This window comes from Tachypleus tridentatus, chromosome 1, assembly GCF_004210375.1.
Source record: "Tachypleus tridentatus isolate NWPU-2018 chromosome 1, ASM421037v1, whole genome shotgun sequence".
Classification (NCBI taxonomy): Eukaryota; Metazoa; Arthropoda; class Merostomata; order Xiphosura; family Limulidae; genus Tachypleus; species Tachypleus tridentatus.
The window spans coordinates 39,016,557-39,297,708 of record NC_134825.1 but is presented as its reverse complement, the minus strand read 5'-3'; the positions used below and the strand labels follow the sequence as shown (position 1 = coordinate 39,297,708).

The 281,152-nt window shown below is 33.4% G+C and overlaps 1 protein-coding gene, 1 long non-coding RNA gene and 1 pseudogene across 11 annotated transcripts; 2 read left to right on the top strand and 1 right to left on the bottom strand.

Annotated features, from left to right (window-relative positions):
* Positions 1 to 11,263: 11,263 nt before the first annotated feature.
* On the top strand, positions 11,264 to 21,675 carry LOC143246495 (uncharacterized). Of its 2 annotated transcripts, XR_013025998.1 has the most exons (3): positions 11,279 to 13,679; positions 17,977 to 18,106; positions 20,885 to 21,675. It is a non-coding gene; the product is annotated as an uncharacterized LOC143246495 (long non-coding RNA). The 2 variants fall into 2 exon arrangements; XR_013025995.1 differs by lacking the exon at positions 20,885 to 21,675 and having other exon boundaries at positions 11,264 to 13,679; positions 17,977 to 18,405.
* Positions 21,676 to 42,502: 20,827 nt separating this feature from the next.
* LOC143246489 (leukocyte elastase inhibitor-like) lies at positions 42,503 to 51,650 on the top strand (annotated as a pseudogene). Its single transcript, XR_013025994.1, has 2 exons — positions 42,503 to 42,980; positions 50,014 to 51,650. The product of XR_013025994.1 is annotated as a leukocyte elastase inhibitor-like (transcript).
* Positions 51,651 to 69,221: 17,571 nt separating this feature from the next.
* On the bottom strand, positions 69,222 to 198,472 carry LOC143246467 (uncharacterized). 8 transcript variants are annotated; one of them, XM_076493230.1, is made up of 10 exons: positions 198,347 to 198,472; positions 168,110 to 168,223; positions 103,070 to 103,134; positions 98,968 to 99,024; positions 96,835 to 98,530; positions 78,948 to 79,226; positions 77,825 to 78,115; positions 76,979 to 77,090; positions 74,299 to 74,398; positions 69,222 to 72,138 (listed from the first exon to the last, which is right to left on the bottom strand). In XM_076493230.1, exons 1-10 carry the CDS (start codon positions 198,440 to 198,442, stop codon positions 72,084 to 72,086), a joined length of 2,865 nt encoding a protein of 954 aa, XP_076349345.1. In that variant the 5' UTR covers positions 198,443 to 198,472; the 3' UTR covers positions 69,222 to 72,083. The 8 variants fall into 8 exon arrangements, with proteins under 8 accessions (XP_076349345.1, XP_076349353.1, XP_076349361.1 ...); XM_076493238.1 differs by having other exon boundaries at positions 78,948 to 79,223; XM_076493246.1 differs by lacking the exon at positions 98,968 to 99,024.
* Positions 198,473 to 281,152: the final 82,680 nt, after the last annotated feature.

Here is a 281,152-nt window from a genome sequence, read left to right as displayed (position 1 = left end):
GTGCCCCTGAGGAGCGTCGCTGTTTGAATAAAAATTAAAATACAAGCATGGGCGTCCATAGGTTTGGAAGGGGAGTTACAAAAGGGGACACTTTCCCCTCACGGAAAATGAAAAATATTATTCTCTCTTTATTCATGGCCCGACATGGCCAGGTGGGTTAAGATGTTCGACTCGTAATCTGAGGATCGCGAGTTCGAATCCCCTTCGCAACAAACATGTTCGCCCTTTCAGTCGTGGGTCGTTATAAAGTGACGGTCAATCCCACTATTCGTTGATAAAAGAGTAGCCCAAGAGTTGGCGGTGGGTGGTGATGACTAGCTTCCTTCCCTTCAGTCTTACCCCGCTAAATTAGGGACTGCTAACGCAGATAGCCTTCGAGTAGCTTTGTTCAAAATTAAAAAAAAAAGCTTTACGCGAAATACAAACCAAACCAAACAGAAACTATGTATTCATTCAGTGTATGTATATGAATCTTTCATTCAATTCACAATCTCACACTACTTTACTTAGCTCCCTGAAAACTCTGCCCCTCCTGGAAAAACTTCTACAGACGTGTAAGAGCACAAGGACAGAAGAAAGCAGAATCATGTTATAACGAGAAACAAAACTATTGAATTGAAGTAAAATAAAGTGTTTAAACACAAATGAAAATTACAAACCTAAATTTATTTCGATAAACTGTATTTAATAAGAATGAAACTACGTTTGAGCTACAGAAAACTTTGGCTGAACTGTCAATCCCAAAGTTAAAGATAATATACGCAATGCTGACAATATCAAAATAAGGTTAAACGAAAGAACAAAGGTAAAACTTTACTGGCAAGTTTTAGTTATTTTGAAAGGAGAAATAAATCGGTGCGAAAATGCTAGGCCCTTTTATAATTCAAATTATCACTAAAGACGACCAATCACAACTTTGATCACAAGAATCTGGAAATAACTCTGTTCCGTATGACAAATTCAACACAACTTCATTCACCCACGATGATATGAGAACGAAATAACTACACATTAAATAGCACAGATTAATAAAGAAAGACATATATACATAAATTTTGATAATCAGAGCATAAACAAGGTACATTATTACCTGACATCCGCAACAATTAGAAATTACAGAAGCAAGTACATGGAAAGAGATTCTATCAATTGGTTGTTGGTCAAATGAAAGATATAGAGTACAGTGTTGAAGTTGAAATGAAATATTTTATTAGCTAAAGGTAAAAAGGTGATCGTTAAACAGAACTACTATGCTCTATTGTAAAAAATAAATAAATAATTGTACTTAAAATTAAACTAATAAGGAAATTAAAATGAACAACACAAAACCTTCGCCGCTAGTAAACTGAATAATGCAGGAAATGAAAAGATTTTCAGAGGAGTCTATTCTCTCTCAAATCAGAAAACGAAATAGGTTGAAAAGAATAAACAAAAGTGCATTCATAGTGCCCAGTAGTACAGCGGTATGTCTGCGAACTCACTCCGCTAAAATCTGGGTTTTGATACCTGTCGTAAGCAGAGTAGCTTTGTGCTTAATTCTAAACATACAAGCATTCAATAGCCCTCTAGCGGCTCAGAGATAAGGCTGAAGGCTCATAACGCTAATGATCAGGGTTAAATACCCGTGGTGTGCACAGCATAGATAGTATATTGTGTAGTTTAGCTCTTAACAACAAACAAGCAATAAAATAATCTGCTCAATATTTTTAAATGTTATTGCTGTGCATAAAAATACTGGATATAAGTCCTGAATCTACTATAGTTTATTTTAAACACGTTTTTTTATAAAAACATTTCGAAAAATTTCCTCTGTTTTACTGCAAGTAAACCACATTTAATTAAATTTTATCATCAGATATAAAACAAAGATTGATTCAAAATAATGAAAATTATAGAGTAGCAACACGACAATATCTATTTAAATAACAGCTACTGCAGTTGTAGTTCCAAATGTGGTTATGAATGCAGAAAACCTTGTTTTACTTTACAAAGAAACAATGTTTTCATAAAAATGGTATACTAAAACAAACCACACACTCGACAGAATTATAAAGTATCATACATAAAAAACACCACTTAAGTTATAAATAATATTGTTTGGAAATAATTGCAACTGTAATGCTATATTTGCAACTTATGAACAAAGCAAGCTACATACAATCAATTAATATTAAACATATATATCTAGCAATGGAGATAGCTAGTTAATAGTAACTATCATTCTATATTATTTATAATTACTACAATGTAATGTTTGATCAGTTGGGTACCCTCTCTGTTAACGACAGTTTTGGCTGCAAATCCAATAACGTCTCATGAGGTGTGGCCAGTATAACTGGCAATGCAGAACAGTTATTTTAACATAAACATGCAAGTACTAAATTACAAATAATAAGAAACAAAGTTAGATATATCAAATATTACGACCAGTACTGTGAATCTTCAATGTGATAAAATTTGCATTTGTTTAAGCCGCGGTCCAAATCAGAGCTATCGCACATTGGTAAAAGCTATATTTGACTGGCCCAATTTAATAGATAGTCCTGAATCCATAAACAAAGCTAACGGTGTAAAATAATCTTTATGATAATAATAAACGGTTACTGAAGAAGTACCACTGTCTGAGATATTTGTCCAAACCTGCAGAATTCCTTTCTCAATGTTGTTGATGTCTCAACAATATGAGCTGTCAAAGTCTAGTGCACCCAGGACAAACAATCCCTCTAAGAATCAACCTCGATAAAGCACATTCAGTTGATTATCGTAGCAGTGGAATGGTGCTTGAAAAATGGATACAAGATATTACAACCACGATTTATGTTAACCAAACGAGTGCTAAAAGTCTTACAGATTAAATTGATAGAGTGCAAACTATTCTACAACTACTTTCAATTTTGTCACAATGTTATAATCTATGGTTTTTTAGCAGATGTTCCAACATATTATACATCCATACACGAACAAGCTTAAAAAACAACATATGTTTCAGCTTTCTGACTGACCTTATCTTATTAATAGAATCCTCAGCATTCAATTTTGCCCTTTACATGAACTTTAAAATTTAAACTGGCTTCTGCAATAACACTAGCAGCTAAACTGACTACCCTACGTCAAACAAGTTTAACACAATTCGACATTGGAAAGTCAACCCAGAAATACATAACGTAATTCCAGAACAAAAACATTTAAGAAGAAATTTCATGGCTATACGAACGAGATCCGTCACTTAAAATACAAATTAACAGAATTCATGTTCTAATGAAAAGAAAAATAACAATCTTAAAAATGACAAGTTGTTACTTTTCTATAACTCCCAAGATCAACCAAAATAATTTTGGAAGAAATTTAAATCTCTGACGAACGAGAAAAATAATAACCAGCTGTTTCAACATATTAAATACAACAAAATCACTGCTAAAACAAAGACTGATAAAGCCGATCTGTTAGCCAGATCTTGCCAAGATTAATTTTCTAACATTGATTTTTTCCAGTTTAATGTACAGCTTAAACAAGAAGTTGGTAATCACAGTACCTCCATTCTTGACATATTCTCCCCGAAATTCCCATCTACTATCGACACACAAACATCACTGGACAGCCACGACTTTTTCAACAGAAAAATCACCACTGAAGAACTCAAAATAAACGTTATAACACTAAAAAATTCTGCTATTGGCCGCGACCGTATCCGTAAAATCATATTTAAAAATGCGTCATTCAACCTTCTTTCACACCTTCTTAACGTAATGAATTTATCTTTACTGATAAATTATTATTAATATACCTGGAAAAAAAGCAGTAGTTACAGTAACACCGAAATCTAATACCAAAAATGCAAATCTCGATAACTACAGACCGATCAGCCTCCTTAGATACCTGGGTAAACTCCTTGAACGCATTATTTCAAACAGACTGCTTTTATACTGCGAAAACAACAGTCTAATTTTTAATATCCAGAACTCCTCCCGTAAAGGCAAACAAACAGAAGATCATTTAACCAGACTAACAGAATCCATCAACTGAACACTTAATAATAGCCAAGCCATTATTGCCATATTCTTCGATGTCAAGAAAGCTTCCGATTCTATGAGGCACCATGTCCTCAGGTATCGATTACATGAAATGAAAGTAAACGACACAATCCTCAGATGATATCTAACTTCCTTACAAATCGAACAGCAGTCATTAACGTCTCTTAATCTTTCAACATTACAGCAGGAGTCCCACAAGGTTCTGCCCTCTTACCTTTCCTATACATTCTTTTCGTTAGAAACATTCCCTTCCCGAACTTAACATACACATTCTTCTATTAATATGCAGATGATATTGTTGTTTGGAGGACCTCGCGAAAACCCTTCATATCTGCCAGTAGAATTTTCAAAATCCCTAGATGTCATTATCAGTTGATGTAATGATTAGATAGTTATTCTAAATCCACTTTAAACAACAGGAATTGATTTTGACGTATCCTCTACAAATATTTAAAAAATGACAAAAAGTCAAAATTAACCTAAGCAATAATGAAATAAAAATATGCTCTTCAGCCAAGTTTGCGGGTATAACCTTTGACAGTCATCTTACGTGGGCTGGTCATTTCAAACACATAAACAAATCAATTAGTAAACGAATTGCACACTTAAGTATTATTGCAGAATGAAATAAAGGTTGCAGACCGAAAACACTTATAAAAATCTATTCATCATACATCCGTCCTTTAATGGAATATAAGTGTCAAATTACCTTCAACATGTCAAGCAAAGTTAAAAATAAGATACAGTTACAATAGAACGAGTCCTCAAATTAGCATTAAGGCTTCCAAAATTCACCTCAACAAGCTATCTATATAAAATATGCAATATTGAAACAATAAATGAAAGACTAACTTTTCTCGCATTTAAATACTGAAATAAAGCAGAAAGGAAAAACCTCTAACCGCCAATCTCCACACAATGACGAGTGCATCATACAAAACAATAGCCCCCTACAATGAATACTGAGCCACGATAAATCTAAACACACTTAACAAACATTACTAACCTTTCATTTGTTTTCTTTTTTAGCTCTGGATACAAGACAGGTAGACTGTTGGGCGCCTGTCCTGTGGAAGTGAGTTTTCACGGGATTCTTCCGTTTCACCCCACACCTAGTTTCTTGGAACTCTTGGATCCTTTGATCCTAGCCATAGCGTTCAATTTATATATTCCAGCAGCCAGGTGGCCCTGTTAAAAGGTCGTCCGATGGGAAGTACTTTGTCCGAATACTATCGACTTGCTTCTTCTCATCAACACCTAAACATCAAAGTCGTCATCATTACCATCGATGCAACTAGCCTTGGTCTTCACTCTACCTCTGCATCCACCAGACGTTCGCCAAATTCCTTGATCAATCCACATGAACAATTATTGAAAGTGTAATCGCTAAAATCCTTGACACTTTCAGAACATCAACGCGTGCAGGGCGAAAGAAGATAATATCATCCCTGAGCACGCCAGTTTTGCAAACCGAAAAACCCTTTCCTCCAAAAACTAAATATCTGCCACGAATTTTTGTTTTTGTGGCTAATAGATCCAAGATTGAATGGGATGGTCTTTACAGGACTCCTGAGACTACAATGCTTTGCACAGGTATTTACACATTTTGTTGCTGTATGAGGTTACAGTCATGAAAGTACTTATGTTGACAAGCTGCATTTCAAAGCTGTTAATGGGCGAATTCATGCATACTAACCAATGTATTCATGTGGATATTTTGAGATGTCTTTTATTAGGGAAGGACAGTACATCACAACTTGTTCGTCAGCAAGTTCGGAAAATATATGGTAGACCTCGTTTCAGTTGTTCTGTACACCCTTATAACTCATGGAAAGTATTTATCCCAGATGGTTCAACTGGAATTAAAAGCTTTGCAAACATGTCATCTGCCTGGAGGCCCGGCATGACCAGGTGGGTTAAGGCGTTCTACTCGTAATCTGAGAGTCGCGGGTTCGCATCCCCGTCGCACCAAACATGCTTGCCCTTTCAGCCGTGGGGGCGTTATAATGTTACGGTCAATCCCACTATTTGTTGATAAAAGAGTAGCCAAGTGTTGGCGGTAGGTGTTGATGACTAACTGCCTTCCCTCTAGTTTTACACTGCAAAATTAGGAACGGCTAGTACAGATAGTCCTCGAGTAGCTTTGCGCGAAATTCAAAAATAAGCAAACAAACTCATCTGCCTGGATATCTTATTACTCTTTCTAATGAACCATTTGACTTGGGAAGATAAGTAAAAAAATCTATTCTTCATAAATAATGCTTTAAACAACTCAGAGAACAAACTGCCCATTGAAATTAGCTGCCTGATCTGTATGGATCTCTACTAGGGCTTCATATCATGCTATTAATTGCTATGTTAACATACCAGCTACGTCACTTGCCCATGCATTGACTAACATACAAGCCTTAAATAATTTTATGAACTAGGTTATAGTTATGACTCCGTAACAATGAATATCTCATTCTTCAGGAGTTAACCCGTGATAACCAAAACTATTTTTTTTTGGAATAAGATTTAACAACTGTTTAGTGGAGTACATTCTGTCTTGGTGGGTTATTTTTTCTGAGCAACATACATCATGAAGTATTCACACCCATGTCAACAGAATCAACTTCAAATGTTACGACACGAATGGACAATACCTTGTTGTTTTCTAGTTTTTGCGCCAGTGAAATTCTAATAAATCATTTGGCTTAGACAACTGAAATTTTTACTAAGGTTTTGGGGATCTGAATGTTTGGTCAGATTCCTCATTCCATCCAAAATGCATCTCAATTTTAGGGAGAGCAGACAGTAGTGCTGAAATAGTTGGCCACAAACCATCAGTAAAATAACACAAAGCCATTTAAACTGAACATCTCATTTGGTCACAATCAGTGACAAGTTTCCTAGCAGAGTCTTCAAAAGACGGTCAAGAAACGCTGCTTTTGTTCGCGTGAGCATGTGTATTTTTGGTTTCAGTTTCAAATCTGATTCATTTATCTATTGAAATAACATTCTTAGGTTCTCAGTTACACATTCAAACATCCGACCAAACTTCGAAACATTACTGATGTAAGCCAAATATTTTTTCCCAATGCAGCCTTTACAGTGTAAACTCCTCTAGCCTCTCTAAAGTGGTGGGCACATTACACAAGCCAATGGAATGGCGGGAAATTGTTTAAATAATCTTTTGGGCTAAAAGCAGTCTTAATCCTGTTATCATTATCTAGCCCGAATTTCTAGCATCTGGCCACGAGATATAAACTGTTGAACCAACAGCAATTTTCTAATTTTAATATTTGTTCATGATAAGAAAAAGTCATCAAAATAAATTATCGTATTCACTGTTTTCAAACAAACAAAGAACCTTGGCATTCTTTCCTTCTTCCTGATAATTTCTCCTGGAGACGACCAAGTACCTTTATTTGTCAACATCTTAATCTTTTACAGATACATAACGAACTTCACCTAATTCTGTGTAAGCTGTCTGTCATGCTCTTTGAAGTAACTGGTTAGGCCAAACATTGGTTATGATAATTTTCTGAAGATATATTAGCAGTGTTTATAAGCTGCTGTTAGTTATCCTGGACATGTTGAGCCTTTAGATAAAATCAATAGCTTTGTTAGTTTTCTGTTTGGCAAAGCATGAAAGTGTTGGTTTTCTAGCTCCTAAAGAGCCATCAGTTGGAACTGATAGCCTTGCTGTTTGGCAAAGTACAGACAGTTCATTCACCAGTACTCCAGTATTTTACAAGCAAAGCATACCCATCATTATTTCTGTTCTAAATAATGTTCATGTGGTTGTATACTCGACAGAGGCTGCTACAGATAAAACTTGGGTGATTGGGACAGTCCTGCCCATCTACTGGAAATCGATGCTGTTGTATTGTAGCACCAGGATGTGGATGGGTGGTTAACTTCCAGCAAGGCTTGAGCTTCACATGGTGGAAGTACTTGGATAATACGGTTCATACTGTTGGTGCAGGCGTCTTCCTCTGTAATGTTACCATTTCATACCTAGTTTTGTTAGAGACTGCTTCAGTTAAGGTAAAGATGTCGTTCACACTCAGATATTGCCTCACGATCTTGCTGGAAAGTGTCTTAGTGAACTTATTCCTAATCCAACCTATCATGCAAACAGTACAGATTATATGTTTAAGCAGCCATGCCCTCTTTGGTTTTTCACTTCTGAGCTATAAATGTGGCTTAATGAGAGTGTGTCCGATGTCAGTTGCCATGGAAACAAGACTATCTACAAAGCAGTGATGCGAGTTGCTGCGAGTATGCAATTATTAATATTTACTGATAGATAAATGTATGTGACAGTGTGAACATGTTTTAAATTGTATATTCACATGTATTTTGAAATATCTTTGTTTGTTTGTTTTGGAATTTCGCACAAAGCTACTCGAGGGCTATCTGTGCTAGCCGTCCCTAATTTAGCAGTGTAAGATTAGAGGGAAGGCAGCTAGTCATCACCACCCACCGCCAACTCTTGAGCTACTCTTTTACCAACGAAAAGTGGGATTGACCGTAACATTATAACGCTCCCACGGCTGGGAGGGCGAGCATGTTTGGCGCGACTTGGGCGCGAACCCGCGACCCTCAGATTACGAAGCGCACACCTTAACGCGCTCGGCCATGCCAGGCCCTTGAAATATCTATTAACATGCCTTGCCATACTGCCACGCAAAAAATGTGACACATATTCCATTCACACAAGAGATGTCACCAAAGCTATACTTAGTGTCTTTGATTTGAATTCAAACATAAATAACTCGCAAAAAATTGTAACCCTTTCACTTCATTGTCAAAACCTTTCACCTCTTTATAAAATATATTATTAATTTATCAAGTTCATAGGTTTGAATAAAAGTATGAATTCAGTAACTCCTGTAATACAAATTATATTAGAAATATAAGAAGAAAACGGGCAAAGTTTTTTTAGATATTAATCAAAATTAGATCCAAGATCCATATGACAATGGTGGAATAGTTCACATGTACATTGTGTGTAAGATCCGCTAGTTATTAGTATTACCATAGACCATAAAACTACAAAGTCATAATATTTAACCATGTGTTGCTGGTATATTTCAATCCTAACTTGTTACTGAAACTACGAAGTTTTAAGTTCTAAACGTGCATTGCACTTACGTGAAAAATATTTTGAACTACCCAATACTCCAGAAAACTTCAGCCTAATGTGTCACATAGCAAGCATGAAGTAACTTTATGGTTAATAGCCAATGATGCATTGCTGAAATGTTACTCTTATCAACTACTCGTAATATGATGCACCCATCTTGGTCAAAATGGTGATGGTATACCAAAAATCCGTTCAGAGAAATTTAAAGAACTAATACATCCAGAAGAGTCATCTAGACACTGAAAAGACCTACTACAGCAGTAGGGCCTGCAGTATATTGTTAAAACCTTCAACTTGATGTTCACCTGTGTTTTGTCCTAATTATTTTATAGTTTGTTTATTTCTATGATTTACAAATTGCATTTACAATTGCAATTTGAATTAAATTTTGTTTGTATTTCTTTTTTTAATACGTTTCTTTGTTAAGCACAAAGCCATACAATGGGCAATCTGTGCTATGCTCATCACAGATATTGAAACAGGTTTTTAGCGTTATGCTACTTCAGAATTGCCGTTAAGCCACTGAGGGGGAGATTCAAAACAAGATGAAGAAAAATTTGCAAAATTAGACGAGACGAAGCATTAAAAGACCAAGAAGAAAAAAATTTCAAGAAGAATTGATGACAAAAATAAAGTTAATTAAATATGAAATCAAATAAGGTATTGAAGATGTACAAACGGATTTTAATGATAAAATTAATGAAGAAGAAAACAAAGTAAAAAAAGGAAGTACAAAACAACATTGATATCTTGAAATAGAGAATGCAAGGACCAAAAAAGCCATGTCTCTTTCTCTTCGCATCTGTCCAATAATTTTATTTTCAAACACGTTTAAATATAGAATAGGGCAAACAATTTAGCTTAAACCTGTTACCGCTATTTATGACTATAAAACCTTCCTGAACTATTTGAATCACACCAAGTTGCACAATTTAGCAGGCAAGTTCGAAAACATTTCTCAGTCAATAAACCAGTAGTCTTCGATAAAAAGGCACAATAGGAAGCATGCTCGGCTTGGTTCAAAATAATTTCGAAAATTAATAGATGAAATAGTGAACAGATTGTTCATCCTGCTGTCCATTAAAAAATCACCTTTATTAACATAAAATAACTTTTTCAAACCATTAAGTATTTATAGCTGCTGTATCTATTAAGCCTGGAGCAACGTACCAGAAGGAGTTATCCTGAGCAAAATTCTGAAATACGATACGGAGGAAAATGCGCTAAAAGCCTCGGAAGCTAAAATTGTGATTAACGCTTATTAATATAAAAACTACAGAATTTGACTAGAAACATTTTTAAATTTAGAACATCACGAACCGTTCAACTTCAGAGGATTAACTTCAAACGTTATTATTTTTACGAGGACATTAGATACTTATCTTCCTCTGTGAAAAGTACGCTTGTAAATCGCGTTATATCAAACAAGAATGGACTAGCTGGCATTTCCATCAAGTGAAGTATATCTGTGTATCAACACAAAAGTAATTTTTGCTTCGTGGACCTGAACCATCAATAAAATATTCAGTTCCAGACCAGATAGAAGACTGAATATTTTTGAGAGTTTGTAAAATTTTTGTATATAAATAATTATTTTTATTAATTATTTCTAATAATCGTTATTGTAAATTATATTGTGTTTTTTGTATATTAAAATGTATTTGTGTTAAACAAGAAAATGTGTGTGTGTCAATCTTGTTGGTAAGTATCATAATATTAATACATTCCAAAATTCAATTGAATAAAAATGAAAATTTCCGGCAGTTTGAAATCACAATACGTAACACAATGAATCGGAAATAAACTATAATACCTAAGAATGTTGACTTATAAGCTTGTTAAACACAAGACGAAAATTATTTAAAATGAAACATAAAAATCATAGCTTGTAACTGCTCCTGAAAGATGAAAAAAAAAATCTATTATAAATGTGGGAACTTTAGCCATTACATTTAAGATTAATAAATTTCATTTATAATGAAACAAGAAGACGATATTTCTTAAAACTGAGAAAACTACATATATTTTTTCGTTTTTTTATTTTATAAAGAATTGTAAGAGGTGTTCTTAGTGAACTGTATAAGGTACTCGTAAGATAAATGGTTTCGACTTTTTTTTTTTTTTTTTTTGTTGTTGTTGCTAAGCGCCAAGTTAACCCAGTGGGTTACCTTTGTTGTGTCATCACGAGTATCAAAAAACAGTTTTTTTTAACATTATTAGCATTCAGAGCCATCGGGTTTACTGAATCTAGGTAAGAGAAATAAGGAGAGTATTATTCAAACAAATCATTCCATGAGTTAAAGGGTTTAATGATGGAAAGCCTTGAAGTATGTTGATCAACCTTGGATTTACAGCTGTAATTGCCTGACATGATCTTGTAATGAGAAGGCGGAAAATTTGCTTCTAGGGGTAAAGAAAGAAGGATTGGCATGGAAAACAGATAGACATAAACTTCCAGTAAGAGAAAAGTTTACCGTGGGATACTTCTCTATACCACGTGTTGGGTATGTAACTGACATAAAGTACATACAATGGAAACTGATTTCATGCAGCGACACACGTGTGAGATTAGAATAGTTTCAAACAGCTTTACATCTGTGGCCAGGATATCCTCACCAGTATATAACAATTACACTAACAGAGACTAGAATTCAAGAAGTAAGATGATGGTTGCATAACGTAATGAAGAAAGCTGAAATGAAGTGTAACAGAGAAGAACTCAGATTAAGTGATCCAAGCTAAAATTCATTTGTGATCATATTTAGAAAGGTGTGAACATGAGAAAAACGAATTTCTCAACTTCAGGATTTCACTATTTAGGGAGGAGCAGTGTTGTAGGTTAGGTTTTAATATTTTATAATAATAATGATGGTATAATTCCCATCAAGCAGGTTTTTGATTTTAGTATATTCAACTTAATTTTTCAAAAATGAATTCCAAATCAGTAAATTCAAGAAATGTAGAAAAAGACATTTGTATTATAGCATACAAAATTTGTAATGCATTGTTAGGTCAAATAAATTTCATATTTTTACTGAATTTTGTATTTGGAATCTAAAACTAATGTTAAATGTTGTATGTGTGTTAGATGTAGTGTTTTGAAGATACTTTTTTTTTCTCCCAACATGTCTGCCTAACTGGTAAGTCCTGGTATAAAAACAAAATGCTTCTTTGGCACTGTCCTGTTAATATATGCCTCTAATTTGAAATAATAATGGACAAATTTGGAATAATGAAGAAAAACAAATATCTGGAGTTTAGTGATCTTTTGTGCTTAGGCCATGCAACAGGAAATAAATCATACAGCTGACTTTAACATGTGATCACTACTAGGCGTAGCATGTTTCAGATCAACTCTTAGGTATTCTAAAGTTTTGTAGATGTGACATACATATATATAACCCTTTAAAGGCTAACATTCCCATTTCAAGAATATGCAACATTATAGTACATAATATTTAAATCTTATATGAATGCACAGTATGTGTGTGTTGTTTTATGTTTACTTGACAATGGACAATGCCATTTTGCTTGCTCTTTAGGTTTTAAATTAATTTTTTATAATTTTTGTTTTTTAACCATTTTCAATGTTGTTTTTAACATTTATATTACTATGATGAAAAAATATATTTTTATTTCATTTGTGTTTCAATATATTGGTATATGTATATATAATTATTATTTCATATTATGGACAAAGGTATTCAAATATTTATCAATTCTGTATAACTAAAGAACATTTTTAACAGAGTTTCCAAAATGGGAATACTGGCAGGTATAGTGTACTTTATTTATTATTTCAAGGTAACTGTACACCCAAGCATCAACATTATTGAGACTTGTCTTGCTTTAGTATATTATCAAGAAGTTTTCAGCCAGCTAATGCAAGACAGTTGTAATGTGTAGAGACTTGTATAATTTCCTGATGTTATACACAGCAGATTTCATATTTGATTATTCAAAGATAAAACTGGGGAAGTGGACATCTGTCACTTCTATTGTGATGGAGTCAATGTTTTGTTGGAAATTTTTCACCACTATGATAAATTGTTGACAATATTTGATTGGGAATTAAATAATCATTACTTATTTTGCTGTTAAGTTTCATTAAATTTTGAAAATTGGGACAGCCAGTTTGTTATGATTTGCATTATTCAGTGTGTATTAATTTTAGTTCTATCAGTATTTCCAGATATAGGGGCTCTGTGTGTTGATTTAGATTTTCGCGTACTGCAAGGGAAACTGTGGAGAATAGCAACATTGATGAAGTCAGTATTATTCATTTACCTTGGTATACTAGCAATCAGCCTATTGACAGAGTTTATGAAGGTGATGAGGGTATTTTTGGTAAAGACTGTTTACCAGGCAAAGAGAAGTTGAAGTCACTGCAGGCACTGAAAATGAAGATGTTATGAGTAGAAAGTCAAGTACAGACTCAGTGATGGAGGAAGAATGAAAATCTGTCCATATAGCTCCTCATTTCCTTTCTTCAAGTGCTGATGAAGAACATTGTGGTAAAGATGTTTTTGAGATATTTGAATTTGTTTGCAAAGGAAATGTTAGTGCATGTAACAAAGTTGTATACTGTTTGAGAAAAAACTTCTATGTAGAAGGAAATTTGTCTATTATTTTTATAATTATTGTCTATTAGTGGGTATCACAGTGTGCCATCTCAACATGATTATTGGTCAACATTTGATGGCTTGGAAATATCAATCTTTGCTAAATCAGTGAGTATAGAAGTGTTTCAGTCCATTAAGAAATACTTGCATATTGCTGAAAATAATAGCTTAATCAAAGCCAGCTAAATGACATGCTTAGAAATAGTTGCCAGAAGTTTGGTATGTGTCACAAGTTTCTAAGTATAGATGAAGTTATGATTCCATATCATGGTCAACAGAGTGCAAAATAATTCAGTGAAAAATTAGTCTGTTTAATTTGGATATAAAATGTGGATTTTGATTATATGAAAAAATTATAGAAAATATGTATCTAGCACAAAAGTTTGACTGGTTTGTTAAAAGGATGAGAAGAAAGAACTGTTGTTCTAATATTTACAGGTTTTTAATGACTTTGTCAAAAAGCAGTCAATAAATGGATAAAATGAATGGATATATTTTGTATTGAGTTCCAAAACTTGCTTCTTAGCCTTATTCTAAAGCCAGCATTTTTACCAGTTCAGAATTTACAGTGTGATTTAGCAAAATTGAGCAAAAACTGTAGTCTTCAGATAGACTGAACATAAACAAAATGGAATGATGCATAAAGATAGTAATGTACAAAACAAACAACCCATACACAGGACTGTGTTATAAAGAATACCTTAATCTAACCCTAAATCTACTAACTAAAGGTGTTTATTCTGAAGATTGTACAAAGCTATGTAAGCTAGCCATCTTTAATTTACCAGTGAAAGACTAGAGGAAAGGTGGGTAGTCATTGCTTCCCACTGCCAATTCTTGGGTTACTCTTTTACCAGTCAATAGTGGGATTAATACTACCAGATGAAACTGTTGCACTTCTGAGCAACATAAGCAGCTATAAATTTTATATAGGATGAAGCAGTGTTATGAAAAGGATGTATAATTAAGTTACAATTCCATAACTGCAGGCTTAGCATGGCCAGAAGGTTGGGGTGTTTGGCACCCAATCTGAAGGTTATTGGTTCAACTCCCTCTCGCACCAAACATTTTCACCCTGCCAGCCAGGGGGGCATTATAGTGTGATGGTCAATCCCTCTATTTTTTGGTAAAAGACAAGCCCAAGAGTTGGCGGTAGATGGTGGTTACTAGCTGCCTTCCCTCTAGTCTTAAATTGTTAAATTAGGGATGACTAGCATGGTTAGCCCTCGTGTAGCTTTGCACAAAATTTAAGAAACGAAAATGAAAAACAAGCATAACTGAAGTTAAAATAAAATACTGAACTCTTTAAACAAACACACAATAATATATATACAAACATGCAGTAAGTTTTTTCTAACTTATAAATAAAACAAAATAAACAAACACACTGTCTTAGTCTGTTATGATAATGAAAATGCTGAAATTTAATAATGTATTCAGGCTTACTACTGTAAAACACTTATTTGATAAAAATAAATGCAAAACATGACATTTACTTTTAAATGAAACAAAACCTTTTAACTGCTAAAGAAGCACTATTTACTCATTTAATATAATTTTATTCAATGTGGATTACAATTAGTTATTGTAAATGATACTAATGTTAAGTAAAGTTATTAAAACTAATTGTCAAAACAATTATGCCTCACAAACAATACAGTTCTTTAGTTTAACTGAGAATATTTGTCAAAACTACTTTATAAGAAAAAGTGCATTTTTTTTGTTTTTTTGTGTTGGTTTGTTATGAAACCAAAATGCATTTTACTTAGAGGAATTTTGAAGAAATATATTCTTAATTCTTAGTGATTTACACCTATAAAAATGGTTTTCAAAGCTTTTTTTAGTGTCTGGGCCTTGGGCAATTAATGACTTTTGGTTGAATCCTTAACTGCTACTGTAAGAGGTTGTTATGTTTTCAGTGGTTTAGCTGTTTCACAAAATGGTGCTGGGTAATAAAGATGCCAATGTACTGTTAGCTGCAAAGAAGTGGATATTTTACACTAACAAGTACTATTTTGTAGTGTAAATCACAATAAATATGGTAATTTTAAGGTAAGCTTTATTGCAGTGTATACCATCTCAGTAATATTGCCATGATAAGGATTAATAACTACCTCACACAACTAAAGCTATCTGAACAAAAGGGTAGACCATTGCCATGATAAGGATTCATAACTACCTCACACAACTAAAGCTATCTGAACAAAAGGGTAGACCATTGCCATGATAAGGATTCATAACTACCTCACACAACTAAAGCTATCTGAACAAAAGGGTAGACCATTGCCATGATAAGGATTCATAACTACCTCACACAACTAAAGCTATCTGAACAAAAGGGTAGATCAACCTATTCACATAATACTATTGATAACCACATCAATGGCCATAGATGACAATCAGTGACCAGCTAGAATACAAGTGATTGCTGTTGATTTTTTTGGAATAATGTATTGGGAGTTACAGCAAGTTTATAAATTAATACTTTTATAGCAATAATAACAAAAGGCTTCTTGAGAGCAAACTTAAGTGTAATATGTATTAATAAGATAAGGAATGTTCATATATGTATTTTCAAGTACTCTTATGGTTTTAACAAATGTTTTGCTTTTCTCTTTATAGCATAAAATAAATATCACAAGTTATTATATTACATGAAAACCTTTTGTATCTTAATATTAGTAATAATAGTTCCAAGATTTTACAATTTGCAAACTTTTTATCTTACACAAATTTTCAATTATATTAATATAGGTATAACACCACCCTCTACAAATTTTCAATGTTTAACCATGTAGTATAGAAGGAGAACCTATTCAGAGAAAGAGAATGATATTAATAAAAATAATGCAAATTATAAAAGTAACCCAACATGTAGGACTAAAGATGTCACAGGTGTGTTTCACAAGTTAAACAAGTAGATAACCATTTTCAGAGATGTTTGTTATTTTTATGGATGAACTTACCAATACCATGCATATCCAAATGTATTCAGCATATATATGTGTGTAATAACTATTCTAATGCACAACTATGGTTTATTGTAACTATTATGGACATAAATGTAACAATTAGTGACAAGTTAAACAATACAACCACTATCAATAAAAGCCACACATCAGAAACAACTTGTTACATGAAAGTTTTGTTTGTTGAAATGGTTTGATCATTAAAAATATTTTCTAATATTTTGTTTTACTGTTTATTTAAATTTCCTTTGATGATTGTATTTATGTGAAAAATATAACAAGCATATCCAAGCCATAAAATAATTATTTTTAAATATTACTTAATATCCCTATGACAATAAGTTGTTCTTTCAAGTTTACAACTTGCTAAAATTGTGCTATACTATGGGAACTTGGAAGTATGTAATAAAATACACACTAAATTAGAATAACAAAGCACTGTTTTTACTATCACTACATTTACACACTGCATGTCTGATACAAAATTTTAAACATTTTCTGGTTTTGTCTTCATCTATCCTTGTGTTAATGTAATGTTTTTTATTGTCTGTTTGTTATCTGTTAAATGGCTCAATAGTAAATAAAAGAAATATCTTTCTTATGAGATGAAATATTAATTATTATATGAATAGGTAAACAACTGACATTAAATAACAATAGACAAAATCACATCGTATGGCTCAGCTATTGTACTTCAACTGGGTGCATTTGGTTATAGGAACACCCCTTTATGGTTAGCAATATTAAATATACTATTTTGCATTTAGGTACTATCAAGTCATTATTGTATTTTTAAAAATTCATTTTTTCATTTTCTTTCTACATGTAAAAAAAATAACTGGTGGCTAAAGTAAAAGAAAAAGTTTCATCATTACAGATTTCAGTAGCAGTATCATTCAGAGAAGAACCTGGTAAATGTTCTATTACTACTGAAAGATTATTTCAAATTATACTTTAATCATTGATTTCATTTTTTTTATTAATATACCACTTAAAGAACAAAAAATTAAATTTACAACAGACTTTCTATATTGAAAGTTTTAATGTTTTGGCTACCTAACTCTTAATGGTAACATTGTTACAGTGAGAAAAACAAATCTACAAACTAACACATTACATGTGAACCTAAGTACAAGGTATTTTTTTCTGCATGCTAAATTCTCACAATTTCTTAAGAGATTTACTTATATTCATATATCAAATATCTTTGGATGTTGTAGGAACATTTTGGACTACAAAGGGAAGGTATAAGCAGTTGATACACATAGCACCTGGAAAAAGTACAAATTAATGGAGAGCTGCATTAACTATGTATGGACTATATGGTTCAGTGAATGGCCAATAGGTGAAGTATGTTTCCTCTCTGAGCTATTTGTTTTGAAACAAACCCTAGAAGTTGCAAACTAAGTTTAGGAAAATGCTATAACAAATATATAGTGCCAGGGCATCACCATTAATATGCTGACAGACTAAACATGAATAAAACATATCACTGGTGATGCACATGGTATTCAATGTTTTAATACTCAATCTGATGCATTTGTTAATGTTCAAACAGCTACATAAAATGCTGATGATAGCACTACCCAAATACATTATCTCATTAATGAGTATTTTTAGTAACACACACCTAATAAAGGACATTCACTGAAGATAAATATTTCCTGTCTTCTACTGAATATCCATATATATATGTATAGAAGATAAAAAAGAACAGTTACATCAGCCTCATAACCACAGCACAAATGAATAATTTGTCATACATGGTATAATTACATAACACAAGTTAATAAATTCAACAGTGTCTAATGTGTTTCCTGTTTTACCAAGATTCATACATTAAGCATTAGTGTTAAACTTTTCAGGAAAAGTGTTGTTTATTTGCTCTGCAAGACCTTTTCCTAAGAAGGCAGGATAGATTCATACCTGCATTTTTATATGTGACATGTCAGATGAAGTTGTGCAGATGGAGATAACCCACCATTGAAAACGTAGACAAGTCACAATAAGTTTTTTAAACATGCTCAAATAATCTATTATTCACTATCCATTAATAATGTAACACCATATAGACACCAAATATATAAGAATTGTTCTATTCACTACCAGTTAATAAAGTAACATAATACACCAAGTATACAAGTACCTCATGATTCTCATTCAACATTCACCATCAACAAAATAATTATCCAGGTGGTGTACTGTATTTGGGTGTTTATTTTCATAATTAACCAAAGGTTGTTAGGTAATGTTCATTTGCTTACTGGCAACCTCCAACTCTGTCTCTATTTCTACTGCTATACACACAATTTTTGAAGCACTAGAACAGTTCAAAACACACTAAATGAAACATACATTATCAAGTACAATATGAGCTTTGAGATAATGTAGTAGAAGTACTTGTGTTATTTTACCAAGGAAATAATTAGAAATTACATCAATCTTTTATTATAATTTTATATTATAATACTCATGTAATCAATAACATCAAAATTGTACTTGTAAAACATTAGACTCATCTGGTTGGGGAAGATACTACCATAAATATTTTATAAGTAATAGCTATCCAAGTAAATTGCTTATGTATAATCATATCAGCCATTCTGATAAATTAAAGACATTTATGTTGGCTTTATGATTTCATCTGACTGCTGATGCAAAATGTGTTATTTAAGCAAAAGAAGATGTCCAGAATTGAATGTACTTACAAAATTTAGAACTTAAACTTACATCTTATAACTGTTCACATTTAAAATAATATGTGAAGACTGCATCATACATCAGAAAGCAAAGGAGAAATTTGTATAACACCACATACTACCCAACCTTTTTAGATTTAAATGACTAAGAAATTTTTAAAACATAAAATAACAATAAATGTTGATAGATAGTTCCTGGCAGTTCAGAAAATCAAAGTGATATAAATAAATGACAGTTACCCACTGGGTGAAACATCCAACATGGTGTTTAAAACTACAGTAAAATGATCAAATAGACTTTCTCCTTTTGTAAAAGGATTATAAAATTCTGAGATAAGCTGCTTAAAGACAAGCTTTTATATACTGAGTCAATTTCCACTGTCTTAGTGTACTTATTATTGGGATCTCCTATGCAAACAGTACTTCTTAGTATCTACATAACCTCATTGCCTGTACAAACGTTTTGTCTTTGACTTGACTCATGTAGTTACTGTGGTCAGCCCCAACTGGTGAGCCATTTATTAATTTTTCTTTTTAATAGGCTTTGTATGTTAGAAGGTATAAGTAATGTTTTTGTTAATCTTACAATTTCTCTCTTATCATTAAACTAAGAAAATATTGAAAAACTAGATACCTTTGCAACACTTCTGAAACAGTTAACTTCTGATGACAGTAGTTATATTTTTGGATCCTTTGCTCTAGTTTTATGAAATTATAAGCCTTAAAGCAAACATGAAATATGTAATAAAGTATTTGCTACTCATTTTGAATGTAAAAACTAAGAATCTATAGAAATTACTAAAGTTTGTATTTATTGAAATAAATACACAAGTATCTCTTTCTCAACATCCTCATGACTCAGTGACATCAAAGCATATTCAAAGTTCACACAAATATTTTCTTGATGCTAATTTACAATTTCATATTTAAAAAGTTATGAAAGATCACATAAAACAGGTAACTGAAAACATGAAATCACTTGCACTGACAATTAATTTGATATATGGATAAAGGAATAATAAATTTCTCCAACTTGTCAATAGAAGGTCAAGCCATGGTTTGTCTTTAAAACCAATGATTCATATTGTTGCAATCATTTCCTTTTTCAGACCCTTGCTATCTTAAATGTTTCTTATTAATCAGAAAACAAAAGCCAAGGTCTCTGAAAGTTTTCTTTCTTTATAACATTGAATATATCTTTTTGGAAAAATTAAAATGAAATTATTCTTATCTCTAGATCTTCAAGTAACTATTGCTTTGATATCTTTTTGTGACTATTAAAATATATTATTATAGCTATTATCTTTTTTTATAATCTTGTGAGTGATCAAGCAGTAACAATGTTTCTTAATAGTTACTTAACTTGATTTTTTCTTGAAGTTGATAAAACCTGTTATACTGCATGTTCTGTTCTATTCTTTTCCAACAGTCACAATGAAAGAGTTGGGATTGTTTTCTTAGAGGAAAAGTATTTGCTTTCAGTTTTACTTATTATAGAACCATTCATAATGATTTCTGTGGTTGAAAAGTGGTGCCTGAGATTAGTGCATGTCACAGAGGAATGTAACCAAACAGGACAGGAGATATATAGGTGCTGAAGGAACAAGAGGTTTGGTAACTGGAGAAAATATAACTAAGGTTGATAGTTTTGTCAGTATATACAAGTATTGCTTGTTGATATACAGACATCATTCAGAAAAAGTTTATGTTTGAAAGGTGAAAAAGAACAGAAGAATTATAAAACAGCTTAATGAAATAAATGAATAATGACATTTTTATAGTTAAATGTATGAATTTTGTCTACATAACAATACCTGTAGCTGAATTGTAAATGAAACAAAATAAAGTGAATGAAAATTGGGATTTTTTAAAAATATTTTCTATTGATGTTAAGAAATTGAAACTTATATAATACAAAAACTTTAATTATGAACTACATCCTGATGTTAATTGTATTGACAAACATTAATTGTAAGGTTGTTTTATTAAATTTTAAAAGTGAGTGTGATATGCAGAAGAACCTATACCATTTTAAGAGTTAAATGACACTTGTAAAATAAACCCAAATACAGAGCTCTAAATTTTACACTATCTGAATAACCATAAAATAATTTAGAATACTCATAAATTTTAATATGTTATTGACATTTACTGACTAGTGCAAATATAATGTGATTCAAACATATAGTTGTAATTAAATGTTAAAATATATGAAGAAAAGACTGTATTATATTAATTACTTTCTTTTACTGCCAATAAAAACACATGCACTTTTAACATTTAGTAAAATCACTTGAGCATGTATGATAAAAAAATGATGAATTTTCTTTATAAAGAATATATATGTATAAATCAGAAACACAGTGTGGCTAAAAAATTGAACATTTTTTAATTTATGTTACCAGTTCTTGTTGTCATCATTAGCAGAACATGTGTGTAACCACAGCTTCAAAATGTGCTGAGTGTATTCCATCTATCAGCTAAGATTCAAACCAGTCATAAACTATGGAAAATCAGATGATAAGTGTTATGAGTTTTAGTGCTTGAATGCAAAACACAACTTTTAGTGCCATTTGCTGTCTGCAGCCAATGGTGGGAAGACAGTTATTTTCAATATTTAGATATAAGATGATCTTTAACTAGCCCTCCAGTAGTACAGAAGTATGTCTGTGTACTTACAATGTTAGAAACTGAGTTTTGATTCACTTGGTGGGCAGAATACAGATAGCCCATTGTGTAGCTCTTAGGTTAACTTCAAATAAAACAGAAAACCATTAACTTGTAAGTATAAATAAACCACACCATAAATTTCTACAAAATTGTAATATTCTAACATCCACCTTTTTAATGGTTACTCATAGCGATTGGTATATGTGTCTGTTTCATAGAAGGTTATGTTACTTTTGCTCTCTGTGTTCATTTTCTTAATATATCATATTTGAACCTTCTGTCCAATTTGATAGAATGCTATAATTATTGTATTTTCCTTTCAGTTTTTGTTCAGTAATCAAACAACAATTTGTGAAATATAAGTGCTAATAGGAAAGATAACTGATTTTGAACAAAAATTAATAAGCACCTCATCATTATTATTATTTATGGTAATTTCTTCAACCAGTTTGTTATTTTTAACAGTGAACACCAAAATATAAAACTAAGTAGTTTTACATAGTAGTTTAGTATTTTGAATGTGTGTGGCTTCCCTAAATTTCTCTGGTTTTTATTACAGTATCTGATTTAGTTGAGAGGTGGAAGAAAATTTAATTAAAAAACCACAAACTATCTATAAAAAAAAAAGTCTGATCAATCACTACTGTAAGCCATGTGCTCTGGGTGGTACACAGTTCAACCTGCCAAATAAACGCATCAGGAAAAACATTTACAGATTCACTTTGACATTTTAAGTTATTCCAAACATGTATAAAATATATTTAGTTCAATTTTAATAGACCTCGACTGTAAAATAACAATTACCTCTTAATATTTGCGTAAGGAATTACAAAATGTTAAAACAGTTTTGAATTAGAAATGCCATTCAAATTATCATGACAAACAACAAAATAGTAGATAGTTAAATAATGTTGAAATCCTTAACAAGTTAAATTTATTGTTCCAAAACAAACTGGGACAACAATATCATCTTACACAGATAAACACGCATTAAAAGTAAAATTTAAAATAAAATCGATGAAGTAAACTGTTTGATAGAAGTCGCATACAAACTCATTTAACACTGGTTTCTGAAACCTGAAAACAGACGAACATTTTTCAAACAACAAAATACAAAACTTCACGTCTGAAAACACTTAAAGTAATATATGAATTTAAATGTTAGAAATGTAATTCTGTGAGTATAGGTATCAACTGCATGATAGCTTGAAATTCACTTAATAGAGCATGCAAACTTAAAAGGGAACAATATGTAAAACATCCAAAAATATTCGCGACATAGAACGACGTGGAGTAACAAACCGAAAAACACATGAAGACTAGAGCTGAAAGAGAAAAGTTAAGCTACCATTATTTTAACTTAAATATCAAATCAGTTTTATGCTACTGTATCATTCACAGAATGTTATGACAGAAAAACCAACTCGTTTGTACATGTTTAGATTTGCGATGCCAGTATAATTTTCTCATATGCTGTTGTGTTCTTTATTCTCAGTACAAGATATGAATCAATAGTTATAACTGGGTAGAAAAGTAATTGCTTTACTCACCTATCTGTGCCTGTATTCTGTGGTGCTGATTGTAGTGAGTGGCTACAATCACAAATGACGATACATTGTGTGACGGATATACTGTTATACATTTATTTTAATATCTGCGTTATTTTCAGTTTGATGCATGTGACGTATGTTGTTCGATGTGTATTGTGCAAGTTCTGCCTGTTCTCTAAATTTGTAGAAGATTTTCGAGAGTAAGAATCAACAATATATGTTTTACATATCACTAGCGTATCTTCGAATATTTTTTTAATTTTCGACGAAGTCGCTTAACAGTTTAGAAATAGTCGTGCCAAGAGAAAGTAACAGAAAAATGTTTGGTTGCTACAATCAGTATACTATAAGCTATAGTTGTAATGAATACTTATTAATCGCAAAACTGCAGATATTTGATCAGAAACGTTTATATATATTTCGATTATTATAAACATCAATTAATTAATTTTGGATGTTAGTCTTTCCACAAGGACATTAGACACTGTCGTCAATGAAAAACTTCCGTGTTTATCAATTTTGGTATCCGTCAAGAGTTTGTTTGCTTGTTTAGAATTAAGGACAAAGCAACACAATGGGTTGTCTGTGCTCTGCCCACCACGTGTATCGGAACCCCAGTTTCTAGCGGTGTAAGTCCACAGATATATCACTGTGTCACTTGGGGAGGGGGACAGCTGTCAAGGAAAGTGTACCTGCTTGTTTTTAATTGTTTGTTTTGAATTTAGCGCAAAGCTACACGAGGGCTATCTGCACTAGCCATCCCTAATTTAGCAGTGTGAGACTTGAGGGAAGGCAGCTAGTCATCACCATCCAACGCCAACTCTTGGAGTACTCTTTTACCAACGAATAGTGAGATTGACCTTTACATTATAAAGCTCTTACTGATAAAGAGGCGAGCATGTTTGATGTAACAGGGATTCGAACCCCCGACCAGAAATATACCTGTTTATCAACATGAAATTAATTAGTTTTCTATGAACATCGGAAAATGATTCAGTAGATAGACAAGATAGAAGACTCAGTATAATTTGTAAGGTTGTAAAAACTTATGTTCTTGAAACAATATTTGTAATTATTGTTATTATAAATTATTTTGTTCTTTGTATACTAAAATATATTTGTGTTAAGAAAGAAAATTGTGTGTGCCAGTCTTGTTGAGAAATATGACAAGCTTTATACATATTACAATTAAAATAACCCCTAAATTAAAATGTCTTGTTATTTGAAATCATGGTGCGTAACATAATAAATCGGAAACTCGACGAGATAAATCATAATACATAATAACTGGGGGTGGTAGTGTGGCTGCTGGTGTTTGTAACTGTGTAATAAGTTTGTTGGTCCAACTGTAGTATGAATAATATAATTTTAAAAGAAGGAACTTCCATGTAAAGCTCGGCGTGGCCAGGTGGTTAAGGCACTTGACTCTTAATCTGAAGGTCGTGAGTTCGAATCCCTGTCACACCTTAATGCTCACTCTTTCAGACGTGGGAGCGTTAAAATGTTATGGCTAATCCCACTATTCGTTGATAAAAGAGTAGTCCAACAGTTAGTGATGGTAGGGATGATTAGCTGTCTTTCTTTTAGACTTACACTGTTAAATTAAGGATATCTAGTACAAATAACTCTGGTGTAGTTCTGCGCGAAATTCCAATCAAACAAAAAATTTTAATTCAAAAATTTTGTTTTGGCTGAATCGTGCCGCTATTATTTCGTGAAGCTGCGAGGGTAAGTTAACTTTATCTAATCTTAGATGGCAGCACATTATGATATTGCACCGTATTGGTTACTGTGATGGTAACGTGCGAGATGGATACAGCCTATTCAATGTTACTGGAATGTATGATAATATGTAACATTAAAATATATGAGTATTGCAAAATAAATAGGTATGAAAATAATATATATATTTTAGTGTAATATAACACGAATAAACTTGTTATACATTGAACATTACTGTTACAACATATGAGTAAAAATAAAGGATTTGAATTGAATGTTAGCATCTGGAGCCAAGCATTATCCATTGGTTAGTGTACCGAGTTAGGGATCTGCAGGCCTATAGTTCACATCTAATTATTGCAAAACAACACATACAAAATGCACTCATTACTTTGAGGCGGTAGGTTGATGTACAGGTGGCAATCAAATCACTCTATTTGGTCAAACAGAAGTAGCCCAAGAGTTGGCGGTGAGTGCTGTTGATTATATGTCTTTTCTCTAATCTATCGGCTCAAAATTACACTCGGCTAGCACAAATAGCCCTTGGATAGTTTAGTATGGACAGTCGTAAAGAAACGAACTTAGCTTGTGGTCACATTTGTGATTGTGTTAATTACTTTTTTATATGTTCTCGATGGTTCTTTCCTAATACCATTCTACATTTTTAATCATATTTCTTCCAAGGTCATTAAATTTCCATAACAGGCCTACAATCCCACTCGTGCATTCAAAACCACCGAAAATGAAAGAAATATGTAAAATAAGTATTTTTATTTAGGTGGTTTGTTTGTTTTTGAATTTCGTGCAAAGCTACACGAGGGCTATCTGCGCTGATCGTCTCTAATTTAGCAATATAAGGAAGGCAGGTAGTCATCATTATCCACCGCCAATTCTTGGGCTACTCTTTTACCAACGAATAGTGGGATTGACTGTAACATTATAATGCCTCACGGCTGAAAGGGCAGGTATGTTTGGTGTGACTGGGATGGGAACACGCCACCCTCGGAGTACGAGTCGAGTGCCCTAACCACCTGGCCATGACGGGACGTATTTAGGTGGAACGTTTAGAGTGTGTATCTCTAATGTAAATTTATTTATTTCTACAAGTTTTAATCATTGTGCCTCATAGAGGTTTATACGCCGCTGTTAAATAAAAAGATGCAAAACACTCGCTTTGTATTTAATGAATGGATAATTGCAAAAATATTAATTATTAATAACTGAATTATTTTATTAAAAAACAAAATAAGTAAATAATTATAAAACACATAGTTAACGTGAAAAATGATTGACAAGTGTTTTTCTTTTCTAAGTTCCAGACCAGATAGAAGACTCAGTATTGTTTGTAAATTTGTAAAACTTTTGTATATAAATCATTATTTGTAATAATCGTTATTATAAATTGTATTGCCCTCAGTGGCTCAGCGGTATGTCTGTTGACTTACATCGCTAAAATTCGAGTTTCGATACCCGTGGCGGGCAGAGCACAGATAGCTCAATATGTAACTTTGTGCTTAATTCAAAACAACAATAAATTGTATTGTTGTTGGTATATTAAAATATAATTGTGTTAAAAAAGAAAATTATTTGTTATTATGCACAGACATATACAAAAGGGTATATGTATTCTTCTTACCACGGGTATCGAAACACGATTTCTAGCAGTATAAGTCCGCAGATATAGCCCTTTACCACCAGCGGAAGTTAAAATTGTGTGTATCAATCATGTTGGCAAATATCAGGACAAGATGTTAAGAAGTAAATGAGAAAAAATGAACTAAAATGCATATTATTGAAATATTAGTCGATGGTGATTTGTTGTCTGAGGAAGCATTAGAGAAATACTCTACTGTCTTCACTAATCAATCAGAAATGAATGACAGGAATAAGTTAGAAATCCAGTTACAATCCAAACGAATCGAGCTGGAATAAATCTGTATCGAAGCCGAGAAAGAGCAAGTCCGTATCGAAGCCGAGACAAAATTAGGTTACTAAAGTTGATGATTATTTTTAAAAAAACAAGCTCCTGCACTTCGAAATATTCATACAGTCGAATATAATTTTGTCAAAATTATTAAGACTTGTCTGCCATTTTTGTAAAATACATTCTCATGTTACGTCCAATTGTTGGCATTTGAAAAAGAAAAGGAGACAACACCTGGTGCGTTTGTGTCCACATATGAACGTAGTTTTACTAGATCACGCGATCTTGTTGATTTGGCCACTGATATAAACTGCTGATGTAGTTAGGGAGGACTTAAGTCCTTTTTTGGGTTTGTTGGTTTTGTTGACAAATAACACTGCTACTCCCATACCCATTTTATGATGCTTGTTTTTAAAAGATGTATTGCCCTTAGGTTCTAATTCTGCCACTAGTGACCTGTTATTAATCAGTGTTTTGAGGGTGATTTTGTTAATATTCCTCTTCATAACATTTATTTAACATCAGATCCAATTTCGGAACCATTTGTGGTTGGAGTAAAACCTACTTTACCAATTAATTGTTTATCAAAAGTTGTTGCCGAACCAAAGATGGGTAGCGAGCCGATCATTGTTTCATCTAAGGATGATGTTCTTGTTGAGGAGAATCCAGACGTGTTTCCCTCCTGTGCTCTGACTTGAGATCAGGCGGAGAAATTTAACCAAACAATAATGATGCACATGTGTTCAGAAGACGATATTATAGATTCTTCTCAGACATTTTTTGGATCCAACGGGAATCTTTTGCACAATTGTCTTATTGACAATTCTTCAGTAAATAACAATGATGGATGTGAAGGATCTGGTTCACCTTGCTAAAAGTAAAATGATCGTCGAGCAAGAAAATAATCTGCAGATCTCTTCAATATGCCCCCCGCTAGTACGGCTGTACGTCTGTGGATTTACTACGCTAAAATCAGGGGTTCGATTCCCCTCAGTGGGCTCAGCAGATAGCCCGATGTGACTTTGTTATAAGAAAACACACACACATACACACTCGGTTCAATATCAAATATGCACTCCCGAAAGATGAACTGGAGAAAGTTCCAAATGGTTTGCTCAATAAAAAAAATGACATCAGATGTTCCTGCTTCAAAGAATTGTAAAACGTTTTCTAATGTTTGGAATCTATTAAAGTTGCTGGTAAAATATCTGTAGCTTTTCTATTAATAAGCGTTTTTCATATTTATAGCTTCCGAAGTTTATAGTATACTGACTATAACAAAGCAGTAGTGTTCTGCTGTCTCTCCACGTGGCATTAGTTGCCTCTTATGAGCTGTAAGATGAGGTTCTCGAAAGTTCAGTTGGCAATAATTAAAACATATATTGTTAATCCTTACACCTGAATTACGTCCCAAATGAATCGAGTTAGAATAAGCCTGTATCTATAGATTTAGAGAACAGGCGGGACTTTCGCAATACACTTTTAACAATATAAGTCACATGTATTTCTAAATATATATTTAACTAAGAGAAATATTGATACTAAAATAAAAACGTAACAGTAAATCCGTTATACATTTAAACTCTGAGAAGATAATATTGATACTATCTGCCATCTGTTTAACTCTGTTGCAGTATTTCTGAAACTGAAAGTTATTCCAACATCTTTCGTGCTCACGTAATCAACAATTCGACTGAAAACACACAATCGATACATTAATAGAACAGTTTGTATATTTCTATAAAACTTTGTTAAGTTTTAGAAAATTATATACTTAATGTTGTTAGACATAATTAGAATAAAAAAATCTACGGATCCTATATGTAGCAAATCAATAGTTTTTCTTAACCACCAACATTGGTGTCAACAGAGCTAGTTTAGCTACAAAACTAAGGTCAGCTCTGTGTTTTGTGCTTAAATTATACAAAATAATTTTATTATGTCATTTAATAGTTTAACTTTTATTTTACCTTTTTTATAGTTTTATGATTTTCAATTCATTTCTGATGTAAACCATGTTTCATACTTAATATTAAACGGTAATACCATAACAAAAATCTTTAGGTAGGACGTTTCATAATGGCTTCAAATTCCATTATCACTTTTAAAACCACAAACAGTCACTTCACAAAAATTATTATTCTTGACTTTGTTTAACGTAAGTTGAATTTTATCATGAAATATTGCTATAAATGTAAATAAAATCAGGACCTATGTCTCTAGAATGTAACTTTATTAGCTAAATACTCAACCATTACAGCTTTGTCAGGAGCTATCAATATCCTCAAGTTCCCTAATCCAGTTAAATCTAAACTGGAACAATGAAATTCTTAAATCGAATATGGAAACGTGTTTAGAGAATACATATTATATTAAAATAACATTAAACGTTATTCAATTTACATTATCAAGCCAAATCAAACCAACAGTACTAAATAAAATGTGTAAACATTTAGAAAAAAACCGTCAACACTTTTAGAATGGTAACAATATAGCGGAAGGTACAATAAATACGTGAGGCATGCATACGTTTAACGATATTGTTATTGAGACATTATAAAGAAAGGGTAAAATATTCGTACAGACCAATTTGAGTGTAATGTCAAAACATTAATAACAAACAAACTGGAAACAATTAGTGCTTTGACAACAGGATTGAGTTTATGTTATTATTTAGTGTCACTTGATCCATGAAAATACTTTTGTTTTGGGAATTTCGCACAAAGCTACTCGAGGGCTATCTGTGCTAGCCGTCCCTAATTTAGCAGTGTAAGACTAGAGGGAAGGCAGCTAGTCATCACCACCCACCGCCAACTCTTGGGCTACTCTTTACCAACGAATAGTGGGATTGACCGTCACATTATACACCCCCACGGCTGGGAGGGCGAGCATGTTTAGCGCGACGCGGGCGCGAACCCGCGACCCTCGGATTGCGAGTCGCGCGCCTTACGCGATAGGCCATGCCGGGCCCCATGAAAATACAAAGACTTTCTTTGGTAAAAAAGATTACTAATTTCTTATTTCGAAGTCGAACGTTAGCAAGTTTTCAAAATGGATTAGGTCGTTTCTCTCTCTAAGTAAATGGATAAATGATTTGGGTGGATTAGCTTCTAACGGAAATGGTCAGGCATGGTCAGGTAATTAAGGCACCCGACTCGTAATCCAAGGGTCGCGGTTCAAATCTCCGTCACACCAAACATGCTTGCTCTTTCAGCCGTGGGGTTATTATAATGTGACGGTCAATTCCACTATTCGTTGGTAAAAGAGAAGCCCAAGAGTTGACTGTGGGTGGTGATGACTAGTTACCTTCCCTCTAGTCTTACACTACTAAATTAGGGACGGCTAGCGCAGATAGCCCTCGAGTAGCTTTGCGCGAAATTCAAAAACACAAACAAACTAAAATCGTTAAATAATAAGAAAGCATTCGACACTGTATGGCACGATGGTCTGAGGTTCCGAATGAATGAAATGGAACTACCACGTGGAATTATTCGCTGGCTATCTAACTTTTTGGAAAATAGAAAGTGTAGAGTGAATGTAGAGGGTACCTTTTCTGAGTACTTTACTCCAGAAGCTGGTGTCCCTCAGGAAGGGGTGGTTACCCCTATACTTTTCATCACATATGTAAACAATATGCCACTGAAGGATCCGAATCATGGATTCTCTTTACAGTTCGCAGATGATGTGGCAGTCTGGAGAAGTGCCGCAACACCAAAAATAGCAACCACAAACATCCAACCACAACTAAATATAATAAGTGAATACTGTCAAAAATATAGAATAAAAATAAGCACAGCAAAAACACAACTCGTAGTCTTTACGAAACTGACAAAACACAATAAACTACAGCCTGAAATATATACGAATGGTACATTACTTCAGACTGGCACATCAGCAAAATTCTTTGGCCTAACCTATGATTCAAAATTAACTTGGATTAACCATGTAAACGAAATTAAAAACAAAGTCTGACGAAGAACTAACTATACTAGGAGTCTAACTGGTAAAAACAGTGGAGCATCTACAGATAACATACTAAACAATCTACAAAACATATATCAGACCAGTAATAGACTACGCAGCTCCAGCATGGATAACTGTAAGCGATGAAATAATTAAATCCAACACACACTCCTCACAACAGCATACAGAGTTTCAAGAACTACATCATCTCAATTCATACACAAATATTCGAACATACTAACCATACCTGATAGATTCTTACATAATACAATAACGTACTTCGATAAAAACTGGATGAAAAACGAATTACTATGCGAATTAGATAGGTACCTCATACATGATGAAGTTAGTCCTAAACATCTCTCCCCGGTCAATATATATTTTAAACATAAAATAAATAAATAAATAAAAATAAATATATAAAAAATAAATATATAATAAAAATGTCTGTATATGTATATATACATATAATGAATTTAAAATAAATAAATAAAAAAGTGACACCAACAATCTTGACATCTTGCTGATAGAGCAAAATAATACCTATATATGTATCACAATACATGGACATTGCCCTGAAAAGGGTCGGAGAAATATTCAGTTCATTCTGACCCAATAATGAAGTAACTATCAATATCAAATTCTGCAAGTACGGGAAGGAGGAAGAGGTCAAAGAGAACTTGACCCTCCAGGGTACGAACATATCATACCCAAACACCGAGAGAGAGAGAGATTTCTATGTTTCTATGTCCTCGTATTTATATCGTGTAGTTTTAACAGTTAGAACAAATCGACCAACGAGCACGTTGGGAAATGTAGAGTGACTTTGATTTTAAGTAAGGTTTGAATTCTAAATATTCATTTAAATAGTAAGCTTTGTTTAGTTGGCAAATAATACGACCTCAATATTTTTTGAATGCGAGATATTAAAACGTTTATTGTTCTTGAATGGAATGATAAAAATTTAAATATTTCGAGAAAGTGTATATTTTTATGGTGGGTTTTATCACTGTTTAATTTTCGTGTGACAGAGTGTAATAAAGATATCCAGTATTATGTAATATATTATGCATTTTGGAACATTAAGAATGTGTTTCTCGGTGGTACAGCGTTAAGTCTACAGATTTAGAACGATAAAATTAGGAGTTCGATTCCCCTTGGTGGACTTAGCATATAGCCTGATGTGGCTTTATTGTAAGAAAAACACACACACACTCACGGTTTCAGAGGGACATAAAATATAGTCAGAACAGATATTATACGCTCTGTTTTATAGATTTAAAAGTTACCTTTGAAAGAGTGTGGTATGAAAGTGTCTAAACAAGTGGGTAGGCAAGCCAGTAAAAGTTCTTTTTTGGTCTTGTTTTACGATAAACAGATCCAAATGTGGCATATAAACTGTTTATTCTGTTTGCTTTTGCGTTTACAAAAAAAAAAATTATGATGTTATAACCTTCCATGTCACATGTAATATTTGTATATGAATGTTTTAGATTTAGGTATTATAAATACTTCTTGGCGTGATCAGTGTTGTGAAAGAATGGAACCACATCACCGTATTTTGTATATAATACTTTTTGTAATACATGGGGAACTTATCTACAGTTGTTAGATACGTTCCCCATCTGAAGCTCATAATAACAGAGAAATGCATTCGCCACCTCTCCACCTGGTCGTAAAGTTGACCATTAAAAATAAAATGATTGTCCTTAAGGGCTAGTTTGAAAAGCTTTTCGAGGTTTTGGCAGATTAGGCTGGAGGGCAGAATATCTCTGGTTGGGAGGGAATAGCTGTTTAGGTAAGATGCTAGTGAATAAGGACTGAATAGCAAAGCTGGCCATAAAGAAATTTAGAAATCTTTTGAGTAAAGAAAAAAAAAAAGAATTTTTAAGAACAAGTTTGCTTTCGGTCAGTGAGCTTAGTGCAGGAAGACAAGATATTTAGTATTTTTAAGAACATTCCCTGAGATAATTAAATCACTTCTGTAATTTCAGCCTTTTCTACCTCAAACACTGTTGTGCTAGTTGAACAAGCCATCTTTAGAGTATTGAGATAATGTTTTGCACCCAAAATTTTACCATGACTTTAGACGACTTTTATAGGCTTTATACTGGCGTGTCGAGGCTTTATACTGGCGTGTCGCTTTCTTATTGGTTGGATGATATTTAATCATAATGTAAGCTATTAGCATGAGACTGTACTTTGGTGTAGTTAATTTTCCTACAATAAAGGAGTGGTACTGTTGTAGTGATACTTTTTTTCCCTTCTACCTCGGCCCAGCATGGCCAGGTGGTTAAGGCTTTCGACTCGCAATCTTAGGGTCGCGGGTTCGAATCCCTCTCATACTAAACATGCTCACCCTTTCAGACGTGAGGGCGTTATAATGTGACGATTAATTTCAATATTCGTTGGTAAAAGAGCAATCCAAGAGTTGGTGGTAGGTGGTGATGACTAGTTGCCTTCACTCTAGTCTTACGCTGCTAAATTAGGGATGGCTAGCAGAGATAGCCCTTGTGAACTTTTCGCGAAATTCAAAAACAAACAAATACAAATAAAATCCTTTTTCCTTTTCCTTGTTTTCATAATGATTTTAAATAATGTATATAAGGTGAAAATTTTAAAATGGAACTTACAGTATAAATACTCAATAAAACTTTATCTGTAGATTAACGTCCTATTGAGTTTCGGGTCTATTTGATCGTACAATTGTTTCCATATGGTTATGAAGCAGTTAAATATATATTTAGATTTAGTATATCGATAATTTACTTATTTTTATTGTTCAACATAAAATAATAAAAGCTATGCAACTGAATAATATTTTATCATTTTAATATTGTTTCAGTATGTTTGATACTACTAATCAGATCATTATGATACAAAACATAAAACACTATCCTAAGTTCAGGACATAACATCGGGTCAGAAACATAATATACATGTAACTTAATTCTGAATGTAATACCTGGATTAACGAAAGAAAATTAACCACTATTATCAATACAATGTAGCTATTCACTTTTCTTTGAATCTGTGTAATACTACAAAATATTCCACAAATTTTTATGTGTTGGTGCTTCATAAGAGTGGCAGTTAGTCCTTTACCGTGAATGCAGGTTGGTAAAGTGTTGTTGACTGTCTGCTTTTGCTCTGGTCGGTGGTTCAAGATTGGAAACAGAGACAGATAGCTTACGCTTTGACATAAATGCAAATTTAAAGATAGTCAGACAATAATTTATAGTAAACTTATCGTAGCTCTTCAAATCTGAATTCCAACATATTCTCTGTAATAAATGCAGTATTTACGGAGAAATATCAAGTAAAGAATTTTTGTCACGTAATGAACAGACCTACATTCAGATTTTCAAAAATCCCACCAAAATGGTGTGATTGATAATGTTCTCATCGTGACGTAAAAGATCCCTGACCTAGTTTTTGTTTAGCAACTGCGATGCAAACAGGTGATTTGTTGACTGCCAACTCATAATTACTCGAAATCAGTCTTAGTTCAGTCACTAAGGTTTAGTCTTTACTGGTCTACAAAAAAAAAAGTTAAAATGAAACAGAATGACGAAACTATTTCTCATCGCGGTCCGGAATACAGATTCTGAGTGCCACAATCAGTTCAGCATAAAGTATTTTTGAATATATTTAGATTTGTATTAATGCAAAGCTACCTGATCTATCTTTCTGATGGTGATCAAGTTAATTAGACAGCGGTATGAATAAGGTTTCCAGTTTGTGTATCTAAAGCTAACAGGGCAAAGCAGAATTTCTTAATAAGGCACACCCACGGATGGAATGTTGTACGTTTATAACATGCGATAAATAATAGTTCCAAACACTGAAGGTTCATGGTATTAATATTACAAGTGATTTTTTCTTGATATTATATTTGCTATGTTGATCCGCTTAATAAAAGCAGCAATAATGAATTGCTATCAGCAGTTTTATTTGTCATTCTGCTCCCCAGGGGCGCAGCGGTATGTTTTCGGACTAACAACGCTAGAAACTGGGTTTCGATACCCGTTGTGGGCAGCGCACAGATAGTCCATTGCTATCAAACAAATAAACAACTTTATCATGCTCTAGTTTCTTGCTCCTTTTGTTGGCTCATCGACAAATCTTAGGGCTTTTAACGCTGAAAAGAAAGAAAAAAGAGAAAGGTTTCTATACTCTTTTAGAGCACAGCACAGATGGTTCCTTGTGTAGCTTTGTGCTTAACAACAAACAAATTAAATAAAGTCATATAATAGCACGAATGCGGTTTAATTAATTTCACTACAGTCGAACTACATTTGCATGGATGTGTGTGTTTTTCTCATAGCAAAGCCACATCGGGCTATTTGTTGTGTCTACCATTCGTTAGGCATAATGCTACACAATGGCCTATCTATGTTGTGCCTACCGCAAGTATTAGTATCAGATTTTGAGTGTTGTGCAGTATGTCCTCAGCCTTACCGCTGAGCCACTGATGGGTCAGTTCTTTACATAGAAAATGTTATAGCATACATATTAACAAGTCATTTCACTACCACTGATATGCTACAGTTGTTATAATTCTGTTATTTCGTATTGTTTGTAGAAATAACTTGAAATTATACTTTTCTTCTACTTTAAACAGCCTTGGTATGTGTATCATGGTTGTTAGTAGCCTCTGAATCTCTTTAAATATAGGTACTTATTAGTTTGAGGTGAACATATGACTGAATATTCCCTATCCCAAACAGTTTTGTTACAAATACCCTGAGAAACGAGTTGAATTGGTAGTGTTATTTGTGACACGTTTTTAAAACTTTGCCAATGAGAAAATTGATAAAGTGTATATTATAATTATAAATCATATAAGGGATTTACCGTTATACGTTTATTTTAATACATACATTTGTTTCAGTAGGTTTTTTTATGCATTTGACGTGTATTGTTGGATGTGTATTGCGCAAGTACCACCTTTTCTCTAAATTTGTAGAAGATTCTTGAGAGCAAGAATAAACAATATGTAGTTTATGTATTTCGAATACCGCTGAACTTTCGAAAATCTAGCCTTAAATTATATAAACAAACGCGCCAAGAGATACTTAAATTTGTTTGCCAGCTACAGTCAATACACTATAACCCTCGAAAGCTATAATTGTGGTTAACGCTTATTAATCGAAAAACTACTAAATTTTACCGGGAACGTTGACAGATTTCGAACATTACAAACCCTAAAACTTCAGTAAATCACTTCGGATATTATTATTTTTAACAGGGCATTAAATATCTTTCTCGGTAAGAAATTAGTTTGTAACTGGTATAAGGCCAGCTAAGAAAAGACAGCGCTAACTTAAGCTTGGGGTAACAATATCAACTCAGAATTAATTTGCTCGTTGTGGACCTGAATCTTTGATAAAATATTCAGTTCTAAACCGGATATAAAACTCAGTATTGTGTTCGTAAAACTGTTGTGTATGAATCATCATTTATAATAACCGTTTATTACAAATTCTATTGTTGTTTTAATATTAAATTATATCTGTATTAAAAAAGATTGTGTATATCAACCGTGTTGGCAAATATGATAAAGTTGATACATGTTAACATTTAATTATCTTCCAAATTAAAATTAAAATTTTCGGCTATTAGAAATAGTAATACGTAATATAATAAATCAGAGACTCGTTCGCACTCGACTCGTAATACGAGGGTCGCAGGTTCGAATCCCCTTCACACCAAACATGTTTGCCCTTTCAGCCATGGGGGCGTTATGATGTGACGGTCAATCCAACTATTCGTTGGTAAAAGAGTAGCCCAAGTATTGGCGGTGGGTGGTAATGACTAGTTGCCTTCCCTCTAGTCTTACACTGCTAAATTAGGGTCGGTTAGCACAGACAGCCCTCGAGCAGCTTTGCGTGAAATTTAAAACAAACCAAACCGTCCAAAATAAATTATAATATGTAACAATACAATGATAATAAACCACCTGCGATGAAACATCTGTCTCACTTCCGCTCATCAATCATTATGTGTCTTGTGTAATGACATTTTAAGTATTTCTTTTCTGGTTGAAAGAAGAAGATAAAATTCAGTATGTTGTTGAAATATTAGTACTACTGTAACCTGATTTTATGGCATACACAAAAGAAAATAGCCATAACTTTAGTAAAAATAATAATTTCCTCACAGCTCTTAAATATAACTGTAACTTATTTTAATCGATTTTAAACGATAATTTATTAACGACGAAAACTTTCGGCAATTTATCAATGGCTATAGAAAAGCTGTTGATAGAATGGTGCCAATAAAAACGTCTAACGCGCTTTGTGCAGAGATTGCTTGACATTGCTTCAAGAAAAGGTACTTTATTAAATTTTGCTCCATGATCTTCAAGGGTTATCCGCCCTAGCCGTCCCTAATTTAGAGGTGATAGACCAGAAGGAAAACAGCTAATCAACACAACCAACCGTCAACTCTATGAATACTCTTTACAAATAAATAGTAGGGCTGTCCGCACATAACAACGCTCTCCATGGTGGAAAGGGGAAGTGTTTTCAGTGACAGGTTTTGTACTTACGACCTGCAGATTAATAGCTGACTGTCCTAACCGTCAGACCATGCCAAGCCTTAGAAATAGTACTAATGTTGTTTACAATTGCTGAACGGAAGAAATATGAGTATTATTATATTTAAGTAATTTTAAAATCTCTTTAAGATAATATATTTATATATGGATATAAAGAAAAGAAAACAAGACTGAAGTTTCCTGAACAGCTAGTCTTGTATTTTGATCATTAAGAACATTAAAAGCTCCTGAATTATAGTTAAAAAACAAACAAACTACTTTTTTTCGAGTTAAAATACATTTATTAATTTCTTAATGATAAGAGGCGAAATGGAAAGTAACGAAATTCTGCATATAGGCGTGCTGTTTAGAAATACTTGTTTGTTTGTAGTTGACCACAAAGCTACACAATGGGCTATGTGTGCTATGCTTCCTATCACGGGTGTCGAAAATCGCTTTCTAGCGTTGGGAGTCTGTAGACATACAGACATGTCACAGTGGGGCTTCGAAACATTTTGCCTGGGTTTAAAATCTCATTTTGTTAAAACGTATAAACCCACAAAGTTATGTCCCGATCTTTAAGCTTGAATTTCAACCAAATTTAACACATTTCACGAAGCAGCTATTTACCAGCACTGTCTTTTCTACATTAATTATTTTTATGGTTAATCAATTGGGTATACAGAGCACAGAGTTCATTGTCTTCGGTCTATGTGAGTGACTTGTGCATGCAAGCTTGTAGTATAACGTTGGGAGTATTAACAACATTTACAAGTATGTTTATTCTTCTTTTTTTGTCTCCTGCTGGGACAAAGGGTAAAGCTTCGGATTTACAATGCTAAACTTAGGAGCTCGATTCTCTTCGGTGGACACAGCAGATAGCCCGATGTGGCTTTGCTATGAGGAGATAAACACACACACTTATTCTTTTTATTTTAGCACAAAACTACATAATGGGCTATCTGTGCTCTGTTCTTTTTGGACAGACGAGACAGATCTTTTATTGTAGCCCATTCAGTATAAGCTCCAGTAGTCTCTGAAAAGTGGTGGGTGAATTATACAGACCAAATGGCATGATTCAGAATCGTACGAACCAGTTTGAATGCTTAAAGCAGTTAAAGACCTGTTCTCATATTCCACTTCAATTTGTCAACATCCAGTATTACGTATTATAATTTATCCCTGACGAGTCTCAGATTTATTATGTTACGTATGTTAACGAATTACTATTTACAATACTCGAAAATCTGAACTTGAATTTAGAAGGTAATTCAATTTTATCATGTATGCCGTTTGTCAACAAGATTGATACACACAATTTTCTTTTTAACACAAATATATTTTAAAATACAAATGAAAACAAGAAAATGTATAACAATGGTTATTACTAATAATTATTACAAATGATGGTTCATATACAACAGTTTTACAAATTTACAGGCAATACTGATTCTTATATCCGGTCTTGAACTCAATATTTTATCGACGATCCAGGTCCACCAGGCGCAAATTACTTTTATGTTAATATATAAGTATACTTCACCTGACTGGAATGCTAGCTAGCTCTATTCTTGTCTGGCCTCACATTTCTACAAGTTGACTTTTCCTGTCGAATATATTTAATGTCCTCGTAGAAATAAGAACGTCCAAAGTAGTTCACTGAAGTTGAATGGTTTGTAATATTCGAAATCTATAAAAGTTCCGTGTCAAATTCTGTAGTTTTTTGATTATTAGGTGATAATCACAATTATAGCTTTCTAGGCCTATAGTACACTGACTGTAGCTGTCCAGTACTATTCTTCTTCTCTCTTGGTGCGTTGGTTGTTTACGAATCACACGAAACTCTAGAACGTTCACCAGTGTTTGCTTGGTAACAATACTGTCAATAACCAATATTACATACACACTTGGTATATTGTTGATTCTTACACTCATGAATCTTCTACAAGTTTCGAGAATAGGGGGACTTGCACAATACATATCCAACAATATACGTGATAGGCAAAATAAAAACAAAAACTACACTAAAACAAATGTAGGACTAAAATAAATGCACAACAGTAAATCTGTTCCACCAGGTGCTAAGTTTAAATTGTTGAAACATTGGTCACCTTTCAATGTGCCCATATCCTTATTCATTAACAGGAGTGTAAAGGCCTAAACACGAGTTACCTCGTGGAATAAACATAAAATGTTCTCATACATTCCTTTTCCCTAAAAGTCACTACGGATGACGACCATACACTCTATGAAGGCTGTATGATTCTGTAATTTGAAACTTACTATTTTATGGCACTGGCTATATCCTTAGCGCTCCAAAAAAGCCTTAAATATAACAAAGAATGAATTAATTCAACATTATTTTCTGGCAAAGTGGATGATATATATATAAATATTCCAGCTAACAAATACTGTGAGACAGTGATCAGTAATAATTTCGAAGAAAGACATTAAGGTTGCTCATTCAGTATGGATCCTTGGTACTTTTAGAGTTACACTTAGTTATCATCCTCACTAGTTCTACAGAAGTTTTCAAGAGGAAAAGCTGATGCTCTATTCACATATCTAGTAGAAGCAAATGCCTAACTATGCAGCTATGCACACTTTCATTACTAAATATTGTTTTTGATTTCCAGCCCATGTGTCCAGCTCTCTTATTTCTCACACAGCTTAAAATTCAGTCGGACTTATCTGAGATTTGGGTAGAAATCAGCTGATCTGAGATTACCTCGTTGTACATGTTGTACATTTATTTTAGTGCCTACGTTTGCTTCTGAATAGTTTTCATTCTTGATTATGTACTGCCCAAGCTTGAAATTTGTAGAACATTCTTGCGCGTAAGAATCAACAATGTACTAGGTATGTGATACTAGTGATTGATAGGATTGTTGCAAACGAACTTTGGTAAGTGTTCTAGAGTCTCGCTTGATTGACATATAAAAACCGATACACCGAGAGGTAAGATATTATTATTGGACAGCTGCAGTAAGTGTTCTATAGGTCTAGGAAGCTTAAATTGTGATTAAAGCCTATTAATTTGAAAACTACAGAACTGGATCAGGAACGTTGATATATTTCGAACATTACAAAGCGTTCAGCTTCAGTGAATTATTTGGATGTTAGAATTTCTACGAGGACATCATCAGTAAAAGTCATCTTATAAGCGGCATTAGGCCAACCGAACCAGCTAGCTTAAGTGATGTGTGACAATATCAATTCAAGATTCATTTGTTCATCGTGGACTTGGACCATCGATAAAATATTCAGTACTAAATCGGATATAAGAATCAGTATTGCCTGTAAGTTTGTAGATTGTTGTACATAAACCATCATTTGTAATAACTATTAGTAATAACCGTTACTATAAACTGTATTATTTTTATGTTTGTATATTAAAACCTATTTTTGTTTCAAAAAGGAAATTGTGTGTATCAGTCTTGTTGGCAAATAACATAAATTTGATATATATATTAACAGTTAATTAACTTCTAAATTAAAATTAAAATTTCCGGTTGTTAGAAATAGTAACACGTAACGTATGTAATATAATTAATCGGAGAGTCGTACAAAATAAATTATAATACGTAACACTGTTTATTCGTTTGTTTTTCCATGAAAAACATTTTATATCTTTCCGAATTCGGCTTGCATCGGGGTCTCTAAAGTAACTTACCTTATTCATGTTCTTATTTTTACAAGTTTAGAAGCCGTCGAAATAAATTACTCGTCTAGCAAAAGTGGCTTTTCTCATTTTTCTAACGCATGATATATCTATATAGTTATAAGTCACTTCGTTTTATTAAAGTTTTCCTTAAGGTAACTAATAAACCACGGGTAAAGTCTCTTTGGTAACATTGAGAGGTTTGTGTAGTTAGCGATGATTTTCTGTAAAGGTTATACAAGCCAACCTATATGTTGTTGTTTCGAATTAAGCACAAGGCTACACAATGGGCTATCTGTGCTCTGCCCACCACGGGTATCGAAACCATTCTTTTAGCGTTGTAAGTCCGCAAACATACCGCTGAGCTACTAAGGGGCCCAACCTATATGAAAACTGTTTCCTGAAAACAGGTAAAGTTGGTTCTTACCACCGAAAAAACAACAAATAAACGTGTATTGTAGTTCAGTATATTTACGTCAGTTGTGTATTGATACTGGCGCTGAAAATGTCGCCATTTCAAATTGTCATGTGCTTTGTTAGGTATTTGAGGGTAAATGTTTTCGAAATTTTCTTTTCAGTAAGTATATTTTATTTTTAAAATTATTATAGTAATTCCACAACTGGGTAAGGATATTTGATATATATTACATCTTTTATTATTATTATTGTTAAACTGAATGTGATCGAATGTTATTCCCATTATTTCGAAACTATTAATTGTGGTAAATATTTTGCGTATGAACAACACAGATTTTAAAGTAAAATTATGGGTGTACACAGTATCTAAACCTACCACATCGCGATCTTGACGTAGGGATAATAAACATACATCTAATTATCTTGGAGAGCAGTGACTTATGGACTCATTTGGAAGACAGATTCTGTACTTATGGCAAATCTACTAAGGTTGTCTGACGCCGTCCTTAATGTTAACTACTGATCAGAGAGAAAGCAACAAGTTCAGTTTTCCCTATCTTTAAACTAGTCAGGTTGGTTGGTTAATAAACTCATTCAAAGTCTGTCTCGTGTGACGAAGGACTGTCAGTTAGGTTCGCTGTCCAAATACGCGAGATGAAAGTGACGATCGCAAAGCTTCAGCGCTACTACGTACCGTGACGTCATATTAACGAATATTAATAAATAGCCCGGATTCCGGAGATAGGTTCGGCTTCTTCACTAGGCGGTTGATCCAGGTGATTTGTGTAAGGTGAAACGGTACTTGTGAATGCACAAGTGGAGGTATTGTTTCTTTCCATGTCACATGTAATGTTTGTTGGGGAATGTTGTAGATTTAGGTATTCTAAAAACGTTTTGACGTGATCAGTGTTGTGAAGGTGTAGAAACGCATCATCAACGTATTTTGTACCGCTAACTTATGTAGTTCTCATATATAACTTCAAATCTACGTTTGGTTTTCAAGAAAGCAATTTTTTGCAAACTTAGAACTTCTTGTGAAATTAGGGTACTTAGTCTCAATCTACAGAAAGTTTAGTGGTAAGATGCGTTTTTCTATATTTCTTAGAGGTAACATAACTATTTATATGTTCAACATAAGGTTAAGCCTAAACATTGATATTTATTGACAGCGTTTTGACACAACACAGACATAAAAACGTTAAATATTGTTATTAAGTAGTGTTAATGATTTTTAAGTTATTAATAAATGCCACTGTTATACTGTTCGATGCGTAATTGGCCACTTAAGATTTAAATATAATGTCTATCGGCTGACTCGAGTTAGTTTTAAATACAACAGCTTGACTGCCAATGTAAACATATGTACGAGTATTTTAATTCCGGCTTTTAATATGTAAGAATACTGCATTCGATTTATAATGTTACCACGTGTTTTTATTTAACATTTGTTTGATACATCAAAAGGCCCACCCTTTTCCCAACAGCCACTTGCCTTACTATATAAGATTACAGATGTAAGACATTAACCGTTATGTGTGTTTCATAATATATACTAATGTTTCACACGTAGGGCTAAGGAATAACGAAAATGTTTAAATCGGTGATAAAGTTTGTTTGAATTTCGCGCAAATCTATACGAAGGCTAGCGCTACCTAATTTAGCAGTGAAAGACTAGAGGGAAGGCAATTAATTAGTCATCACCAACGTCAACTTTTGGGCTACTCTTTTACCAGCGAATTGTGGGATTGAGTGAAACATTACAACGTTCCTTCGACTGAAAGGGCGGATATGCTCTTTGGGCAGGGATTTGAACCCGCAACCATCAGATTGCGAGGCACTACCAGGCCCCGGCCACTAAGATTAAGCTTTAGTGTACTCGAGAGAGGGTAATATAAATTTTTTAGTAATTTATAGAAAATTCTTTATCAAGATACTGATAATTTTATCATTTTTACTGTTAGTGTTTTAGACAAATTTAAGTTATTAAGATATATCCTTTGTTACGTATTATAATTTGTCTTGGACGAGTCTCCAATTTATTATGTTACGTAAGTTAAGTCTTAGGATTTAAAATAACCGGAATTTTGAATTTGAATATAGAAAATAATTGAATGTCGTTATGTGTCATATTTATGATATTTGCCAACAAGATTGATACAGTTTTCTTTATTAAAATAAATATATTTTAATATAAAAACAACATAATTTATAATAACGATTATTACTAATAGTTGTTAGAAATATGGTTCATACACAAGTTTTATAAACAAACAGTACTGAGCCTTTTGGGATATGGAGAATGTTTCACCCATATTATTTGTGTATAATCTACCTTCTTATTTATTTTTTATTACTTTTTGAAGATATCTTGAAAGTTTGTTTGTTTGCAATTTTAGGTTTGTTTGTTTCAAAGTAAGAATTTAATTATGTCAGGAAAATTACTTCAAAAGAATGTTTCCAAGTGATAATCCAATTAGGTAGGTAATTTGGCAATTATAGCTTGTATTTTTCAAGATGAGCAGTTATGTATTGTTGCAAAAAATATGGCACTTTGTTGTATAAAATTGACATCTCATTAGAAAGAAATGGTTCTATTTCAATAAAACAATTGTCAAACATATTTTTCAGTAGAATACAAGACTAAACATTTTCAAAAAAAATAGTTGGAAAATACAAAAGACGTAGTTAAAACCAATATTGTATGAACACAAAAAATATGACAATTCAATTCATGTAAAGAAACACTTAGAGCAATTGTCCACAACTAAAATTTTAAAAATTTCTTGAATATTTATACAAATTAGAGAAATTTTGGTGGAAATTAAACTTCATTTAATTACCACATTCAAGTCTTATAATGTTTCACAAAATATGCATCTTATGCTTTATCAAAGTAACATGAAAGTTTGGAACAAAGTACAAATTTTTACATAATTCTATTTATGAATATCAATGCAACACCGAAAGTTAATTTGTGTTAAAGCGAGGGTCAATGATCATGGAGGTGAGACATTGCCCTGGATCCTGAGTTTTCTGTCTGGTCGGGAACCGAATCTTTTATCGACGTTCACGGAGATCGAATTAATTCTACCGTTGATACACTGGTACAGTTTTATTAACGGCTTGAAGCACAGCCAGTTTTTCACCTGATGTCATTAGCTAATGTCATCGTAGAAATACTAACATCCGAAGTTAATTCACGGAAGTTAAATGGTTCGTAATGTTCGAAGTCTATAAACGTTCCTGGTCAAATATCTTTAGATTTCCGACAAAAAAAGCGTTTATTACAGCTGTAGTTTCCGAAGTTCATTGTGTACTGACTCCGAGACCAAACAATAATCTTTAACTGTCTCTTGGTGCGTCGATTTATAAACTTAAGACGAAGTTTACGAAGTTCAGTAGGCAACAATGTGAAACATATTGTTGATTCTTACACTCGAGAGAACATTCACAATACGTATTTTACAATGTAAGTTGCATACGTCTCGAAATATATATGAAGCTGAAACAAACATAGATATTAAAATAATGTTAAATCCATTACACCTTTCGTGATTACGAGAAACCCACGTGAAGTAAAACTATATTCCAAGATGGGTGGTATGGGTATTAAACATTTTATTAAAATAAAGTAGAGAACAACTCTTTGTTAGCCTGAAGATGACTTAAGAAAGTCAACACGTTGTTCTCTACTTTATTTTAATAAAATGTTTAATACCCATACCATCCATCTTGAGATATAGTTTTTCGATACACTTTGTTAAAGAAAAATTTCATAATTTTGAAAGTGGAATTCTTCAACTTAATTTTAATAAACTCCTGTTTTTATTATTGGTTTTGACCGACTTTTTTTTTCTGATAATATTTTCATATACGAAGTTTTGTAAAAGTTTTTCAAATAAAATTCTGTATGTTTAATATGACAAAATAAAGAATGTGTCATAATGAAGAATTTTAACGAAGTACATAATATTCACAAGGATAAATTATTATGAAAAATATTAAGTAATTCTGATAAAGTAATAGAAATATAGGAATAAACGTGCTTTTCATATCTAAACAGGTTATCAAAATGTATTGCATTTTATATAGCAATTTAAACAATTTTTTTGGATTATTAAGTAAGATATTGCTGATAAATAGTGAAAGAGGCCCGACATGGTCAGATGGTTAAGGCACTCGAAGCGTAATCTGAGGATCGCGGGTTCAAATCCCCGTTACACCAAACATGCTCTGTCAGCCGTATGGACGTTATAATGTGACGGTCAATCCCACTGTTCATCGGTAAAAGAGTAGCCCAAGAGTTGACGGTAGGTGGTGATGACCAGCTACCTTCCCTCTAGTGTTAAAATGCTAAATTAGAGAAGGCTTTGTGCGAAATTAAAAAACAAAAAAACAAAGAGTGAAACAGAAATTATTAAAACCAAAAATTATTAATGATAACACAAAGGACGAAAATTGTTTTTAAACTTATTTGAGACGAAATTGAAATTGTTGTCGGGCGCGTGTCGATGCCACGTTTTTCCGAGCATTTTGCAATGGAACTAACTATACTAGTTTAATTGAGTAGAATGCTGGTATTGCTCACGTAATTTCTAGATACTCATGTCTTTCATATTATACTTTATATGTTTAGTATTAAGGATAAGTGGTGTTAGTTATTATATTTTGGAATGCTTTATTTCCTTCAAAGAGTTCAACAAGCATTTACAATTATTGTTTAATCTGATCTAAAACATTGTTACTTATTCCGTGTTTAAACAAGTAATATATTATGATACCTGTTTAAGTATTATTTTACACACGTGTCGCAATATCCCAGAGAAGAGAGAAAATAATGTGTCACGGTGTATGTTAGCTGGGTACGTTTGAGGACTTCACAGGTAGTTAAGGAAAAGAAAAATCGAAACATTTCACATTTTCACGAAAATCCTACATGTTATTTTGTCTATAGTTTCCAGATCGTTTTCACAGTATGTATCATGTTACATGACAAGTAGAGAGAGTGAATATTTAACTTGTTAATTTTTTTTCTATTTGTCGAGAGTGAAAAGTCTCAGATTTCTCAAACTCGCACTGTTTTCATTGAATCATTTTGTTTCCCCTTGTGGTAAAATTCGTCATTACCAGACGATATATTTTTAATTTTTGACATGTATATATAGAAAGGACCTTGATGAACCTCTAGACTCTGTGAACGCGCCCCCAGCTAATACAACGGTAAGTCTACGGATTAACAACGCTAAAATCAGGGGTTCAATTTCCCTCGATGGGCTCAGCAGATAGCCCGATGTGGCTTTCCTGTTAAACACACACACACACTGTGAACGTTAACCTTGGCCAACATACGACAACCAAGCAGTCGCCAAGTAAGTAAAATATTTTACTGAACTGATACAGATCGAAGGTTTGTTTGCAGGTGCTATAAAGCTAGACGTTCTACTAATATCCATGAATTATCCATCATTCTTACAACAGCAGCTGATGCCAACAGCCTTGCTGTGAAGGCCGCATGTTACAGCAGCAGATGAAATTAGTTGATAAAAGTGTTCTAAACCTTCCTTTCTCGTGTTTGGAGGACGCAGTGACCCATTATGGTTATACAACACCCCAGTTTTTCAGAACATCATAATATAATTCTTACAAATTCTCTACTTGTTTTCGTATTTTGTATTTATGGGAAAGCCACTAATGCTATTGTATGTCATTTGTTGCAGATGTACAAATAAGAAATCAAAGTATATTTACAAATTTTATTAATTCCCTGACAAATCGTGCTAGTCTTAAGATAGCGCACAGATATATCAGTCAAAGAAAATCATTCACGTGCTGCAAGCAGACGATCTCTGAGAAGTCGTGCTGTTCTCGAGATTAACAACTTACAATATCATATACAGGCAGTGGGGCATGATACTCATGTACTCATCTCTCTTTAAGAACGAAATAAAGACTTTGAAACGATGTATTGAAAATCATGGAGAAACGAGACCGAATACAACGGACAAAAAGCACGTTCGTTTTCCGTGACGGATGATGGAAATTATACGTGCAACAAGGAGAGAAATTCAGACTTTTAGATGATTTATTGAACGCTTGACTAGAAGCAACGTGCAGTTGGACAGGCATATTTTTTAGTTCCGTAGGCTATTAAAGACTGCAGCTTATGCAATTAAGGGATTTAGATTTCAATTTAGATTTTTTCTTAAAGTTTAAAACGAAGTTAAAAAGAAAACTTATCACAAATGTTATGATGTGATTTATTTTATACTCAATTAAGATATTTGAAACAAGTTTTGAAGTTGCTGGGTGGAATGGTATTAACATAAATTATATTTCTTTTCCACATATTGTTACTAATAATTGCTATAAGATAAAGGGTGTGGCAGAAGGTTAAGAGAAATAGAACAAAATTAATTTTGGCCTTGGTGTCACGTGTTAGAAACCCACAGGTAAGCAAAAATATTTGGGGATTATTCTTTACAAGATAAGCCTAATTTATTGAATATCATCGAGTAATTATTTGTTTATTTTTTAAATTTCGCGCAAAGCTACACGAGAGCTATCCGCGCTAGCCATCCCTAATTTAGCAGTGTAAGACTAGTCAACACCACTTACCGCCATCTCTTGGACTACTCTTTTACCAATAAATAGTGGTATTGACTGTCACATATAACGCTCCCACAGTTGAAAGGGCGAACATGTTTGGTGTGATGGGGATTCAAATACTCAACCATAAGATTACGAGTCCAGCGTCCTAACAACCTGGTGTCTGTATGTTTTCTTTCAGCAAAGCCACATCGAGCTATCTGCTGAGTTCACTGAGGACGTCATGCTGGGCCTGCGTCGATTAAAGGCATCTACTTAGATAGATAAGATTATTTTCAAAGGAAAAATATGTAATTTAATTACTCAGTTAAGTTATTGGTTATTGTTAAATACGTAATTATTAATTAACACAGTTATAAGTTGTAGCTTCAAACAAATTTAATTATGTACGTTACAGAAGAATTAACTCACTCAGGCCCCCGGAAAACTCTTATAGCTAAGCTAAACTAATGTTAGAACCAGTTTACAATTACTTGGAAAATAAATGTTTTTTATCATTATTAAAAATGTATTGCCACAGAGAAAATACTACCTATAGCACACTACAGATGGTCCGTCGTTTAACTTTGCACTTAAAAGCAAACCTCCCAGGAAATGTTGCTTTAGTTTAAACACGTACACATTGTTACAGGTGTGATTTTAAAGGCACATATTGTTTAAGGTTAAAAATAAATAAAGAGCATTTCTGTTGGTTATCATACAAGTTTTGGAGCGAATAGCATGCTATTGATACCTTATTTCTAAACTTTCATGTCATTGAGTCAGTTCTACATTACATTTGACACTCTCAAGCCCAGTAACTTTTCATCACTCGTATGATAACTCTTTTTACCTTCGATAAGAGCACTAAGCCTGAGCTATTAATTAAGCGATCAGTCTACTAATTGACAACGCTAAAATCAGGGGGTTTGATTCCCCTCGGCGGGCTCAGCTGCTAGCCGAATGTGGCTTTACTATAAGAAAACACACACATGCACCATGAAAATTATATCTTCGAACTTAAGTATTATATTATTTCAATTATGACAATATTTTCAACTGCTTCGTACGTTTCGCATCAGGTTATAAATAACATAAGAGAGAAAAAATGTTAATACGATTTATAAATATTATATGTAAAAAATGAAGGTGCAAAAATTGTATAAATTATAACAGTCCTGAAATTTTGGTCACTGGTGGCATCATAAACATATTTTTTACCTAAAACAGAATAATAATGATTCTTAACTGTTTAATAAAAGGAATTATATATCATTTTAGCCACTAGATGATTTTAAATATTAAACATAATAATGGATTAAAATATCTACTGGAAGCTTATGAAAAAAAAAGAAACAAATGTTTCTTAATATTGTAAAATACATATCTGAGTAATTACTAGTTTTCTAAAATATTTTAGTAATGATATTTTAACAATATTTTTATTTAGTTTCAAACTTTCTTCGTAAATTTCTAATTGACTTGTAAAGATTATTTATAATGTTTTTGGTCTTTTTGTTTCCAGGTGTAGAATCCATTAGATCTTAGAACAATGGGAGCCATTTCATTTCTACTTACTTTATGCCTTATGTGGATTCTTCTTGATCCAATTATGCTACAATGCATTTCCAACAATGACGCAACTCAACCTCAAAAGGATATTGATACCACTATTCGTGCATACTTAAACGGTTCGTTAAACTTCGGTCTTGAGCTGTTTCGCGTTCTTCAAGCAGAGCATAACGACGAAGCTTCAAGTGGTTTATTCTTTAGTCCATTCAGCGTTTGGTCAGCTCTGAGCGTTACTTTTTTCGGTACTAAAGGACGTACAGAGCATGAATTAAGTTGTCTTCTAGGAATTCGAAACGTGGACAAGGCCTTCAGCGCCGTTGCCTACAAGTCTATTCAGTATTGGTACAAAGAACGTAGTGAAAAAAGCGACATCTTCCGGTTAGCCAATCAGCTCTATTTTCAGTATGATATTCCACTTCGTAAGTGCTTAGTAGATTACTTTGAAAACGATGTCAGTCGGATAGATTTTCATACCTATCCTGAACAAGCACGACTGACCATCAACAAATGGGTCAAAGAACAAACCAACTGCAAAATCGAAAATTTACTTCCGTATTTTAGTATTAATTCGATGACTAATTTTGTTATAGCTAACGCTGTTTATTTTAAAGGTGCCTGGATGCAACAGTTTGAAACTCACCACACACGACCAGGTATTTTCACAACTGGAGTTGGTATAGATTTAGTGATTTGGATGATGAACATGCGCGGAACGTTTCTCTACGGCGTCAACGAAGTCTTGGGATGTCAAGTTCTAGAGCTTCCGTTCTCCGGAAATGACTTCAGTATGGTGATTTTACTCCCGAAGAACCGTTATTTTGGCTTCGACTATTTGTCTCGTCTCATCACTCCCACTCAAGTTTCTAATATCTTTTTTCTGTCTATCCAACTGATGTATGGGTTTCTCTTCCGAAGTTCCGAACTGAAAGTAACTTTGATCTTACGTTCGTCTTACAGAAGATGGGTCTGAGAGACATATTTCATCCCCGATATGCCAATTTGTCTGGCTTCACCGAAAAGCAAGAAGTGATCACAGTCGACACTGTTTATCACAAAGCTTTCATAGAAGTGAACGAGGAAGGTGCAGAGGCAGCCGCAGCTACAGGGATACTAGCAACTCGCTCAGCAAGGCCAAAAAGACCAGTAATGTTCATAGCTGATCATCCATTTTTATATTATATCCGTGACAACTTATCTAACATTATTCTCTTTATGGGAACTGTTGTGCGTCCAGTGTATAACTGATAACTAAGTGAATACAAACTCGATGTTTGAAGTTGAAAATCTAGAAAGTGCAAAGTCATGAGGTAAGAAGACTTTAAGAGTACTGGGCCAACAGATTCGACGCAGAAAGTGTGGATTTTCCCTACTTTCTTTATGGTGCAGCTGTTGAACATGGGGAAACCATTAACAAAAAACATTATCAACATCTCTGTATTTTTAGTTTTTATCAGGCTTTTACGTGTGTGTGTGTATATATATAATATATATATATACATGTGTGTGTGAAATGAGCCATATATATATAGGTACAGTTCATTACAGTAGGTATCTATGATTTATTGTTGATAAATTTCAGCAATAAACTGATAGCACACAATCCAATTATTTTAAAATAATATATTTAAAACAAGTCAAACTTATACACATATTTTGTACACAGTTAATCATCACAACAGTATCCAGAGTTTTAAATAATCGTTTCTTCTCGTCAAAGTCCACACAGACTGGTTCAATTACCTTTAGAACACAATTTACAAGATGAATTCTTCTTCTCTTCTCTGTCATCACGATACAATCTGTGATAATTTCACTTAAAAACTAAAAACGACATTGTATGCTCATTACGACTAAACTCACAATCACTCGGTTTAATTTTACTTTTACTTTCAATTCCACTTACGCACTTGGTCGCTCGACTTGTTACTCGACTTAGGTCCAGAACTTTCTACAAACTACGAGACGTTATGTTCTAATAATACTCTATCAAAGCAATAAGAAAACTCAGAAGGTTTAAGTAACATATTGTGAATTCACAAGAATTGAACTACATAATAAATGTTTTAAAAACAGTTACATAAGCAAACTTGCTATAACTATCGGTTCTAAAAATAACTTAATTTAACGTTAACACTATATAAATTAATTAACTCTCGTATTAAACTAAAAGTGAACATTCGTTATATCTAACAATGTTAAAATGTTGGAGAAACTATGACGTATTCTGTGGTGATAAGCCATAAAATTAACATTCTTGATGGTTGATGTAAACTGTAGATGGGTAAGACGTTTGTCGTACCATCTAAGCTTTCAGTATTATTGCGCTAACAGAATAATAATAATAGTAAGAAAAAAATGAGCATTACATATTCTGAACATAGTTAAATTACTGTTTGACTATATTATAATCAATAATGCAGGTAAATGAACCAAACCTCTCATATAAATAATATCTATATCGAACAAAGATGCACAAAATTCTTACGTTGATAACAACTAGAAGACATCGCTTTATGTTTCTTGATTCTTTTATTTTGTAATAAGTAAATAATTCGTACATTAAACTGAATAGTATCTTTTCATTTTGTTGAAAATGTATATTAACACCTTAAAATTGGACAATTAAGCTCTGATTTTCTTGCTTCTTAAATAAAGATTAATTAAAAAAGTACTGAGGTGAGAAAGAATTATTAATTTCATGCTGTAAGATGTCACTTTCCTGCAGGAAGATAATCATTATGGGAATTTTACAATGAATATTTCATCACCACAACTGATATTCTTATCTAATTATTTTGAAACGTTTTACTTGCGTTAAAAGAAAGTTCGGAATGCGTTAATAAATCTTAGGTGAAAATAAACGCTGTACCTGTGAAATATTTCGAATTGAAGTAAAAGAAAATCCTGCACACGGAAATAAATCGCATTCCAAGAAAAGGGTTAACGAATAGCTTATCAGTTAATCGTCTTTTAAAATTTAAAGTTTGATGAATTTAGGTTGCACTGTATGTATTATGAATATCATATACAGTGAAAAATAAAATATGTATAGTTCTTCATAATTTGTATTTAGCGATTTCATATCCGTGAGTGGGACATTGGTAAGTTTACGGAATTACAACGCAGAATTAATTGGTTAATAACACTAAAATTTTACAATTCATAGTACGTTTACGTGAAAATTAATAAATAATGCAAAATGTAATATACACACACAAATAAGTTTAAAGCTGCAGTGAACTTCTGCTGAATGATTGTTTGTTTCGGAATTTCGCATAAAGCTACACGAAGGCTATCTGCACTAGCCGTCCCTAAATTAGCAGTGTAAGACTCGTAAGCTAATCATCCCCAACCAACTTTTGGGTTACTCTTTTATCAACGACTAGTGGAATTAACCGTGACGTTATACCGCCCTCCCGACTGAAAGGGCGAGCATGTTTAGTATGACAGGAGATTCGAACCCACGACCTTCGAATTAGGAGTCGAGTGCCTTAACTACGTGGCCATGCCAAGCACCTGAGCATTTAATAACAGTAAGAATAATATTTTCCGCCAACATTTTTGTTACAGTTCCTAATCTCTGAATCAGATCCCATTATTATAACACCTGAGAAAACAAAGTAGGATTATTGTGCAAGAAATATTAAGTGTCAGTGCCTTCGTTCGAGAGAGTAAATAACTGAAATTTCTTTCATTGCGTATAGCAAAAACAAAACGTGTATACGAAGTTTGTTGTGATTATATTATTTTAACAAACAGGATTTGTAAGCACCACGAGCATATTGAATAAAGAAAAATCTGTTAGTGTTAAGTTGAAACTAAAGATCGATTTTAAAATCCAACATGCAAACATTTGAATCAATAATATCACAGTATGAAGTTTTGTTTTTAAATTTCGCACAAAGCTACTCTTGGGCTATCTGTGCTAGCCGTCCCTAATTTGCGGTGTAAGACTAGAGGGAAGGCAGCTAGTCATCACCACCCACCGCCAACTCTTGGGCTATTCTTTTACCAACGAATAGTGGGATTGACCGTACCTTTACAATGCCCCCATGGCTGAAAGGGCGAGCATGTTTGGTGCGACCGGGATTCGAGCCCGCGACCCTCAGATTACGAGTCGAACGCCTTACGCGCTTGGCCATGACAGGCCCTGTATGAGGTTTAACACCTCACAAGTCAGGAATGATGAAACGTTTAGCAGAAAAAATTTTACTGTTCCAATGATAGGTTGCAATTTTAGTGAATACTTAATAGTCATTCACGCTCATCTGTAGCCTAGCATGGACAGGTGATACGGGGCGCTAGACTCGTAATCTGAAGGCCATGGACTCGAGTCCCCATCACACCAAACATGCTCGCCCCTTCAGCCGAAGGGGCATTATAATGTGACGTCAATTCCACTACCCGTTGATTAAGGAGACCCAAGAGTCGGCGGTGGGTGGTGATGACTCGCTGCTTTCCTTCTAGTTAAGTTAGGGACGGCTAGTGCAGATAGCCCTCATGTAGCTTGGTGTGAAATTCTAAAACAAACACAAATCGAGTACTCAGTGGCTCAGCGATTTTATAACTCTAAAAATCAGATTTTAATACCTTTGATAGGCACAGATAACCCACTGTGTAGCTTTGTGCTTATCTATAAACAAACAAAATAAATAGTTTCTTAAGTTGTTAGATAGTTTGGAAAGTGATAGAGAGCGTTCATTGACAACGTCTCACTACAGAAGATAATTTAATTCTTATTGAAATAAAATATAAATACGAGAATTTAGTTCAAAAGTTTAGTCATAATAGCAAACGTTACTTTACTTATTATTTAAGGCTTAATACCTGCGTGGTAGAAGTCATTCCCCCTGGTGGGTGATAGAAGTAGGACTTAATTGGAATCCCACCGATAGTTAGAGAGACTGCATGTAACGTTAGTTACCAAGTTTATGCTGTCTAGTAGACTTTTTTTTTTTAATAATCGAGAAGTTCATTCACAATAATCCGGTTGTTGTGGGTTGGTATCAGTGACCACAAAATCTCATTGTAATTGAAGAAAGAATGCCCATTTAAGGATTATTAAATGTAATATATTACAACTTACAACTCTAAAAACCGGGTTTAGAGATCATTTATAATTCCTCTCGGTGGCTCAGCGGTAAGTCTTAAAAGGTTACAAAGCTAAAAGTAAGGTTTCGATACCTACATTGGGTAAAATACAGATTGTTTATTGTGTATCATTGTGTTTAATAAGAAACAGGTATTTTTAGATAAAAGCATTCCAAGTACAACAGAAGTCAAATTTTTATGTTAATATTGTACATTTGACAAGGAGATAATTAAATGAAACTTTCTGAACTTCTCAAGAGAAGAGGAGCTCTTAGGCTTCACCCTGAACAATAATTACAAAACATTCACAACAAGTACTTTAGAAGAAGCCAGTTATTTCCAGTGTTTCACCATTAGTCCCCAGTGGCTCAGCGGTATGTCTGCGGAGTTACAACTCTAAAAACCGGGTTTGGATACCCGTGGTGGGCAGAGCACAGATAGCCCATTGTGTAGCTTTGTGCTTAATTCAAAACAACAACAGTTTCACCATTAACTTTACGGACGCTGTTTTTGTATGATCTGTAAAGTTTATTAGCCATCCACCAAGTTTGATTTTATTAAAGGAGTGACTAAATATTTTAGTTTAAACTTAAAGTTCTTCAAGTGAATTTCTGTTCAATGTATTGCTTTGCTATCTTTTTATATTTTAAGACACACGAATAGCCAAGCGTGTTAAGGCGTGCGAATCGTAATCTGAGGGTCGCAGGTTTGCATCCCCGTCGCGCCAAACATGCTCGCCCTTTCATGCGCGGGGGCGTTATAATATTACAGTCAATCCCACTATTCGTTGGTAAAAGAGTAGCCCAAGAGTTGGCGGTGGGTGGTGATGACTAGCTGCCTTCCTTCTAGTCTTACACTGCTAAAATAGGGACGGCTAGCACAGATAACCCTCGAGTAGCTTTGTGCGAAATTCAAAAACAAAACAAACAAAACACATTAGCGTGTGTGTCTTTTCTTATAGTAAAGCCACATCGGGCTATCTGCTGAGTATATCGAGGGGAATCGAACCTCTGATTTTAACGCTGTAAGGACATATTAGTAACAATTAACTAATTAGTTTTTCTCCTTCAGTTTCTTAAGGAGTTTTATATTTTTAAGTAACCAATTGCATCCTGGATAGTATGTGTTATTTTTTAATTGCTTATGTTTTAAAGGTACAGAAAATGGCCATTATTCTCTTCAAACTTTTTGTTAGCGATCTGGATAATGAAATTTAGAAATTAACCCATTTTCTATGTAAAAACGGGCAAATTTGCACATTTTCATTTACATAAGGTCTGAATAAAACAACATATGAAATAAGATTTACATGTATTTATACTAAAGTTATACAAAAATGAACAAAAATATTCAGAAGTGAGTAGTTTGTCGATATTTGTGACTGTAATGTAAATCACTTTCACTTATCAGCCCCCATATATAGTATCAGCATTCGACTTTGTTAGACAAAGATATCTGATCAAGATATCGTTGGTAAAAGAGTAGCCCAAGAGTTGGCGGTGGGTGGTGATGACTAGCTACCTTCCCTCTAGTCTTACACTGCTAAATTAGGGACGGCTAGCGCAGATAGCCCTCGAGTAGCTTTGCGCAAAATTCAAAAACAAACTCTTATTCAAAGACCAAAAAAAATAATATAAAAATCTACAAAACATACATCAAATCTACAATAGAATACACATCTCCTCCTTGGATAAACATAACACAAAAACAATTGCAGAAACTACAAAGAATACAAAACTCAATTCTAACTTCAGCATATAAAGTACCACGTAGCACTTCATCCACATTCATGCACAAGTATGCAAACATAGAAACAATATCTGAAAGACTCTTGCGTAACGCACTAAACTATTTTAATAAGAATTGGCATAAAAATGATTTAATGTGTGATCTCGACAGATACTACGTACATGATGAACATAGTCCTAAATACCTCTCTTTTATAAATATATATTTAAGAAATTTTAAACAAGCTGGCCTCACGCACTAGACGCTTAAAACTAGTTTTATTTTATTTTACCTTATTTATTTTCATTCATATATTTATTTTATTTATTTTTCCTTCTTTTATTTTATTTTATTATTAGTATTTCACCGATAAATAAATATGAAAAAAAGATTATATACATAAAAAAGAAAAAAAAAAACAAGAAAATGAATAGAAATATTGAAAAAAAAGGGCAAATCAAGACTATATCAGGACATTGCCCTGAAAAGGGCCTGAGTACTAGGTAATACTCTGGCCCAAAGTCTATCCAATAACACACTCCAACGAGTAGACGACATGAAAGTTATGGATGGAGGAAGAGGTCTCGTGCACCTGACCCTACTGGGTATTCAAAAATTAACCTACCCAAATTCCCACACAGAAGAAGCGAACCAAAAAAATGTAATTTCCTTACTGAAATTTCCTAAGTCAAATTGAAATGATCATGAAAAAATTCAAATTTTAATTTCAAATTTTTAAGCTCGGAGAGACGTGATTTAAATTTTTGACATAGATTTTTGATCCAGTTTACATAGAAATCACCTTTAGCATCAGATAAATTTAGTCCTTATCATTTTCTAGAAATCTATTCAACTTTGCAAAATGTGTCAATTCATTCTTTTGTAATTGTTCAGCCAGGAGGTTTAGCTTTAATTGAAATTCATGAATAGACTGTGATTGCTCGCTTTTTATTTTACCTCTTCTCTGAAGATTCGTATTCAAATTATTCAAGTGAGTCATCATGTCGCACAGAAAATGCAAATCGCATTGCCATGACAAAGTTTCAATTTCAGGGAAATTTTCAGTCTTACCTTTTTCAACAAGATACTCTTTTATTTGAGGAAATAAGGAAGTAAATAGTTCCAAGACTTTTCCTCTACTTAACCGTCTTACATTTGCAAAATCAGTAAGATCATCAAAAGTACAGCCACTGCTTTTCGTCAAAGACTCAACAAACTGTCGATGGATGAAAGAGCTTCCACTTCTAATATAATTCATAATTTTAACGCAACGTCCATCAAATTTTTCAGTTTATAACTTTTAGACATCTGAGCACATAAAGTTTCCTGATGCAAAATGCAATGGAAAGATGGCAGCGTGGACTTCAGATTATTTTCAATTAAATGCTGCTTCAAAAGAGAAACAAATCCTAATTTCGCTCCATTCATGGCGGGAGCACCGTCTGTTGTGACAGGAACTGGTTGTTTTTTTAAAATACAGATTGAATTTTTTTTAACATTTCAAGAAAATTGTACTATCAGATGTTTCCCAGAAATTATGCTGACAGATACACATATTTATGGTTTGAAACAATCTCCATTTATATAGCTATGACAATTCAAATCCATTGTTACAATATCATATAATTTCCCTCCCTCCTCATATCAAGCATCATGTAATGTGAAATGCAAATAATTGCGTAATTATTCAGTCCGTTCTTTAATTAAATATTTGACAGGTTGTTTGTTTTACATTTCGCGCAAAGCTACACGAGAGCTATCTGCGCTAGCCTTCTCTAATTTAGTAGTGTAAGACTAGAGGGAAGGAAGCTAGTCATCACCACCCACCGCCAACTCTTGAACTACTCTTTTACCAACGAATAGTGGGAATCACCGTCACAATATAACGCCCCCACGGCTGAAAGGGCGAGCATGTTTTGTGTGACAGGAATTTGCCCGAGACTCTCAGCTAACTAGTCGAGTGCCTTAACCATCTGTCCATGCCAGGACATTTGATAGAAGAGGTTGTTACAATTCATGATATTTTTTTCTCATTTAGGCTAAATGCATCAGTACGTAATACAATAAATCGTTATAAGTTGCAATCCACGTGATTCATGACATTACTGATAAGCCTGATTTAGAAAGATGGTTAAGACGGTCCATTCGTAATATTAGGGTCGCAGGTTTGAATCCTCATGACACCAAACGCTCTTTCAGCTGTTAGAGCGTTATAAAGTTTCGGTTATTCCCACTATTCGTTGGTGAAAGAATAGCTCCATAGTTGGCGGTTAGTAGTGATGAATAGTTGCCGTCCCTTTAGTTTCACACTGCTAATTTATGAAAAGCTAGCGCAGATAGATTCATTACTTTGAAAGCCGTTCCACACTCTTAGCAGAGTTTCTGTTGTTGATCATGAATAATTTGAAGTACTTTGAATATTATGATTCATTTTAAAGCTATATATGAGACAGGACTGCATGAAGCCAGTTTCAATAGTATAGATCAGGGATTCTCAAACTGTGGTACGAGTACCACTGGTAGTACGTGGAACTAATGTTGGTGGTGCAAGACATTTAATTTCGTAAAATTTGCAGTAATCCCAACCTGAGCTTTGTATATACATATATATATACTACTCGACTCACTTATAGGTTCACCCTTGCAGATTCGCTAGTGTTTTTTCCCTTGAAAAGAACAAAAATGATATCACATATTATTTATTGGGCCTGAAAAAAACAACAAAAACAAACAACAGTCGCATCTTTCGCATTCATCGGTAGGTATTAAAATATTATTTTTTTGTTAATAGGTTTTATCTTTTTTTAAAAAAATAATACCTAGGTATTATTTATCATAATCTTTAAAAATTAAACAAAAAGTGGTATACGAACTTGTAACGTTTGAGAACCGCTGGTATGGACTAAACCACAAATTATTTGTTCTTTAGATCACATAACTGATCACGAGATGTCTGATCTTGATAATAATCAACCAACATGAGTGGTTGACACAATCGTTTAATAAAAGTTTGACACTATCATAGTTAGTGTATCATATGTTCCGATTACCCTTTAAGTGTTTAAAGTAGTGTATTTTAATGAACTTACAAACGAAACAACACTGTAGTAGCAACAGTTAAATCGACGCGTCATTCACGTGAAATTTTACGCATTACGGTGTGTGAATGTATTTTTTGCTTTCCATGGTGAGCTCACATATTCTTCTTGGAAGTAATAATATATTTAACGATTTGTATGTTAATGAGGAAAATATCAAATTATAAATATTTTGAGGAAAAAATAAATTATGTGTACTGTTTAAATATTTTCGTGAAAATTTCAAAAAGATTTGCTCCGTGGTGGTTCAATGGTAAGACTGATGGCTTACAACATCGAAAATCGGGTTAAGATACTCTCGGTGGGTGGAGCACAGATGCCCCTTTGTATGGCTTTGTGCTAAACAATAAAAAATTCAACAGGTCTCACTTGTTATATAATGGAACCCAAGATATGAATACGTATTTATTGTTGGAGTACTAATTTAATATAATATTACTTTTAATCATAATAAACAACCCAGGTTCTAGTTTCACTGTGTCGGTATTTGGGTATTGATGTTGAATACCCAGGAGGGTCAGGTACATTAGACCTCTTCCTCCCTCCCGAACGATTATAGCGTCTGTCTTTAGGGATTTTTTTTTATAGCTTTGGGCCAGAATAAAAGTATAACATCGTACTCAGGCCCATTTCAGGGCTCAGTCCATGCATGGACGAACAAGAAGTTTTTTTGTTTTTTTTCTTTTTTTTTTCTTTTATTATTTCTCTTGTATTTTTTTTCTTTTTTTTTTTTTTATTTTTTTGTATTTTCATATATATATATATATATTTTGTATTTTTCTCCTTTTTCTTCATAGAGAGAATGCTTGTAGTAAAAAAAGAAAGAAAAAGTAATAATAATAATTATTATTCAATAATTGAATAATAATTCAATAAATGAAAGAGAAAAAATGATTAAAAAGAAAAATAATAATAATAAAAAAAAAAAAAGGAAACAGGGATTAAGTGTTTAGTGCATAGTGGCCAGCTTGTGTTACATTTCTTAAATACATGTTAAAAGGGGAGAGGTATTTAGGACTATTTACATCATGTACGTGATATCTGTTGAGATCACACATTAAGTCATTCTTATGCTGGGACCTGGCATGGCCTAGCGCGTTAAGGCGTGCGCTTCGTAATCTGAGGGTCGCGGGTTCGCGCCCGAGTCGCGCCAAACATGCTCGCCCTCCCAGCCGTGGGGGCGTTATAATGTGACGGTCAATCCCACTATTCGTTGGTAAAAGAGTAGCCCAAGAGTTAGCGGTGGGTGGTGATGACTAGCTGCCTTCCCTCTAGTCTTACACTGCTAAATTAGGGACGGCTAGCACAGATAGCCCTCGAGTAGCTTTGTGCGAAATTCCAAAACAAACAAACATTCTTATGCCAATTATTATTGAAATATTTTAGAGAATTATGCAAGAGTCTTTCAGATATCGTGTCTATGTTTGCATACTTGTGCATGAATGTGGTTGAGGTGCTACGTGCTACTTTATAGGCTGAAGTTAAAATTGAGTTTTGTATTCTTTGTAGTTTCTGCAATTGTTTTTGTGTTATGTTTATCCAAGGAGGAGATGTGTATTCTATTGTAGATTTGATGTATGTTTTGTAGATTTTTATATTATTTTTGTTGGTCTTTGAATAAGAGTTTGTTTTTGAATTTTGCGCAAAGCTACTCGAGGGCTATCTGCGCTAGCCGTCCCTAAATTAGCAGTGTAAGACTAGAAGGTAGCTAGTCATCACCACCCACCGCCAACTCTTGGGCTACTCTTTTACCAACGAATAGTGGGATTGACCGTCACTTTATAACACCCAGATGACTGAAAGGTTGAGTATGTTTGGTGTGACAGGAATTCGAACCCGCGTCCCTCAGATTAAGATTATCAGTAGAAAGTAATTTGCCAGTTTTATCCGAGTGGAAGCAAGAATAGGTTAGAAGTTTCACTAATTATCGGTGTAAGCTTAAGAGTGTGTATTGTTTGCTGGTAATACTATCAACAAAGTATTCGTGTGTCATCAATTCAGTGTATCTCGAACGACTGATTTAAGAAATTTAAAAAAAGATATCCTGTGCTTAAGCCAAATTGATCAGATAAGATTTTATATTAAACGAAAACATTTTGTTGTAAACTCTAAAAGTTGTTAAAACAATTTTGAAAAATTTAAACTTATATTAAAAGTGAAGTATTTACGGTTATTATCACTTTTATTTTAATGTTTTATCACAAACTGTGAGATTTAAAGATATACTGGTTCATCAGCTTTCGTCTTATACTTTGTATAATAAATTAAACTAGGCTTAAAGAATACCCGTTTCTTTCAAATTTGCAAGTTAAGGAGACAGTACTATTAGGGTGAGAGTGGTGTTAATTCTAATTTGTTTCATTGCTCATATTTGAGTTAATTAATGGTATGCAATTGAGTTTTGTAATTAAGCACAAAGTTACACAAAGGGATATCTGTATTCTGCTCACCACGGGTTTCTAGCAATATAAGTATGCAGACAGCGCTGTGCCACTGGGGGACCGTTATAGATACATCCTAGATAATGTTACTTTCGGAACTGTTTCACGTGTCAAAGCAAGACCATTACGAAGAAACACGTGGGTAGCTAGAAACAGGATTTTCACATAAGTCGCTTAGTTCTCAGTTGTGTAGTATATAGGTTATTCGCAATTTTAGAAACCAATTTAAAACTGAAACGGACAAACGTAAATAGGTTTAGGTAAAAATTCATAAAAAAATAGAAAGGTCTTTCTATTGAAACAACCATTGTTAATACTCTAACATTTCAAGAAGTTTTAGAAATATATTCTGGCAAACAATGTAACATTGAGAAGCTTGGTCATTATTGTATTATTATTATTTCTACCTTACCTACCAGTGTTATTTCGTATATTATACTAGGAGGTATTATTTCTCAACTAAAACAGTTCTTAATAGTCTGTGATAACTACAGTTTTTTATGGATAATATTCTATTATCGAAAAATGAACTGAAAGATAACGGCTATAAAGACAGACAATCAAAGAAATATCTTACTTTATTTTTAAATAAATACAGAAATATTTTAGAAACTAAATAATTGGTTAAGGAAAATGTCTTACAAATAAAATAAAGATGAAGTTAGTTGCTGTAATTTAGAAGTAGGTAACAGAAAATTTTTTCAAGCAGTTTTATTCAATATAATCGAAACGGAAAGATTAACTCCAAATATGAAATCTCGGCATTCCCTGTAATATCTGAATTCAGAACTATAAAATATTTAAAGGTAGAGTGTGTAGTTTTACATAATGTTTTTTACTTCTATTTAATATTCTTTTGTAAGGGTGGAGACTGGGAGTTTAATTAGTAAATAGCTAAGGGCATCTTAATGTTAAACGATTGCCAACTACTAGGAAAAAAAATCGTGTACAAACAAACGACGTCCAGTTGTTTTATTGCTAGTTATGATTACAATATAATTTAATTTCGAGATTGTTGTAAAGATGAGTAACTTCAGTGAAACCAGAATTCATGAAATTACTATCGGTCACTCAGACCCTTCTCACTGTTCCTCGTGCGTCCCTTCAAGCGTAGCTCTCCGTATTTCTATAACATTTATACTGTATATATCTACGTTATTCGATCAGTTAAGATAGTCTCAACTTCGTATGGGTATATTTTAGTAAAATGTCTTTATCTGGAGAAGAGCAATACCAAATAGAGTAGCTGATAAGCCAGAAGAAAGCTAAACAAATGTATATTGTTTGTGTTGTTGGAAGGACTTTCACTTTTCAGAATACCAGCACCCACGTAACTGCAAGATCACTGCATGTAAATTATATCTAATAAAAAGTGAACATGAATCGTTAATGGCATACTGTATACCATTGTTTACAGAGAATCAGGTTTTTCTTTTTAACAGGTCTGAAGACCGTTGAATCAAAATACTAGTTTGTACGGGTCAAGAGTTATGTAGAAATAGTAAATTCATACACAGGTCGTATGACCTGGTTAAAAGGAATAAATACGACACTATTTTGTCTTACAATTTTACTCTTGGTAATCACGTTGCAACATTGAAATATTTTAGGTCAACGTTTTGAAGGCTGTAGACTGGCTTGAGTTAAAACTGTTGTTAACTGTTTATTTTAACATTGTGTGTTATGTACTATCTTAACATTATAATCAAATGCCACTAAAACGATATTGATATCATATATCTATAACGTTTAGAAACTTAATTATTCGGAAAAAAAAAAAAAAAGAAGAGGTTTTCTTGAAAATCCAAAATCTACAAACAGGTGTTCTCAGCGTGTTGTAACAAAAGATGAACACTTGAGAATTACACCCCTTTCTTCCAGGTTCTATGTGACTGTTCATGAAGCTTTTTTTTTGTAATTCACTGAGATCAACGTTGGCCTGTCTTTTTGGTTTTAAGTATTTTCAAGTTCATGACCCATGCGCTGACAATGACTTCTGACAATACTCTGAACAATATAAAGATATAGAATTCTCAAGAGGATATCTGTGAATGGTATAACATTAATTCTCGTTTGTACTCTCTGTTTGTAAAGAGCTGGTGTGTTGACTCGGATGTTTCTTAATAGACCCATACCTTACTGATATCTATAGTCCATAATATTTTCTTGTTGCATGCTGATATCATCATGATAGTCTGATAGTTTGCAGAGCTAGTTTTATTTTATTGAATCTTTGGATAAGTAACTTACCGTTATAACTGTAGCTTTTAATTACCGAAAATCACCAGGCAAAATTTTCACTGCGTGGTTTGTACCTTCTTTGAACACTTGCACAATCGATGGGATGATAATAAATCGTTGTGACTTATCGCAGGCACTTAAGTAAATATGTGTTTCGTCCAGTAAAACGTCAGACTTCCATCTGCCAAGGGCAAGATACCTCTCGTTCATTTTATGGCATTTGGTCTTCTGTTGGGTTATGTGCGGTTTTTCTGATCCTGGGTGAACAACGTTATTTATACATACAGAAGAGGTTCCTATTTTATTTGGAGTGGTTTCCAACTTTTCTTCACCTGAAGTTCAGCTAGTCCCGAACCCCAAATTTTATGGACTACTTCCTACAATATTAACTTCTTAAAGTACTTTTTTATTAGATTGTATAATAAAATATTTAATAACTATATTTTGAAACACACATTTCTTTCAACTGTTTCGCGGACAGCCTGAAATCTCCCTGTGGGCAGGTATTGGCTTACTGCCCGCGGTAGCTAGCCTCTGATTGACCTAGGTCACTTGTTGAATATTTTAAACATATTTCACTATTTCCAGTTACAACTGGCAGTTAGTCTTAGAGTTACTCATACTTTTTCTGCTGGAATCAACCTCTATCTTGCTTTACCGATACGATTTCACACTACAAAAACCTCTTTCTTCAAAACAGTAAAATTTTATATGTTGCATACTTTTACAATAGAGAAAGAGGGGAATGTCGCATTGTAAAGCATTGTAATCTAACCATCTTAGAAAGTGTACATTTTAAGTGCTTCTAATTCCCGGTATTTTGGGTGAATTAAAACAAGAGATCAAGCCACTGGCTATACAACTTGCTGCTACAAATCGCGAGCAACCTTTTTATATACTAATCGGCTCAATTAAAGACTCATTAGAATGTGCGAATATTTCACAAATTGATTTATTTATTACAAAGAACCTTCATGATTATCTAAACAATAATCAAACTGTCAGAGAAAATGTGACACCACACATGTAGTGTTTCAATAAATTTAATCAGTTAATTAATTTAAACCAGAGATCCCTCTGGTCAATATCCGTCAATAAAAAGTGTCGGTATATCCGTCGTTATCGATGAACACAGATCTTTTTTGGCAGGACAATGAATAAGGAATAACATGTTACAACAAATATACGTTTATATATTTAATATCGATGTTTGTTTTAATTAAATATATCATTAGAAATGCATGTAACTTATGCTGTTAAATTTGTATTGCGAAATTCCCACCTATTCATGAAGTCGTAGAAGATTCTAGAATGTAAGAGTCCACAATATATTTTTTTTCGAAAGCACAAGCGTAACGTCAATATTGTTGGGCTAACTGGAATTTCGTGAAATTCGCCTAACGCTAATAAAACGTAACTAACGCGAGAAGCTGAGAGACATTATACATATTGTTGAATGTTCAGTTGGTGTACTACAAGTTTCAAAAGTTGTAATCGTGATTAACACTTATTAATCGAGAAGCTACAGATATTTGGCCAGCAACGATTGTAGATTTCGAACATTATAAACCATTTAATTGTAGGGGATTAACATCGGACATTAGTTTTTTATGAAGACATTATATAACATCAGCTGTGAAAATCTCATGTGTGATCAGCGAAGAGTTAGCTATCTTCCTGTTAAATGAATTGTACCTATATCAACTTGAAATTAATTTGCTAATCTTGAACCATTGATAGATATCAAGGAATTTTTGGTTCAGATAGAAGACTCGATATTGTTTGTAAAACGTTTGTATATAAATCATTATTTGTAAAAAAACTATCTGCAATAACCTTTATTATAAACAGTGTTATTGTTTGTATATTAAAATATATTTGTATGAAGGAAGAAAACTGTGTACCAAAGTTGTTGGTAAATATAATAAATTTGACACATATTAACATTTAATTAATTTCTAAGCTTAAATTACAATTTAACTCAGTTTCAGGCTATTTCAAATTGTAATACGAAATACAAACAGACCCTTGAAATTTTCTAAAAACGTTTATGTAGGTTCAACCTCGTCATAAAATTTAGATTTTTCTATGTAAAAAGAATCGAAGCCAGATATCTCAAAATATAAATTTAAATAGATGAGCCTTAATAAACTGAAGAGTTAGTAATATTACCTTCAATGTATTCCCCTCCTCAAGACTCAGTAGTAAGTTTATAATACTAAAAATTGGGTTTCGATACTTGCGTTAGCAAAGCACAGACAACTAACTGCCTATATTCCAGTCTTCCGAAAATATTATGAACAAATAAAAGAACATTCATTCTGTACATGTCTTTTAACACAGCGTTATTTATAACTGCTTCGGAAATAGAATCTACTGTTTCTAATTGATTATTCGATACATCGTTTAACTTGCATGCTTACCTATTAGATTAACATAATACCAATATAGGAAGAAAATTAAAAAAAATATATGTTGCTTTATCTACACTAAGACATAAAACAAAGTTCATTAAACTTCCCCTTAAAACCACAGTTTCAAAGATAATTTTGAAACGAAAAGAAGATAAAATCAAAACGAATATTAAATTTGCTTTCCACGACAACGAAACAAAATTTACTGAAACTTCCTTTCCACGAGACAGGAGCTCAGCCTGTTTTGAATTTCACCGTCCCTAATTTAGCAGTGTAAAACTACAGGGAATGCAGCTGATCATCACCACTCACCGCCAACTCTTTTTCCAATAATGGGATTGATCGTCACACTGTAACGCCTCCACAGGGCGAACATGTTTGATGTGACGGAAATTTCACTCAGATTGTGAGTTGAGCGCCCTGTCCACCTGGCCACTGTAATCGTTTCCATGTTTAGAAGAATATATATTTGTTTCAGTAGCTGTAAATTCATAAATCAATTTCAAAACATCTATTGTTTTTAGTTGGTATTTAATGGTTTATAATTCATATTACAAGTGGTATAAAATGTAATATATTTTCAAATTTGCTTATAATTCAGACCAAATTACTTAAAGTTCCCTTCAAGAAAGCGTTGGTTAATTCGTTTTAAGTGTTTTGGAAAGAAATGTTACAACATATTAATGTTAAATACCCTCTTTCAAGGCCCGGCATAGCCAGGTAGTTAAGACGCTCGACTCATAATCTAAGGGTCGCAGGCCCCGTCGTACCAAACATGCTCGCCTTTCAGTCAGGGGGGCGTTATACTTTAACTATCAATACCACTATTCCTTGGTAAAAGAGTAGCCCAAGAGTTGACAGTAGGTAGTTATGACTAACTGCTTTCCCTCTGGTATTACACTGCTAAATTAGGGACGGCTAGCGCAGATAGCCCTCTAGTAGCTTTGCGTGAAATTCAAAAATTTTCTTTCAAAACTTTTCTGAGACTCCTTTACTTGTTTCAAATTTCGCGCTAAGTTACAACTGCACGAGGATTATCTACGTTAGCCGTCTCTAATTTAGTAGTATGAGACTAGAGGGAATACAGCTAGTCATTACCACCTACAGCCAACTGTTAGGCTACTCTTTTACCAACGAATAGTGGGATTTTTTATCGTTAAATAACGTAATCATAGTTTAGTGAAGTTTCCAAGGTATAGATAATTCAGAAGTACCGTATTTTCCGGTTAATAAGCCGAATCGCCGAATAAGCCGAGGCCAATTTTCAGCTCTGAAAATGAGGGTTTTAGCTTATTACCGCCCAATAAGCTGAAGCCATTTTTAAGAAGTGACAAGTTTCTTCAAAATGACTTATTAGTCTCGTTTCAGCGTCAGCATGCATGTTGTGTGTGATCATTGGCGTTCTGTAGTAAAGCAGAACGTGTCGTATTGAGACAGAGATGGAATCAATATGTCATTCGTTATTGGCTCCACTCACTGTAATTAGGTAACCAATAAAATTCCAGAAACAACGTTTCACTGTAGTCTTAACGTGCTTTGCTGATGGGACAAAATTACCGCCTATGGTAATTTTCAAAAGAAAAACATTTCCTACCCCCAAAAATCAGGTCCAAAATTTAGGGCCAGAAATTCGGCTTATTAGGCGGAAAATACGGTAACTGTTTCATATCTACAAACACAGTCCAATTCTTGTACAGTAATACCTCTTTATTAATAGTTACAGCTGGACGTGTATTACGGATCCGTGAGCTCATGGTTCGTATCTTCTTGCCGAATAAAATATAGAGCTGCAACTATAAGTCCGCGGATGGATTACGGCAGTGATTTTCAATTTTCACTATTTGATTGGAGTAGACCACAAATTAACAGTGGGTGCTGTTGGCTAGTTACCTTTTAACTAGGCTATCAGTTCAAAATTTGGACGGTTTACTCACACACACACTTTATGTAGCTTTACACGAATATTTGAAATAAAACAAACAGTTAATAGGGTATTGTTTTGTAGCCTGACGAAGACGTGTGTCACCGAGTGTAGATGAAAATAAAACAATTTACATTGTTGAAGGCAAGTGGTGTATTGTACTTAAGATTGTATGACGTATTCAGATTACAATGCATATTATAGACTGAACAAAACAAAACAAGTTACTTAGAAGAAATTTATTGCTAGTCAATTCACATACAAAGAGGTTGACACAGGAAGAACTACAACAATCTCTGACTTTTTATTCAGTAATTGTTATGAAATACTCATGGAACAGAGAAATAATTAACAATAATACGAGTATAATGTTACTAAATAAAAATGACTATTTGGAAATTCTTTGAAAGAGGGGAAATCTCTATATTAAAATCGCCATCTAGTGATAGCTACCGTTTCTTTTACAGACTATTAAACACAGAAACATTCTCCACAAAATATGCCTTGGAAACAATACCGAAGCAATACTTTATTATATATATATCTAGTCTACATATTCAGAATATTCATCGATGGCAGTGAACAATTAAAATTACGTGTCTAATAAGCGGACGTGATTTTATTTGTGATTAAACAACGCACAATAAAGACCTTCATGAAAAAAAATAATTTGATTGAAAAAAACATTTTTTTTTTTAAAATGACGAAAAGTAAATTAAAATTATAAATATAGGAAGTTATTTATTTTAAAACCAGCAACAAAATCCACAGAACCGAACGATACAATTTTCGGGTTTTTTGCACAAGATGCTTAAGGGAAACTTTTGTGTCACGCTGGCAGTGAGAATGACACATACGTTCAAAGTTTTGAAAGAAGTATACATAATGAGCAATATTTTGAACAAGAATGTTTCTTATTTCTTTCACACACACACAGAAATATATATTTATTTATACAGGTACAATTAACAACTGTAATAGTAATTCATTGTTAACTGCCAAACTAAATATATATATATGTTAATCTCATTGGTACGGTTGATAAATGTGGCAGTAAACAAAATTTATTACACGCATTACGACTATAATATTTTGATAACTTGTGACAGTGGATACATATATACGGGGCAGGTATTTGCATGTCATTACCTTTAATGACAATGAAACGGTTTTTTCAGACTTTCTAATCTTGTCAGCACGTTTAAGCATGCTCACTATAAATTCAATTTTTCTAATTTATTGACAGTTTTCTAGAACTACCAAATTGTTGAAGGACTACAATTATCAATATTTACCATTCACTCTCAGATACAAAATTTTGTAAACCTTGCATGAAACGTAAACAATAAAAATATATTACTTTGTAAATAGAATGTTTTTCTTTTTATATTTTTCTGGTAAAAAATAAAAATAGGTTAAGTGACTGAACGATAAAGATTTTATTTTTTTTCTGATGCTTATCTACATAGCAATCAGGGATTACAAAATTACGCTGGAAGGTGCAAGGAAACATCTTAACAATTTTCCATTATGATTCAAATAAACAATTTTATCGGACTTACATTTATTCCTATGAACCACACACTGAAATCCTTTACTTTTATCAATAAGCTCGTGTTTCGTGTAATCACTTAAGGGCCAAATATAGTGTGACATTTTTCTAATAGCCAATTGCACTTCTTTTCCCATTAATCGACCAAAAAAATTTAGTCACGATATAGCAAGAGATGGCACAAGAATTTTATAATCAAACTTAACATGTAAAGATGGCATGTCTAAAGACGTTCATTTCAAAACTAACATATACTTTCACATATCTTCAGGATTTATAAGTGTTTTCAAAACCTAAGAGGTAAAATAAAACCAACAATATTTTCTAAAACTGTTGCCTAGAATTATTTAACTAATTATGCCAAAGCTATGTGACAATAACATGAAAACTATGAGGGAATGCTTCCAAATGGTAGTTCTGTGAGACATTTACAGCCAGGCCAGATTAACATTAGCTAATAGAGACATAGTAAAGGGCTCCAAATTTAATTAAAGGAGACATGAGAGCTAAGACTTCTTTACTCTCTCCCAAATTATTTTGTGAAGTTACTCTCCCTAAACCATGTTGATTAATTTGACTTTGCAAAGCAACTCTGAATATTTAAAAAGGCTTGAAACATTTGAATACAAATATTGAAAAAGGTCTAACTCAACAAGAAGAACTAAGGAACAAAATATTTCATCATGTGTGAAGAAATAAATGAATCAATGCAAGCAGTTTCTAATTTCTGTGTATGATATTTCAACCTCTTCTAGTGACATTGGCACCTCAATATGTCTATGGACTTACAACGCTAGAAACTTGATTTATATACCTGTGGTGGGAAGAGTGCAGCTAGTTTATTATGTAGCACTGGAGCTAACTTCAAAGTGACAAACAAACCTTCAGCAATATACTTTGGTTTGGTTGATGACTAACAAATAGAGTTTTCAAATTACAATCTTCTGCAAAATTATTGTTTTTTTTTTTTTTTTTACAATCTTAACAACCAGATCTTACCATGATATTATATAATTTCTCAGTAAGGATTCTCATCTTTTATAATCCACACATCGTATTAATACCTAATAATGTTGCCCATTTCCTTTGAATTATACACTAACCTGACATGTATCCTAATTGATATTCTTAGTGATAATGCACATCACTACACATCTTAATCCTGTTATGTGTTTTCACATCTGATGCTGATTTCTGTATGGTACCAACAATAAACGTACTGAAGAAAATTCCTTGTTATCATTGTTATCAATAATTATGACCATTATAAAGCTCTTTTTTCCAATTACATTACTGTAATAATTACACTCAAAAATAAGAAAAAAAATGTGGCCAATGACCAACACATTAAATTATACATAAATTTACAGTCACGTGTATAATGGTATATATATTAATCTTCAGTACCCTGATAAGATCCATACTGACAGCAAATGAAACACAAGTACATTTTATAGTCCAACACAACTAACTAATGACTTTGTAGTGACTTGTAAACTCTTTGAGGTGCGACTTTCTGTAGTGTTTACTTCAAGACTTAGTCAGTTTTCTCCACTTTTTGGTGATTACTCAATGCCTCATTCTTTGCACCTCTGTAAAGAAAGAACCACCAATATCATTTTTTTTCTTTAAAGTATTCACTCTTACATTTTATGTTCACAAAAAAAATTTAAACAAGAGTCTTGAAAATAATGATGTATGGGTACATATGTTTCTGAGGAGGAAGATTTACAGAAAATAGTTTCTAACAAAAAAAACACACACTATATTCACTAAGTTTTTTTCTTTGAACTTTGCAGTAAAAGCAATGGAATTCTTCATTCAAGCAAGTAAAGAAATTACACATTAAAGTACAGTAATCATATAACAAATGAATTATTTCACCTGAGAATATAGACATGTTAGTTTCTTTTTGTTTAAAAAAATTAATATGATGTTCAGAGAAGGTCAAACAGTTAATAAGGAGTTTATCATCTGAGTTATCACAAAACTCAAGTTTTATCATATTGCTATAATGTGTTCTATTAATTGGCCAGTTCCTCTAGAATATTTGATAAAAGTAATGAGAGATCAAGTTCTTATAATGAAAATTAATTAAATTAATAAATTTTTCTGTCTACGATTAACTACAGCTATGTTCCCTTGTAGGCCTAATTTTTACAATACACTTTAAGATAAATTCTGAGAGTACTATAGGCTTAATGCATTAGTGATGTTTAACAGAAATTTCCTTGATTACTAATAAATATGATTAACTTATTGATTAGCTGACAGAAGCACTTTTACTCAGTGATTTGATAAGAAAGTCAATCAACCTTTCTTCAACCACCAAATACTCAATCATTGATTCTTTTATTTATACTGAACTACTGCTTTTACCAGTTATGGGAAGTCTCTAAATTATAGGACTATTTTTGTGAACCTTCTTGATTTAGTGTCCTCATCATGATTAGCAGGGGCCCAGCTGGGACAGATGGTTAAGGCACTAAACTCGTAATCTGAGGGTTGCCGGTTCGAATCCTAGTCACATCAAACACACTCGCCCTTTCAGCTGTGGGGGCATTATAATGTGATGATCAATCTCATTATTCATTGGTAAAAGAGTAGCCTAAGATTTGGTCATGGATGGTTATGACTAGTTGCCTTCCCCCTAGTCTTACACTGCCAAATTAGGGGCAGCTAGTGCAGACAGTCCTCATTTAGCTTTGCACAAAATTCAAAAATCAACCAATCAACCATGATTAGCAGCTCCCTCTAACAAAAAACTAAATTATTACATTGAAAACATAACTTAATACAATGTTTCTTGCATTGCATGGAATTTTTTACCTTATAGCAACAAATGAACATAACCCAGGAGTCAAATATTTACTGTTTCAAAAGTTTGGTTTGATGTGAATTATTAAATGCATATTATAGTAGATCTTGTATTTTATACCTTCAAACAAAAATCGTTACAAATTAAATATTAGAAAAAACCATGCTTTTTAAAATTCACAAATGTTTTATTTCACTTTATTGGTTGTGTAAAGTAAAACTTTTGTTTATATTTTTCACAAAATTAAATAAGAAGTGAGCATGCATTATGCTTATAGCTTCAGTGTCAATAAATGGATGGCTATAATCAACTCTTGTGAATATGTTTGAAGTTCATCTTATGATTTCTTGTAAACTTGGTAAAATGTTGTGAACAAAATAAACAAAAGTTTTACTAATGTATAGCTGATAAAAAAACTAGGGTGGAGATTTGTTATAGTCTCATCCATGATTTCCAGATTTGTGACTGTTGAGCTAAAACTACCTTGTACCAGTTCTTGAGCTATTACAATTAACAAGTTTGTATTGCTTCTGTTAACACTCCTACGAAAAGTGGGACCTAATAGGCCCCAGAGCAACTTGAAAGGTTATTAATATTAGGCTAATAATTTTGTATTTAAATGAAATTGCCATTTAAATCCATTAATGAATGGATTAACGAGATTCCCACTGTCCCTATCTACTATCTAGCAAAACCACAGCCAGGGGAACGGGCTTGGAGAAATCAGGACTAGAAACGTCTTTTCGTAGGAGTGTTAAAATCACATGAGATGTTGTTGGTTATCACAAACAACTAAGCTTTCAAACATTGAAGTTTTGTAAGTTCAAGTCTTGTACTACAATATAACAACTTATGGAATGTATACAACTAAATATTGAAAACTTTTATATCAATATTATATAAACCTATAACACTAATGAATTTTCTAACTCACAGGTATCTTGTGAGATCCTCTATATCTATTAACATGGAGTCTTGTTGCATAAGAAGATCATCTCTTTCTAACAGCAGCTGTACCAAATCTTCATTGAAGCCTGTTGGATACAAATATAATCTGACTGATAGTAAAGTTGGAAAGTAAATGGTTATATATGTGAATGTTGAACTTTATAGCTAAAAATCTAGTGTTCTCTCATTCATTTTCTGAGAAGTAAAAATACTTATGAAACAAAGAAATAATTTAAATATTAATTACATGTAATATGAATTAAATTAAAAATTTTAATAATTTATATGCTCAAAAAAGTGGTTCTTTGTTTAAAACCAAATTTTATGAATTAGAACCTAATTATTTGAGGTTGTTAGAAAAATAAAATTCCATTTACAGCCTTTCTTTCTAATGGTTATTCAAAGGTTTAGGTAGTTGAAAGCTTATAAAGTAAAACAAAACTTATACTATGTTATTTAAATAAGGAAAAATGCATTACTTTTGATTTTAAGCAAAAGAGATTGACTGCATTGCATTGTTAGCAAAAATGTTTGGGTTTTGATGCAAATGTGTATCCAGCATAACAGAGCACTCATGTTTTTTAAGCAGTTGAGGGTTTATTTTTCCACTGGATAGCACTGTTACTTGTCATTTTATTGAGTGCAAGAAAAAACAGCCACTAAAGTGAGTGCTTTTTGACAGTTATTATTTACATAAGAACAGTTAAAATGGAGATATTCAATCCATTTCAAATAATTTTAGTTGGCATGATAAAATAAAGTCATGGACATATATATTACCAACATGAACATACGTATTCCAAAGTAAAAAAAAGATACGTAAATATATACATAAAAAATTGAAATACCATTACATAGGACTAAGTAAAATAAATTTACTTCCTGAGGTTGACATTCCATCCCCCATTATAGTAGTAAAGCAGTAATTTAATAGTACAGCAGATAAATCATACTAGGATAGAGTTATAAAAGCCCAACTATGTTATCTAAACAAACTAGTATAACTCTTAACCACCACCCAATTAAAACCACTGTAACTACCAATTTTCAGACTTCACACAAGCCTTCAAGTGTTATAAGGTGTTCATCCACATAAGAGTAGAGCCAAATTGTTTAAATAACCTTATCAAAACTAAAAATACTTATTTGAAACTTTCAGCAAAATCTCCTTAACTTTTACTTCTTTATATTTATTTAATACAATTTTATACTTATGCCAAAATTTTAAAAAATTTATTTAGAGTTTCTTTATTAAATTCACTGAATATTAATTTTTGCATTAATATTTCAGCATTAATAATTAAGAAGTTTTTGGTAGAGTTCCATTGACAATCCTAATTATCACCATAAAGTCATAGCAGATAATACCTGTGGTAATAGTTCCCAAGTATATTGAGGATGTCCCATCTATCAGACAATATCCAAATACTAATGTTAAACCAGCTAGTAAACGTGGAAAATAAATTAATGGTATGGAATTGAGTGCTTAATTTAGGAACTATAAAGACTTTAACAGTAAATAGCCTTCCCACAACTGGCTACAGACAGTGAAAGGCAGTAGGATTTGAAATGTGGCATAATCACCAAATTTCATATCCTTGAATGATTTTCAATGTTTACTGGCTAATTTAACATTAGGATTTGAATTTTGTCTGACAAATGGGATATTCCAAACGTACTTGGAACCTTTTACCAAAGGCATTATCTGCTGTGACTTTAAGGTGATAACTAGGACTGATAATGGAACTCTACCAAAATATCTTTAATGCTTATTTCATAAACCAATTAAGCACTAATATACACTCAAATATGTTCTTATCTTTATTCATTTTTCTGATTTATAATTCTCTCTTTAAAATATTTCTTTCAGTCAATGGAGGAAATCATGTTGTCGTTGTTTTTGTGAAATCCTCTTGCAATAATGTGTTATGTTTTTTATAGACCAAAGCCACATTGAACTATCTGCTATGTCCATTGTATGGAATCAAACCCTGGATTCTAGCATTGTAAGTCCACAGATTTACTGCTCTACCACCAGAGGACCTCACTAAAAAAACATTTTTATTTTTAGCAAGTTTTTATCTCACATTGACCACTCAGCATGCACCAAAACTGACTCATCAATGTCGATATCTATGTGAAATTTTAATAATTTCAAAAAATAAATATTTTTTCTGTAATGCTCTATTAAAAAGAGCAATTTAAAATTTAATTTTTTTTTCCTATGGTTAACCATTCAGATGATGCAGAGTGTGATAGACAGATATTTGGCTATTAAATATATTATAAAAATACACACATACTAGAAAATCATTTGAACTTAAGCTTGTAAAAGATTCAGATAGAAAAAAACAAAAAATAAATATTTAATATGTTGGAAAAAGAAGAGGATAAGAAATGCTGTAATTTATATGAAGAGCAGAAGGATTGACCTTACAATAGTGAAGTTAACTGTTAATTATAGTTTATACTTTATTGTTTTACTAAATTATGAAGTCTAAATTTCAATGCTTATAGCTTTAATTAAGAAAAGAACTTAAGTATTTTCACATCTTTTACTATGTGCATTATAATTAACAGAGAAGACTCATGTTGTTTTGTTCATTAAAAGAAAACATAAAAGCATTTCTCTTAATTCAAAAATCAACTTGATATGGTGTACTCACTTTCTATCTGTGTATGTAAGTCATTCACTATTACTTGCAGCTGTGCTATGTTCAGATCATTTAATGCCTGACGATTAAGGTGATGATGACCATCAGGAAGAGGGAAGCCAACCTACAGGAGTAAAACATTCTTATGTTCCAGATGTCACTACATATCTTACTAGGTAGAGACAAGAAACACCAAACGAAACCATAAATATATTAATTTACCTACAAACTCTATACAATATATATATGTAAAATTTATACTGATCTTCCATTCAAATTCTGGAAATAGTAAGATAAAAGTAATAAGAATGCATATTTAAAGATATTTATATGCAATCTACTGAAGAAATTTATTTGATTTTCAAATAATGAAAAGAAAAAAAATGCTCTTAATAGAAGTTAGTGAGGCAGAATATTTCTAAATCATTTTCCTTGTAGGATTTATTGGAAAATGTATGGATACACATTAGACATAATAAATATTAAACATTTAACACAACTGAATTTAATAATTAAATGAATTTCATAAATAAATGAGAAGTTTTATGCCCTCTTTAGGAATTGGATAATCTTCTCAAGTTTTATTGCTGTGTAAGGTTTCTGTAATATGTGGTCCTTCTACAATATTTCAAATTTTAATGTAGTAATACTGGAGGGTGAAACAAATCGTTTATAAATAATGCTAATTTGTTATGTAATTTTCTATTGTATTAAGTAACTTTGACAATAACAGAAACTTTCAAGATGTGTCTAAGAATGTTTTAAATTTAACTATGATATAGTATTCATTTTTGTGACTCATTTTTCAAATTATGAAACTACTCAAAAACAAAACAGTTAGTCACAAAAAAAACACACTATATCTGCAATGGGAGATTTCTTTTTTCTTTGTCGCTCAACTTCCATCTGCATACGAGCCATATCTTTAGCTTGTGCCAAAGCCACTCTTGCTTCTGACTGCAGTCGAGCTTGTCTGGTGAGAAAATCTTCCACAGTCTTCTCATTTTTTTCTTTTATTTCTGTGTTCTTCTGGGAGGATCGTAAGCTCCAACTTCTAGGGCGATTAAAGAAAAAAGATGGTCTCTGCCTTTTGGTGTCTGTGACTTCACTGCTATCTGATGATTCTGTTAATGACGTACTTGACTTTATCTGTTGAATAGTATTACAAATATAATTTAAAATTAATAGAAACTTGAAATTTGATGTTAATGTTAACTTATGTTAGTGTTGTAGCAATATATACCTTTTACCAATGAAATATTAAAGTTAGCAGTTATTTGTTTCAATTTTCTATTGGTCAAAATTTGGGCTTTATTACCTCATAATATATTTATTATTTTAGAAAACTTTATAAAGATCTGAATGCTAGAGCAAATTGAAAAGCTAATGATTTTGCTTCAGAATTTTTAGAATAGAAACAGTGATTAGTAATTACAGTTTTTAGAATGCAGAAAAAGGAAACAACAAATCATGTAAACCACTGTACAAGTATGAAACAAAAATATTTTGCAACAGTCATTATAAAATAAAGAGTACCCTAAAAGCAATCTCAGGAATATCTTACTCTTATCGAAAATTTTAATCATGCAACTACCAGTAACTATGAATTATTTAAAGTTTGATATTAATCAGGATATTCCAGTTCATTGAGATATTGTAGGCTTTGAAAAGGTAATCTTGGTAATAAAGAGAGCACCAGCTGAGACTCACTAAATGTCTGGGGCCAAATCTGTAACTTTATTACATCAGTACTTCTTTAATTACAGGATTTCAAGAATACATATAAGTTTAGGTAACTGATGTTTCATCTATTCAGATTGTTACATTTATGTATACTTTAAACATAAAGAACAGATAAAATGAAAATTTTCAACTACCTATAAATATTTGCTTATAAAAATGTGTTTTATTTGTACTTACCTTATAATGAGAGTTAAATATGTAAAATAATCACACTTTCTTCATACAATAAAACGAATACCTTACTATGATCTGAGGCATCACTATTTTTAGCACTTTCTTCAACTGATAATTCTTCAGATACGCTTTCTTTTCGATAAGAACTTTCTATGTCGTGATCACTTCCTTGACTCTCTTGGTCACTGGCTGTTTCATTCATAAAACAAATCTGAAGATTCATCCCACTCCGAAGTCTCGTTGAGAGACTTGGTTTCTTGGTGACTTTTTCTCCACAGAAATAATCCTCGCTATCTGAGTCTATAGCTAGTTTTCTACGGATTTCCTCTCGGTCATGATGCTGCTAAATAATAGAAAGAATGTGGGACATTATAACATGGTTATTGATAACCTTGACATCTATGTTTTAACACAATAAGTACTTTTGAACTGAAATTTTTGGAATTTATTTTCATTGAACAAAAACTTATTTAATGAATGAAGCAAGACAATGATAAACTTGAAGCTCAACGTTTATGAGAAGTTTTGTGTCTTGCTGATGATCGATGGACGTTCTAACAATAAGAAGTGAAACAAATATAACCAACACTTTCCCGTTATAATGTGGCCGATTATTGTTAATAATCGCGCATTCCCTAAAATGATATCAAAATAACAAACTTACAGCGAAAATTGCAATTTTAAGTAACATTTAGTAATTTTTATTGTCTTGGCATAAAATTTCTAAAAACGTCAAAAAGCAAAAACATGAACATGTGGGCTACTTTCAATCTCAACGTTTAGCCTCATGCCTGAGATGTGGATTCAACTACAGGCTGAATAAAAAGGTATGTAGTCTATACTTAGATTTATCTTATTGTAAAGAAGCATGGGTGTAAATACTTATGCATATTTTACTTAACGTACTCACTTTCTTCAAGTGCAAAACATGAGATAAGTCAGTTTTAAAACAAGGAGACAAAACGATGGCAAAATGTGCAAACAGTATGATACTGTACCGAAATTACTGCTCAACTGTTTTCTTTGAAAACCACTGTTAGCAAATGTTTATCTGTTCGTTTTTGAATTTCGCGCAAAGCTACACGAAGGCTATCTGCCCTAGTCATCTCTAATTTAGCAGTGTAAGACAAGAAGGAGAGCAGCCAGTCATCACCACCCACCGCCAACTCTTGGGCTACTCTTTTACCAACAAATAGTGGGACTGGCCAAACATTATAACGTCCCCTCAGCTGAAAGGGCGAGCATGTTTGGTGCGACGGGCATTCGAACCCGCGACCCTCATATTATGAATCGAGCGTCTTAATCACCTGGCGATGTCGGGCCTTTGTTAACAAATTCGTATATAATATCTTCTATGGTTTAGAATAGTAATTACGTTTGGTTAACGGCCATGACTGGAAAATCATATACTTTATGTTGTTTAATAGTTGATTATAGTTCGTTTCTCACCTTCGCAATTAGATTAGCAGTAGATGGTATTAAATATTGTCGCTATGCAATCTCAGCATTTGAAAACTTTAAAAAAACAATAAAAAACTGCTGAAATTGCAAGAATTCACCTGACAAAATAAGTTCCTGGTGATCACTGTTAACACTTCAATTTACAAACAGTTTTCGGAATATCACTATTGTACACATGTGAAAATTCTATTAAAAATTAAAATATTACTTCATGAGTGACGTACGCCTTTTTATGATTGTATAAAAATTGTAGAAAAAGATCCCATTATATAATAAAGTGTTTCAGTTAGAAAATAATCTTCAGCTGGTTGATTAGTTTCTTCATTGAATACGTTATTAAATAATATTTTTCTCTGTCTAACTTTTGACCTTCAGTTCGATATGTATGTGCAACCCTCACTGTCTTACATTCATAATCAAGTTATTTTTTTGTTTCTTATTTTATATACTGTATTAGTACTCAGTTATACACTAATGGTTTATAATTACACATCAAACATACGCTGTTTCAAGTTCTTTTCTTTATACCATGTGATTCTGAGTTATTTGCAACAGTTTTAATGTATTCCATACTTAACATACAAGTGTTCTGCTCTAACGGACCTTATGGTCTTTAAAAATAATTTCGATGTAAACTCTTTGTCTATCGATGTACTGAGATGAATAAGTTAAATAGTGGTTGTAGAAATAAAACAAACAACTGCCAAGAAGAGTAAGATAGTGATCAGATCAGGGCGCAAGTTCGAATCATGGGTTAATCAGTAGTCTTTATTCCATATGAGTAGACTAGTGTATCTTCCAGTAATGTTGTCAATAAGCAATGGTATAAATTTTACTAAAATCTTTGTATTGGCAATGTCTAAACAAACCTACTATAAAATGAGCCGAACGTTCCATTTCGAAATTTCTCTTTTCACCATAAATTAAATGTTTGCGACAATTCGCTGTAGCATGCAGTACTATAATTGCTTTTATTCAGGCCCGGCATGGCCAGTTGGGTTAAGGCGTTCGACTCGTAATTTGAGGGTCGCGGGTTCGAATCCCAGTCGCACCAAAAATGCTCGCCTTTTCAGCCATGGGGGCGTTATAATGTTACGATTAATCCCACTATTCGTTGGTAAAAGAGTAGCTCAAGAGTTGACGGTAGGTGGTGATGACTAGCTGCCTCCCCTCTAGTCTTACACTGCTAAATTAGAGAGGGCTAGCGCAGATAGTCCTCGTGTAGCTTTGCGCGAAATTCCAAAAAAATAAACAAAAACCAGCTTTTATTCAAACTGTACATATACACGAGCTATGGTTACAGAAACCAGAACACACGCCTGATCAATGCTATTTTCACGCTTAGAAGCTTTACAATGAGCTTTCCAATTGTTAAATTCTAGAAAAATATATTAAATTATTAATGGCGAACAAAGGACTTCGTGTCAAACTCTGTAAATAATTTGCATTCCCTCGCTGCAAGAGGCCTAACAGTGCTTCTTTGGTTTGCCCTCCCAAGGATGACTAATCTTCCACGAATTCGGAGAAACAAGACTACTACACAGGGAGTGGCGAAACAAAGAATAGACTCCGATACACCATTCTCTGTGAAGTTAGATATTCAATTATAAATAATTGTGATAGAATAGTTACATATTATTCTAACACCTAAGATATATTAAGTTGTTAGTGATGACTAAAGGATTTTATATCAAACGGTGTACGTTGTTTTCATTCCATAAGAAGTCTACTGTACTTCTTTGACTTGCTTGGATATATATCTGGTACGTAAGGATTACCTTGTAGCAGTCAACTTCATGACCACACAAAGACTCAACCTTCTACAGTGTCAAACTGTAATCACTTGGAGTCCGAATTCACATCTTCTCCTCTATTCTCAAAAGCACTTCATTTGTTTTTGCAACACCTATAGTCATACCTTATGGATATCTGCCTCTTATTTTTACGAAAGACTTGCAAATCTAGGAGTCAAATGATTACATTATATTTACCAACATCCTTTATGATATTTCGAAGTTTCGTATAAATTAAATACTTTTAGGCTCTCAATGTTGATTTCCTAAATTTTCCAGCTCGTCCTTCACAAAAGCTACTTCTCCAGATGAGCAGCTTTGTAACATCCATATTATCCATATCTTCCTATTCTGGAGGATAATCCAAGAGATGCCGCTTTTTCTGTGAAATATGCTGCTTCTGAATACTTATCACTTCGGAAGATTATTATTTTTTTCATATCTCACTTACCCTTTATGGTCAAATATGAAACGTCGAAAACGTTTTGGGTAAAGCCTTTTTCTTCGGGAATAACCAATGAACGAAAAACAGAAAACATTTTATTTTATAACAAAATGAAGAAAACGAATACAAATGAACAAAAATCTTTACATATGGATAAATAACACCAGAGAATGCACTAATTCACACGAATACACTGAATCATCAGCATCTATAATCAATAGGAGGAACAAACGTTTGTTTTCAATCATTTGTAGAAATAAAGTTCTTTAAACTTCATTAGGATGTTTTTAATATGTATAATTAATTTGATCTAGACGAATTACCAGCTTTGACATATCCTAAGGTATTTAATAGTTTGTGTTTACGTAAAAAGCTATACAATGGGCAATCTGCGCTGTGTTTATTGCAGGTATCGAACTCCTATTTTTAGCACTTGAATACTTCAAGCTTAAGGCAAAGCCATATATGATTCACAAGCCAAATTGTCTATAAAACAATTAAGTTGTTGGCTACAGAATATCTACAAACTTATAAGAAATGTCCCCCGCTGGGAAAGCGGTAATTCTTCGGATTTACAACGCTAAAAGGGGTTCGATTTCCCTTGATGGACACAACGGATAGCCCGATGTGGCTTTGCGATAAAAAAACACACACACAAACACACATATAAGAAACTCGAAAAAAGTAAAACAAATACTATACATATTACTTTTAGTTCCATTAATTACTGTTGGAGTCGTTTTGTGTATTTGAAATGGAAAATTAATAATTTCCCTTAATTTTTTCTTGTACAGTTCATAAGAGCGAATGTTTTAACCGTTTATACCATACAATTACTCAAATAATACAATATGTGGACTCCACAGGTACAACGCTACGAAAACGACTTGGTAATTTGAGAGTTAATACACTATTTCCACAGTGATGCATAAAAATGTTTTGTTTTACATAGTTAACATAGATTAACTGTAGACTAGATGATCGCGATACAGCTTAGGACTATCGAGTTAAGTTTCAGCTTCCTTTAAAAAACAGTATTTAGAAGACAGCTGCTCCTGAGAAGAAAGGGAAATTGTGAAAAGAACAATTTTCTTCACATCTCTGATCTTTTGCTTTATTTCAAAGTTTCCTATCTCAATTTTTAACTTTTCCATTGCGTATAGCTGTTCTTATGTTGCTGATTTTATGTTACTGATGCCTGAAGCGTCGATTTAATACATGTTTGGATTTATCACTTATTGAAGGTTGCACTTTGCAGAACAAATGCCCACACATATCTCATGCTTTAAATTATCTACATGTGTGTTGATATGGATATTTTGCGCTTTACCACATTTCATATTAATATAACTTAATGAACTGATCTCATTGTTTTTACTGTTTTCTTTCCGTCTCTTTCGCTTCTATTCTTTTTCTTTCTTATACATAAATAGTTCATCTCTGAAACACGTTACGTCTTTTATCTCGTAGTTATAGTATTTTTAAATTCAAAAAAACGTAAATATTAGGCTTATACATGCACATTTCTTATAACAAGTCAATGAATTAAAACCACATAATATAGGCAACAGTCAGTTTTAATAAGTTTCACCTTTAACGATAGACACAATCAGAGGAATTAAATCAATTAATTTTATGAATTATAATAACAATATTTCATACTCTTCACGTACTTAAATATGTTTTTCATGATAAATCTGATGCTAAACATTTAAGAACGTTGAAACCGCTTTTGAAAATAACTTTCCTTCTTCACGTTCCTTTATGTGCAAAAGCTCAAAATATTCATTGCCTTAAAAGTTCTTTTGTTTTTTTTAAGTTATAGTTAAACAGCTAAAAAACCATTATCTGTAGATAATGCAGGTTTGATTATTTATAAGTTAAAAGCAGGCATGAATTTTTAGTTTTTGTTTATTAATTTTGTTATTACATCGAGTAATAAAAAAGAATATTCAATGATTGCACTCCAACAATATATATAGTTGAACTTTTATAAAACAGGATTTGTCCATTTGGTAAATGGCCTGGCATGGTCGAGCGCGTAAGGCGTGCGACTCGTAATCCGAGGGTCGCGGGTTCGCGTTCGCGTCGCGCTAAACATGCTCGCCCTCCCAGCCGTGGGGGTGTATAATGTCACGATCAATCCCACTATTCGTTGGTAAAAGAGTAGCCCAAGAGTTGGCGGTGGGTGGTGATGACTAGTTGCCTTCCCTCTAGTCTTACACTGCTAAATTAGGGACGGCTAGCACAGATAGCCCTCGAGTAGCTTTGTGCGAAATTCCAAAACAAACAAACCATTTTGTAACGAAAGAAAAAGAAACATTAGGCTGCGAACAATCGTATAGTGCCATTAATTGACTTGCTATAATATGACACCAATAAAGTGGCATTTCAACTACAATGACAGAATAAGTTTTATCTATTAGTAGAATAAAAATTTCCTACGCATGCGAAGCTGAACTGGTTTAGAATTTTGCATAAGGGATAGTTTAACACATTATAAGTACTGCCACATGTCTTACTTAGAGTTAGTTGATAACATGCACAAAACGTTGTGGATCGTTTGTAACACGGAGTGTTGCCTGAAACCGACAACGAGAAATAACTTCTAAGCTATCATATGGTGTAAAACGTATTAAGACAAAAACAAACCTCTGTTTGTATCGGTATATTGTGTAAGTCATAAACTATTGTTTAAATTAGCAAACTTATATCATATTAAATAAGGTAGTAACTTCTAAAAAAAGTGCTTGAATTACACAGTTGTTTTTTAGTTGTACGGTTAAGTAGGGGTGCTTATTTTCTTTACAACTTACGAAGAAGTCTCTCACAAAGGACCCGGCATGGCCAGGTGGTTAATCACCTATTTAAATCCAAACATTATGTTCTTCTCTTGATGTCACCACTTTAGGAATTATGTTTTAGTGAACTGTATTGTAATTGTAACTACCCGAAATAATTAGAACGTTTACAGTCGATGATTGTTTTTTAACCAGTAATTTTATACAATAAAGGCTCGGCATGGCCAATTGATTAAGGCACTTGAATTGTAATCTGAGGGTCGTGTGTTCGAATCCCCGTCACACCAAACATGCTCGCCCTTTCAACCGTGGGAGCGTTATAATGTGATGGTCAATTCTACTATTCGTTGGTAAAAGAGTAGCCCAAGAGTTGGCGGTGGGTGGTGATGACTAGCAGCCTTTCCTCTAGTCTTACACTGTTAAGTTAGGGACGATTAGCGCAGATAGCCCTCGTGTAGCTTTGCGCGAAATTAAAAAAGAAACAACTCTCACAAACCAATTAAACTTTCGTCACTAGAAGAATATCTTACAGTATCTAAAAATACTTGTGATGTAGCTAAATGCCATACAAAATGTTTTTATTTCAGTACAAGTCTATCACTATTATATGTGACGGATTTAATATCATACATGTATTTTAATATCACTGTGTGTTTAAGTTAAATTTATATTTAGAAATATATATAAATTAAGTATTGTGAAACTTCCACCTATTTATTAAAGTGCCAGAAAATTCTCGAGTGTAAGATTCAACAATATATGTGTGTACGTAAACAATATTGTATCATCAGTATTTATGTGTATGCTGAATTGTCTTGAAACTATTCTCATGCTCATAAGTGTAACCAACGCGAGGCGCCAAAAGACTATATATTATTTCTTTGCTATACTTGGTTTGTTTTTGAATTTCGCACAAAGCTACTCGAGGGCTATTTGTGCTAGCCGTCCCTAATTTAGCAGTGTAAGACTAGAGGGAAGGCAGCTAGTCATCACCACCCACCCCCAACTCTTGGGATATTCTTTTACCAACGAATAGTGGGATTGACCGTCACATTATAACGTCCCCACGGTTGAAAGGGCGAGCATGTTTGTCGCGACGAGGATGCGAACCCGCGACCCTCAGATTACGAGTCGCACGCCTTAACACGCTTGGCCATGCCGGGCCCACTATACTTGGTATACTCTAGCAGACCAATATAGCAAACTTCAGAAACTATATTATTAACACTTATCATTCGGAATACATATTTTTGACCAGGAATGTTTATAAATTTCAAAAACATATATATACACAAGTGGTGTAGTTATACGTTTATATCTACGTTTTAAACGTATTAGATTGTGAACGCCATTGATTAACATTTATTTCATACACATACACACATATTATATATCTTAACAAGATTATTATTGTCATAAAAGTATACTGCTATAAAATCTAAATTTATATGTGGTAATGCCACCTGAACCTGTAGCAGAAGACCTGAAGTCACCGCTTCAAATCGCGTTCGTCAAAATTAATAGCACATGACTTTAAAATAGATCTTCTAAGTTCTACCTTTTTAGTAGCAGCGCAACAGTAAAGTATTGAAGACAGTCTGTTCAAACCCATAACCAAGTAATTTCCTAAATGTATCCTTAAAAATTAACATCTTTCTGAGGTTTCTACAATTAGACATCAAAAACTGTCACATTTATTACATTGGACCAATCCGAATAAATAACCTGTTCTTAGTAAAGCTCTAACAATATCATACTACCTGCCAAACCTATGTTACTAAAACATTGAATTGCAATTTAAAGAACTGTCAAACTGGTGGCAGAAATTGTTTGTTTTAAAATTTCGCGCAAAGCTACACACTGCGCAAAGCAGTGTAGTTACTTAACTACTTGGCAATGCAAGGTCGGTAGAAACTCAGCATCGAGTGTATATCTTTGTATACTAAACACCATATTTCGGATGAAAATGAGACTGTTACATGCAATAAGAAATTGCCATAAGCTCTCTGAAGACAACAACTTGTAGAAGACTGTCTTTGGCTAATGCCTAAGCCCGGCATGACTAGGTGGCTAAGGCACTTGACTCGTAATTTGAGGGTCGCGGGTTCGAATCCCAGTCACATCAAACATGCTCGCTCTTTCAGCCATGGGGACGTTATAATGTAATGGTCAATCCCACTATTCGTTGGTAAAGAAAGTAGCTCATGAGCTGGCGGTGGGTAGAGATGACTAGTTACCTTCACTCTAGTCTTACACTGCTGAATTAGGCACGGCTAGCGCAGATAGCCCTCGTGTAGCTTTGAGCAAAATTCAAAACAAACCAAACTTATGCCTACCATACAAATTTACGAAAATACAGTTAAAGTAGTACTAAGTTAGTTACTTTGAACAAGTGTAATTACAGTCTTTAAAACATCTATAGCAGTTATCCAACTGATTAATATGTAACTTAGTTGTGTAGATTTCCCTTGGGTTTAATAAATACTGTATAATGAAATTAACCTGAAATGTACTACAAACATTCGAATGACAGAAGTGATAAAACTCTAAAACAAAATATTACTACTGATGAATTATAGCGTGAAAGTTAATTACTCTTTTTTTATTATAATATAAATATTACAACCTAACCCTCATTTTACCTCAAAGCAACACTTATTATTATTCACATTAACAATAGATCACTAAAATGCACGATAGCTTACACAAATATAAAACGCCTTCATAATGTAACCGACTGTAATGTATAATAGGATGTTTATATTTAATGTTAAGTTATTCTATTAATGTAATAAAGATGGGTTAAAAGACACCCTTTCCCGGAAGACTAAACAGTTGATTTAAACACGTCATAAACTTAATATTTCTTAAACGAATTATATTTTTCTATGCTAACTTACCTCAACGTCCAAATCGTAACAAATCTGATAGATAACAGCAATATAGTCGTTGCTGAACGCATAACGACACTTCGTTTCGTTTCTCATAGCAAACACAAAATACGAAATATATACTGCTTGTTCAGACTGCAGAATTTAATCCAAATGTTGACGTCCTACTACAGAAATAAGTTTTACACTTTCTTCGATGTACGTTTAAACTGCATAAACGTTTCTGTTTTTTAAATATTGTTCAAGGCTTCAGAGAATAAATACATCACAAGGAAGACGTCAGCGTGATTGATTGTGAAATAGAATAAAAAGTCAGGCTTAGCTCCAAGGTACTGATTGTGAGAGAGAAAAAAACACACGCCAGCTAAGCTCTAAAGTGTTGATTACGAAACAGAAAAAATCACATACATGTCAGGTTAGGCTCTAACGTGCTGATTGTGAAAGAAAAGAAATATCAGGCTAAGCTCTAAAGTGCTGATTGTGAAACAACAGAAATATCAGGCTAGGCTCTAAAGTGCTGATTGTGAAACAACAGAAATATCCGGCTAGGCTCTAAAGTGCTGATTGTGAAATAAAAGAAATATCATGCTGAGCTCTATAGTGCTGATTGTGAAACAGGAAAACCGCTACTATTGCACCTGTTTTTCACTCCTTACAGAAATCTGCCGTCCGGAGACCGACTTGTGAGACCATAAAGTACGAAGAGTAATCTGTCAGAAATGATATACTTGACTGACTATCTAGTTATTATGTACTCACAAAAAATATCTCGTTCAAATCCAGATTGTTTCAAACATTGATTCGTTTCCGGTAATTACCCGTTTTCTTTGCTTCATGCTTCAAACTAACAGATTACGAACATGTATAAATATCTTTCAGCCTTCAGGTTAGACTTGATTAGTTGTAATTTTCCGTATTCGTTGTTTAGAACCTAATATAAACTCTGTTATATCATGCAGTTTAGGCACGAGATCTGGAAAACGTTTTCATCGTATCATCGAAGTAAACGGGAAATACTTTCAGTACACTTCTGGTGTCTGTCCAGAACTAAACATATTTCTGCAAAATATTATATATAAACTTTTTCATTAAAACATTGTTGTTAGAAGTAATTTTTTTTTCAAAACTTATTCGTAGTAGCAAACAAGACTAAACTTTTCCACGCTAGCTTCTCCACTGAACTAATACCGGATCTTCTCCCTTTATACTGCTTATTGAATGTTTACATAATGTTTATAATAAGACCAAATACAGAGTAACAAAATTTATTACGTATGACTTCTGTCTAAAGTTATATCCGGTGTTGTCTCAACACATGTTGTTGTTCATTCTCCAACCACTACACAATTCTGTCAGTTGAAGTTTTACCCTGCACTGACACTGACCATAGTCTAAGGACAATGACGTCATGAGTGATAATTACTTTCACCAATGTCGTATTTTACAGAACGTAAACTAAGTTCAAGCGGACCTTCATTTCAGGACGAGTACACTGTGATTTCAAGAAATACGTTATAAACAGAATTGTATATTTTATTTATGACTCAAAATATGAACAATTTATCTTATTCTAGAATTAAACAAATAACAATCATTTAACCCTTTTTTGTTTTTATTTTTTAGATAAAAAATGTTAAGTTCTGAGATCTAAAATGTACGGGCATATGTTAAATTTCTAACAGGTTACCTGCTGAGTCTAGCGAGGGGAATCGAACCGCTGATTTTAGCATTGTAAATCCGTAGACTTACCGCTGCACCAGCGGGAGACTTAAATGTTTTTTACTTTTGTACAACAGTCCACATTTATATTACTATTCATGCGTGAACAATAGTGGATCGAAAACGAAAAAGGAACGGAAGGAGAGGAAATGTGTGAAAAGGGTGGTGGGAAAAACACAAATAGTCACTTTGTTGTATGTTTTCAAATATAATCAAGTTAGTCCTTTGTGGGTCTATGTGGGATGTCAGTGAATTTAATATAACGTTTTGGCCCTTTATGTTCGTTGTGTTTTGTTTTCAAAACAATTATTACTTAATCAATGAATAATTTAAACTCGAGGTATTGCATTGGACAGTTCTAAGGAGCTGTAATATTTTGATGGCCATTAACTTAGCTGAGACCTTTTGTTCAGTAAATGTAATGGTTAATTGTTATCTGTTGTGTCTTCATCGTTGCGTGCAATAAAATATATTTTAAGGTGTACTTCAGCTGGTAAAGCGCGACATTTGGTAGAAATATCTATATGATGTATTTTAAGGTGTACTTCAGCTGGTGGAGCGTGACATTTGGTAGAAATATCTATATGATGTATCTTAAGGTGCACTTCAGCTGGTGAAGCGTGACATTTGGTAGGAATATCTATGTGATGTATTTTAAAGTGTACTTCAGCTGGTGGAGCGTGACATTTGGTAGAAATATCTATATGATGTATTTTAAGGTGTACTTCAGCTAGTGAAGCGTGACATTTGATAGGAATATCTATATGATGTATTTTAAGGTGCACTTCAGCTGGTGAAGCGTGACGTTTGGTAGGAATATCTATGTGATGTATTTTAAGGTGTACTTCAGCTGGTGGAGCGTGACATTTGGTAGGAATATCTATATGATGTATTTTAAGGTGCACTTCAGCTGGTGAAGCGTGACATTTGGTAGGAATATCTATGTGATGTATTTTAAGGTGTACTTCAGCTGGTGGAGCGTGACATTTGGTAGAAATATCTATATGATGTATTTTAAGGTGTACTTCAGCTGGTGGAGCGTGACATTTGGTAGAAATATCTATATGATGTATTTTAAGGTGCACTTCAGCTGGTGGAGCGTGACATTTGGTAGAAATATCTATATGATGTATTTTAAGGTGCACTTCAGCTGGTGAAGCGTGACATTTGGTAGGAATATCTACGTGATGTATTTTAACGCTAAGACTTAATTTAATTCACATTACTCGTATGGTACAATTTTTAGCAACAATGCAACAAAGAGAGAGAGAGAGTATAGTTGCAACGCTATTGGACATTTCCACACTTTTCGTGTTGGAAACCGATGTTTGACGAATGGCGTGATTTAGATTTTACCGTCATATTGTGGTATTGTACCGTGACGTACTTTGTCGTCTGAGTCGTTCTGCATCTCAAGACTTGTTACATTACACAAGTGACATAAATGACGTTTCAAATCAGACTTACATATAATATAATCCACTCGGTCTAATCCGCTATGGTATCAGAACCGACATAAAGCAGACAAGGTGTAGTTAAAATGAAATGCTATTGTATACTTCTTATTCTTTGTTTTTTTCTTTTAATTTCGCACAAAGCTACACGAGGGCTATGTGTACTAGCCGTCCCTAAGTTAGCAGTGTAAGACCAAAGGGAAGGCAGCTAGTCATCACCACCCACCACCAACTCTTGGGCTACTCTTTTACCAACGAATAGTGGGATTGACCGTCACATAATAAAGCCCTCACGGCTAAAAGGGCGAGCATGTTTGGTACGACAGGGATTCGAAGCCGCAACCCTCATATTACGAGTCGAACGCCTTAACCCACCTAGCCATTTCTTATTGTCAACTAATATTAGGCCAGTAAAGGATGACGTTCATTGTTTTGTTGTAACACGAGCAAATGGTAAACACTTTGAACAATACCCTTAGCTAATAAATAACCTAACAAGATAACTACTTACTGCACTCGACACTCTAGCAACTTGTAACAACATGTTGTTAGGGAATGCGCAAACTGTCCTAAATAATTACAAACATTTCTATTTATAATTTTAACATTATAAATTACACACATTATAATAAACAAAAACCTTTGATATGAACACGAAATAAAGTACTAACACTAGAGGGTGTAAGTGAGTGTTTGTTTGTGCGTTTTTTCTTATAGCAAAGCCACAGCAGGCTATCTGTCGAGCCCACGGAGAGGAATTGAACTCCTGATTTTAGTATTGTAAATCCATAGACATACCGCTGTACTAACGAGGGGCTAGGGTTAATTGAGACAAACTAACCTTCTGAACTTGGCATTGCAGCCCCAATTACAGTAGCATTAAAGCACTAATTAGTAACACAACAGACAAATTATATTAGCATAGAATTCCAACCAAGTTTTCTAAATTAACTTCCAATCACTACCCATTAAGTCTACTATAGATACCAATTCGCATAAATGTAGTACCATATAGTATAAATGCCTTATTAGAAACTACAGATATTTATCAGAAACTACAGATACTTATCAGAAACAACAGATACTTATCAGAAACTCTCAGTAAAATCTCCTTAACTTTTACTTCTTTACATTGATTTAATACATTCTTATATTTATCACAAAATATTTCAGTAATTTTATTTAAATAGAGTTATTTTTTTATTAAATCCATTACCTCCAGTGTTACAGCGGCACGTCTGCGGATTTAAAACACTAAAATCCGGGTTTCGATAGAGCATAGATAGCCCATTGTGTTGTTCTGTGCTTAAGTTCAAACAATTAAATATTACTTTCACATCAATATTTCAACTTTAATAAAGTATTGTAATTTATTACGCATTTTACAAAATGTGAATAATTGTGAAATTATAATGTTTATAACAGAAGACTGTGGTAAATTACTATTAACAGAGAGTAAACCATATATTGGGAAAGAAAAATATTTTGATTGACATTATTATCAATTATTTTCATTTCTAGATCTAAATAATGCACTTCTAAATTAGAAACCGAAGTACTTTCAATTTATAATTATACTGGATAGATGGTGTTAACAAATTTTTATTAATTTTTGTTATCAATTTAATACTTATATTTTTAAATTTATCCAATAAAATATTATGTAATTTATTTAATAAAATTGCTAGTAGTATAATAAGTGTATTTATTGAACTAGAAACAAATTTAAATGTAATTGGAGATTTATGTTGTTCAAGAATGGTAAATCTACAGAAGAATTTGGTTTCAAATAGTTTTTATAAGCTTTAATGAAATTATTAATTACTATATCTTCAGAGTGGTTAATAACTCTAAATGTTTGTGTACTATTGATTTCATTATTTTAATAAATGTGTAAAACATTTTAGAATTAAAGCCAAATTACAATTAGTTTGATCAATAGGAACTATGACATTTTTCTTTTAGTTATTTAATTTTATGTTTTTGAAGTACGTAACACTTCCATTCCAAAAACTCTTTAGGTGGATAAGGTGTAACATAGTCAAGTTTCAAAACACGTTCATCAGTATTGTTTTCAATAGATTTTAAAACATGTTGCTTATTACATTTTGTGGTAATTTTGTATTTAGTTTCTTTTTTTTCCACGTAATTGTTTATCTTTCATGACTTCCAAGTTACCAGTAGTAATATATTTATGAAAAGTATCAATAAATAAATTATTTACAAAATAAGTTATTAATTTAATCTGCATATAAAGTAGTTAAAAACTTTTATAATTCTATAATGGTGGATCGATCGGAACTTCGTATTTAAAACTAACAGTAAGTTTCAAGTTTCTACAAGGAAAAATATTACTTTTATATATATCGATGAACACTTTTACAAATCTGCAAGTCATTGATTACTTCATGTTTAAAATTAATTAACCAACATGAAGTTTTAACTTGCAATTTCTCCTTTTGAAAACTTGACAAGTCATTAACATTTAATCCATATCTTATAATGTCTACAAGTAAGTGCTTTGCATGATCATTTCGAAAATAAAAATTTATTATATGAATTAATGCTTGTATTTTAGGAAGATTAAGCTGATAAATATTTTTAACAAATAATTTATGTACATTAGTACCAGAATAAAAAATATTATCATTTTGCTACAAAATTCTAAAAAATTAACCCATTTTAATTTATTTTTTCTTTTACCCATTATTTTCTTACTTTCACGAAAAATTTATCAATAAAGAAATATTAGCAATACAGTAATCATTAGTCAAATTCAAAGTAGTAGAGTTATTAACATTTTGGTTTAATTCATAAGGATATAATGTTCTTAGTTTCAAAATATAGCAGTTCTCTCGTTGAAACCTAATGATATTTTCATTAACAATTTTTAATATAGTTATTTTTAAAGAAGTAAAAGAATGAATTTTAAAATGCTTTAATTCTATGGAATTTATTAAATTGTTTTTATTTTGAGATCTATACTCCTTGTGGTATTGGATGTGGATGTCCTCTGGAAAGAGTTCAATACGTATGTTTCTTGAGCTGTATCGGTAACGATAGTTTTTCCTGTGTTCCACACGCATAAGTTACAGCTCGTTGAAAGTAATTTGTAAAGACAATAAGCAGTCTAAATCTTCAGCCACAAGGTTTAAGCTCATTACATATATATATATAATGGATTTGAAGTTTGACCCACATATTCCATATTACATTTAGTACAAATTAGTATACAAATTGCATTATATATTTAGCAGAATAAATTTGTATAAGTGATAGGATGAAATGTATTTAGAACATGAAAAGCGAAACATATTTTGCAAATTCAGTTTATAACATTAGTTGGAATATAGTTACTATGATCAGTTCGCTAGACTAATTTGTAGTTTACACAATTTGACTATCAGTTAAGGTAATGACGCAAAACTGTGAAAATATTGAACAATATAATGGAAAAGTGAGACATAGTCAGCAATAAATCACATACATTGAACATATATATAGAAGATTAACAGTCAACTAAAACAAAGTTAGAAAACCAAATAGCAAAAAACAAAACAAGCAAAACCAAACCTTAGATTGATGATATTCTAATAAACCGAAGCTCAAACAAAAACAATTCAAGAACGCTGGACGAAAGGGTCCTCAGAGTACAGGCTATAATATGGAATATAAAATGTATACTAGGTTTTAAGGTGACTGACTGTATAAGTAGGACCTACATTGCAGTGGGAATACACCGTCTATCAATTTTAACCTCCGTTCACCAGTTTCACAGGAAGAAATTCGTAAAATAAATAATAACAATGACAAAGCAATCAAAATTAAATATTAAAAATAAAATAATCAAAAGAAGTATAAATTGGAAAATCGAGATGTGGATGCTAAAGCCCACAACATCCCACATCTATATCAGGGTGACTGTTCTTCAAAGTAAAGAAGAAGAAAATAAATAAATAAAAACAAAATATTGTTCTACAACTTGGGGGGTAAGTAAGGTAAATTTACCTGCTGAAGTTGGCATCCCAGCTCTCATTATAGTAGTAAAGCATTAATAAGTAGCACAGTAGACGAATTATACAAATGACTTCCTCAAGGGGAAGTTCTCTATCTTAATTTATATTTAAGAATTTGTTCAAGCATATCCTGAGTGAGCTTAGTTACTCAAGCTTATCTTGAGTTTAAGTAGCTAATATTTACCTTTTGATCAGGATATGGAATAATGAACTTCAAGTAACTGGACTTGTCTCAACTTATCCAGTTTATATTTTAAAATATGCAATAAAAGGGTGAAGTTACTTTAAAATACTATTAGCAACTGTTCCCCCAACCCCGTCAGTGGCACGTAGGTATGTCTGTGGACTTAAACGGCCAGAAACCGGTTTCGATATCTGTGGTGGGCAGAGCACAGATAGCTCAATGTGTAGCTTCGTACTTAAGTACAAAGAAACAATTCAAAACTGACTCCAGATAGCGAAAGGCAGTTGAAAATAAGATGTTGTGGGTTCTAGTATTCAACTCCCAATTCTTAACTGATTCTCCTTAATTGTTGGCGAATTTGACTTTGGTGTCGGAATTATGTCTGATAGACTTGGGTGCTAAGATCACAAGTTTTATCGATTGTTAATTAAGGGTGACAACGAAAAATAAGTTAGAATTTTAGTTTCAGTTATATTGTCTATGTTTGTATTTCAACTAGTTCATTACTGCTTTATAGTTTAAGTTAAACACAAATGACATAATGGGCTATCTGTGCTATGCCCACCACGGGAATCTAAATCCGGTTTCTAGCGGTTGTAAGTCCGCCACAATATCACAGTACTTCCGGGGGAGGACATTGCTTTATAACACTGATTTTAATTGCTTATAAAGAATTACTGTATTGGATAGCATTATATATATATATATATATATGTCTTCATGAATAACCTTTAAGTAATGTCTAAAAAAACATTTTTACATAAGACAATGTCTTAAATTCGCCCAGTACTGAATAAAGAAATTAACACGGATTAAAATAAAGAATAGTTCTTAAACGGAATATATAATTTTCTTACAATAGGCGGGTTTCTTAAAATTCTATAAATATTTTTTATGTATATGTTAGTAGCTTTATGTTCTCAACTGATAACTATAATAACAGTATACAAAAATACTTCGTTTTATATTAAATTAAAACGTGTTTTAGAACATATAGGCCATTTTGAAGCAACAACACCTATACAAAATCACTAAAATATCCGACATTATACTCGGCGTATTTTTACATTATTGATTACAGAGTGTAGTATTATACAACCAATTAACACAATCAAAATAATTGAATTTGTGCATGTAAATTTTAAGTTTTTACATTGTTATAGAAATAACAATAAACTTATAAATACCCGTGAAAACCAGCTCGGTTCCTCCGCGGCTTGAATGAAATGGGCTTCCATTGCATCCCAATCAATGTTAGGCATTGTGGTCTCAATATTGTAGAAATCAAACTTTCCAAAACGTTCTGATGAAGAACTACATTCATCCTCCTGTGGATGTATAGATTTACATTTTACCGTCATTAAAGTTGTTCGTTTTACTGAGTCAGACATAACTGTTTCTGCTACGTTCCTGAACACGGCGTTATTGGCAATACTGTTGTTATTTAAGGTGTTCTCAGAAAACAAACATTTTTGTTCTTCGGCATTACCTACAGAAGAATGTTCTCCTTGTATTATACCATACTGAGACAAAGAAATAGCATCTTGTATATCTGATTGTCGCCATTGCAAATAATCTACGTTAGAAACGTTCACGGACTTTAACCCTACGTCTTTGCCCGGCACGAAGTGTTCCACTTTCCTTTCAGAACACAGAGGCGTCTTTGTAAGTTCATTTGGCTTTTCAATCGTTTTTTTCAATTTTTCAGGCATAGACTCAATCATTTTTAGAATTTCTTCACAATTTTCATAAGAAGATTCCAAACAATTATTTCCTTTCTCACCATTGTTGTCTTTACATTTAAAAGTATGATCTATTAAGAATGGATATGCAGCAGATCTTCCACGTTTAAAGTGTGCGTCATCAGGAGTTGTTCCTTTTTCCCTTTCTTTCTCAACAGAATCGAGTGCACATTTTTCTGTATAACCTAGTAAAGTGGAAACTTCCATTTTATCTCTGTTCTTAAGCTTTTCTTGGTATTCACTGGTCATATTTTTGGGAAGGGTTGAAATTGTATTTAAAATTTTTGGTTCGTCCAAACTTGCTGATTGCGGGTCTGTTTGTCGAATATTCACATTTTGTATTTCTTCTCGATTGCTAAACAAACACTGAATATCGCAGTGTTTACTTGTTGCCATGGAGAAATTATTTAACGTTTCTGTCGCCATGTTGATATCAAAATTAGAATACGATCTCGTTTCACTGATAGGAGTTTTTTCCTCAAAGTACGAACTTCCGGAATCAGAGTCGTCACAGTTGCACTTCTGCAGACGTCTCTTACAACGTTCCTGTTCCACGTTCGAAACTGTGCAAACTCTTTCTCCTTGAGTCACTTCATCATATGAGCTGCGATGAAATATTCGTAAAGGTTTCTCTGAAAGACATTGTTCGTTTAATTTGATCGGATCTTTCAGTTGATTTATTAAAGTTTCGGAAATATAGTTTTCATTATTATTATTACTGTTTTCTAAATGGTCCAGTACGTAATCTTTAGATGAATCCAATATAGCAGAAAAGGGCGAGTTTTCGCTGTCTGTGTCTTTTATCGGCTTATACTTGAAACTGTTGGCACTCTTAGTATTATTGTTACAGTCATCATTTATTTCGATTTCTGCGTTGTCTTCAGAGTTTTCCTGTAAAACTAGCGTTTGAATATGGACGTTGACCTCGTTGGAATCTTGGTCTGAATCTGACCAGCTTTCATCTTCAACATTGTTATTTCGATAAATAATTTCGGTAGATTGCAAAGACGATGCATGGTCGCTTCCATCTTCTAAAGGTGAAGCGAGGATGGGATGGTATCCAATTTTCAGACTGTTTTTGAAATTCACTAGGTGGCGTTGATTTTCAGTGAGTTGAAAACTGTGCCAACCACGTTGAATCCTGAAATGTATAATGTATGATAAACCGAATGTTTCTTCAGATGCACTGTGGAATCTAGTGTCACTTGAAATAGTTTATTATTTGTAAACGTTAATCAATTTGCTGTTTAAGATAGCTTGAGATGATAAATTAATGAAATTAAAATAAAAATGCCACAGAATAAGGGGTTATCGTATTCCACAACGAACATTTCAAGTAGAATATTTCGCAGTCGACAATATTTTGGCTAGTAATTATCTTTTAAATATCTCAGCTGATAAAGTTGTTTATATTTTACAATTATTAGTATTCTATAATTCAGTTTGTTTTTTCATTGTTCATTTACATGTACTATAATACAATCTCTAACGTACAGGTATTCAAATATTTCAACTGCTGTAGAACAAAAAAACATGTTCTACTGAACGCTGTGCACGAGACCCCACGTGTGTACTTACTTAACTTTTACTGGAGCTATCCGTGAACGATGCAATCCTTTGGTGTCCAATTGTGAGCTTTAGGATAAAAAAAAAGTTTCAGTTCTTATCTAAAATACAGTGCACTATCATACCTTGAAGAAATAATAAATTAAATTTTCTATTATTAGATTGAAGATGCATTGAAATGTGTTTAACTGCTGCAGTCGTCTGTTTAACCGAAAAACGTACATTATTTATATTTTACAACGACAAATTACACAATTTAAAGTATTTAGCCAATGACATTTTTAATTGAGGAGTTTATATATATGAGGGAGAGACATGGTATGGTGAGCTTGTTAGAAAATTTGGCCGAAAATTAGTCCTGTTTTAAAATTTGTTTGTTTTTTGAATTTCGCGCAAAGTTACACGAGGACTATCTGCGCTAGCCGTCCCTAATTTTGCAGTGTAAGACTAGAGGGAAGGCAGCTAGTCGTCAGCACCCACCACCAACTCTTGAGCTACTCTTTTACCAACGAAGAGTGGAATTGATCGTAACATTATAACACCTCCACGGCTGAATGGCTGAACATGATGGATGCGAAGAGGACTCGAACCCGCGCTCCTCAGATTACGAGTCGAGTGTATCAACCATCTGGCCATGCCGGGCCATTTTAAAATTTAATAATTATATAAATACAGCAACGCAGTTTTCAACAACTTATAAGTCAATTCAATCAGTTTTTGACAAGTTTTTCTCACTCCAGTGAGTAGTGTTACCTCCTAAGATAGCAACCATGCAAGATAAAAACTCAATACGTCGTTTAACTGGGAGGGGGGGCCAATTCCACGGCTTCCGAGTTCGTCAGACATCAACTCCTCTCAGACTTCTTTCTTTGGGGATAGGCCTGGCATGGGCAAGCGTGTTAAGGCGTACGACTCCTAATCTGAGGGTTGCGGGTTCGCATCCCCGTCGCGCCAAACATGCTCGCCCTTTCCGCCGTGGGAGCGTTATAATGTGCGTTCAATCCCACTATTCGTTGGTAAAAGTTCGCGGTGGGTGGTGATGACTAGCTGCCTTCCCTAGTCTTACACTGCTAAATTAGGTACGGCTAGCACAGATAGCCTTCGAGTAGCTTTGTGCGAAATTATAAAACAAAACAAAAAAATCTTTCTTTGGGGTCATGTTAAGGACATCGTATATCACACATCTATAACAAACAACATAGAGTTTAAAACGAGAATAACGGTTATATTGCCACTGTAGCTCTAGGTGTGCTGCAGCGAACGTGGACTAGATTCGAATATGGTTATACGTGCTGAGAGCCATTAATGGTGCTAGCGTACAGGCACTGGTATATCAATAAATACTGTTTGAGTTGGCCTTAGTTACTTAACTATTAAAGTTTAAAAATAGGAAAAATCGATTTTGCGCCACCCTGTATTTTCAACGCCAAAAATAATCAAACACACTGAAACTATGTTGAAAACCACTCATGTTGGTTTAGAATTCTCAGTAGTGCTACATTAAGGTAAAGCACCGCCCTATACAGATGCTTTTTGCCGCCCCCACCTCCATGTGATCGCTCCATCGTGTCTTTGTATTAGTTAAGTCATTAATCACGTGTTCAGTCACATGGCCGATCAGTGTTCTTGATTGGTATCTCTATCTGGTACAGCTGGTTACAGCGCCCTCTTATTACTAAATTAAATAAAAACGTAATTCATCAAACTTTTGTTGTCGATTACATTCGATATTTCTTACATTTGTCGTCCTAGGTAGCTGTCTTGCTGTCTACTCTGCATATGTGTATTTCTCTGCTGCTTAGAGATTATGAGATTAAACTGTCGACTTAGCACTGCACTAAAGAAACGAAGATTACTAGAAAGTGCATATGAGCTTTATCTTGGTAACAATATTTCTCTCTATAAATTACGTCATTATTCCATTTGTTTCATTAAGTCTACTTTTGAGCGCTGAGAACGAAGTTTTATTTATCATTATAAGCAATTTGATACAAGTTCCCCGTAAACAGCTGGAAAAATGTGCATGCCATCTGCGTGTTTTTATTTCTTTGATAATTTTATTATGGTAAGCAAGACCTTCAGACTTGAGTTATAGACTTACTTAACCGTGCTTCAATTTAGCGATTTTGTTGTAGTGCCAGTAACTAACAAAGGTAAGTTCTAGGCCAAGTACATGATTCCAAGTCTCTAAGAGATGGAGCCACGTTGAAAGAGTACCATGACTTTTTTTTTTTATTATTATTGTTAATAAACTATCATTTGATTTTATCATTTTTAGATATAATTATTCTGATACAAACCTAATATTTGTTCTTTTTCTAAACTTGTCTATTGCTCTAGCGATTATCTTAAACGATATAACACTAGATGGTAAGATTCAATCTTTGATTTGCGTGTAATATTCTATAAAAACAGCGTCGTCTATCCGTTGAAAACATACATAAAACACTATCTGATGATAATGAAATCAATATTTTCCTTAGTCAATTACATTTTCAGACATTACATGCAGCATGATTCTAGCCTATACTGGTTATTTTTATTTTTCACTCCAATCCAGAAAATGAAAATGTTCTGAAATATTAATTAAACTGACAGACAATATTATTTTGTACATATTAAATAACGCAATAAATACCAACGACGATACCAGAATTGTTGGAAATAATAAATTATGTTATTTATTAATGAAAACGATGCAGATGTTTTGAAAGTGATTATTTGAAATTTCGTCTGTTCCTTATATTACTGTTGACATCTGCCCTATGATACATATCAAGTTAATATTCATGACTGTATGGTGCATAAATTTATGAAATTAATTGTATGATGAAAGTAACCTAAATTGCTACTTCTGTAAGTGAATAAGAGTTTGAAGAATTCTCAAAAATCATAAGATTCCAGGAAACTATCAGTCTTTTATATTTACGTTTTATAAGCCTTTAAATTGAATAAATAAACGAATGCTGTCCTTGTGATGCATTTATTATTGAATTTTTTTTGCTGCTGAAAACAAACAAACGATAAAACAAATATCGATTGGTACAAGTACACACAATACTCAAAAGATGCTGTAAACTGATATATGATTGTCTACTTTCCAGTTAGTTTTATTGTTTGAATTATGCGTAACAGTCAAAATAGTAAATTTGTACTTTTTTTAACCTAAGAATTATCACATTTGTAGCAATTGAAAATTTGATCCCAGTTTTATTTTGACGGATTTTAAACTTTGTGATGCCAAGTTTGGATGAAATCTGAAACTAATGACAAACGTCGTTTTGGAAGATTGCTAAACATGACAATAGCAAATTGTGATGGCTATTAATATTATGATTGGCAAAGTTGAATCGTTTCTAAAAGTGATAATTATAAAATCGTTATCCCTTCTAAATCTTACGACTGTAACAGTCTAGATGAATTCTGGATTCGATGACTAACACTTTTGGATTTGAACAAAGTGGCTACTACATCTGATTAGTTTTTTAACCTTATAATCGACACTTGTGATACGTTATAACTAAGATAAACATTAAACTTCTGCAATATTTAATTCTGATGACAGACATCTTTGTGAATTTTAAACCTGATTAAGGGGGTCGACTGGAGGAAAGGCAGCTAACAGGGACGTCCGCCCTCTGTAGGCTCTTAGAAGGGAAGGAGTACAAATGGCAGCATCTGTGAGACGTTGCCAGCTAGATTGGATTAACACATTTACGCAAATTAAGCCAAAGCTTAGGGCCCTCAGTTGTATTTTGGGGGCCATGTGCCATCAACTTTCATTCTCCCTCGCTATGCCTTTTGCGACATGACACACCTGAACCTGATGAATATCACGTGTTTGAATTCTAAATCTGATGACAGCTAAATCGATATGTATTTTAAGCCTAATGACAATGATAATTTAATTTATTTTATTTTTAAATAAAATTAAACTTGATAGCGAACATTGAAATGAACTTATAAACTAATGAATGTGAAATAATTATTTATTTTAAACCTCTGATAATTTAATAATTTGATCGAAAATTTACTACTAGAAATGTACGGCATAAATAGGTTAAAACATGTAATGTACCTTTTTGCACTTTAGGTATTGTTTATTTATTCTCACCTGGACAACAGAAAACTATCTTCTTCTAGGTGGCGCCCATTGTACTTCAGTCTCATTTTTTCTTCCTAAAACAAGAGTTCAGCAAATTAGGCATGCGATAAGATAATTTTCATAATATTTATTGTACAGATACGCAAATAAAATACAAATAATGAAATATTATGAAGAAATGATAAAATAAATTCATTTTCTTCTCAACATAAGTTTTGTGGTTAATTATTATAAGTGGTTATTTTAATAGAGTACGCAAAAATATGTGTAAGGAGTATTTTGCATAGGCTTCTGGTACTAATGACATTTAGATTATACACACTTTAATGACATTTAGGTTAAACACACTTTAATGACATTTAGGTAATACATACTTTTTTTTAGCGACTAAAATGGATGTGTTATGTTTAATATTTATTTGAAGAACGAACTTTGTATATCACCGACTTTAGTATGACAGACAAAGAAAGCGTATCCAGCAAGTATTTCCGATGAAAGTAATATTATCAGTGTTGATAAAAATAAATAATGTCTGTACGGATAAAATCTATAATATTTCTTTATTATTAAGGAAGCAGGGAGAGAATATAACACCTCAATTTTGTAAAATCCGAAACAAAAAATGCGACACTCAACTGTTTCGAGTGTTTAATAATTGACATATAGAACACAAAGTTTAATTGTTTCACGTTTTCGAAGTAATTGCACCTAGATTTGAATATAACTCTATAAATAAAGATAGCCCATATATTTCGTGATTTGTTGATACAAAATTTAATTGTTTCAAACAAAACATTAAGTTTATCTGTTCCGTAATGTGTCGATATTTCAGCAGACAAATGTAAAGATTAATTATATGAGAAAAAAAAAAAACAACAGAAAAATATACAGAACTTAATTTGGTACTGTCAGTAACTGAAACATAACACGCTAAGCCTAACATTTTCATACGCTTTTCTTCAATGTTTTTTGCGTTGAGAAAAAGGCGTGAAGCTCAACTGAATTTTGGAGTTTTAACAGTGTGACAAAAAAGCTAAACTGTTTCGTGATTTTCAACAGTGGACAAACAAGCGAAGCTATTTCTTAATTTTTAGTACCTGCGACAACAAAAGATGCGAAGAAACGTTTCTCTTCTTTTTTTTACAGCTGTGATAAACAGAAGATGTGAATCTTAATTGTGTCATGATTTGTTAACACCTTTGAGGAAATTTAAGCATTAATTGTTATTTGTCCTACAGGAATTTTCTGGTAGATTAACTGTGCTATTACTTTTATTGAGTACAGCTGTTAAGTGTAATATTTCACATTAATGAAAAGCTCTCACGTGACCTGTAATTAATATAATTCATTCCATTAAAATAGAGGATAATTAATTGATTCGTAGACAGTAGTGTTCATTCTGAAACAGTGAACACCACTCTAACCATTACTGTTTTAGAGCTTAAGTTTTTAAACTACACAAAAACAGTTTTTTCTTTCGATCAAAGTTTCATCCATGCTTATCTGGTGTATTGGGTTATTCTCTAGGGATACATTACTTTCAGATCACTCTATCCAGTGGGGGCTTTAAAGGTGAAGCAGTGGACGTGATCTAGTAAAAGTTGCAACATCTAACAGACAAAATGATTCAGAACAATTTGCCGTCTTTGCTTCGAATATTCCTGCGCTTAGTTACTGAACCTTCTAGGTAAATTTTGGCATGAACGTAAGTACAAACAAAACGGATCAAATCCAATAGTTAATTCAGTGAAAGGTTTCGGAATCGTGTTATAAATATATTAAAAGTACTTAAAACACTCTTATGCCGGTTTCGACAGGTGTTTCATGCAGAAAATGTACATACAATTAGATTAGCAAAGAAAAAATCCCTTCCAGTCGAGAGTAAATAATTCTGTATACTTTGTTTTTATGAAAATACAACACAGCAGATACAAGTGCTATGGAACAATGTTTAACGTAACTGGACCTAGACTATTACTCGGTTAACAAACTTAATGTATACGTTGTCAACATATTAAAATGTATTGTGCTCAATTATAAGCATAATAATTTACTTTTAAAATTGTTACAAATATACTTTTAATTACATAAGCATTTTTATTTGTTGTTAACTGTTAAGTATAAAACACAAATTACAGACTTAAAAGCATTACTGAAGCCAGGTTTTCCCTTCTAAAGTAAAATTAAGGGCCAACTTTACCTGGAAGAAAATTGGTTCCGGAGATTCTAGGATCAAATTTTTCCCTATCTAGCTCTGGGATCATTTTCCTATGGGATGAAAATGGCTCCGGATGTTTAAATTAGATAATCAGTTTTTCTAGCTACCTTGTTATGCAATACTACAGATTTACCTTTTAGGTTTTTAAGTGGAGGAAAAATTGAGAGTTAAGATTTGTTTCCAAAAGTAAGTAATTGGCGTAACGTTCGTTTTTAAATTTTAAATTGAAACTTACAGTTTATGCAACTACTGCAATTGAGAAAAGTATTTCAGGTTTTTCGTTTTTGATATGTACTAAAAACAAATTGTTTTCATAACAAGTTGTTCATGTAACGATTATCTTGTTCTGTATAAAGTAATTAAAAATCTTATGGTATCTTTCTGTGGGTCCCCCGCTGGTATAGCGGTAAGTTTACGGATTTACAACACTACAATCAGAGGTTCGACTCCCCTCGATAGACTCAGCAGATAGTCCAGTGTGGTTTTGCTCTAAGAAAAACACACACAAAAAAAAACTCTTTCTGTGGGTCAGCGGTAAGTTTGCGAGCTTACAACGTTAAAGTTCAAGACCTGATTTATCGCGGTGGACAGAGCGCAAATACCACATTTTTTTGCTTTTGACTTAAACACTTCCCCTCTGGTACAGAGGGTAAGTCTACAGATTTACAACGCTAAAATCAAAGGTTCGATTCCCCTCTGTGGACTCACCAGACAGACCGATGTGGCTTTGTTATACGAAACACACACACACAGACTGAAACAAAAATAAAATAAAACAAGCGTTATGGTATATCAAACAACGAGACAAAATGGGGGGGAATGAATAAAAATTCAACGTGATATATCAGCAAAATATTCTCCAGCGAAGATCAAGTTTAATAGTAGGTAATATTTCCTGGTTTAGCTCAATGATTCTAATAAAACTTAGCATTCTCTAACAAAGTACAAAGCGATACTCCCTACTGAAAATGATAATGCACTCCAGCGAAAATGGTGGTGCTTTTGGCTCATCTCAAGCATATGGTAAAAGAAGACGGAAAGAAAACTCTTTCAATTTAAGTATAGGTAAACGATTCCTAAAGTATTGGGGCGCTACCCCTCAAAGGGGTAAAATGTATTTCTTAATGGTGAAGGCAAGTGATTAGGGTAGCGTCAATAGTGCAATAGTGTAAAATTAGGTGATTTAACATATTTTAATTAATGAAAATCGTCTTATAATGGACGTAGCATATATGTCAGTATCTATGTATGTAACAAAACTCCTATGCTGTCTATTGTACGGCAACACAAACAGAATTCCATTGAAATTTCTTAATTTGAATATTCAAGATTCACAAAATTATAAAAAAATAACTGTGGTATGTGCAACAACCAATTATTTAGAACGAACACACTTTTAAATAAAAGTAAATTATTCACAACAAGAAAAAACTTTCACTACGAATGTACGTGAATGTTTCATTATATCTTTATTGATGCAATTTTTAAATGTGGTGATAAAAAACGAAGTTCTTTAAAAACTGTTATTTTTTAAATAAAGGGTGTAATTTTAAATATATGAAAAAACATTACAGTTTATATCAGAAAAATGTATATAAAAACTGAGCTCTGTATACTGAATAATTCTAAACATTTTCCCGTGAAGTAATTTAAAGAAAAATAATAATTTTTTGAAAAAAATATTCACTTTTTCTAATATTGTTCTTTAACAAGGTATGAATACTACGACCACGACACAACACTCTGCAACTTTCTCTAACTCGGAATACGTTAATCCAAACTGTCATAAAGTTTCAATGGATTTGCCCTAGTGGATCTTTCTTCCACACATCAAATTTCAAGGTGATCCATTAAGAAATACAGGAGATATAAGTTCACCAATTATGAGTGATTTTTTTCCTTTTTGTTCGCGTGAAAGTAAGGAATTCTCATCGCAGAGAAAAAAAAAATCTTAGATTTTATAAATTATTTTTTCAAATTTTGTTTATTGATAGATCGCTGCAATCTACAATTGTGCCAAGTTATTCAACAAAAATGTGCCCAATTTGACCAACATTTTTGCGCGCGCCTACGTAAGCTACTGGCAGTCCAACATTTTAATCAACCACGAGTAAAAGTGGATAGCTTTTAAGTTTTATCATTCGGGTTGAAGACGACTGATTTAAAACAGCAAAACTACAGGGTGGAAGCAGGTGCAGATACATAAGTATTGGTTAGGTCAAGTAAACTAGCTTATTAGTTTCTAGTTCAAATTTTCAAAAGAATCATACGCGTAGACAGTAATTCTTCATTGTAACTTTTGATTTTAAAGCAAAAATTTGCCACATTTAATAAAATTTAAGCGTCACATGGTGTTAGTTAAAGCAATTAGCGTAAATAATGATGCTTGATACAGCTGTATCGAGTGCATATGAATAGAAATTGATAATCTAGATTCCATGGTGTTACTATAAATGAAACTATTAAGTTTATTTTAGAGAGAAACCACCAGTATAGATTCTAAAAAATCTAGCTGGTTCTGTAAAGTGTAGGTCTGTAACGGTTAAAGGTTAACGGTTCTAAAGCTAATATTAGTTACTAGCGAGCTTCACTTTTTACTTTCTATGGTTTTTTTGGTGTGTGTATTGACATAAAGTCATGTTATCAAGCACCTTTTGATTATACAACAAAAAGGAAAGAAATAAAAATTAGAGGCCAAATTGGTAGCTCCAGTTATAGCATTGTTAATAATTCTACAGCAAATATTTATTCATTGATTAACTAGGACGTGTATTTGTTTTACACGCTGTCATGCCCCAAGTTAAACAAAAAAGGTGTGTGGGTAAGAGATGAACGGTGGAAAACATAAATGTATTAAAATGAAATATAAAAAAAGCTCTCATTTAATAAAAGAAAATGAAAAATAAACAGGAGGTTAGACAATGACACACGCACACAGATTAACAGATTAATTTTTATAACGTTTAAAAATAAGGACAAGGCTAACAAAATCTTTAATTTTCTCAAAGCGGAAACGAATCTGTTTTTTAAGTACAAAAACTGCTCTCACAATTCACTTCTCTTGGCAGCTAAACTGTCACAAAATTGGAACAGCTCTACGGAAGTGTCTCTGATCTATGTGACAGGCAAGAAAGATAGTAAAAAGTAGGTAAAAGACGCCACAGAACTATCATCTGGTAGAGAGCTTTATTGACCGAATCCTACTGAGGAAATTAAAAAAATATATGGTTTAATTAGCACACGACGTAGATCGCATATGTTTTAAATATCAACTATGAATATTATATACGATATAAATCCTATATTGTAGAAAAATCAGAAATGTTGTATATGCATATCGCTACCAAAAACCTCAGTATAAGATCAAGTTACATCATGAAATATAAACTGTTTATAATAGTAACATATATAAAAAAGACGTTTTAATATTTTCACAGACAAATGATTTATTGACTTTATAAGACGGGAATCCTAGATTTTACGTCTACTTACATTACCTACGTTACTTAAAACAGACATATTTAAATCATATAAACTACTTCGAGTTAGAACGGTTTGGTTTGGATTTCGGGCAAAGCTACACCAGGGCTATCTTCGCTAGCCAACCAAATTTAGCAATGTAAGTCTAGACGGAAGGCAGTTAGCCATCACCACCTACGGCCAGCTTTTTGGCTACTCTTTTACCAACGAATAGTGGGATTGACCGTCACATTATAACGCCTCCACGGCTGAAAGGGCGAGCATGTTTGGTGTGACGGGGATTCGAACTCGTGACTCTCGGATTACGAGTCGAGTGCCTTAACTACCTTGGTCATGGCGGGCCAGTTAGTACGGGTGTTCAAATAAATGTGACTGTGAACGCGAATCGCAATGTTCTCACTAAGTGATACCGGTTTCGGGGAACAGTCTCCCTCATCAGAAACCCTGACAAACCGAAATACATAGGCTAGGTTTCATATAATGATGCCATATGGTAAGATTCGCTGACTCTAGTATGTTAAAATTTTGATTTGTTTCTCAGAAGCAGTCTAGATTGAACAACAACAAAAGAATTCACATTACAGATTTAACTGTATGCACGAGCTTGTACAGAGTGGTGTGATAAATTACCAGTTTTGTACCCAGAAGGAAAGCGAAACGGACATTAAAAGAAACAGTAAAATTCTCAGGTGTCACTTTCCAACTTCACTCAACAACAGGAGATAATCCAAACGAAAGGAGTAGTAGAGTGAAATGGTCGTTATGAGGCTTACAAACTAACAGTGCAGAGTAAGCTCAGTGAAACCTGATAATATTTCAAGTTTCCTTAATTCAGTTTCTTTGTCAGATTTATCAAGTCTTCTAACGTATATATCTGGTTTTACTTCAGTTTACTGACGCTGACGTATCATTTTTGTTTTACTTTTAGCTTCATGAAGAAATTCCAAAAACTCTTGGAGCAAGGTAAATTCCAATTAGAAATATACGATATTAGTATTAGTGAAGTATTTTGCAGTGTGATTGACCGTAACGTTATAACGCCCCTACGGCTGAAAGAGCATGCACGTTTGGTGCGACTTGGATTCAAACCTGCGACCCTCAGATTACAAGTCGAGACCCCTAACCACCTGGCCATGCTGGGTCGTCCTATTGATGGATATAATGAGGTTAGTAAGACATTCGCAATACTAATTGTTCTTGTAACTTTTGAAATGTTCGCGCTTTTTAAAGATAATTTATACTACTAAATAATGCAAGTTCTTATTTCTTCTATTACTGTTATTTGAATAATCTACTTTCTTATGGTAATTCAAATGAGGAATAATTTGCTGTATTTTATACATAACAGAAACTATTTGTAAAAAGTATTATTACCGTTATTTTCTATTAAATATAAGTATTTTACAATGATTTACTATTTCAATTTTAATAAAAACAACGTTACCTATGAATGAAAAGCATTCTGATTTCGAAACACACTGATGTGTTGGCCGTTAATAAATCATTTTATAAAAAAATATAATAAAATCATATTTTAATATTAAAAACACTATAATATTACATTGCAACGATCTGTATATAGTATATTAGAACTATTGTTCAAAGTGGATATAGTATATTAGAACTATTGTTCAAAGTGGATATAGTATATTAGAACTATTGTTCAAAGTGGATATAGTATATTAGAACTATTGTTCATAATGGTTTTATGTAGCGTACATTATTGTGGTTACTTTGTTTAGAAAACAAGAAAAATAATGTTAATACCAGATATATAATTCAATTGTTTTTTTGGAATTTCTCGCAAAGATACTCGAAAGCTATCTGCGTTAGCTGTCCATAATTTAAGAGTGATAGTCAACACCATCTACTGTTACCTCTTGAACTATTCTTACCAAAAATTAAAGAAGGAATCTTACCTGAAAAAGACATTTTTTGAAAGATCGAAATCAACTTTTTAAAGATAATTTAAGTCTATACCTAATAAAACAAAATTTTAGGGTGAGTTTATTGCCTTCTATTGCAAATAGAGTATAAGCACGAACTGATTCATATTAAAAAAAAAAATAGTATGGACTAATTACCACTTAAATAAAATGAATAAATCAAGTGGCCGATCCCTAAAGAACATATAAATTATCGTTACCTACAGAAAATATAACTCTATGTTAATTATGTATAACCTTCTAAAAAAGTGAGAAATAGATCACCTTGATAATTTGAAAGCTAATTAAACTGAATGCCAAACATTAAATGTGGCAAGGTATAAACCTTAGTATGATACTAACCTAGGTGAGAGTTACATCTTCAAAACGAATGCTATAAGATTCCCTTATAAATCATGAGACAATTTATTTGTGGTGATGAAGACATAAACCTTTGTTTTGTATAAATCCCTCTTAATATATATGTATATTTGCTTTGTTTGAGTCGAACGTAGCCTGAAGGAATAGAATTTTCGCTCGAGCTGAGCGTCGCCAAGCGTCAATTATAAGAGTGAATAAAAAGTTTTAACACACTTCAGTAAATAAGATAATTTTCAGCACTTTAATAAATATTCGCAGTCAGTCATGTAAAGGTAGTGAGTTATATGGTAACTCATATTACACAGTTTGTTTAGTACTAGCCCGACTGGTTTGAAATCAAGTAATCTCGTTCCTTAACAATGCATAAACGCGTAATTAGTTGTGGTAATTCAACATAACGAGCAAACGTTAAGCACGTCAGACATAAGTAATGAGTTATCCAGCACTTTTAAAACATTGGTTCATTAAAGCAGAAATAATATTGAAACGAATATAATGTAAAATGCCAGTGGGATTTTAGAGATGTTTTTCTGCAAGCCTTTGTCCCTGGTGGAAAATGTCAGTGTTTGAGAGAGAGTGTACGTAAGATGGATTTAAATATATATCATACTTTTGCATACAACAGACATGCACTTAAATAATGCTATTATGCTCAATATTACTGTAAAATTATGCGGTAACTTATAGTAACACCTTAAGAACAACCTTAGGCATTCGCCCTGTTCATGTCCTGCACAATTTACTTAAATTTTATAAGATTTTAACAAAATTTAGAAATAATGTTTGTAAATAATAAATAATTTACTGATATATTCAAAAATAACTACTCATATACTGCTCAGGTTTAAGGGTTTGTCTTTGGTGAAAAATAGAAATATTCCGTTAGTATAAAACCTCATTACACACAAAAAACAAGACTTTGCATTACACTTTATGAGAGTAGCAGTGTTCTCAATAATATTAACCATATAAGTCGCCAAGGTCTTTTTAGCCGCGGCACAGCGGCTCATAGAACGGCTGTGAGTATTTTTACTTTTTATTCTAGAACAGATTTTTCAGCTAATAGTTCCGTCATTTCTTGACCAATTTAAGATTTTATTACAGTTATGGACTGAGGAGGTCCAGTCCTCATGGATTAATTTACTCTGATCCAGCTTAAAAGAAATTCAATTTGAAAGTAGGCTGGTAGAGATTCTGATGAGAAGTTGCTGGCGCACAAAAATATAGCTAATATAAAATGGAAAAAAAGGCCTCTGATTGACTTACTTTAATTCTGCTTAATATAATTTCGAGTACTATGGCTATCGAGAATTCCCCTCTTATTTATACAGTACTTTAGACTCTGACTGTAAAATTATCCTTATAAAAACGACAAAATGTTCAATTCGCAAACATTTTAGAACTCCCCTCTGAATAATTAATTTTATTTCTATTATCTTCGAAATATTTGTTTGTTTATTTTTGAACTGCACGCAAAGCTACACGAGAGCTATCTGCGCTAACCGTTCCTAATTTAGCATTGAAGACTAGAGGGAAGGCAGCTAGTTATCACCACCCACCGTCAACTCTTGGGTTATTCTTTTACAAACGAATAATGTGATTGACCGTCACATTATAATGCCCTTTCATCCTCACGGCTGAAAGGACGAGCATGTTTGATGCGACGGGGATTCGAACCTGCGACCCTCAGACTGCGAGTCGAGTGCCCTAATCACCTAGCTATGCTCGGACTTCTTCGAAGGAAACAATGTTGTAAATAATATACCTAACTCCAACGTAACATAACTATACTTTCTCTTGTATTGGTATCTATTAGCCTCCTTGTGGAACAGCAAGAAGTTTACAGACTTGCATAGCTAAAATCGTGGATTCATTCCCTCCTGTGAACACAGCCAATAATACTGCACAACAATTTTATTTGAAAAGTTTTGCTTCCTGAAAAGTTTTTGCTGATTGTGACAGGTACCTGGTGGGTATGCACAAATATAGCTTTGTTTTGCTTCATCACGTAGGAACTCTGAGAAATAGAGTTAACTGTTTACCGTCAATAACGTATTTAATTGCGTTTATGTTTCTAATACGCTATTAAATTCAACATAATTAAAAGTGTTTTTCTCCTGATTTTCGTTTGTATTCAACGTCCGGTGCATCACGTTGCAGAGTCCAACAGTAGTCAGCAAACATTGACGGATTCCAGTTGCCCTGATATCGTTTTTCCATTGTAGCAATGTCCTGGTGAAACTGAAGATTTCGATGAAACGGTACGTGATGGGCAACTTTGGATGTGATTTTCGTGATCAGCAGTCAAAAATCTACAAGGAACACCCAACAGTGTTCAAGAAGCAAAACCTTTGTTGTGCAGTGTAATCTTTGCTCTGAAACAAATACCCAACCAGCATATACATTTAATCTTTTAATATTACTGAAGTACTCAAGACAATTTGTAATTATGAAAATAGTAACTTCTGCTCAGTTATTAATATTCTCTTATATTTATAAAAAGATAAAAGCTGAGAAAAAGTTGAAAAGTATACTTGATAGAAATAATAAAGAGAACTATAAACTTTTGTTTTTCATATCCATCAAATATATTTTCAATTTTTTCTCATAATTTAATTGAAAGTAGAAAACAGATTGAAATGAATTGCTGAACTGTATACATCATTCATTTCGTCATTTATTCACATTTTAAAATTGATAGATTTTGCTGTTCTTTTCACAGTCCGAGACTTCTGCTTCTATACCTGTAATAGACGACCAATTCCCGCATTTTGAGGACAAGCATAGCAAGTTCGAGTTGAATCTCGTATAATTTCGCTATTGAAGCCTGAAATTCGATCATTTAAGTGGTTTCGTGAAGTAATTTTCTTGGAAGAACCTGATTATGAATGTCTATTTAATTCTTGTTCTACTGAATATAATGAGCAAACGGCAAACAAAACATATAGCACATACCGTTCCTCTTTACCCGTGGTCTCTCATTGTATCTAATGAGCTTTGCACGTGATGCGTATAACAAGAAAACTTCAAATGCAATCATTGCATGCTGTTTCGAACTAGTTTATTTTGTTGTGGTGAGTGGACACTTACGAGTTGTTTTATGGTGGGTGAGCCCGTTAACAATACCTTAACGCCATCTCTTTGTTTGACATACAGCATTGTCAAGTGTAAAGTATACAAAATACACATGTGCGTACACGTGACATTAGATTTATTCACACTACACTAGTTTAGACCGGCACTATTAAACAAACACCACGTTGATTTATAAAAGTATCGTTTGATACCTTTGCAAATATAGTGCTTTGATTTAAAATGTTTTACGTGGTGTGAAAACACGCTATCTCGGTTTAGATACATTCAATCGATTTGTATGCAAACCAAAACACCACATCCTTTATTTAGGCATTCTACGTCACTTAGATGCACACTTCATTAGTTTAATCAGACATTAGTTTCGTGCATATATCATAGAACTTTAAACAAATCGTTATAAGAATTACGAATGTTGATTCACATTAGCACCATATCGGATAAAACACATAAACTAGTTTAGAAATGCAAATTATTGGCTGAGAAAAGCATTTCAACGTTAAGGTGTAAGTTGCGTGAGTTTAAAAACACATTTCATGGAGTTAACCAACACTGGGTTAGACGAGCACTTCACTTTAAACATAGCTCATTGATTCGAAAAACTCCATGTCAGGTATATTATCCACTGGCTTAAACACACACTGGATAAGTCAAAGCCCGTACGACATCACACATACAATATATTTGCTTAAATAATCAACAATTAAATACACAGATGATTAAAACATAGAAACATAGCACACGCCTTAAAGGCACTGGATTTAAACACGCCTCTTGGAAGCATACATTGGTTTCTGCTACACGTAATATTAGACACACCAAGTAACATTAAAAACTTTTTTTTCTTTTCATTTTCATTGGTTCATGTTGTGAATTAAATGTAGTAATATGAAGAAAGAACATATGCATGTGCCTCTAGCCAGACTTACGATGTGGTTGTGTGGTGGTACATCAGCCAAGTAATTGCCAATCCGTAATACAAAGGCATATAAAATTTCGCGCTCAGTTTAAAAGTCAAGAGTGACGAGAAACAAGTGCACTTTTATACAGCTCAGTGCACTCTTATACAGCTCAGTTAGAGAAACTAATGGCCTTAGGTTCAAGTCCTAGTTATGAAATTTCTTTTCGTTTATTGGCTTTTTCATTTTTTGTGAAAGTGAAAATACGAGACAAACCACTGATAAAACGAAAATAATTATTTCCCTAAAAGAAAACCAAACACGCACATCCATGTACAACGACAATTGTTTGTTTGTTTTTGAATTTCGCACAAAGCTACCCGAGGGCTATCTGTGCTAGCCGTCCCTAATTTAGTAGTGTGAGACTAGAGGGAAGGCAGCTAATCATTACCACCCACCGCCAACTCTTGAGTTACTCTGTTACAAACGAATAGTGGGATTGACCGTAACATTATAACGCCCCCACGGCTGAAAGGGCGAGCATGTTTGGCCCGACGGGGATGCGAACTCGCGACCCTCAGATTACGAGTCACACGCCTTTACACATTTTGGCCATGCCGGGCCCCCCAAAAAATCTGCCCACCACGGGCATCGAAACCCGGTTTTTAGCGTTGTAAGTTTGCAGACATACCGCTGAGCCACTGGGGGGCAAGCAACGACAAACAGTCCTCACTCCAAGTTATGCAACGGTTAGTCTGCAAGATAGATTACCTCAACACTAGACGCTAAAACAACCCTAGAAGACCTCTCTGCAAAAACAGGAGCGAGATAATACGCAAAAAGCATCAGCTTTTTTTCTTTGTTCAATAAACGGGATCAGCTTATGATCTGTGTTCTTCAACAGCAATGATCAATTATCTGATTCAACTGACGTCATGCTTCGGCCAGCAGAAAGGATATTCCAGTTATAACTAGTTCAAGCCCAGGCTCAAAATGTACACTGATATATCCCTGGGGACAGAACACGTCACCTAACAAAAGAACAAAGGGCTGAGGTGGCTAGAAAAAGAGTATTAGACATCTTGAGCCAAGTGTTGTTGCAATGATAGGATGGAAACTGAATAATTAATAATGTAGAAAATAGACTTATATCATCTATAGATGGTAAGAGAACATGTTATGCCTATATTTCACATGGGTTAGATATACTCAATATCAATTTAGAAACACAATATATCATAGATAAACACACATCAAATTAGGCACACTCCTTATAAAGACAATATATTGGTTTAAGCACACTGATTAACAAATACACCATGATATTTAAGATTCACGCTTTGCATGCTTATTGACCTAGATTAGTCTCACGTTGTGTTGATTTATAAATGTTCAGATTTTCATAGACAGTACCTCCAAGCATCTCAGCGGTAAATCTGAAGGCTTATAACACTAAAAATTCAAGTTTATCGAAACCTTGGTGGGCAGATCGCAAATAGCCCATTGCGTAGCTTTGTGTTTAACAACAAATATACACATTACGTCAGTTTAGGCGCACAGAGAAAACGTGTTTGTATTTCGATCAAGAAAACACTATATGTTTATTTGAATATTATTTAACAGAATATAATTCATAAAATCGCAATAGGTAGGCTATCAAAAGGGTAAATGCTCCATGGACCACATGGACTGGTGCAAGAAAAGCCCACTGAAAACTGTGATAACTTATATTAAAAAAATTAAAATGAAAGAAATATGTTAAATACGATTAGAAAATAGAATAAAATAATTCAATCAGATTTTGATTTTCGCGTTCGAGACATACTGACCAAGTTTATATCTCTTATCTTGAATCTCCTTCGGGCTAACTGATATTACATGTAAAAGTGAAATATAAATCCTATAACCCGAGTGCTTTCGAAAACGTTATAGAGTTATAGGGTTTCTATTTCATTTTTATCAAGACTTCTTGGACCTTCGTGTTTTTAGAACATCATAATATTACAAGTAAATAGTAACGAAATGTTTTATTCTAATATATTTTTTGGATGTATAGAACTAAAGAACATTTGAGATGGGAGAAAAATCTGCATCCTCCATTCCTCTCATCCCAAATGCTCTTTAGTTTCTGATCTTTCTCCATTCCTATATCCAAACAATATTAGAATGAATGTTCTGTAACCAGTTTCTGCAAAACGTCTTGGACTCCAGTGTTGCGCAGATAGCCCTCTAGTAGCTTTGTGCGAAATTAAGAAAAAATAAAAAAATTCCAGTGTGGTTGTACCTACTAGGTGGAAGACATTACTTCACCAACTTATTCAGTTCTATTTTATAGAGAGACGTTACTTCTTGAAGCATGATAATTCATAATCAGGATACTGTGCGGCGGGTCAAGGAGTATCAGTATATTATCTACTTAATGATCACAGACTGTTATTAGCACTTTGGGCTGTGACTGACCTATCGTGGATCACTCACTACTCCAGATATGAAAGGACACATCCCATGCAGTAGTGTGAAGTGTTTTTGTTTGCAGGATGGTTTTAGACACTCTTTGATTTAAGGGTTACACATCTTACAAAGAAAAAATAAAAATAAAATCAGTATTTTTATACTCGTTTTCTAGATTTCAAAGAAGGTTAGCCGAACTTAAGACAGTTCTCTACTTGAGTACTGAATGGCATTGTGTCTCTATCTCCTTAGCTGGGTTTTGCCGACGTTTTACTATACGCAATGTACGAGCCACCATTTTTAACCGGACCCATCCCTACATAGTACATACGGATCGCTATCAAGCTCTCTGATGAGAACAGTCTTGAAACTCATATGAATACACGTGAACAGTGTGATTGTTTAGGATTCAAGAATGGGTCTGATAATGCTACAAATTAACGTGTTTATTTGCAATCCTAACTTTTCCTTTCTTCTGAGAGAGCAAAAACAAAGAAAAAATTAGTTTCGAAAAATAGTAACTGAAGTTATTGTTCAGTTTGAGACAACTTAAGATTATCGCACTTTTTATTCTTGAACAACATTCTGGTGTTAGATTAGTAGTTGACAGATGGAAGGCCAGGAAACAAAGAAAACGGAGCTTTTATATAAATACGCGAGAGCTGGAGCAGGGGTTAGAGGAGTGCCACCATCTTTAAACAGGGATTTTCAGAGCCATGCTTTGTATAAACGTATACGATACAGATTTAGACACACGTACATTACAGTACGCTTACCTACAAAATACACGAATCTATTTTTATTCTATACATCACACGCAATTCATTTCCGTCCAACAAACACATGCTACTAATTTTAAAACTGAAACTAATCAAACATATCTTCACTCCAGACACACAAACGATACATCAGTTTAAATATGTAATACGTTTATTTAATTACATATTATATAAAGCATCCACTGACTCCTACTTTCAATAGACCTGGTTGTGTGCAAACTTTATACAGTTTATAACAACGTGGAAAAACAGACGGGCAAACATTAGAACATCCTTTTCCCCACGTGTGATTTTGAGTTTTATTGCTCTAAAGTGGCTTTAAATAACGCATCTTAATTGCGTTGGATTATATAAATTATTTATCTTCTGTGGTTTGAACGCATGTCTAGACAACTGGAAGAAACAATTTCATGATTTTAATTAAAGCTCGAGTTCACTTTGTTTAGACATGCCCAACACTTTTGTGACTCCGCGTTCCTTTTAAACACTACATTCTTAAGTTAAACAGTACATGCTTGTGTGTTTTTGGTTTAGACACAGACTACTGTGATTTGGTAATACATGTTTTGGTTTATAAAAACTATATCCAAACACATATACGCCTACCACATTAATTCAATATTAATTTTTGATACATTAGTATGTTAAAAATATTCACCCATATTATTCAGTTATCAAAGGAAGTGATATAAATAAAAAATTAATTCTGTGTTCATAATTCCTGAAAAAGAGCAACAGGAACTTTAATTAAGATTACACTTTATTTTTTTAATTTCTCGCGCTGTCATAGTAGATACAATGAAATCGCATTAGTTTATTCTTTAGTCATAGAAGTAATAACTATATCATTAAAGAATGTAATGTATTAATTGTAATTTAAATAGCCTATTGTTACACTGTACTGGTTCACTCTTACAGCTATTATCACAATAATATCCTGTACAAGTTTTTTTGTCACAATCCTCAAATAACGTCTCATCATTTGTCATGACGTCCCTAATATCTACATATATATTACACAACGTTCATCACATACAATATTTTTACGAATTAAAATGAACCCATTAAAAGTAAATGTTAAAATCATGAAAAAAAATAATTACTAGTTAAAACGAGTTAATTGGAGATAAGCACTTTATTTTGAAGCGTAAGTCCAAACGCTAAGGTTCTGTTAGTTTTAATGGGATAAAAAAGCTGAAAAAGATATAAAAATAAAACCCTTAAATAAAAGAAACTACGCTGATGGTACAAAGGTATCCATTGAATATTTTGTTTCAACTGATGAATATTAAGCTTAACTGTAGTATTTACATACGTTAAAACATCAGAAGCTTCAGTTCTATTAGCCTGAATAACATGATTCTTAATAAGGTTAATAATGTAAGATGAAGTTTATTATTTCTTATAATGCTAATTTATCAGTAAAGATCACATCAATTGTAAAATAATTTTTAAGTTTACTTTTTTGTTGTTTTTCTTAATAATGTGAGCTGGTATCTACTTTATCTGATTCAAGGCGAGAAACTTATACTAAAAATATTTCTATTAATGTGAGCGTATAATCCTAAGTAATAATGTTTTTTAATATTATATGTTTCAAAATTATATATTTGAGCTTCATAGTAGCATAATTTTTATCCCAAAATTACTTTCCAGTTTATTTATCGCTAAGATTTTTTTACTAAACACCCTTTCACATACACACACACACATACATACAAACCCCCCAAAAATATGTAAAATATATTCTCATTTCCTCAGATTTGTTTACGTAAAATGTTATTCTTTAGACGTCACTTTTTTACGTCACTGCAATGAAAGATGTCTTCAACATTTTATCTCTTGCCCTCAGGTCAGCATCCATCACTGTAAATATACATGAATAATTCTTCTTTACAAAAAAGTAAAGAATAATGATACGACAGTTGACACACGATTATTCCTTGAGGTGTCCTAGATAAGACTTGTATTTCGGAGTTAAAATACGAAGTTTACAGGTATGGTTTGCCATAAACTGACATTTCGTTATAAATCGGATGCCATTGCTTGATATGATTTCAAAGTAGAATGATTTAAGACAACATTGTGGTATACAAGAATATAAGACAAGAAAAATGCAACCTTTTATCTACATAATATTCGATATGTAATTTTCTTGTAAATCTAAACTTACATTACCACGTATAAACGCGTAATCTTTATTGCCAAAAATGTAAACTGAAAATCACATAAACTTGTAGTTCCTCAAAATGCAGTGAGAAACTGAAAAGACTACAGTTTAGAAACACCCAACTACATATACTACAATTTTATTAACCTGTATAAACTACGAAACAAACAGTTCTATTTATTAAAAAGAACATTTAGTTTAATTCTTAAAATTGCAGAAAACTAAGAAATATTAAATCTTAGTTATCGTTAAGCCACTAGGGGGCGACCAGTTCGCAATAACGTTCTGTGTGTTGATCGAGTCACATTAAAGTCATATTAATTTTATGTGATACGTTAACACTAAAGCTGTGTATCTAATTACTGTTGTAGTAAATTCACACCAAAAATTATATTTACTTTACGTGTTCTTACGTTAACACCGAAGCTATATATATTTTAATGTATTGATAAATTCACAACAAACCAATATTTAAGAGGTGAACAATTCATAACAATTTTTTTTTTTTGCAATGGACAATGCATAATAAAGATTATTTTCTCAAACTAGAACCGTTGAAGAACGTACATTTTCTTTAAACTGTGGCATGTGTAAGGATTATTGACGTTTTTTTTTTGTATTTATTATATACACATTAAATCACTGTGGACATAATCTCGTTTGTTGCTCAAGAAATTGTGATGATTGTTTACAACTAACTATATATCATTTATGTAGTTAAGAAGCCCTAAATAGACATTTAAAAATTAATAATTTCTTCTTATACTGATAGTTATCATACTTGGTTTAATAGATTAGGGAAAAATCTTTACCATATACAAGCCATGTGTTTTCCACATGCTGATACGTTACAATGAACATTGTTTCGTTTGTCGAGAAAATCCACTTGTAAAGAAATCTATATGCAAAAACGGCTCGTTTAGGTTGAGAAAATATTTTACATAGAAGAGCGAACAACGTTTCGACCTTCTTCGGTCATCGTCAGGTTCACAAAGAAAGAAAGAGGTAACTGTCCGGAAGCTAACCACATGTTTGGAAGGGGTTGTGTAACTGAGTGTCGGAATGTAGAGGGCGGTGTTAGATGTTTGAATATATAATTTTATTTATTTTATTATATTAATATAGGTATAAAGGCGTTCCTTTATATTGGTTTATTTTGGGTTTAAGTTGTTGTATAAGTGAGGCTTCTTTAATTTTGCGTTTGTTTATGTTTGTTTCTTTATTTAGTATTTGAGTGTTTTCTACGGTTATGTTGTGTTTGTTTGACTTGCAGTGTTGGAAAACGTGTGAAGGTGACTTTTTATGTTCTCTGAATCTGGTTTCCATTTTTCTACTTGTTTCTCCAATATAGAAGTCGTGGCAGTTATCACATTGTATTTTATAAATAATGTTGGTGTGGTGTTTGTCAGTGTAGTTTTTACATAGTATAGACCTCAGACATCACCCATACTGGACTATACATTCCTTGGGACTCAGCACCTGAAACAAAACAAAAACTTAACATACTAAGAAACCAAATAAATACAGCCATAAAACTATGCTCACCAGATAAAATTAACGATAAATTAGACAAAATAAAACAATACTTCATCAACATCAATAAGTTCTCTCCACAAACCGTAGAAAACATTATACGCACACACCTAGACAGAAAGCAAAATCAACTAACAAAAGTAAATATATCTCACGAATCAAAAAATCACGAAACCATATACTGCTGCATACCACATATTCCCGACATCAGCAGACAAATAACCAGCATTTGGTAAAAACTAGTAAGAAAATATGAGATTCCAGTTAATACCAAATTTATTCAAAAACCAGGCACAAAACTGAAGTCTATAATATGTAAAAACTACACTGACAAACACCACACCAACATTATTTATAAAATACAATGTGATAACTGCCACGACTTCTATATTGGAGAAACAAGTAGAAAAATGGAAACCAGATTCAAAGAACATAAAAAGTCACCTTCACACATTTTCGAACACTGCAAGTCAAACAAACACAACATAACCATAGAAAACACTCAAATACTAAATAAAGAAACAAACATAAACAAATGCAAAATTAAAAAATCCTTACTTATACAACAACTTAAACCCAAAATAAACCAATATAAAGGAACGCCTTTATAACTATATTAATATAATAAAATAAATAAAATTATATATTCAAACATCTAACACCGCCCTCTACATTCCGACACTCAGTTACACAACCCCTTCCAAACATGTGGTCAGCTTCCGGTCAGTTACCTCTTTCTTTCTTTGTGAACCTAACGATGACCGAAGAAGGTCGAAACATTGTTCGCTCTTCTATGTAAAATATTTTCTCAACCCAAACGAGCCGTTTTTGCATATATATTTCTCAACAAGTGGGTTTCTCGACATCACTGATTAATATAGGAACTGAATTAATACATATAGTTAAATCTGTGAAAGGAATTGCAACAGTTCTCTAACAAAATAAAGCCATACAATTAGTAGTTTATGAACTATAACTTTACAACAGTCGTACAATGATTTAAGAGAAGAATGAGACATTACAGTAACCCCATGATTGCATTAATCATAGCATTTCTAAATGCGAAAGAAATTTAAGTTAAAAGAACACTGAAATGGAATTAAACATCATGTTAAGATGTATACGAAACAAATAAGATCTTACAAATATTCAATGTCCTTACGAAAAACTGGTATTATATTGAGTAAGTTAGGTGGTAAGGTTTACGATATTCTGGGAGAGAAAGTGTGTGTTTACTTATTGTAAAGCCACATTGGGCTATCTGCTAAGTCCACCGAGGGGAATCGAACCCCTGATTTTAGCGTTGTAAATACATAGACATATCGCTGTACTAGGGGGCGCAAGGGTGATAAAGTTTAAAATTACAACGAATAGAATAAGGTATCACATTGTATGTCCTTGAAATGTTATATGTATATATTGTGAAACTGCTCAACATTCACTTTTGAAATGATGGGAGAACAGTGAATGAATAATGTTGATGCCAAGTTTTTTTTCGCAAGCAGGATATTCTACAGCAAATTGTTAGGAACTAATTACACTATAATTAATATTTGAAAATGTGACACAAGTTAAAGAATAAATGTGTATATGTTGCTGTTGAGCGTGACTGAAATGATCAAAAATTACTTTCAACAGCGGGCGGTTTAAATGGATCAGAACTTTAGTTCTGAGTGGAACCAAAAGTGCGACACAATTAATCTTTTCATAGTCCATGAAATAACATAAAATGATAGATTAACTAAAAAAATTTACGTTGCCTCACTGGGGATGGGTACTTTTGCTTAGAAGTTAATAATTCAAGTTGTGCATGATAGGTTTGTTTGTTTGTTTTTGAATTTCGCGCACAGCTACTCGAGGGCTATCTGCGCTAGCCGTTCCTAATTTTGCACAGTAAGACTAGAGGGAAGGCAGATAGTCATCACCACCCACCGCCAAATCTTGGGCTACTCTTTTACCAACGAATAATGGGATTGACCGTTACATTATAATAACCCAACGGCTGAAAGAGCAAGCATTCTTGGTGTGACGGGGATGCGAACCCGCGACCCTCAGATTACGAGTCGCACGCCTTAACCCACCTGGCCATATGCACGATAGGAGAGGGGGATTATAGTCGTTTATTAATGGAATTAGGTGAAATATAGTAATTTATTCATAAGTTCTGTTTAATTGAGTAAATGAAGTTCTTGGTAGAATAAAATAAAAGTAGTAAAACTTAGTTCTAATGCGTATTTGTATATCTGATAAATGTTTTTGAAAACTAGAGTTATTTCTCTGGAGAAAGAGTAGCCCAAGAGTTGGCGGTGGATGGTGATGACTAGCTGCCTTCCCTCTAGTCTTACACTGCTAAATTAGGGACGGTTAGCACAGATAGCTCTCGAGTAGCTTTGTGCGAAATTCAAAACAAAACAAACAAACATTCTCTGGAGATAAAACTCTTTACTACTGCCTCAGAGAGAAAACGTTGTGTTGATAATCATTTTTAAATGGGATTTTAACAAGATAATTTAATTTCCTGATAAGTTATTACGTTTAAGATTTTTGTTTGTTTTTATGGTGCATTTAATATAAAAATTCACACTACAGTAACTAATAAACTGGGGATTTCCTGATGCCTTGGAAAGTCCCTTTACTTGTTAAACAAACAATCTGTATACTTTTAACTGCAATTCGATGCCTAGAAAAAATATATTCTGTTAGTTTTTGAAGAGCAAATACAGCTATTCATACGTTTCAACCTTTGAAGAATGCCTTCTTTTATTCACTAGTTTTGTTAGACACACAGAGAAACGCTTTGTGAGAATATACTATCTAGAATCCAGTTCTCCTGAAAAACGTCTGCTTGGCCGAATTCTCTTGAATAGACAAATATTATATATAATATTTTAGAAGAACGTGTATTTTATGTTATAATTATTCTTTTCCATTAACGGTAGTAAAGAGTAACAAAACAGTCTACAATAAAAAAAAAAAAGACTTAGGTCTATATAAATTTTCGTGTTAGTATGAAAAATCTTCACACTCGTAGCTAGAAAAAAACATACACGACCCGTTTTATTGATTGTAACATCACCTTTCTGTTGTATATAGAGCGGCCCGGCATGGTCAAGCGCGTAAGGCACCCGACTCGTAATTCGCGGGTTCGCGCCCGCGTCGCGCTAAACATGCGCGCCTTCCCAGCCGTGGGGGCGTTATAATGTGACGGTCAATCCCACTATTCGTTGGTAAAAGAGTAGCCCAAGAGCTGGCGGTGGGTGGTGATGACTAGCTGCCTTCCCTCTAGTCTTACACTGCTAAATTAAGGATGGCTAGCACAGATAGCCCTCGAGTAGCTTTGTGCAAAATTCCAAAAAAAAAAAAAATGTATATAGAGAGAAATATAGAATTATAATACAAAATACTTTCATAAATAACTTGTATAAAAAAAAGAAAACTGGAATTGTCCATTTTAGATATACTGTGATAACTTGCTAAAATATTCAGCACCTAACTCCATGTTCCTTTTGATCCACATTACCGTGATGCTCAATTAGACTGCATTCCAAAGATACCTACATCAGAGAAACCTCATGTTCTAAGAGCTACACATCCAAGAACTTTAACTGAGCCAGAGCTTCCCATAGTGGTTTTACTGCAGCAAATGCTACTGATGCTTCTACCAAATGTTATTCTGGAAAGGCTGTTGGGAAAACTTTATTCCCTCTCACTTATGCGTAGATATATAGGATCACAGGCAAGCTATGACTGCTGCCACTCCAGTTCCAGAAAACTAATAAAATCCAAGCTGAATTTGATCACAATCTTGGGAGAGATATGCAGTATTCATAATGTATCGAGAGGATTGGTGTCAAGCCAGCTTTTACAGGGCTTAGTGGTGCTTCGTATGGTCTGATAAGGATACACAGACATGAGATAGGGTGTCTGACTGATATAAGAGCTAACGTATCTTGGTTGTTCTTATAGTACATAAAGTACTATAAATGAAGCCATCCCTCCAGCACTGACTTCACTCTAGTGAATAGTGATCAGCTAGGTATTAAGTAAAAAGTACATCTCTTGTTAAATATGTCCAACAGGACAAAGTTCGTCGTTTTTGCTCTTGGTTCAGGTATTGAAACTATCACTAAGTTTCCATTGTCACAAAAACATCCAACGCACTACAGATCAGGCTCTAGAACACTGAACTGCACAAAAGGGAGCCTTATTACCACAGGATGCATAAGTAGTGTTCCATGGCATACTATACATTAAGTTTAGTAAGTTATCACTGTCTATTGTAGTTATGGAAACAATGTATGGAATATTCTGTTTCTGGTTTAGAAACTTGCTGAAAAAGTTATCTCTCCAAATGATGTTATTCTGTAATACTAGAAATTGATATATTCAGTTTCCTACTAGAATGGCCACTAGCACAGTAAGTGAAGTGAAAGTTTGATTGTAGATAAAAACAACTTTGCTATAGAGGGAATGGTTTTTATCTCATTTTCTGACAACTTGGTCCAAAAAAACTATAATTTACGTTATTCATGTTATCTGTGTAAGTCTTTTGAATATGTTGATAAGTCAAGGATAGATGCCATTGATAAATAAATCTCTTTTGCTCTGGTTAGATCAAAAGTTGAGAGTGATGGGCCAGACCATAGTGAGATTATTGTATAATGTCATATTAACTCAGTTCATGAGGATAAATACACTGAATGTATTAGAACAGCCAAATGAGGAAGTGCCAGTGAAGTAACTGCATGATAACTCTTCTAATAAACTGAAATGTCAACAACGATTTCCTGATCGATATGTCTTAGATTAACAGCCAGACTAAAAGTGAGGATGGTGGGTTAATTGATAGATTAAACACTGAAAGGGAATATATACTTTATAACCAATATAGCATGTTTCACAATAAGATGTCTATAGGACACTGGATGGTAACTACTCAATTACTATACAAATACAACAGATGAGGCTAGTAGATACAAATTTCCGAACATCAACAGTTTATACGACTTTAGATGGTTACTAAGAGTGCAAATAGTAAACTAAAAGGGTACTGAGTGATTTTCTTTGACAAAATGTTTGTATGATGTCTTATAATAATCACTTGTACGATATAGTTGGGTGGAAGTGATACTTCTATAGAGCAAATCATAAAATATTCTTTAAACTTATAGTGCTGTGAAAGTTGATTTTATTAGATGTAACACTTAAAACATTTTCACTTGGAAGGATTGAAAACGGCTGATAGGATTAAGGGTGCATCTAGAGACTAAAATAACTTTCCAATCCTTGTTTTAGGAGAGTAAAGGTTGAAATTTTGGGATAAGTGTTTGGAGGATGTTTCTACAAAACATCTACTTAACATTTACTTGTATATGTAGGAATTTATATGCAAAAAACGGCTCGTTTGGGCTGAGAAAACACTTTACTCTTCTATGTAAAGTGTTTTCTCAGCCCAAACGAGCCGTTTTTGCATATAAATTTCTCAACAAGTGGGTTTCTCGTCATCACTGATTATATGTAGGAATGTAAACAATTTAATCAGTATTTATTTACCACTGAGCGGAACCTGTATATTATTTGCACATACAGTGAGAAGATTATTTAGTAAATCAGCACAGAATGTGACTAAGATTGCAATAAATCTTTCTGGAAAAGTCCTCGTTTAATGTGATGTTACTTGTATAATATCAACATAATATAACAGTTGTTGCGTTTGTGGCCTTCTATAACGGGAAATATATTTTACTGTTGTTTATCGCATTTAGCTTATTTCAGTCTGAACATGTTAATCCTGGTTGAATTTTAGCTCAAACGTTTTTGTTAAGGCAGATTCTGCCTGTGATTATTTATTTTCTGATGCTGAAAGTATAGCTAAGTAGAGATTTGAAGATTTACACAGTAGACTTTTTAAGGTAATTTAATTTTATGTTGAAATGATTTTTAAATATAAAGAGTAACTGCCCTCTCACAACTGACACTGGGGGTTGAGATGTTGTGACTTGAAGCACTCAACCTTCCAACCTTAACTGATTCGCCTTAATTGCTGGCTAGTTTGGCATCTGTGTTGCGATTTTGTCTGATAGATTGAATATCCCCAACGTACTTGGGTGTTAGGACCACAGACATTAACCATTATGATTTAAGGATGACGACTAGAAATGGTAATGAAGGAGTAAGTTTGATTTTTGATTACATGATACTGGTTTAGTTTTGTGCGTGTATAATATGTGTGTATGTAGACTAGTTTTTCATGAAAGGGTTAAAAGTGATAGTAAGAGCTATTTTAATGAAAACATGGGTCTTTTTCACAATAGCCATGAAGAATATGTTTGGTTGGATTAAGCTGAAATTTTCATAAACAGATGATCTTATGTAAAGAAATGAAATCCTCTGACGGTAACTTAAGCGTTAAACCAAAAATAAATTGGTGTATCCAATATTTACTCGGTTTTGATGCAACATGTTCATTCATGTAAACTGAAATATTCCATAAGCATACAGATTTCAACGAATATTTCTTAACATTTCTATATTGGTATAAGTTGCACTTTCAACATATTAATATGAACGGTGTACGTATGATCTCACACACAAAGTAAACTCAATGCAGTTTTGTTTAGTAGTTACCTCAAGCTATGCTTTTCTTATGTCAAGACGGAGCTACAAGGAAGTGATACATTTTTGCTAATGAAATCTCATAACCAGAAGTAGAGAACAGTGCTTTCACCCACTTACTTACTTACGTAAACAAGGCACTGTTTCTGTAACAATCACATGATTGTGGAAGTCTCATTTAAATGTCAGAAGTAGCTATTTTAGATGTAGTAATTCGGTAATTCTGCAGTAGGGAAACGTGCACCACAGAAGTACAGAGATGTTTACAATGGTTTGTGGGACATTTCCACATATCCTGCAAAAATGTTGTGTGGCCAAAGCAATAGTTTTAACACCACAAGTTCTAAAGCTATTTTTGGAACAAGTATTAGTTACATCTAAGCCATTACAATTTTGGAACTTGAACTTTTAACTGGTTTTCGGACCATTTAGAAAACAATTAGGCTAAGCATTTTCAATTCTAATTTTTTACATAAAAGCATATTCTTGGCCGTTGTAACTTTCTTATTTTTAATTAATCATAAGATTTATACTTTCTTCTCCACTATAGAATAACCTGCCTTTTTTCAGGGACTTTAGTGTTAAGAACACCGGAAACAAGCCTGACTACCCATTACCATGGAGTCTGTGGATAAGAATATTTTGCGGATACATCCACCTATTTTATTCATTCACCACAAATATCTATATATTCAGCCAAACAAGAACAGTGTCCAGAGTTTCCAAACGTGTTACTAATTTTGATGATGACCACTATATTCTCAAAGAAACTTTGGCATTAGTCGATTTGACCAACCTTGAAACTGTAAAACTATACTTATTATAACCCTAACTTTTCTACGTGTTTCTTTACGAAATATGATAACTTTTAGCAAACATTAAACGTGTGTTGTATAAAAAATGCACAAAAACAAATTTGAAATAAGTTTTTACTAAGAAGGATTTGCCTACAAATTTCTGAAACCTTAATTGAATCAGCCTGAGCGAAAAATAATTTTTATGGTAAGAACAAAACCTTCTTTTAATATTACAAATTTTATATTTCAATTATATAGCCTCTAGAACCTGTTAGCTGCATATTCAGAGTTCTTTTTCACAAGTTTATATTGTTTATCTTATTTTATCTATCCTAACACTAACTGTAGACAAATAATCAATGTATAGTGAAGGAAAAAGTTGAAACATAAAATGGTTAACAATTAACATCCTTTGCATTAAACGCAGTATTAATCATAAAGTTACAAGTCACTTAACAGTTTCAACTGTTAACCTTCTCCATATATTTTCTCTTTCAATATTATGGTTTTAAAAATCCCACAGGAGTCTATTAGTTATTTTTCATAAACAGCACATGATCTTTTAATGATCCTAGAGACAGTGTGATTTTAAATGTTTTATTTTCCTGGAGTTACTCTTTTCAGTTACCTGTTCAAAATATCAAACAACTGATAAAAATATACACACAAGATAATGATTTCTGGCACTCACTGCGAATGTGAGCTGTATATATTCGAGTGAAAAATATTCGACATTCTTCCCTAATTCTAACTGAGTCTCTCAAAACATTCATCTACCTTGAGATTCAAGGAAAAAAGAGATGGACTTCACTGGTGGGTTTGACAAAAATTATTATCTCAGCAAACAGAAAGGTAGGGAGGTTCAAATTATAAAAAAACTGATTGTAATTATGTATAGATTGTGATTATAATTAATTGGAAGTTGTAGCAGCCTATTTTAGAAGTTAGAAATTTCTGAAATGGAAAAATTGGAGCACAGAAAAATAAAAGTTGACATTTCTTCAAGTCTGTCTGTTTTTTTTTGAAGCCAAGAAGTCAAAACTTAAATAATATGCAAAGTTGATTTGTACATTACATTTCCACGTAAACTTTATTGACGAAATAAAATTGTTCAATTAAATTTTAAATGTAACAGTGCAAAAGATCATGACATACGTACTTTTACAGAGTTGTACAGAATAACTAAATCATCACTTCCAGGATCAAAAAATAAGGGACTGAACAAAGTAGAGTTATGTTCCAGTAGCAAGAAGAATAAAAGAAGAGGCCAGCGTAGTCACACCTTTGTCGAACTTGAGCAGAGATGGTTAAATAAAAGGTGACCTTCTGTAAAACCACTTCTGTCCACTAATGATTCACGGCTACCTTGAAGAACCTGCTCTCAGATATACCGTACTGTAGGCGAATGTGTGTATATATCTATAGTTATTATTATTATTATTTTATCTCAGTTTGTTGTAATTTTTCTTAATAATAAGATTATCAGAATTAGGTGTTGTTTTGGGGTTACTGTGTGAGGTTCACGATTTGAACAATACGTTTAAGGTATTTTTTATATTTGAACTGTTAAAGTGTATTCATTTGATTATGCACTTTCTTTTTTGTGTATATTACGTTACATCATTTGTCATGTTTTGCCTTTCTTTATTACTTAACCTTTCTTTTTTGAATGTGTACACACACATACACATAATATGAGGGTACTGCAACTACATGTGTATATTCACTAAAGAGTATTTATACTACATTTGTTTTTTATTAAGATACTATGTGATGTTTCATTATATACTTAGGCAGACTTTTTATGTTCCCAGTGGTTCAATGGTAAGTCCACGTACTTAAAATGTTAAAAATCTGGTTTCTACACCAGTTTAAGGTAAAGCACATTGTGTGCCGCTGTGCTTGACACTGACACTTGATGCATCATTGCATAGTAAATATTAATGTGTTCGAAATTAGTTACATAACCACGTTCTAATAAATATTTAATATTTTAGTTAAATTGATATCTAATATCAAAATTAGCAAATCGCAATAGAACAGTATATTTTAGAACTATACTTTTGCATCCTTTGGTGTTACACGGGTAGCCTGATATAACCAAAAATCGATTACCTTGAAAAAGGATACACAAAAGTTATTTCCGAAACAAAATATTTATATACTCAGTTTATGGAGATGTGTTCATATAAGATATTTAGAGTTTCAAGATTTACGTTACAGTAATGTAAAACAAAGGAATATGGATCACTATGAGACATAAGGACCTTCAAGAAATACACCTTCAACAAGTCGTACTTCAGCCATGGTAAAAAAGTGTGATATTTTGTAACAGTTGAAAGTTTAGGAACATAAATATCAGTGATAATTGCCATTCATATATATTAAGCAACATAATCAACAAGGGCCTCTATCTGGAAACCACCTGGGTTCATCAAAGTAAGGCTTCCAGTCATTCTTCCCTTCAACTATACAATATCTCAATCAGTAGGAGAATGAAACTGATATTCATGCTATTAAATTTAAAGACAATCAGTGTTAAAACAGACATTGGAAAACCAACGTCCTCATACACTAGATGGATTATGAAAAGTAGGCAAGGAGAAGTGGTTAGTCTTGACACGAGAACCTTAAGATTAAGCCTTTTACAATAAAACTACGCTGCAGGGCTCTCTTCCCTTTTCTATATACATACATGTATGTTTCACTCTTTTAAGTTGCATTTTTATGGTGTTCAGCAAAGTTTTATAGATGTCGCCCATGTGTATGTAAATTCACAACCTATTGGCATTGCTATATTATAACATCATGTTTCTGTATTTTAACTTCATTCAGTTTTTAACAACATTATTAACATTCATATTTCCCTATGTTGTTGTAATTGATGGCAAAGGGATAATGTTTATTTCTCTACTGTTTTATTAATGTATGTGCTTTTATATTGTATGTATTTTAAACATTTTCAGAGATCTTTTGTTTCGATGTATTTTCTGCTTGTACGTATAATGATTCGTATAACATTATATCCTATAATATTCATTTATGTTTCATTAATTCATTATCATGTTCTTTTTCTCTCACGTTGAACTTGGACTTTCTATATTATGGATTTTCATTTCTTTACGCAGCTCTGTATTTTCAGTTACTATACGATAGACGACTTATTATGTACCTTGTCCATTAGTTTTGTTAAAGTATTATGTTATTGTTTGGTTTGCGACTTATATTCCAGTATTGTGTCGTACATACTGATGGGTTTATATTGTGAGCATTCATCAACTTGAAATATTTCAGTTCCATTGCGATGGCGTTTTTTAAAATATTTTGTTATTGATCAGAAGAATCTTACGTAATCACAAAACTCACATTCTCAAAAAGAACATTGCTCCAGATCGGCTTAAGATATGATTTCGGAGCCACTTTCTGTTTAGCCATTTTGTTTATTCCATATAGACCACTGAAGGTTCTCTTCTTCACGTTCTTTGCTACACATTTTAACCTTACAAATATCGCTACACACGAGTAATTTTCCTCGAAAAGGCCGTGCAAACCTCCAGCTGTAAATCTTCTTATGGTAGCGTTGCTTTACCAATTTGGTAATGAAAATACCGTGAATCAAACATATAGATATTAGACAAGTCGGGTGAGGCGCCACGGCTAATTTGCGGTGAAATATCGCTAACTGTACATTTTTCACATATAAAGTCCGACTAACCTTATGTGGTACAGAGTTGCGCAGGGTCTATCTAATGGATGTGTATTTGTTTAAAAAGAAACACACTTGGAGTCTTAACACGAACTGAGCTCAAAGAAATATAGTAGGTAAAATTACAGTTGTTAGTAGAAGGGAAGATATGTGTAAGTGTATCCTTAGATGTGTGGAAATATATACATGTATCTAAAAAAACAACAAAATCAGTTAACTGTATCTCTGCAAGTCTAGTGTTTCTAAACAAATAGATAAGGTTCTAATGATGTAAGGCTCTGAGTTTACACATTGTAAAATAATGACCAAGGCTCTGATGTTGCATGTATCTTATGTGAAAGAGTGACCATGGTTCTATTGTTGGACGTTTTTACACATGCATAGAGCGAGGTCAAACTCCTGCAATTACATATACCAACTGTATATCATGCAGGAAAGTTACGTCTATCTCTGGATGTCTCCACAGTGATCTAACAGAACGTCGTAACGAAATGTCCAAAGTTGTACTGCTATATGTATACGTGCCTAATACTTAGAGAATTCAAGTTGCTACAGCCACGAATTCATAGTTTGAAAATGACTAGTCTGATCAGACTAGATGGCTTACGCTTCCTTTGAACAATTTAAGCAAAATGGCGGAATACTGTGAAGCCTTTATGGAAATTAAATAAAGTGAAATTACTCTCGATACCAGTTTATATCCTGATATTTTTAAAACAGGCATACAGTTGGCATCGACTTATATTGATTTATAACTGGTTTAAGAAAGCAGCACCACCTATCTAGCATTTGTAAAGTGAATTCGTTTTTCCATAAGAACGTTCAAGGGATCACATCACATAAGTTATGAACAATAATTTATCAACATTAGGTCTTAAGGAAGTCGTCTTATAATCTAGATGAAAATGTAAATCGATGATACTTTTTCAACATCTTGAGAAATTAAAATGTAGTTATAAAAACAGCTCAAGTATTCCTTTAAATATTTTATGTATAAATAATCATATTATTTTTAGAGAAAAACTGGATTTAACGCAAATAAAAACTCTTTAACAGAAACACCATTTTAAAACTAATAACAGAATATTTTAAAACGTTCAATTTTATTTTAATTAAAAACTATAATAATTTTTACTGTATTGACCCAATGTTTTTTTATATTAATAATTTAGCTATGAAATTCATTGTTGCATTATAATCGCGGCAGATCACGGGTCCCATTCCTCTTACCAGTAGTTGTAAAATGAATACATTTTTAAATCCTGACGCATTTGTGGACGTCCAGATAGCATGCGCACTAGATGTTCATTCAAGTTCATCGCTAATTATTGTAACTAATTTACCTGCAAACTATTTAGTTATGGTATTGATTTTGAGAACCTAAAAAATGACGTTATGACACTTGTTTTTTTCCTTTCCCATGGTTTCTGAAAGTAGGGTCGCCTTATATTCGAAATAGGTGTATAATTGGGCCAATGCAGTAAGTTAATGTTTGTTTGTCAAAGAAAAAGCTCCATAATTGGCTCTCTGTACTCTTCTCACCGCGGGTATACTTACGCAGTTGCTAGCGTAATTAACTTTGAGACTTACCGCTGAGCTACAGGGGAATTCTTAATTTTATGAATCCGATTGATTACATAGAAATACTCATGTTTAGCGATATTCTGAAATTTGTTTTTAACATAAACTTTTTGTTCTTCAAAATACTTGAAGCGTCCACTATGTGTGTGTGTATTTCTTATAGGAAAGCCACATCGGGCTATCTGCTGTGTCCACCGAGGAGAATCGAACCTCTGATTTAAGCGTTGTAAATCCGAAGATTTACCGCTGTCCCACTATAAGATTATTTAGGTGAAGTGTTGTTAGACCTAGCCTAAACCAAGTAAAATGAAATAAAGGTTTACTTATAAAAATAAGCCTTTCTAAATATAAGATGTCAAAGATGCCATGGTTTATTGACTGATAGTGCTTATTATAGTTCAGTCGATCGGCTTCAAAGAAATTATATAAATCTTCGTATTGCGTGTCGAGTATTATTGACTATTTGTATTTTCTGTTTTTAGAGTCAATATAATGAATATTAAATAAAAGGTATAACGTATTCAGACTATTACTGCTGAATAAACAAAATAATCTATTTTTCAAGTTTTATTCATTACGAAGTAGCTACTAGTACATATATACTCAGGTACTAATATAACCTCAAACGTCATTACAAAAGTGGTTTAAGTTAAATGGCTGGGTATCAAAAGTATTGCAGAAATCACAGACCTGCTAGGTATAAGTTTCCCAACATGACTTAAACGGTAGACAACATAAACACAACACTGCAAATACAAACTAAATGAATCTAATATTTTTAACTTACCTAAATGTATTAGTCCTATTTTCATGCTCCACTCCATGGTTATTCTCTTCTATTATTTCCATAATTATTATTCTTAATTACATTACATGAAACGAGATATTCGTGTGGTAAATATTGAACAAAGGTTTTTAATTAAGTTCCAAAATTATAAATAATGTTAACGAAGAGTTTGGATACGAACTGGCTCGTATAAACAGAATAGCAAGATTACTTAGTTTTTCAAAAATCAAACTGGGACAGTTCTAAACCATTCGCTATTTTAAAACATGGGCCTCTAGTCTTCATGAACTGGATTACATTTCTGTCTACTGAAAAGCGACTTAAGATGTACACGTCTAGTCATTAGCTAGCGTCACTACTTTCTCTCAAGATAAGGGATTCCTTTCTCTCGTCTTTCACCACAGAAGGGGAGGGTCTGCACACCCACAGCTGCATGATTTGATGAACACACGTGGCATGCGCATTTTCTGGCAAACACGCACTTGGTAACTAGAAACGTTACGAAAAGAATTTAGTATTTTTCTTTATTTATGTACAGTTGAAAATCCTTAGAGTAAGACCCCATAGTCTAAACACTTTGAAAATCTAGCCTAGTCTCGCGATTTTATTTCAGCGAGCGACAAGTCCCTTATGATCTATATAGTCACAACGAATGAGAACAACACCACATTCTTAACGGTTCAATCAACTAGCTCTGCCGCACAGGCGCGTGAGAAAACATCTCGTGCTGAATAGGAAGTTTATGTCGATGCGCAACACTCGAAGAAAAAGAAAAAAAAGATGCATCTGTTTATTCAATGTTCGTACCGGTAGAAACTATGGTTTAGCGTTTGTTTAAACAACATTCCTGGATTTTGAAATAAAGTTAAACAAGTAATACGGTAAATAATGAAAAAATCAAGATGTGTGGTTTTACGACAGCGTCCCTTTTAAATAATACTATTTACGTACAACTACTCACGAACAACTAGGAGGCAGAACGATCGCCAAGTATGACTGTCAGCTGTTGCTATTTACAACTTATCAAATTTAAGCGAAATTGTTATGGATTAATCATGTTTTGTTAATATTTTCGTGCAGACATTTAAAATTCTTACGAACTGAAACAATAAATGCCGAATTCCCGTCACACTAAACATGCTTGCCCTTTTAGCCGTCGGGGCGTTATAATGTGACAGACAATCCAACTACTCGTTGGTAAAAGAGTAGCCCAAGAGTTGGCGGTGGATGGTGATGACTAGCTGCCTTCCCTCTAGTCTTACACTGCTAAATTAGGGACGGCTAGGACAGATAGACCTCGTGTAGCTTTGCGCGTAATTCAAACCAAACAAAAACATTACTTTGAGTTTCGAATGTTTGTTTTTAAGTTCAAAGCTACATATGGGCTATTTGTGCTTTGCCCACTGAGGATACTGAAAAATCGATACTAACCGTTCTAAGCCCTAAGATTTACCGCTGATCCACTGGAGGTGATTCACAATGAGATAATGTTTGAGAAATGTTAGGTCTATCACTACATTACAACTTTTTGCTGAAATAACTTTGAAATATTTGTTGAGTTTTAGTCTCGAAGGTTAGCGTTTATTTATCTAGATTTCAAAATTTCGTATACATTTTCAACAGTTTTTCATTTTGAAGATGAAAGGTTGTTTGTCTATGTTTACATGCGTTGTAACACACTTTAGTAACATGCTAACACTTAATCATAGATGTTTCTCGATAATGATGCTCTAACGCGTCCTAAGACTCGGAAGATGGATAGCACGTGACACGGAAACTTTATCATAATTTGGCTGTGAGTTTGATGAACAACATTAGAATGACGTTCAATGAAAGACCTAAAATTTATGAAACGAACAATTATCATCATAACTTTTTTGAGGGTTTTGGTTAAATTACCAGCAATATATATATATTTGTTTGGTTTGTTTTGAATTTCGCGCAAACATACACACCCACCGCCAACTGTTGGGTTTCTCTTTTACCAACGAATAATGGGATTGAGTGTCACATTATAACGCCCCCACGGCTGTAAGGGCAAGCATGTTGGTGTGAAGGGGATTCGAACCCGCAATCCTCAGATTACGAGTAGAGTGCCTTAACCACCTGACCATGCCGGGCCATATATTTGTTAGAAAATGTATTGACGGACAAAACTGTATTTACATCTTAAATACTACATTATACAGCCTTAACGTTAGTTTTTTTTAACAAACTAATTACATAAATTTCAGGTCTTTTAAAACAATGATGTATTTAATGTAATTACTGCTATGGTAAATAAACACAGCAACAAAAATCTTGTTTCATTAATAAACTAATTATCAATAGTTACTTTTTACCCATGATTAATGTTATTAATTAACCATGTGTATGTTCTGGAACCTTCTTTTTTTGAAGTAACAAGTGGACAGAAAGGCACCAAAGGTAGAGATCCAATGGCAGTAATACCATTCAGACTGCCTTGAGATGGAATTGTGGTGCGTTGCGCAGTTAATAATATCCCAGAAACTGGCAAGCTCTCTCTTCGCCACTGCATATGTCTTATTTTACTTATTTGTATGCTACTGCAGAACGTGGGACTGCACGTGTCAGACTTCATGCAATTTCGGTAACTTCATAAGTGATAGGCATGGCCTCATTATGTTAGGGCAAATGAATGGTAAATTTATATATATTTATATATAGAACAATTAAAAAGGATAATAGAAAATTTAGATGTATTATGATAATGTAGAATGGCGGAGAACTGTTTTTTTTATTATAACATGAAGTAAAATGGTAGTTTTATTATATCAGGCTAATAAGTTGGAACGTAGCAGCTTTGTTATAGGATATTAAATTTGTGGCTTTATTATAATAAAATGGTAGAATGATGGCATTATTTTCATACTTGAATAGGCAATACTGTCGCTGTGCATTAAAATTTAAAATACATAAACATGCACCTGTTTACAACTGCTTTTTTATAGTAGCTACGCTTAGATTTTAGGTAATACATTCCAATATTTACATTTGAAGTACTTGCTGATAATGGTTAATAATTGATTCCCATGACTTACGAACGTTCTAATCATGTGAACAAACCACATTTAGATTTTTTTCCTATACTTATCATGTTAACAACTAATTGGCAGCATAGTTTATATACAATGTAACACAACTGAATAGTGCGATATTAGAGTGTTTATAACGAAGGATAACACACGTTTGCTACGAGATTTGTTTCGTATTATAATTTATTTCGGACTAGTCTCCAATTTATCATGTTACGTACGTTAATGTATAACCCTTTCAAACAATCTAAAATTTGAATTTAGAAGTTAATAAAGTGTTAATATGTACCATATTTCTGTTATTTGTCAACAAGATTGAGACACAAAATTTCCTTTTTTAACATCCGAAGTTGAACGGCTTGTAATGTTCGAAATCTATAAAACGTTCCTGGTCAATCATAATTATAGACCTACTGCACACTGACTGTAGCTGTTCAGTAATGATAGTACTCCTTGTCTCTCGGCGTGGCGGTTTTTATATTTCTCACGCGAGCTGCTAGAACTTTCAACAATATTCGCGTACGGATTTGTAAATAATTTTCGTTGTTCTCACTTTCAAAAATTTTCTCCAAATTCCGATAACAAGAGGGACTTGCGTAATACACTGTAAGTAATATACGTCACATCAAAAAAAAAAGAAGAAACAGCCATAGGCACTAAAATAAATGTACAACGGTAAATCCGTTATACATTAAAGAGCTTATGATAGAATATAGCACAAGTGAATAGTGCTAGATTTAATGGTTTATGGTGGAATATAACACAAGTGAATATTGCGAGATTAACGGGTCTGTGAACAATATAGCAGCACAGAGTCGTTCACGGAGAAACTATATAGCAAACCTATCCATCCATTATCTGAAACCTTATCTGTCTGTCTGACACATTAAGGAGCTGAGAATTTCTTGAACATATGTAACCCCCAAAAATACAAGTACGTGCTTAAACTAGTCATTACTCTTTTGACAAGTTGTAGGTGTGATATTCTGCATGTGTAGTATATGTTTCACGTGTTCATGTGTGTGTTATTCTGCAAATATTCAGATCTTAAACGAATTTTACGTTGACAGGAATTATTTTTTGGAGAAAAAAAAGACACGAAATATTGTGCTCAGTTGTGTTCCTAATTTAACTGTACATTACGACAATAGTTCACAGACTTCACTGGCCCGGCAAGGCCAAGTGGTTAAGGAACTCGACTAGTAATCCGAGTCTCACCACACATGTTCTCTCTTTCAGCCGTGGGGGCATTATAATGTATGGCCAATCCCACTATTCGTTGGCAAAAGAGTAGCCCAAGAGTTGGCTCTAGTCTCAAACTGCTAAATTAGATATGGCCAGCGCAGATAGTCCTCGTGTAAATTTGCGCGAAATTTAAAACAAACCAAGAAATGTTTTGTTTTTGAATTTCGCGCAAAGCAACACGGGAGCTATTTACGCTAGCCGTTCCTAATTTAGCAGTGTAAGACTAGAGGGAAGGCAGCTACTCATCACTACCCATCACAAACTCTTGGGCTACTCTCTTACCATCGAAAAGTGGGATTGACCGTAACATTATAACGTCCCCACTGCTGAAAGGGAGAGCATGTTTCGTGCGACGGGGATTCGAACCTGCCACCCTCGGATTACAAGTCGAACGCCTTAACCTACTTGACCATGCCGGGCCAAAAACAAACCAAACTGAACCAAAACCGATTTCACTTACCATCGACCAGATAAGACCATCATAGCTTTTTGAACTTTAAGAGAGCCAGATAATAAATGATCTTCTAATGCTGACTTTGGCGTGTCAAAAGTGACCCAAAAAGATTCGTTTGTGCCTGTTAATGCTACACTACAATAAATATAGTGGCTTTTTTATTTGTTTGTTTGAATTTCGTGCAAAAATACTCAAGGACTATCTGTGCTAGCCGTCTCTAATTTTGAAGTGATGGACAAGAGAAAAGGCACATAGTCAACATCACTCACCGCCAACTATTGAATTACTCTTTACTAACGAATAGTGGGATTAATTGTAACATTATAATGGCCACCACGATATTTACTAAAATTGTAAATTGTGTTATTGTTTGTACATCAAAATATATTTGTGTTGAAAAAAAGAACTGTGTGTGTCTATCTTGTGGGCAAGTATCATAAATTGGATACCTATTGACAATTATTTAACACCTAAAATTTAACTATCATTTAACTCACTTTCAAACCATTCTAAAAATTAACATATTTCGTAATAAACTGAGAGCTTGTGTCCGAGGTCTAAATTAGAGACAAAATTCGATCTAAATCAAAACTTGAATCATAATTAAATGTATATTTATCAGTGCCAACAAGATCTGATCATGTCTGATTATCAGTTTTTTTTCAATCACTCTCCCTCGAATAAATAGAAAGCATCCCCGTCGCACCAAACATGCTCGCTTTTTCAGTCGTGGGGGCATTATGATGTGACGGTCAATCCCACTATTTGTTGATAAAAGAGTAGCCCAAGAGTTGGAGGTGGGTGGTGATGATTAGCTGCCTTTACTCTAGTCTTACACTGCTAAATTAGGGACGGCTAGCACAAATAGCCCTTGTGTATGTTTGGATTTGAGTCCCCGTCGCAACAAACATGCTCACCCTTTCAGCCGTAGGGCGTTATAATGTGACTATCAATCCCACTATTCATTGGTAAAAGAGTAGCCCAAGAGTTGGCGATGGATGGTGATGACTAGCTGACTTCCCTCTTGTCTTACACTGCTAAATTAGGGATGGCTAGCGCAGATAGCTCTCGAATAGCTTTGTTCGAAATTCAAAATCAAACAAAACAAACAAAATAGAAAGATATAACAAAAGTGAATTGCTCAACAGTGCCAAAGTATTAGACGAAGTTCAGAAATTAAAGACAAAAGTGAACTAAATATGCATTATTGAAATACTAGTAGATAATTATTTATTGCCAGAAGAGATATTAGGCGAATATTCCAATCTTTCTACTGGCTTATCAAGGTTGAGTGATAAAATCCAGTTGAAACTCAAATAGATCGTGCTTGAACAAGTTGGTATAGAAGTAGACAAAAAAACAAGTTCATATCTAAGCCGATAAAATCAGGCTTTTATCAAAGCTAAAAGAGTAGATAAATGTCTCGTGGTCGAAAAAGCTCGCCTTGAAGCCGAAAACGAAATTAAGCTGAAAGAAATGGAAATTAGACCCAACTTTGATGGACCAAGACAAAATGACAACTTTGAACATAATAGGTGTATTAAATATATCATCGATATATCAATGAAGTTGACAAATATTTCCAACGATTTGAGAAAGTTACCAAAATCATGCAATGGTCAACCGAAAAATGGTCATTATAAGTACAGTGTGTTTCAACTGGTAAAGCATAAGTTCCACCCTGGTGACATGGTCTTAGCATTGTTATCCACTATGGGACATTCATTCATATATGTTAGGCTTCATGGTCCCTACAAGGTTGTTCAGAAATTTAGTATTACAGACGATATTGTAAAAACACGTAATCGTCGAAAGGCCACCAAACTGTGTCCCGTCTGTATGCTGCGTTCCTATCACATCTGAGATGCATCTAAAAATATTGTATCCATTTAATATCGTGATACTGATGTAATAAGTAATTCATTAATGTAATAAGAATATATATTTCTGGACGTTCACAATCAAATCAACATTGATGGTCATAACGTAGATAAATGACTTTTGTAAGGCTAAAGTTGTTTACTTAGATCATGTAGTAAACCACAGCTAAGGTTCTCCAATTCAAGCCAAAGTTAATTGTATTTAGAATTGTCCAATTCTTATCAACAAGAATATTTGATGAGATTTTTGGGAATGACTAGTTAATACAAGAAGTTTTGTAAAAAGTTTGCTGACATCACTGTACCACTGACAAACTTATTTAAAAAAAAGTAGAGATGGTCTGAAGCATGTTAACCTGCTTTTGAAAAGATCAAATTTTGATTGTATACTTACCTTCTACTTATGGCGCCTGACTTTGATAAGCGTTAGCTACTGATGCCATCACGGCTGTGCTGGTGATATTGTATTATGACCACACAACCAGATTTTTTTTTTTATAAAAAAGTTTAATTGTTAGCAAAAGAATTATTCTACTCTGGAAAAAGAAATATTGGTTTTCATGATAGTTTTAGAACATTCAAACTTGTATTTATCTGCATTACAACGTTAATTATAGTATTTGTGCAGTTTCGGATTCCGTTTTCCACGTGCGATTTGTAGATTTCAATACTAATAAATGTGAGTTTCTTTGTTTTCCAGTATGTAACTCCTGGTAATAAAAGTAAATTATATGTTGGATTACTATTGCTGTCCAACAAGGTAATACAGGAGGAGGTTTGATTAGCGGTAATAAGGCATGCCAAAAACCTGAGGCTTTGGTTAACATGGCACAGCACACGTTCTGTTTCTGCAAGGTTAAGAATACAGTTCTATCGATATCCATCCTCTCTATACAATGTTGGAATAATCGAATAATTTTAATACACATATCATACGAGTTTATTATTATATTGTATTTAATAAAGTTTAGGCCGTTGTTCGTGAAAATATTTTTGAAACGGGAAACTCGTCAAGAAATATTCTCGAAATACGAATGATACTTCGTATACTTGTTTTTAAAACATACAAACACAGATCTGATAAATCCCTATTTTCAGTATTGAATTCATATATTATACACAGTTTTAACAATATATTATTTATCATTGATAATTCCAACTTAGTATCACGTATACAGATTGTGTTTCTAACTGATGGTTTTTACTCTGCAGTCTCTTCTCTTAATATTAAAGGCAATTGATACGATTCTTAATATACAGAAACGTATATTTTTACTTTGCTGCTATCTACGTTACACGTATGTCTGAGTTTTCGTTATTTTTAGAAAGAACTTTGTGCTCATTTTATTATCAACACTCAGATGTGTTGCAAATTTAGAACTACCATAAGTTTGACCTCTACACATACGTTTTTAAAGAAATAATGCTTTATAACTAAGGTTTTGACAAGAAATGTTTCAAGTTTGTATTTAATGCATTATATATATATATATTTTCTCTTTAGGCACTTAATTCCAAACATTGCATCAATTTTTATCATCATGTTGATGAATATAGTAAATATTTATTGGCAAATATTTTTGCGGCAGAAAAGACAGGACTGTTGATAAATAAGCATAAAATATAAATTCTACATCTAATAACCTCTAAAGCGAAAAAATTTGAAAGTCGAATTTCTCCGCAGTAGACACCTAGCCCCCTCTAGTGTATACAAAATAATTAAAATACTTGAACATTACAGTCTATTCCGTTTTCTTGTTTCCTCATGATATATCTGGTCAATAGATCATGAATATGAACAGATAAGTTTTATAATTAATTAATATTGTTTATGAGGTGCTTTAGGCTTTCTTTTACGAACGTATTTTAAACATGCTTTAACAACTTAAACCATCATAACCAAAGTTAAATTAGTATAACCTTAAAATTTATCGCTATTAATTTGGTAAATATTTTAAGAATATAGGCCTAAATAGAATATAGTTCTGAGACAAAGGTTTTTCCCTTTCTTGTTAAAGCTAAACACGTAATCAAATGTTTGTAACTTTGGTCTTAATAGAGTAAGTTACCTAGATAGATAAGAACTAAAAATAAAATCAGTAATTAGCATAGCTAATTCAATAAATCGGTTTAACTAGGAGTATACAGTGCCAAAAACAAAAACTTATGAAGACTAGAATGAACTGAATAATCCAGTTTTCGCTATCAGCTATATTTTTTAACCTTGATCTAAATAATTCACAAAGTTAAGCTAGTTCGGAAGACTTAGATTAGTCCCAATTTCATTTACTAAGATGAAAATGTAAAGTAATTCTCACAACAAAAATATACGCAGTAAAAATGCTAGTGTGTTTATTGTTAAATTACAGTAAAAATGCTAGTGTGTTTATTGTTAAATTACAGTAAAAATGCTAGTGTGTTTATTGTTAAATTACTGTTTACCCACTTCTTATATCGAAACCTTATTTTGAGCATTATAAATCCTCAAGTTTATTGCTAAGCCACCAGAGAGCAGTAAAACAATGGTAATAAAATTGTATATACATACACTTCACATTTTAAAAAATACATTAGTAAAACTAATGCTACACGTGTTTAAGTTAGTGAACATCATGTGTTTAGAGCTAATATTTATCTCAATGAGGTTGGATTTCGACAAACACGAACTCAGCCTTTGCAAAAAGTGTGGCCCCGGCATGGCCAGGTGGTTAAGGCACTCGACTCGTAATCTGAGAGTCGCAAATTCGAATCCCCATCACTCCAAACATGCTCTCCCTTTTAGCCGTGGGGACGTTACAATGTGATGATCAATCTCATTATTCTTTGGTAAAAGAATAGCCCAACAGTTGGCGGTGGGTGGTGATAACTAGCTGCCTTCCCTCTAGTCTTACACTGCTAAATTAGGGACGGCTAGCGCAGATAGCGCTCGTGCAGCTTTGCGCGAAATTCAAAAACAAACCAAAGAGTATAATAATAAAATTTTACTTGTTTACAAGTAAAGTTGTGTTGGTGATGCTGTAAAAGTTACATTTTGTATCATAGTCACACACCTGAAAACTTTTCTAATTGGATGACTCATATGTTACCATTAAACTAGAGTTTATTTGTAATCCATAATTTAAAACTCTCAGTTATCAAATATTCAGTATTGTTAGAGAACTTAGTTCGTAGTACTGCTGAATTATTAAAATAAAAATGTACTTTTGTTGGTAAGTAACTTGAATGAGGAGAGAATGATAGGTAAATGCGGAAATCTTTATTTATTGCACGCGATAAAGTTTGTAATTACATGTTATTTAAGTTTTTATGGATTGATTGTCTCGACGATATTTTAAACTGGGTTGGATTAAAGAAATATTCCATTGTAATAATAATAGTGAAACAATTAATAAAGAGTTGTCAGACACAAGACAGCGCATGAGAATATATCCTCAGCTGCTGTTGGAACAATTGTAGCTCATCCAGAAAGTATATATAAAATATTGGAGACTGTAAGAAATCTCTCGAGACTCCAGGTCATACCAAGAGATTACCGATATGGTTATAGTTAGTAACTAATGCTGAATAAATTAATGCTTCGAATGTTAAGTTTCGATAAAATTGTGACAAACATCACGGACGTCACTTGTTTTTCTAGGAATAATTTATAAAGCAACTATGTTCTTTTTACATAATATACAAGTTTTACATTCATTAATCGAGAACACATTACACTTTCTAGAGTGATTGAAAAGCAGTTGATTTAAGAAGTGAGGTCTTTTATTTGAAAGCTTATTTTTAATACACTTTTGTGATCATGAACCTAAGCCTTTGTTTCTACTCTCAAACATACGAACATTTTCAGTTTCGTATTCAGAAATTATTTTCTCACAATAAGCATGAATCATCACAACCGATAAGACAAAGTATTCGAATCTAATTGTAAAGTGAGACGACATTAGATTGTGATAAAAAAGCAGTTTCTATCCTTTCTTATCTTTAAGAAAGTTTCAAAAATAAAATGGTTCCGGAGAGTTTGGAGAATAGGTTAAAATGTTATATTTTAAACATAATTAAAGAAGGATGGTGTAATTTCACACTGTATATAGCTTATTGTATGGTTTGGTTTGGTTTGAATTTCGCTCAAAGCTACACGAGGGCTATCTGCGCTAGCCGTCCCTAATTAAACAGTGTAAGAGGGAAGTCACTTATGATCACCACCCACCGCCAACTCTTGCGCTACTTTTTAACCAACAAATAGTGGGATTGACCATCGCATTATAACGCTCACACGACTGAAAGGGCGAGTATGTTTGGTGTAACGGGGATTCGAATCCGCGAACCTCAGATAACAAGTCGAATGACTTAACCAACTGGCCATGCTGGGCCTTTATTGTATAAAATTACCACTTAAAAACAATCATCAACTGCAACCGTTCTAATTATTTTGGGTAGTTACAATTCAGTTCACTAAAACATAATTCCTAAAGTGGTAACATCAAGAGAATAACATAATTTTTGGAATTAAATAGGTGCTTACAATAAAACTGGTGTGTGTGGGGTATCTTACATCAGTCGTTTTCATGATTAGCAGCCTATTCAATCACCTAAACCTAATTATTATTTATTAAATTTTTATTTCGTTATTATTAGAATTATGTTATTACACAGAACCCGCTTGCTGCATCCGAGCGTCTATAAAACATTTGGTTGTGCTAGTTTGTGAGAGGGGACGCATAAACACAGTTTTAAACATTGGGGGACCCAAGAATACAAATATAGCAGGGCTACGCTATATAAATAAGGACACCTCAAAGCCACACTGAGTTCGTCTGCCAGTTGCGGTCTTGCTCGCTCCAAAATTGTGGTAGTCGAAGACAAATAATCAACTTTACAAACAAACAAACAAACAAACCCAACAGCAACACGTATCAGCATAGAATATTCATTTTTTTTTTACTACAACCAGATAATAATTACTAACTTTTTTATTCTATGTGGGGAAGTTATGGAAAGGCTTATTTCTGTGTTTATAATAGGAGGGATTACATTTTGGATGCTTTTTAATAGAAAGTGTTGCGTTATTCACTCTACTGGGGTCTTCCTCCACTTGTTTCCCGCTGGGACACGGTAAGTCTATGGAGTTACAACTTTAAAATCAGGGGTTTGATTACCCTCGGTGGACACAGCAGATAGCCTAATGTGGCTTTGCTATAAGATAAACACACACATTATTTGTGCCTTCCCCATCCGTGTTCCAAGTTATGTTCTTAATGTACACACCCGAGCACTATCCCCACATGTATGGCCCATGCCTACCTAAAATTCACAAACAAGGCTACCATTTATTTCCTGTAATTAATAACCATGATATTGTCATAACACACAATGGCTAGTCTTTGATCTATCCAACCTCTTCATTATGTTCGAATCCCTGATCACTTTAGATTCTCTAACAATAGCTTGGAAATGATACTTTTAAGAAAAGGAACCAATTAAAAATATCCACAATAAAAGAACTCACAATCTTTTGTGTATACATAAGCTACTTCCAATTTTGAGAACACTATTCCCAAGAAGAAGAAGGCCTAGCTGTGGGTTTACTATTATCACCAGTACTTAGCATCTTCTACACGTAACGTTTCGAAATTAATACTCTGAAACCTCCTTATGTTCAAATATATGCCGATGACACATTTATAATACGGTTTCACATTACAGAATTAAAGAATTAACGAAATATCTCAACAGACAGTTTACGAATTGCAATGGAAATACTAACAGATACCAAACTGCCATTCTCCATCGTGATTGTTACAAAATGCACGATAGGAGTTTACAGGAGTCCTTCAGATACAGGTATGTATCTCTAGTATAATTTAAACTACTCTAAACATATTATGGACTGGCTAGTTTCTAGAACCCAGACACTTGAAGACTCTGAGAAGCTGGTAGAAAGACACATTACTGTAACTCTCGTTAAAAGTGGATACCATGAAAACTTGGTGGCAAATAAAACGGATAAAAAATAGAATAAAAAATAATGAAGTTTCAGATATTCAACCAATAGTTACATACACTGCTGTCCAAAATCTTAAGGCCAATGAACATAAAGAAAAAATATGCATTTTGTGTTGTTAGACTCAACCACTTATTTGGGTAGCACTTCGAAAGATGAAAATAAGAAAAGGGAAAATAAAAATAAAAAACGTTTTAGCATGTTATTCCAAGTGCTGAAGGTGGCTTCAAGAAGATCATGTACTGTTTGAAATTAACGTCCATTTCTATAGACTTCCCTTGCCATCCACCTCCAAACATTTTCAATGGGGTTCAGTTCGGGCGAACACGCTGGATGGTCCACAAGAATCACGTTATTTGCCATGAAAAAAGTTCTTTGTCCTGCGACCATCCAGGTTAATTTTTTTCTCATCAAAGAACAAAACCTTCTTCCACTTTTCTACGTCCCATGTTTGGTGCTTCTCAATAAAGTTTAACCGAGCTGTTTCGTGGTGTGGAAGGAGGCGTGGCCTTTGAAGACGTTTATGGTTTTTAAAGCCTTTCTCTCGTAGATGCCGTCTTATTGTTCTTGAGCTACATTCTGCGTCCGTAAGGGCCTTAATCTGGTTCGACGATCAATTGGTGTCTTGCCGGACAACTCGTCGAATGCTCCTGCTCAACGCCGGCGAAATTTTCTTGGGCCAACCACTTGAAATTCTCGTTTCGTATCCCTCAGGGTCTTTTAAGAAATTTGCAACAGCAGTTTTACTACGTCCAATCTCACCAGCGATGGCACGTTAAGAGAGACCTTGCTTTTGCAGCTCAACAATTCTGCCACATTTAAACTCTGTCAACTTTTTAGCCTTTGCCATGTTTTTACCCAATGTAACACAGGAGATGTCAGTGGGAGATGTTGACAATGTTAATGCTTGAATACAAATGACTAAATTTCGTTACGTGTTTATCGATTAACGCTTCGTTTCAGTATGGTCTTAAACTTTTGACAAGCTAGTATTTAGGCTAATTTCACAATGTTCACATTTTCCCGACTAAATGCTGAAAAGGTTTTTATTTTTATTTTACCTTTTCTTATTTTCATCTTTCGAAGCTCTACTCAAATAAGTGGTTGAGTCTAGCAACGCAAAATGCATATTTTTTCTTTATGTTCATTGGCCTTAAGATTTTGGCCAGCGGCGTATATCAGATGCCTCGCTGTAAATGTACAGAAAATATCTCAGCATTAAATTAGAATACTCAAAATCTACAATTTAATCACTAATTTATTTAATATTCCCACATGTTGTCTGCAAAAATTGTACTACAAATAAATATATCGACATAGTAAGATACTTTAAAGTATGTTTTACTGAAATTTCGATCAATATACATGTATTCAAGAGAAATACTTTAGTTTGATATCAAATATAGTCATAAGATGGCAGCACAATTGCTAGTATTAGAAAAAATTAACAAAAACGTAATGACTTATTTTCACTACTTTACTCATTTAACTATTAATTAATGCTCATTTGTTCGTTTTATAATGTCCACCAGTGGTTCAGCGGTATGTCTGCGGACTTACAACGCTAAAAACCGGGTTTCGATACCCGTGGTGGGCAGAGCACAGATAAATAGCCTATTGTGAAACTTAGCGCTTAATTCAAAACAACATCGTTTAATAATTTGAAAAAGTCGCTAATTGGGATTAAGCTGTAAATTATTGATTAATAAGCACTGTAGAGAAATGATTTTAAATCTAGGAATGTTGCTATGACAACCATAAATGACGCACATATGTTGCAATCAATTATGGAAGAAGCTAATGATTAAATACAACTGGATCCGGCATAGCCAGGTGGTTTAAGGTGTTCGACTCGTAATCCGATGGTCGCGGGTTCGAATCCTCGTTGCACCAAACATGCTCGCCCTTTCAACCGTGGGGACGTTATAATGTGATGGTCACTCCGACTTTTCGTTGGTAAAAGAGTAGCTCATATGTTGGCGGTGGGTGGTGATGACTAGCTGCCTTTCCTCTAGTCTCACACTGCTAAATTAGGGACGGCTAGAACAGATAGTTCTTGTGTAGCTTTGCGCAAAATTCAAAACAAACAAACAAACAAAAAAACAACTTTGTAAATACTTGTTATAAGATCACTCTGGTAAAACACAATCGTCTTTAACAAAGCTTTTATATCCAAATAGATATTTCATCGAAGTCTTTCGAAGAATAATCCATCCTCAACAAATGTTTAACACAACACTTTGAGATGACTTGTTTTTTCATGACACGTGTTAAGTATATTTTAAATAGTTCTAACAGTTTATTCAATTGTTCCACAAGGATTAAACTCGATGATTCCCTAGGTAATATATATATATATTAGAGTTTTTATTAATTATTAAGCTTCCTTGATAAGGCTTAGTGATTCAGATGAAAGTATTTAACACGTAGCGAATTCACTGAATGCCAATAAGTGAAACTAAAAGTCTAAAGTCTTTACCCCAGAATATGAAGGAATTTGCAAATGTGACAGAAAGCGTATCAAGAAAAGCTATAATAACTGTATAACACCAAAACCCTAATGTCAAACATATTATATTTGCATACCATGGCTAAATTATTAATTCAATAGCACAAAAAGTATAGCCAAGTATATATCACGTATTATCATATATTAACTTTAACCTCTCGACTACAGTGACCTCCTTATTTATGCCTAAGTCTGGCAGTCATTACAGATATATAAGAGAGCGGGTGCAATTTAGTGGCCAACATGTCAGGCTGTGAAACGAAAGATCTTAGGTCAGATCCCTTAGTAGGCCACTGAGCATGCTTCCTACTCTCAGCTTTTAACACATTGTAAAAATGACAAGCAATGCTCATATTCTTAAATACTACCTACAGTTAGTATGTCTAGTTGCCGTTTCTTGTCAACAGCACTAAATTAAGATACGACAATGTTTGGCGGGACAGATATTCGAACCTATGACTCTCATATTACGAGTTAAGTAACCCTACCACCAGGCCATGCCAGGCGCATCATGCTTGAACTTGAAGTATTTTTAAAGACCATCTAGTTAACATTCCGCATAAGATGTCATTTAAACTGAAAATGTTAGGTACGACGTAAATAAAAAGAGTCATGAAATATAAAGTAAATAAAAGATGAAATTATGTGTATGAATTACCAATTTCATTTTTAAATTCTGAAATTATATTTTTTACATATGCGTTTGAATAAGACATTTCTCCTTATTGTTTGAATGGGAAATAAGGAATAAGTCATTTACACAATCAAGTATTAAATCAATGTTAGTTTTAAAACATTGATTCATCACGTTATGCGTGTTTTTTCCAAAAAACAGTGAGTTACGAAGCGTGAATCTTTTGTAGAACGAAATGAATAACCTACGCTGTTCCGTAGAGAAAATAGGGCAAACATGCACTACTAACTTGAGACAGCAGATAACCCGATGTGGCTTTGCTGTAAGAAAAACACACACATACACACACTAACCAGAGAAAGAGGAATCCATTATAACCCAACAGTGTAAATAATTTCTATCATACAAACATCATGCAGTTAAGGTGATATTATACAAAAAACAGTTACAAAAGTTGCTTCACTTAAGTTGGGAACAGTTTTAAATTGAATCAGTTTCTTTAAGCCTTACACGGCGGCTATCATCACTTGATGTTGTTACCTACAACATTCCCCTTGTTTAAGGGTTAATTTTCAAGTTCTAGAAAAAGCAGGTTTTGTTTTCGTTGAATTAAATATATTGATCGCCGACTATGATAATGATTTTGTTGCGTCTTCGGGAAGAGATTATCATACATCACTGCTTAACCCTCAATTCTCACGTTACATTATATATATATATATATGTATGTACACGCACACACATATATTACTAATAGCTATACTGTGCCGAAATGAATTTTCCGGGAATATTGGTGCGATAATATAGAACTTCGTAACAGGGTGGCCGATGTGAGTTAAATAACGCCACAGAAAAGTGATTAGAAGTTTATATTCACCCTAACACCAAGCGAGTTATCATAGAACCCTCGCGACAGAGCTGTTACAGTTTCATTTCGTTGCCTTACCTTTCACGGCATTCACAAAAGAATGCACAGGATACAATTCCTCACACCATCACATATCATCAAAGTTTCCATGGAAACGAGCAGAAAAAAGAATTAATGGTAAAAATTGCTTTTTAGGCCACAGAGCTTTAAGCTATGTTCTGGGGACACAGAACTCTGAGCAGTAAGGATGATAGAAGGAAAATAAAAAATATTTAGCGATTAGACAGATACGTAAACGTATATTATAAAACAACGCCATGTTAATACGAGAAAAAAAGAAAACATGTGAGTTGTGCGTTATTATTAGACGACTTAAGAACTAATGTAAAATAATATTTAAAAAAAAGCCCTAAGAAGTCAAATAAAGGTGCAGCCAAAAAAGGATTCGCTGAGTTTTATAGGCCCGGCATGGCCAGGTGGTTAAGGCACTCGACTCGTAATCTGAGGGTTGCAGGTTCGAATTCCCGTTACACCAAACATGCTCTACCTTTCAGCTGTAGGAGCGTTATAATGTGACGATCAATCCCAATAATCGTTGGTAAAAGAGTAGCCCAAGAGTTGGCGGTGGATGGTGATGACTAGCAGCTTTCCCTCTAGTCTTACACTGCTAAATTAAATGACATCAAAACTGGAGTCGTAACTGGTAGCCACGATAAGAATTTTGCATAAAACATCCATTCAGTAGTTAGCCAAGCTACATTTTCTGATCAACTTGGGCATGATGGTGGATAAACTAAAACACACGGCTTCGTAACTGATATTTTTATATACTAGTTTCATTTCCAGTTTTGATTCCATTCCTTTAAGTCGCACGTTTCTTTTTTTTAGGATGTTTTTGATTAGACATCATTGCCTTTTGTCAACACACATCAACAAATTACAACAAGTAAGAAAGTGACACTCGATAGTAACTAAAGCTTTAGGATTATAGCTTTATTGTTCGGAACAGACCTATACTTTACAGAACCAGCCTGATTCTTAAAAACATATAGTGGTAGTTTCCATCTCTAAAACAATGTTAATAGCTTGTTTTATAGTAACGCCATAGAACTTAAATTAACAGTTTATTGTTATCACCCACATGCATTTGGTGCAACTGTATCAACCATCATTATTTATGCTAATTGCTAAGTTAATATCACGTGACGCTTTTCAATTAAAATAAATTCATAAAAGTTGGCAATGAACAATAACCGTCCACCAATATAACTATTTTGAAAACTTGTGATAAAAGCTGCTAATTCTAATCTAGTTTGTGTACCTGTACGTTCTTTCACCTTATAGTTTTGTTGCTCTATTTAAATCAGATGACAAAGTACTAAAAGCGATGCACTTTTACTCCTAGGTTTAAGTTGTAGTAAAAGTGTTAGATTGATGGCTTACGTGACTTTTTACGTAAACGTGTGCAAAAATGTGTTACATTTGAGTGGTTTCTATTGAATAACTTTGCACATGTGGCTTATATTTATACCAAATGAGGTTCATAATTGTAAGTTGAAAAGATATGTTAGTGTACCAAATTTGAAAATATCCAAATAATGAAGTATGTTTTTCTGTCAAATAAAGTTTCCATACTTTACACAGGAAAAAAAGAAAGATAAAATGGAGATGTTATAGTTTAGGTCTTTCTTAGTAGATTGTATTGAAATGTGGTATGTGAAATAAGAATCCAGTAGAGTAAATTAACCAGAAAATACGTGACAGTCTGGAATACCACAGTTCGAAGTAATGAAGTTGGAAACTTGATAAACTATCACTACTATTAATAACACACACAGTGTCTTCTGGAGTAGGTTGGTTTGGCCGCACGATACACTACCGTGCGTCTTGATTTTTTTTTTTCTTTCTGGATCTGTAAACGAATTGAATCACAAACCTATCTAAACAAAGGGGAAATAACAACCTGAACAAAAGCCAATGTTTAAGGATACGACTTTGAAACTACTTTTAACAACAGAAAGCATTATATGTGTAATTTCAGTGACTTAGAGCTATCATATACACGTTTTATTTACGGTATAGAAAACAACGTTCTTTCCAAATTATACTTCAGAGCTAAAAAGTCCATGATAAGGCCTGTACCAAACTTAGTTTTCATTTAGATCATTTTTAAGTGAAGTTGTATTCACGTTTGCCCTTGTGTTTTGTTAATAAAACTTCTTTGTTGTATTTGATATGGGAGTCTCTTTAGACTCAGCAGATAACACGATGTAGCTTTGCTATAAGAAAACACACACACACACACACACATGAACCATCTTCGTTCTTATTTACTGTGACTGTCGTACTAAATATGGTAATACTGTTACTATGAGTCCCTTTGGTATATCAAACTATATGTGAACCTTTAAGAAAAGTCAGTACAGTTAGAATTTCACTGATGTCACAATAACAGTTATTTGTTTTAGAAATTGTTCAATGTAACCTATTTCATAAAATAACACAGAATAACTGTAAAAGAGCTTAATAAGCACTTTGACCAAAATTATTTCGAATAGTTTAGAAATAAAATTAACATAAAGATCTCAAAATGTTAAGTTTACAATTTACAGATACTTAAAAAAACTACTTTATCTGACAGATACTAAGATGTCTAAAACTAAACGATTCTTCTTCACCATTCAGCCGTAAGTTTTATATTAACATGAATTTATGAATGAAAAATAATAAATATACAGTGTCTTACCTATATACAGCGTCTTACCTATATACAGTGTCTTACCTATATACAGCGTCTTACCTATATACAGTGTCTTACCTATATACAGTGTCTTACCTATATACAGTGTCTTACCTATATACAGTGTCTTAGCGAGGAAAATATGTGTGTGAAGACTGGTATTTTTGTTAATCTGAGAAAAATGTTCGAAGCAAAAAATAAACTACAAAGAATTATCTCTTGAAACTATTAGTCCAACAAAATTCCGTAATACTATGTCTCCTGAAGCTGCAAGCTGTTTATTTTATCTTCCTATGACGTTCACATTTGCATTCAATATTTACTTAAAAAAAGTATGGAAATCGTGAGAGCGGTTTGGACTTTTCAAGAGATCGTTGTGAGACTTGTAAGAGTCAAGAACTACGTGGAAGGCACTGCTTCATCCTTGTGTTTGATTTTGTACCACTTTACCATCACACATGATAATTATTTTGCCTCATTTTCATTTTATATCCTTTGTCAACTTTCAATTGAGTTTGATTTCACAAATTCAGCTTTTAATTTAGTTTCCGTTTAGACAATTTTTCAGTGGACTTGTATTTACTTTTTTCCTTACTTTTTTTTAAAAGTAAAGAGTTCCTGGCGTATTTCACTTCCTAGTCACTTCGTTTAAACTGGCGAAGTTACATCACACACTGATCCCTTCATCAACTAAACCTGGAAAGTTTCCGTTATTAGCAGTGATCCAAGATCCAAAATGCTATACTTTACCTTTCATACACACATTGCGAATAAAAGTCACATTGTATGATGTTTCTTGTCTTTGTATTATTCAGAGAATATTAAGAAAAATAAAAATAAAAAGAAAGCCATATAACAAAAACTATTTTTATTTGTTTCACCGTAAAGTTGCATAAATGGCTATCTACAACGTAGTTATCCACGAGGATCAAAACACTAATTTTTAGCATTATAAGCCATTAAGCTCAGCCATAAAGGGAAAAGACAGTTTCAACATGTTTGTATGTTTGTTTTCAAATTTCGCGCAAAGCTACACAAGGACTATCTGCGCTAGCCGTTCCTAATTTAGCAGAGTAAGACTAGAGGGAAAGCAGCTAGTCATCACCACCCACCGCCAACTCTTGGGCTACTCTTTTACCAACGAATAGTGGAATTGGCCGTCACATTAAAATACCCCCACGCCTGAAAGAGCGAGAATTTTGGTGTGACGGGGATTCGAACCCGTGGCCCTCAGATTACAAGTCGAACGCCTTAACCCACCTGACCATGCCGGGCCGTTTTAACATGTATTGGAATTGAACGACGTAGTGGTATGATTTAATCAGCAACAATCGTTTTCAAAAGAAATTAAAATATTTTTTTTTGAGAAAAATATTCCTAGTTAAACGCAAGTTACTTGTTTTATCCTTTGTCAACTTTTAGAAATTAAACTTACAGCATACACGAATTAAATCATTATATATTCGTACATATTTAAGGTGTAATTGTAGAAACAAAATAAAACAACTCATTTTGAAGTAATATAAAGTTTAAAATAACATATGTTAAAGTGAGGTACAAAAAGATAGCTCCAGTATATTTAGAAATCTAATTATAAATATTCTAACACTGTTAACATATGAATAATCTAATAAAAACGAATAATATCCCATGTGTTAACATGTAAACACCATAATAACTATAGGAGCAGTCGGTAGAGCGCTTACCTTCTCCACGCGATGCTCATATTGCGCCCTGAAAAAATAAGAAAATGTGTTCGAATGTCCGTCGTTATGAACATACGTTTTCTAGCAGAACAAAGAGGATTAATACTTTACATAGGTCCACCTTTTCTAGCAGAACAAAGAGGATTAATACTTTACATAGGTCCACCTTTTCTAGCAGAACAAAGAGGATTAATACTTTACATAGGTCCACCAAGTTCTATCAAAATTCGATTATATTTGAACGAGTTATAAAGCAAATATAGTGTGAAAAAATTGGACCCTATTTCACAGATAGAGATTATTTTTGTATTTTTGACTTTGCCGTGACTTTGATCTTTCAAAAACTAACCGTTTCAAAGTTGAGTCATAGTTCAATTTTATAACCAACTTTTATTCGGCCGTTTGCGAGAAATGGGATGAAATTATAACCTCTGACTACCTTTGGTGGCGAATGTTATTATGCACAACCTTAAAAGCAAATAGGATATACTGGACATGTCCTCATGAAAACAGTAAATACTCTCATCACATAATACCTGTCCAAAAAACTTAGAGAAGATTATTCGATGGCGATAATAGGAATAATCTGGGGTAAAATAATGAAGATTGTGTGTTCTTACAGAAAGGTCAGATCGGGCTGTCTGCTGAGTCCACCGAGGGGAATCTAGCCCCTTATTTTAGCGTTGTAAATCCGTAGACTTACCGATGTACCAGCGTGGGACAAGATAAAGAAGACAGCCCAGAACCGTATCTGATGGTGAAATGGTGTACAGGCTCTATGATTCATTCGGAGCTTGGAGATTTAAGTCACACGAGCAACATCAAATACATTAATATGTAAACAATATAATCATCGCGTGTCTGTTAAATAGATATTTCGTGAGTGAGGTATAATATCGTGATATAGTTACTAAACACTTGGGCTAGGCATGGCCAGGTGGTTAGGGAACTCAACTCGTAATTTGAAGGTTGAGGGTTTGAATACCCGTCACACCTAACATGCTGTAAGGGCGTTATAATGTGATGGTCACTATTTGTTGGTAAAAGAGTAGCTCGAGAGTTGGCGGTGGGTGGTGATGACTAGCTCCCTTCCCTCTAGTCTTACATTGCTAAATTAGGAACAGCTAGCGCAGTTGGCCCTTATGTAGTTTGGCGTGAAATAAAAAATAAAAAAAAACAGAAAGCGAAATTAAGAAACAAACAAACAAAACAATAATAAAAATTCACAGGTAACAAAATACTCATTGAGCGTTTCTTTCTACTTCATCTAATACTTCAGTTCTTAAATCAAAAGTATTGTATATTATTGTGACGGAAATTGAAGAAGTATATACACTCTAAAGAAAATGTAGAAAAGAAAACAACAACAACTAAAAGTAAAAATGTCAAATAATAAGCTGTGAAGATTTGGGAAATAAACAAGTTTCGTCCTGGCGACGAGAAGTTTTTATTGTGAAAGGATAATAATATATATGAATAAGAATACATTTAGGGTTATATACCACAGTGCTCGAACCATGTGATGTTTGAATAAGTGGTAGTAATTGCAACGTACATTTTTATCGTTGTACCTGCCCAGATAAGCAACAGAAAATTTCGTAACTTGTCATCGTCTGTAGTGGATACGTTAAATAAAAAAAAATAATTGTAAAGTTTATAAAGATAAGAAGTTAACAGGATTGAATCTGTTTATTTCTTCATATATCTTATCAATAATGAGAAATACTATATGATTTTACATACGTTAATGTTAATGACTATACGTCTGTGTGTGATCTAGTAGCAACGAACATAATCGGATTGTGAAACACAGGGTTCATAGTACGTGGCGCAAAAATTATTTTGCTTTGGTTTGTTGTGAATTTCTCGCAAAGCTACACGAGAACTATCTGTGCTAGCTGTCCCTAATTTAGCAGTGTAAGACTAGAAATGAAGTTAGCTAGTCATCACCACCCACCGCCAACTCTTGGGCTACTCTTTTACCAACGAATAGTAGGATTGATCGTAACATTACAAAACCCCCACGGCTGAAATGGTGAGCATGTTTGGTGTGACGGGGATTTGAACTCACGACCCTCGTATTACGTGTAGAGTACCTTAACCAGCTGGACATGCCGGGCTGCAACAATTATTCTTCGCACTTTGGGGCCTTGTGTGCGTTAAAAGAGCAATGGGCTCTTTCTTGAACTCGTTCACACGAGAGTATTCTAAGGGTTGGTTGTAGGGGCTGTTGGCTTTCCTCTGGTCTGTTATTCCAGTCTTAGAGACAGCTATGAGCAGCTATTGCTATGTGTAGCTATGCATTAAAATTCTAAAACAATAAATCTAATTCAATAACGGAGCTAAATGTTTGAAACATTTTAAACGGTTGTAGTTTCGGTTTTAATATCCTTTACAGCAATTTTCATTCTTAGACTTTTTTTTTCCTTTACAAACATTAATAGTGTGTTGAAAGCACTTGTCCAAACGAATAATCAAACTTTCTTACGAAATGTTCACGCTCTAATAAAATCGCACTTCGATCATTGAACAGGAATTCAAGAAGAATAGGTGCAGTTTCATAGTCTACCAGCAGTATTGTACTTCAGCCAATCATCCGGAATGATCTACATTCATTATCTGTTATTCTTTCCTCTATATGTTGTACAATTGGAAGAGATCAGTAGACGCTAAATAAGTAAATACGTTAGAAGTAGGAAAAGTAATACTTTTCAATTAATAGTTTTATGATTTTGCTTTTCTTCGTTTGTTGGAACCATTTCTTACTTTACCTTGATTTTGATTTCACTCCATTAAACATCCGTATTACATTACACGAGTATTGAGTTATAATATTTATTTTTAGTAAGAAATCTGGTCTGATAATTATGTACTTATGTTGTGACGGACTTACTATTAAATATCTATTTTAGTCTTGATATTTAAGTTGAATTTATATTTAGACTTGTACGTAACTTATACTCTTAAACCTGTATTGCGAAATTGTATTGCATAGTAAAAAATGTTCGAGTGTGAAAATCAGCACTATATGTGTGTACGTAACAACTAATGTGTCATCAATATTGTTGTGCAGGCTGAACTTTCTAGAAACTCTCCTCACGCCTATAAATGTAATGTAACCACTGCCCGCGTCAAGAGACAGTGTACATAATTGGTTTACTACAGTTGGTGTACTATCAACCTAGGAAGATATAACTGTGATTGACGCTTATTAATCTGGAACTTCTTGACCAGGAACTTTTATAGATTTCGAACATTACAAATCATATTTACCAAGACTATATAACTTCAGACGTGAAAACTTCGCATCTGATCAATGAAGAACACAGAGATAGCTAATTCACTGTTAAGTGAATTGTATCTACATTAACTTGAAGTTAACTCGCTCATCGTGACCTTCGATAAGACATCAAAGAAGTTCCAGATCGGACAGAAGACTAGATAGTGTTTGTAAAACTTTTATGCATAGATCATTATCTGAAATAACCGTTATTGTAAATTACATTATTGTTTGCATATTTAAATATACTTGTTTCTTTGTCTGGAATCAAGCACAAAGCTACAGACTTGGCTATCAGTGCTCTGCCCACCACGGGTATCGAAACCTGGTTTCTAGTAGCGTGAGTCCGCCAACATACTGCTTTCCCACTGTGGGACAAATAAATTTGTATTAAAAAGAAACTGTGTGTATCAATCTTCTTGGCAAGTGTCAGAGATTAGATACATATCAATATTTTGTTAACTTTTAACTTTAAGTTATCATTGAACTCAGTTGCAGGTTATTTAAAATTGTAATATGTAACAATATATGTAAATACACACACATACATATACACACACACACATATCCAACGACAAATCAGCAGCTTATGACAAGCACAGGTAGACTATTGTGAACCTTTACACTTAACCAGAATTTACGAATAGATATGAAACAAATTTTATTTTCACAAGGAGAAACACTTTAACTATCATAACAAATATGGATTTTGATTATAAGCTATAGTAATTTATGCCTGGTCGACAGTTAGTTGTCCAGAATTCCAGTTCTCATACAGCTTAACAGTGGTAATTTATACACATCAGTTAGAGATGTAGGCATTAACAAGTTAATTGGTAGGTTTGAAAGGTAACCTATAAGAATCAAGTTTGTTTGACAGATTAGAACAGAAGATAAAGTACGCTGTATGCAAATGCAAGTTTGTTTGGTTTGTTTATTTTTTCAGTTTTAAGCTATAGGGATATTTTCATAACTATTTTTTTCCCACGGATGTCTTTTTTTCCTTTAGTTTCATCATTTAATTAATGAAATAAGCATCACTTTCGACCTAGTTTAAACAAAGCATGAAAGCTTTTTTAATGAAAAAGAGCTACATCCGGCAGAACGTGATATTTTCCTAACTTCGATACAGTAAAAGGATGTTTATGGTGAAGAAATATGGCATTCATGCAAAAACAAGCGTTTGATTCAGTTCATGTTAATGCTTGAGCAAATTTTGAAGCAAGAGTCCAGTTTATTTTCTAACCAAAGGCACAAGTTGTGAAACCTTAGCCAAGAGATAGCAGTTGCACCAACAGTAAAAAGAAAGATGAATAAATATTGTGATGCTCTTGTGTGTTTAGAATACGTGTTGTAAACATGTGCAAATAAACTGTAGAGCAATACAGCACGGTTCTTTTTCAAAAATACGTCGATCTGACAATTGTACAACGAATACCAGGTTAAAACAAGTCATGAAAAGCAGATCCATATAAAGAACGAATCGTGTAATGAATAGTACGTTATTAGAGTCATGTACTAAATAAGAATAAGCGAAATTAATATCCCAAGTTCCAGAATATGTAATTCACGTACTTAATACCAGATTACCTACAGGTCAAGTATTAACATATATAGCAAGTATCAGGCTTTATTAAAACCGTGCATTGAGATCTGGCTACTTGAAATCTGAGTACTTCGTTCAAGTCATTCTGGCTTTGTACATTGAATATCAAGCTATCAGAGTTGTGTATCAGAATCATATATTAATATACGGATATCTAAGTATTGTATACCGAGTACCAACCTATTTTAATCACGCAACGACTCAGTACTTGTTTGTTTCAACGTCCTTTACCGAGTATCAAATTTCTTGAAAATATCATATAATCTTAGGATCTTATATCTCATATAAGATTGAGTATTGTTTACCGAATATCTGGTTACAAACATATTTTATGTTAAGTGTAAAAGCTGTATGTTTATCAGTGCCCTGTGAAATGAGTTTCAGATATCATAAAAATTGTTGTCTTACCGAGTCGTATACCTTTCTATAATATATAATGATTTCTTTACAGAATCTATTTCTTCTCCCTAACTGATAAACAGATAAACGTTATAAATATTGTAGTGTTTATCAAAGTAAGCTGTTCCACTTCATGTTGCTAAACAGTTAGACGTTATAAAAGAAAACATCACTCATGGTAGAGCAATCAAGATTAATCGCGCCAATTGTAAACCTAGGGAATGGTCAAAATGTATGGTTTGTAGGGATGAGTTCAACTGGAATTTAATCTCGTGTGTAGGATCGTTAACTTGACGTTTGAACTTTATTACCTGTTTAGTGGGTTTATTTGAAAGAGAAAATTGTAGTCTATTGACAGTTTGTCATCATCTTAAAGGTTTTACAACCTCATAAATTTGGAACAGTTTAGAATAGTCAGTGATCATCTGGGAAGTTCGAGAAGCCTTTGTTAAATACGTTTAGGCTAGAATTGTTCTAGAAGTCAGCTGAGATACGGCTGCGTGGTTGGTTTTGTTATTTTGTTTGTTATGGTGTTATTTTAAACGAATACTGAATAGTTCTAATGAAAGAAACACAAGGCAAAAAAGTCATAAAATAGGCGAGGGAGATTTTAAAATATATATCTAAAGTTTAATACAACGTTCTCTCAAGTACCCGGAGAGGAAAGACACTAGTGCTTATATTAAAGTTTTAAATCCATAGAAATGTGTGAGTGTGTGTTTTTTAAAGAAAATTAGTTATCTTTGTTCATTAAAATCAGGCCCTAACGAATTAAATGGTTAACAATTCAGAAAACCGAGAAACTTAATCAGAACTTAAATATCTTTTTTTTTCTCTATCACAACAAGTTATTCTTATCTCATAACTTCGTACATTATTCGATTGTACAGAATATCTTTTGAAATATATTAAATTTTCTTATAGTTCAAAAACAAAGTTTTTTTGGTTTTGTTGCTTTCCGTTCTTCTGCTTATTGTTGTGGTTTTCTAAAAATTAAGACACACAACTACTTGTAAAGGTAGAGGTATTCAAATATAAATTTTAAAACAAAAATCCGAGTTCTGTAAATAATAGGATAGCGTAAACATTCAAATGTAAGGTAAGCAGATAGCGTGAGCTTTCAAATGTGGGGTTAGCAGATAGTGTGAACTTTCAAATGTGGGTTTAGCAGATAGTGTGAACATTCAAATGTGGGGTTAACAGATAGCGTGAACTTTCAAATGTGGGGTTAGCAAATAGTGTGAACATTCAAATCTAAAATAAGCATCTTGGAACGAATTTAGCAAATAGATAACTAAATACGTTACGGAAATACTGTTTATCATGTGATTACACGATAACTGTTTGTTTTGAATTTCGCACAAAGCTACTCGAGGGCTATTTGTGCTAGCCGTCCCTAATTTAGCAGTGTAAGACTAGAGGGAAGGCAGCTAGTCATCACCACCCACCGCCAACTCTTGGGCTACTCTTTTACCAATGAATAGTGGGATTGATAGTCACATTATAACGCTCTCACGGCTGAAAGGGCGAGCATGTTTGGCGCAACGGGGATGCGAACCCGCGACCCTCAGATTACGAGTCGCACGCCTTAACACGCTTGGCCCAAAGATAACTCTATCGCCTGATAGTAATAAAATAGAAATATTCTTGTGTTGTCATATAGAAATAAAAGAACGTGGTATTGCCATGCAGGAACAAAAGATTGTTTGTATTATTATGTACAAACTAAATATCTTCAGTTACCCTTTAGAATCAAGATACTAATGTATAACCAATTGGAAAAGTAATATTTTTGTACTACCGTACTGGAACATAGATATTTCTGTATTTTATACAGAAATACAAAAGTACTCTTTCATGACGTAAAACAAAAGGCAACTGAATTATTGTATAAAAACAAAAAAAGAAACTGTTATATTACGATAGAGAACTGAACGGATGTTATATAGTCATATCTTTCATAGTATTAGTAGTTAACCATTTGTTACAAAAATATTGAACGTTTATTAATTAGATTATTTCATTAAGTTGTAATTATTTTTAAGTCAAGTGTGACTTCACAGTTTACGTATTCGGATTGTGAATCTGACGTTTCAATGTTCAAGGATCATTGCCGAAGAATGAACAACACATTTCTCGCTTTGGAGCCATAGATTCGATATAAGAATGGTAGTAAAATGCCACAACTCTGCAATATAAATTAATGTAAGAACTGACAGTACATGTCTCTACGTGTAACCGACTTGTAACAACTTGGTTAAGGCACTCGACTTTCGATTATCAGTGAAGCCAACATTTCGTTCTGATAGTCAAAAGGACTGAGTTTCCATGGTAGACAGTGATTTATTAAAGGAGTTCCCTTTACGTGTCTGACCGCCAGAAGTAACTATCTACATAGAATGTGTTTCTGTGTAAAACATGCTTTAAAATAAATATTCCGTACACAAACAAAACTCTAAGACGTGTTGTACGAAATAAAATATTTGTCCTTATGCTTTATGCATGGGCAAAGGGCTCCCTAGCTTTAAAATAGGGGACAGCACTCACTTTGTTTCCCACATCAACTTTTTGACTTTTAATTTGAATTGTTATGTTAATCCTGAGTAATAACTTATTACAAAGAGATAAATAAATTAAAATTAATTAATAACTGGATATAAAATTTTAAAGATAAAATTAAGTGAAAAATGGAAGGTCATGAAAGTTGGTAATTAAACATCTAATTATTTTCACGGTCATTTTGTTTGTGTCATTTATTTATTTACGGCTTCCTTTATGTCTTAGTCAACACTACATTGAAATATGGGCCCATATATCCAATCCAATTATCATGATTTTAAGGAGAAACAATCTTCCGAACTCACCGCGTATTTAAAAAAATGAAATTCACTACAATTTATCCCTTTTCATAAAACCGCAAACAAATTTTGTTTCTGTTATGGAAGTAAGTAAATGACATTTTACTGGAAGTAACACTTTCACTTACTATACATGTATAAACACCAACATATACATCAAAGTGAAACTTGTGATTACAAACATCTTTAGATAGTGGTGTTTTGCATTTGAATGTACAAACTTTATACAATGTAAAGGCAGTGTTGTGTCTTTATAGTAACGTCCCACGCTGGTACAACGGTAAAGTCTACGAATTTACAATGCTACAATCAGGGGTTCGATTCCCGTCGGTGGACTCAACAGATAGCCTGATGCGGCTTTGCTATAAGTAGAACACACACTTTATAGTAACTGAAAAAGTTCATTCACTCGCCTAGAATTTTCATCTATAAAGTTAGTTACGTAGACTTCTGAACAATTCTGATGGCCGTGCGAGGCGTCTCAATGATTGTGAGTTTACACTTAAATAATTCCACAAAACGTGATACTCGCCAAATATCTCTAACACAAAACACGTTTTGAGCCAAATGACCTGATAAAAAAAAAAAGAGACAAACATATCGACCTATCTAGAAAACGAAAGCAGATCTGGTTACACTTTCAAAACCTTGGTATAGAAGGCAGCTCAACAGGGTGACGGTACTGTAAACAAAATCATACACAAAATCACTGCTGCCGACAGTGAATTGCATATCCATTACTCAAACGCCTTTACAGTACAGAGTACTGTCTACGATACTTTCATACTTCCCTTACACAGGTGGTGACGTTCCACACCTCCTGGTTTCATTTTTGTATAGTTAATTAAGTTTATAAAGCTTCCCACGCATGAACACATATTACCCTATTAATTATACAGATTCTTCTTCGAAGTATTATATCCTCAGGTTCTCTCTAGACGACCTCTAACAACAGAACCAGGGTCGCCTCTATCGTCACAACAATTGCGCGACATTGAAGTCAATCGATTATGCACAATAATCGTCCCATGCGTGATTATTATTACTTTTTAGTAGGGAATCGGGTGGCGACAGGTTTTGATGTGACAAAAGAATGAAAATTGAACATAAAATGGCTTAGTGGCGTTGGTTCAGCTTTTAGGGGGCGATTCGACGAGAGAGAGCGTAAACTTCATGTTACCTGTCAATGCTCTTGTTCAGTTCATATCTTCTCTCTCATGTTAGGCTACCGCCAGCGTGTTCTTATCATTATAAGACATACGTTTCGACTGACAGAAGTACATCATTTACAGTAAGTACTGTAAGAAGGATTTATATAAGAATATGCTAAATGAGAATATGTCGTAGACTTAAATGTTTCCTGCCATACTAAAGTTATAATGGAAGAAAAACTATTTCTAAAAAAAAAAAGATAACTATGCTTTCTTAAAATATATATGAAACTAGATCTCCTTATGATTCGGTTATTCTTGAATAGATATATTTACGTTTAAAGTATATTAAAAATATTCTTTATTTGAAGTATCGTTTTGTTTTGTTTTGGTTTTGAATTTCGCGCAAAAATTACACCAGGGCTACCTGCGCTGGCTGTCCCTAATTTAACAGTGTAAGACTAGAGGGAATGCAGCTAGCCATCACCACCCACCGCCAACTTTTGGGCTACTCTTTACCAAGGAATAGTGGGATTGACCGTAAAATTATAACGCGCCCATAACTGAAAGGGCGTGCATGTTTGGTGTGACGGGGATTCAAACCAGCGACCCTCAGATTACGAGTGGTTACCTGGCAATGCCAGGTCTATTTGAAGTAACTAGAAATTATATTTAGACTGTTTGGACACAGCTGAACATGGGGATTAGAAATCACCTATAAAACTGCACTTTTCATCTAACTGCAGATAAACTAAACTCTTGTGTGTTAAAATTTTAGAATTTTTCACAGTGAAAGATTGATGAAAAAAAATTTTACAGAATGAGGTGTTTTTAAATAGACTGAGAATCGTCAACAAAACAAACATTTTACAGAATGCACTGTTTTATAAGTAGACTGCGTGAAGCATCAACAGAACAGAAGTTACAATACAGGGAAGGAAACTTTTATAAGAGTAGGAGACGCACTTTCTTGGATCACAAAACAACAATATTAAAGATGACCCTCAGTAGCTCTGGAGGCTTATAACGCTAAAAACTGAGTTTCGATATCTGTAGTGGGCACAACACAGTATTTTTCGATTATTTGCTTTATTAGTCGTGTTTCAAGGTAAATGTTTAGTGTATTTTTTATTGTTCAATGCTATTCAAAATGTAATTAGTGGTTTCAGTTTGAGCTATGAAACATCGTTCTTATGAGTTGTATTTGATAAGTGTAGTTAATTACAGTAAATTTTGAATCCAGGTTAAGTGTTAGAAAACTTAATTAGTGAAAATGTGGAGTCGTGGAGGTGTTTTAGTGAAGTTCAATCATACTATTCGTTGGTAAAAGAACTGGCGGTGGGTGCTGATAACTAGTTGATTTCCCTCTAGTCTTACACTGCTAAATTAGAGATGGCTAGCGCAAATAGCCCTAGTGTAGCTTTGTGCGAAATTCAAAAAAACAAACAGATAATACTGAAACAATGTGAAATTTACAATAATGTCTTCGATTCAGCCTTGATTAGGTGATAAATACAATTTCATAATGACACTGGGTGAATGATGTTGAGATATTATTTCAGGTACTTAAGCTAAAGCAGTAATTGTGGATGCTGAAATAAATAGTTATTTAATGACGAAACAACGCTGTAATAGTAAACATTTATTAAAATAAATGTTTCTTTTACCTTAGTTATATTATTTGAGTTATGATGAAACGGTTTAATCAAACATACAGATCTACAATCCACCTAAAGTAAGATATTCTGGTACAGACTATTATCTTGTCGTATATTAAAGGTAGGTGATAGAAAAACACAGTCTTACTCCTAAAGCTAAAACAGTAACACTGCTTTTCGAAAAAAAAAAAAAACAAGCTCAATTTTAAACTTAATTTTTCGTGTCTTTGAGAGACTACTCAATATTTCGTGGACAGTATTCTTATTAATGTTTATTATCAGTTTCATATAATTATTCTCATGAATTCACGGATCACAAATGTTATACAACTCCAGGTCCAATAACAAACGCGATTGATGAAAAGCATGTTAACTCTGTAATACAGAAATATCTTTAAATGTTTGACGGAGAGGTTATTATTATTTTATCATACAGGAGTAAACTGTAAAATTTAAGCACATGTCATGCTAACTGGAACTCGTTTAATTAAACTACAAGGGCACGCGGTGATGTTGAGCAGGTAATAACCCTTATCAAGCTACACAAGGTGATTTTTATTCAAAAGCACAGATAACTGATTTAGTACTTTACCTTCCGGTATGTCTCTGACAATTTTAGTTGCTGTTGTTGTCTCTTACGTCCTGAATAGGCTCTGTAGTAGGACTGGATACAAATGGCTGCACGTTCTTCGTCTGTAGATTGTTTCTTCTCACAAAAAAAAAAAAGAGTGAAAAAATCAGATAGTGAAGAAACAGATGAAATAAACAACAAAATTACAATTACTGAGGAGCAAGTAAGTACAACTGATTAAACTACAATGTTCAATGTTAGACGAAGAAAACTATTTACTTGACTGTGAGCTGTCAATTCGTGCAGGTCTCGTGGCAGATACGCTGTATTCGCTGAGTCGCGTGCAGTGTGCTCGTTCGCAAGTAGCTCGAGATATTGGGTTAGTCTACCAACAACGTAGGGGTAGAGAGAGAGAGATGCTGGAGAAACTTTTTTCTTCTTTAAAGGAAAAACAAAGGGCATGATTATTAACTTTTAACAGATTAACCCGTCAGTTTGTTAGACATTCGAAGTGGAATTTTTTGAATGGCTTAAAAAAACTACTAAATTTTGTTACAACAAACACACTTTTAACTTGAGCAGGAAGATGAAATCAAGTTAAGAAATTTCCTGGAAACACAGAAGTCCCACAGGAACAGAAACCGTTTTGATGTGAATTTATTTTTAGAGAAAACTTAATCCAGCACCCTTCTTCCTTTGAATTTTCCAACATCGCATGAGTTATGAACGTACAAACACAGATCTTTGCACATGTGTACTTTCATTCAATTTCTTACTTTAATTTAAAACATGAAGCTCATAGTAAAAGTATCATCCTTAATCACTAAGATGTAAAAAACACGAACATTTTCATTAGCCAATTGCAGCCTTCCTCATCGCAGTAAATAACAATGCTAGTAGTAAATGTTTCGTGTGGTTTGTTTGTTTCTGGTTAAGCATAAATATACACAAACGACAATCTGTGTTCTGCTCACGACGGGTATCGAAACCAGATTTCTAGTGTTGAAAATCTTCAGACTTCACTCTGAGCCATTAGGGGTTATATTTAAGGAGTTCTTGTTTTATAATCTAGTAAACTGCGTCTCCGACTCTTCTAAAAGTTTCATTCTCTGTATTGTAAGGTTAGTTCTGTTGATACTGCACACAGTTTATTTACAAATTGTGACACTGGGAAAGGGGAGACATTTCGTATGGAGTTTGAATCGTAAATAAATGTTTAAAAACATTTCGTAGAGCACTTTTGCAACATTGGTATTTGGTTACGTCACATCTGAACAAACCACACGGCGCATTTAACACTCGTAGAAAAAAGAGCACACATCATCATGCTATGTTTCAAGTTGAATGGTGGGTTATGTATTATAACCTGCACCCTTGTGCAAATTAATTGAAACAAATGGTCATTTTACAATATTTTCAGCATGGCGGCCGGTGCAGGCTCGCTGGTTCCGCTGATTTCTTTTAATAGTCATTTTTTAAACACAGACGGTGTCATTAGCTGTGTTTTGCAGTACGGTCGATCTATTTTTGGGATATATGACGAAATTTTAAGGAATATTACGTTATTCGAAATTGCGTTAGAAGGGCAAGGAGACCAGTCAAAAAACAACTTCTTGCCAACTCAATGAAGAAAAAACGCTATAAATGGGGTCTGAAATACAAGAACTGGACGCAAGAACAATGGAGGAAAGTGTTATTCAGTGACGAGACTCATTTCTTCGTTCAGGTTCAAAGAAGTTTGCATGTTCGCAGATCTCCAGGTGAGAAACTTCGAGAATCCCACATCAATCAGTTCGTAAAACATCCCTTGAAGAAGATGTTTTGGGGCTTTTTCAGCTACTATGACGTCGGAGGCTTACATATCGTAGAAGGTATGATGCGAGGACCACAGTACATCGAAATTTTGCAGAGAAGAGTCGTTCCAGAATTGAAAGAGATTTCCAGATGAATCTGGCATTTTTCAGCAAGATATTGTTCCGTGCCAGACATCGAAACTTGTTAACAATTTTATGACTGCAACGCGAATAAAGGTGCTGGACTGACCTGGAAACTCTCCGAACTTAAATCCTATTGAAAATCTTTGGGCGATTTGTAAGAAAGACTTCGAGGAAAAGACTGTACTACGAAAGATAAGTTAATTGAGGCCATAATTGAGGTGTGGTACCGCGATCAAAAATTAGTAAAGATTGCAGTCAACTCGTGGACTCAATGCCAAAGCGGATTAATGATCATCTGAAAAATAAAGGCGGCCATATCATGTATTAATTTGTGAGTAATTTTTGGATTCTCAGAAATAAAATGCAAAAAATTGAAAGAAATCGTAATTTCTCGTCTTGTTTCGATTAATTTGCACAAGGGTGAAGTACAAAGAGCAATCATCGGCCCGGCATGGCCAGATGGTTAGGGTGCCCGACTCATATTTTGAGAATCGTGGGTTCGAATCCCTCTCGCTCCAATCATGCTTACCCTTTTAGCCGTAGGGGAGTGATTATGTTACGGTCACTATTCGTTGGTAAAAGAGTAGCTCAAGAGTTGACGGTGGGTGGTGATGACTAGCTGCCTTCCCTCTAGTCTTACACTACTAAATTAGGGACGACCCTTATATAGCTTTGCGTAAAATTAAAGAAATAAACAAAACAAAAAGCTACTAATAATAACTTGGACTTAACACAAATTCAACAGTTGGTTTATTTTGAATTCCGCGCAAAGCTACAGGAGAAAATACCTGCGCTAACAGTCCCTAAGTTAGCAGTAAAAGGCTAGAAAGAAGGCAGCTACTCATCTCACTCATTGTCAAGTGTTAGGCTATTCTTTTTTCAACGAATAGTGAGAGTGAATGTCATATTATAACGTCTCCACAACTACAAAGGCGAACGTGTTTGTTGTGACATAAATAAATACACAGTAATTCAATAAATAGTTTCAATAATTTATTGATATTCAAATAATTCACTAGTGTATAAGCCGATTGCACATTTTCCAGATTTTACAATAATTTTAACTACTAGCAAAAATCAAAAAGTTAAATTTAGAGTAATGAATATTCAAGTGACTGGTGGCTATAGCTAGCTGAGAATTAATTTGAAATAGAGAAATTGTTTTCTGGTAGCCCGGCATGGCCAGGTGGTCAAGGCGCTCGAATCGTAATTTGAGGGTCTCGGGTTCGACTACCCGTTGCACCAAACATGCTGGCCTTTTCAGCCGTGAGGTCGTTATATTGTGACGGTCAATCCCACTATTTGTTGGTAAAAGAGTAGCTCAAGAGTTGGCGGTGGGTGGTGATGACTAGCTGCCTTCCCTCTAGTCTTAAACTGCTAAATTAGGGACAGCTAGCGCAGATAATCAGTGATGTTGCGCAGATAGCCCTCGTGTAGCTTTGCACGAAATTCAAAACAAAACACATTTTGTGGTAAGAGATAGTGAAAACAAGAGGTTAGAAAAAGATGATCTAAGAGACAAAAAAGAAAGAAAATGGAGGAGGTAAGGGCAATAACATTACAAGAATCTCAAATTACAGAAAGTGTGGGATGATGAATCTCCAAAGTGGATTAGTAAGATTGGATCAATACTGAAAAGAGCTGTTGATGGACGAAAGGTTTGGTTGGATGGCATATCGACATATTGACCAAATAAGTTGAGAAGCACAACCTGAATTACAATGACCAACATAACGATCCTTCAGCTATACAGAATAGTATGATATCCAAGTCCTACTTGTTAGTTTTAAATTTCTAACAAAAAATGATATAATTTAACCAGTAAATGAAGTAATTATGTTGAGAAGTTCAAAATTATTTTATTTAACATTTGAATAATAATCATCTAATATTTTTCTGATGATAAAAACTTAACTTTCAATGTTTTGTCTTTATTCTATCAGTAATGATATCAGGGGTTTCTGTACAAATGAAAATATTTACAGTTATTTAAAGAAAACTTGATAAATTTCTATTTTTATTGTTAAAAACAACAGTTACTTAGTAGATAATTTGTCATAGCTTAAAATAAAAAGTGAAAATTTTCTCTTTAAAAACGAATTTCCTATATTGTATTACAATTTTCCTATATTGTATTATAATTTTTTATATTGTATTATGATTTTTATTGTATTATAATTTTCCTATATTGTATTATAATTTTTTATATTGTATTATGATTTTTATTGTATTATAATTTTTTATATTGTATTATGATTTTTATTGTATTATTTTTATATTGTATTATGACTTTTATTGTATTATAAATTTTTATATTGTATTATGATTTTTATTGTATTACAATTTTCCTATATTGTATTATAATTTTTATATTGTATTATAATTTTTTTGTATTATGATTTTATTGTATTATGATTTTATTGTATTATAATTTTCCTATATTGTATCATAATTTTGTAATTGTATTATATTGTATTATAATTTTCCTATATTGTATTATAATTTTTATATTTTATTATGATTTTTATTGTATTATAATTTTTTATATTGTATTATAATTTTTATATTGTATTATGATTTTTATTGTATTATGATTTTTATTGTATTATAATTTTCCTATATTGTATCATAATTTTTGTAATTGTATTTTATTGTATTATAATTTTCCTATATTGTATTATAATTTTTTATATTGTATTATGATTTTTATTGTATTATAATTTTTTATATTGTATTATGATTTTTATTGTATTATAAATTTTTATATTGTATTATGACTTTTATTGTATTATAATTTTTTATATTGTATTATGATTTTTATTGTATTATAATTTTCCTATATTGTATCATAATTTTTGTAATTACAAATTTTTGCTTCTAAAAAAATTTATTGTGAAGACTTTTACAAATCACACTTACATTAGAAACATCTCATCCACGACTTCTTATCAATAGAAAACTTAAAACATAATTGTGTACTTTACACAATAATAGTTTCTATCCATGTCTCGTGTATCAAACATAGATATACTTTAAACAGCAATACGTTCAATCTGTGCCACGTGTACAAATAAAATGGCTATCAGTACACTTATTTATGGATGTTTTCTTGATTGAGATTTCTCGATCATTTGTAGATGATTCAAGTGTGTTTGGAAAAAAAACAAACATAGTTTGAATGAATGAAACTGCATTGAGAAAGTGGACTTCTCTGTTATCTATGTAGATATTCGACACAACAATTTGCTGGTCCACTTTTAAAATTTTCTAAAAATGTTTAACTGGGTATTTATAAAATCAGAAAACATAAATACATGGCTTTAATCACTTATGGTTTAATAGCTGTTATTATATAAAAGATTTATATATGTAGAAATGAATTATGTTATGCATATTATTATGTTTAAGTATAAATAAATGACACTTTTCTTTCTGATTGTTTAAATAAATGTAACTGTTTGTAAATAATTATTTGTTGAGTGTTAAAAGAAATAACAGTGACAGAAAAGGGTTAAAAGCACTGATATATTACTTTGTTGTTTTCAAACAGCCATGCTTTCGGTTTAGAAGTATCTTAATTAATTAACTGTGCCTGAAAGTAAATTTCCTGTGATATGTTTTCTGAAGATAATTAAAATTAATGTCGTTGAAACAGAAATCAGCTTTAGAATTAATTAAGAGATTGAATTAGAAATAAAGTTTTCATTGATGTTAGCTCTTTTGACCTTTCTTTTGTTCAACATTTTTGTATAAAGGAATAACTAATTAACGAATTTGTTGTTTTATACAACACACTATAAATATTTTAATCTCGAGCGTTAATGAAGTAAATATAAGATATTATGGGAACTTCTGAGCTGTGAAAATACAGAATTAATTATCGAAACTGTCACTAATCCTCCTTATTTACTTACACAAAACTAAGTAACATTTTACTACAGGAAGGTCTGGTAATACTGAAAAAAAAAAGAAACACGTAGCCAATTTTCATCATTCACAATTACACTTATGACACGAAAATCTAACAACCAGTAATTTACTGATTGGGATGAATCTATCTCGGCCTCACCCGTTATTTATAATTACCTATATGCGTATAAATGCCCATAGGTCGAATTCTTAATCAATATCAAACAAAATAATGTAACAAATAGGCTTAACAATGAATAAAGGCTTACATTAGTTTGCAGCAGCTTAAAAATATTTCTTTATAAGTTTACACCCATTAATCAATATCGAATAACTTGTAGCTATTGTTAAAGAAATAGACCAATAACTATTATTATCAGGTTAATAGATGCTTGATCTCAAATCATACTATTAGTACAGTAAATGATTCGGAAAACTGGGTGATAAACTTGTATAGAGTGCCTCAGCCTGGCCAGGTGGTGGTTAGGACTCTTGACTCGTAATATGAGGGTTGTAGTACGAATTTCCGTCACACTAAACGTGCTGGTCCTTTTAGCCGTAAGAATATTCTAATGTAAGAGTCAATCCCACTATTCATTGGTAAGAGAGTAGCCCAAGAGTTGGCGGTGGATGGTGGTGGCTAGCTGCTTTCCCTCTAGCCTTATACTGCTAAATTAGGGACGGCTGGCGCAGACAGCTTTCGTATGGCTTTGCGCGAAATTCAAGAACAAACAAAACTTCTATGAAATAGTGAAAAGTTACAACTACAGGATTTACTGTACCATAAATAACAAGTATGAAATATTTGCTTTTTTGAAAACATAAAATTGTGCTTTAAATTATATCAAATTAACCATACTCGCCATTTCTAGACTCTCAACATCTTCCAGATATTTAAACAATACATATATGGCCTGTTAGTACTGGTTTAGACCGAGTTTCAATCTTATTGATTTTCTTTTAATAGAAACTCCTAGAGTTTTGATGATTTGGTCAGCAAACAAACAACAAAAACCACAGATTGTAGTAATTCAGCTTCCGTTTTCCAGATTATTTCGTTTGTAACTACTTTTGATTCCTTTTTAATGATGAAATCAAACCATACTTACCGTTGAGCTAAGCCAGTCAGACTAACATAACAGTCCTTTAGTGAATATTACAACGGCAGCTGAGCGCGCGGATGATGCGTTAAGAATTGAAAATCATCGAACCGTTATGGTTTTCTTTCTGTAAACTGTTTTTTTTTTCTACGTTTGTGTGTATGTAAGTAGACAGACAGGTGTTGACGGGGGTATATAATAATTCATCTCACCATTTGTTTTCATTTAAGTACCTTTCAAACGTACTTATGCATAAATACGTAAATAAAAACTTATTTGTTGACAGCAAAGAAACCAAATAATACAATATATATTGTTTTCTTTCTCGTCCTACTACGTACTATCGTCACTTCTGTAATGTGAAATACACTGTAAGATTTCAGCCACACCTTCAAATCTACACTACCTGGTACAATTTCCTGAACAGCAACCGAAACTTCTTTGAAAACTGAGAACGCGTGGATCATTAATCGGAGCTCCAAAAAGTCCAGAGTGTCGGCTTTTTTCTCAATCCATTACAACAGTGTGAGCACAGCTGGTCGAGGCCTTATAGATTTGAATGAATTATAGTTTTGAGATCTGGCTGAATTTGTACCGAGTATGAGATAAAAGATATTATTTTCCTAATTATTCTCAAAGTAAAAGAATATCAATAATAAAGAAGAAAAATACTCTTATGAAAAAAATTAAAAAAAAACGACAAAGAAAAAACTGGAGAATTTTAAAATATTGGAAGAAGTAATACAGATCTAGATCCGCGTTCATTCATATTAACATTTACAAACATATGGTGTCTGAAATAAAATAATGTTTTTTTTCTCTAAATATTGGAACCAGTGGCGTGTTTAGTTGGGGCTGGATGGGGCTCAGCTCCAGGCCCTACGTTCTTAATTGGGCCCAATAATAATTTTATTCAATGCAAAATTACATGTGATGTGAGGCCTACACAACCTTTAATCAGCCACTTTTTACTTGAGGTGGGGTATATAAAACACCTTCTGTTGTTTTTGAATTAAGCATAAAGCTCCACTTGTACTCTGCCCAACACTGGTATCGAAACCCGGATTTTAGCGTTGTAAGTCCGAAGACATACCACTGAGCCACTGGGGAGGCTCATACAAACGCAATACTTTTTCTTTAACATATTACTTTTAAATGAATTGCGGCAGATGTATATGTAAGGTTTCAAAGTTCTGTATTAACTGTTTATATAATTCCTTTTTATAATTCAAACATTTAAGTCCCTTAGGGATTTTAAAACTATGGCGCTTTGTTTGTTTTGGAATTTCGCACAAAGCTACTCGAGGGCTATCTGTGCTAGCCGTCCCTAATTTAGCAGTGTAAGACTAGAGGGAAGGCATCTAGTCATCACCACCCACCGCCAACTTTGGGCTGCTCTTTTACCAACGAATAGTGGGATTGACCGTCACATTATAACGCCCCCACGGCTGAAAGGGCGAGCATGTTTGGCGCGACCGGGATGCGAACCCGCGACCCTCAAATTACGAGTCGCACGCCTTAACACGCTTGGCCATGCCGGACCAACTATGGCGCACTGAAAGTTTTTATTGTCTGAAGTTTATTTTCTCTCAGTTCGTTTCTGAAATCAACAAATGTTATTTGCCTTAAACATATATATTACACAAGTAATAAAAAAGCTTTTGCCAAGATTTAAGTACGATGTAGGAACTGCAATGCTAAAACGTACAGAAATAATTAAGGAATCGTTAGGTATAATTTATCCCGGATGAGTCTCTGATTTATTATATTACATACGTTACGTATTACGATTTCAAATAACCGGAAATGTGAATGTGTGTGTGTGTATATTTTTAATTGCAAAGCCAAATCGGGCTATCTGCTGAGCCCACCCAGAATCGAACCCCTGATTTTAGCGTTATAAATCCGTAGACATACCGCTGTTCTCGCGGGGGACATTTGAATGTGAATCGAGAAGTTAACTGAACGGCGAAATGTCTCAAATTTATGATATTTGCCAACATGATTGATACACACAATTTTCTTTCTTATTGTTGTTTTGAATTAAGCACAAAGATACACAATAGGCTATGAAACCCACTTTTTAGCGTTGTAAATACGCAGACATGCTTCTGTGTCACTGGGGAGCATTTCTTTCTTAACACAAATATATTTTAATGTAGAAACAACAATACAATTTATAATAATGGTTTAAAGATAATGATTTATATACAAAAGTTTTATAAAGTTACGAACAATACTGAGTCTTCTATTTGGTGTGCAACAGAATATTTTACTGACGGTTCACGATGAGTGAATTAATTCTTAGTTGATATTGTTACACTTTGTTTAAAGGCTAGCCTCACACTATTTACAAGTAGACTTTTCTCTAACGAAGGTAACTAATGTTTAAGAAGAAATACTAACGTCTGAAATTAATTCACTGAAGTTAAAAGGTTTATAATGTTCGAAGTCTATAAACGTTCCTGGTTAAATATCTGTAGTTTCTTGTGCATTTATCACAATTACAGCTTCCCAGGTTTATAGTATACTAACTGTAGCAAACCAGCAACAGTATTAAACTGTCTCTTGATACGTCAGTTTATAAACTTTCAGAGTGAGTTTCTCGTAGTTTAGTTGTCAGCAATACAAACATATATTGGTGATTCTTACACTCGAGAATCTTCTACAAGTTTAGTGAATAGGCGGGAATTTCCCTACTCACATTTAATATTATAAATTAGGTATATTTCTAAACATATATTTAATTACAAGAAACATCGATATTTAAATAAATATATATTAGTAAATCCGTTATAGGATCAATACACAAAATCAAACAAAAATCACTACATAAGTAGCCAAATCTTTCCATGAATAGCTATTATCTGCTGCTAAGTACTGAATTCCTCTCATCTGCATGAATTCAGGTTTCAACGAAAGCATTCCAACTGAACAGTGCTATCAGTGTTAATAATCATAAGCTTCAAGATTAATTTAATATTTAGTGACTAGTGTAGAGATTTTTGGTATTGGAATCTCTACTTTATATTTACTTTTGCAAAACTGTTATATAACTCGTCTCTAGTGTTTTTATAAACTATTTCATTGAAACAGGTCGATAGGTGAAAATTTGTTTTATTGTTTAAATCAGTGGCAATATATATTGCCAATATTATATCTGTTTTATCACTTTCTTCAATTTGTGATTATAATGGGGGCCAGTGAAGATAGAAGGGTTCCTCTAGGACTGTACAAGTAATCTGGAGTGGTGGGCTGATATTAATGGAATAATAACAGAACCCACACCTTCTGCTTCATCCCAACTCACTGCATGCCCCTATAGTTAACTCCACCACATGCTAGGGTTAGGTTGATTAATAGGGATGATATCATAAAGATCCCACTACGTGTGTTACTACACATACATGTAGAGCTGTCACACATTTAAACATTTAAGGAAAAGTAAAGCACTATATAATAAAGAAACTGGTGTTTTCAAACTCAAACTTGTGTAAAATGTACACAGATCTGTCAGTTACATAAATATTTGATCTCCTTGTTACCTTGAATATTTAGCTTATTCTTTCTTTTTATTTACTTTTATTGAAGTTGTTTTGGCAGACATCACATTTGTGTGATGAAAAGTAACAAACGATCATTATATAAGAATAATTTTACTGCTATCTAGCGACCAGACAATAAGCTGTTATTTATGAAACATGGATATAATATATGCTTCTAAACAGAATTCATTGTAAAGTAGTAGTTTTTTTTTTAATTGTTCCCTCAGAAAAGTAGATGTGGTAGAGAAATAGAATAATATTACTGTTATACAAGCTGTTAAGCATTTGATAATGGCAATCAGATGCTTCATTAAGGCTATAACTCAACTTTAGCAGTTTTGTAAAGATCATGCAAAGAAACGGTTTTTATAATAATATACTTTAAAGTGTCAACTAATTGCATTTAATAAGCGGTTAAAATAGAAGTTTATAAAAATTTGATTGAACACTTTTAACACTAAAGGACTAAAATATGTTTGATTTGAATTATACACACAAAACTTAAGGGTACACTTCAGCAATAAGTAGTAACCATAGAAACCCCAACATTCTTGGCATATTTGTTAATCACTATAATAGTTTTGGATATAACCACTGAGTAGCAGTTAAATTTGGAAGAAGGTTGACACGTGAACTAAGTTATTAGTATAAGTTATGCAATTCAGAATGCACTACATTCGTTACAGAGCTATCATACCAGGTTAACCGACCATACCACACTGCTGAAAGACCGTCATTAGCTAAATGTGTCTGTCACGTGACTTACATACTTATTAATGAAATTCTCCAGGCGTGACTGTAGCTCTACGTGGAGCTCGTGATGACTCATCGTTGAGATCAATGTACTAAAGCTTTTTGCTCAGGACAAACTAATATTTTTTTCTGCAAATCAATACTACGTTTCAGCTGAAATAGTAGTTGTGGTTTAACCAACTTAGTTACATTCATCGTCTCTGCTTTAAGTCCATGATCCACTGTTGTTTAGTTCAGGTGCTGGTTATAAAGTCTTATAGAAAACACTCGAGGATTAGCTTTACCACACACAATTTATATTTGCATATTTTACCAATATAATTCGAGTGAAACTGTTACAATGTTTTTATATTATAATACTACAATAACTAAGAAAGCTTTCGTAAGGAATGAATTAAACAGAACATTCATTACCTAATTTGTTGTTCAAATTTATAAATTCTCTTATACAAATCTTAAGGGCTCGGCATGGCCAAGCGCGTAAGGCGTGCGACTCGTAATCCGAGTGTCGCGGGTTCGCGCCCGCGTCGCGCTAAACATGCTCCCCCCTCCCAGCCGTGGGGGCGTATAAAGTGACGGTCAATCTCACTATTCGTTGGTAAAAGAGTAGCCCAAGAGTTGACGGTGGGTGGTGATGACTAGCTGCTTTCCCTCTAGTCGTACACTGCAAAATTAGGGACGGCTAGCACAGATAGCCCTCGAGTAGCTTTGTGCGAAATTCCAAAAACAAACAAACAAATCTTAAGAAATAGGTTAATCTTGTGCGACACATTTATTATGTAATTACAACCGTGTTTAATGTGAAGCTCATTTGATAACAACTGCTATCAATCATTCTAAATTCCGTTTGAGTTCACACTAATTTATTTCTTCAATTAAATGCTTTAAGAAAACGTTAACTACAGCGGTAAACCAATCCCAACGCTGCTACAAGTTAACTTAATAACTTTAGTAAATGAATCTGGTAATCTACTGATTATTAATTTTGATTTTTTACTAATTAAGTCTGTTCAAAGATTCGAAACTTTAATGCCGCAAACTTAAATAACGTATTTCAATGAAATATTTGTAATTAAAACATTTCTGAAGAAATAATAACTATAATTACGATGCTTGTTACAAGTATTACCAATAGCGCCTTTTATTTCAATGTTTTCACGAAGATGGTGGGACGGCGTGCGTGTGAGTCATTCACTGTGCAGGTTTGCTGAACAAGGGCGATTAGCAAAGATACCCGACCAAAGATGTGGCAATAAACGCCATTTTGGTTCGGAGTCGGCTACACCTAACGAAACCTGAAATGGATGTGAAACTGTTCTCTAGGAGTAGAATTGGTTTGGCTACTTCTTCATAACAGCTTGTAAGATCAATACATCAGATAGACAGACAGACGATCGCCTCTTCTTAAAATGTATATATAGGTAGATAGATAGATTACTCCAGCAATTGACAATTATTACATAGACACTAGAGTCTCATGCGAACATGTCATCAAAGCAGCAATGTCTGGTATCGTGTGGTTGTGAATGTGTTTAGAATATCGAAAGAGCGGGGAAATTTTTCGTTTACGCCCACTGTGTGTTTATATATATATACATATTTCAGTTTTCAAATATTTTAAATTAACGGTAAAAGGGCATAATGTCACGTTATATACATTTTAAAATTTACTTTATTGTTTGTGTTTAAACGCAAATTTCAGTAAATAACTCGCTATCTACTTTTTGCCTATTGCGGATCTCGAACCCTGAGTTTTAGAGTTATAAGCCCTGGAACAGAGGAAAACTCTTTTAAGAAAGTGCACCATCTGACATGTTGTTAAATATACTAAGCTCAAATATGTTGTTGTCTCTTTTCAATATTAAATTTTGTACTAATTTACTTGAAGTTTTATTTTTTGGTGCGTAACTCCATACGTAACGTCATGTTTAGAACTATTATTAATATCTGAGGAGCCCATCTTGAATAAAGCACTTATTTGGTAAAAGTAACCTGTTTTATTGTAAAATTTATATTTTCACTGTTTTATTCAAAATAGTGTAAAAACAAGCTACGTTTCAAAGTATACAAACCTCTGGGATATATTTTTATTAATATTTCTGTCTATAGAACAGCTAAAAGAAACAAATACCAAACTACAGTTTTGGTAATTATGAAAATACCACATATCTTTATTTTTTTAAAATAACGTAATAGCAAAATCACATGAAATGACTGTTGTTTTGAATTAATCACAAAGCTGCACAATGGGCTATCTGCGCTCTGCCCACCACGGGTATCGAAACCCGGTTTTTAGCGTTGTAAGTCCGCAGACATACTGCTGAGCCACTGGGGGGCCGTATGAAATGAACCTTCCTTCAAAGGCATGATTAATGCTAAATACCAGCTCTACTCTGATTATGTGTAGTCCTATTGTTGCAACCATACAACTATTCCAGCAAACTGACATGAAACGGGAAGTTGACAATGCAACTCTTCGTTAACGTGGAAGAACACTGTAGCTACCGACAATCGATTAACTTGCACGTGACTGTCTTGCAGCATAATAACTTATTCCTAAATGCTGCTCACAAGCCATTAAGTTCCATACTTTTCAAAGATGTGCATACACGCGAATTTTAAATAACTGTTGATGAGCGTGATGACCAAAAACTATGTGAGGATGAGTCGTTAGGTGAAATCAGCTAATAAAACACATCAGCGGAACCTCTTTGAAATTATTTTCGAAAGGAGAGAGAAGAAGCCAAACGTGATTGAAATTAAATCTAGATAGATCATTATCCTAATAAAACAAGGCTTAACTTTTAAAGTATAGCATAAAACACCTTTAAATTTGAAGAGAATCTGTGCGTTTGAGAAGTTCACATAAAGCTGTACAAGAGATATGCACAACCATCCCTAACTTTAAACTGATAGGCTATAGTAAAGACGACTATCTAACATAACACAACTTTTGTATCACTCTTATCTTATTACGTAATTTAACTAGAAAGTCACTTTTATAACTTACTTAAGAACCCGAAGTGCGGAGCGTGTTTTTGAGGCTAGGGATTGTGAACCGTGAATTCTTGAATTTACATATATGCTAATCACTAAGTCGCATTTGGCGGTAATTTGAATTCACAATGAATAAAATGAATACGTTTTATAATAAGATTTTATTTAATAACGGTATAAGAAACGTATTTTTTTTAACATGGTACAGTTTGAATTACAGCAGGTGGGATTATAGAAAGGATAAATTGAAGCATTAAGCGTTTCCATGCTTTACAAAGAAAATCATACAGAAAACATTTTTGTTTATGGTTACATAAATTCGCAAGAACACACAAACTAAACTAAACCTTTCAACTTTAAAGGGAACAAGTATGGAAATATTATATCTAATTTTTTACCACTTGGACATTGCCAGCGGTTAGCATTTTGAAAGTGCTGTAGTTTTAATTTTAAATATCGTTGAGGTTCCAAAATAAATAATGTATATTAAACTATGACTATGTTAAAATATAGCAAATTTCTTTCAACCTGTATTTACTTGCCTGACGTCAGAGATCAAAGTTGCTGGTAAAAGGATATAGTGGTTGGTTTTCTTCAAACTAAAATGAGGCTAGTTTCAAAATAGAACATAGAACTCAACACATGAATTCTAATCTAATTACAGGAATGAAAAGTCTAGTTTGCTGTCGTCGTTTATCACATCTACATATGAAGTTGATTTAAAGGTTAGGACTAACGAACAATGATGAACTTCCACGACTAATGCCACTTTGCTTATAATTGTTTACGTTTTTTTTTGTGCGCAATTGTATATAAAGATCTAGATGTTTGTTATTTATACAATAACATTTTTGTTGTAGGTTATTAATATAGAATCTTAATGTGTGAAAATTTAGTTATGTTGTCTTCCACCATTTCGGTTGTGGAGACTTCTGAATATTACACAAAGTGAACCACACCCCACTCGAAACCTGCATTCGTACACATTATTTTAAATTCCTTTGGTTTAATCTCTGCAAGTCTCTTTTCTATACAATTTACTTGTCAGGCTTAATAAACTGGAAAGGAATTACTTGATGGAAGACAACAGAAAGCGTATCCATGTGCATAAAAAAGGTTGTGGCTCGTGCATAACTAACAAACAGTGTTTTCATTGCAAATGTAATTTTTAATTTCGTTAATAACTTGTAGTGAGATTTTGGCAAACGGGATATCAGTAGTTGTCTCGGTTAATATCCTATACGAAAACATTAGTTCTAATTATTGATCAGATACTAATTTTATATCCCATAATGTCTAATAGTAATCAAAATAATTAATAATTAGATTTATATGACCGTGCAAGCTTCTAGCCAAGACAATGTATTTAGCTTCTTATTAAGCTATGTACATATATTTCATTATTAAAATGTATAACCACACTTATAACTGTAAGCACAACCTCACATGGTAATGTTTCTTTGTTTGTTGTTTAAACACAAAGATGCACATTGGAATATCTGTGCTCTGTTCACTAATGTTATCAAAAACCAGTTTCTAGCTGTGTTGCTGAGGAGTCAGAGGCGAAGAAGCATTTATATTACTTCTCCTTCTCATTGTTTGGTTTGTTTTGAATTTCGCTGAAAACCTACACGAGGGCTATCTGCGCTAGTCGTCCCTAATTTAGCAGTGTAAGACTAGAGGGAAGGCATCTAGTCATAACCACCCACCGCCAACTCTTTTACCAACGAATAGTGTGATTGAACTTCACTTATAACGCCCTCACAGCTGAAAGGACAAGCATGTTTGGTATGATGGAGGTTCGAATCCGCGACCCTCAGTTTACAAGTCGAGTGTCTTATCCACCTTGTCATTCTGGGCCATAGACCAATTGAATCAGATCCAATCTGTTTCCATGGTTCTGGTATTTACAATAATCAGACCTAATATCCACATTAGAACATCTTCTTACGACATTTTTCTCTCTTTGCATAACCTTTAGTAATTATTGCATTTGTATCTTTTGTACATAGGGGAGAACCATAAATCGTATTGACAGGAACTAGTATTTTTTGTCAGAACATTACAACAGTTGACAAATAACAAATAGAATCATGTAGTGCAATTATTCATCACATATATTTGCATGGGATTAACAAGCCTTATAAGTATTCACTTGATAATCTGTTTTACTCATTTTGCCATTACAGGTGATAAGTTGAGGTGCATGTCTTCACCACGATATCTAACACCAAATGTAACTTAGCAAACAGTAGATATTGTTTTTTTTGTAAATGACTACAAGAGTTCTGCAAGTTGCATGCATCTGTGTTACTTACCTATAGTAGTGGTAGTTGGAGTTCACATTACCGAAAATCAAAGCGGAGCCTCTCTTGCTTTTTTCATAACTCCCGGAGTGTTAATTTTAACATCCATCAACTAGTAGAATATTTTGCTTTATTACTTGCCTTTTCTATGGCAAAAATGACTATAATATAAATTCTCACATGATATTAGTGATCATGACATTTCATGGACAGACAAATTACTTTAACGTTGCTCACTCTAGGACTCTATTTTACAGCTTGATTGCTAGTTGCCCATAATTACAAAACAACACAATGTTTCCTGCTTTTTGGTCGGAAAATAACCTATTTCATGTGTGACTTCTATAAGCACATACATTTATGACAGAAAGTGTTCATAACTTAAAAAGTATCAAGGTTAGGCTAATAGAAGTATAATATATTTAAATATTATACTAACACACATCTCCATAAAATTTTATGTAAATTAAACGACAAATAAATTGTTTATAAACAGATAACCAAAAATAGGAGGAGCAGAAAGTGTTCGCACAGTTCAGAACGTGTGAAAAAAACTGATATTTGCATAAAAATTTGGTTAGTTTGGCGAAAAAACTACATTATACTATTCTATAACTAGACACTAGGTTCATAATTATTGGGATTTAGCCAGCAAAAAATTTACTTCCAGCAATTTAGCGCCGTCTCCGTCATTATTTGCTTGGTCGTCATGGTGAACAGGAAACAACTGTCCAGTGATTAAAAAAAACGGAATTATTGTAAAATACAAGTTTCGTGTGTCTCTTTCCGGTATTGCTACACAACATAATGTGCCGAAATCTACTGTTCAAAGCATAATTGCCAAGTTTAAGCTCACAAGATCAACTGCTAACCTCCCTCATTCCGGACGCCCCACCAATATTCCAGAGAGTTTGTTTGTTTGTTTTTAAATTTCGCACAAAGCTACTTGAGGACTATCTGTGCTAGCCGTCCCTAATTTACCAGTGTAAGACTAGAGGGAAGGCAGCTAGTCATCACCATCCACCGCCAACTCTTGGGCTACTCTTTTACCAACGAATAGTGGGATTGACCGTCACATTATAACGTCCCCATGGCAGAAAGGGCGAGTATGTTTGGCGCGACGGGAATGCGAACCCGCGACCCTCAGATTACGAGTCGCATGCCTTAACACGCTTGGCCATGCTGGGCCTATTCCAGAGAAAACCAAGAGGAAGTTAGTAGAAACACTCGTTTAACACTCGTTTAACACGTAATGACATACAGAAACTGGTAAGGGAAACTGGTGTTGAAGTAAGCACCTCTACAGTTACGAACATGTTACGCTCTTTTGGGTTCAAAACATGCCGTTCTCGTAGAACTCATTTCTATTTAAAGCCTGTTCATTTAGAAGCACGATTGAGGTATGCAAGAAAGCATGTAGATAAACTCTTTACGTATTGGAAGAGTATTTTTTGGTCAGACGAGACTAAGATCGAGCTTTCCGGCCACAATGATGTCCGCAATATTTTCCGTAAGAAGGGGGAACGAAATCTTCCAAAGAACACCGTCCTTACAGTTAAACACGGAGGTGGCTTGATCATGCTATGGGGTTCCTTCAGCTCTTCTGGTGCAGGCAGCCTTCATCGTGTCAACAGAATCATGAAAATAGAAGAGTACGTTGATATATTAGGCACTTATATCAAGAATGATGCTCGGAACTTGCGGCTTTGACGTCGTTGAATCTTCCGACACAACAATGACCCTAAGCACACGTCGAAATATGTGCAATCCTGGTTGCAGGTGAACCATATAAGCGTTCTGGAGTGGCTATCGCAGTCACCCGATCTCAACCCAATTGAAAACGTTTGGCATGAGTTGAAGAGCAGGGTTAATCAGCGTCATCCGATAAACTTGCAAGAGTTGAGGGCCTTTTGTAAAGAAGAATGGAAGAAAATACCAGTCGAATACTGTCAAACGATCATGGAGGGCTATGAGGAGAGATTGCGCCAAGTAATTCACCTGAAAGGCTATACAATTGACCATTAAAGTAGACGAACGAACACTTTCTGCCCCTCCTATGTTTGGTTATTTATTTATACACAGTTTATATTCGTTCAATTTACATAAAACTTTATGTAGATGTGTGTTAGAATAATATTTATAATATACTTAATTATCATTATCTTAATCGTGATACTTTTTAAGCTAGAAGGAAAACTACTCACGACGCAGGGGTACGAACACTTTCTGTCGTAACTGTAGATCATAGTAAACTACAGCACACCACTTGTGCACACAGAGGTGCTGTTATTTACTCTGATAAATACAATAATGCAGTCCACAATTGCTTTGTTAAACGGAGCCAACAACATGTTGAAATCGAAAGATAATTTCAACAATATGTTTATCCTAAGGATACCAGTACTAAATTAAATTTTGAAGACCACCTCCTTTATACTTGGAGTGACATTGTCTAGACAGTGCCAACTATCTATCTATCCTATAACATTAGTAACCAAGGTAGTCAGTACACCCTGGCTAAAGTGATGGTCTCACTTGGAGAATTTGATACAGCGTGAGGTTTTGCAATGTTATAGCTAGTTCCGTTTCTGCGAGTAACATAACCTCTTACCCTGCTATTCTGACAGATATGTACCAAATCCCACACAGCTCTGACCACAAAACTCTTTAGTGGAAATAGTCCACTATGCTTCCTTAAACTGGTGCCCAAGCCTGACTTTGAATCTGTTAGTTTTTAGAGTTTTTGCTACAGCATCCATTGCTTTCTGTTTGTCATCCTGAACCTAATGAGCTTGCCTAACTTGCTGATTACTAAAATATATAGGTTACTAGTTAAATGAAAACGATAACCGTACAATTTTTGCTTCCCGGAAATAATGGGTTACTAATCCACCAGTACATAAGTAAAGTAGAAACTTTGCTCCTCCCGTCTAAAAAGGAAAACAGACGGTGGCGTCATCTGCATTGGCTGTGCCATTTAGCGTGACCAATATGGATAGCCCTACCTAATCACTAGAAACCAATGTATTTGTAGTGCAGATGTTTGAATATCCCTTTAGTGGAGGTACCTGAGTAAATTCGTCCATCTGAAGTGTAATCACCACAGCTGTTGCTGTGTTTTTCTTTATAACAAATAGCCCAAAATTACTACTTCCTGCCAGATCATAACAAAAACTGCCTCTGTTAAGATGTTCTTCTCAACCAGTTGTTTCCTTACGTCTTTGCTGGGAAGTCTGTTGATGAACTTATCATTGAGTATGTTCTCTCCCTCTGCTAAATAAATTGCATTGTAAATTTTACCATTTAACTTAGAGAAATAAGAAAAATGGCCACAAACGTAGCCATGCTCTTAGTTTCAGTTCTCTTCTGAGCCTTAAACTTGACCCAATGAGCTACCTAAATCTCCAAAGGATCAAATTGGCAATATTAGTGAAGGATAGATATGTTCAAGTCCTCTTGTTATTCGTAGTCCAGATGTTTTATGCAATCAGAGGGTGAACCCTCCAGATTCATAATCTGGCATTGGATTGCCTACTCCAGAGCCCAGCTATTTCAAGTACTTATCTGCCTGAATCTCTTCAAATATTTGCTTAGAACCCACAATGGATAGGCTGTGACTAGCGCCAAGGATCCCTGTAAGAGAAGCCAAGCAGATACTATCATTGATGTTCAAAGGTGTTATGAAAGAAAATATGAACTTTAAATATAATGACAGGATGATAAGTAGCTAGCGGCAGTTTCTTATTAAAGTTTACGTGAGTGTATGATTCATTGCAAATTACGGTTATCTTGGCAGGATACTTTCTGACAAAGAGATGCCGCCACAAGAGAAACAACTCTGAGTGAAAGAGGTTATCTTCCACTACCATTTCCATTCACCTTCAACTGGTCGTGGACTGTCTTGACAAAGCCTGAAACGGTAGTAAACTTTTGAAAGAGTCTAAAAGTGCTACAGAAACTTCCCCAAGTTGTTTCAGACTCATCCGACGCTATTTAACTTCAGTAAACCTCAATCATTCTCTTTTGCCTTCAATCAAAGTTGATTTCCAGGTACTTGATTCGATCTACTGGTTTGAATGCACCAGACATTAACTTATCTTTCTGTACCTGCAGCTGTAGGCCAATCCATTTTAGCCCCTTGGAACATTGGAAGAAGTTTTAAATCCAGGGTAGAACTTCTGTTGTACAATAATCTCATTATGGCGACAAATTCTCTTTCCCATGGTCAAGAACACTTCTACTTTTGGAATAAGCCCATTTTCAGGTGAAAGCATTCCTTTAAATCAGTATACTCAAAAGATCAAGCAAGGGTAAATACACATATTAGCAATGATACATAGTCACAGTTAAGGGATTTACTCAAGTATCAGAGATAGGTCTGCTTTGTAACAGGAGGATCAGGTAAGATGAGTGCAAAGTAAACCTAAAGTTATTTAAAATGAGTGAGCTTTGAGTTAAGAAATAAACAAGCTAGTCACGTGATGTTAAATACAAACAATCTTTATTATATTTCAAAGGTAAAACAAAATACAGTTTTCGTACCTATGTGGACGTTGGACACTCCTTTTGCTATTGGACTGTTTTTAGACATTGGACTCCTCTGTTCAGTACCTCCCATTTCTTCCTTTTTCATAAATCTTTTTCATGCCGTATTATTTCTCTTTTCTGTTATTTTTGTCTTCTTCATCCACTCTATCCCTTTACTCTTCCAGACTGGTATCTTTGTGTGGTTTTGATGGTATCACTTAGTCTCTTTTCAAGCCTATTACTATATGTTCTATGTACCATCTTTTGCTTAACCTCTAAAGACCTATTTCCTTCCCGTCCTAACTCATGGTCATTGTAGTTCTGAAATTTGTGTTATTAATGTTTCTTGCACTGTTTACCGTTCTTCTTATATTCTTCTATATCCCGATTGTTTCTTTCTTCCTTCCTGAGACATCCACTACTTATGAAGGTTGTTTTGCCTTCTCTCCTGTTTCCTTGCCTTCCATTTCCCATTAATATCCCCATTCAGATCCAGATTGTGTCTTCATGGTCCATTTCATTCCTATCATATTTATGTGTCTCATATTCTCTGAAATTCCTCTGTTTTCCTTGATATTTCTCCTATTTTTTTTCACTAGCTGGGTTTGGAAACTTATGCAGTTAGCTTATTTTGACTTGTCGGCAGAAAGTTGTCAGGTATTTAATGTTTTATCACACCATTTATACCACTTAACCATGTCTTTATCTACTTAAATACACATCCTTTAGAGGAAATTAATTAAGCTGGTATGTGGACAACTTCCAATATTTTTTCACTTAGTATTTGCATAACATAGCTGTTTCTTCTTCGATCAGATATTGTCATCCAACAATTATACTCTCTCGAGATGTACGTCCGTCCGTTAAATTATACATGCCATAACCAAGCAAGATTAACTAAAGAACTCGTTATGGCCTGGTGGTTAGGTGCTCGATTTGCAACCTGCAAGTCATGGTTTCAAACTCTCTTCACTGAGAATGTTCGCTCTTTCAACCGTCGTGACATTATAAATGCAACGGTCAATCCCACTATTCATTGATTAAAAAGTAGCCCAAGAGTTGGCGGTAGTTGATGTTAACTTGCTTGCCTTCCCTCTATTCTGTTACTGCTACATTAAGGACATTTATTCTCAATTAGTTTGCGGGAAATTCAAAACAAACAAAACAAACCAATTGGTCCATACCAGATACTCTGGTTAAATTGGTTCATTAATGAATAAGTTACAGAGGGATTGAGATGCATGAAACACGTGGATAAGCTGCCTATATTCACAAACGAAACTCTGGTACTATGGTTTGACTTGAAATCTAAAATGAGATTGAGAAGCCAGAGAGGTACAAGGATACTGTCTCGCATCATATTGACTCATCCAAAAAGGGTGAAATAGCTGAAAATACTCATCTGGCTGCCTACAGTAAGCCAGATTAAGAGTCCACTGAAAACAAAAGCAAAGAAGGACTCTAGTTCTTGACCATAACCAACATCGTTATTGATATTAGTTGGATTGATTAGATTGAAAAAAGTACAGTTCCTTTCTTTCTGAGCTATTGAGTGATGTTATGTTTGTATTATTAGGGTGAGCAACTGATGGCAGAAAAGGTTGTGTGATTCTTGCTTTAGAGCTATCAAGCAGATTTTTATAAATGAGATATCCTTAGGACTTTTGTTAATATTTGTTTGAATGAAGTATGTTTGTATGTTTTCTTATAGCAAAGCCACATCGGGCTATCTGCTGAGCCCACCGAGGGGAATCGAACCACTGATTTTAGCGTAGTAAATCCGGAGACATACTAGCGGTGGGCTGCTTGAGTGAAAGTTAAAATGGTTCTTTCGTTAAGATACAAATGAGTGAAATGACTATGTGATCATACTGAGCTACTGAGTAGTGTTATCTGGTAGATTTTATGAAATACGTTTTGTGTATGTTATTAATTTATCATTGACAGCTATGGCAGTCTGAGTTTTGAAAAAATTAATAATTGATCGATGTCGCTTTGCAAAAACCTGAGTAGTATTTAGTAATGCTGCGTACGCACTACAGCAGGTTAAGTTAAGGTAGCTGTAGTGAAGAAATATAACACATAGTGCATCAATAGTTTGCACAAATGAGGATGATAGGTAGAATATTGAAAATTCACACAAATGAACTTTGTAACCCCTGCTTTCTGAGATGTTAGGTGATATTTCATGATATTGTATAAGCTCTATATTTGTGTTTGATACTGCATTTTTTCATTAGTTAAGATGATCATTTAATTGAAACATTGTTTGATATTACAAGAGAATCACTTCCATAATCAAATTCAGTGATGAGAAGTGTTTGTGTATAAATTTTATTCTATACTTGCTAGATTCTCACCTGTAAATAAAGAATATATGCTGATCGTGTGAGCAGAAAGGAAGTTGTGTTTATCTGAGTGTATTCTGAGACAATGAATATATTCTGAAAACGTATTTTCTCCGATGATGACCTGCTGGCACAATTGAAGACCATTCTGAAGAGGCACCAATTTAGTTGGAAATACTGACCAAAGCAGACTACTGATAACACTGCAGAACAAAGTTTTTGCTTCTTGAATACTGTTGGTGTTCCTCATAGATTCTTGGCTGCTGATCACGAAAATCACATCTAAATTTGCCCATCACGTACCGTTTCATCGAAATCTTCAGTTTTGTCATGTTTTTTCTTATATTTGTGTCCAAAAATTTTCTTTTCTGTATGAGACCTATGAACAATGTTTTGTGCAGTCTGGGCATGTCCAGGCATGAAATCAGGCCAGGTTGGAAGCTGTTCTGTGGAAGTATGCAGCCCGGGCTTGCCTGGGCAGGTTGGAGCCAGCTTTACACTGTCTCAGGAGGCTGCAAAGGTGGCTTGCATACACAGATGCTGCTCATTGGATTAATATAGATCTTATAGTGTGTACGTATTGTTTCAGAATATAGCATTGGCTCAGTTGCACTGTAATAAGTAAGTTAGATGCTATAGACGTTTTACAGGACGATTGGTGTCGGTCAATATGTCTCGTCAATGTCGTAACATCCGCGATACATTCTGCTATATTTGTGGCGATTATACGCTTGTTCATCAGAAACGCTCAATGACTGCTCTTGTGAAGAAAGCATATCATCTGTACTTCGGCTGTAAAATTGGTGATCAAGACCAGGAATGAACGCCTCACATTTGTTGTGCGACATGTGCTGTCTGTCTGAGAGCTTGGCTCAGAGGCTCTCGAAAGACAATGCCGTTTGCTGTCCCGATGATATGGCGAGAACAGAAAAACCATGTGACGGACTGTTACTTCTGTTTGACTAATATGTCTGGTTTCTCTGCCAAGAACAAGAAGTCAATTGAATACCCTAATCTGCCTTCAGCAATGAGACCCGTGCCACATGACGACAGACTTTCAATTCCGAAATCATCAGAGGAATGGACCTTAGACGAACAAGATGAAGAAATTGCAATGCAGGGAATTGGCAGTGAAATTGATCCGGATTTTGAGCCGTGCTCTTCAGGCGATCCACATCTCATAACACAGTCAGAGATTTGGGTCTGTCAAAAGCAAAAGCCGAATTGCTGGGTTCGAGACTGCAGGAATGGTGTTTGCTGTCATCAGGTATGAAAATTTCTGTTTTTGAAGCCGCCAAGATGATATAACCAAATTCTTTGCACACGTTGACTGTCTCTGTTTTTGTGTTGACATCGAAGGATCGTTCTCTGCTTTGGATTGTGACCATGACCCGCAAAAGTGGCGTCTCTTTATTGATTCATCAATGTTAAGCTTCAAAGCTGTTCTGTTACACAATGACAACGTTTACCCTTCAATACCTGTTGGCTATGCAGCACACATGAAAGAAACCTACGAGGACATGGAAATGTTGCTGAAGCATATCCAGTACAGCAAATACAACTGGAATATCTGTGGAGATCTGAAAGTCGTTGCTCTGTTACTGGGACTGCAGCTCGGCTATACAAAGTACTGTTATTTTATCTGTAAATGGGACAGTCATGCCAAAGAGTCACATTATTCTAGACAGAGCTGGTCACTCCGTAAAAAGTTAGTTCCAGGACAGAAAAATGTGGCGCATTAACCGCTTGTCAACTTGACAGAGATTTTTTTGCCTCCTCTAGACATAAAATTGGGACTTATGAAGAATTTCTTGAAAGCAATGACAGAAAAAGGCGAAGGTTTTCGTTATTTAAGACAGTTGTTCCCAAGAATAACTGAGGCCAGGATCAAAGAGGACATTTTTGTTGGCCCTTAGGTCAGACATGTTATGAGTGACAAGCGGTTCGAAGATCTGTTAGTTATGCCGGAAAAGATTGCCTGGAAAGCCTTCACAGACGTTGTTGACAATCTCCTTGGCAATTACAGAGCCCCACATTACATTCAGCTGGTAGACAAACTTCTCAAAGCATACAAAACAATGAAGTGTACATGTCACTCAAGATTCATTTCCTCCACTCACACTTGGATTTCTTCCCCGCAAATCTCGGTGCTGTCAGTAACGAACACGGTGAAATGTTTTACCAGGACATTGCTACAATGGAAAAACGATATCAGGGCAACTGAAATCTGTCAACGCTTGTTGACTACTGTTGGACACTGCAACGTGATGCACTGGGCATTGAATACAAACAGAAATCAGGAGAAAAACACTTTAAATTATGTCGAACTTAATAGCGTATTAGAAACATAAACGCAATTAAATACGTTATTGCCGGTAAACAGTTAACTGTCTATTTCTCAGAGTTTCTACGTGATGAAGCAAAACCAAAACTATATTTGTGCATACCCACCAGGTACTTGTCACAATCAGCAAAAACTTTTCAACAAAATTGTTGTGCAGTGTAACCGATTTTACTATTAATCAGTTGGTGAAGCAGATTCCAGATATGAAGTCAGGGGTCCACTGTAATAGGATGGGTCAAAATAAGTGCCCAAAATGGAACTCTGTCATCAGAAAATTCAGTGCCACTTCCTAGTTAATTCAGTGAATATATACGCAATGCGAATTTTAAATCTTTCTCATTTTTGGCAGAGTACATACCTCCCCAGGGGCACAGCGGTATGTCTGTGGACTTGCAAGGCTAGAATCTGGGTTTCGATACCCGTGGTAGGCAGAACACGGCTAGCCCATTGTGTTGCTTTGTGCTTAACGTCAAAGAAACAGTGTTTACATGTAAATATTTTTATATAACATTCTGTTGTATATATGTGCGTAGTGACTTGTATAATGTTTGCTTTAAAGGGTATTAGTTCTACATGTATTATTTCATGTGTTTCTTGTACATTTTTGTTGCACTACTATATTTTTTACACACATTTTGTCGTGTTATAATTTTACTAATTAGTGATTTTCGTTTAAAAGCCTTATTTTGCAATATGATATGAAGGATTTCATTTTGCTTGGTTGTATGTTTTCCTATTTTAAAGATTTGTTTAGGTGTAAATGATTTTCTGTTTATAAGTTTCATTAGCTTGCGTTTCATATACGTAAAATATATCTCGCTTGCTTTATTTTACATTTTTTGAATGCATAGTGTATTGCACTACCTCTATTATATGTTTTAACGTGCATTTTTTGTTAAATACTTTGTTTATTGTTACACATAAAGCTATAAGATGAGCTATAAATGTTGGACCCATTAGGGGTACTGAACTAACGTTTTCAGCGCTGTGAAACTGCAGACATACCGCTAAGCGACTGGGGAACCTCTTTATTAAAGAGATTTTTTTATGAATGTATGTTTACTTCCTCTGTTAAAGGATAATATTCAATATGGTTAATGTTAAAGGTTATTTTTATACTAGATATGTTTTATTAATTATTTCTATGTTATGCTAATTTCAAATTTGATTTTGTTTAAATTTATCATTTTCATTTTGATATTGTGTTTTCTTTAGAATGGAACTGAATAGTTTTTCTTTCAAATATTTATGTTCATCGTGTATTATCTCGTATTTCATTAAATTATAGTTAAGGGGTTGTTGTATGTTTGTATTTCAATGTAGTCCTCTGTTTATGGGTTGTTTCGTTTTTGTGACATGCAATAATTGGTCATACGAAATCAGGAAAGTTAACGTATTATTTGACCATGTTACGGGTTTAATGTTTATTAAGTTTAAAGTAAAACCTAATTTTCGAGGTAAGTCTAAAAGAGAGGAAAAAGGAAACGTGTGATATGCAGGCGTGTAGTTTGTTTGCTATTTGATTTCACTGATACAATAACTTCAAACTTTTTTCTTTAATCTGTTTCCGTGAAGCTGTAACGTAAAAACGTGTGTCAGAAAATTGGTGAAATTGTTTATTGTTTCATTCTAGTTGCTTTTGTGTCTGTGTTGTTCTCTAGTAGATAGTATCTGCTTTGTCTGTTGGGATGTTACTGCAGCTATATAAGTCCTGAAACAGGTGGTTGGACTCTTTAGTACAGGGTGTATCTACTGATTTGTACCTGCTCTTGTAAGTAGCATTAATCCTAGCTAGTTTTACTTCATTACAGATATGAATAATTTAACGTATTCGTACTTCTAGAGACTACAAATAATTACTAATTCATAAGTCCAGTAAAAAAGTGAACGTCCAGCTCACACACAAGTACATGCACTACGCTTTATTTTGCTGTACGTAGAAAGATTATGTTTCACTTCAACATCTCTTGCTCAATCTGTTTATTTCTTATCTCGAAACTCCGTCATTTAGCTAACTAGTTAGATACAGATTCATTTTTTAATTTTCCTGATCAATCTTCCCGTTATAAGCGGATTTATGAGATATTTGCACGAAAATAATTTTATTATGTTATAAAAGTGCTCGTTCATCAGTATTTTATGTTATGTTTTATACTTTTTACTTATTTCAGTGTTCTAGACACTTCTTCTAATGATTTTACCTCTCAAAATGAGCCACCCTCAATCCTCTAAATTGGTCATAGCATTTTATTTTCGTCATACAGTAAGTATTGGTAGAAACTGGAAAAGATAAATATTAGTGATAAAAGCATGAATGTGTCTTTAAGGCATTAATATTTTATTAAATTAGTACCCGATATGAGGAACTGATTTAACTTTTAAAATTCATTGTTGTATTAAACAGAGACTTGTGTAAACACAACAGAAAATTCTTCAGTGGAAATGACTTGACAAAATACAATGCAATAATGAATAATAAACCGTTTACTGAGGCATTCGAATAAAAATATACTCGCATTTAAAGAAAATGCGAATTTCAAGTTCATTGTTAATCGTTGAGCAATAAAAATCACATGGTGGATATTTACATCTTTTGGAAAGAACTTTTAAAAAATTGAATGAAGAGCAGTGCAAATTTTATAATTGTTTTATCTACTCTCTAGTTATTGTCATCCCAAACCTTTGAGGTCCTGTAATAAATACAAATAAGAGGTAGAAATCCATCTTTTGAGATTTCTTAATGGAGACAAGTCTGCCGAGTAAAGTATATACGAAAAGCGACTCGGGTACTGGCGGTAAACATTACGAGCGTATGCACGTTTATGATTAGAGATACCTACTGTTATCGATAAAGTATTTAAGCAATGTTGTTTCAGTTAATACCGACGTGAACAAACATACTTTTAAGATAATCTAACAGTATATGATTTGCCCAATTATTTAGACAACGAACATATTTAAAATTCTGCATGAAACCACTATTCGTTGGTAAAAGAGTAGCCCTAGAGTTGGCGGTGGGTGGTGATGACTAGCTGCCTTCCCTCTAGTCTTACACTGCTAAATTAGGGACGGCTAGCACAGATAGCCCTCGAGTAGCTTTGTGCGAAATTCCAAAACAAACAAACAAACAAACAAACAAACTGCATGAAACTTTTTCACCTATGATTTTTGAACTAATAGACTAGTGGAAAACAACTATAGAAAAGCTTCTATCGTCAGTCTTTGGGCCACTTTTCTAAACTAATTATTGTGGTGTATCCGTCACTTTTATAACACACAAATAGTACTTAAGAGTGGAACACCTTTTTGAAGCAAAGAGCCGTGAATCTTAGATCGTCGTATGAGAACGCTAAGATCTAGGCCATACTTGACTCGTGCCAAACGAAACCAGTCTTTTCAAGAAGTTCGGATTGGTCCTTGTGGTTAATCAACGTCTACTTGTCACACTTTACTCTGAACCTTCCTCCAATCCTGCTTTGTGGACATCGTTACTTGACAGCCAGAAAGTACCTTGTTTAGACAAGCGTTTTCTACTGAATCTGTTTGGCCCGGCATGGCCAGGTGGGTTAAGACGTTCGACTTGTAATCTGAGGTGGGACCAAACATGCTTACCCTTCAGCCGTAGGGGCGTTATAATGTGACGATCAATCCCACTATTCGTGGGTAAAAGAGTAGCCCAAAAGTTGGCGGTGGGTGGTGATAATTAACTGCCTTTCCTCTTGTCTTACACTGCTAAACTAGAGAGGGCTAGCGCAGATAGCCATCGTGTAGCTTTGCGCGAAATTCATAACAAACAAACAAACAAACCGAAACTTTTTGCTCAGAATAAGTCTTTACTTGGTGCTGCCATCTGTCCATACTGAAGGAAAATACGCCAGTGCAATTAAAAACAAGAGCATTAAAGTGAAACGAAACGTGATGTTTAATCTCTGAACGTTTTGGAATTTATAGATTCCATTAGCAACAACTTAAAACGTTTTCACAGAACATACGTATGTAGTATATACATACACACGCATGCGCATAACAGCAAACAGTACAAGTTGTAATCTGGAGAAAAGTGTAATCAAAGTGTACAGAACGAAGAAATAAATAAACTGTCTACTTTCATCCTTGTCTTTTTTGGTTCCTTTTCCTCAAGTTCAATATCCACCCCTATATAGCTTTTTTATTTAACAATATTTTCTTTACTAATACTTGTTATAACATATATGTGGCTTCAATAAGGATTATAATAACTAAAAAACATATTTAAATATTCATTCTCTCTACATCCAACAGTCTAATCAAGATTCATTCTCGTGCACCACAATAAAACGACTAAAATTACTCATAACATTTACTTACTTTGTCCATTAGGGATAAAAATGTTAAAACTATTAGTATTATTGTTCTGGATTTAATATAATTTCTATTCACGTAACTATCTATCTAACCACGTATCAGTTGATCATTTTTTCCCCATCTGTTTGTTTGTACAAATATCACTCACCATTGTTTGGTTGACGGTAACATGTCTTTCTGGTTTCGTTAAAGAAGTGACGTTAGCAGCTGGACTTTCTGTACAAACACGTGTGTTCATGTTCATGTGCAAGTGTGATACTATCTCGTTAATCCTTTGTTCCTGAAATAAAGAAGGTTGATATACCGTTGGAAATACTTTTGTTCATAACAAATAATATCGTTCATAGCAGTTATGTTTTTAATAATGGTAGCAAATTGTTTCACTATAAGATATATACATTTTATATATCAATCAATCAGTTCGTGACGTAAATGTAACAATGTCGTCAAGAATGTTAAATGTGAGATAGAACGAGAGGAGGTGTAACAATAATCCCAATAAGATTTGGATAACGTGACAATAAAACACCGGATTCATGCTTTTAACTGAGCTACAGTAAATTCCAATGGCAGCTCAATGTCACTGGAATTTCACTTCAGAAAAACATTGGCCGGCCACTATGATTTTGTATCTCTTTAATTGTTTTCTCTACAGGCATTTAAACAAATTAGTAATGTCGTTATATACCTTTAGAATACTTATTGTAGTATGATTGAATTGTACGATGCGAATAGTATTTCGAAATTATATAGTTTTAGAAGACTTCTTACCCAGTACTTACACCTTTCTCTAATTATAATTTAAGTACATAAGCACATGCTTTATTCATTTGGAATTCAGTTCTTAAAATTACTAACAAATGAATGAATTTAGTTAGCAATCTTTGACATGGTACATGGGGTAGGCAAAGCGAACATACCCAATTGCGTAGTTAAAAAAATAATAAAAAACACAAAACTTGTGAAGTCACTGTATTAACGTATGGGTGAAGGTGAAGGAGAATCTGTAATAATATGTTAACCACATTGTCACCTAACATTTCAGGAATCCATACGAGGCTTTTCGTCCAATACGAGAGTTCTTCAGGCCAACTGGGATACGATAGCCATGGTAGTGGTCCAGGCGATTTCTTTATCAATGATTACATGACCTACAACAACTATTTTGTGGACTAGATTAAGCACGTGGAATATATTTATTATTAGTCTTATTCGTGTAATTTACAAATCATAATTGAGGAAGGATTAATAAAGCATTATTATTTTAAACTTAATACTAATTATTTGTTTTATGTTTTGATAAAAATATTAATGTTCAGTCCTTGTTTCTTTATCACAGCAATATCAATTAGAGCTTCTCCGCATAACCACTTTCACCCTAACAGTGTTATATAGAGTACTTTTTCTCAAAGGACTTCGTTTGTTTGTTGTGTATTTTGCGCAAAGCTACACGAGAGCTATCTGCGCTAGCCGTCACTAATTATGCAGTGTAAGTCTAGAGGAAGGGCAGCTAATCATCACCCACCGCTAACTCTTGGGCTACTCTTTTACCAACGAATAATGGGATTGACCGACACATTATAACGCCTCCACCTGGCCATGGCGGGCCTCCAAGGACTTCGTAAAGATCATCAATTTAAAATGTCTATATCGTACATCTACAGATCACAGTCTAAAGAAGTGGAGTAGCTTATCAAAATTTGTTTTCTTTTCTATTGTTCATTTTGAAACCTCAGTATGTAAGTTCTCGTGTCTTAACATTTTTGTACAGTACTATGCATGCATTTCCGAATAGATTATACAAGAATTGTACATTTTAATTTTTATAGTCTTTAGGAAGTATTCTGTAGTATTTAAAGTAAAAAATATATTTTGGGAGAAGTTCTGGAGCTAAAACTTCCTAGTGCATTGAACTAGAAAAATAAAAGTTGGCTGTCAGAAACTGAAAAGAAAATTTTGAAATAATTCAGTTGGTCATTTCGTTTTTATGATGGTTTCAGCATTGCAATAAGTTCACAATGACCATGGCTTTCACTGAGAACAATAATGATTACCTTTATTGGTTAAAGATGGGTTGAAAAATCTGGAAAGAGATACACTGTTGACAGGAGTGCGTGAGTGGTCAAACAAACTAATTAGCAATATTGCGACAACAAAATAACAGTTGTTTTTATGGTTATTTAAATCACATAATAAGTAATTATACTTATATATAATCATACGCACGATTTATCTTAGCAACAAACTAAAATAACTTGGAATACCTGAGATAAACGTGAGGCGGCTGCTAGCATTTAGGTTACAATGTTGCTTGCGCTCAAAAAATATATCTAAGGGTCGGGTTCTTATATTCTATGAGTTTGAATTATTATATAAAATCATTTTAGTAAAGTTACTTCAGTACTTTACAATTTGATTCCAATAAAATATGCTTATGTTTATGTTCCTGCTGAATTGAAAATTATACCTGGGGAATATGGTTTTATAGTATATTTTGCGAAAACGTGGTCATACCCGTGGGATTCACTCATCAGATGCAGTACCACGCGCAAGAATAGAACGTATTACATCTGTGTGTGCGCATTTTAAAGGCAGCCCAATGGTTTATGTAAGCAAGTCAAAGTAATATCACCGAGAAAATAGACTGTTTTTCAACCTCACGTATTGAGAACTATTGGAGGGCCATAACGGGCAAATAAAAGAAGAGGTCAAGAAAATAGACTGGGAAATAGACTTTGCAAAAAATCAGAAAGGAAAATGTCTCTGCTGTCTGTGTGATTGGTTGTCAGAAAGGATCAAAGCCCAAACAAGACAATGTGCATTGAAATAAAAGAATAAAAATCGGCTGGTAGAAACGTTAAGGAAAAATTGTAAAGGAATATCTTTGGTTATTTTGTTGCTATAATGGTTTTAGTACTGTAGCAGTAAGTTCACAATATCTCAGAAAAGGTAAAATATTTTCCGGTTGATATATCTTAGATCGCTAGACTGATTAGACGAGAAGAAGAATTTATAGTAAAGAAAGCTTCTCACACATACCAGAGAGGGGAAATGAAGAACACGTAACACGTAGAGCAAAACGAAAGAAAGGGGGGAAAATCGAATAAAGAAGATGAAACAAAGGAAACTGAAAACAGAAAAATCATTTTTTTTAACTTATTATATTTTGGAAATATAAGATGTAACAAACAGTTTTGTGTGTTCATTTTACAATGAAGTGATTAAAAGTGTTATTATTTACATTATTAGTATTAAATACAAATCGTTAAATTATTGCAGAAAAATAAAGATTAAAACTTATTTATTATTGTTCACTGTCATAAGTTTAGAGTTTTAAAGATTTCAAGTTCTCATGATCTCATATCTTCACTTGCATGTCAAACAATGTTATCAAAAACACTTTGCTTGAATGGCTAAAAGATACAATTTTTCTTTTCCATCGACTAGTTGTATAGCAGTACGTCTGCGGGCTTACAACGGTGGGAACTGCGTTTCGATACCAGTCGTGGGCAGATTACAGATAGCTCTTTGTGTATCCTTGCGCTTTAACTACAAACACAGTGATTCTTTTGAGATGTGATATTTGAAATATCGTTTTTAAATATAAATATATTTTATTACGAAAAGTGTCTGATTGATACTACTTTTTAAACATCTTTGTATCTAAATTAAATATATTACCATTTTTTTTGTAATCTTAGAAATTACAATTCAAATAACAGATAAAAAGTAACCAACACAAGTATTTCAGAACAACTAATGAGCAAACAGAAAAGAACTGAAAGATATGTGCCGTACCTTCAATAGCGTCAGTTGTCTCAAAGCGAACTGTTTTTAACATACAAGATTTTATTTGAGACTATTTAAAGTGAACCATTTATAATACATATAAATTCATTTGAGACTGTTTAAGGTGAACCGTTTATAACATACAATAATTCATATGAGACTACTTAAAGTGAACCGTTTGTAATATACAAGAATTTCTTCGAGACTAGTTAAGTGTGACTTATATTTTATAATATGCAAAGTCCACTCCAGTCTGCTTAAAGTGATCTGTTTATAATGTACAAGGGTTAATATCAGTCTAATTTTAGTTATCCGTTTAGATATAGTTCTCAAAGATTTAATATGTCACTCTGCTTAAAGTGAATCGTTTATGACATTAAATGATCAATGTCAGACTACTGAAAGTTAAGTAGGAGTTTGATTTGTTTCTAGCTGGTCAGCACGATGGAAACCGTTCCTTCTGATAGTTCTATTTCTTAATGTTATAAGTAAAACAAGTTATCGTTGTACAACGTCAACAGGAAGACATTTTAGACCATCTGATGAAAGCTCATAGAGACAAAAAAGTTATTTTAAATTTAAATTATTACATTCTTTATTTAAGGCCTCAGAACATTGGAAAGACATTTTTTGTGAGAGAGAACATTCGAAAAGAAAAATGTTTAATTCCGACCGAAAAAATGATGATTAAATTGAGAAATTTTGTTACTGAAGCATATAGCTAACAATCATATGGATATGTCCTGACTTTACTAAACAGTAAACAAATTCTGCAGTTCGACCTTTGAAATCGACACTTCCCACAAAAAACGGCAGAAAGGGAATTACAATCTTCAAATGCCAGTTGACATAAAACATAAATTCTGCCAAATTTCTTCTTTAAACATCGATGAAGTAAAATCGAAAGCAATGGAAAGCCAGTCGCGGCCACTTAGCTGGTTCAAAAAACAGAATCACTCTTTTGAAACTTATTCGCGTTGCTCACAGTTAATCAGGCTTAGATACCCATGGTGTGTAGAACACAGATATCTAATTGCGTAGCTTTGTGTTTAACCACTAAAGAAAAATCTCTTCTAGTTGTATTTTGAACTTTTTTTCAGAAAATTCTATATTTATCACTAATATTTACCAAAAAAAAGCTTCGAGTTTGGTGAAGTAAAAAGTTAATATTTTAGAAATCTTTAACATAATGTTTTTTATTTAAAGTAAAACTATTTCATTAGTAGTAAAATACATATCTACAGCGAGGGGTTGAACAAGGTATTCGGGTGAGTGTTTTTGACCAATGTTTGGTGCGACGAGGATTCGAACCTGCGATTCTCAGATTACGAGTCGAACGCCTTAACCCACCTGGCCATGCCGGGCCAGTTGTTGATATGGTAAAACATCATGAGACACTTTTCAAGGAACTGTATATACATATTGGTTTTCTGAATAGAACCTGAGTTATAACACTTACCTATTTTATTTAATGTGCTTGGAGTAGATAAAATAAAATTTACGTTGCAAAAGCATGTTGCTGAAGATTGTATCGTTTTCAGAACGAGTTCAACAGATTCGACAACACGATTTTAACACCACTAAACGATCAAAAAATATCCAATAAAGATAGAGTCTACAGAATGACAATAATTATAATTTGTATTCGTGAAATGTTTCATATCCTCAGGGCCAGGTGGTTAGCGGTTATTGAGTCGCAATCTGAAGATCACGGTTTCGAATTCCAATTCCACCAGACATGCTCGTCTTTTAAGCTTAAAGGGCATTATAGTGTTACAGTCTATGCCACTCTTCGTTGGAAAAAAGAGTATCCAAGTATTGGTGGTGGTGGAAATGAATAACTGTCTTATCTCTAGTCTTTCACTGCTAATCTAAAGAGGGCTAGCGCAAATAACCCTGGTGTAGCTGTACGCAAAACTCAGAACAAATCAACATATCTTACGATCTATAATAAAAAGTGAGAGCCACAAGGTCTAAAGCATCCATTACAAGAACTTCCAAAAAAGTTCTAACAACCACAATTGTAATGTTGTTTACTAGTTATTTGTTTTATAAAGTTTTATCTTATTCATCAACTGATGAAGAATGTGTGCACCAAAGATTCTAACTTTAATCTTAGTTGAAACTTAACAAATAAACTGTGATCGCTAACAGAAAAATATAAGTAGGCATTACACAATAAACATTCTTATCGTTAGATCCTATAAGATATGATGAGATAAAAGTTAGTTCTTGAACTTTAGGCTAATCCACGAAAACTCTCTGTGGATAACCTCAGGAATGTTGTTAATAATAAAAAAAGACAAGAAACCGGTGCGATATAGTACTGTAAAAAAGTGTAAGGACAAAAAATATTCTGTAATTCTTTTTATATTATAGAGCTAATTCTTCCATACCATTAGAGAATTTACATTTCCACACTATGGTAATGCTTCACTGACCCCTGTTGGCAAATGAATGAACCAGGGAGAGAATGCTTGTCATTCTTTATAATTTCCATATACTTGTACCAAGGGCATATTATAATGGTTCTACTTGAGTGAAAATACTAATCACATTTAGGGTTTGATATAACTGTCATGGTACCTCATGCGGCGTCTTAACTTTAAAAAAAGAAGCTGGCATATTGTAACGGTACATGCTAGAATAAATCAATTCAGTAGCAATAGAGAAATAAACCTTGATAGAAACAATGTTTAATACTATGTATTGTCAAGAACTGTCAGTAGAGCAGAGCTTTTACATAAAAGATTTACGTGATGGTGACTATATTCTTCGACAAATTATTGCAACCTTGTAGTACTCCCCAAACACTGCCAAGTACACCAGAGATCATGTGACGAAGACAAGTAAATTTGAAAATAGGAAAGAAAGAGGAAGAACACTTAAACACAGTGATAGTGATGAAGCAAGTATGATGGTTTGTGGATGTTCTTTTCTGCTGAGGCAACATCAGGTATTTGTAAAATAAGCAGAATAATAGACCAGCGCAAGTACTATCAAATACTCACCCAGCACGATATATACAATGGTATGCATATTATTGATAAAGAGTTCTACCACCAAGAAGATAATAAATCCAAACATTCATCTGTCCAACATATGCAGAAATTACCTAGCTAATAAAAAAGCTCCTGGAGTTATTCAAATGATGCAAAAGTCCTCACAGAACACCGATATCAACTCAAGTTAGCAGATCTGAGACTTGATAGATCAAATACTTGACAAATAAAAAGATAAGTCCAAATAATTTTATCAATGTGCATTAGAGACAATTTGATAAAATATGCTGCAACAATGCCTGAAGGAATACCTACAGAACAGGAGACACAAAATTGTAGCTGTTGGTGACTGAAGCGCTTCCAATGAGTTTGTGTTGTACTAAATAAGAAGATGAATAACATTTTATGTTTAACCTGCGTTCAACCTTCCATTGTCCTTTAAAGTAACTTGAAATATAATTCTTGACGTTGTTCTAACACTTTTGCACAGTAATGTAAATTAATTCTTAAATTGGTCAATTTCTATTCTATTTTGAAGGATTACGAAAATGAAGAGCCCGGCATGGCCAGGTGGTTTAAGGCGTGCGACTCGTAATCTGAGGGTCGTGAGTTCGCATCCCCGTCGCACCAAACATACTCGCCTTTTCAGCCGTGGGGGCGTTATAAAGTGACGATCAATCCCACTATTCGTTGGTACAAGATTAGCCCAAGAGTTGGCGGTGGGTGATGATGACTAGCTACCTTCCCTCCAGTCTTACACTGCTAAATTAGGGACGACTAGCGCAGATAGCCCTTCTGTAGCTTTGCGCGAAATTAAAAACAAACAAACAAACAAACTACATCAACAGCTAATAACAACGTACTTGTAGTCTTTGCAATACCATCTGTTGTGTTCAGATTCATAGGTTCTTTTTGTGTAATTGATCTTCAAATTGTGATTGTTTATGCAGTTGTTGAACATAACATAGTAGTTCGCTATTTATTCTTCGCAAAGCGTATTATTAGTAGTAGCTGTTATCACATGCAAATGCTAGATATTCAGTATTTTCCTTACAGACTTGCAATTTATACGTAACCTGGGTGATCGAGTTTTAAAACGATTCGATTTCGACTTATGACACTTCAGTTTACAGTCATGAAAACACTGAAATAGCAAAAGATATAAAGATTACGTCACCGTTTGTTTCATTCATTCTTATATAAGGCCCGGCATGGTCAAGCGTGTTAAGGCGTGCGACTCGTAATCTGAGGGTCGCGGGTTCGCATCCCCTTCGCGCCAAACATGCTCGCCCTTTCAGCCGTGGGGGCGTTATAATGTGACGGTCAATCCCACTATTCGTTGGTAAAAGAGTAGCCCAAGAGTTGGCGGTGGGTGATGATGACTAGCTACCTTCCCTCCAGTCTTACACTGCTAAATTAGGGACGGCTAGCGCAGATAGCCCTTCTGTAGCTTTGCGCGAAATTAAAAACAAACAAACAAACAAACTACATCAACAGCTAATAACAACGTACTTGTAATCTTCGCAATACCATCTGTTGTGTTCAGATTCATAGGTTCTTTTTGTGTAATTGATCTTCAAATTGTGATTGTTTATGCAGTTGTTGAACATTAGATAGTAGTTCGCTATTTATTCTTCGCAAAGCGTATTATTAGTAGTAGCTGTTATCACATGCAAATGCTAGATATTCAGTATTTTCCTTACAGACTTGCAATTTATACGTAACCTGGGTAATCGAGTTTTAAAACGATTCGATTTCGACTTATGACACTTCAGTTTACAGTCATGAAAACACTGAAATAGCAAAAGATATTAAGATTACGTCACCGTTTGTTTCATTCATTCTTATGTAAGGCCCGGCATGGTCAAGCGTGTTAAGGCGTGCGACTCGTAATCTGAGGGTCGCGGGTTCGCATCCCCTTCGCGCCAAACATGCTCGCCCTTTCAGCCGTGGGGGCGTTATAATGTGACGGTCAATCCCACTATTCGTTGGTAAAAGAGTAGCCCAAGAGTTGGCGGGGGTGGTGATGACTAGCTGCCTTACCTCTAGTCTTACACTGCTAAATTAGGACGGCTAGCACAGATAGCCCTCGAGTAGCTTTGTGCGAAATTCAAAAACAAACAAACAAACATTCTTATATGCATCTATTTTAAAGGAAGTTTGTATTACAACCTTAGTAAATAGCTTAAAAGGTGAATAACTTTTTACGCTTTTATCAAATGCCATAACCGATTTTACTACAACATTCTATGTTCTCTATCTATCTATTAGCAAGTTTATTATTTTGTTCTGCTCGATGCGTGAAAGGAGTTCGTATGTTGTATACCGCAAATCAGGACATAATTGTACCCGGAGATTATCGATTGAGTGACCATAAATGCCTTAAGGAACAGCGGAGACGACTGGATCGCTGTGTTCATACCGTGTTTAACCATGCTTCATAGGTTATTAATTAATGTCATGCGGAAATGAGAGTAAGCTAACCACAGGTTAACATGCAGAACAAGTCTTAATGCGATGTATGATTGAAAGCGCACGAAATACAACTGGGTATGTCTCATGGGAGAGAAAAAAATAGCAAAAGGGGATAAAAATGAAGGAAAACAGACAGGAAGATAATTACAGTGATTGAGAAAAATATAAAACCTGGTAAGAAAAGTATAAAACATCTTTCCACTTCAATATTTATATATTTTTTTCATGAAGAATTTACACAGTAGCGACTGTTTAGTAAATTGCACTGTAGAATAAATAATGAAATTACTTTCAGTGTATCTTTATGAACATAATTACACTAAATTAAGTGTCACTAAACTGCATTTCCAAAGTGTACAGAAAGTGTTTATTTTTCTACTCAAACATAATCTATAAGTGATACATAATAAAACAACTGAGCTACGAATTAACTATACGTGATTTCTGTGTATGTTTTCGTGTTGTTTGTGCACTATAAGGAGAAATGAGGTAAGACGATTTGCTTTGGTAAAACAGACACCCATATATATCAGTAGTTATTACATGCTGTAAAGAAAAAAAACTTTTCAAGTTAGTTGATTGTTTATCATGCGATTGATTTACAATAAACAGCTTAGGATAAGACTTATCATCCTCTGCTCCCCTCATCTAATTCACTGGCTCGGTTGGATTTTACAGATCCCAGCCACCAGATGGTCACTTTGCCTTTTGATTGACAGTTCTTCTGGAAACTGGCTTCTTCTAATATTCTAACTTTCCCATTTACGACTCTGGTCTCGACCTTCGCCTTGCCAGCTCCGACCGGACGTTTAACGGTTCTTGTGACAGATACTCACCGAATCTTCCAATTAACAAACACTAAAAACCATAGACATTCTAAGTATTAAATCTCTCGAAATGTCTATGACACATCCGCGTGCGGGGTGCATGGGGATAATCATATCCCTAAATACCGCAGTTTGGGAAAGTTAAAAACCTTTCCTCAAAACCAAAATACTTGTAATGGTTGTTGTTTCTTCCTCAAGAGGGTCAATAGAGTTCCATACACATCCTTACAGATTTTGGCCGCAGTGAAAATCATTGTATTACACGTTGCTCTAGATAATGCACAATTTGCGAAGAATATTTAAACAATGATTTAAGTGGTTTAACTCAGAATTTATTTTAACCTGTAGTTATTACGAGTTAGATTGAATCATCTTTACCCCATCATTCTCATAAGTTTCATTCAACGTGAAAAGCAGAACGACGCTTAACCATAACAAGTTTAATATCTAAATATATATATATATATATATACATATGTCAAAATCTTTATAAATAACTATAAATAACATTTATAATAAAGCATGATTCTTTCAAAATATTTTGTTTTTCATGATCCTTCATATTTATTAGTGAAAATCGGGCTAAGAGTTAATTAAGGTTACCGTTATAAACTACTTTCATCTACTGTTTTTATTGTAAAAATAAACCTAACCGTGAAAACACTTAATATCAAAACAACTTTTTACGAAGTTGGAGAAATTTTATGTGCATATTATTTGTGAAAATAGATGTGCAAACAGATTTGCGCTTAGATACCACATGCTGTGAGAACACAGTCAATAGTCCAAGTGTTGAGACACTTTCTTCTCTACGTCATCTTCGATTATCAAAGGACTGCCGACAAATTATTGTCAAGTGCTATATGTAAATCAAGCTCACTTTATATACGTGTTCTAACACAACCAAGTTTATGGATTTACAACGCTAAAATCAGGGGTTTGATTCCCCTCGGTGGACTTAGCAGATGGCCCGATGTGGTTTTGCTATAAGAAAACACATACACACTCTAACACAACTAAATCTAAACAAAACTGAAAATGTGTATATACATATATATAAATATATATATGTATGGTATATACTTACTGAGAAATATTAGATAAATTTAATGTCCTCCGCTAATACAGCAGTAAATCTGTGGATTTATAACGCTAAATTCAGGGGTTTCGATTCCCCTCGGTGGACTTAGCAGATAGTCCGATGTCGCTTTTCTATAAGAAAACACGAACACACATAAATTTAATGTGATAACAATAACAGTTATTTTTTTCAAAACTGCTAAATAGCAAAAAGAGGTATATAATGATATTCCAACGGTTCATCCATAATATTTACTTGTCTTGTTAAGCACATCTCTACATAGGGGAGTATCCGTGCTGTGCCCACTACGGATATTGAAATCGTGTTTCTATAGTTATAAGCTGAAACACGGAGAGACTCATCTGTATTTATGAGGTATACTAAAGTTACATAACTCAACATCAGCTAAAATGTGAAGTAAATGAATCATATAATGAAACTTTAAATGTAATGTAAGTTTATTTTGTCTCATATTCCAAGTTATAAACAATATGTTAATGATGTTCTCGCGGGCCGTAATTTTATTTTCGACTTTCATTTTGTTATATTCGTTATTTGCGGTTTTTTTTATAAACGTTATCACCATAAATTAAAAAAAGACCCCCCTCAGTGTCACAGCGGAATATCTGCGGACTCACACTGTTAGAAACCAGGTTTCGATACTCATAGTGGGCAGAGCACGGATATCATCCTGCAGCTGTCTGATTAATTTCAAATAAAGAAACCACAAAAAAGGAATTCAAGCTTTCAAATTATAATTTACAGAAAATATGTGAATACAATGATATGATATTTACACTTTACTCATGACTATAAGCTGAATGATGGCAATTCATATACGGCATCACATGAATCTAACCAGCTGTCAGTTAGTCTTGCGTTATATGCCTCCAAGTTTACTGCTAATCGTGGGGTACACTTTGTTTGGGAATGTTACTTAACGACATTATTAACGTCATAAAATCCTAGATTATTAAAGTAATATTTGTAAAATCTTTCAAATCTCAATGTACGTACAAATTTGACTCAAAAGATCTTTTGCTGCCTGCAATTTACTTCTAGTCTATATATATGCAAAAACGGCTCGTTTGGATTGAGAAAATATTTTAACACCATAAAGAGCTTTTGGTATATAACATTTATTTACAAATAGCTGTAAGTTTTGCTTTTATTTATTTTTGTATTCTGGTTATAAGTCAAAGTTTGTTTCGTTTTTTGAATTTCGCGCAAAGCTACTCGAGGGCTATCTGCGCTAGCCGTCCCTAATTTAGCAGTGTAAGACTAGAGGGAAGGCAGCTAGTCATCATCACCCACCGCCAACTCTTGGGCTACTCTTTTACCAACAAATAGTGGGATTAATCGTAACATTACAACGCCACCATGGCTGAAAGGGCGAGCATGTTTGGCGCGACGGGGATGCGAACCCGTGACCCTCAGATTACGAGTCGCACATCTCAACCCACCTGGCCATGCCGGGCCTATTAGTCAAAGTGTAATGATTGTTTACTGCTTCCAAAACTGAACAGACTGTTCTGTTTTATTTACCGAAAAATAACATTTTTTTTTATTTTGAGTTTCGCGCATATTTATACGAAGACTACTTAGCAATGTAGAACTAGAGGGTTTGGTTTGTTTGGTCTGTTTTGAATTTCGCGCAAAGCTACACCAGGATTATCTGTGCTAGCCGTCCTTAATTTAGCATTGTAAGACTAGAGGGAAGGCAGCTAGTCATCACCACCCACCGCCATCTCTTGGGCTACTCTTTTACCAAAGAATAGTCGGACTGACCGTCACATAATAATCCTCTTACGGCTGAAAGGGCGAGCATGTTTGGTGTGATGGGAGACCAGAGGGAAGGCAGCTAGTCATCACAACCTACCACCAACTTTGCGTTACTTTTTTACCAACGAATAGTTGGATTGATCGTCACTTATAACGCCCACATGGCTGAAAGAACTACCATGTTTAGTATGACGGAGATTTGAACCCGCGACCCTCGGCTTACGAGTCGAGCCCTCCTAACCCACTGGTACTCATCCAAAAGAAAAACAAACAAATAAATTGCTAAATAAATGCCTAAGTTTAGGTTTTTACATGACTATCTCCTTCTTCAAAAGCACATTTAAGGTTTGACTAAATCAAAATATCATAGTTACCCAATAAGGTCATTCTAATGGGTTCAGTTCTCAGTCTGAGTTTTTCTGCGGCGATTTAAAAATTATAAAATGTTAATTGAAATTACACTATTGTGGTATTTTTCTCACTTAAAATTTTCGTAAATAACTAAGACTTTGAAAATATCCGACAGAAATAGGGATTTTTGTGATAAATTATTCACAATTTTGTATCAGTAAAGATTTATCTTATTTCTTTTCTTCAATTGTGACGGTCAATCCCACTATTCGTTGGTAAAAGAGTAGCCCAAGAGTTGGCGGTGGGTGGTGATGACTAGCTGCCTTCCCTTTAGTCTTACACTGCTAAATTAGGGACGGCTAGCAGAGATAGTCCTCGAGTAGCTTTGTGCGAAATTCCAAAACAAAAAAATCTTTTCTTCAAACCTACTAAAGATCGTTGTTGTTATTATGTTATAGTGCAAAGCTACACAATGGAATATCTGCGCTCTGTTCACTGCGGGGAAACGAGCCTTTATTTTAGCGTTTTGAATTTAAATGTTTTGTTGATCCATTGGAAGACGAATAACTGAAATTAATGTTTTTACGCATTCAATAACTAAACAAAATAAGTTGATGTTTCACATTACTGGGGTTACTATTCTCTTTTTAAAAGTCAAAATTTCTTTGTTTACTTGCTTGTTTAACCGCCGCTTTCATTGCGCAGGTCACACTTCTCTTGTGAAGATGCGCAGAAAGACAATTTTTCGTTGATATACACGTTTGACGTGTATAAGCAGAAACGGTAATTTTATTGTTAACATATACTTTACGCGAATAAATTCTGTGGAGACTTAACATTTTCATCCGTAGGTTGGAGTTGACGTTTAATTTCGAATATGGTATTACAGATCTATTTAATTATAAATCACTAACTATACATCTACTAACACAGTATATATATTTAGCCTCAAACACTAAAGAAATGTGAGCAGAATTAGAATGTCGTGTGTGAAAAAAAATAAACAGTCGGTCTAGCCTACAAAACAAAATTATGCTACCTTAAAACATAATAGGCGAAAAATAAATGGCTTATATTATATTTATAACAGTTATTGTGTGACCCCCTTCCCCAAGCGGCACAACGGTATGTCTGCAGACTTACAACGCAAAAAATAAAAATCGGGTTTCGATATGCGTGTGGGCAGAGTACAGATAGTCTATTGTGTATCTTTGTGCCTACATCAAAACAAATTATTGTGTAAAATCAGATTAAAGCCAAGTCCCTGAATGTAACTTATTCTTCTTTCCATTCCTCCAGGTGGTTCGATTCCTCGAAGTGGATTTTTCCTATTTAAACAATGTTACATTTTCTTTATAGAATATTTTATATATCACTGTCATAATGTGAATACGATATCACATTTGTAAAAATATATTAAATTTACATCAAAGCAAATTCAACGTAATATTACGTACATATTTACGTTTGAAACTTTAATACTTGAGAAGGAATAACAGGAGATGGGAAGCTAGGCTTATTATGTTCACCAGAACGGGTACTGATACGTGTATCAGATAAACTAAATATTCTTCATAAGGGCCTATTTGTCCTTCCAAGTGAAGGAAAAAAAACAACAACATCGTTCATAATGAAGCCCTGGTTTCAAATATGTTCGTATTTTATTTTTAAAAATCCAACCTAAAATAGGTTTTATTTCATAAATTCACAAAATATTTTTAATCCATCAAAATTTGAAACGGGAATACAAAGAGAGTATATTTTTCCCAGTAAATGTTTTAGATTAAGCACAAAGCTAGACAACTGGTTATCGGTGTTCTGCCCACCACGGGTATCGAAACCAGGATTATAGCGGAGTGAGTCTGCAGACATATCGCTTTGCCACTGGGGGCTTTTCCCCCTAGAACACGAGCAACGCCGAGTAACACTGTTAGCCATAAATAATATTAACTGATATAGACAGAGAAAATGTATATTCGAATTTAATCAGTTGATAAATTATCTTTATTAATAAATAATCTTTCAGTCGGGACTCTTTCCGACTAAATAACATTTGATGAAGGTTACAAACAACGATGTAAATGGTGTAAAATATTTTATATATATTTGACCAAGTTAAGTAACAATATTAAGTGGTTATCATATAGTGGAACTTTAGAAAGATTAGCCTATTCATACATTTTTCTAAATAATCACACTAAATCACTATTAATAATAGCTCTAGAGTTATGTGTATAAACTAACGGATTAGTATAATGAATAAAAAACAACAGATCAAGTGCATGAATTATTGAATTAAGCAGTTATGTAATTAGCTATAAAAATTAGTTATTGTAAGTGTGATCGAGAACATTAGGCGTCTTGGCAATATATAATATTAAGCAGGTGATCACATTCCTCAAAAAACTTAACGCTGTTAATACTGTATAATATCGTAAATAATTATAGAACGTTATTTTGGGAGAATCACCATTAAATCATTTAATTTCATAGAATTAATCGCCCTATTTAACGTTTTATTCCTAATCAAACATAGTCATTTTCTATTTCTAATCATTTCCCATTTTGGTTTAGTGCTCTCTCTGTCATCTAGTAACTTTCTTTATGCGTTCATAGTCAACAACAACAGTAAAACAATCTAAGTTCAATTGTCTTTCGTTATAATTGGATGACGCATTACTTTTGTTAACTAATTTATTTTGTGTAATCGGTCAATGTCTGTCGATTCTTTATCAACGACTAACGGAAATTATTAATATCGGTGTAGTTTCGCTTCTTCTGTATAAAAATTCATTACAGAACACACTGCTCAAATGACGCACACAACTAGACACTGTCGTGCAGAGTGTGTGGGTGGTTTGTTATCAATGAAAACTGAAACATTAGAAAAAGATTGGTTTTCGATACGTATTCGTCGTTATTTTTAGCAAGAAATGAAAAATCCACTGTTTGGGGATTTTGCTCTTTGTAATCTTTAATGGTTTTGAAAATAATGAACGTAAATGTATTCGTTCATCTTCCTAGCCACATAAGAAAAAGCACTCTTCGTTTGTTTATTATTAAAATCATTCCCGTGATGTTGGAGTGGCTCTCAATTAAAAGTACACCCTGCTGGTAAAGGCTCATAAATTTAGCGATGGTGTGTTATGCCTGTCTGTCAACTCTAACTTTCATTGACAGATGTATTGAAGACATGATGCTTATTGGTGGTGTGTTATGCCTGTCTGTCAACTCTAACTTTCACTGACAGATGGATTGAAGACATGATGCTTATTGATGGTGAGTTATGCCTGCCTGTCAACTCTAACTTTCATTGACAGATGTATTGAAGACATGATGCTTATTGATGGTGTGTTATGCCTGTCTGTCAACTCTAACTTTCATTGACAGATGTATTGAAGACATGATGCTTATTGATGGTGTGTTATGCCTGTCTGTCAACTCTAACTTTCATTGACAGATGTATTGAAGACATGATGCTTATTGGTGGTGTGTTATGCCTGTCTGTCAACTCTAACTTTCACTGACAGATGGATTGAAGACATGATGCTTATTGATGGTGAGTTATGCCTGCCTGTCAACTCTAACTTTCATTGACAGATGTATTGAAGACATGATGCTTATTGATGGTGTGTTATGCCTGTCTGTCAACTCTAACTTTCATTGACAGATGTATTGAAGACATGATGCTTATTGGTGGTGTGTTATGCCTGTCTGTCAACTCTAACTTTCACTGACAGATGGATTGAAGACATGATGCTTATTGATGGTGAGTTATGCCTGCCTGTCAACTCTAACTTTCATTGACAGATGTATTGAAGACATGATGCTTATTGGTGGTGTGTTATGCCTGTCTGTCAACTCTAACTTTCATTGACAGATGTATTGAAGACATGATGCTTATTGATGGTGTGTTATGCCTGTCTGTCAACTCTAACTTTCATTGACAGATGTATTGAAGACATGATGCTTATTGATGGTGTGTTATGCCTGTCTGTCAACTCTAACTTTCATTGACAGATGTATTGAAGACATGATGCTTATTGGTGGTGTGTTATGCCTGTCTGTCAACTCTAACTTTCACTGACAGATGGATTGAAGACATGATGCTTATTGATGGTGAGTTATGCCTGCCTGTCAACTCTAACTTTCATTGACAGATGTATTGAAGACATGATGCTTATTGATATGAGAGATACATTGTTCTTCAATTACACACTGTCTTTTTTAGAACTCCCAACTCATACAGGTTTGTGAATGATATTATGTCATTGCGCCTTCTTTATTATTAGATATTACACAGTGGAGCAGCTACATTGGATAAGAAAGGTTGCAAGTAGTTTGTTCTCGGTTTATTGAGATTTTATTTTTTGTGATTTATCCATTTTTGATTCAGTATTTTAAAAATAGTGGCATTGCTATGTTACCAGTGGTTGTTTCTCGTTTCAATATAAGTATATAATTTCGTTTTTGGCTACTCCAATTAAATGTCGCACATATATTTTGATTTCTAACGAGTCATCAGAAACTAACCTTCTGTCCTTCTCAGTATTCAAATCCTGAGAAATATCCCTTTTTGGGTTATATAACCTAAGCTTTCTATAAAACCATACATACCAGTTTGTAAACTACGAGATTCTTTCTTATGCTGGAAAACAAAGGGGACAATATGACCATAATGTTTGGACTATATGTTCTGTTACATTATCAATTATGTAAATTTTAACTTAAACTTTTATGCAGATGAAATGAATATGTTAACGTTATTCACAAATCACACAAACCCGCGAATTTATACTTAAAAGTTGTTTTGGTGTCAATAATGATTTTTTCCATAATTCAGCTATGCAGAGTTCGAAAACAATATACATTTTTTATATCACGTAACAATTTTTTACACATTGGAAAGAAAGAAAACTCTTACTCAAATTATCATGTTTACCACAATGAATATTTATTATAATCATGTTTTTTATGTTTAGATCCTAGAACTATCAACAAGACTCACGTCGCGACTGGTCTAAATAAATCTAGAGCCGGTGATTATAAGCATTTTAAGCATAACAAAATTTGACCCGATTACATGAAAATTATTCACTTATATAAAAATAAATATGACGTTTTGTAAAAAATCTGTACGCGATGGAGAAAAACTGATGTCATTTTCCGACTCAGCGTACATGAATTACGGGAGAACATGTAAAAATTTGAAACCAGTAAAACCCTCGCAGGCCTGTGTTATTATTATTTGCTTGCTATATGTATACATATATATATTTCGTATAATACTTTGGTTTATTCCTTATTTCAACACCTACCGTTATTTTCACACTTTCAGCTGCAGTTGAACCATGTCCCCTTTAGAGCCAGCATGGCCAGGTGGTTAAGGCGCTCAACTCGTAATCTGGCGGTCACGGGATCGAATCTCTGTCACACCAAATATGCTCGCCCTTTCAGCCGTAGGGGCATTATAATGTGATGATGAATTCCACTATTCGTTGGTAAAAAAGTATCTCAAGAGTTGGTGATGACTAGCTGCCTTCCCTCTAGTCTTACACTGCTAAGTTAGGGACGGCTAGTGCAGATAGCTCTCGTATAGTTTTGCGCGAAATTCAAAAGCAAATAAATAAGCAATGTTTCTTCTAACTTGGTAGAAAGAATAGAGCTGAAAACAACAACTTTAAAATAATTGTAAAATTTGAAAGAAAGAAAGAATAAAACATTTTGTTGTGTGAAATATAATAAACAGCAAGTGAAATATAAAATTATTATTAACATTAATGATAGCTGATAAATCTAAGATATTGTAATGGATGTAGAAAACAGTAGTAAAGTAGTGCAGGTAACACTAAAATGTTTCATCTAATTAGAAAACCTTTAGAATTTATGTTTCTTCGATGATACAGTGATTTTCTTAGATTTATCTGTTGTCGAATTTTGGTTTCCTAACTCGAAAATTTCGCTTCTTTGTCAACTTCTGTTTTTGTCGACTCTATAAAAACATTTTAGATAAGAATGGTTGCAAGAAATAACACATATTTGAATGCAAGTTATGTTCTTTTATAGCAGGTTAGTCTTGGAAAGACTTTACACGTCCAGAAATTACCAGCCATAAAATACCTTAAGCTTTAATTTGTCTTCCACTTTCTTATTAACTGCGACATTGCTACGTTACTCGTGCATACATAGTATATAATTATATTTTTCTTTTTTCTCTAAGCTCAATACGTGTCCAATATTTTGTTCTCTACAAATGCCCATATGCATTTGGGAAACCCAAGTATAACTCAGAAATTACAATTTGCTCTACAAGAGATCTTGACTTTACTATTGAGAGAAAAACATTAACCAGATCGACACGATAACAGTAAAACAATAAGTAAAAGAGAAATTCAGAATTATGTAGACGCTAAACGGAAAGTGTGACACTGAAATAAAAATGTGTAAAACAGTATAATGGAAATATTCACAGAAACAATTCAGAATTATGTAGACGTTAAATGGAAAGTGTGACACTGAAATAAAAATGTGTAAAACAGTATAATGGAAATATTCACACGCTACTTAACAATACAAATGAAAACTACACAATGGTATAATAGCATAAAATGAAATATGTAAAAAAATGTGATCCTACAAGGAAATGCGTACATAATGTAACGTTATGACAGAAATAGATATGAGTTTTTGAGTTCCTCATAATTCACCATAGAGGTGTGTGAATATTATGCCATTGCCCTTACTTTATTATTAGATATTACACAGGGGAGCAACTGTTCAATGAGTATATTACAGGTTGTTATTCAACGAAAGGTAAAATTGAAAGTATAAGCTGAGAAGTGGAAGCCTAATGCATTCTTTGATTCGCCGCACCTTCTGGTGTGATATGAACTGTATCTCAAGTTCACACATTATATTTTAAAACATACGTTTAGTAAAAATAAAATAAATCTGTAATACAATCGTTATATTAGAAGTTGTCACAACAATATTAAAATATAAATAAGTACTACTTAATTTGGCTTTACATGGTAGACCTATAGAATGAAGTTACTTTATATGAAAGAAGTATACAGAATGATATATTATAAGGGAAGTGCGTACAATGGAAAGGAAATAAAACATGACTTTGTAAGGAAGTAGAATATAGTCATATAACATTTAATGAAAGAAGCACTAGAATATTATTTACATTGTAAAGAAAACGTGAACAACAATATGACAACAAAAAACAACAACAAATGAGAAATATAGTAAAAGTAAAATAACCATTTAAAACAAATATCGAAATATAGATATATCAATAAACAGGTGGGTTAAATATATGAATGAATGATTAGATGGCTATAAATATAGAGAGATAGGCATAGTATATATTTCTTTATAATTTCGGTCCACAAATAATTCTTATTAATAATTACAAAGCACTTCTTTAATATAAGAACCTAAAGCATAGAAATAACTGTAGTTGAACATTTTTCGTCTATTTTATCAGACAGAATAACCACTTGATTCAAGTCTAGAGACTTCTGTAGCTCACATTCATGAAACTTATGGTATAAGAATATTGGGTAATTGATCTACGGTACTAAAACTTGATTATTAAACACGTGATTTGTCTAGATATTTTAAGCACCACACAACAATGTATAGTTATTGAATTCCTATAGAATATGACATCAGAATCCACTACTGAGTAGAAGCACCTCAAGGGTTAGTTTTGAATTTTACAAACCATTAAAATGCGAGGGTTGCTGTGAGTAAAGAAGCGAGAATTTCAAACAGGAAATATAGCAGGATTTCTCGTTACTCCTTGTTCATAAATATTCACAAGATTAACGTTAATAATTTGGAGGCTTCGAATATAACTGATGTAAGCAGCGAGGAACAATTCATGTAAGTTCTCGTTTCTATATGAGTACGTAATTCAATTTTTGGCTACAACAATCAAATGTCGCACATATGGTGAGCCGGAGACAAGCCATAGCTGAATTTATCGGCGTCATTAAAGAAATCCATACGTTCGTGAGAAATCTTTTTTTGTTTTCACTAAAAGCATTTTGGAAGGATTTAAAACTAACGTTAATAAAAATATAAATGTAGAAATAGTTCAGTACAGAAGACCAAATTAGTACAACACTTCCAATCACTCTAACACGTTACGTAGCAAAAATTTCGACAAGGAGTAAGAGCCTCAATCTTTCAAACTAATGTCTCAGTAAACATTCTACTAGATACATATATACTTTGTACACGCAATATTTATCTCTGGATTTGTATTATAAACAGTGGCAGCAGCCAAAATCCCAATGGTTCAGCAATAAGTCTAAAGACTTATGACTCTAAACACCATATATCAATACCCGTGTTGAGCACAAAACAGATAACCAATTAAATAAATTAGATGAAACATAATGTGCTTTTAATTAAAGAAGAGAGAACAGAATATTAACAAATTAATACCACGTACATGACCCTGTAAGGAAGTAGAATAAAGTCATATGACACTTCATGGAAAAAGCACCCCCTCGTGCCAAACATGCTCGCCCTTTCAGCCGTGGGGGCGTTATATGTGACGATCAATCCCACTATTCGTTGGTAAAAGAGTAGCCCAAGAGTTGGCGGTGGATGGTGATGACTAGCTGCCTTCCCTCTAGTCTTACACTACTAAATTAGGGACGGCTAGCACAGATAACCCTCGAGTAGCTTTGTGCGAAATTCAAAAACAATGGAAGAAGCACTAAAGTATTACAGGAAAAGGTAAACAACAATAGGACAGTAAAAACAAAGGAATTAGACTTTCTTTAACTACATAGATTTCAATTGTAAACTGTGGGATAAAGTATCACTTTTTGTATTAACTTGAAAATAAGTTGAAACTATAGATTCAGTATTTGAAACTTTTCTGTTCAGATTACAACTTATTAAAAGGTAAGAAATATTTGTGGCACCAAATGGTAGTAAAGAGTAATTATTTGAGCATCATCAACTGGCTGGGACTTTATCTATATAACAATGACCAATATCGTTTTATTCCTAATTCATTCCTGGGGAATCGAATTTCTACCGTTAAATAACACGTGGTTTATCTAGATTTTAATTTTGAGATTCGTTTGTTTGTTTGTTTTTTGAAATTCGCACAAAGCTACTCGAGGGGTATCTGTGCTAGCCGTCCCTAATTTAGCAGTGTAAGACTAGAGGGAAGGCAGCTAGTCATTATCACCCACCGCCGAATCTTGGGCTACTATTTTACCAACGAATAGTGGGATTCACCGTCACATTATTTCGTCCACACGGCTGAAAGGGTGAGAATGTTTGGCGCGACAGGGATACGAACTCACGACTCTCAAATTACGAGTCGCACGCCTTAACACGCTTGACCATGCCGGGCCATTAATTTTGTGATTCATCCATTTTTGATTCTTCGCAGTTTAAATATATCGTTGTCCTAAATGGGTGAAATTATTTTAATAGATTTTACTTGAAGATGTATATAATATGATTGTATATATATTATTCACCGATTTGAAAGCGCTACATAATTATGTGTGCTGATTTGACATACGTTAATTTACTAAAGGTACTAACGTTAGAATTCACACTTGTACCTACGCAACTTATAATCATGTACAATTTTGAGACATTCTGATTTCAATTAAAACAACATCGAAATCCATAATTTTTAGTCATTTAAAAGAAATATGAAACCATGGATCACCATAAATTGTGTAAAAGAAAAAAGAAAGCAACTGGGAATCTCGACTGCTCTCTAAAAAAACAATATTTGAAGAAGTGACCTGTGTTTCTTGTTTCATCTTGAATTTACGGAATATGACTAAAGAATTCACAAAAAAGTTTAACCTTGCAAGATAATTAATTTATAAACGACACCTGACCTTTTAAAGAAGGTTCTATATTCTCTAGCCAACACAAGTGTTTGTTTTATTTATTGAAACGGTAGATGTACTGACAATGCCAACGTGGGCTTGTGCTACCAAAGGACTACCAAGTGTTCCCTGGTGAGCAGTCGTCTGTGCGCTTGGCAACAGACGATAAGAATACAAGATATAAAACGACACCTATATTTACAATCTTTGTGCTTTTTGTATAAGGTTTAATATTTATTGAATTCATTTTCGCTCTCTTATTACTGTGAACATTTTTACAGCAACTTCTGTTGTTTATGACTCTTATTTTTTTAAAATTGTTATTTCTAGAATTAATCTTTATGAAGTATAATTTCAGAATATATAATAACTTTTCTCAACTATTATTATAGTACCTCATTTCTCTAGCAGGTATGCGGCATTTTATTTTTGTCTATGAAAGCTATACTATTAACAAACGTAAAGGATAATAAAGCTTGTAGTTACAGTTCTCTCTCTTCAGAAATACTCTTATTAAAGTACCTGCGAACCCATCAACACCCACCACAAACTCTTGGGCTACTCTTTTACTAACGAATAGCGGGTTAGTTGACCGTCACAATATAACGCACCCACGGCTGAAAGGGCGAGCATGTTTGGTGTGACAGGGATTCGAACCCGCGACGAGTCGCACGCCTTAACCCACCTGGCCATGTCGGGCCAACTTCTTGTTAAAAACACCCTGTAATGACTTGTATTGTAAAGAATCTCTCAACATTTTTATCATGGTAATCCTTTATTTTTAATAATGTCAGAAAGATTTCATCTTTTCTAACAGTTTGTATCTTACGCTCGAAGTAAATGACTAAAAGCGTTCCGAAATTTTACATTAGGTTGTTAACAGAAACATAAAACAAAATTATTAAGCATTTTTAATATCTTGTTTTATACATATTTCAAAGTTATTTAAAGGCCAAAACTCGTTTTATTTTGTCCTACCCGCTTGAGAAACAAACGTGCAGATGTATGATAAATTTAGACCACAGCTAAAACAAATTAACGTGTTAATATGTGTTTTACTTTAAGAGAAAGAAAAGCATGATAAATTTTAAATGCACTTATACATTTAAAATAAATTTTCTCAGAATTCTTCCTCTAGTATTAGTTTAGCAAATTTCATTCGAAAGCGAAACTCAACTTTATGACTACACTTAAGTCACTAACTTCTCATCACTAATAGGTTAATTACATCACGATCACATATCTCTTCCTTGAAACATGTATTTTATAAGAAAGAGCATCTGAATTATATGAATATTTAGATATAACTTTCATTCATATAGCGTTTGTTATCTAGGAAGAACATTATTTCAGAAATTTGAATTTAAGTACAATGTAAAACTGGATAATAGTTCTCGAATTAGATAACGAAATGGGTTAACATATGACGGGAGAAATACAAAATTCTTCATTAACGAGAAAGGGATTTTATAACTTATCGAACTATGGATTTACGCTATATCATCATAATACAGTTGGTACCCAATTCAAAGTTGTTACGACTCATTGGTAATCCGCTTCATTGGTTGTAATTATTCAGGGAAAACAAATTCAGTATCTTGCAGCATGAAATGTTTCTATTCTAATTTGATAGGATGGTATGGATATGACGTAGGTGTTATTACCAGCTATACTACGAAATAGTACATACCACATATATATATTACATATTGAAATAGGGTGAGGAGAAGTGACCGTAGAGCTGGTTCATTTAGAACAAGCAATAACTAACATAGTTTCAATAGTTTTAGCAAAATTATTATTTTTATTTACTGTGTATAACTAACTGTTTAGTAACTTTAGATCCAACCTGTACACACATACTTGCATGAAAAACATGGATGCTTTTGTAAACTGTGCTAAAAACCATAGTTAAAACAGGTTCTTAAAGTAAGATATTTTTCTTTGAATATTTCAGACTAGCTCAGTCCAATAAAAATATCTTTTTTTTATCTTACAACAAGTACTAATGACATGGGAAGCCTACCAGAAGTACAAGATCTGGTGTAATATAACGTATTTTCGGTTCTATTTAAAAATACTTTTTGTGGCTGTCACAAAATGACGTCAAGAACTTGGCAAAGAAAAGTAAATGTTTTGTCATACAAAAGTTAACTAAATGAGGAATATTTGATTTTAAAACGGTTCTTTATAAGAAGTTATTACAAATAAAAACATGTTTGTATTTCTTCTATCAAAAACAAACAAGTTTGCTAGAAGCGAAATGAGATCCGAGAAATTCTGACCAGCATCTCTGTAGCTGTGCAGTCATTTACATTAGAGTTTCGAGAAATCTATACTATTCAATTTTGTTTCATTGGTTATTAAGAGCGCATTTTGACAAAATTCTTGAGTGACACTTACAAAATCTCAGTAATTAATCGCTGCTTATCAGCAAGATATGGATTTGAAATAATCTAAGTGCGGAGATTTTATGCATGGCATTGTTTTATTGATAGTAATAGTATTTTATGTTGATGAGAAAACTACTAAGCTTATTTGCAACCGTTTTTAATCTTTACTTTTTACGTAAAAAACGGCCAGTCAGCAGTACCATACCACGATTAGGGACCAATTATCATTCACTCTTATAACGAACCTGCTTCTTAAAGTGAAGAGATCATATTGTGTTATTGAACAGATTTGACCCCGGTTAACAGGTTCTGAAATCCAGAACTCTAATACAGAGTTAACCCGCAATCCTGTTATAAGAAATTTTAATAAATAAATAAAACTCAGTCCGGATGGGACTCAAATCCAAAACCCTGTTTAGATACTAGAAGCTTTGGCGTACTACTTTATCACGTTTTGAATTACCGCAGTTCTCAGATTTTATTTCAAAAGCCGCTCAGGACAGAATATGTCCAGATTATAGAAGAAATCCAATTAGCTTGTGAATTTCAAAATCAATTTATTGGGGTTTCTGTTGGTGTGAATACCAATTTTCAGTGGTTTCATTACAGAAACGTTAATCGTGGCTCTAAGTTTTATGAAATTTGAAATGTTCTCGTGGATGCAAAAACGGTCAGGACGAGACTCGAACTAGAGATTATATTTATCGGTTAGATGCTTTAACTAATGAAACTTTTTTTGCTGCTTTTGATTTCTTTTAGACAACAATCACGAGCAAACTTCTTCCTGTTTGAATATATATGAAAGATATTTTCTGCTTAAAGTTTCTGTTATTTCGGTCACAAGTAAGGATTTATCCTGTAAAACAGGATAGAGTATTTTAAAAAGACATTTTCCATTAATTGCATAGTTTATAGTTATTCAGGTGTTGGATTAAAAAAAACACCTTTTGACAATTTAGTAATCCAACAATACTGATCAGAGAGGTGTTGTAACAATACTGATCAGAGAGGTACTGTAACAATACTGATCAGAGAGGTACTGTAACAATACTGATCAGAGAGGCTCTGTGTCAGTTAAACGTTAAGTTTCAGAACATCCCTGATGCTTTAAAAACCAACACATTCTGCTATATATTTTAACCCTTCCACTTCAGGTTTAGACTTTGTTTTGGTTTCCTGTTTCATATCTCCAGAAATATTTCACTTAAGTACCTGGTGGCCATCTTCTTCAAAACGATCATCAGTAAATTAAACAGGTGCTTCTTGCTTTCCAATCTTTTCGCACATTTTTGTCACCAAGAAATATTATTTCATTTCATCACAATAAATACATTTGGAGGAAAATCCTGAAAGCTTCCATTTTAGAAGAAGTTTTAAGCGGCTTTTAACCCCTATTTTTGAGAATAGTCATCATACTGGCCAAATCTACGAATTCATCAAATAGTACTTTCAAGTCAATCTTGATTAATTCTAGATGTCATGACATAGCGTATTGACTTTCTTTTTCCAAATATTTAAACATGCTTTTATTCCAATAACACAGTTTTCATCATCTGATGTGCATTGTCCAGCATTTTAATCAGTACTGTAAAGCGAATACTATGTGTACTTTTAGCAGGTTTCTTACCATTATTTTGAATGAAGATATTTGTAAACTACCTAAACTGCAAGATGCTGGCAAGATAATCTGTGTTAAACTTTACGTTCTACACTGTCCTCCTTTAAAACATCTATAATCAGCTTTTTGGCAATGGCATTGTATTAGAGTGATTTATCCCATACAGTGTACATCTAAAGGAATTGAATCTCACCTGCTTTAAGACGCCGTATTTTGCTTACCAAAAGTGATTATGCCTTTTTGCAAGTCATTTTTGGATGGTCCTGATACCCCACGTAGATCCATATTTCTTTGTCTTCCAGTGCCATTATGTGCAAAAAGTATCTGCGTTTTGGTATAACGTACACAACCATTTGTACATTCATAAAGATAAAATTCTATGTGTATCTTATATTAAGAACAGTGTTTAAATTCAGTACATCGACAGGTAAAGAGTTAATATTTAGCTGGAATATTTTTCTTTTATTCAGGATGGTAAGCTTTATATTGAAATCTCTTTAACTTTCGGTTAGAATATAATGCATTCATACAAGCTAAGTTTTATACTGAATTATCTAAGATTTTTGGTGATGTAAAGATATATCAACGTAAAGGAAAGCGAATGTAAACACCCTAAAGCCTTTTCATTTTGTACAATTACTTCTATAAACGAATAGTTTTTTTAAGTAATGTGCTGAAGGACATTTTCACACGATCTTTCATTACACGAATAATGTATACATATCTTTGTTTTCCGGTCTATTGAATGTCTATGAATAAAATTGCTTGAATCTCAATTTATGAATATGTAGTATCACGTGACGTGCTCTACTACCAACAATTAACTGAAAGCACCTTTGTGATAGTGTTTGTATAATAAATCCTTGGACTTTTTGTTTTTATACGACATTACTGCGTCAACAAGCATTGAATCAGATACTTTGCCATTTTTTGGAAGTCAAAGCAAGAAAATGTGATACTGTTCAAAAGCAATCCACTCAAATAAAGGTGTTTCAACCACCCTATGTTTTGTCAACAAGATATATAGAAAAGGATTACGCAGGAGTGTAGTTACAATGCTTTTGAAAGGTCGGAAAACACCTACCAGGTTATTGTATTACCGTATGTAGGTAAAACAAGGATCTGGCTTCTTCAGTTTATCAAAATATACTCCGTGAGATATATTGTGTTATGTTCAAACTCTGTAAATACATTTTAATAAAATTTTGCATACTAGTATAAAACTAGTTAACATGTTTAATTAATAATTGCTCATCTTTGTGTTTTGATATTTCAACTGATATTTGAAATAATGTTTATTATGGAACTAGAATTATCTCAATTTTTCAAGAAAAGTTATTTAATAATAATACATAAATAGTTGCAGAATAGAACTTTACGAGCAGTGAAAGAATGTTAAGATACCAGGCTCAACTCGTCTTTTAGTTATACATACTAATTTGGACTTGGTTTGTACACTTCCTGGTGGTATTTGTACAGTAATACAATAGCTATTTTAAATTTAACATAAAGACATAACACAACAACGTTTCCTTATAGCGTATTACCCTGTGGGACAGTGGTAACTCTACGGATTTACAACGCTTAAATCAGGAGTTCGATTTCTCGTGGTGGACACTGCAAATAGCCAAATGTGGATCTGATCTAAAACAAACAAACAAACAAAAAGTTTTAAGGAAATATATAGTACTCAAATACTATCTCGTCATATTTCCATGAAATTAAAAGATACATAAAATAAAGAAACAAACAAGTAAACCTTATAGTACAGTCTTTTGCACACTGTTCTATACTGATAATATTGTCTACATTCATGATGTAGTTATTAAGTGGTAACATATAGGGTAGCGTATGATCAGACAAACGTGTACCAGCTGTTATTCTGGTCTATAAAGTTGTTTTAAGGATTTGTTCGTCAAAATACACACATCTGTTTTCTATAAAAGGGTGTGTTTTTCGTATAATCTATTTCGAAAGGGATCAACGCTTTGTTCAGATAATTTCTCTGTGCTTGTTGGAGAATCTTTTCTAGTCACGTGCCAGAAGTTATAGGATATGAATTTGTTCGACTTTCAAACATGGTATGAAGCAAACGGACATTATCAGAAGAGTAGGTTATTCTCAACTTGCTGTATCAAGAATCCTGAAGTGTGATCGGATCACATGAAACTTGTTCCAGTAAAGTCTACTGGTTAACGCTGAAAACCTACCTCCTGAAATGACCATGTTTGGATCAGGTTGATGTGTCATGGTCGAAAAACGTCTTGCAACATCTTACGACAGGAATGGCATGAATATTTTTATTTCAGAGTATCCAAAAGAACAGTGAATAACAGACTGACCAAACAAGATTATGTTGCAAGAAAGGCTATCTCCAAACTGATACTAACCAGAATTCACAGCCGTCATCATGTTAGTTGGACAAGACAATATGCCAACTTACAGTTAGGACACTGTCGACTTATCATATTTTCAGAGGAGTCCTGTTTCTTACTTCTTAAAGCTGATGGTAAGATTCGTATTTGTCATTTGCCTGGAGAACAGATGAGAGAAGACTGTCTTTCCTACTGGTGAAACAAGGGAAGAGCTGTATACATGCTTGGACAGCTATTCATCATGGCGGAAAACTGCTCTTCATATATTCCAGGGAAACGTCAATGGAGCCTCTTACAAGCATTACACGGAAACATTATTTCTGCCAAATAAGGCAAAGTTTGACAATAACTTTCTGTTCTAGGATAACAATGCCATTTCCTCATTCTGCATATTGTGTAAGAATATCTCAATTGGGAGAACGTTACAAAATTGTCACGGACAGTAAAGTCTCCAGATTGTAATCCCATTGAGAACTGTTGGGTAAAACTGAACTAAAGAATTGCTACCCAGATTCTTAAACTAGCTACTGTAGCTGAGTTGCAGCGCCGTCTAGTGACAGGTTAAGATAAATTCACGGTGGATTACATCAGTAACCTCATTGATATCATGCCACGTGGCCTTTCGGAGGTTATTAAATACAAGGAGGACCAACCAAGTACTGATTGTTTAATATGACCTAATATAAGGCTACAGATGCTACTCATAATAATTTGATATTATATATTATCATTATGGATGATTTTAAAAGATGTTGTTGTGATAGATGAAATGCTGAATTAAACATATTTCTACAGGTGTCTGATAAATTTGTTTGCTGTTTTAATAAATCGTTCTTGATTTCAATAGAACCAGTCTCAATATACAGATTATAATAATGATCATATTTGTTACAAAATATACTAATATTTGAACAATACTGTATATGATTTTTTAAAATAATATTTTTTCTTTTTTAATGAAAACTGCGAATTTCAACAACATAGGAATGCGAAACATAGAGTATCATTTAATTTGACATTTCTTATTCTATTAAACCAGCTCATGGAATTCCACGCAGGATCTTCAAATCCAAGCTTGCATGACTACAATATGGTAATTTGTTTTTTAACCGCTGAACCCACTTGATTTTAAATGTTAAAATAATATATTTAATATAGTTAATAATTTTCCTTTATAAGCTTCTTGCTCCCCAATGGTTCAGTGGTATATATGCGGAGTTATACCACTAGAAACTGGGTTTTGATACCGGTAATGGGCATGGCACAGATAGCCCTTTGTGAAGCTTTGTGTTTAATAAGAAAGAACTTTATAAGCTTCTTGCTAATTAAATTTTGCCATGAAATAGTAAAGTACTTTAAGCTTTTATTTTCTATTTTATTTTAAACGGCCCCCCAATGGCTCAGCGGTTCGATACCCGTGGTGGGCAGAGCACAGATAGCCCATTGAGTAACTTTGTGTTTAATTCAAAACAACAACTACTTTTAAACAATGTTCCCCCATGGGACATTGGTAAGTTTATATACTTTAAAGGCGTTTTCGAGTTCATTTCTATGCAAAACAATCGACAAGCAAAGATGGATATTTTTATACCTCATGCTGTTCTCGAAACTCTTAAATGATAACACGATGTTTTCCCTTCATTTTTACGTACTACAGAAATGAACACATTAGACTATACGATCGATTACCTGGCACTCGGTCTTCATAAAATCGAGCTTAAGGGTGCCACTAACATTATTATTCAATGATATATTATTATACAATTATTATAATTCCTTTTTTTTATTCCCTTTTAATGAAATGATTATGTGTATTTCATATCACACGATATTACTGAAGCATCTACATATACCAAATTAATGATTATAAGACTGTATACCTATATCATAAATCATTCGTAGTGCCACGCATTAGCACGTTAAATTCAATATGGCAAGACGAGTATGCTGGCACAGCAGGTGTGTCTTTCTCTCATAAATTAGGGTTGAATTTAATCCCAGTATTTCCAAAAATACGAAATTTTCTTGGACCTGATTGCAGCGTGAAGCATGTAAGGTTCACCTTTGAACAATTTTTTTTTTTTTTTCCAAATGCCATTCGACCACTCTATTGGTTAAGAAGGGCATGGTGGAAGTTTAAAGAATATCATAGTATAAATGGATGTTAGATAGAGTTGACGAACCTTCTTCGCTGAAGATAACAATAGTGTTACGTACCAACACGTTCCAAACATTTTATGTAAGATACCAAAGTGAATGTCTGTTCAAAATGGATGACCATTTGTACGCTAAATTAAGCAGGGACGTGACCCGGATGCTTGATAGATTATTATTATTTTTCTGTATATAGTTCTTGACAGATATCATTAATTCTTCATCTTTTTGAGGTAAAAAATAATTTCTCTATAAAACGTCCCTCGTCTGTTATAGACAGATATTGGAGTCTGATGGCCAGTTCAGTTTTACTTTACTATAGTTAAACTGGAAGATTGTCCGTGACAGCTAGTTTTGATCGATGAGTTTGAGGTACCCACTTCTTATTCTTTCTTACTTTGAGAAGGTAGCAAACTTTTATTGAATACATTACTGGTATAAATAAAAAGTAATCTGCGACTAAGATGTAAAAATGCATTGAACTAGTAAACAATGTTTGACTACAGCTTCACCCTCGTAAGGAAAGATCCAAAATATGTCTCTCAAAGAATTCTAGTTTCCTCTACTGGCCGCATATGTTTTTTAGCAAAAGAATATATTAATAAATGTCAGGAGAGTGTAAGCTCTAGAAACACAACCAGTGATGAAGACAAAATACACATATTTTGAAAGTTATGTTTATAAAACAATATAAAAAAAGGTGGTTTAATAACACTACACAATAAAAGTTTTTACTTCTTGCACACTGTTGGGTGTTCCTTATTCTTGAACACTGTTAGATGTTCCTTATAGATTTTTGGCTGCTGATCACGAAAATCACGTCCAATTTTGCCCATCACGTACCGTTTCATCGAAATCTTCAGTTTCACCAGGACATTGCTACAATGGAAAAACGATATCAGGGCAATTGGAATCCGTCAATGCTTGCTGACTACTGTAGGACTCTGCAACGTGATGTACCGGCCATTGAATACAAACGAAAATCAGGAGCAAAACTCTTTTAATTATGTTGAACTTAATAGCGTATTAGAAACATAAACGCAATTAAATACTTTATTGCTGGTAAACAGTTAACTGTCTATTTCTACGAGTTCCTACGTGATGAAGCAAAACAAGACTATATTTGGGCATACCCACCAGGTACCTGTCATAATCAGCGAAAACTTTTCAGGAAGCAAAAGCTTTCAAAAAAAATTGTTGTGCAGTATTATCTAAACGGATCGGTCTAAAATAAGCGAAATACTATACAAACACATATACAAGAATTAAATTATGTTAATTCTTACGTCTAAAGGAACGTTAGTATAATACAACCACACGACATGTATCTGGTGATCTTTTATATAAATTAAAGAAACAACCAAACAATAAGAAGGTATCATATACACGTGACAAATATACAAATCGGAGCACAAGCCAGATCATCCAAACTATAGAGCATTTCATAATAGGGGAAGTATTATCAGAAGTAGAATATATATATATATATTAACAGTTGTGAAAATACATAATCCATCCGATGTCATAAATAACCACCCTCATACATAAATAGATACACAGCTTCACAATGTCTAACAGTATACGCGCCACCATCTACTGTATGCAGCCAATTCGAGAGTTGTTATAATCAACGATAGGAGTTGGGCCCGGCATGGCCAGGCGATTGGAGCTTTTGACTCGTAAGAGTTGACGGTGGGTGGTGATGACTAGTTGTCTCCTTTGTAATCTTACACTGCTAAATCAGGGACGGCTAGTGCAGGTAGCTTTCGTGTACCTTTGCATGAAATTCAAAACATACAAATGACTAGAGTTAAAACGTCACAATAGATCATTAATTATATACTACTGAGTGTGATATATGATACCTAAACATAATCCCATAAATTTAGTATTCCATGTTCTAAAACCGTAAGAAATAAAACCTTCTTGCCAAGGTTGTTATAATAGGTTTATATTAATTATTCATTTTGTATTTTTTATTACGAGTTAACACAAGATAAGTTCACTGTGATAAAAGACCAATAGTAAACTGTTTCATCTAATAGGAATTCATTGCGCTTTGTTTTGTTATTATACATAAAGCTACGAAATCCGGGTACAAGCAGTATAAACTCGCAGACATACTACTGTGTGCCCACTGAGGGCGGGGGCACACATCACGTCTCATTCAGGTTTAATGAATAGTAATTCGCTTATTTGAAATCAAACACATGAAACTCGATAAAATGCTCCCCAGTGAAACAACGGTATATCCGCGCACTCACACCGCTAGAAAAATGGGTTTCGATACCACTGGTGGGCATATCACAGATAACCTATTGTGTAGCTTTGTGCTTGATTCTAAACTCAATAAAATATCATCATCTCAGTAAATCTGCCTGAATTCATAGACCAAAGTATTTTATTTTCCCGTATGTTTAAAATGAGTCCTTCATACGTTATTTAATTACGAGTTACGATGACTTAGTGTTTATTTCTGTAAAACTATGAATGAACAATAAAATGCATAAATTGCATACACATAACATAGTATTCTGGTTTCCATTTCATCGTTACATGAAGCCATAGTATTAAATGTATCTTAACCTATTATTGGCTAGTTTAAGACCTCATGGGATAAGTTGCATTAAACAAATTATCATTAAGTACAATACATTTTTTAAAAATGTCTTTCTTTCAGACGATGAAGGCTATCTGCACTAACCAGCTGTGGGATTAAACTGACAGACTATATTGGAAAAGAGATAATAAACAACATACACCTCCACTTTCTGGACTACAGTAACCAAGTAATGAAACTGGACCTTCACTCTTATAACCCTCTCACAGTCCAAAGAACAAGAGCATTTTGGAGCAAATGGACACAAAGGACGAATCCTTAAATTCACAGTACCGCGTGTTGACTATTATATCACAGCTGACCTATTTCGTCATGAAAAGATAAAATTTTAAATTGCACTCATTCAACAATAAGCAGAAAACGTTACGTAAGGATATAGATAAGCTGAATGATATCTACAGTACTATCTTATAGACAATCTATATTGTCTATAACAGTAGTAATGTATGTTGTATGTTCATATAACTACTTCGCAGGGTGTGGAAGGATCGTCATCTAAATTAGTATTGAAGGTCGTACCTACGAGGTACATATACGTTTTCAGTTTTTAATTTTCCGTCTTGCAGTTTTATGAGCTTTTTTCACTACAACTTCGCTCCCAGTAGAAGGAACCTTCACTAAATTTGGCATGAAGGTTTATTAGATTGATGGAAAGAATTTTTTTCTGTTTTGCAGTCTCCATGAGCGTTTTTCCTTTTTTTTTGCAATTGCATACAAGGGGATCTACTTTTCATGTCTTAAGATAACCCTTCATTAATCATGAATTTACATAATTTCCATCTACGGAACTGGTATTCCAGCTAGCTATGCATAATATAAATATCTCTATTGGATCTATAGCTAATTAGCTCTTGTGTGCATATGTAATGCATACTTGCCAGTTTTTTATTATGATATATTTTTATTGATCAGTGTTAATATCAAAAGAGAACGAAATATTATAAATTGTCTATGTTGTTAAGATATAACTGACCAATGTGAATCATTGATCGGTTATATTTAAAACAAACCTATTGGTATTAAAATCTTAGGACTTTGTCTTCCAAGATTTATAAAGTTCGAGAAGAGCTTCGAAAATAGTTCAGGATATAACTGATGTCCTTTCTGGATAAACGATGGTTTCTTTGTTTTTTATATATGAAAAATGCATTCTGCTTCATAACGGAGACAGTCGCTCTTTGAATGGTAAAAGCCACCAACCATAAGGCTAAAACTGTTCGTGACTGGTTCACTGAGCATGACGTAGACTTTCAACATGTACCCCGGCCTGCACATTTTATTTTTCTCGATCCCACCGAGAATGCTTTAAAATGAGATATTGAGAGCATAATCCATTACCGTCAAATCTGTATATCTATAATGAAAACGATGCTGATAAGGGAATGGGCATATATTGACGTAGGTACCTTTAAGACAGTAAGGGATTTAAAACCCCACGTAGTATCCAGAGTATATATTGAAGGCCCAACACGTTATCAAGTAAGTGTTTCTAATGTTGCGGCCAGTGAGTGCAATTCGAAACATCGTACTAGAACATAAAACTACAGATTTAACGTAAGAAAATTAATATTAGTGTGATTGATCAGCATGTTCCATTACAATATTTATTCGAGTGCAAAACATATTGTTTCTGAGGTTCATGTATTACCCTGAAGTTTAAATTGTTAAAACCCACAAAATAAGACGCAACTTAAGGACTAATGTTATCATAAAAGCTTAACGCCTCACGCCTGAACTGTTTACAAAATCGATTATCTCCTGCACAACTTTCTTTTCCGTAATGTGGACATTCACTGCAATTGAACTAATAAAGATTTAGGGTATAAATCTCTTCGAACACTTTAAAATTAACTTTAGTAGTTCATAAGTAGCAATCATGTGTGTTATTGTGTAATTTATCTCTCAAACCAGAATAAAATAAAACTAACAGCTGTTTCAAGCTTCTCCTTGTTGTATCATGATTTCCGCATTCGTCTCATTTTCTCATAAAAATATAAATCAAAATATTTGTTCAAGAACGATTTCGAAATTTAAACTTTTTGGATCTCAAATAACTGTCAATACAGTTGTTCATGTTAAAAATATTTGTTTCATGTTTTTAAATACGTATAATATATTGTGTTTCATAACACACTAAAATTTTAAAGTAACTTTTTGAACAATCGTCAGAAAGAAAGAGATCTTGAGTTTACAAATAGAATATTTCCTACCTGATGAAGTTTTTGAAACTGAAAGAGTGTATCCATTTGTTTAGATGTATATTGACATTTTTACATTACAAGAATATTTGACCGAATATTTAAGAACAGCATTAGTTGAAGAATTTATTTTAGTTCACAAACAACAAAGACTTTTACAACATAGGTATGTATAGCCTAAGGTGCTCGACTCGAATCTCCTTTACACCAAATATGTTCGGCCTCTTTAGCCATGGCAGCATATAATGTGACGGTCAATCACACTATTCGTTGGTAAAAGAGTATCCCAAGAGTTAGTAGTGGCTGGCGATGACTACTTGCTTTCCATCTAGTCTTACACTACTAAATTAGGTACGATTACCGCAGACAGCCCTCGTGTAGCTTTGTGTGAAATTTAAAAAAACAAACCAACAACTAAGGTACTTTCAACGAAATTTATTTGTTTTGATGTAGAAAAGATCTATGCAGAAAAACTACATAGATATTTTCTAGCTTTTACGTAATTGTAAATGCACATATGTTACAAAAAAACTTTTTTTAGACCTCAAATGTTTTGTTCGTTTTACTTACCAACTTCAGTTTTTAACTCAAACGATTTTGATGTATTTAGAAATTAACAAAACGTTAGCAGTAGAAAAAATCTCTAACTACCAATTTCATTACCAATACTTATTCGAGCAAGAAGAGTGGATGCAAATTTATGTAAATTTACGTTTTTATTATAAAGTGCTCGACTAAATTTTCCTCAGTAACCCTAATAAACCGACCAAACTGCACAACGTGGATCGATTCACGCGGAATTTCCTAGGAAACTTTATCTGCTTTTCTTAGTCCAAGAAATTTAAGATTTCGCGAAACAAACGGAGTTATTTAGCTCAAAGATTTATTTAATGACGTTCTGCCGTATGATGCTTTCTCCAATTAGTGTGTCGACTATCAAGTAGCCAGAAGGTGCAACACTAACTCTTCCTGCCAGGCTCGTGCACGTTTTCTCCGACACTTTAGGTGATAATGTTTTTGTTTTGCCACTAACGATTCTCCTAACCAAACAGGTTTTCAGCTCTTGTGCCGCTCGTTATGACGTGAGGTGAGTAAACAAAGTCTTATATAACGATTCGTTTGTTCTTCCTTTTCTAAACATAAACTTAAAACGAGGGTTTTCCTGCTAGGCTAATCCTTCCTATTTGTCTAGCAAGATTTATAAAGTCCTAGATAGATGCAATAGATTACCAAAATAGCTTCGAGAATAGTTGAGGACCTGCCTGATGTCCTTTCTGGACAAACGATTGTAACAATCGATAGATCTTAAGGATTAGTCAAACTACTTAGATTTCCTTAATAACCATTCACTGTGATTACGGGACTGTGATGTAAACACACATTTTATTTTCGTTTTCGAGAGAAAAATATTGTTGGTATATAGGTTTTAATACAACAGTAAAACTCCCTAAGCTTTACTTCATCAATTGCCTATAGATAATGCACTTAAACAAATGGCACACAACGTTTTTCTATAATAATACCCTTTACAGTTTGAAATTAAACATTTCATAAATAAACATAATAATTGTTGCTCAATTCATTTTAATGATAATGTCAACATTTCAAATATATGATTTTAAGAACTGAATTAATTATCTCTTGATTTTTGATAATAACATAAAAGTACACTCGTGTAAGATTGCTTTATGCAACAGTAACCCTACATATGACTGTGTATCTTTCGCAACAATACAGTTTTATATAATCAACCTCTGTAACAATGTAGTTGTTAATAATCGCTTACTGCACAACTTTAAACTTGTGCATGACAACATACTACAAGAATACACTTATTTATGCTATCTTTTGCATGACTAACCAGTATATGCCACGACGTTCTGTAACGATAAAGCTATACATAATTGTCTTATACAACAGTATACTCGTATAAAATTAATTTTTATGCAAAGTTGGATGTTGCCGCCTTTTTAAAATATACTTTCCAGAATGTGTTCAATAACAGCTTATTTGCATATTTCTCATTTCTGCAACATTAAGCATAACATATATGACATATTATGCAACAGTGCAATTGTATATGATTGTTTTCTATATTTCTTACACTTACATGTGACCATTTTCTACAACAGTCTATTTTGAAAGAACATTTGCGTAGAATTATCTTCTACAACTTTATAATTGTGGATGATTGCCTCTTGCAACAACACGATGGATATTTACAGCAATACGCTTGCATGTTAACGACTTCTGCAACAACAGCCGGTATATCATCTTCTTTTGCACTGATTAATTTTTGGTTTTGATCCTGCAAGTTACGCACGTGTAACTTTTTACATATCGTATTCGGTATTGGTACACTTGTTTCTTCAACGAATCTTTAAGAATTTACATAGAATAAATTATCTCTAATTCCATCATTATAAGATCGCAAGTATTTCGGAATTTACTCTAAATGTATTCTTCCCGTATTATTTTCATCAGTATTAATACAGACCAGTGTACGTATCTACTACAGATATTTTTTACATGTAATGACATACGTTGTTTTCTCTTTCTTGTAAATTGTTAAATTTTGCTATATTTAAATTAATAATTCTCAGAAAGGTACTTTCACCTATTAGGCAGGGTTAAAAGAAAAAAAATGCATTTTCTGGTGAATAATAATTACAGATAAGCTAAACATATAAAAATGTTTATTAACTCCTGCCACACGAGCCAGCCGAGCGTCTTCTAGTATTAAGCCGAGGATAATAAACAGAGAGTCATTCCGGAAACCGGTAATTTAGGATTATTTCAATAGATCTCGATGAATGAAGCTGAACACAACTTCTAAAATGAGAATAAAAAACACTAAATATTAATGAAAACATGATATGATGAAATCCATATTGATTATAACATGTTGGTACCATACTGGACATTATACTGTTCTTATGTTTACTTTTCATTGCAGAAATGGCATTTCTAATTTGGAAATCGCCAGGGTAATCAACTTCCATCTTTTTCATCTTCAATACTGTATATTTAGGTTTTACTCTGAGGCTAGTTTCACAAACTTTTGAAACTTGTTTCTTATGTATGATTCCGATCCCGCTTTCTGAGGATAACGGTACTATTGTACCAGTTTTCTTTTTGTGTTTCTCTATCATTACAATGGTCAATGGATGAATCTTCGATTCAGCTGGTATGTCAAATCGATCTGGATTTCTTCGAATAAGTTTTTCTTTTATTCGACCTGGAACTCATAGTTTATATTAATTGCTACACTTTCAACCATCTCATATGCAACCACATGTAGACCATTTCAAGCATGTTTCAATGCTACATCATTTTTATTTTAAATGGAAATAGTAATAATTACAAGTAAAAATTATATTTTATTACTCTTTATTATACCATAAAAAGTGACAATTATATGTAAAAGGCGCGTTTACTATATGTAATGCACCGTGTTATTACAAAACCACGACTATTTTTAAAGGCAATATAATTTATCGTATAATTACAAGTTTCAGCTAGTGGAAAAAAAGGCATTGTAATGCTAATAATTAAGTACAGGATTTTGACAATATTTAATCGATAATATGTGTTCTCCCAACAGCTAAATGCTTGTACCAAATGTTGAGCTACAGCGGTGTTGTTCCTAATATCTTTAACTTGAGACCCAGTACTTAATTAAGTTGTTTGCCCAAGGCTTCTTAACCAAGCAAAAGTTTGAAAGAAAGAAAAGCAAAGCAAATAACTAATCGAAAGAACTATAGCACTTACAGTAATGTATTAAAATAAGATACTTGTGTTCTAATAGCTGATGAGAAACTTGCCCTCGATTGGCATTACTTAATTTATTCAGATGAGATATGATACATTACTGTATTTACCAGTATGGGTGTTCCACACATTTGTAAAATAGAAATATAAAAGTCGTGAGAAGGTTATATTAGAACGATTTTGAAAAAAAACATGTTACGTGACAACCACAACCGATATAATGTCACTCTAGAATGGAATCTATTAGAATTGTATTTTGACATCGTTTGGCATTTGTGGATGTATTGTGACACAACCTAACATTTATTGCTTATAAGAATATTCTATAACAACTACTTCTGTTACGAAATATTCATAAATGTAAATGTAAAAGAAGTCTTCAGATTAGGAATTTAAAGTTTCCAAGACGGAGACGTGATGCCACTGGAAAAAAAAAGAAATAAATATGGATCAACTTGAGGTTTCAGGATCATTCAGAAAAAGACTTGCAACAAGTCGTACTCAAGAAGTTGTAAGCAAAGTATATTGTATTATAATAAGTGAAAACACACGAACACATACTCGTAGATCAATTGCAAAAATCGTACATGCTTCTCACGCACTAGTAAGCAGTATAATAAAGAGGGATTTCCATTTGCAGAAAATTGCTTCCAAGAAATATGCATTCAACTTTCTCATAACTTATAAAAGTGGATGATGAAACGTGTATTCTTGATATTTAGTACCTAAACATACTGGTAAAGTCCAAGTAAGACATAACTTTCGAAACATTAAAATAAAACGTGTCACACAGTTTGTCAGTGAAATATATGGCACAAACATTGCGCAGCTTGGAGAGAAAAACAAAAACAAATAGGGAAACAAAATGAAAAGTTCAAAAATACACTAACGATAAATAATTATTATATAGTAAACTCACTGCCATAATATTGATATTAAATCATGGTTGTTTTATATCGAGAGCTTAGATCATAATAAGAAATACAAGATAATTTGGTAAAATTTCCTGTACCCGTACCGTAGTCGATAAAAACATGAATGTGTATAAATACAAACAACGTATTTTCTTTTTTAAGGCTGCAATACAAAGTAGGTAAAATCATGGAACATTCTATGGGGTTGATACGACCTTTTGTGATATTGATATTTTTGCATCATGTTTATATTTTAGTAGCCTATCCAGATCTCACAGAGTTTCAATGTTTAGATACCATGCATTTTTCTAATCTGATTGTTCTGCCCAGTATTATATTTTCAGTTCAGCTTGGCCAGGAATACAGTTCTTACATTTCCTGTCTTTCCTTCGGCCACTGCTATTATTTATATTCTTACTCGCAAGGTTATTGCAACATCTGAAAATGTCACATTTAAACACTTAAGTTTTTCATAGGACTATATTTTTATTTATTTTCTAAATAGATATCATTCCCAAAACTACAACTTCTTGCTAAGTCACAGTCGACGAATACAGTTTTAAATTGTTAGATTTAAAATTCTGTTCTACGATGCCACACATAAATATTTTAATATGATATTTTTGCTATAATGCTTAAGCCTTAATTGCAGGATACTTTCAAAATAACTTACCTGATGTGAAACAAATAGAAGTGTATATTAATACCCACAGTAAAAAAAGTTTTTGTTTCTTTGCATTAAATGTTGACCGCTACTCATACTGAATAAATAAATAAAGGTTTTTAACATTTTTTTCCATTCTATCTTGACTGTAAGGTCTAACTTTTCAAGGAAAAGAAGGGAGAAAATATTTGATTCATTATTAAACGTACATTTGTAGAGCAAGTAGCAAACAGCAGTACTGTTTGTTTTTTTCATTATTTTAATTGTTGGGAGTAAATAAAATGTAAATATTGAGTATCAGGTCTCAATATTAATGAAGAATATGAGAAAAAACAAACTGTGTTATACTTCTTCCCTGTGTTAAACTTATAAACTTAACATTGTCAAGGCAAGTCAGAAGTTGACTATTACCTGAACTTATTAAGAAAGAAGAAGAATAAAAAAGAAATTCATACACATTTTCAACACATGTGATACAAGGTAATGGATGAATATTATGTATCCAAATATGGAAAATACAGTAAGCAAAATAAAACGACTCACTAAAGATATTGATCACCAGTAAACCTTAATTTCTAATAGAACTTGCATCTAACCAGTTTTAACTTGTATTGTTTCATTAGTTTGATTATTTTTATTATTTCTTACCGAATGAAGTAGCAGACTACTATCTGCTGTGAATCAGTGAGATCGCATTCAGCCACGTAATGGATCATTGGATTAATACGTCCAAGGGAGTTTTTCCAAAGCCCTGTTGACATTACTGTTTTATATTCATTATCAATGGGAGCCGGCATGGCCAGGTGGTCAAGACCATCGACTCGTAATTCGAGGGTCGCGGGTTTGAATCCCCGTCACATCAAACATGGTCGTCCTTTCAGCTGTGGAAGCGTTATAACGTGACAGTCAATCCCACTATTCGTTGGTAAAAGAGTAGCCCAAGAGTTGGCGGTGGGTGATGATGACTAACTGCCTTCCCTCTAGTCTTACACTGCTAAATTAGGAACAACTAGCGCAAATAGCCCTCGTGTAGCTTTGCGCAAAATTCAAAACAAACCGAACTTATCAATGGCGGTGTGCGTTTATAAATTATTTTCAGGTCATAAGTCTTCTTTAAATTTTAAATTCAGTGTTGTGAAACACTGAACATTTACTTTTTTGAAATGACAAGTAAAAAAGTAATTAAAGAAATGTTTGCAGGAAAAAATAACACGCTATATTTTTCAAGTAATCTAGATTAACAATTGACGAACTCACATTTTTATTTTCGTATGATAATTAGAAGTAATATATTGTCCTTTATCTTGTGGAAATATAGCCTTTTTATATAAATAGCTCCTTTTTATAATAAGTAATCACGAATTTTTGTTATGTTATAAACTTAGGACCATGGTTATAGATCATCAGCTAGTATAAATATTATTACTTTTTATATTCTTAATTTTAATTGGGAAATATCCTTCTGAGAAAACAGTGTTTTATTAATGCTTCTACAGCCACTTCCTATTTTCTCTTTCTACACTCTTAAAAAAATTATATTTTCTACCTTTTCTTACATTCACTCCAAATCTAAAATGAAACTGATAAATAAAATTAATAATAAGCACATAATGACAAAAATAAAATCACCATGTTTCACAGCACTGATAATTTGCCAACACTGAGTCACTTTGTAAACAACTACCTTTTTCGTTGCCCTAGAAATATTTAAGATATAAAAATAAAAAAGAAACACTTGAACTATATTACGTAAATATTATAACATTTTAGGAATAGGAGTTTTTATGCCATGTGGCTCTGCAAGTTGGATATCTGAAAGCATCTTTTTAACATAAAGATGATAGATTTTAGTATGAAGGTTTCATCGCCTGAGCTACAGCTAACAGAGTAATGACGTATTTGTTAATTGCCGACTTTTGATATTACTATTACAAATTGTCACTATTAGGTTATTTGTTTTTAATATTTTAAAATGTAATAACAATATTACCCAATATTTATTGTTTTTTCGACGATGTGCTATGGCTTGTAACTGACGCATATAGACCCAGCTAAATTCACAGAACAGTTTATGAAAACAATAGATAAATTTTTGTTTTTTATTTTAATTAAAGTTACTACAACATTCACCAAATCTTTATCTCATAACCTTACAGTTTATTCAAGGCTATTTTTACATGCCTGTTGTTCGTATCAGTAATCTATTTACTTTGTACTGTTCCAGTATTATTATTCAGCATGAAAATAATCAAAACATACCATTAAAACCCATACAAATACCAAAAATTAAGCCACTTTTAACATTTCAGTGTTTTATTCTTAAGTCGTCAGACTCTGATTTAATTTAGAAACAAAGACGGAAACGCATAGAGCAAAGAACTTTACACACAATGATTAACAAGAAAACAAATTATTTAACTGATACGTAGATAGACCAAACCGTAAAACTGATGGGAAAAAATATTAACAAGCTATATTTCCAAAATATTTTTCGTTTAAATAGAACACTGAGAAACAGTAATTGAAATATTTCGGGATTAAGTTGAATAGTACTGGTTTGTTTTGAATTTCGGGCAAAGCTACATGAGGGATATCTGCGCTAGTCGTCACTAATTGCATTGGTTAACGAAGGTCTACCGTATAACACAACAAAGGTCAATTCATTTGACTCGTTTAGAAACAATTTTATTTCGACCAACTCAAATAGTTTGGAACAATTCAGTTTTGTTACGTCAAAATAGTCTGATGCACTTCACTGAAACTAAAATAGTTAATTTGTTTTATTACTTAGTTCATTTAACAGTCTTTTAAGATAATGAAATGTTGCTATGGATCTAGTAAAGGCGGTGTAAAAATAATCTAGCTGTAATAATAACATCTTTAAAGCCCTTAAAATGATGTCAGGCTACATCCTACTGGCGCCAAAAGAATTATTGTGCAGTATGTCACGAGCCACTCCCTCTGAAGTCAAGTAACGGCTGCTGCGGTTGTCTCTACCACACGTCTAGATTTTAAAACACGTGAATTGCACAGGAGTTTAGCGTTGTCAGGTGCCAGAGAGTCTACCATTAAACAGGTGTGCTTAGGAAAGTCACATTTAAATTAGCGTGTGAGTGAATAAGACATCTAATCCTTAGTTACTTTCAAACTTTTATAATGTACTTAACAAAGATAAAAGAAACGGTGGTTGTAGACAAGTTAATGTGACGTTTATTTGAAGAGCTATTTTGCTTAATTAAAAGGAGAGATGTGAAGATGTGTTCCCCATCACAGATAATGAGGTTGCTCGCTGAGTAAAAGCAAGAAATAAACAATTGTTTTTTTTTTTTTTAATTTCGCACAAAGCTACTCGAGGGCTATCTGTGCTAGCCGTCCCTAATTTAGCAGTGTAAGACTAGAGGGAAGGCAGCTAGTCATCACCACCCACCGCCAACTCTTGGGCTACTCTTTGACCAACGAATAGTGGGATTGACCGTCACATTGTAACGCCCTCACGGCTGGGAGGGCAAGCATGTTTGGTGCGACAGGGATGCGAACCCGCAACCTTCAGATTACGAGTCGCACGCCTTAACACGCTTGGCCATGCCGGGCCAGAGATAAACAAACTGATCGATATCTAAATCTATTTATGAATGGTTTATTATCACAGTAAGTATTTCAGTAAAAAGCAAGTGAATTCTCAATAATCGCAACACTTGAAATTCTTTTAGGAAAGATTAGAGTAAATTAATCTATGAAATCTTTTTTCCCCTTTTTATACTATGGTAAAAGCCCGTCAAAACTAAAGGAAAACCACTATAAACCAAAACGGTCAGGTGGTTAAGGTGCTCGACTCGTGATCTAAGGGTCGCGGGTTCAAATCTCCGATCCACCAAACATGCTCGCTATTTCAGCCGTGGAAGCATTATAATGTGACGGTCGGTCCCACTATTCGTTGGTTAAAGAGTAGCCCATGAGTTGGAGTTGGCGGTGGGTGGTGATGACCAGCTGTCTTCCCTCTAGTCTTAAACTGCTAAATTAGCGACGGCTAGCGCAGATAGCCCTGGTGTAGCTTTGCACGAAATTCAAAAACAAACAAACAAAACAAATAATCCCTTCCCAGGATCAGATCTACATATTGCTTCTGAATCCATTACATATAACTGAGCAAAATTACTAAATATTGGTGCCTTTGGATAAATTTTGTTTGTTTGTTTTGAATTTCGCACAAAGCTACTCGAGGGTTATCTGTGCTAGCCGTCCCTAATTTAGCAGTGTAAGACTAGAGGGAAGGCAGCTAGTCATCACCACCCACCGCCAACTCTTGGGCTACTCTTTTACCAACGAATAGTGGGATTAACCGTCACATTATAACGCCCCCACGGCTGGGAGGGCGAGCATGTTTAGCGCGACGCGGGCGCGAACCCGCGACCCTCGGATTACGAGTCGCACGCCTTACGCGCTTGGCCATGCCAGGCCACGAGAGTTTTAACTGATTCCATAAGCTCATTATCACAATGATTGGGGTGTGAACAGTGCTGGTCCTTTCCACCAATAAATTAGTAGTTGGTTTTATGTTGGAGTTGAAAACGGATTAAAAAAAAACTAATAACACGTATTGTTATTACTTTCAAAACGTCTTCAAACCATTAATGACAAATATATCAAGCTCACGTATAGAGTACATTCCGCGATTAATATTTGACATACAACTAGTCAACTTCAAAATACAAACCTCCTCACGGGTGTGAAGGTGTTACCAGTTTGAGCATGGGATCAAATGACCTTTTTGTTCAAGCGAACTAAATAACAAAAATATACATATTTAAATAAAATGGTATGTTGATTTCATGTTATTATAGTCGGTACACGAGATAAAAACAGTTATATTAATAATCTAGCAAGGGTTACTAGATGTAGCTAAAATTAATAGCTTATTTAAAGTAACAATGTGTTACTAACGAATAGTGGGATTCATCGTCACATTATAACGCCCCCACGGCTGAAAGGGCGAGCATGTTTGGCGCGACCGGGATGCGAATCCGCGACCCTCAGATTACGAGTCGCACGGCTTAACACGCTTGGCCATGCCGGGCCCACCTTTGGATAAAAGGCTGAAACATACGATGATAACGTGATTGTATACAAATCTGTTGTTCTGAAGAAATGTATTCCTCTTTCCAACAGTTAAATGGTATCTTCTGTCTGGTTTAACACAAAAGTTATGGTAATAATTCCCAAACATAGCTTTGCGATAATATTTTTACTTAATTTCACAGGAGTTGAAGGGGTGCGAATGCATTTCCTTGTCTTCCATCACTGAACTATTCCCTACTTTCGTATTCTAATCCCATCTACTTTGGTATCATCATGATGTGAATGATATTGTGTCACACACATAAGGCCATGACTGATCTGGTTCTGCGAACTCCATGCCCAAGAAACTTTTATATGCCAGAAAAAGTGATGAAATTTAGGAGTTATTTATGTAAATGTTAGCGATTAAATTGAACTAAAATAGGAACGGACAATAATAAGATAAAGTATTATAGGAGCAAAAGTGAAATTTAACTTGGTAAATTATGAAATTCGAAAAAATCGAGCTCGACCGTTCGACACTTGGTTTGTGTATATATTGATTATTTTTAAGCGTCAGCAAAACCAAACGTGAGACACGCGTTTACCCGATTTGATTTTATTACTCATCAAAATCTCTTCCAGCTTACCCTAAAAGTGATATTCTTTTAAGTAAAATTAGAGTAAAAAAGTCTATGAGATTTTGGGCCTGGACTAATACATCAATCAATAGGGTTTGACCTCCTCAGTTCAAAACTATAATTATATCTCAAATGGGTCAAAGGTTGACGCAGCTATGAACTAAAAGTTTGTACATAAAATAAAGACGAACAAACTCAGAGCCATTTTATGAATAACTATAAATAGGAAAGTTTTGTATCAGCCGTAATGACTTATTTCGAGTTTAAAGAAAAATAACTTTTAGTTTGAGAATACAGTATAATTCGTTTCGAAGAGAAAAAAAATGATTTTTAAGAATACGATGAAACGTTGTGTGGGTAATTAAATTCTTTGTACAGTGAAGTGAAGATCCGTGCTTTTGAAGTCATTGTGATAACCATATCTCTTAAGAACCGGGTTTAAATACTTGTGATGGCTCAACACAGATAGCTCATCAACAATTATTCTTGGTTAAAAATAAGATCTGTGTGACTAGTGTGACAGTTTTCCCCGTAGCAAACAAAGGTATGTATCAGGATTGAAAAATAGGTTTTTTAAATCAAAGAAAGAAATTAAGAGAACAGATATTTGAAAAAAGAGTAAACTAAAGGATGAAACAATTTAATAAAAAATATTTTAGTGAGGTTTAAGTGGCTAGATACTGTATTAGTTAGATTAACTGACAAATAAATGTTAGGAATAGTTGCCTGAGTAAACAGATATGAATTAGAAACAAAAAGCCTAAATGTATTTGGACTATATCAATTTGAATGCTGTTAACTATCTCTGGCACTAACCTTATATGTGTGTGTGTGTTTTTCTTGTAGAAAAGCCACATCGGTCTATCTGTAGTGTCGAGCCCGTACGTTTAACGCTGTTAGTGCCTCAACTTACCACTGCTACACCAGAAGACCATTGAGCCGACATCAGTGTTTTTTTTTTTTTTTAAAGTATCTTCTTTCAGCGAATAATTTGTGTATTATTGGCTGTTCAGTTTTTAGAAATAACGAAATAGTGATAAATATTTTGAGGAATTGTTTCCATTTTTAACTTTTAAATTCGTTTCTTTGTTTCGTTATCCTTTAATTTTTGACCATTATTTCCATGCTTTTCAGTTTAAAATATTATATATGTTATATTTAATATGATTTATTTCAGAGACTTCTTTTGCAATACAATTTTAAATAACAAACGCACATTACTTCGAATTTCGTTATATCACAACATGCTCTACTGGGCAAGCCATCAACGGAAACCATGAAGATAACAGATTCATCAGCTTAATATTTTGCTTCTTTCCTTCATTCCTGATGAAGGAATAACTGTTCCACAGATGAACTCGGATTACTGGGCAATATATTTTTTTTAATCTAAAATCTCTGCTGGGGTCTTGAGTGCTAATTTTAATATAACTGTGGAGGGAGGGCATTATTTCTATGTCGAATGATGAGATGTTACGAAGGGAAAGATACATAAGAGAAGAAACGTTCTATGTAACAACGACGAAGAAAAAGTAAAATGCTATCTTTTACAAAGGTAGTATTGATTTTGATTCGTGAATTATTTCTTACATGAGAGTGAAGTTTTATGCTATAGAAGTACTGTTTTTGTTGGGGAACTGAAAAGCTGTGCCTTGAAAGTTAAGTAAGGATACTCCCATATTATGAGAGTAAGGTGCCATGTCCCATAGTGGAGTACAATACTAAATCTTTGGAATATCATTACGTATTTAGAGTAAAAATGTTTTGACCCAATGTTTTGACTGTTACGCTTACCATCTTATGAACAGACATAAAGTGTTTTGAATTATGTATTGGGAGTTGTTCATTACTGGAAAATAATGAAGTTGTGGGCCAACTTTCTAAGGAACAAAGAATAAGACTAATTTGAGAGAGAGAAGGAACGGAATGGAATGGCATAATGTTATAGTATTGAAAGTTTATCTTATGAGGGTAAATTATCATGGCATCATTGTGTTTTGTTATGAGTGTCAAGTGTTTTGAAACTGGAGTGGTGTGAAAAAGTATAGGAGTGGATAAAAAGTTAAGTTATAGAACTGATGTACTATAGAATTTAGTTGTTACTTAAAGAATATTAAATAGTAGTTTATAGGAGTCAAGTGTTGCGTTATGGATGTGAAGTAATGTGTTAGTAAAATAAAGACGTATTTTAAGAGAAAATTGAAATTTTATAGGATTGAAGTTCTATCTTATGAGAACAAACTATTATGACAACGGATTTCATTGTTCTGAGTGTTAAGTGTTTTGAAGTGGCAGTAACGCGGGTGAGATATTATTTGTAGGTAATGAAATGCAGTATTATGTGAGAATGAATTTTCATGTTATTAGAACGAGTTGTTATTAAAAAGAATAATGTTACACATTTGAATAGCAATTTGTTATGAAAGTAAACTGCTATCATGTAAAATAAAGCATTATGTGTACAAAATGATATATTATGGGAGTGGAAACTATGGCTGCTAGGCATATGTAGTATGGAAATAACTGTAAATGTATCTGATTGAAGCCTACGTTTTTATTATTTTACTTTTATTTATTGAATTTGATATTGCAAGCGAAAATTGGATTGATATAAATTATGAAGTTAAAACGACCCTTGCTGATAATGTATTTTCTTTCTCAGAGATTACGAAGCCTATAGAGCGAGTTCTGAGTTTGATGAAGTTGAGGGGGGGAGGTAGGATAGAGGAGTGTGAACCGAAAAAATCAGACTTATAATACCTAGCACACAAAATCTAAGGGAAAAGAAAGTATTGCATTGCTAATAGAATAAACCGACGAAGTGTAAATAAAATTAAGTTTCAAACATAAGCCGATAAAAAACAATCTACGATCTAGACGTTATATATATATATATATGTTATAATATGATATATATGTTATAATATGATATATATGTTATATATATGTATATGTTATAAACATAAATTTGAAATCCTATAAGTTTCTTAAAACTTAGAAAAACGAACAAAGCTTTATTACTAATAAAGCCCAGTATATAATTTTCAAAAATTGGGAATAAATATTCAGGTATCTTTCTTAGAACTCGGGTAGCAGCTACCAGGTGGCAGTGTTTCATGAATTAAGTTGTCTCATTCACCAGTCAAAGAAAATATTGAAATAACTTTTCTGTTGTTTTTATTGCGGAAAGCTGGATAAAAGTGAATCATGATAATGGATTTAAGAAACGTTGTTGATTTCTAATAAAGACATTCAGTACGGTTTTATCAAAGATAATCTTAATATTATTAAACGCTTTACTTACGCTTTTATTTCTTTATTACTTCGTATGTATCAACAATATATTTCTTAGCAATATTCAATGTAATTCCATACTCTTGTGACTCATATCGTACTTTTAAGTCTACGGATTTACAACGCTAAAATCAGGGGTTCGATTCGCCTCGGTGGACTCAGCAGGTAGCCTCATGTGGCTTTGTTACAAGAAAATACACATATACACATGTCGTACTTATATGATATGTTTAATTTTTCACAGTGGTCTAACATATAGATTGTATGATATATTAACAGTTTACTTTAATAACACCATTCTCCTACACCCTATCAAAATTACTCTTATACTTTTTCAACCACCAGTACCAATATTTTTGAAAATCACGTTTCAAAAGTTTAGGAGAAGTTTTTTTAAAACACCATTCGTACATTAGGAAGTCTGGAAACTGCCAGGTTGAATAAGAAAACATTTACTTTGTTTCTTTTCGTTTATAGTTGCTTACAAGTAATGAACATTGTATTTTCTTCTGGAATATTATCTTTTATCTACAAATACAAACCACCGGAACAGAGAAACAGATTAATTGCGTTAAAACACAAACGAAAGTAATAAGATTTAGTTTTTATTCACTAAATTTTGTATCTCTATTAAATAGTATAACCAAAGAGCAAATAAATTGCATTTCTGAGAAGACTACATCAACGATTTGTGTTATATCGAAAAACATTTCAACAAGATATAGATGCAAAAGAAAAAAAGCTTTGTTATTCCATATACAAATATCTTCTTATCTGTTGTTTTTAAAGGTGACTTAATCATTATCATTCAAGAACAGATGTGATAAATTCAAAGTCTATTATTTCATTGCAATTCCATATGACTACGACTAAAATGTAAATTCTCGCAAATAAAGATCTGCAGTAAATAAACAGTTAATTTATAGGGAAGGTGCAAATAGGAAATTTGGTTAGATATTGGGTATTCGGCTAATATTGTCTGATCACATTTGGATATTTTAGCATTGGATAGAAGATGTGCTCAAACGTGTTGAAAATACACTACAAATGTGAGCTACCACTTCTTTATAGTATAATATTAAAGCGGTTATTTCTTCATTGGGTTTTAAAGATATAATAGACGTATACGTACGATTGAATGTCTGATGATGACAGAACCTTGCGAAACTTTGAATATTTGTTTCTGTGTTAATCTTGTAATGAACTTTTTTCGTTAGCTATTCAAGTCGTTTATAAACTATATTAGTCCCAAAGTAAGTTCCTTGGTATCAAAAACGCCACTAGCTGACAAGATGGCTCAGTCCTATTACACGTGATGCACGTGTAAGTAATATCGTTCCTACTTAATATTTTGAGTTAATCTGTTGGTAAAAATGTCATACGATTATTCGATCTATTGCAAAATGTTTATCCAGTCGGATCGGATTTCATTGGGTAGTGCAATATCCAATCGGATCATATATTTACCCTATCACTAATATTCTATATTTTATGACTTATTATATAAAACAAGTTTCAGCTAGAAAAACATTAAAACGCACTTAAATAAAAATATCCCGTGAATGAGATTTATAAATGTCATCTATCTGTTTTCTTCTCTCGGAGATGGGGATACCTAATGATTAAAATGTCAGGCTGGGGCATGAGATAAGTACTAATTAACATGTTCTGCACTTTATAAAAATGACAAACAATGGCTTTATTCGGTCAGTTGGACAAATTCCTTATGAGCGGATCTGCTGACTGACAGTATTGCATGTGGTCAAAGGTTTAAAGTTAGAGTTAGCTATAAATTAATTCCAAGAGTTTATGACCTGGTCGTTTAGCTAACGTGCACATATGATGTAATTCAGGTCGAAAATTACGATGTATGTTTCTCTGTTTTCTATATACCAGTTTCACATTACTAGTTTTTGGAACTCACTCTGGCATGGAGAAAACAACATTTGTGTCACTGCTGTTAAATCTTATTACGTTTATTTTAAAATTAAATTGAACAGTTTTTATTCTCACAAATATAATGCATTATGCAAACACGATTTGAACTTCTAATTTTCCTACTTTTTTCCCGATGAATAACTGGCGAATGTACATATCAAACAAAGACAATTGTTATCGTTAATCATTTACAGTAGAAAAAGCATTACACCAATCTGTCAGCACGACAACGTTCCCCATATCGATGTACGAAAAATTAACTTTTTTGATGATTCATCTCTGTCAGCACAACATATATTTTAGTGGTTTTTGTCAAGTTCGCCATGCTTTTGACTATATTTTCTTTTTTCTATCGGAAATTTGAATTATATAAAGTTTTGTTTTTTGAATTTTGCTCAAAGCTACATGAGGGATATCCGCACTAATCGTCACTAAATTAGCAGTGAAAGATTAAAAAGAAGGCACCTAGTCAACACAACCCACCGCCAACTCTTGGACAACTCCTTTACCAATAAACAGTGGGATAGACTGCAGATTATAACGCTTCCATGCCGAAAGGGGATTCGAACTCGCCACACACAGATTGCGAATTCAGCACCCTAGCCACCTGGTGAAGTTGGGCCAAATTAAATATATATGTATATATTTTGCACTAATAAATCCGATACGTAGATGAAAGCGAATGAAGAGAGGAATCAAACAATGATTTTTAATTTAATGATTTATAACAAACAATCTACATCATTTTTATTGAGTTTAGTTATTTGTCTGTTATTAGTAAAACAAAATTATTAAAAGAATTAGCTGATAGAAGTATTCTGGTTTTGACATGTAAAATTTAAAAGGATTTAAAAATCATCACTTAAGAATAATCTATTTTTATAAAATTAACCTTGTAAATTTTGATGGTAAAGAGAAGACACAATCATATTTCATTAATTTGATTTATAACTTAAATAACCAAACATTTACATGCTGAATAATTAAAGATAAAATATCGGCAAAGTTTGTACTCTGTGCTAGTCAGAAAAGTGAAGGCACCGACACTTTCGACGGTTTTAGAAGCCGTGTTATTAAAGTGTGTATTCTGAGAATCTTTAGATAGAGAGAAAGTTAGTAAAATATAGCTACCGAAATGTTTTTGGAATTGTGTTATCAAACAATAGATATTTTCAAGCACATAAAGTGTATTAGTAAATTGAAGCTAACAGACAACTTTTGGAAATAATTATATATAATTTGTTGCGTTAAAAACAGTGCGTGTGTATTTCCTTATAGCAAAGCCACATCGGGCTATCTACTGAGCCCACCGAGAGGAATCAAACCCTTGATTTTAGCGTAGCAAATCCGTAGACTATCCGCTGCGAAGTAAAAAGAACCAGTCATTTTAATAATTGTCTTAATAACTAAATAAATTATCATCTGTAATTATATTAAATGTTAACAATACCAGTCTTTAAAGCAATGATGTACCAATAATTTAAGATTTAAAACAAATTTTTCATTTATACGAATACATTGAGAAACTCTATATCCACCACAATGAACAAAAGAATCTCTTTGTGGTTTATAAAGGTCGTTCCAAGAATTTGAATCTATTAACTATTTCAATGGACGGCTGATAAATCAAATAATTACAGTTTGAGAAAGAACAAATTTGTTTTATCAAGTGACTGAACTTTTTGAATCTTTGAACTCGCTATGCACCACGGATATAAAAACCAGTATTACAAACGCATTTTTGTAATTAAAGTAGGTGTGACACCAGCTTTGTTCTTCCTTCTCATTTTTCTGATTTTTCGTAACGTTTTACTACAGTTACCACAACATTCACCAAATTTTTATCTCATAACCTTACAGTTTATTCAAGGCTATTTTTACATGCCTGTTGTTCGTATCAGTAATCTATTTAATTTGTACTGTTCCAGTATTATTATTCAACATGAAAATAATCAAAACATACCATGAAAACCCCTACAAATACCAAAAGTTAAGCCACTTTTAACATTTCAGTGTTTTATTCTTAAGTCGTCAGATTCTGATTTAATTTAGAAACAAAGACGGAAACGCATAGAGCAAAGAACTTTACACACAATGATTAACAAGAAAACAAATTATTTAACTGATACGTAGATAGACCAAACAGTAAAGGCTGATGGGGAAAAAATATTAACAAGCTATATTTCCAAAATGTTTTGCGTTTAAACAGAACACTGAGAAACAGTAATTGAAATATTTCGGGATTAAGTTGAATAGTACTGGTTTGTTTTGAATTTCGGGCAAAGCTACATGAGGGATATCTGCGCTAGTCGTCACTAATTTAGCAGTGTAAGACTAAAGAGAAGACAGCTAGTCATCACTATCCACCGACAACTCTTGGGCTACTCCTTTATCAACGAATAGTGGGATTGGCCGTAATATTACAATGCCCCCACGACATGTTTGGTGTGACGGGGATTCGAATCTGCGACTCTCATATTGCAAGTCGAGCACCTTTACAACCTGGCACATGCTGGGCCAAGTTGAAGAGTAAGAAATAACTGTTCATTTTATTAACGCAATTAATGAACAAAATATCTACGTTTCTTATGTAATTTATGATCTACTATACCAAATTTGTTTTCTTTATTAACTGACAAATATTTTCGTTGATATATCCTAATCTATTATAGTAACTCGAAAAACAAGCAAAAATATGACAGTTAACGTTACAGAATAGTTAAATTATTGGAAAAATAATGTGATTAATTATGAAAAAAGTTTTACTTGATTAATTACCCTAAAAAAAGAGGCAAACTTACTTGTTCAATAAAAGAACCAATGAAATTAAAGTAAGCGTTTTAAGAATGAAGTTGGCTTTCTCAGGATCACCAGAATATATGGCTGATTAATGAAGGTTTAGAAATTTGAACCTGTTCATCAGTCCGTACATTTTTGCCCATATATGTATTCACTTAGCTAGAAGAAAAGAAAGTTTAGCTATCACGGTTTACATACAAGAATACTTTAGTCACTAAGCAACCAGTAAATGATATTTAAGCCAATGTGCAAAAATAATTCACTCGAGCAAAGTTCTTTGTAAACTTTTGTTTGCCGAAGATGCGATTTGGACAACTTGTCAATGTGCGAGTGCTACTGAAGTGGGAGAATCAGCGATGATATTCGCATGCTTAAGTCTAGATATTATCGTCTGGTGTTTCTTTTTGATCTGCGCGCCCTCTTTTATCATACAATCTTGGGGGAGAAAATATAGCTGCATTTTGTAAATGAAGGCAATTGAATTAAATATGCTTTTTTTAAAAACAAATTCTTGACGCATTCTGTTTAAACTTAGAGATGTTTTTTCTTTATTTTATTTGTAAATTAAATATGATTAAAATTGTTTGTGATAGCTACTTTTCTGTCTGCGTTTTGGTATTTTTTAAAATTTTATGAAAGAAAACTGAGCTATGTGCGTGCGTACATAAGGAAATCATGCACTTAAGTGATAGATTAATTATTTAAATTAGACTCCATTTAAAAAGTAAAGTTTAGAGAGTAAATTAATAATATGTAAGTCGATAAAAACTAGACCCTGGAGGGTTTTCACGAGGCTTAAAGACTTCTAAGTAAATCTGTTATCTTAATAATCCACAAAAAAAAAAACACACCTAGAAATTATTACGTATACAAATATTCACTCTTTACCTTCTTCGTTACACTAAAGGATAATTTTGATCTTATGTGCGTGCACACCTATCGGTTGAATCTCAGTTAATAATAAATTCACATTGTTCTGTTATAAAAACTTACGTGTCTGTTAATACCAAATTTTATTGTCTTAGCTATATGTGAGAAAGGTAACAAAACATTAACTACAGGGTGGCCCAAACTACCGATTTTTCTAAAATCGCTTATGAACGGCACATGCGTTACTAACCAGCTTTTACGAATGTTACACAAAAAAATAAGCGTATACGTTTCTGAACATAACAAAACTTAGAGGAATAGAATAAATGAATTTGAATAGTAAATAGCAACGGCTTTTGAGGGCCTCACATATCTCAATATGAAAATTTAGTAGATTAGGATTGAGAGAGTAACACATTAAAATATTTGAAAGTGAAATAACTCTTATTGAACGTCGAATAATCTTTAAAAACAACAGTTGTTTAACCCGTTACTGCAACAGTGTAACAAAAATTATAACAAATGCCAAACATACTCATGATTTTTCTAACATCTGAATATAGGTAGAAAGAAATCTAACTTTGTTTTGACAATAAATTAACATTCACCAAAAAACATGAAAGATTTTGTTGGACAATTTATAAAAAAAGAGAAATAAAGACTTATTAAGCATTTTCGTTTTAGTAACATTCCGTTAAGTGTATTTGATGTACGACCTTAAGTGAAATACCATATCAAAAAAAAAAAAGAAAATAACAAAAGGCATTTCGGGCCCTGCATAGCCAGATGGTTAGGCGCTCGATGCGTAATCTAATGATCGCGGGTTCTATTCCTGTCGCACCAAACATACTCGCCCTTTCAGCCGTGGGAGCGTTATAATGTAACGGTCAATCCCACTATTCGTTGGTCAAAGAGTACCCCAAGAGTTGGCGGTGGGTGGTGATAATTAACTGCCTTCCCTCTAATCTTACAGTACTAAATTAGGTACGGCTAGCACAGATATCCTTTTTGAAGTTTGCGTGAAATTCAAAAACAAACAAAACTACATTTTTTAAAAAAATAAAACTGGTAAAGCAAATTTTTCATTGCAGGTTTTATTTCTCTAGTGATTATTATTTAGTACAACAAATGTGTATGATATCGTACAGTATATTTTGCTGTATTATTTCGAAAGCGTTTTCCTGGACGTATCGTACGTCAACACTATTAGAATGGAGATTCGAGCATTCGTATTCAGTTGTTGCCACAAAAAAAATCACTTTCTGCACTTTGAGGGTCTTGCATGGCCTGATGGTTAGGACACTCGACTCGTAATTTGTGGGTAGAGGATTCGAATCCCTTCACCAAACATGCTCGCTTTTTCAGCCATCGGGGTTCTATAAGGTACGGTTAAGCCCACTATTATATAATAATAACCAAAGAGTTGACTATCGGTGGTGCTGAATTTCCGTCTGGTCTTCTACTTCGAAATTTGGAATAATTAGCGCAGGTAACTATAGAGTAGTTTTTTGCTAAATTAAAACAACAAAAAACAAAACAAAATGTTTCATATCGTAGTTGAGTAACTAGTATTATTTCCGTTCACAGCTAAAGTATTAGCAGCAAATAAGTCTTGCTAATAGTTTAGCATACTCCGAGAAAGGGGTGTTATGGATTTAATTTTCTCGCTTAAACATGAACTTTATTACTGTTTGTTAATGACTATCTATTTTGATACATCGATCTTCCACAGAGAAAATGACTTTGTGTGTAGCAAGATTTCGTGATTATTCCTTTCGTTTTAACAGGTCCCAGATTGATTAAATTGAACTTATATCCAGGCTTTTGACTAACAAAAACAGTTGCAAAATACTATATGTCTTAAACCACTCTAAGTAGCATGGTGCATTATCATCCTGAGAGAAGTATATTTCTTTTCCATCAGGTCGCTAGGGCGGCATTGTTTGGAATATAACTACAAAACATCACGACAACTTTCATCGATGTCGTAACAAGTGTAACAACCTTCAAATAAACTAAAATATGGACATACCGCGATACCATCCCTCCAATTTTTATGACTGGAACGGAAAAGGCACTTTAATTCGTTCTTCTGGTTTACATTATCGCCCAAACGTCAGTGTTAAAGGCACAATGAGGGCTGACATTTATGATGAGCATCATACGAGTTGTAACCAGTTAGCAGAACAGAAAGCCGTATACAAGGAAGGTACTAGTCTCCAGCCATTGAATACTATTTACGGCCTTAGATGATGGAATTCACGGCCACGTGTTTGGTTTTATTTTTACATCAAATTTTGCATGGACCAAGTTTTTAATTTATTAAACTATCTAGTAGCTCTTTAGTTCTCCAACACGATCAGTTTGAGGGTTGGAATGTCTAGGACATTTGTACTGACAAAACTGCATGGAGTAATTACCACTCTTTATAGGTCCTCTTGGGACTATTACACTAACTGGCTAACTACTGCACAGCTGCCCTTTATAAATTTTAGGTAGTGGTGCACCATCAGCTTTTCATCCATATGCAGTGGATCAGGTCTATTATTAACTGTTTTAGTTTATTTTGGGATTATAGTTTACATAGTGTATGTGATTAGTTGTTCTCGACCTGCGTCTCTATATTAAAAGGTGTATAACTCTTTTACTAATTGAGTTTTTACACAGGAAGATTTATAGGCATATGGCGAACTAGGTTTTAATACAAATTTGTTTATTTAAGGTTAAGCACAAAGCTAAAGCATGGGCTATTCGTGCTTTGCCCGCCACGCGTATCGAAATCCGTTTTTTAGTGTTGTACGTCCGCTGTGTCGTACCATTGTGCCACTGGGGCTTTCATACAGAAAAAATTATAGATATATATAGTGATACAAGGTTTTATGTAGCAGTAGTTATAGGTAAATCATGAAGTGGGTTTTCATACAGGAAAAATTATAGGTATATAGTAACTGGGTTTTCATGTGGGAAAAAATTATTATTTTTAAGCTATTATTTCTTCACTTGAGAAAAATTACAAATTATTTTCTGAAATATGTGCTAGAACTGCAAAACACCTATATTTTTTTTTTCCGACTTTGAAACGATAAAAGATGCGAATATTTTATAAATTGTACCTTCACTCGGTAAAAGTGTTAATGTTTTTTGGACTACGTTTTCAAATGAGAAGAAAACGCAGAAGTTTCTTGGATTAAATTCTCGCTTCTTGTCGTTTCTCTGTTTATTCTCATAAGACGTTCTTGACTTATGTCTTTATTCAAAAAAACAAACACGAAACAGCAACAGTCGTTTATCGAAGTTTGTGTCCTCAAAAGAAAACAAATGTTGTGGCCTTTCTTCAACTGATTCACGATTTGGGAAGAGTTTTAGCTGGTTTGTGAACAAATCTGTAGTTGGTATAAACTGTGTTAGCAAGTAAAATAAAAACAATATTAAATTGAAGGTAGATCCCTGTAGTAAACGAAGAAAAACATGTATATGAAAAATTACGAACCATTACTAGCTGACATTGCTAAGAGTGACATTTGTCTTCTTAAGTGCATTAATATAGCACAGAGGATTAGTTAGTTGCCATCCATTAGTGAAGCCATGTTTTTCGTCTTTATAAATATTCTGATATATTTCAGAGACTTATCTAAGTTCTCTCACAAGATAAATAGAATAATTGGAATATGCTTGTATAGGCATTACATTATCATTAATATTACTTTGATTATGTTTATAGATATATATGTAAGTTTTTCATATACGTTTTAATGTGATAGTCATAACAAAGCACGTTTATTTATGTTTTGGTAAACCTTAGATTCAGACATAAAAACTCGGCTTATTTTACATGATAGAAATAGAATACGAAATTTATATTTTAAAACGAAAAATCGTACAAGTTCATTTCTACATGCTAAGTATTCAAGTTAAGTGCAAGAACCAATCTGTTTTCGTTTGGAATATAAACTATTTGAAAAAAATGAAAATGAGGAAGACAATGAAAGACCTGTAGCAGTATTTTAAACACATCCTTCTTGAGTTTTGAATATCTTACACGTGGCAAAATAAAACGATACTTAAAAGCCTTAGACAAATTATAATCATTCAGTAGGACTTGAGTAACCTTTCTATAAGTTTTGTGTAATACAATGAAACTAAGGTATCATGTGGCTACGTTTATCTATTATGATATATACCATATTATTCACAAGTCCATTGACGAGGAAATAATTCAGAAATGGAGCGGTACTGACAAGTTAATGGTATGTAATTACTTATTATGAACCTACCATGTGGTTATGTTATTGAGATAATTTAAGTTCAACCTCACTGACATATCCTTTTAAAACTAACAAAATCGTTCCATAACACTAAGTCCCCCAATGACTCAGTCTGCGAAGTTATATCGCTAAATTTAAGGATTCGATACCAGTGTTGGGCGTAGTATTGATAACTATAATTATAAACAAACAAACAATAACAACAAAAGTTTCAGGCATAAAAAGGTAAGCATTCTAATACAAACTACTAATTTATGTCAATGCGTCATCACTTTACTGCTAAAGTGGTTGTTCTTAGTTGGGTAATTACAGAGAAAACTGTTGTGCAGGGGTGCGTCATCACGTATGTCTTCTCTTGTATTGTCATTCTAATGCAATTCACGTGCCATTTTAGTTTCTGAGTGTCATTATAATGTTGATAATTGGTTTAAGTAATGCTCCACTATTCTCAAGTATCAGAAATAAAATAAAAAGTGTTTTGTTTTTCTGAGCACTATTTCTATGTGTAGGGTATGTGGTATTTTATTTTTGTGTGGTATCATTTTAGTGTAAAAACTAAAGATCTATGGCTATGAATGACGTTTAAGGAAAGAGTATTCGCTTCTCTGTAGTGTTACTTAAGAGGACAGAAGTGCTCTATGTTTCTGAATAGTATTCTAGTGTAAATAATGTTCCTTTTCTGTATAATGCCATACAAAGTGTACAAAGATGTTTTAGTGTAAACAACATTCTTATAGCCTGTAGCGTTATTTACGTGTACAAAGGGTTTATATTCTATGTTAAGAATGTTCCAGTGATATGTAATCTCACTTAGGTATACAAAGGTGTTCTGACGTGAATAATGATTTGCTACTATACCGTGTCATTCAATTGTAAAAAAGGTGTCCTATGTTTCTTAATAGTGCCATCGTTTAAATAGTGTTCCACTATTTTGTTGTGTCGTTCAATTGTAAAATGAGTTTTGTGTCTATGTCTTTTAGTTTAAATAATTTTCCAGTATTCTGTGGTGTCTGTCAAATACGTAAAGGTGTTACGTACTTCAGAATGGCGTTAATAAAGTATCCACTTCTTTTTTAATATAATTTTATGTTTTAGTTTCAATTAAGTGTTCAAATCGTCTACAATATAGTAAGTACAATGTTATTTGGCATATGACATCTTCCAGACATTTAAGATTCTGATGCAAATAACAATAGGGGATAATTTTGTTTATTGCCTGGAAATATGAGATACATTTTATCATCGAAAACAACCATTAAAAAATAAAACAAAATACTGATAATGTCATGACATTTAAAACAGTTAATTAAAATGAAATCTATATGTCCTTGAGACCAAAGCCTACTGTACTAAGAGCCCTTCACAAAATACACAAGTTATCTTTAGTTTATTAGTACACAAAATAAACAGCTGTCTCCGGTTTATTGGTATATTGAAAAATGTTTTTGCGGAAGTGAGGAGGTCTGACACAAGTGAAACAGAGACACCCCTTCCCCTCTTCTGGCACCTCTTAGTTTATATCCCTTGAATGATGCTTTTATGTGATTAAATAGCCATACTGCAAATAGCGTCTTTATCTTTTTAGAATTATCACGATATTAACATAAAGTTTATTATTATTATAGTGCAAATCTAACTTAAGAAATCCTGGTATTGCCAGGTGGTTAGGGCTCTCGACTCTTAGTGAGAAGTTTGCTGGTTTGAATCCTCGTCTCACCACATATGTTCGTCCTTTCAGCTGTTGGGCGTTATAACGTGACGGCTAGTCCCACTGTTCGTTGGTGAAAGAGTGATTCAAGAGTAGGAAGGTGGGTAGTGATGACAAGCTGTAAAATTAGGGACGGCTAGTGTAGATAACAAACTAAAGTAATTCTAAAGTATGTTTCATATGTCTAATTATTACTTTTTGAACAGTAGCTAAAATATCATGCGTCTTTCTTATAGTTGTCACTTCATTTGCAACAATGATTTTTCAATATATTCATATGAAACTGATACATGTGAATTCTACAATGTGTAATTTAACTAGAGCCCTTTATGTCTCATGGGTGTTTTCACTATTCGTTGCTGGTGGTTTTATTTTTAAATGTTCTGTTTGCGTATCTATGCCACTAGAACGTAATTTACTTTTGTATATTGTATTAGAATACAAAAGATTTCTGTATAAAACTGGATAAATAGTTATTGTTTAAATGAAGCAGTTTGTTGAATAAATGCAGATTAAATAATTTCCTTCACTCTAAAACATTATTATAGGTTTGCAAAAATGAGTCATAACTAACGGTTGAGGTATTCTGTTCTTAGTATCCTTGAATATAGTACAAAGACATTTTGAAATATAGAATGTCCTATCATGATATTAACGTCACTTTTAAATATAATGCAAAAGGAAATTTACATTTTATGCTATACGTAAAGTGTTTACAAATGACAAATTATTTTTTTTGTAAAATTGATGGACCTTAGATTAAAATGAGATTGAATCTTGAAGAAAATATATTTTTAAGTAAAATGTGAATTGAACCTTTAAAGAAAATAAAACTAATTGGAGAACGTGGAAATAATTCTGAAAAAAACAATCATTATAAAGCAATTTATAATTCTTTTTATCTTTACTTACTATTGAGCATTTCAAATGTTAATGTTATTCTTTGCTTCATCATTGTACGATGCTCAGAAGTAAATTGATTTTTTCGAATACTCATGAAAACCTATCAAAAAGTTATTTGCATACAGCAGTCTTTAAGTTTCAACTAATTGACGAGAGGGAAGGCAGCTCGTCAACAGCATCCACCGCAAACGTTTAAGCTTTTTGAAGTGGATTTAAGTGTCTCTCTTTATAATGCATTCGGGACTCTATACTGTAATAGAACTGTGAGCACGAAGGCTAGGATTTACCGTCTAGCTCACAATAAACAAGACTGTGCCTAGCTTCATATAGTTATATTTTCAACATTTTTGTCAAAATTAATTATGAAACACTAACACCGCTGTAAATTAGATATGGAAACACTACTTCAAATTAGTTATGAAAACACTACTGTAAATTATTACGGAAACACTACTTTAAATTAGTTACGAAAACACTACTGTAAATTAGCTATGGAAACACTATTGTAAATTAGCTACAGAAACACTACTAAAATTAGTTACGAAAACACTTTTGTAAATTACTTACATAAACACCACTGAAATTAGTTACGAAAACACTACTTTAAATTAGTTACGAAAACACTTTTGTAAATTAGTTACGGAAACACTACTGTAAAATGGTTTTGGAAACACTACTGTAAATTAGTTACGGAAACACTACTGTAAATTAGTTACGGAAACACTACTGTAAATTAGTTACGGAAACACTAATGTAAATTAGTTAAGGAAACACTACTGTAAATTAGTTGAGGTAACACTACTGTAAATTAGTTACGGAAACACTACTATAAATTAGTTAAGTAAACACTTTTGTAAATTAGTTAAGGAAACACTACTGTAAATTGGTTTTTGAAATACTACTGTAAATTGGTTTTTGAAATACTACTGTAAATTGGTTTTTGAAACACTACTGTAAATTAGTTGAGGAAACATTTTTGTAAATTAGTTATGGAAACACTACTGTAAATTAGTTTCTGAAACACTACTAAAATGAGTTACGAAAACACTACTGTAAATTTGCTATGGAAATACTATTGTAAATTAGTTACAGAATCACTACTAAAATTAGTTACGAAAACACTACTGAAAATTGGTTTTTGAAATACTACTGTAAATTGGTTTTTGAAATACTACTGTAAATTAGTTACGGAAACACTACTGAAATTAGTTACGGAAACACTACTGAAATTAGTTACGGAAACACTACTGTAAATTAGTTACGGAAACACTACTGAAATTAGTTACGGAAACACTATTGGAATTAGTTACGGAAACACTACTGTAAATTAGTTACGGAAACACTACTGAAATTAGTTACGGAAACACTACTGTAAATTAGTTATGGAAACACTACTGTAAATTAGTTACGCAAACACTACTGTAAATTGGTTTTGGAAACATTACTGTAAATTAGTTACGGAAACACTACTGTAAATTGGTTTTGGAAACACTACTGTAAATTAGTTACGGAAACACTACTGTAAATTAGTCAAGGAAACACTTTTGTAAATTAGTGAAGGAAACACTACTGTAAATTAGTTATGGAAACACTAATGTAAATTAGTTGAGGAAACACTTTTGTAAATTAGTTAAGGAAACACTACTGTAAATTGGTTTTTGGAAAACTACTGTAAATTAGTTACGGAAACACTACTGTAAATTAGTTGAGGAAACACTACTGTAAATTAGTTGAGGAAACACTTTTGTAAATTAGTTAAGGAAACACTACTGTAAATTAGTTACGGAAACACTACTGTAAATTGGTTTTGGAAACATTACTGTAAATTGGTTTTGGAAACATTACTGTAAATTAGTTACGGAAACACTACTGTAAATTAGTTATGGAAACACTAATGTAAATTAGTTGAGGAAACACTTTTGTAAATTAGTTAAGGAAACACTACTGTAAATTGGTTTTTGGAAAACTACTGTAAATTAGTTACGAAAACACTACTGTAAATTAGTTGAGGAAACACTTTTGTAAATTAGTTAAGGAAACACTACTGTAAATTAGTTACGGAAACACTACTGTAAATTGGTTTTGGAAACACTACTGTAAATTAGCTATGAAAACACTACTGTAAATTAGTTTCAGAAACACTACTGTGAATATGACTTTTTTACATCTTCAAGTGTTAGTGAAGAAATTAAAGTGTACAAAGAGTAAAGTTATAACTGTTTAAGATTCTTTAGTTTTTTTACAAAATGAGCGAAATCTAAACTCGAATTAATGACGTCTTGTCTCCGTTAAGTAGCAGTAATTAGTGCTGTTGTAATTAGCTCTTGTGAGGCTCATTTATTATAATTAATTAAGATCGTAAACCTAACAACTTGTCATTCTTCGAATTATTAGCAGTTTTTAATGAATCGATGTATTCACCCATGATATACTCTACATGTACAAAACAAGCATTCTATTATACCCAATGACAGCTTAGTACTGGCACTACACTTTATTATTATGGTTTACTTTTGTCGTCTAGCGATATAAATGCAATAAAAATTTAACTGGTCTAGAAAACCATGACGTAAACGAATGAGTCAGAGTTTTCTTTATGATAAATTAATCTTGGAGGACTAAAACTGTCTGGTCATTAGCTATGAGATATTCTGTTCAAGTCTTACCCATTTCTGTATTTACCATGTAATTAGCACGCTTGTGTTGTTATTTTTTGGAGATATATCAAAGTCCAAAGTCTTTACCGATAAGATTCAAGAATGTAAACTTCATTTCTCCCATAGGTCTTTCTGCTGCCAACTTCTCACAGGAAATTTCGGACAAAAAAAAACATTTTAAACGGTTATTGTATACTGATGTTGTTGTTAGGTCTTTAGTTCAAAACTACACAATAGGCTACCTGCGATTTATCCACTGCTGGAATTGAGCCCTGGATTTTTGCAGTGTAAGTTAGGAAATTTATAATTAACTTATAGGAGAACTTCACTGTTGAACCCAAACATTGTATGTGTTTGAACTACTACATAATTATCACGAATCAAAATTAATCTGAAATATCTGGCTATGTGGTTTTTATAACTCTAAAAAAGACGAAATATATTGTATTACTAATTCTGAGTGAGTAATTTTTTTCTACTGTGTGATTTTCGTTTTTTTAACATATAGTTTATTTAATAAAATAAAAGTTTAAAAACATCACATTTTAATTTAAATTATGATGATAAATTCAAGGATTCTGTCATAAGAACTTACGCTGACCCGTTGCAGCCTTAAAAACGTATGAAAAATGCAGAATGTGTTTGCTTTTTCTTATAGTAAAACTATGTCGAGTTATTTGCTGAGTCCACCAAAGGGAATCGAACCTGTAGTGTAAGAGTTGGAAATTCTTAGACTTACCGCAGCAAGTCGAGTTTTACGTTGATTATAAAAGGCTCTTAAATGGTGCTTTAACAAAACAAGTATAGAAAAAAAAGAACATGGCTTCACTCAGGAAAACACTGTGAAGAGTAAGGACACGGGGGTTGTAGGAAATGCTATTCACGTGATGAAATTAGTAGAAACTCTTCATTCGTTTTCGGCAGAAGATGCGGAAACTTCAGAGTTACGAAGTAAACTAGGAATTGGCAAAGTATGGGCGAGGTTACGTAATATTAATAACATCTACTTTATAGAATGTCCACTACTTTAGTCAAAAATAACAGATGAACACTAGTAGCATGGATTGACGCTGTCTTCAGACTTCCGTGAAAGCTTCTTCAACGTTAGATGTCCCATAAGAGCTCATATATTTTCCCCTGTGATTTTAACATAAATCAGGTGTTATTTTCTTTCTAATGGCTCAAGAAAGGACAGCTTTGGGACAGTTTGTGCCGACAGAAATTTTGCTGGCCAAACACACATAGTGAAATGAATGCCACCTGAGTTCTAAAGGAAGTCCTCTGCGAGGTACCAAATCCGTATATTATTTTAGTCTTAATGAAGTTACACTTGTTCCAATGAATGTATCTGTCTTATGTCGAGAAGGAAGATATGAAACGCTTACAAACGAAAGAGATGTAGTTTGCGCCTTTTTTGTACCAGTTGTGCTGAAAATCAATTCATACCGAAATATGCGGAACTATCCTCATCTTATTCTTACGAATCCAAACGCATTGTAAAAAGAAAACGAAAGATAAGGAATCCATGGATTTATTGTTACCTAAAGTCCAAAAAACAACAAGCCGTGAATATCTAGAACAAATACTTCACACAGATGTTTGTTATGTAGCATATATAAATACAATGTGGTGTCAGTTGTTACTGAGAGAACAAGGAACTTCTTGTTTGTAGACAGAGGAATTATTATGACACCTGAGAGTAGGTGTGGTCAGAAGCGCATGAGAGCTGTAGAAGTTAACTTTGACAATTGACGCGACATAGCTTAATTAAACAGGATTTTTTTTAAATATCTTCTCTTAGGCGGAAATCGAATATAGCTACCTTATCCCACTTATCCTTGAAAATTGTGTCTTTAATGATTAACATTATATCTTTCTTCGTCCACTTAATTCTATCATTCATCTATTTAAGCCTTTGTCTGTCACTCGCTCTTGTTTCTTTAATATAGCCAATGAGCATTAAGCTTTGAAAACGTGTATTTTTTATCAGATGTCAAAGTTATAACGCCATTTTTTTTCAAATGGTTACCGTCAGTTCCATCTTCTGCCCAGTTCTTATATATACCTGACAAATTTTGCATTTGTCTGTCGAAAATATCTTCAAAATTATTTTCGTTATTCCTGGTCTGGACGCTCAGGACGCTCGACTTGTAATATGACGGCTGCGGTTTGAATCCACGTCACAACAAACATGCTAGTCCTTTCAGCCGGGGAGTGTCTAATGTGGCAGCCAATCCCACTAATCATTGGTTAAAGAGTCACCCAAGATTGGCAGTGGTTGATGATGCCAAGCTGCCTTTCATCTAGTCTTCCACTGTTAAATTAGAGACGGTTAATGCAGATAGCTCTTGTGGAGCTTTGCGCGAAATTAAAAAAAAAAAGAAACAAACTTTACCATATTTCAAAAACCACAAGTTTTTCTAGACTGAGTCAATAACGGACCAGTTAGTGTTGATCCAGGTTAGTATTGTACTAATGTTTATTTCGTGGATACAACATTCTTATTATGTTTTCCTTTTATTGAATAGTAATCAGTTTTATTTTCACAACCGTTTTGTCTTTTTTACTGCGCCCAATTTTTCTGTAATTAGTTTTTTTCTGTAAATGAAACCCGAAACCCGTTCCAGCTTTATTCCATCAATATAAATGTTCACACAGTTATGTGTTTTTACTTCAAAATCTATTGTAAACTGTTAACCGTCGTTAACCTATTCTGCAAGCCCTCTTCATTCTTTATTAATAGTACCATATCACGTGCGTATCTGTCATTGTTTGTGGATTATTCCACCAATAGATATTTTTTCTAATTTTTCTGTACTTCTCATGGTTACCACTCCATAAGATCTGAGGAGGCTAAGTGGAAAAAAAATCGTAACTATCATATATTTCATTTGATTTATATGCGTTAATTCATTTTATTTTTTATTATTATAATCAGTTTTTATCTTAGAATAAATTTGCAATTAGTCTGTGGATTTTTCCACCAATGCCTAAATCTTGTAAATAAAGCGTGGCCCATTCGTTAGGTGGTCGGACCATGAACCACAGTTAGCATTCTTTGAACTTCAAAAATAAGATAATCTGTGCTCCTCACTTTGTGATTGTGGTAAATTATAAGTGTTACAACATAATATCACTATTAAAACAAATAAGGGTAGAAGTTAGATACTATTGGTGAACTATATATTCTCTAATTTATCGGTTCAAGATTAGAAGCAACTAGTGCAGTTAGCCCTTGATTAATTTTGGATGAATATCCGAAAAGAAACAAACTCATGCTTTGTAAGTTTTTCATTGATTTGTTTCGTGATGAACGTTAATAAAGGTTTTAACTAGCCTATAAAACATATAAATAGTCATTTGTTTCTCTACTTTCCATGAGAGGCTTTCATCATGAATCGTAAAAAACCACTTGCCTTGTGGTTGTTTTCAAACAGTTATTCTCTTTGTTATTGTATATTTATGTCTACATTAAGTGTTTTATAAATAGAAGTAAATCTAAGGTCGTAAAATATACTCACGTTGAGGGTCATTTTAAATCATGGAAATGTTGTGATGGTTCTAAAACATTGGTTCTTAAATAAAAAAAAGTCTCACTGACCATATTTGTTAAATGTGTACAAAACTTTATTGGTTACTTGAAGGGCAGGTGACTGCCTTTTCTGAGATTGTTAATTAAATGTTAAATCAGTAGAATGTTTTACACTGAGATTACTAATTAAATGTTGAGTCAGTAGACATGTGTTTTAAATGTAGTTTCAATATTCTCCATGTCAATAAAAATTCTTATAGCAAAAAATTTAGAGTAGCAATGAACTTGTAGTCAAATCCCAAGCATAAAATGACCAATGTTTTCATCCATATAGTTAAGGCTATGCTTACAAAAAAGAAAGAATATTCCAGTACAAACCCAGATTGTGGTAAAACTATGCTCATTTACTGGGGTAAATAAGGTATTGAAACTGAAAAATGTCTCAAGCCAAAATACCACAAGTTTCCAGCAATATCTCATAATCTACAGTTATTTTCGTGACTTAAAAGACAGAAGTTGCTGAAGCCATATCAGCCTATTTCAATGTGGCTCTAACAGACATTTTGTGCCTTTGGTCTGCTTAATTAAGTGTACGCTTAGAAGTCATAGAATAAATCATTAACCTACAGAGCGCAAGAAGAAAAGGAAAGTTTGTTTTTGGTTCTTTTCTGAAAAAGCTCGATTCATGGAAACATCGCTTGAGGGTTATTATCAGCAGATCTCCATGGAAACTGTGATCCACACGAAACTTAATCATCGTTTCTAAAAAGTATAAAGGATCTTGTTTTAGTTAATCTGAGAATCTAAACTCATTGAAAATAAACTAGGAAGGTTGTTAGAAGAAAACAGGTTATAAAGTTCAATTAATTTTTACTTATATGTTGGTCATATGTTTATTATTTATTATTTTGATAAACAAAGTAATATTAAAATATAATAATATACATCTGGTATTACTGTAGTTAAAACAATATCTTAAACTTCAACACTTATGTTGAGACGCAGATTTTATAATGGTTATAGGGTTGTTATGTGCATATGTCATTACAATTCATTTAGAAATAACCTTTTAAAAGAATAAAATATAACAGAATATTGTGATAATGGGAGTTTAAATCAAAGATAAAAATTACCATAAAGCACGATCTAGTCAAAACGAATACAAGATTTCAATAAAGTAGTGCTTATAACAATAAGTCAAAGTGAAAGATCACCAGAAAAGACAATGAATATGTTAAAATATGGTAAGATTATAACAAACACTTCAGATATGAAAGTAAGCAAAATACAATGAGTGTTGGCCAAAGATCTTCGAAAACAGCACTAAAAGTTAACTGTTAATAGAAAGAGTGGAATAAGTTAGAGTAACTTGACTCGTATGTTAAATTTACAAATATTCAGATTATATTATCTCACACAAGAATAGGCAAAGTCTTTAAGTTTTTTTTTTTTAGAATTTTTATCTTAATTTTAAAAGAATATTATAAACAGTAGATAAACCAACATAAGTTATATAGTGATAAACAATTAACTAGACAAACACTTATCGTCGTCTGAAAATTACACCCGAGTGCAACTGTGAAAATCGATAAATCATTAGTTATGTACACATTTCGCGTGCCATCTTGTGGGAATACATTAATGTCTCGTCACGTTTTCCATTAGTTTTATACCCTAGAAAAACAACTTTGCATTTTTTCTTCACATTTCATCACTCGCTGTTTTGTGGATCGCGTTAGTTATTAAATACGGAACAAAACAGGTTAAATTGTAGTATTAAAGAAATGTTAAACTACACTGGCATTAACCCGGCATCCTGATGAAATCAATAACAAATTAACCATATTAACGGCTTATATATACCTTGGTAAAATAAGGTTTACCAAAGAAATTGAAGATAATCAAGAATTCCCGTTTTAAAGTTGTTGGTTAATCGTAAATCTACCAACACTAACTCATTTCTTCCATTGGACTCTTTCACGTCTTCCTCCCACATAAATGGTGTTTTAAAGAACATGAGAAATATCGCTGAAGAATTTCAGTAAATACCTTCTTGTTATGTTAATAACAGTTGTGACCCAAAGATGTCACTGCACTAGATTATTACACAACTTTTACATCAAAAATTGATTTTTTATTTGTTTTGTTTTGTTTTTTAATTTCGCGCAAAGCTATACAAGGGCCATCTGTAAGGCAGCTAGTTATCACCACCTACCACCAACTCTTGGGCTACTCTTTTCCAACGAATACTGGGATTGACCGTTACATTATAACGTCCCCACTGCTGAATTGTTTGTTTGTTTGTTTTGAATTTCGCACAAAGCTTTTCGACGGCTATCTGTGCTAGCCGTCCCTAATTTAGCAGTGTAAGACTAGATGGAAGGCAGCTAGTCATCACCACCCACTGCCAACTCTTGGACTACTCTTTTACCAACGAATAGTGGGATTGACCGTCACATTTTAACGTTCTCACGGCTGAAAGGGTGAGAATGTTTGGGGCTACCGGGATTCGAACTCGCAACCCTCAGATTACGAGTCGAACGTCTTAACCCACGTGGCCGAGCCTCTAAAATTGAAATGATCCCAAAAATATTATGTGTTTGCAGCATGCCAAATATATTTCCATAGTTTTTTTCATATGTAACACGAGCCTAGCTCTTCAATTGTGCTTCAAATGAACCCGTTACACTCATTTTTAAACAAGGCAAACAATTTCTTTACTTTGCAATAAATATTCAGATGTTATTCCAATTACACAATATATAAAATAATCTATAAAGATCCTTCCAACAACCATACAAAACATAATAACACATAATCCTCAGGTTACTAGTTAGAAACCAATAGAAATAGAACGGAGAATTAAATAGTTCCTCCTAATGAAACAATTCAGACAATCTGTTATCAAACATTCTAGTGCCGCTGTTCGTGTTTTGAAAATTTTAACTCTTTAATACATAATTCGCGATCGTAAGAATAAATAATGTACGATGTATGTAAAATAATAATGATATTCTGACAAGTTGAACCTCCCAGAATCTGGCCTTAATGTTTATAAATCGCAACACATGGGGAGACAGTTCAATAATATTATTGGGTCGCTACAGTCAGTATACTATAAATCTCGGAAGCTACAATTGTGATAAACGCTTATTAAGCGGAAAACTACAGATATTTGACGAGAAACGTTTGTAGGTTTAAAACATTACAAACTATTTAACTTCAGTGAAAACACTTCAAAGGTTAGCATTTCTACGAGGACATTAAACATACTCATCACTAAAAAGTCAGCTTGAAAGCGACGTGAGACCAGCCAAGAAGAGACAGTTAGTTAGCTAGGCAAAGTGTAACAATATCAATTCAGAATTAATTCGCTTATCGTGGACCTGGATAGTCTATAAAATATTCAGTTCCAGACCAGATAGAAGATTCGGTATTGTTTGTAAGATTGGAAAACACTTGTATATAAACAATTATTTATAATAACTATTATTATAAATTGTATTGTTCTTTGTACATTAAGATATATTTGTGTTTAAAAAATTGTGTGCGTCAATCTTGTGGGCAAATATAAATTTGACACACATCGACATTCAATTAACTTTTAAATTCAAATTCAAATTGCTGGCTATTTGAAATCGTAATACATAATGTACGAAATATAATAAATCTGAAATTCGTCAGAGGTAAATTATAATACGTAGCATAACATATAATCTCCATTTTTTATGATTTTTCAAGATTGTTTGACTAACTGACCATATGCATTCTATAAGCTTATAAAAGATTAAATTTTAAAGTCTAGAACAATCAGAAGAGAGCAATGTATTTGATAATATCAATCATTTGGTTCAGAAAATCTTTTTATTGTTTTTATTATACGAAATATATGTCTTCGTAATACAAAATATCATTAACGAGAGATTTGGTTTGAATTTTGCGCATAGCTACTCGAGGGCTATCTGCTCTAGCCGTCCCTAATTTAGCAGTGTAAGGTTAAAGGGAAGGCAGCTAGTCATCACAACCCACCACCACCTCTTGGGCTAGTCTTTTACCAACGAGTAGCAGAATTGTCCGTTACATTATAATGCTCCACACGAACATATTTGGTGCGAAAGAGATTCGAGCCTGCGATCCTCAGATTGCGAGTCGAGCACCTTAACCACCTGCCCATGCTAGGTCATTTACGAAAGAAGAAAATAGAGCAGGATTTTAAATAGCTTTTCTTGTAAGACTCTAACTTAAGTATTTCGTTCGAAAAGATTTAGCAAGTGTTATTCATATATATATATATCTACATATTCAAACAGAAATATGTATGTAACTTCAACATATTTTTGCCCTCTAATGGCACAGCGGAATGTTTGCGGACTTACAACGCTAAAAACCGGGTTTTGATATATATGATGAGTAAAGCTCAGATAACCCTTTGTATAGCTTAATTACAATCACCAAACACTATCAAAATACTTTAAAACATGATTCGATTGTATCAAAATTAAAAATGTGTCAGTTTAAACTGCAGTGCAGGTATGAGCGCCATCTTTCAATGAATAGCATAACATCAGAGCCCACACCAAAGGGCGAATTTGTCCCTCCCATTAAACAAAAACAGGATATATTTCTGTTACGTTAATAATATATATAAATTATTTTAATGTATTTGTACTCTTATGTCATCTAACAAAATTACAAGATATTTATAAAAACCTTTTATAAATATTTCTGGTTTTATCCTACTTGTTTTTTCTCCAAATGTGAATGATTAAAATAAAGTAAATTTCTTATTATGAATATTTGGTTCAAGAATTGGTGGTTACATAAAGTACTCACAAAATATGCTTTATTTTCCATTTTTACTTTATAAATAAAATTAGGTTTTAATTCTTTAACAATACATCATTTTATCAAGGATTATCTAAGGAAAATATTTACTATGTTCTAAAAAACTGACAAATCGGATTGAATGTTTTTCCGACAATTGATATGTACATCAGTTTAGAATGATTCACATTATTATACGTAGAATGCAATGTGTGTGTATTCTTTGTCATGATAATTTGAAAACAAAGTAAACTTCGAATCGCCTGAGCCAGTTGGATCGAGAGTCACATGACAAAAATAATTTCATTTAAAGTCATTTTTTTTTAGTTTCTTAAAAGTAAAGTTGACATAGCATATATAACCTATTGAAACTGAGTACAATATTTGTATTTTCCATACATTCAAACTGAATACAATATTTGTATTTGTCATACATTCAAACTGAATACGTTGGTTGTGTTTTTAACATGTTAAAACTGTATAACGATACTATACTTTTAATATAATGAAACTAAATAAGTGGGTTATATTCTCAGTTTGTTTCAACTGAACACACTTTCTGTGAATTCAACTGGTTCGAACTCAAGATAGGTGCTGAATCTAAATACCACTGCATAGGTGTCATAATTTTATTTGAAGAAAATGAAAAATGTTGAGCATATGAATAGTGTTTAAACCGAAAAAGTTATTTGATGAAATCTTGAACTGAAAGAATATTCTGATCATGTTTATATCGTGAAACGCCACATTTATTAATATTTGCTTTTGTTCTACATTCACAGATGGCAGCACATCCACAATTGAGTGGATGATAAACTACACTAATTTTCATTTCTGTTTATCTACACGTATATTACCCACCGCTAGTACAGCAGTATGTCTCCGGATTTACAACGCTAAAATCAGCGGTTCGATTCCCCTCGGTGGGCTGAGCAGATATCCTTTGTAGCTTTGCTAAAAGAAAAAAAAAACACATACACGTATGTTTCAGTATTTGGTATATTCTTCTTGCAATACAACATCTAGAAGTAGAAATAGCTTTCGTAGTTATATGGATGTTTATTTTGCAAAATGACACGATATAAAGCTGAAAAAGCATCTATCTCATGTGTTAACATAATAAACATTCTGCGAATTAATGAGCTTTTTATTAAACAGTAACAAAAAAGCTCATTAAACACCGAATTTATTTATTAATATAGTTGTTTCATCTGTTAGATTATTGTTTTGTTTTTTTGCAAAATAGCATATAATAGGTGCAGCAGCTAATTCATCTCTCTATGTAAAGATGAAATGTGTGCTTGTTCATACCCTGACTTCTCCGACTTTATCGACTATAAATGATGGAAAATGTCTTAAAGTGGTCAAAATTAAAACTGACCATACTTCCATTTTGTAAAGTCTGTTGGTTAATAGCTCCCAGCTTACTGATTCAGTCTCAAATAATATTGGCAGGTTAACGTTTTAAAGAACGTTGAATATTCTAAAGGGATTTAAAGCAAAATATGAAAGTTACTGGACTTTTCTCAAACAACCACTCATTTCTCATGGTCAATGAGATGTAGGATGTTCAAAGATGGACTCACCTTAAAATCTTTATTTGTTGGTCGATGACGAAAGTTTTATTTTCTTCTCTGTATATTTATCATCAATGTTTGTCGAAAACGGCTGATGATTTTCAACGAAATTTGGTATATACATTTGGATTAGGACAAAACTTAAAAGTCATTAGTTTATGAAGGGTCAAGAGCAAAGGTCAGAGGCACAATAAGGTCACAAAACATTTTAAAATTCTTATCTGTTCACAAGAGAGCCAAATTTTCACACTATTTTGGCTCTATAGCTCAGTAAAAAAAACAAACCACATTTTGATGTAGTGTATTATTCCTCATTGTCCTGCCAAAAATGGTCCGTGTCAGATAATAATAACAACGGACATACTTTCGAATTTTTTGAAAGCCGAATATGGTCAACACTGCGTGACGGTGAAATGTGTTGCATTGAGTGTCAGTCAGTCTAGTTGCATGAATGTTTATAATTTTGTAAAATAACAACTAATAACAGATGAAATAACAAATTCATATATTAACCATATCCATATGGGCCTTCCTACGGTTATGGGTCAGAGGCCATGTCATCACGCTTGTAGACTTACATTCAAAATTTTATTGAACGGTTATTTTATGAATAAGTTTTGTATCAAATTATAGATTATAATTTAATTTTTTATTATGTATTAGTTTGTTTCTTAATTTAAAAGTAAATATTAAAAAAAAATTCCAAATATCAATTTTTGTTTGTCACGTGAGTGTCTTGAAGACAGCATTGGTTCAAATTAGATGTTTGCAATGTTCAAATACAAAGTTTATAGCTTATTACGAATTAGAAATTCGACTTGCCAATATTAATAAGCTAAAATATAAAATATTAATATCTTATCTTTTCTATATGCGGATATATCGATACACTTATTGAATCAAATATAGTGGCGCCACCCAACTCTGTCCATGTTTCGTAAAACTTACTTACACCTACTTATGTCTATGACGTATCAGTAACAAATCGAAAGCTGAGAATGTCCTTCTGGTGGTCTTTTCGGCCTTTCTCAAAATATTTGGCAGGAAACTTGTTTTTTGTTGCTAGATGTCAAACGTTAAGTAAGCCTTTAGTGAGCTGGAAATTTCATACTTTTCTTAGACCCAAGTGCATTTATATACAAAGACTGAGAAATTGTGGTGAAGTCGTGGTATTGATATAGTAATTTATGAAATTTGGTTATTTTAACATGTATACATTAATCTTTAAAAATTTCGTTTCACATTCTCCACGTCCGAAATTTGATAAGGCTTAGCTACTTACAGCAAACAGCAAACGAGTTCGTAACTATAAGATATAAAGTTTTTTTTTATTTTTAAGTTACTGTTTTATGTTTTCAGAAATATAATGAAATTTAGGAAGTATTTTCAATAGTAATAATATGCATACGTATATAATGTTTTTAAGCTGCATTGTAACTGTGTTCACAATACTGTTCCTCTGAAATACTATTAAGACATGTCACTTTTTAAAACCAATCTTATATTCATGCCAAATTTGAAGATCCATCCATTTACAGGGGTCAAAGTAGTGATAAAAAAAGAAGCACAAACTCCCATGAACACCGCTAAACGTATGGACCTAAATATCTGTTTTAACGAAAATGTATCCATATCCCTTGAAACAGTTACATGAACAGACAGTAGACAGTACTATTATATTTATATATATATTTATCAGGTTTGGTTTGGAATTTCGCGCAAAGCTTTCTAGGGTTATGTGTGCTAGCCCGGTCTAATTTAGCAGTGAAATACTATCTACCGCCAACTCTTGAATTACTCTTCTACCAATGAATATTGGGATTGACCGCACTAAATAATGTTCCCACGGCTGTAAGAGAAAGCATGTTTGGTTGGACGGAGATCCGAACCCGTGAACATCAGATTGCGAGTTGAGCGCCACAATAATCTAGACATCCTTGGCTTTAAATTTATTAGAAAGTTAAATTATCGGTTATTTTATTAAATAGCATATTAAGTGTTTAGTATGTTGTTTCTGAACATAATGTAATGAAATTAACTTTCTTTAACCTCAGCTTCGAGTACATGAAATATGCAACATTTTAGTTCACGTCCTGATTTATTTTACAGTTTGTGAAGTGAATCTGATATCACTGAAAATCACATTAGTACGTGCCAGTTTACTGTTTAAGACTTCAGTCTTGGACACTAGAGTGACTTTTGCATGACATAAATATGAAACGGTATCTGATATTTTAGGTAATCAATACGATTATTGTTCTGTTACATGACATAACGGCCCGGCATGGCCAGGTGGTTAAGGCACTCGACTCGTATCCGAAGGTTGCGGGTTCGAATCTCTGTCACACCAAACATGCTCGCCCTTTCAGCCGTGGGGGCGTTATAATGTGACGTTCAATACAACTATTCGTTGGTAAAAGAGTGGCCCAAGTGTTGGAGTTGGCGGTGAATGGTGATGACTAGCTGCCTTCCCTCTAGTCTTACACTGCTAAATTAGGAATGGTTAGCGCAGGTAGCCCTCGCGTAACTTTGGCGAAATTCAAACCTAACATAAAAAACTCGCATACAGTCACGAGAAAAGAATATTTGTTTTTCGTAATTTTGTGTATTTCCTCAATCAATAACAGGAAATTTTCTTCCTGTGCAGTAAATTACAGCAGGTTATGCAAATTCAGTTATTCTTTTTCACAAGTGAATATACAAAGTTCAGGTACATATTAAATAAACGTAATATGACGTTACGCTTCACTTAAATTTGCAATTACGATTTTAGTGAATTTTCAAAACTAATACGTAACAAGTTTTTAACATCATTCAAGCTATAAATTAAAAAGTACACCCGAAAAATTATTTGTTAGTAGTTAAATAGAAAGCTCCATAATGGGAAATCTGTACTCTGCCCACCACAGGCCTCGAAACCTGCTTTCTATTATAATTAGTGCACAGGCGTATCGCTGTGCTAGTAGGAAGGTTAACAAATAGAACTTTCATGGAAACACCATCGATGTTTTAATCACCTTTTGAACCACAAAACAGTTTTAACTTTGCTGTTGAAACATTTTAGTGAACGTTATGTGTTTAACGCGATCTTACAGTAACTTTAGTGTTTTATTACAATATAATTCTGAGTATTAATTGATGTTAAATATGCGGCGGTGGTAATGCCACAACCAACTTTAATTACATATCAGCGATAGTCTATTATAATTTGAACATTAGTTTTATTATATTATTAAAAGCAATTGACGATCAGAGGGTTGTAAGTGCCACTATCCTGCAACTAATGCTTATTTTAAAAAAAAACAACAACAGTGTAGGTCTAATAACACTGTGCAACAAATTTCAGGTTTGAAAAAAGTACAAGTTAAGTAAGACTTGTTTCTGGGTCAAAACATTGTCCTAATTCTGAATCTGACCTTTATTCCTCCAGATTAGGCACCGTTTTCCTGTACCATGAACCATAGGTTTTATAATATACTGCAAAATATCGCGTATTGAACACAACATTGCAAATACTGAAAGTTACAAAAAACAAAACAAAAATTTAGTTGGTATAACAAAACATTTATTGGTTATGAATTAAAAACACACACCTGTCAGTTTAAACAACTTTTGTTCTTCTAAGCCTCTTGTGTGGAGTGTGATCTTCTTTTTTTATACTCCAGCAGTAGTCTGCCAACATGCCAGGGTTCCATTTTCCTTTAAATCGTCGCTCCATCACTGAAATATCCTGATGGAATCTCTCGCCATGTTCATTACTCACATCATCAAGATTTTCCGCAAAAAAATCCAAATGAGAGTGGAGAACATGAACTTTTAGAGACATGTTACATCCAATATCATGATAATGACTCAGCAGATCATTCACAACTTGCACATAGTCTTCTGAACGATGGTTCCCCAGGAAGTTATCACAAACTTTCTTGAATGACTCAAAGGCAAGCTTCTCTTTTCTCTTGAGATGTGTGATGAAGGTTTCATCAAGTACAATTTTTCGAATTTGGGGACCAACGAAGATACCTTCTTTAATTTCAGCTTGACTCAGGGAAGGGAACTTCTCTGCAAGATATGCAAATGTGGAGGATTCCTTGTCCAAGGCTTTCACAAATTGTTTAAACAAACCAAGTTTAATATGCAAAGGTGGTAAAAGAATTCTATCACTTTTCACAAGTGGTTTGTGCATGATGTGGTGTTTTCCTTGCTCAATTTCATCTCGGATCGGCCAATCCTTGCATACATAATGTCCAGTTCTTGCTCTGGAGTTCCATAAGCACAGAAAGCAGCAAAATTTAGTATAGCCAAGCTGAAGGCCAGTAAGCATGGCCACAACCTTGAAATCTGCATAAATATGCCAGTTATGGTCATCATACTGTATGCTTGCTAGAATTGCTTTCAGATTTTCATATGATTCTTTCATGGTTGTGCTATAAGCTATGGGAACAGAAGGCAGAGTGTTACCATTGTGTAGCAGAACAGCTTTGATGCTGTCCTTGGGTGTATCTATGCAAAGTCGCCAGTTGGTGTTATCATATGGTATTTCCAGTTGCTCAAAAAGTTCAGTGATGTCATTACAAAAGCCTAAGTCATCCTTCATGGTGAATAATGCAAGCAGATCCTCTGTACGTTTCCTGTACAGTGTTATCTTCACTCCTTTCTCAAGAAGATTATGTTATTGAAGCCTTGATGCTAGAAACTCACTTTTGTCTTTGGTTAAATAGAGATCCCTGCACAAGTCATTTAGAACCTCTTCAGAAAATGGTATTGGTTTATTCTCGCTTCCTAGATGATTGGGCTCCACATATTCACCACTGGAATGCTCATCTGCACTGCTGGAACTCTGCATTTCTTGATCTGGAGGTTTGGGCACAGGTAAATTTCTGAGTGCTCTACTGGGCGCATTGCTGATTGCAAATTTGGGTAAACAATGTGTTTCTTTTTCTTTGCTGTAGTACAACCTGTAAAGTCTTGCTGACAGAAATAGCAATCATTAGAGTGATCTTTCTGCTCACGCCAAATCATTGGCACACCAAACTTCATGTGAACATTTTTTCCTGCGTACCAGGCACTCAATGTCTTCACACATGTAAGACAACACACATGAGGAGCCCATGACTTGTCCTGGTCTCCTAAGTCACAAACAAAGTTCGCCTTGTACATTTTATTGGTATGGCGTGTAATACTGCGCTTTTCTTTAGCAAAAGTTAATTCCCCACATATGTAACAGAATCTGTTTGGATCATTTTTGCACTGTCTTGCACTCATTGTTGAAAACAAATAAGATCTGAAAGAAAAAAAATAAATAACATTAAACACAAGCTTTGACTTATAAAGTATTAAGTGATAAACTCAATTAAATATAAGCACACAATAATAAACCAGAAAATATGATTTTAAACTGTACTATGCTATTTATCATATCACATTGTAGGTGTTACTAAGATTGGTCTCTAGCACTGTGTTGAAAACCATTTTACAATGCGGTAGAGAATTTTATTTAATAATAATGACAAAAAGGGTATACAGTGACAATTCTACAAAAACCATGTCTAATTCAACAAAAAGAGGGCCAGAAATGGATTTCCCATGTCATTTTGCATATAAAAATGGCCACAGATCTCTTGTAATTTTTTGAGTGTTGCACAGTGTAACCTTAAAATACTATGTATAAGCGAGTTTTAATCATCTGAGCTTTATTTTATTGTCGTTAGAGGGCTTATTTTATTAAAAGTCTAAATATGTATACAGAAGAAACAGATATGCCATATTGCAAAAGTGTTTCACTTCATGTAACACAGAAAGTCTCAGATGCTGAGAAATGACTGGTTTCACTGCCAGAAGCAGAATTTAAAGGATAGCACGGCTGGAATGTTAACTTGTCAGGCTTTCAGTTCAAGCAGAAATCTTGTTGTAGTTCATAATAATCTTTATCAGCTCTTCAAAAGATCGGTCGACGAACGGAACAACTGGTTCTTGCTATAAGTTCAGAAATTTATGATCGTTCATACGATAAAACTACATCTGCATATTTCAGTAGCTGGAATTGGGTTTTGTTGTTTGGACTTCGTTCAAAGTTTATGACGCAAAAAAACAAGTTATCTCTTTCTCTCTACCTATCAGTTTCTCCATTTATGTGTAGTGAACATTTTGTTTTGTTAAACTGTCATTAAGTATTTTCATTTAAAGATGTTCTTAATGAAAATACCCGAAAATATTACAATATGTAGTAAAGATAATCAGAACACGAATATAAAGATAACTGACAAATCTGTACAAGCACTAATTAATTACAGCCTCAGATGATAAACGAAATGCATTGTATAGATTTGATTGGAGTACTTCTTTGCTTAATACAGAATATTTCAGAATTTAAAAACTAACGAATAGCATAAAACTGTAAAAATTAGTGACAGAACATTCGAAATATTGTCTGTCGCCACCTAAAATATTATACTTTTTGTACACTATACTGTACTATACAATAAAATGATTTATTTATATTAATGTATGTGTTAAGCAAAAAAGAGTGTTAAATACTAAAATATGTTTTTAAAGAACTCGTAAAATAATTGTTAAAGTTATATGCTTGAAAACGTAATTTAATTCAATATAATGAATTATGTTGAACCACTTTTTAATGCCTAACTACGTTAGTTTTACTTTGAAATTCTGTTGCATTATTCTAAAATAGTTACCGTTCGTTTGCGTGCTTTTCTTATTAGTATTGGAAACTAACGTTAAGAGGTTGGCATAAACTACTAGTTTTTGTGAGAGAATTCCACCTAAAATTAAGAGCGGGAGATTAAAGCTAGCAGTTTCAAACAGATAACCTATGTCCTAACTTATTATTAAAGTTATACCTAGGTATATTTTTCAGATGATCTAGGGTAAGGTTTCTGAGAACAAGGTCATCTGAAAACCACATGGAATCAGGAGTTGTATTATGTCAGATTTCAAGGGACGAACTCAAATCTACTGAGATACTTTCTTTTG

Bases quoted from the DNA above. Each gene is read 5' to 3' on its own strand.
- LOC143246467 (XM_076493230.1), bottom strand. From the start codon at position 198,442: ATGAACATGAACACACGTGTTTGTACAGAAAGTCCAGCTGCTAACGTC. The intron at 98,531-98,967 runs GTAAGTACACAC...TATACATTTCAG, and splicing joins ATAGCTCCAGTAAAAGTTAA to GATTCAACGTGGTTGGCACA. The intron at 78,116-78,947 runs GTATTCGTTTTA...ACTATTCAACAG, and splicing joins ATGCCTCAGATCATAGTAAG to ATAAAGTCAAGTACGTCATT.